Source organism: Pantherophis guttatus, chromosome 2 (assembly GCF_059756535.1).
Source record: "Pantherophis guttatus breed Tessera chromosome 2, ASM5975653v1, whole genome shotgun sequence".
NCBI lineage: Eukaryota > Metazoa > Chordata > Lepidosauria > Squamata > Colubridae > Pantherophis > Pantherophis guttatus.
The window spans coordinates 266,925,218-267,143,735 of NC_142064.1; the positions used below are offsets into that span (position 1 = coordinate 266,925,218).

The 218,518-nt window shown below is 43.4% G+C and overlaps 9 protein-coding genes, 1 long non-coding RNA gene and 2 pseudogenes across 21 annotated transcripts; 7 read left to right on the forward strand and 5 right to left on the reverse strand.

The window, feature by feature from the left end:
• The first annotated feature begins 9,044 nt into the window (after positions 1 to 9,044).
• Positions 9,045 to 24,250, forward strand: LOC132711719 (uncharacterized). Its single transcript, XM_060691332.2, has 2 exons — positions 9,045 to 9,218; positions 18,451 to 24,250. The coding sequence occupies exon 2, from the start codon at positions 18,915 to 18,917 to the stop codon at positions 20,583 to 20,585; it is 1,671 nt and encodes a 556-aa protein (XP_060547315.2). The 5' UTR covers positions 9,045 to 9,218; positions 18,451 to 18,914; the 3' UTR covers positions 20,586 to 24,250.
• Positions 24,251 to 34,584: 10,334 nt separating this feature from the next.
• On the forward strand, positions 34,585 to 36,258 carry LOC148115798 (uncharacterized). The gene is made up of 2 exons (XR_015731793.1): positions 34,585 to 34,679; positions 36,060 to 36,258. It is a non-coding gene; the product is annotated as an uncharacterized LOC148115798 (long non-coding RNA).
• A 603-nt stretch (positions 36,259 to 36,861) lies between these two features.
• On the reverse strand, positions 36,862 to 66,396 carry LOC117657522 (uncharacterized). 3 transcript variants are annotated; one of them, XM_087884328.1, is made up of 3 exons: positions 48,109 to 48,202; positions 47,333 to 47,392; positions 36,862 to 45,377 (listed from the first exon to the last, which is right to left on the reverse strand). In XM_087884328.1, the coding sequence occupies exon 3, from the start codon at positions 44,785 to 44,787 to the stop codon at positions 43,069 to 43,071; it is 1,719 nt and encodes a 572-aa protein (XP_087740454.1). In that variant the 5' UTR covers positions 44,788 to 45,377; positions 47,333 to 47,392; positions 48,109 to 48,202; the 3' UTR covers positions 36,862 to 43,068. The 3 variants fall into 3 exon arrangements, with proteins under 3 accessions (XP_087740454.1, XP_087740453.1, XP_087740452.1); XM_087884327.1 differs by lacking the exons at positions 47,333 to 47,392; positions 48,109 to 48,202 and adding an exon at positions 66,228 to 66,396; XM_087884326.1 differs by lacking the exon at positions 47,333 to 47,392 and having other exon boundaries at positions 48,109 to 48,228.
• An 8,993-nt stretch (positions 66,397 to 75,389) lies between these two features.
• LOC148115799 (uncharacterized) lies at positions 75,390 to 101,714 on the reverse strand (annotated as a pseudogene). The gene is made up of 2 exons (XR_015731749.1): positions 101,627 to 101,714; positions 75,390 to 80,708 (listed from the first exon to the last, which is right to left on the reverse strand). The product of XR_015731749.1 is annotated as an uncharacterized LOC148115799 (transcript).
• Positions 93,238 to 101,632, reverse strand: LOC148115800 (uncharacterized). The gene has a single exon (XM_087884403.1). The coding sequence runs from the start codon at positions 101,281 to 101,283 to the stop codon at positions 99,919 to 99,921; it is 1,365 nt and encodes a 454-aa protein (XP_087740529.1). The 5' UTR covers positions 101,284 to 101,632; the 3' UTR covers positions 93,238 to 99,918.
• Positions 101,715 to 114,351: 12,637 nt separating the features above from the next.
• On the reverse strand, positions 114,352 to 122,792 carry LOC132711723 (uncharacterized). The gene is made up of 2 exons (XM_087884242.1): positions 122,010 to 122,792; positions 114,352 to 118,345 (listed from the first exon to the last, which is right to left on the reverse strand). The coding sequence occupies exon 2, from the start codon at positions 117,860 to 117,862 to the stop codon at positions 115,700 to 115,702; it is 2,163 nt and encodes a 720-aa protein (XP_087740368.1). The 5' UTR covers positions 117,863 to 118,345; positions 122,010 to 122,792; the 3' UTR covers positions 114,352 to 115,699.
• A 2,699-nt stretch (positions 122,793 to 125,491) lies between these two features.
• LOC132711718 (uncharacterized) lies at positions 125,492 to 134,603 on the forward strand. The gene is made up of 2 exons (XM_060691331.2): positions 125,492 to 125,622; positions 132,189 to 134,603. The coding sequence occupies exon 2, from the start codon at positions 132,438 to 132,440 to the stop codon at positions 134,043 to 134,045; it is 1,608 nt and encodes a 535-aa protein (XP_060547314.2). The 5' UTR covers positions 125,492 to 125,622; positions 132,189 to 132,437; the 3' UTR covers positions 134,046 to 134,603.
• On the forward strand, positions 125,597 to 169,533 carry LOC132711728 (uncharacterized). Of its 5 annotated transcripts, none has more exons than XM_087884180.1 (2): positions 125,597 to 125,622; positions 160,822 to 169,533. In XM_087884180.1, exon 2 carries the CDS (start codon positions 161,072 to 161,074, stop codon positions 164,102 to 164,104), a length of 3,033 nt encoding a protein of 1,010 aa, XP_087740306.1. In that variant the 5' UTR covers positions 125,597 to 125,622; positions 160,822 to 161,071; the 3' UTR covers positions 164,105 to 169,533. The 5 variants fall into 5 exon arrangements, with proteins under 5 accessions (XP_087740306.1, XP_087740302.1, XP_087740303.1 ...); XM_087884176.1 differs by lacking the exon at positions 125,597 to 125,622 and adding an exon at positions 142,428 to 143,304 and having other exon boundaries at positions 160,930 to 169,533; XM_087884177.1 differs by lacking the exon at positions 125,597 to 125,622 and adding an exon at positions 145,683 to 145,773.
• Positions 127,042 to 127,833, reverse strand: LOC148115801 (uncharacterized; annotated as a pseudogene).
• Positions 145,656 to 178,374, forward strand: LOC148115802 (uncharacterized). Of its 2 annotated transcripts, none has more exons than XM_087884329.1 (2): positions 145,656 to 145,773; positions 175,423 to 178,374. In XM_087884329.1, exon 2 carries the CDS (start codon positions 176,275 to 176,277, stop codon positions 177,964 to 177,966), a length of 1,692 nt encoding a protein of 563 aa, XP_087740455.1. In that variant the 5' UTR covers positions 145,656 to 145,773; positions 175,423 to 176,274; the 3' UTR covers positions 177,967 to 178,374. The 2 variants fall into 2 exon arrangements, with proteins under 2 accessions (XP_087740455.1, XP_087740456.1); XM_087884330.1 differs by lacking the exon at positions 145,656 to 145,773 and adding an exon at positions 172,989 to 173,089.
• Positions 146,013 to 146,973, forward strand: LOC148115803 (uncharacterized). The gene is given in 3 exon segments (XM_087888240.1): positions 146,013 to 146,086; positions 146,317 to 146,411; positions 146,414 to 146,973. Coding segments are annotated over 3 exon segments (729 nt in total).
• On the forward strand, positions 173,015 to 207,460 carry LOC132711716 (uncharacterized). 4 transcript variants are annotated; one of them, XM_060691327.2, is made up of 2 exons: positions 173,015 to 173,089; positions 198,387 to 207,460. In XM_060691327.2, exon 2 carries the CDS (start codon positions 198,977 to 198,979, stop codon positions 201,365 to 201,367), a length of 2,391 nt encoding a protein of 796 aa, XP_060547310.2. In that variant the 5' UTR covers positions 173,015 to 173,089; positions 198,387 to 198,976; the 3' UTR covers positions 201,368 to 207,460. The 4 variants fall into 4 exon arrangements, with proteins under 4 accessions (XP_060547310.2, XP_060547307.2, XP_060547308.2 ...); XM_060691324.2 differs by lacking the exon at positions 173,015 to 173,089 and adding an exon at positions 192,206 to 192,367; XM_060691325.2 differs by lacking the exon at positions 173,015 to 173,089 and adding an exon at positions 195,289 to 195,653.
• The last annotated feature ends 11,058 nt before the right edge of the window (positions 207,461 to 218,518 follow it).

The window sequence follows — 218,518 nt, forward strand, 5'->3', positions numbered from 1 at the left end:
AGACTTACTTGTTGACTTTGCTTATTAGAAGCCAGCAGGGAGTTGCAGTGAAGTCCTTGCTTAATGACAGCAGCAAGGACTATTGAAATTGCCTAAGTCATGTGATACAGCTAGTCCTCAACTTACGACCACAGTTGAGTCCAACATTTTTGTTGCTATGTGACTTTGCCTTTGAGAAGGGTACAAAAGGGGATCACATGACTCCAGGACACTGCAACCATCATAAATATGAGTCAGTCGCCAAGATCTGAATTTCGATCACATGACCATGGGGATGCTGTAATGGTTGTAAGGGTGAAAAACGGTGGTAAGTCACATTTTCAGTGCAGTTGTAACTTCGAACATTCACTAAATGAACTGTTGTAAGTTGAGGACTACCTGAATTGCACTTTACTAATGATAAAGGTAAAGGTTTTCCCAGTTCAGTCATTTCTGACTCTAGGGGACGATGCCCATCTCCGTTTCTTAGCCGAGGGAGCCAATGTTGTCCGAAAATGCTTCTGTGGCCTGGTGGCCAATATGACTGTAGGCTGAGGTGTGGTTCTTAAGTGAATTCAGCTTTTCCATTCACTTTACCTGTCAGAAGGTTGCAAAATGGGGATCACATGACCCCTGGACACAGCAACAGTCATAAATACGAGTCAGTTGCCAAGGGTCTGAATTTTAATCACATGACCATGGAGATGCTGCAAAGGTCCTAATGGTGAAAAACGGTCATAAGTCACTTTTTCCAGTGCTGTTGTAACTTTCAATGGTCACTAAATGAGCTGTTGTAAGTCGAGGTCTACCTGTATTTATTGTCATGCATACTGCTGGAAAGTCCTTTGCACCTGGATCCAGTTTAACAGACGTTCTCAAAACCAGTTTAGGACCAGTTCTGAAGACTTTTTTGGGTTTATAGTTATAACAAAGGCTAACTAAAGAGAACTTGTTCCAAAATGGAATCGTGATTGCAAATACATTTTTTGTTCCGTGTTGCTTTAAATCTGGGCTGTAAAATGCTGTTCTGGCCGCTGAATTCTGCAGAAGGAAGCAGGGTTGGTTGGGAGATCATTTTACAATCAGGTTGGTGAAACTTTCCAAGAAGCTGAAGGGGTTAAAAGCAGAAAGTTCAGCAGCTAGAGTAGATCCAGAAATGTAGATTCTTCTTACTGAATTCCTTTTCCTGGAGCTCCTTCGGAGAAAACTTTGAGTTTGGTGTTGCCGTTCTTTAATTTTGCTGGGCGAATCTCAACAGTTCGGAAAGAGTAAGTGTCACAAGTAAATGCCTTATTCTCTAATGTGTAAATAGTATATGAACGGGATATCAGGGGTTAATTTATTCTTCACTTCTTAATGTATTCATACTTCACCACTCCCATACCTAGCTCCACCCATTGTATATATAAGGAGCTGCACACACTCTCTTCTTTGCTTCTATCTGTGAATATTCAGTGAATATAGAATGCCTTATGTAAATAAAAGAAAATATATTTGAACTCTTAACTCTCTTATAACTTATTGAGTCTGATCCTGAAAATATTGCAACAAGCTGGTAGCAGAGGATGGTTGAATTGACTCAATAAAAACTTAAATATGTCTAAGAGAGATAGGCCCAACACCAGGGCATACAGCAAAGAAATGGAAACGGATCAAGAAATAATAGATGAGTCCACAAATGCAATTTCGAGAGAATCCGAAGAATACACAACTGAAGACGAAGAAATAATAGATGAAGATGATGACCGAGAGGAAATTAAAATAGAAAACAACGAACTCAGGTCAGAAATATTAAAATTGTTAAAGAGCCAGAAAAACGATGAAAGCCTCATCGCGAACCTCCAAGACATGTTGAAAAACAGCGGAGCAGCGAGAGAGAAGCACATCGCTACCGAAAAGTCAAAAGACTCCAAAATAGTAAGTGATACGACTAAAGAAAAGAATGCTATAAAGAAGAAAAACGGTGATCCCGCGCAAAATTTTGAATGGCAGCCATCTTGGTTCCAACAGACCTCCAGAGTGAGCGAAGCAGAGCCAATCAGAAAACTTGATTCAAAATTTCTGGCGCGAAAGGCACTACTGGATAACGAAAACGAAAAAGAAAAATCAAACACCTCAGAAGAATCAGAATCAGAAAGTGAAGGTGACTCAACAGATACTCAAATAAAGTCAGCAATGAAGACGCTTTTTGCTGCATTTGGACCAAAACTAAAAATTACCAAAAAGTCAACCAGAAAACGAACGAGCAAGCCAACGTCTCAAAATCTACCCGCTCCCATCCTGACGACGAGAGCACCGATGCCTGAACCAAGAGAGCCCTGCAAATACCGTCCCACACCGCAGATCGATGAAAGCACCAACGCTCTCAAGAGAAGAAAAAGAACAAACGCCATCGTCAGAACCCCTAAGATCGAGCCGGAGACCGATTCATCTGAGGAGGAGCTGAACGAGCGAGCCGCAACGACGAGAACCTCTCACGACGACTCCAGGAACGAAATGAGCAACGCGCATGCGCGAGACTACGCAGACGGCCCAGGAAGACATGAGTTGCCGAAAGGACCCTGCAGACTCGTCGCGAGCATTCCCACGCCGTTTTGTAATTTTCACCATCTACAAGACCATGGACTACCTCCGGTTGTAAGTAATGGACCTAATAATGTCGAAAACTTGCCCAGTGACTTCCCAAAGCTGAGAATAGATGGCATTAATTTACAAGAATGGTATCAGCAGCTCCAGGTGGTCTTTATGAAAGAAAACTTACTGTTTTTCATCACTAATCCCCCAAAAAGACCTTGGACTTTAAAGTTAGACTGCTTACACCATAGAGCATTTTTCTTATTAATTTCTAGTGTGTCTCCTGCCATGTATCACAGTATTAAGCAAAATCTGACTGTCTCAGAAATTATTCAATGCATGTTCAATTTGTTTCACAGTGATAGTGTAGCTACTACCACAAGAATGTCTAAAGATTTCTTTTCTTCTAGGATAAAACCAGGGGTTTCCATAAGTGAACATTTAATATCTTTAAACAAAATAAGAGCTGAGCTGCATTTAAGGGGGGAGGTGATTTCAGACCAAACAATGAAAAGTGTTATCATCAACTCACTTGACCCATCATGGGACAATTATATGTCACATTTAGACACAATCAATCTTGGATATTTATCCATAGAAAGTCTATCCAATAAGTTAATAGCTGAAGACAATTCAAGGAAGAGCCGCTCTAACAATCACATAGAACACAAACCATATAGAAAAGTAGTTTTCCAAGAAAGATATAATGAAACATTCAGATGCCACAATTGTGGATCCAGGGAACACAATAGAAGAGATTGTCCCAAAATTACAAAAGAAAGACATAGGTCAGAACACAGAAACAAATACATCCATAGACAGTCTTCCATTGATAGACATAGATATAGAAGCCCACCAAATTACAAAGAATATAGAGGGGGTAGAGATAATTCAAAGGACAGAAAATCTGGTTCACTAAATGGACTAAACAAGCAAGACAATACTAACATACAGCAAACTGAGGATAATAATTGGCTTATTGATTCTGGAGCAACCAATCATACCACTAATAATAAAAACATACTATCTTCATTTATAGAAGATAAATTTGTAATAAAGGTAGCCAACCAAGAAAAGGTCCAAGTATTAGGAAGAGGAAATGTAACCTTGCCTGGTATAGGAAAAATAGAGGGGGTATTACTGATACCTGAGATACCTCATAACATATTAAGTGCCATAAAACTAAGCAGAGATTCTGATATTAATATTGTGTTTTCAAAAGGAAAAGCAACTTTGGAGAAAAATAAAACAGATATAGGTACAGTAATGATTAAAGGAGGCCTACCTTATTTAATAACTAAGGAGAAATGGTTACACAACATTGATTCAAATATGGAAGATTGTATTGAACCAGATAATGAAACCATTAGCAACAGTGACAATGATGAATGTAAAATAGCTCATGATAACAAGGATGCACATAATGAGAAAAAACCAAAAATAGGTAAGCCAATTCATGATGAGTGTGCTCATGTCTTACATAGGAAGTTAGGACATGCCAGTTTTCCTGTAGTACAGAAAATGACTGAACACGCAGAAGGTGTCAAAATAAAAAATTGTGAAAACTATTTGGAATGCTCAGTATGTAAATCTACAAAACTAAAAACTAGTCCCAGGCCTAGAAAATCTACAAGGTCAACTAACAAGATTTTTGATTTAGTACACATGGACCTGGTTGGTCCACTGACTCCATCAATCATTTATAAAAAACGTTACTTCTTAACTATTGTGGATGACTATAGTCGCTATGGATTTGTTTACACATTAAAACACAAAGATGAAACCTTTCAGAAATTTAAAGAGTTTTACAAACGCGTAGAAACACAACACAATATCAAAATAAAACAAATAATGACAGATAGGGGATGTGAATTCATGTCTAAGGAATTCTCCCAATGGTTGAAGGACAGAGGAATGTTACATTACACATCTAGCCCATTTTCCGCGTTCCAGAACGGAATTGCAGAGAGGAAGAACTCAACATTACAAACCATGATTAGATGCACATTGGAAGATGCTGGCTTAAGCAAACAATTCTGGTCAGAAGCCCTACAATATTCCAATTACACACAAAATAGAACTTGGTCCAGCATTGTGAATAAGACACCATATGAAGTGATGTATAATAGAAAACCAAAACTAGCACACATGCACATTTTTGGAGTCACCGCAGACGTACACATACCTAAACAATTAAGAAGAAAGGGAGAAAATGTGTCTAGAAGACTTAGATTTATGGGATATGAGACAGGTACAAAAGGATACAGATTCATTGATAATAATAACAAATTTATAGTTTCCAGAACAGCTGTGTTTCATGAACAGGCCAACTGGTCTAGAATACATCTTAATGAAATATTCCCAAACAACAACACAGATACAAAATCCCAAGAGAAAAGAACTGTAGAAAAGCAAAATGACAACAAATATAAAAACAAAACCAAAACATGGACAAACAGTCAACACAAAATAAAGACAGATACATTAACAAAAAAGGAAGCAAGATATTTGCATGACAATAATAGTAAACCCGAGAAGCCAATTAGAAACACTAGAAACCAAATGCCAAACAAATATAAAGATTATATAATGCATATGGATGGAGAAACTATGACACCTAGCACATATGAGGAAGTGTTAAAACTTCCTCCTAAAGAAAAAGAAAAGTGGGAATTAGCAATGACAAAAGAGATGGAAAGTTTACAAGGATTAAATGTATTTACACCTGCAATTGCACCAAAGGACAAAACAATTATTGGCACTAGGTGGATATATAAAATTAAAAATTTAGAGGGAGGCAATACTCTATACAAAGCTAGATTAGTTGCACAAGGTTATGCACAGAAATATCCAGAGGACTATACTGACACTTACTCCCCCACAGTAAGAACTGAAAGTGTAAAAACGGCTCTAGTTGTAGCATCAGCACTCAATCTCGATGTATTCCAGTATGACATACAGACTGCGTATTTACACGCAAAATTAGATAAGGAAATATATGTAAGGGCACCTCACAGTCAATATACAAATAAGAATGAGATTTGGTTATTAAACAAAAGTCTATATGGGCTAAAACAATCTGGTAAACGATGGTATGATTGTTTAGTAAAAGTACTTAGAACTATGGAATTCAATGCTACTACTGCTGATAATTGTTTCTTTGTTAGAAAGGGTAATGATTACATAGAATTTGTATTGATCTATGTGGACGACATTTTATATATAGGTAATCACAAAGAAAGAAGAGAAACATTTGTAACAAAGTTAAATGAACATTTCTCATTGAAATCCTTAGGTAAAGTAAATAAGTATCTTGGTGTTCAAATTAGTAAAACTAAAAGGGGATTCAAGCTTTCTCAGAAAGATAAGATCACAGAACTTTTGAACAAATGTAACCTAAATGATGCTAAACCCTGTGACACTCCAATGCAAACTGATTTCCTAAGAAATGCTGATGAATCATCCCCTGAATTCAAAGATAACACGTTCTATAGATCAATCATAGGTTCACTTCTTTACATTTCTAATTGGACAAGACCTGACATCGCTTTACCCCTCAATTTATTGTCCAGACATGTCAGCAAACCAACTATGTATCATTGGGAAGCTGTTAAAAGAATATTAAGATATTTAAAAAATACATTAGACTTTTGCTTAATGTTAGAACCTAATAATGTCAAGGAACCGAAACTCACATGTTACGCAGATGCAGATTGGGCTGGAGACACTTCATGCAGAAAAAGTACATCTGGTTACTTATTTCTCCTAAACGATTGTCCAGTTTACTGGTACACTGGCAAACAAGATTTAGTGGCCACTTCAACAACAGAAGCGGAATATGTTTGTTTATCTAAAGCAGCAAATAACCTTGTATGGTTTAATGACCTAATTTCTGATGTTTGGAAAAAACCTGCCCTACCTTTTGTCATGCACGAAGACAATAAAGCAGCCATTGAAATATCTAGATCTGACGCCATTGGGCAGAGATCTAGACATATAGACATAAAATTTAAACATGTGAGACAATTATCTCAAGATGGATTTATTAAGGCAGTGCATTGTGAGACATCAGAACAGTTAGCTGACATATTGACAAAGCCTTTGCCATCTAAACAACATAAATATTTGACTTCCAAATTATATGTATTATATTGTTCTGAATCTGAATGTAATAAATGTAGCATATCGAATCGGCATTTAGAGGGGGATTTGTCACAAGTAAATGCCTTATTCTCTAATGTGTAAATAGTATATGAACGGGATATCAGGGGTTAATTTATTCTTCACTTCTTAATGTATTCATACTTCACCACTCCCATACCTAGCTCCACCCATTGTATATATAAGGAGCTGCACACACTCTCTTCTTTGCTTCTATCTGTGAATATTCAGTGAATATAGAATGCCTTATGTAAATAAAAGAAAATATATTTGAACTCTTAACTCTCTTATAACTTATTGAGTCTGATCCTGAAAATATTGCAACAGTAAGTTAAATTTGAAACTTTCAGAAAAAGATCAGATCAGAGAATAAGAAATCCAGGAAAGGGGAGTGGGGGGGGAGGTTAAAGGGAAATTATCCTCGAGTAAATAATTTCTTTTTTTAAAAAAAACTGCACCTTTTAATGCTCTCCTGGTAAAGGAGAGGATACAACAGTTGGTCCTTGCAGAGCTCTCTCTTCCTATAGAAAATTGAACCTCCATGTTCAAGCAGAGCACACAGCTCCGCAATCCAGGTGCAGGGAAAGGCATAAAAGGAGGGCGCGGAGGCGTCACGGGTGGGGGTGGGGACAAAATGACAAAAAGAGCATCGGGGCTATTGAGTTGCAAGCGGCGTCTCTTTCTTCGATGAATCGTGACTCTCTTGTCATGTTCACCAAAGCCTCGGATTAACAGAATAACAGGAGTTGGAAGAGACCTTGGAGGTCATCTGGTCATTTAGCCGGAGCAGGGGGTTGGACTAGATAACCTCCAAGGTCCCTTCCAACTCTGTTACTCTTAGTCCAACCCCCTGCTCATACAGGAGAGCCTGTATCATTTCCAATGGATGGCAATCCAGTCTCTCCTTGAAAGCTTCCAGTGATGAAGCTCCCACAACTTCTGAAGGGAAACTGTCCAGATGACCTCCAGGGTCCCTTCCAACTCTGTTACTGTTACTGAGTGGTCAGTGGGGCACTTAAGTTTACTTCTGCATCCCCCTTTTTCTGGTGACTCATAGATTTCCTACCCAGTTGATTCAATTTCATTCAAACATGGCAGTTGTTAAGTGAATGCTACAATCATTAAGCAAACCCATTGTTCACTAGGGATATAAGCATGGGTTTCTGGCAAAAATGTAAATCGTGGTCATGTGACTGCAGGATGCTATGAAAGGCCACAACTGCAGGCTGGTTGCCAAGCACCCAAAATGTCATGTGACCCTGGGTGGAGCCCCCCAACCCCCAGTCCTCAGAAGTTCAAATCTGGTTCATAAGTTGTTTTTTGAATGGTTGCTAAATGGCTGGTCGTAAAACGAGGACTATCTGTAAGTCACAGACTTGGTGTTGTTGCAGTTCTGTGTCTACCATCTGCACAGCTATAGAATATCAATATTTTCAATAGCAATAATTGCAAGAGGGATCTTGGAATCCTAGTGGACAATCACTTCAATGTGAGCCAGCAGTTGTGTGGCAGCTGTTAATAGAGCCAAGGCAGTGGTGGGCTGCAGTAACAGAGGGATAGAATCAAGATCACGTGAAGTATTAGTATCACTTTATAAAACATTAGTAAGATCACATTTGCAATATTGCATCCAGTTTTAGTCACTGTGATATAAACAAGATTTTGAGACATCGTGCGCAGAAAAGAGCAAGAAAGATATAGGGGGCCAGAGGCTAAAATATCCGATGAGCGGGTGCAGGAACTGGGTATGTGTAATTTAATGCAGAGAACGGCTAAGGGTGACATGATAGCAGTCTTTCAATAGTTGAGGGGCTGACGCAGAAAAGGGGTTCGACCTATTCCCCAAAGTGCCTGAAAGTAGGACAAAAAGTAACAGAGGGAGAATTATTTTTTAAAAAATTCCAACCTAGAATTAAGAAGAAATTGTCAGTGAGAACAATTAATCAGTGGAACAAATTGCCTCTCAACCTGTGGTTGTTCCATCAGTGGAGGCTTTTAAGAGGAGACTGGAAAGCCATTTGACTGGGATGATATAGGTTCTCCTGCTTGGAGAGTTGGTCCCTTCCAACTCTTACTCTGTAATTCTGTAAGAACTTCATGAACATTTAGGGCTCAGCATGTAGCTAATCTTCATAAGCTTAAGTAGCTTCACATTTCACTATTTTACTTGGCAAAGATAGGTTGCTAGGAGTCTAAAACGACTTGATAGCATATAATCAGTGACAACATCTTGCAAATGTCTTAGGCAGAGACGGGACAAGCGTGTTTTTTCACCTCCTGTCGGGAGATGGCGGTCACTTCTGCGCCCACAAAGCCATCAATACAGTAGCTGCATCTGTGGTTGATCCTTAAAGGAGTTAAAACCATCAAGTACTGTATTGCTAGAAAGGATTGAGGAAGAAGAGAAGCACAGAGGAACTTCCTGTACCGGATCACTCATGGGTGGAAGGTGGCTTGCAGAGCGGCTTTTGTGCTCTTCTAAAAGTTGAAGCATCAGCTGGAAGGTGAGTTGAGGGCAAGTTGGAGGAGAGGCCAGAAGCAAGTTGGGCTATTTGGCTTGGACGCTGCCAACCGATGCACATTTATGATGGTCACAACATCCCACCATCATGATCCCCATTTTTGACCTTCCCAGCTTGTTTCTCATAGGCAAAGTTAGTGAGGATGATGACGGCAAGAAATTGCAAGTGACAGTCATGTGAAATTGCCTTTAACAACCCACAGTGGTTTGCTTAACAACTCCAGAGGAACAGATGTAAGTTGGCAGTTATGTGACATCATGCATTATGATCGGGCTGCTTAGTGACACAGTTCCCAGTCCCAAATGTGAGGACTCCTTGAAAGGGGATGTCACCAGAGGAATTGTGGACAGGAGGATAGTATTTTCTTATTTGGAGCTGAGGACTTCCATCAGTATAACTGGTGTTTCAAATTTTGCAGAGGCTTTAGGCATCATTTCATCAGTTAAAGCCCCCACATCTCTAAATTTAGCTCAGAAGGTTTAATTGTAACCATTTTGGGACATTTTTTCAGGCTGAAACTTGGATTTTTCACATATATACCTTATTTCCCGGCGTATAAGATGACATTTTAACACATGAAAATCTTCTCAAAAGTCGGGGGTCATCTTATATGCCGGGTGTCGTTTTACTGTAACCAGGCAGACCAGCCCGAAAGGCTCTGAGGAGCCTTTTTTTTTTTTTATTGAAAAAGTTTTCAAATACAAGTTTTCCCCCCTTTCCCCCCTTCTTCCCTAACCCCCCCTCACCACCCATCCCCCCCTGTGACTTCTTCTTCACAACAATAAGCTAATTCATCATTAATTACATAATATTTTACCATGCCCTTACTCACTCCTCAAAGTACTGACCCTTAGCATAATATTCTTATAACTCCGCTTTTCTCCGCTTTTCGCAATAATCTACCCTTTTTCTCCTCCCCCAAACTTATAAAATATTATTATTATTACAACAACATAACCTTTAATCTTTTATATATATTAATATAACATTTCAAAGCAGCCTTCTCCAAATTTAACATTTATTCAGTTCTATCCAATTCTTCCACTCCCCAAAATATATGACTTAAAAATCCTTTTTCTTAAACTAATCAATCACTAAACTAGCCTATTTCAACCCAGTTTCCTGCAAGATTACCATACACTACAATTCTAAATATAATCCACTGCCCACTCTGCTAAAATATACATATGTCTATATATACATTCCATTTTATAAAAAGAGAAAAGACAATAACTTTAAATTTATAATTCATTTAGTATCTTCTTTGATGTCTTTCCACTAGATTGTTAAATCCATCATCCATAATAGGGTAACATAGCATCCTGGTGCAACAGTTTATTCAAAATCTTCAGTCATCTTCTGCCCCCATCAATAATGAATATCCTCATGTATATATAAAAGTAAAAACAACCACCCGAGTGACATTATAATTATATTCCATATAGTTGTAATTGTGGTTTTCATCAGGATTATAAATTCCCATCATCTTAGTGGGTAACAGCCAGATCTTCTGCATGCCCCAGCATGACTCTCTTGCCTTGTAACTCAAAATAGTTATAATATATTTATCGGTAAAAGAAATCCAAAATAGATAGTTCAAATCCAACAATGTAAGGCTCTTTCCACATCCCAAAATCACGGCATTGCAGAGATCTGCCACTTTCCTCAAGATAGTATTAAACGATAATTCGCCTCCAATATCTTTTCACATATTCATTTATTTTTTAAAATCCCTGGCTTCACTGTTGCTTGGTTTAGAAACTACTATTTCTACGAGATCTGTTTCTTTTCTTTTTCTTTTGCGGGTTGCATTTCCATCCAGATTTCCTTCCTACAAGTTGTGTATCAGCTGATCGGTTGTCATTCTGCTTTGTAAATTGATCTTGTTGGTTTTGTTTTATTATCTCATATGTCTTTTCCATCACTTGTATATCAACTGGTTGATTTACGCACTTGTCTGTAACTTGATAATTCATCACATTAGAATCAGATGACACTGCTCTCAAATTTATAGACAGTCCAGCTGGGGTATCCAAGGAGTCCGAAGACAGTTTATCTACCACAGCCTCTGTAATTTGATGTTTTCCCTTTATTTCCAACTCCTTTTGCTTGTCCTGTGTTATGCCTAAAGATGTTAAATTTATTTTTAAAATTTTTTGATAAAATTCTTCCGCTTTTTCGACAGTATTCAGTTGGTATCTTACTCCTTGGTGTCTCAATATTAAACCAACTGGGACGTCCCACCTAAATAGAATATTCCTTTTTTTTAACTCATTCACTAGAAAACCAAATTTCTTCCTCTCCATTAACATCTTGGGCGGGAGTTCCTTAAAAATCCAAATCTTTCTTCCACGAAATTGCAAAGTAGAATCATAAGAATTCTGCACAATATTATTTCTAATTTCTTTGTCTGTAAAATAAATCACCACATCTCTAGGCAATTGCCTTTGTTTTACCAACCAGGAGTTTATTCTATAAATTCTGTCAATCCTGCAAAACACTTCATCAGGTTGAACCTTTAAAATCCCAGCCAGAATTTCAGAAGATATCTTCCTTAAATCATCTCTGTCATCTTCCTGCAGACCTCTCAGTCTAATTGCATATTCTGTAAAATTGTGTTGGATCATTAAAACTTCTCTTTCAATCCTCTGTTGTACATTTTCTTCATTACCAGTCTTTTGATCAGCCTCCATTTTAAGTTTGTCTTCTGAACTATTATCCTGAGTGTTTGCCAAATCCTTTTTAATTTTTTGGATCTTGTCATCCAAATTCTCCTCAGTTTCTTTCATTTTAGACTCTAATAATTTAGTATTTGCTTCCAACTGAATCACAAAGTCTGCTAAGCCATTAGCTGTTTTTAAAATCTTTCGATCCAAAAAGCCAAACTTAGATTTCACCAATTCACCAATTTCTTTGATTTCCAACTTAAATTTTTCAAGTTGCTGATTCACAATCTCATCCCTTCTTACAATCTCCTCAAGAAGAAATTCTATTATATTAAAGTCAGGTTTCTGAGACTGGAGAGTTAAAACTTGTTGATGTAATTTATTAATGGGGGAATCCCCCCCCCACTGCCTGTTTGTCTAGCGTTATAAATCTCAGTGCCATTTTTCCACGCAGACAAAATTTACTGGAAAAGAGAAAAAAAAACTTTTTTCCAACCAAGATCAATATCAGATCCCCAAGGGAAAAAAAAGGAAAAAAAAACAGAAGTGAGAGTGAGGTTTTGCCTTCAGTTACAGCCAAAAGTATTCATTCCGCTACTTTGTAATTGAAAACGGAAGGAGTTTCCCTTTCAGCCTCTCTTCAAGCCGCAGCAGCAATCGCCATTTTAAAAAATCTTTTTTCCCTTCACTTCACTTCTTAGGCAAAATAGAATAAAAAGAATACTTGCGCTTCAGGATCAGAGGTCCAGCTCATATCTTCTTTAATTAATTTATTTGACAGATTTACAGGTTTGTTTTTGCCCCCTAGCTCTGCGTGTAGCAGAGATTTCCCAGAGCCCGGAGCATCGGCTGGGGATACGGGGAGTCTCTTCCGCTCCCTCCCAAAAGTAAATAAAAAACTTTTGGGATTAGGCAGAGGACTCTACCCACCCCAGCCGGCTCTATCTCCGTTTCCTAATGGAAACGGAGTTTTTTCGAGCTGCCATTCCGCTGAAAAAGGCGGCTCTTACAGGCAGTGGGTTCGACGATCCCGAAGGAGCATCCAGCGGGGACAAGCAGCAAACCGGAAGTCCGCTCTGAGGAGCCTTAAATGGCTCTGGTGATCCAAGCTCTGACGATCCCAGCTGAGTTCCCTGCAACTCACCTTGGATCACCAAAGCCATGTAAAAGGAAAAAAGTTTTCCCCCTCCAGCTTGCTTACCTCAGCTTGCTAGTCGCAACGCTTGCCTTGCTTCGCTTGCCTGAATCTATTCTATCAGCAAGCAACTCCCTGCCTGCAATCAAGCAAGCAGGGAGTTGTGGACTTCAACTCCCAGAATTCTTCAGCCAGCAAAGCAAAGCTGGCTGAGGAGCTCTGGGAGTTGAAGTCTACAAGTCTTAAAGTTGCCAAGGTTGGAGACCCCTGTTCTATTGGGTAATTTTTTTTCCCCTTTGGGAGCTTTCAAAAAAATAGTCAATTGGGGTTTTTTTTTTTGGTTGTTCTTTTTTAGACCTAGCCATTTAAAGTTTAGGAAGTTTTAAATTTAGCTTTCATATAAAAATAAAAATAAAATAAAATAAAATAATATTTGTGCAGCTTTCTGAGATTTAGTGTGTTTCTGTAGTGTTTCACTCTAACTACACAAACACACAAAATCTCACAAAGCTGTATGTGGAATTTTGTGTGTGTAAAGTGTGAAAGTTGGTTTTTTGGACTTTTTGTGGCTGTGTGAGGTTCCTGCTTGTTGCAGGGGCCATTTTGGGTCTAGCACAGCTGCTTTTACATTGTGGGTGAGCCAGTTGTGTTGTGTTGTGTGTGTGTAAAGTGTGAAAGTTTTTGGGGGGGGCTTTTTGTGGCTGTGTGAGGTTTCTGCTTGTTGCAGAGGCCATTTTGGGTCTAGCACGGCTGCTTTTACATTGTGGGTGAGCCAGTTGATGTTTTTTAATTTTTATTTGGTGTGCATTGAAAGAGGGGTAGTCTGATACGGCGAGTATAGCCCAAACCCTATATTTTAACAGGAAAAGTTGGGGGTCGTGTTATACGCCCAGTCGTCTTATACACTGGAAAATACGGTATATTTGTAGGTGTAAATGTAATTAACTCGGTTTCCGCGCATTCTATCAGCCGAGGACACAGGGGAGGGGAGGGGCGGGGGGGGTGGCCGTTGTCATTAGAGAAGGTCTTGGTCCGAGGGAGGTCACTGTTCCTCAGACGGCTGGTTGTGAGTCCCTCCTTGTGAAGTGGGGTCATGGGGTGCAGATGGGTGTGCTGGTTACGTACCTGGCTCCCTGCCACATGACGGCAGCCCTGCCCGAGCTGCTCAATGTTATAGCCGCGGTGGCGGTTGACACCCCCAGGCTTATGGTCATGGGGGATTTTAACCTGCTATCCGTCGGTGAGGCGTCTGAGGTGGCTCGGGAGTTCATGGCTTCCATGACGGTCGTGGACCTGACCCAGTTAGTTCATGGCCCTACTCACACGGGGGAAAACACGCTAGACCTGGTTTTTGTCTCTGGTCAGTGGTTGAGTGATCTTGAGATAGGGGATATAGTGATCAAGCCCATGTCATGGTCAGATCACTCCCTCCTTCGCTTTGACCTTCGAACCGCCGCACCCCGCTGCAGGGAGGCGGAACCATTGAGGTGGTACCGCCCCAGGCGCCTGATGGATCCTGATAGGTTCCAGACGGAGCTTGGGCCATTTCCTGAGGCTCTGGCACACAGCTCGACTGAGGAGCTGGTGGCCGCCTGGGATAGGGCGGCCGCTGGAGCTTTGGATCGGGTTGTGCCTTTGCGGCCTCTGACCCGGCGTCGATCTCACCTGGCTTCTTGGTTCACCGAGGAGCTGAGGGAGATGAAGCGCCAGAAAAGACGCCTGGAGAGTGGTTGGAGGGCCAGCCATTCTGAATCTGACCGAACACTGGTAAGGTCTCATATTAAGACCTACCTGGTGGCGATAAAAGTGGCAAAGTATAACTATTTTGCCACTCTTATTGCGTCATCAGATAATCGCCCGGCCACCCTGTTTAGGGTGACCCGCTCCCTGCTGCACCAGGAAGCGCAGGAGGACCCCTTGGAGGGTAGAGCCGAGGATTTTGTACAGTATCTATATGACAAAATCGCTCAGATTCGGGAACATCTGGACTCTGACTGGGTAGATTCAGCGGGGAGGACAGAGGCAGGTCTTGTGAGTATTATCTGGGAAGAGTTTGATTCTGTGACGCCCGAAGACGTAGACAGGATACTGGGCAGACTGAGCGCAGCCACATGTTTACTGGATCCGTGTCCCTCCTGGTTGGTGCTGGCCTCTCGGGAGGTTACACGAGGCTGGCTCCAGGGGATTATAAATGCTTCCTTGAGTGAGGGTGTCTTCCCTGCCGCCTTGAAAGAGGCGGTGGTGAGGCCTCTCCTCAAGAAACCTTCCCTGGACCCGGCAGTGTTGGCAAATTATCGTCCAGTCTCAAACCTTCGCTTCGTTGCGAAGGTTGTTGAGAGTGTGGTAGCGCGACAGCTCCCCCAGTACCTGGATGAATCGTCGTATCTGGATCCGTTCCAGTCGGGCTTCAGGCCTGGGTACAGCACGGAAACAGCATTGGTCGCGTTGGTTGATGATCTCTGGAGGGCTCGGGACAGGGGCTGTTCCTCTGTCCTGGTCCTATTAGACCTCTCAACGGCTTTTGATACCATCGACCATGGTATCATGCTGCACCGGCTAGAGGAGTTAGGGGTGGGGGGCACCGTTCTACGGTGGTTCTCCTCCTTTCTCTCTGACCGGTCGCAGTCTGTGTTGACAGGGGGGCAGAGGTCGACCCCAAGGCCCCTTGTATGTGGGGTGCCACAAGGGTCGGTCCTCTCGCCCCTTCTGTTCAACATTTATGTGAAGCCGCTGGGTGAGATCATCCGTGGTTTCGGGGTGAAGTACCACCAGTACGCTGATGATACTCAGCTGTACATCTCCACCCCGGACCACCCAATGATGCCCTTGAAGTGATGTCCCGGTGCCTGGAGGCCGTGCGGATCTGGATGGGGAGAAACAGACTCAGGCTCAACCCATCCAAGACCGGGTGGCTGTGGTTTCCGACATCCCGATATAGTCAGTTGGTGCCAATGCTGACTATTGGGGGCGAGTCACTGGCCCCCACGGAGAGGGTTCGCAACTTGGGTGTCCTCCTGGACTCACGGCTGTCTTTAGAAGAGCACATGACGGCCGTGGCCAGGGGGACTTTTTATCAGGTCCGCCTGATTCGCCAGTTGCGTCCCTTTCTGGATCGGGACTCATTAAATACGGTCACTCATGCTCTCGTTACTTCCCGCTTGGACTACTGCAATGCTCTCTACATGGGGCTCCCCTTGAGGAGCACCCGGAGGCTCCAGCTGGTCCAGAATGCGGCCGCGCGGGTGGTTATGGGAGCGACGTGGCGCTCCCATGTGACCCCCCTCCTGCGCGAGCTGCACTGGCTCCCGGTGGTCTTCCGGGTGCGCTTCAAGGTTTTGGTTACCACCTTTAGAGCGCTCCATGGCATCGGACCGGGGTATCTATGAGACCGCCTTCTGCTACCAATAGCCTCTCACCGAACAGTACGCTCCCATAGAGAGGGGCTCCTCAGGGTGCCGTCGGCCAAACAGTGTCGACTGGCGGCCCCCAGGGGGAGAGCCTTCTCTGTGGGGGCACCTACCATCTGGAACGAGCTCCCCCCAGAGATACGGAAGATCCCGGACCTGCGCACGTTTCGCCGTGCTCTCAAAACTTTTCTATTTCAGCAAGCTGGCCTGGCCTAACTCCCATCTTTTAAATTTTTTAAATTTTTTAATTTGTGATTTTATAAATTGGGTGTTTTATAATTGGGTGTGTTTCGGCCGAAATATTTAATAATTTTAAGGGACTTTTTTAATATTTGGATTATCTGTATTTTATCTTGGCTGTTCACCGCCCTGAGTCCTTCGGGAGTAGGGCGGTATAGAAATTTGATTAATAAATAATAAATAAATAAATAAATAAACTCTGCAGTTGGATAATTGGAGTTGGATAATCTATCCCCAGTGCTTCTAGATATTCAGTCATGTGAAAAACAAAGTACACCCTCTTTGAGTTGTATAGTTTTATGTATCAGGACATACTAAAAATCATCTGTTCTGTACACTCTTAAAAGTACGTAAATACAACTTCAGATGAACATCACATGACATATTACATCACGTAACCATCAGTGGTGGGTTTCACTTACCTTTGCTAACGGTTCGTGCACATGCACCACTTCTGCGCATGCACAGAGCATATTTGATGATGTCCGGGCGGGTGGGTGGAGCCTCCTGCCACGCTACTACTGGTTAAACCGAACCAGGCCGAACCGGTAGCAACCCACCACTGGTCACCATGTATTTTACAAAAGGAAAGCCAAAATGGAGGAGCCACGTGTGAAAACTAACACCTTATGATTCAATATCTTATAGAGCCACCTTTAGCAGCAATAACTTCAAGGAATTTTCTGTATGACCAAAAGCAGTCTCTTGCATTGTTGAAGAGGAATTTTGGCCCACTCTTCTTTACAACATAGTTTCAGTTCATTGAGGTTTGTGGGCATTTGTTTATGCCCACCTCTCGAGCGGTCCCACCGCAGCATTTCAATTGGGGTGAAGTCTGGACTTTGCTTTTGCAAACCTTGATTCTTTTCTTTTTCAGCCATTCTGCTGTAGATTTGCTGTTGAGCTTGGAATCATTGGCATGGAAACAAAAGAGATGGGATTTCTTCTTCGCTCTACCAGCGTAAGACTAGTGTAAAGCTAGCGCTGATAGAGCAAAGAAGACATTTGATCTCTTGTTTCAATGACAATCCTTTCCTCCCCAGCCAGTGTAAACGACGACAAAATCTTCTTAGATCTCTTCGCCAGCATAAAACTAGTGCCGGTGTTGCTAAGAAGAAATCGTAGTAGTTTATCCTAACAGAAAAGAAAAGGATTACAACGGAAGCAAAATAGGCATGATTTCTTCTTAGCCCCACTAGCACTAGCTTTACATTAGTGTTGTGCTGGTAGAGCAAAGAAGAAATCTCATCTGTTTTGCTTCTATGGCAATCCTTTCCTCCTCAGCCAGGGCAAATCACTAATGCTGGCTGGAGTGAAAGGATTTCCATGGAAAGAAAAGAGTTTATATTTCTTCTTCTTGATTACACCATGTGGCCCAGCTGACTTCCTGAGCTCGTCAGAAATTTCCTAAGTGAATGGTGATGGGGGAGTGGGGTTGGGGAGGAATGCATAGTATATTGTAAAGCAGGTCAACATACTGGGGTCTGGGGATTGTGAGGACTGACTGGGCAAGATGGAAGGGAAATAGGTGGGTGGGTATGCTGCAGCATCTCTGCAGTGAAGGAGTCAAGGACCTCGGGGTGGGAGGCGCTGCAAAAATTCAACTTTGGAGCAGATTCGTATTTAGCATTTGGGGGAGTGTTGTAACTTCAGAAATTCGTTGAATGGCCTGTCGTACCTAAAGGATTACCTGTACTTCTTTTTTTCACATCTTCTGCAACCCTTTCATAAACAATAAAACTTACACTTTCTTTTGAATCTTACAGACAAAGATGATGCCAACATAAGCACACTGGACAACTGAGAATAACAAGCAACACTGAAAAGCAAAGCAAATTGAAGCAGAAATAAAAATATGTTCTGTTTCCTTCAGAAAGCTGCAGAATTCAACTACTTCATCAGCAGGAAAGAGACAGAAAAGAGAAAATCATGAAGAGATTTGCAGCTGGAAAAAGTAGATTATATAGAATTTAAGAATACGTTACTTGAAAAGGTCAAAGGAGATCATTTTTCCGTTCAGAAAAAGGGGGAAATATCTGGAAGCCAGTGGGGAAGAAAACATCAATTGGATAGTCACATATGGCAGCCAGTAATGCAGGCACCAACAAAATAAGGAATCACACATATTTTTGATCTCCTCAAGAATGTCAGTGATGGAAAAGCTCCATAGATGTGCCTATTGTGGGAAAAGTAAAGAGTTCAAATCACAAGAGCCATATAAATACTCTAAATGTGGCAAAACTTTAGTCAGAATAGCTTCCTTGCGATTCATAGAAGGATCCTCATAGTAGAGATGCCCTACAACTGCCCCCAATGTGGTAAATGCTTTTTCAAGCATGGCAACTTTGTGGTACATCAGAGGACTCACACCAGGGAGAAATCATATGAGTGTCCAGATTGTGGGAAACATTTCACAGCAAATTCCCACCTGGTGAAACACCAGAGGACTCACATAGGAGAGAAACCGTTTGAATGTCCTGAATGTGGGAAAAGCTTCAGTCAAAATTACAGCCTGCTGATACACCAGAGAACTCACACAGGAGAGAAGCCCTTTGAATGTCCTGAGTGTGGGAAAAGTTTCGTTCTCAATTCCAGCCTGGTGAAACACCAGAGAACTCACACAGCAGAGAAGCCCTTTGAATGTCCTGAGTGTGGGAAAAGTTTCATTCTCAATTCCAGCCTGGTGAAACACCAGAGAACTCACACAGGAGAGAAGCCCTTTGAATGTCCTGAATGTGGGAAAAATTTCAGTCGGAATTCCCACCTGGTGATACACAAGAGAACTCACACAGGAGAGAAGCCCTTTGAATGTCCTGATTGTGGGAAAGGTTTCAGTGTCAATTCCAGCCTGGTGAAACACCAGAGGACTCACACAGGAGAGAAACCCTTTGAATGTCCTGATTGTGGGAAATGTTTCAGTGAGAATTCCAGCCTGGTGAACCACCAGAGGACTCACACAAGAGAGAAACCCTTTGAATGTCCTGAGTGTGGGAAAGGTTTCATTGTCAATTCCCACCTGCTGATACACCAGAGGACTCACACAGGAGAGAAGCCCTTTGAATGTCCTGAATGTGGGAAAAGTTTCAGTCAGAATTCCAGCCTGCTGATACACCAGAGAACTCACACAGGAGAGAAGCCCTTTGAATGTCCTCATTGTGGGAAACGTTTCAGTCAGAATTCCCACCTGGTGATACACCAGAGGACTCACACAGGAGAGAAACCCTTTGAATGTCCTGAGTGTGGGAAAAGTTTCAGTCACAATTCCAACCTGGTGATACACCAGAGGACTCACACAGGAGAGAAACCCTTTGAATGTCCTGATTGTGGGAAAGGTTTCAGTGTCAATTCCCACCTGCTGATACACCAGAGAACTCACACAAGAGAGAAGCCCTTTGAATGTCCTGAATGTGGGAAAAGTTTCAGTCAGAATTCCAGCCTGGTGAAACACCAGAGGACTCACACAAGAGAGAAACCCTTTGAATGTCCTGAGTGTGGGAAAAGTTTCAGTCAGAATTCCAGCCTGGTGAAACACCAGAGGACTCACACAAGAGAGAAACCCTTTGAATGTCCTGAGTGTGGGAAAAGTTTCGGTCTCAATTCCAGCCTGGTGAAACACCAGAGAACTCACACAAGAGAGAAGCCCTTTGAATGTCCTGATTGTGGGAAATGTTTCAGTGAGAATTCCAGCCTGGTGAACCACCAGAGGACTCACACAAGAGAGAAACCCTTTGAATGTCCTGAGTGTGGGAAAAGTTTCGGTCTCAATTCCAGCCTGGTGAAACACCAGAGAACTGACATAGGAGAGAAGCCCTTTGAATGTCCTGAATGTGGGAAAAGCTTCAGTCAGAATTCCTACCTCATTGGCCACCAGAGGACTCACACAGGAGAGAAACCCTTTTAATGTCCTGATTGTGGGAAAGGTTTCAGTGTCAATTCCTATCTGGTGATACACCAGAGGACTCACACAGAAGAGAAGCCGTACAAGTGTCTGGATTGTGGGAAAGATTTCAGTGTTTCGTCTAACCTTTATGCACAGGAGAGAAACCTTTCCAATGTCCATATTGTGAACAATGCTTTAGGTGTAAATAATCTCCGATTACTCACAAGAAAATGCACATGAGGCACATGACCTGACCCAGTTAATTCAGGGCCCCACTCACATAGGAGGAAACACGCTGGACTTGGTTTTCGTCTCTGGTCAGTGGTTGAATGGCTTAGATACAGGGGATATAGTTATTGAACCCTTGTCATGGTCAGACCATTCTCTCCTTAGACTTGACTTCCTGACCGCTATGCCCCATCGCAGGGAGGCGGAACCGATCAGGTGGTTCCGCCCCAGGCGCCTGATGGATCCTGATAGGTTCCGAATGGAGCTTGGGCCATTTCCTGAGACTCTGGCGCGCGACTCGACGGAAGACCTGGTGGCTGCCTGGGATAGGGCGGCCGCTGGTGCTTTAGATCGGGTCGTGCCTTTGCGGCCTCTGACCCGGCGCCGAATCTGCCCAGCTCCTTGGTTCTCCGAGGAGCTGAGGGGGATGAAACGCCGGAAAAGACGCCTAGAGAGTGGTTGGAGGGCTAGTCCCTCCGAATCTGACCGTACACTAGTGAGGTCTTATATCAAGACCTACTTAGTGGCAATAAAGGCGGCAAAGTGTAATTACTTTTCCGCTCTTATCGCGTCGGCAGAAAATCGCCCAGCTGCCTTGTTTAGGGTGACTCGCTCCATTCTCCATCTGGGAGCGCGGGAAGACCCCTTGCAAGGTCGTGCTGAGGATTTTGCGCATTATCTGCACGATAAAGTTGCTCAAATTCGGGAAGGCTTGGACTCTGACAGGGTAGGTACAGGCGGGTTGTCCGAGGTCTGTCTTGAGACGGTTATCTGGGATGAGTTTGACCCTGTGACTCCCGAGGACGTGGACAGGATGCTGGGGAGGTTGAACGCAACCACATGTTTATTGGATCCGTGTCCCTCCTGGTTGGTGCTGGCTACCCGGGAGGTTACACGAGGCTGGCTCCAGAGGATTATAAATGCTTCCTTGAGTGAGGGGTTCTTGCCTCCCACCTTGAAAGAGGCGGTGGTGAGGCCCCTCCTCAAGAAGCCCTCTCTGGACCCAGCTGTTTTAGCAAATTATCGTCCAGTTTCCAACCTTCGCTTTTTGGCGAAGGTTGTTGAGAGTGTGGTTGCGCGACAGCTCCAGCAGTACCTGGATGAAACCGTCTATCTAGATCCATTCCAGTCCGGCTTCAGGCCCGGGTACAGCACGGAAACGGCATTGGTCGCGTTGGTTGATGATCTCTGGAGGGCTCGGGACAGAGGTTGCTCCTCTGTTCTGGTCCTATTAGATCTCTCAGCGGCTTTTGATACCATCGACCATGGTATCATGCTGCGCCGGTTGGAGGGGTTGGGAGTGGGAGGCACTGTTTTACGGTGGTTCTCCTCCTATCTCTCCGACCGGTCGCAGTCTGTGTTGGCTGGAGGGCAGAGGTCGACCTCAAGGCACTTGGTTTGTGGGGTGCCACAAGGGTCGGTCCTCTCGCCTCTCCTGTTCAACATTTATGTGAAGCCGCTGGGCGAGATCATCCGTGGTTTTGGGGTGCAGTGCCATCTGTACGCTGACGACACCCAGCTGTACATCTCCACCCCAGACCACCCCAACGATGCCCTTGAAGTGATGTCCCAGTGCCTGGAGGCCGTGCGGGTCTGGATGGGGAGGAACAGGCTCCGACTCAATCCCTCCAAGACTGAGTGGCTGTGGATGCCGGCGTCCCGATATAGTCAGCTGGTGCCATCGCTGACTATTGGGGGCGAGACATTGGCCCCCACGGAGAGGGCGCGTAAGTTGGGTGTCCTCCTGGACACACGGCTGTCTTTAGAAGAGCATATGACGGCCGTGGCCAGGGGGGCTTTCTATCAGGTTCGCCTGATACGCCAGTTGCGCCCCTTTCTGGATCGGGACTCCTTATGCACGGTCACTCATGCCCTCGTTACTTCCCGCCTCGACTACTGCAACGCTCTCTACATGGGGCTCCTCTTGAGGAGCACTCGGAGGCTCCAACTGGTGCAGAATGCGGCCGCGCGGGTACTTATGGGGGCGACATGGCGCTCCCACGTGACACCTCTCCTGCGCGAGCTGCATTGGCTTCCAGTGGTCTTCCGAGTGCGCTTCAAGGTGCTGGTTCTCATCTTCAAAGCGCTCCATGGCTTAGGACCCGGTTATTTACGAGACCACCTTCTGCCTCCGATAACCTCCCACCGGCCAACACGCTCCCACAGAAAGGGTCTCCTCAGGGTGCCGTCTGTCAGGCAATGTCGGCTGGCGACCCCCCGGGGAAGAGCCTTCTCTGTGGGGGCACCCGCCCTCTGGAATGAGCTACCCCCAGGGATACGACTAATCCCGGACCTCCGGACCTTCCGCCGGGTCCTGAAGACTTTTTTATTTCAGCAAGCCGGACTGGGTTAAAAATTTTAATTGGGTGAATTTTATGGGTAAGGGGTTTTAAATTGGAGAAGCCAAAGATAATTTAATTTTGTTTTTAATTGTATTTTAATATTTATATTGTGTGTTTTAATTTTGGCTGTTCACCGCCCCGAGTCCTTCGGGAGAGGGGGCGGTATAAAAATTTAATAAATAAATAAATAAAAATAAATAAATAAATATTGAACAGTTTAGAGAAAGCTTGAAATTCATTTCTGATCTCCTATTCGGAGTATAGATGAGAAATTGATTATTTAAATTCTGGCCTGATTCTTTTTGGTCAAGAGATCTCAGGATTAGACCTGTAGGTGGAGAGAGAAAAATGGAAAATATTAGCTTGATAAAGGCTAACTACCTGTTTCTGATTATCAGCAGTATTTTCTGGATGTTTGCATTTGCAGAAGTCGTGGAATTTCTGCAAACAGGCCTTTGGGTGGTGTTTTTTGTATTTTGATTATGGAATTCCGACTTGTGGAGTTTCAGCCTTCTATCTTGGTGAACTCCAGATTTTGAACCTCACAATTTCCCAGCCAGCATACAAGGAAACCTCGAGATACAACTGTGATGAGAACTATTTTTTTTTTTGGAAAAGTTTTATTTTAGATTAAAAATAAAATTTAAAAAAAAATAAGAAAAAAACACAACAACAATAACATAAAAATATCATCCTTACAAACGATTATAGACAGCATCTCAATCGGTTAAAATCATTTTGTGCTTACAATTTTCCAAATCTCCTCATATAACAATTATTCTTTACTTAAACTAAAAATACATATTTAAACATATGTATTTTCATATATGCTATCTCATCTCCATATTTTTTTATCAAACCATTGATAAAATATCTCCCGTATCAAATAGTATTGTTCATCTTCCTGCTCTCTTATTTCAAATGTCAATCTACTCATTTCAGCACAGTCCAACATTTTCATAATAATTTCTTCATCGGTAATTATCTTCTCTCCTTTCCAGTTTTTGGCAAATACAATTCTGGCCGCTGTTAAAATGTTCACAATTAAGTATTGTAATTCTTTATAAAATGTCTCTGGTAAAATTCCTAGTAAAAATATTTCTGGTTTAAAGTCAATATGTCTCTTTGTCATTTTTTCTAACCACGTATGTAGTTTAGTCCAAAATCTCCTTGCTTCCACGCATGTCCACCACATATGGTAATACGATCCTGGAGTTTGATGACACTTCCAACATTTCTCCGATTTATTCTTAAACATCCTGGCTATTCTCTTCGGGGGTAGATGCCACCTGTAAAACATCTTATACAAATTCTCTTTATATGCTGTTGACATTGTCATTTTATAATTATGTGACCACAATTTTTGCCATTTCTCTAAATCAATACTATAACAAAAAAATTTTCCCCATGCTATCATTGATTCTTTAACTTGTTCTTCTTCCAGTTTTGCTTCAAGTAAATATCCATATAGCTTTTTAATTATATGGTCATCTGAACCCATTAATATCTTGTCTAAACCAGTCGAAACACTATAAATACCTTCTTGTTTAAAGTCTTCTCGATATCTGGAAAGTTTGCATGTATGAAAACCAATCTATCTTAATTCCCTGATCTTCTAAGTTTTGTTTCAATTTAAGTTCACCCTTTTCATCCAATAATTCATTACATCTAACAATTTGTTCCCCTTCAAATACCACTGGATAAGAAAAAGCTTCAATTGTAGATACCCAGACTGGAATCTTCAGATAATGGTACTTTTTGATCTTCTCCCATGTCAAAAACAAAGCTTCACGTATCTGGTGCCTTCTAAAATACCCCTGAATTTTAGTTCCTTTATACCATAAGAAAGCATGCCATCCCATCAGCAAATCATGTCCCTCCAAATTTAATAATCTAGTATTTTTCAATATCACCCATTCTTTAATCCACATTAAACAAACCGCTTGATAGTATAATTCAAAATCCGGTAATCCAAAACCACCCCTCATTTTAGCATCTTGTAACAGTTTAAGTTTTATCCTTGCCTTCTTTCCCTGCCAAACATATTTCAAAACCATTTTATTTAAATCTGTAAAAAATTCCTTACCCAGCTTTACAGGGATTGTCTGAAAAAGATACAAAATTCTAGGTAAAATATTCATCTTAATAGTTGTAATTCTACCAATCAAAGATAACTGCAAGTTTCCCCATTTCCCCAAATCCTGTCCTATCTGTTGCTTAAGCTTATTATAATTATTTTCTTTAAGAGAACTACATCTTGCTGTTAATTGAATCCCCAAGTATTTTACCTTATTTGTGACCTGCATCTTAGAGATCTCCCTCAGTTCTTTTTTTTGTTTTTTTAACATATTTTTAGTCATTATCTTCATCTTCTCTTTATTAATTTTCAAACCAGCAACCTCCCCAAATTCGCCTATTTTTTCTATCAATTTATTTATTGATATTAGTGGTTCTTCAATAATAAAAACCAGGTCATCAGCAAAGGCTTGTAATTTATATTCTTCCTTTCTAATTTTCATTCCCTTTATCTCTTTTTCTTCTCTAACCTTTCTATTCAACACTTCCAACGTCAATATAAATAACAATGGGGATAAGGGCGGAAGGGAGGGGGTTGTGAAAGTGGACCTGGGGGGGTCCAGATAGCTACTGAGCGGGGTGATAGGCTGATTGGCTGCAGCAGAGGGGTCAGGAAAGAAAATTTATCCGGGGAGCAGGGGGATAACAAGTAGGGCAATGCAATTGAAATAATGAGTGGGAGGAGCAGGTATGACGGGCGCAGGGGACCATATCATGTGTCGGGGGTGCGCATACGCTGTTTACGAGCAATTGCGCACTCCGGCCCCCAATGCGCGACTCGTGGCCTGAGTTGTGCAGAGTCTCAGGCCCAGGGTCCACGGCTGATGTTGTGTAATGCCAGGTCGGTTGTTAATAAAGCCCCCCTCATCTGTGGGGGGTGGCTGTGGCTGCCGGCGTCCCGATATAGTCAGCAGGTGCCATCGCTGACTATTGGGGGTGAATCTTTGCCCCCCACAGAGAGGGCTCGCAATCTGGGTGTCCTCCTGGACGCACGGCTGTCTTTAGAAGAGCATATGACGGCCGTGGCCAGGGGTCCTTTTATCAGGTTCGCCTGATCCGCCAGTTGCAGCCCTTTCTGGACCGGGACGCCTTGCGCACGGTCACTCATGCCCTTGTCACCTCCCGGCTGGACTATTGTAATGCTCTCTACATGGGGCTCGCCTTGAAGAGCATTCGGAGGCTCCAACTGGTCCAGAATGCGGCCGCGCGGGTGGTTATGGGCGCAACTCGTTGTGCCCGCGTGACACCCCTCCTGTGCGAGCTGCACTGGCTCCCAGTGGTCTTCCGGGTGCAATTCAAGGTGTTGGTTACCACCTTTAAAGCGCTCCATGGCATAGGACCCGGGTACGTTCGAGACCGTCTTCTGCCACCAATAGCCTCCCACCGACCAGTCCGTTCCCACAGGGAGGTCTCCTCAGGGTGCCATCAGCCAAGTTATGTCGGCTGGCGACACCCAGGGGGAGGGCCTTCTCTGTGGGAGCCCCAGCCCTGTGCAATGAACTGCCCCCGGAAATACGTAAGATCTCCGACCTCCGGGTGTTTCGCTGCGCACTGAAGACCCTGTTGTTCCGCCAGGCAGGGCTATCAACATAATAATTTTAAATTGGGGTATTTTAATTTTTGGGGTTTTAAATCGGCCAAATCTATTTAATTATTTTAATTTTTAATCATTGTTGTGTCCTGTGTTTTTAAATTGGCTATACACCCTATCTTTGCTTCTAGGTATTGCTCCCCAACCTCACTCCCTTTCTTCATTCACTTACTTAATTTTTGACAAGCTCAAGTTGTCAACTGAGCTATGTGGCAGAATCAAGAAGAAGACTTACGATCTATTTTGTTTCCATGGCAATCCTTTCGCCCCACCCAGCATAAATTGGTAGTGATTTACCCTGTCTGGGGAGGAAAGGATTCCTATGGAAATCAAAAATTTGAGATGTCAACCAGTGTAAGACTAGCATATAGCTAGCACTGGTGGCGCTAATGAGAAATCATGTCTATTTTGCTTCCATTGCAATCCTTTCCTTTCCAGCCAGCATAAGCTCCTACGATTTCTTCTTAGTTCCACCAGCACTAATTTTATGGTGGCAGCGCTAAAAAGAGATCGTAGTGGTTTACCCTGGCTGGGGAGGAGAATATTGCCATGGAAACAAAAGAGATCGGATTTCTTCTTCTCTCTATCAGTGCTAGGTTTACTCTAGTCTTTTGCTGGTAGAGCAAAGAAGAAACCCCATCACTTTTGTTTCCATGCCAGTCCTTTCCCCTCCACAGCCAGGGTAGACCACTATGATATCTTCTTAGCGCCAGCAGCATAAAACTAGCACCGGCAGAGCTAAGAAGTAATCGTAGCTAAGAAGAAATCGTAGTTATTTATGCTGGTTGAGGCAAAAGGATTGCCATGGAAACAAAAGAGATTGGATTTCTTCTTCTTGATTGTGCCACGTGGCCCACCAAGGGAATGGCCTTCTCTACTTGACTTCCTGAGCTCATCAAAATGTAAGTAAGCAAATGGTGATGGGGTGGAGTAGGGAGAAGGCCCATAGGGCTTTGGGGAAACCAAGGGGCAGAGGCAAAGTGTGGGGTATCCTAGACTCAAAGAGAAGTGTTAAGTGGGATGTGACAGCTCCTCTTCCAATACACTTGAGGATCTGTCACAAAGAGCGGATTGACTTGTTCCCTAGGGCACCAGAGGGTAGGACAAGAAGTAATGGGTGGAAGCTTGTCAAAGAGAGATCCACCCTAGAAGTGAGGAGAAATTTTCTGATGGTGAGAAGAATTAATCAATGGAATATCTTGCCTCTTGGGAGTTGTGGATGTTCCATCATTGGAGATTTTCAAAAATAGATTGGACAACCATTTGACATATGGTATAAGGTCCCCTGCCTTGGCAAGGAGTTAGACTTGAAGACCTTCAAGGTCCCTTCCGAAGGCTCAGGGGAGGGGAGGGGGGTGGCGGCCATTATTAAGGAAAGTCTTTGTCTGAAGGACGCCATTGTTCCTCAGATAGCCGCATGTGAGTCCCTCCTTGTGAAGTGCAGTCGTGGGGTACAGATGGGTTGGTTGACTACGTACCTGGCTCCCTGCCACGTGGCAATAACCCTGCCTGAGCTGCTTCACGTAATACCGGGTGGTGGTGGATACCCCCTGACTTATGGTCATGGGGGACTTCAACCTGCCATCCGTCGGTGAAACATTGGGGATAGCTCGGGAGTTCATGGCTTCCATGGCAGCCATGGACCTGACCCAGTTAGTTCCAGGCCCGACTCACACGGGGAGACACACTCTGGACCTGATTCTTGTCTCTGGTCAGTGGTTGAATGATCTGGAATTAGGGGATCTAGTCATCAAACCCCTGTCATGGTCAGATCATTAACTTCTTCAACTAGACTTTCGAGCCGCTTCCCCTCGCCGCAGGGAGATGGAACCGCGTAGGTGGTTCCGTCTCAGGTGCCTGATGGATCCTGATAGGTTCCTGACGGAGCTTGGGCCATTCCCTGAAGCTCTGGCTCACGGCTCGACTGAAGAGCTGGTGGCCGCCTGGGAAAAGGTGGCCGCTAGAGCTTTGGACCGAGTTGTGCCTTTGCAGCCTCTCACCTGATGCAGATCCCATCTAGCCCCCTGGTTCTCAGAGGAGCTGAGGGAGATGAAGCGCCAGAAAAGACGCCTAGAGAATGATTGGAGGGTCAGCCGTTCCGAATCCGACCGAACACTGGTAAGATCTCATATTAAGACCTACCTAGTGGCGATAAAAGGGGCAAAATCAAGCTATTTTTCCGCTCTTATTGCATCTGCAGAGAACCGCCCAGCCGCCCTGTTTAGGGTGGCCTGCTCCCTCCTTCATGTGGAAGTGCAGGAAGACCCCTTGCAGGAGAAGGCTGAGGAATTTGTGCAATTCCTGCATGACAAAATCGCTCAGATTCAGGAAGGCTTGGGACTCCAATTGGGTAGATCCAATTCGGGACTCCGATTGGGTAGATCCAGAGTGGGTGATGGGGGTGAGTCTTGAGAGTGTTATCTGGGAGGAGTTTGACCCTGTGGCTCCCGAGGACATGGACAGGATTCTGGGTAGGTTGACCTCTGCCACATGTTTATTGGACCCGTGTCCTTCCTGGTTGGTGCTCGTCTCCCGGGAGGTTACACGAGGCTGGCTCCAGAGGATTATAAATGCTTCCTTGAGTGAGGGTCTCCTCCCCGCCGCCCTTAAAGAGGCGGTGGTGAGGCCCCTCTCAAGAAGCCTTCTCTGGACCCAGCAATATTGGTGATCTATTGTCCAGTCTCCAACCTCCGCTTTGTGGCGAAGGTGTTGTGGTGGCTCAGCAACTTCCTCAGTACCTGGATGAAGCTGTCTATCTGGATCCATTCCAGTTGGGCTTCAGACCGGGATACAGCACAGAAACGGCATTGGTCACATTGGTAGATGATCTCTGGAGGGATCGGGACAGGGGATGTTCCTCTGTCCTAGTCCTATTGGACCTCTCAGCGGCTTTTGATACCATCGACCATGGTATCATGCTGCGACGGCTGGAGGGGTTAGGAGTGGGGGGCACCGTGTTGCGGTGGTTCTCCACCTTCCTCTCCAGCCGGACACAGTCTGTGTTGGCAGGGGGACAGAGGTCGACCTCGAGGCACCTTATGTATGGAGTGCTGCAAGGGTCGGTCCTCTCGCCCCTTCTGTTCAACATTTATGTGAAGCCACTGGGTGAGATCATCCGTGGTTTTGGGGTGGAGTGTACACTGAGTGTCATCAGCATACGCCTGTACACTGATGACACTCAGCTGTACATTTCCACAACAGATCACCGCAATGATGCTCTTAACGTAATGTCTCGCTGCCTGGAGGCCGTGTGGATCTGGATGGGGAGAAACAGGCTCAGACTCAACCCCTCCAAGACTGAGTGGCTATGGCTTCCGGTGTCTTGATATAGCCAGCTGGTTCCATTGCTGGGTATTGGGGGTGAAACTCTGCCCCCCTCGTGAGGCTCGTAGGGGGAGGAGGAGGAGCTGCCAGTTTTTGGATTTGGAGAAGAAAGAGTTTTCAGGCAGCAGCACTGAGATCTCCTCTCCAAATCAAAAAAGTGCACTGCGTTTCAGGTAGTGGATCTGGCCTTCTGCGGAGGAGGAGGAAGAAGGCGCGCAGTTCTGCAATCTGCACCAGAGAACCACAGAGGAAAGCATTTTCCAGCAAATTCAAAAACAGAGCGCACGGCTGGCCGCGTGCCCTTCTCCTCCTTCTCCGTAGATCACTTTCTCTTTCCTCCTGGCCAGATCTGCCACCTGAAATGCAGTGCACTTTTTTGATTTAGCACTGCCGCCCAAAAACCCTTTCTTCTCCAAATCCAAAAACTGGGTGTACGCAAGCAAAACAAGAGCACCACAGTTTCAGGCACTGCGCAGGTGGTGTAAGGCAAGGCGGCTAACCGCCCTGCCTGCCCCTTTTTCAGACAACCCAGGCGGAGGGCGGTTGGCTTCTGCTCCTGGCCCAGGAGGAAAGAGAAGGTGAGTCTGTGGAGAAGGAGGAGGAGGGTACATGGCTCTGCAATGTGCACTGGAGAACCAAGCAGCACTGCGTTCCCTCCCCGAATCCACCCAAAAAGGCTTTCCTTCGTGGTTCTCCGGTGCACATTGCAGAACCGCGTGCCTTCCTCCTCCTTCTCCGCAGACTCACCTTCTCTTTCTCCCTGGCTAGATCCGCCGTCTGAAACGCAATGCATTTTTTTGATTTGGGGAGAGGATCGCAGCACTGCCTCCCAAAAACTCTTTCCTCTCGAAATCCAAAAATGGGGCATGCGGAGGCCAAAAAAGTGCATTGCATTTCAGGCCTCTGGGGGAGGGATTGAAGCCTGCCGCCGGCTACTCCTGCCACTGAGTGAGAAGCAGTAGCATGAGAAGTGCCGGCAGTGATAGGGTGGCAGCGGAAAGGATGGGTGTGCTGGGGCTTCAATCCCCACCCCCCCCTCCGGCCTGGGTCCACGCCAGAAGCCTGCTCATGCGGGGAGACAGGGAAGCTCCGGCTCGTCCATCCTTGCAGCCACCACCCCATTGCCCCTGGGGGCGGTGGTTCTCGCGTTGCTGCAGGGTGCTTGCCGGGAAGCCCAGCACCCAGTGGGGAGGAGCCCAGGTAAGGCTGTGTGTTCGGAGCTTCCCCAGCTGGCACATGGCGGGGCCGAGAGCGCTGCAGCTGACCGGGGAATGGCTGTCTCGCCAGGGAACAGTTTGGTATCTGGTTGTCCTCTGGTAAGAGGCGCACTGGCCCCCTTGAAAAAAGTGGGGGCACATGTGCAGGAGGGTGCATACGCAGTGCAGGGCGCATGTGTGGGGGGATGGTCATGTGCGCATGCGCGAATCGGGTGCGTATTGCATTATGGTTGCTGGCACGCGTGAGCGCGATAGCGCAAACACACTCTGACTTTTGACACGCAACACCAAAAAGGTTTGCCATCACTGGACTATGCTAAACCTTTGATTGTGTGGATCACAGCAAATTGTGGCAAGTCCTTAAAGAGATCGGAGTACCAGACAAATGTCTCTTGAGAAACCTATATGCAGGTCAAGAAGCAACAGTGAGAACTGGACACAGAACCACTGATTGGTTCAAAATTGGGAAAGGAGTCCGGCAAGGCTGTATACTGTTGTCCTGCCTATTTAACTTACATGCAGAGCACATCATGAGAAAGGCAGGGCTAGATGAATCAAAAGTTGGAATTAAGATTGCCAGGAGAAATATCAACAACCTCAGATATGCAGATGATACCACTCTAATGGCAGAAAGTGAAGAGGAACTAAAGAGCCTCTTAATGCAGGTGAAGAAGTAGAGTGTTGAGAGCTGGCTTGAAACTCAATATTAAGAAACCTAAGATCATGGCATCCGGCCCTCTCAATTCCTGGCAAATAGCTGGGGAAGAAATGGAGGTAGTGACAGATTTTATTTTCCTGGGCTAAGATCACTGCAGATGGGGACTGCAGCCAAGAAATTAAAAGATGCTTGCTTCTGGGGAGGAAAGCTATGGCAAATCTAGACAGCATTCTAAAAAGCAAAGACATCACCTTGCCAACAAAAGTGCGTATAGTCAAGGCTATGGTTTTTCCAGATGCAATGTATGGCTGTGAAAGTTGGACCATAAGAAAGGCTGAGTGCCCAAGAATTGAGGCTTTTGGACTATGGTGCTAGAGAAGACTCCTGTGAATCCCTTGGACTGCAAGGCAACCAAACCGATCAATCCTAGAGGAGATCAACCCTGACTGCTCCTTAGAAGGCCAGATCCTGAAGATGAAACTCGAATACTTTGGCCATCTAATGAGAAGGAAGGGCATGCTGGAGAAGAGCCTGATGCTGGGAAAGATTGAGGGCAAAAGAAGAATGGGACGACAGAGGAGGTGGTGGCTGGATGGAGTCACTAAAGCAGTAGGCATGAGCTTAAATGGACTTATTTAAGTCCATTAAGGGGATGGTAGAGGACAGGAAGGCCTGGAGGAACGTCGTCAATGGGGTTGTGATGGGTTGGACACAACTTCGCAAGTAACAACAACAACACGCTGTTCAGATAGACATGGAATTTTTAATGTTTTTTTTTAATGTACCAATAAAGCATATATTAAAAAAAAAAAAAACCACAACCCTGACCCTTTTCCCACAATCTGGACCAGGGATGTCAAAGTCAAGGCCTGTGGGCCGAATCTGGCATGCAAGGTGGTTAGATCTGGCCTGTGGGTCTGCCCTGGAAACATTAAAGGACCGGCCTGTGGCGCCTTGGCCAGGCCCAAGCTGACCGGGTGCTGATTTGCCACCTGGTGGAAGCCATTTGGGCCGGACCACGGCCAGCCTTAGATATGTGGCACCGCCTCGGCCCTGCCCCCTGGGTATGTGCACAGGGTCGGCGAGCGCGCAGGGCCTGGCGTTCCTAGGGACTGAGCACTGCCCTTCGCCCAGGACACCAGCCCTCTCATGCTCGGAGCCAGGGGCAGGACCAAGGCGCCACCACAGATCTAAGGCTGGTCACGGTCCGGCTTGGATGGCTGCTGCCAGGTGGCAAATCAGTGCTGCAACTGTGCCGGCACCTCCATGCTCCGCTCGCTGGCCTTTCCCTGGGACTGCCTTGCCCCACGTGGGAAAGCCACGCTGCCAATCTCTCCCCCTCCCCTTGCCCCTTGTGCGTGGAGGGAGGAAGAGGTGGGAAGGAGAGGGCATCAGACCCTGGACGCTTTTGCCTGCCAGCACGCCATGGACGGTAAGAGGTTGCACAGGGTCCGGGGCGGGGGATGTGGAAGGCGAACGACGGTTTGCCATCAGGCATGGAGGCTACGGAGGGGAGGGTGGACAAAAAGGGAAGCTCTGAATTTTGATCCCTTCCCTTGTTGTTGCCTCTGTGCCTGATGGATCTCTGTGTGACTCTCAGCTCACCTCTCCGACCCGTGCACGTGCGCACATGAGCACGTAAGGTCTCCCCCCTTGCAGCCTGGTGCTGTGACATTGGAGAGGAAAAGATCAGGAGAGTCTGGGCGCTGAGAAAAAGAAACAAGCGTTACCAAAAAACAGCTTTTGTTAGCTTGCACTTTGCATCCGGAAATACGTAAGATCTCCAACCTCCGGGTGTTCCGTTGCGCACTGAAGACCCTGTTGTTCCGCCAGGCAGGGCTGTTAATATAATAATTTTAAATTGGGGTATTTTAATTTTTGGGGTTTTAAATCGGCCAAATCTATTTAATTATTTTAATTTTTAATTATTGTTGTGTCTTGTGTTTTTTAAATTGGCTGTACACCGCCCTGAGTCCTTCGGGAGAAGGGCGGTATAGAAATAAAATTATTATTATTATTATTATTATTATTATTATTATTATTATTATTATTATTATTATTATTATTATTATTATTATTATTATTATTATTATTATTATTATTATTATCCTACCATCACAGAAGTTTGTTTGAGTGAGTGTCAGGGGTGGGTTCTAAAATTTTTGTACTACCAGTTCTGTGGGCGTGGCTTATTTTGTGGGCGTGGCTTGATGGTCATGGGACAATTATTTAGGATATTTAGGATTTAGCAAAGATACTGGTCTACCAGGCTTTTAACTGCTTGCAGAGCTGTACTGATCTACCCATTTATTTTTTGCAGGCATTGATCTACTCATGTATTTTTGCAGGCACCGGTCTACCCATTTATTTTTGCAGGCACCGGTCTACTCATTTGTTTTCTTTTACCACTGATCAGCTGTAGGGCGGCCCTTTGAAGCCCCGCGGCAACAGTTTAAACAGTTTTTTTCTCTCTAGCCATCAGCTGGGACTCAGGAGACAGCAATAGATTGGGGGTGGAGTGAAATAAAAGGGAAGAATAACGCGGGAGTGGGGGGGAGCGGGGGGTGGGAAGGCATGGGAGTGGGGGGGCGCGGGGGGGTAGAACCGGTTCGGTGACGTCATATCGTCACCGCTACCAGCTCGGGAGAACCGGACTGAACCGGGAGGAACCCACCACTGGTGAGTGTGTGTTTATGTGTGTGGAGGGGGGTGGGGCAGGTGGAGGTGTCTCACTCACTTGCACTCACTCACTTGCAGCCTACAAGCTCATGGTAGGCTGAAAGCTAACAAAAGCTGTTTTTTTGCAATGCTTGTTTCTTTCTCTCAACCCCCAGCCTTTCCCGATCTTTTCCTCTCCAATATCACAGCACTGGCTGGGCTGCAAGGGGCACACACACACACACACACACACACACACACACACACACACACACACACACACAAACATATACGTGCACGAGTCTGGGAGATGTGAGCTAAAAACCATGCTGAAGCAATGATGGGGGAGGGGTCAATATGGGAAGCCTTTGTTGGGAGCCTCTTGGCAGCTTAAAAAAAGAAAGGAAAGGAAAGCGGGAAGGGAGGGAGGGAGGAGTGAGTGGCAACTTTATTAGCAATCCAAGTTAACATTGGTATTCTTGAATTGTGAGCTCGCAGGAAAGTATCCCCTCCTTGTGTGTTGCAAACAGCCATTTCCAGTGGGGAAAACAGGACAAAGCCGAGTGGGGAGAATATTTTCCCTTGTTATGTTTCCAGTCTGAATTAGACCATGGGAGGCTCCCTACAGGACAGCCCTTTTAAGGATTATGTATTAATAGAAAAGCAACTAATTTATCTCTGTTCCTAAACGCTAAGGCTGTTGTACTGAAGGGAAACAGTTATAAGGATATAATAAATAATACTAGAATATGATATACTCAGTGGTGGGATTCAGCCAGTTCGCACCACTTCAGGAGAACCGGTTGTTAACTTTCTGAGCAGTTTGGCAAACTGGTTGTTGGAAGAAATCATTAGGGCAGAGAACCGGTTGTTAAATTACTTGAATCCCACCACTGGATATACTGGTATACGAGAATTAGTAGGAACTTGTTGTTCTGTAACCATTAGGTTCCTGTAATACACATATGGCCTTTTGTATTTGTACAACACACATATATTGTACCTTTATATCTGTAACACAAATATGCCTTTGTATTTGTATCACATATATTATATGCCTTTATATTTGTATCTCCTGTAACAAACATATGCTGTTATTAGGCCTCTGTAAGGTATCTGGTATTTGTCAAACATATGTTCCTGCCATTTGATCTGAACCCATATCAATCTTCTTCCTGTTTTTCTTATGCCATCTAAGAGCATGGTACGTATCTCAGTTGGAACTGCAGACATCATCCGAGGGATAATTTTACACTTCAGCTCTAACTTACACCTTTGATTATACAGATCAATTTATTCCTTGGATGATGCAGAACCAGGAGGCCAAATGGCCAATTGAGAGAACAAAGGAATGCTCAAGGAAGAGATAACGCTAATTGGGAAACTTCTATTCCTTTGCAGGGCAACAAGGAATACACAAACCTGAACTAGGAGGCCAGAATTGGGTACTAAGCTGATGTCTCTGAGGGTATAAAAAAGGACGCCTTACCTTCCCCAAGGTGTGGCTATCTCCTCACATGCATTGTATCTGTATGTTCTGGATATAGTCCCACCCAGTATTTTGTTTTTGGCCATAAATAAAATCTGCTTCTTTTTGCAAGCCTCGTCTTGAGTCTCTCTTTTTGGCATTCTGGTGATTCAAGTACATTTTGGGACCTTACAGTACATAAAAAACAGAGGAGTTCTGATCAACTATCACAACCAACATTTTGACAAGTTTTGCTGTTGTCTGTGGACTCTCCCACTAGATGCAAGCACCGGATAAACTGAGCCTGGTTTGTTTTCAGTCTTTGGCCACAAAAGGAAGGGAGGGAGGGAGGGAGGGAGGGAGGGAGGGAGGAAGGAAGGAAGGAAGGAAGGAAGGAAGGAAGGAAGGAAGGAAGGAAGGAAGGAAGGAAGGAAGGAAGGAAGGAAGGAAGGAAGGATTATAATAAGAGGGAATCAGATTCGGAGGAAAATCCTACCTTAGCACTTGGCCACCAGCTGCCCTTCTGCCCTTTCACTATCCCCTTGTCCCCTCCTCCTGACTCTCCTGGTAGTCTCCCATCCTATTGCTGAGGATGCTTTAGTTACAAAGTTGGGGCTCCTCGCATGGAGAAGAAGTGGCCCTCCCTCTGACACACACACACACTTTGCCCTCTGTAGCATTCATTCTGGCGGGCTTCTCATGAGAGGTTCAGTTTAGGAAAACACAGGACAAGCGTTTTCTCGGGATGAGAGAGCAGCAAACAAAAGGCTACAATCTCTTTTATTAGTTATCCAAATACAGCGTCATCAGAAGGCGTTATTATGGCTACACATCTCATATTACATACAAGAGATAGGAAAGCGATAGTAAAGATGCAAAAGCGAAACTTAACTCTGGCTGTTTGGTACCAGTTACTACCAGGCGAGAGGCCCATCTCCTTTATCTGATTCTCAGGAATGTTTTTACAAGGAGATAGGAGATGTCTCTGCCTTTGCAGGCACAGCCTATGTTAAGAACAAAGAGAGAATGAATAGGGCCCTTCAGAGAGTATCCATATGAACCCGCTTTTCATAGTTTGATTATTTCGATGCTAAGCTCCATACAAGTGTCCAACCAGTTAAACTGGTCTATACATGTACTATGGCCACTGCATTCCCACATTTCCTCTGTTTTTGTTTTTTTGCAACAGGGCTCAGCTGTGTTGTTATTATGATGTTCTCTTTATGCCTGGGAAACATGCCTATCATCATAGCAAACAAAGCAGGAATATATTGAATACTACAACATACAGAAATAAGCAAAGCAATAATCATGAGTACAGTAGACAATATGTTCTTCATCCATCTGGTTTCTGCAAATGTTTTTAGCTCACCCATCCTTTTATTACGGTGAACAAAGTTAGTGGAAAAGTGGCCAGGAGATGTCAAGCGAGGTAGGCCATCATGTTTCTGAGTTGTATTCCAGTTATACATTTCCACAAATCGCTCATACAAATAGTAAATCCATCCGGTTTCAGGCACCCAAGAAAACCACATGTCAGGAGTTTGTAACCTCTGAGTTATCCTGGAAGCCCTATCTTGCAAGTCCCGAGCACCTTCTCTGACCACACCTGATTTGTTCCTCCAGTTCCAGAAGGGCTTTGGTTTCACTTTTCAGGACGTCCTTCCTATTGGAGGGAATAAAACCTTTGCACATTTGCAGAAGGGAGGGGAGACATTGGATACAGCAACAAAGCAAAACAAGCAGTACAATTATAGATACAATAATTGGCATAATTAATTTCAACCAAGAACCATCCGGGAGCCATGACCAAAGAGCAGCCCAGATGTCAATGGCGCCAGATCCATTGGATGATAAGGGATTGTTTTTTGATCAAGTTTTCCATATGTTCTATGGTGTGAGTGATGTTATACTGATAATCAGATACATAGGTACAACAATGTGAATGTATAAGGGCACAATCGCCTCCTTTAGCTAAGGCATATCGGTTTTGTAGGACTACCTCTCTGATTTCAGCCAGTTCTTTATTCATCAGCTTCAGCACCTTGATAGTCTCGTTGAACATATGTACTGTCCAGTTATTTAATAAATGAAGATCCCGATAGTTCATTGCCACCCGAGATTGGGCAAGATGTCTCTGGATATCTGAGTTTTTAATGAGCCACCTGGTGTCAGTGGTGGGTGTGGTTTAGGAAATAGGAGTAGTGGAGTTTATCCAATTAGCAGCTATTTGAATGTCTTTTATTACTATCCCATCATGATTGAATGTAGAGGCTGCTGACATGAAGGATCATGAGATGTAGGGGCAATAGATGCAAGATCGTGACTTAATTCCAGAATCCATGATATATAATCTCCTCTATGCAATTGTTACAGAGGCCTATTGTTCTTATTCACTCCCCCCTTAGCTGGAAATGTCAATATGGGAAACTTAGGTGGTGGAGTAGACTTAGGTAGAAAGTAAGGACCTTGTGTATAGACAATGCATTTGTGGCGGGAGCGTTCTTACATGGTCACTTGAGAGTCCCAAAGCTAACAATGTCCAAGGCCATAAACAAATCATAGTCACTTATACGTGTGAAACAAAATTACTAGCAAAATCAGAAAAACAATTCTACTAACATTAGTATGTGTAAGAAAGTGTTAAAATGTATATGTACAATGTGAAGGTAGTTTCCTCCTGATGAATATTCGCTGTGCGCAGGGGACCAACTTCCGATGTAGTTCTGCAAAGCTGATGGTCACCACCTTGCGTTAAGAGTCTGTTGCCGGGAGGACTCAGCAAGATGTTTTTTCTCTTAAATCTCAGCACCAGGGGTTTCTCCTTCTTTTTGTTGTAAATGAAATGGTCTTACGTGTCTTTTGGGGATCCAAATGATGCGATCATTGTCCTGGACAGCAGCATATCCATGGCCCCAGGTAATAAGGTCAGCAGGTCCTCTCCATGCAGGATCAGGTAGTTGGTGGAAATAGACCTTCGGTTTTAGGGTAGCTGATGGATAAGCAGAAAAATGACGGGTCGCAGCCGATGTGGGAGGCAGTCCAGTCAGGTTAAAAAAGCTCAAAGTATATAAACAAAGATTGAGTTTGTTTTGCATGGCTGGGAGACCGAGGCATTTTTCCTCTTTCAATTTTATAAGCCAAATTTGTGTGTGATGGACCACTTCTTATAAAAATCTGCAAAGGCAGTACTGGTATACGCAGGTCCATTGTCAGTTTTAAGTTCAATTGGGCGTCCCATCGATGCAGAAATCCGAATACAATGATTTATTACATGTTTGGTTGCTTCCCCCCTTTTTGGGAATGCCATTAATTAGTCCTGAATAAGTATCCACGGAAACATGCAAATATTTCCATGGGGCAAAGGATGGGTATTGAGTTACATCCATTTGCCAGATTTCACAAGTTTTAAGACCTCTAGGGTTTTACCCATAGGGATAGAATGAGCTTGTTGACTACAGGTAGGACATTGTTGTATGATGGCAGTCGCTTCAGCTGCCGTGAGACCAAATTGTTTCGCTAATGCTTTTTATTTTGATGAAAATAGGCATGACTGTCCCATGGTGTGATGGAAGATATAACCATGAGCGCAGTTGCAGCTTTGTCATTTCCCTCTTCCAATCTCTGTCTCCGCTACCCATAACATCTATAACCTTCCAATCAACTTTCTGCTTTCCTTCACTAACTCCTTCTTACATTCCCTGTAACACTGGGTTCTTTGCATACCAGTCTTTATTCAAAATAGCACAATTATCTATTCACAGCCTACAATATCCAGTCAATCCTAAAAAATTTCCTCAACTCTTCAGGTGTTATTTTCTTTCATTAATTAAATGTCCCAAGTATTTTATCTCTCTGTCTACATATTGTAATTTCTAACTCATCTCTGTGATAATTCCTAAAAATGGCAGCAGTTTTTGCTGCTGACAAAGAAACAAACAAATAAACAAACAAACAACAGACAAACAAAGAACAAACATGCCATCTGTTAAGTATGCAAAATGCACGTAGACATAAAAACATTAAGGAGTATTTTGAGTCAATGCTCTGAAATAGAATTGGGTATGAAAGTATTTAAAACGTCAAAAATGTTCAGAAGGAAAAAAATCAAAATTGCATTCTGAGCCGTTCAGTGCTCTGCAAAGGCAGGTATCAGATATCACCCTTTCACTCCCGCCTTTCTCTGGCTGGTTCTCTGAGAGAAAAAAAAATGGTTAAAAGTACAAAGTAGCCCCCCCCCTTTCGTGCCTCTCATCTCCCAGGGAAAAAAGGGAGGGGGTGAGGGAAAGGAAAAATTTTTTAAAACAGACCAAGCCTCCCTTCTCCTCGGAGGGCAGGGAGAGAAAAGAAAAAAAAAGTGCTTATACACAAAATTACATTTCATGCAATCCAATACACACCCATTCACATCTGTACTGCAATCAGACCTTTTGTATAATACATCCTTCATGTGAATCAGTCATTCAAATTATTTCAATGAACTAGTTTATTCCCAAAAAATTCAGGCAACAGTCATAATCACAAAAAGTGATATGGGCCCATAACCATTGCCCGGTTTTCCACAGTTTCAAGTTCAAACCCAGTCAATTTTTGCTGGCCAGCCAAGCATATCAATTCCACACACTATCATTATAGATGCACATCAACAAAATATTTTAAACAGAAATCAAGTTGTTTCAGCCTGTCAAACATACTGAGAGTCATAGATCAGATTAAAAGCTTGTTGAGAAAAAGTGTGAAAGCTAAGATAGTCGCAGACAATTAGTGTAAGATTCTTTCCAGATGTCGTCATGAGTATCCTTGTAAGCAATGGCTCCTCTGGAGAAAATCATTAAGCAAGTAAACCTAGGATCTTTAGGCAAATGATATGAAATACAGCTTACACAGTCAGTTAGAGCACACTGAAGAGATGAATTATTCTGAAGATAAAAGTAAAAGTCAGATTTTGAGATAGAAAGAATAATATTTATTAGATCAGTTCCATTTCTTCGACAGTCTGGCGTAAGCCCCAAGGTTATGATTTCAGCAATAGCTTAAATAAAGGGTAAAACATTTTTAGATGGTAATGAGACAAATAAAGCAATGTACCTTTTGCTGTTCTAAAACAGAATTAAATCTCCTGGCTTTTTTCTTTTAGTCAATAACTCAAATAATGGGCTAAGTAAATGCATAGGTAAAGAAAAATATGAGCAGTCCCAATTAATAGTACCCAGTAATTGTTGCAAATTTAACTTTGGGTAACTTTAAAAGCCGGAGCTTTTGTTGACGCTTGCCAGAGACAAGCATTTCTCTGAAGGCTTGTTAAGCACATTCAGAAGAAGCTTGCAAAATTGCAGCCGGCAGACACACAGAAAGCATTTCAGCAATTTCTTTTTGTATTCCATCCCCCTTTTTTTGTCTAACTGTTTCTTTAAATTCTGCTTAGTGGGGGTGTAACTGACTCCTTCAGAATGAGCTGATGTTTAATTTCATGCCGTGCGTCTGCGTGGGTCTTTTTTTTCTAATGTATCATTAAACACTCTATAACTAATCTCCAGAGTGCAAAAAATTTTTTCCAGGGCTGGGGAGGTTTGTGGAGGCATGTTCCCATCTGCTTCCACATATTCACTTTTAAAGAGCCCTTTTATTGCCAAAAGTATTTTAGAAGGTAGATCAAATTCTTTTTTATCACGGGCAGAACTTTCCCGTTATCTTTTTAAAAACAATAATATTAGTCTTGGATATCTCACCAAGCTCCTCAGATACTGCGTCTGCTGCTTGGAAAGACCTCTCCCCTATACTCACGAAAGATTGTCGCCGTGTTTCAGGCTAAATCGTGGTGCACAGCCTCTTCCAGGCGGTGAGAACAGGGGTTCCAAGAGACGTATAGCCTCAAGGGCTATCATGTCGGGGTACTTGGCAATTCTGCCCCCATACTCACGATTTATGGGAGGGTGCTTCGTCCGCAGACGACCGGCCCTGGTTTGCAGAGGCTTCTTCCAGCCGAATGAGTATGAAATTACCAAGAGACATATAGCCACAAGCAGGGTTATCACGTTGGGGTCACCAGATGTAGCATTCATTCTGGCGGGCTTCTCATGAGAGGTTCAGTTTAGGAAAACACAGGACAAGCGTTTTCTCGGGATGAGAGAGCAGCAAACAAAAGGCTACAATCTCTTTTATTAGTTATCCAAATACAGCGTCATCAGAAGGCGTTATTATGGCTACACATCTCATATTACATACAAGAGATAGGAAAGCGATAGTAAAGATGCAAAAGCGAAACTTAACTCTGGCTGTTTGGTACCAGTTACTACCAGGCGAGAGGCCCATCTCCTTTATCTGATTCTCAGGAATGTTTTTACAAGGAGATAGGAGATGTCTCTGCCTTTGCAGGCACAGCCTATGTTAAGAACAAAGAGAGAATGAATAGGGCCCTTCAGAGAGTATCCATATGAACCCGCTTTTCATAGTTTGATTATTTCGATGCTAAGCTCCATACAAGTGTCCAACCAGTTAAACTGGTCTATACACGTACTATGGCCACTGCATTCCCACAGCCCTCCTGCATACACCATGAGCAACGTGCCCAAGGACAGCGAGCATAGCAGCAGCCTTGAGGAGGAGGTAAGCACAGCCGGGCACCCACTGGGGGAAGCAGGGCTGGGCTGTGGGGTCCCAGTGCAACGGGAGCTTGAGGGCCAGGCTGGGCGCTTATGCTCCTAGGACTCTGGGCAGCCTGCACTACTGCCAAGGGGTCCTTTGCGTGGCCTGAGAGGGATGAGGAGAACAAGATTTTTGGCGCTTAACATTGTCTCACCTTCCTCTGCTGGAGACAATGGATCCCCCCAGACCTGCCTGGGCCACCACAGGTGCCCCATGACACAAGAGATGTCGAGCTCGTCATGTGACATCACCCCACCACGCCCACCCACAAGATCAACCACAATCCTGATGTGGCCCTCAATCAAATTGTTTGACTCTGCTGGTCTGGACACTCATATGGTTTCCTCCTGTGTGAGTCCTCTGGTGGATCACCAGATCAGAATGGTAACTGAAACTTTTCCCACAATCTGCACACTTGTGTGGTTTGTCTCCTGTGTGAGTCTTTTGGTGTTTCACCAGAGAGGAATTGAGACTGAAGTTTTTCCCACAATCAGGACATTCAAAGGGTTTCTCCCCTGTGTGATTCCTCTGGTGGTTCACCAGGCTGGAATTCCGACTGAAACTTTTCCCACAATCAGAACATTCAAAGGGTTTCTCTCCTGTGTGAGTCTTTTGGTGTTTCACCAGAGAGGAATTGTCACTGAAACCTTTCCCACAATCAGGACATTCAAAGGGTTTCTCTCCTGTGTGAGTCCTCTGGTGTTTCACCAGGCTGGAATTGTCACTGAAACCTTTCCCACAATCAGGACATTCAAAGGGTTTCTCCCCTGTGTGAGTCCTCTGGTGTTTCACCAGGCTGGAATTCTCACTGAAACCTTTCCCACAATCAGGACATTCAAAGGGTTTCTCCCCTGTGTGAGTCCTCTGGTGGTTCACTAGGTTGGATTTATGACTGAAACTTTTCCCACACTCAGGACATTCAAAGGGTTTCTCTCCTGTGTGAGTCCTCTGGTGTATCACCAGGTGGGAATTTGCTCTGAAACGTTTCCCACAATCTGGACACTCATATGGTTTCTCCCTGGTGTGAGTCCTCTGGTGGATAATGAGGTGGGAATTCTGTCTGAAACTTCTCCCATAATCAGGACATTCAAAGGGTTTTTCTCCAGTGTGAGTCCTCTGGTGTTTCACCAGGTGGGAATTCTGTCTGAAACTTTTCCCACACTCAGGACATTCAAAGGGTTTTTCTCCTGTGTGAATCCTCTGGTGGCTCACCAGGTTAAAATGGTGACTGAAATTTTTCCCACAATCTGGACACTCATATGGTTTCTCTCCTGTGTGAGTCCTCTGGTGTATCAGCAGGTTGGAATTGAGAGTGAAGTTTTTCCCACAATCAGGACATTCAAAGGGTTTCTCTCCTGTGTGAATCCTCTGGTGGCTCACCAGGCTGGAATTTTGACTGAAACTTTTCCCACACTCAGGACATTCAAAGGGTTTCTCTCCTGTGTGAGTCCTCTGGTGGCTCACCAGGTCAGAACGGTAACTGAAATTTTTCCCACAATCTGGACACTCATATGGTTTCTCTCCTGTATGAGTCCTCTGGTGGTTCACCAGGTTAGAACGGTAACTGAAACGTTTCCCACAATCTGGACACTTGTGTGGTTTGTCTCCTGTGTGAATCTTTTGGTGTTTCAGCAGACTGGAATTGAGACTGAAGTTTTTCCCACAATCAGGACATTCAAAAGGTTTGTCCCCTGTGTGAATCCTCTGGTGGTTTACCAGGTGACAACGGTAATGGAAATGTTTCCCACAATCTTGACACTCGAAAGGTTTCTTTCCTGTGTGAGTCCTCTGGTGGTTCTCCAGGCTGGAATTGAGACTGAAACTTTTCCCACAATGTGGACATTGAAAAGGTTTTTCAGGACATTGAAAAAATTTTTTAAGACATTCAAAGGGTTTCTCTTCTGTGTGAGTCCTCTGGTGTATCACCAGGTGGGAATTTGCTGTGAAACTTTTCCTACAGTCTGGACACTCATATGGTTTCTCCCTGGTGTGAGTCCAACTGAACAAAGTTGCCATGCTTGCAAAAGCATTTACCACATTGGGAGCAGTTGCAGGGCATCTCTACTATGAGGATCTTTCTATGAATTGCAAGGGAGCTATTCTGACTAAAGTTTTGCCACATTCAGAGTATTTATATGGCTTTTGTTCAGTGTGGATCCTCTTGTGATTTGAACTCTTTACTTTTCCCACAATAGGCAAATCTATGAAGCTTTTCCATCACTGACATTCTTGAGGAGGTCAAAAATAAGTGTGATTCCTTATTTTGTTGGTGCCTGCATTACTGGCTGCCATATGTGACTATCCAATTGATATTTTCTTCCCCACTGGCTTCCAGATATTTCCCTCTTTTTCTGAACGGAAAAATGATCTCCTTCGACCTTTTCGAGTAATGTATTCTTAAATTCTATATAATCTACTTTTTCCAGCTGCAAATCTCTTCATGATTTTCTCTTTTCTGTCTCTTATCTGCTGATGAAGTAGACAAATTCTGTGGTTTTCTGAAGCAAATTGAAAATATTTTTTATTTCTGCTTCAATTTGCTTTGCTTTTCAGTGTTGCTTGTTATTCTCAGTTGTCCAGTGTGCATATGTTGGCATCCTCTTTGTCTGTAAGATTCAAAAGAAAGTGTAAGTTTTATAGTTTATGAAAGGGTTGCAGAAGATGTGAAAAAAAGAAGTACAGGTAATCCTTTAGGTACGACAGGCCATTCAACGACTGCTTGAAGTTACAACACTCCCCCAAATGCTAAATACGAATCCGCTCCAAAGTTGAATTTTTGCAGTGCCTCCCACACCGGGAGTCCTTGACTCCTTCATTGCAGAGATGCTGCAGCATACCCACCCACCTATTTCCCTTCCATCTTGCCCAGTCAGTCCTCACAATCCCCAGACCCCAGTATGTTGGCCTGCTTTGCAATATACTATGCATTCCTCCCCAACCCCACTCCCCCATCACCATTCACTTACTAAATTTCTGACGAGCTCAGGAAGTCAGCTGGGCCACGTGGCATAAGCAAGAAGAAGAAAGATAAACTCTTTTCTTTCCATGGGAATCCTTTCACTCCAGCCAGCATTAGTGATTTACCCTGGCTGAGGAGGAAAGGATTGCCATGGAAGCAAAAGAGATGAGAATTCTTCTTTGCTCTACCAGCACAACACTAATGTAAAGCTAGTGCTAGTGCGGCTAAGAAGAAATCAGGCCTATTTTGGTTCCGTTGCAATCCTTTTCTTTTCAATCAGCATAAACTACTATGATTTCTTCTTAGCTACACCAGCACTAGTTTTATGCTGGCAAAGAGATCTAAGAAGTTATTTTTGTGGTTTACCCTGGCTGGGGAGGAAAGGATTGTCATTGAAACAAGAGATCAGATGTCTTCTTTGCTCTATCAGCGCTAACTTTACGATAGTCTTATGCTGGTAGAGCAAAGAAGAAATCCCATCTCTTTTGTTTCCATGCCAATGATCCCAAGCTCAACAGCAAATCTACAGCAGGATGGCTGAAAAAGAAAAGAATCAAGGTTTGCAATAGCAAAGTTCAGACTTCACCCCAATTGAAATGCTGTGGTGGGACCTCTAGAGAGCTAGGCATAAACAAATGCCCACAAACCTCAATGAACTGAAACAATGTTGTAAAGAACAGTGGGCAAAAATTCCTCCACAAGAATGCAAGAGACTGTTTTTGGTCATACAGAAAACAATTAAATAGTATAGGATAGGTCAAACTTCTAGAGGTGATATCCAACAAGGTACTTTGGTATAATATATTTTACTAAACTTCTCCCAACTCCGAATTAAAATATTCCTTATATAGTGCCGAGTGAACCATTTACTTTGGGGGGCATTGTCCTGCCGGAGTGCCGCATGCCAACCTTGTTGCAAGTCGTGGCCTTCTATCCTAAGAAGACGCTTGTTCCTTAAAATAATCCATTCTTTAACCCAAACTAGTAAGGCGGCTAAATAATAATTCTCCCAGCATGGTAAACCAAGACCCCCTCTTTCTTTTGTCTCCTGCATCATTTTCTTTTTAATACGGGGTTTTTTCCCTTGCCATACAAATTTGGTTACTAACTGGTTTAGATCTGTAAAAAATTTATTTGATAGATTCGCTGGAGCTGTTTGAAAAAGAAAATTAAATGTTGGTAGAACATAAGATTTTATTGTTGCTACCCTTCCCAAGAGTGATAATTGAATTTTACCCCACTTATCAAGATCTTTCCTTACCTGAGTTAGTATTTTAGTATAATTATCCTCCTGGATGCTCGAGCATCTACATGTTAACCAAATTCCCAGGTACTTGACTTTACTAACTACTCTAAGTCCTTTGCTTCCTCTAGATCCTGCTTGCCTTTCTCTGAGATATTCTTAGTTAAAATATTCATCTTCTTTTTATTAATTAACAGACCTGCTACAGCCCCAAATTCCTCAATTTTTTCCAGTAAGGATATGCCTGATTTTAAAGGGTCTTCCAAGATAAAGGCCATATCATCTGCGAAGGCCTGGGTCTTCTATGTCTGATCTCTAATTTTAAGTGGTGTGTGTGCATGAACCATTAGCAAACCCACCTTTGATGATGACGTGATGTAATATGTCATGTGTTGTTGTTCGTCTGAAGTTGTATTCACCTATTTTTAAGAGCGTACAGACCAGATGATTTTTAGTATGTCCTGATACATAAAATCATACAACTCAAAGAGGGTGTACTTTGTTTTTAACATGATTGAATATCTAGAAGCACTGGGGATAGATTATCCAACTGCAGAGAGAATTACATTTACACCTACAAATGTATATATGTGAAAAATCCATGTTTTCAGCCTGAAAAATGTCCCAAAATGGTTACAATTAAACCTTCTGAGCTAAATTTAGAGATGTGGGGGCTTTAACTGATGAAATGATGCCTAAAGCCTCTGCAGAATTTAAAACACCAGTTACACCGATGGAAGTCCTCAGCTCCAAATAAGAAAATACTGTCCTCCTGTCCACAATTCCTCTGGTGACATCCCCTTTCAAGGAGTCCTCACATTTGGGACTGGGATCTATGTCACTAAGCAGCCCGATCATAAAGCATGATGTCACATTAACTGCCAACTTACTTCTGTTCCTCTGGAGTTGGTAAGCAAACCACTGTGGGTTGTTAAAGGCAATTTCACATGACTGTCACTTGCAATTTCTTGCCATCCTCACTAACTTTGCCTATGAGAAACAAGTTGGGAAGGTCATAAAAGGGGATCATGATGGTGGGATGTTGTGACCATCATAAATGTGCATCGGTTGGCAGCATCCAAACCAAATAGCCCAACTTGCTTCTGGCCTCTCCTCCAACTTGCCCTCAACTCACCTTCCAGCTGATGCTTCAACTTTTGGAAGAGCACAAAAGCCGCTCTGCAAGCCACCTTCCACCCATGAGGGATCCGGTACAGGAAGTTCCTCTGTGCTTCTCTTCTTCCTCATTCCTTTCTAGCAATACAGTACTTGATGGTTTTAACTCCTTTAAGGATCAACCACAGATGCAGCTACTGTATTGACGGCTTTGTAGACGCAGAAGTGACCCCCATCTCCTGACAGGAGGCGAAAAAACACGCTTGTCCCGTCTCTGCCTAAGGCGTTTGCAAGATGTTGTCACTGATTATATGCTATCAAGTTGTTTTAGACTCCCAGCAACCTATCTTTGCAACAGAAACAAATAAAAGAGTGAAATGTGAAGCTACTTAAGATTCTGAAGATTAGCTACATGCTGAGCCCTAAATGTTTTTTTTTATTAAAAAGTTTTAAAATGTTTTACAAACAAATTCCCCACCTTTCCCCCCTTCCCCTCTCCCTCCCCCCCCTCCGACTTCCCAGAGCAAAATACAGGGTATTGCATTTAACAAACATAATCTAACATAAGCAAACTAACTATAAGCTCTTAACTTCCCCTTACTCTTTAACTCCGCCATAGGTACTAAAATGTCAAAGTAAAAAGAAAAATCATCTAAATATTTCATTCATAAGCTATTTGCAACTTTTTAGTCCCGTATTTGTTTTGTATATAGTCAATCCATCTTCTCCATTCCAGTACATATCTTTCATTCGAACGGTCCTTCAAATATGCAGAGATTTTAGCCATCTCTGTCAAATTAGCTACTTTTAATGTCCATTCTTCAATAGTAGGTATTTCTTCCTTCTTCCAATATTGCGCCACCAAAAGTCTGCCTACAGACTTAAATTCAAAATCAGATTAGTCTCTATAACTGTACATCCTTCGATTATACCCAATAAAAACAACTGTGGAGTAAATTTTATCTTCCTTTTAAGAATATTTTGTATAATCCACCATATCTTAATCCAAAATGCCTTAATTTTCTTACATGTCCACCATACATGAAAATACATTGCATCATGACGTTTACATCTCCAACATGTAGATTGTAAACTCGGGTACATACAGGCTAACTTTTGGGGATCTAAATGCCATCTATAAAACATTTTGTAGAAATTTTCCCTTAGATTTTGGGCTTGAGTAAACTTCACATTTCTAACCCATATTTTCTCCCATACATCCATGGTTATTGATTCCCCAAAGTTTTGTGCCCATTTTATCATACAATCCTTCACTAACTCAGTTTCTGAATCTATTTCTATCAATGCATTATACAACCTTTTAATATGCATTGGACTTTGATCCCTGATTTGTTTTATTAGGTTTTCTTCATTTTGCAAAATGCCAATTTTCTGATCTTCTTTCCACCTAGTATACAACTGCCCATACTGAAACCAGGTTTGAATTTTCCTTTCTTCCTTTAATACTTCTAAAGATTTCAATTGCAATATACCTCTTTCCAAAATAAGAAGGTCTTTATAAGTAATCACATCTTGTTTCTGCTCCACACTTATATTTTCTATCATATGTCTAGGTATTGTCCAAACAGGTAATTTATTATTTAATTTATATTGATACTTTTTCCATACACGGAATAATGCATTTCTTAATACATGACTTTTAAAATTCTTATCCATCTTTTTATCATATAGTAAATATGCATGCCATCCATATAACAGCTCCCCCAGCACCTGGATGAAACGACGTATCTGGATCCGTTCCAGTCGGGCTTCAGGCCCGGGTACAGCACGGAAACGGCATTGGTCGCGTTGGTTGATGATCTCTGGAGGGCTCGGGACAGGGGGTGCTCCTCTGTCCTGGTCCTGTTAGATCTCTCAGCGGCTTTTGATACCATCGACCATGGTATCATGCTGCACCGGTTGGAAGAGTTGGGGGTGGGAGGCACTGTGTTGCGGTGGTTCTCCTCCTTTCTCTCTGACCGGTCGCAGTCTGTGTTGACAGGGGGACAGAGGTCGACCCCGAGGCCCCTCATATGTGGGGTGCCGCAAGGGTCGGTCCTCTCGCCTCTCCTGTTCAACATTTATGTGAAGCCGCTGGGCGAGATCATCCGTGGTTTCGGGGTGGAGTACCATCAGTACGCTGACGACACCCAGCTGTACATCTCCACCCCGGATCACCCCAACGATGCCCTTGAAGTGATGTCCCGGTGCCTGGAGGCCGTACGGATCTGGATGGGGAGGAACAGGCTCAGGCTCAACCCATCCAAGACTGAGTGGCTGTGGTTTCCGACGTCCCGATATAGTCAGTTGACGCCATCACTGACTATTGGGGGCGAATCATTGGCCCCCACGGAGAGGGCTCGCAACTTGGGCGTCCTCCTGGACTCACGGCTGTCTTTAGAAGAGCACTTGACGGCCGTGACCGGGAGGATTTTTCATCAGGTTCGCCTGATTCGCCAGTTGCGTCCCTTTCTGGATCGGGACTCTTTACGCACGGTCACTCATGCCCTTGTCACCTCCCGCCTGGACTATTGCAACGCTCTCTACATGGGGCTCCCCTTGAGGAGCACCCGGAGGCTCCAACTGGCGCAGAGTGTGGCCGCGCGGGTGGTAATGGGAGCGACATGGCGTTCCCATGTAACACCTCTCCTGCGCGAGCTGCACTGGCTCCCGGTGGTCTTCCGGGTGCGCTTCAAGGTTTTGGTTACCACCTTTAAAGCGCTCCATGGCTTAGGACCCGGGTACTTGCGGGACCGCCTACTACCACCAATAGCCTCCCACCGGCCGGTACGCTCCCATAGAGAGGGGCTCCTCCGGGTGCCGTCAGCCAAACAATGCCGACTGGCGGCCCCCAGGGGGAGAGCCTTCTCTGTGGGGGCACCTACTATCTGGAACGAGCTCCCCCCAGAGATACGGAGGATCCCGGATCTGCGCACCTTCCGCCGCGCCTTAAAGACCTTACTATTTCACCAGGCCGGCCTGGCCTAATTTTCCCCCTCTTTTATAAAAGATTTTTAAAATTTTAAATATTTTTTAGTATTTATATATTCAATTTTAAATTGGTTTTAAAAGTTTGGGGTTTTAAATTTGTCGGGGCCAAAATTATTTAATTTGATTTTATTCTATTTTTTAAATTTTGTATTGTATGTGTTTTTATTGTTTGGCTGTGCACCGCCCTGAGTCCTTCGGGAGTAGGGCGGTATAGAAATCTAATAAATAAATAAATAAACAAATCATACCCTTCAATATTCAATATTCTCTCTTCTGTTAAATTAATCCAATCACTAATTGCTGAGAGCACAGCTGCCTCGTAATACAATCTTAAATTAGGCATTTTGAGACCTCCTCTTTCACGTATATCTTGCATTATTTTCCGTTTTATCCTTGGTCTCTTTCCTGTCCACACAAAATTAGTAATACCCTTCTGCCATTCGTTCAAATTTCCATCTTTTTTCAGTATTGGTATCATTTGGAAAAGAAATAAGAACTTTGGCAAAATATTCATCTTTACTGCAGCTATCAATTGATTCTTTGTTCTTCTGAAATTATAGAGATATTCCCCCGCTGTAAATATTTATCTATATCTATACCTTGAATTTTGTCACTAGTATACAACTTCGTATTGAATTCTGAAAATGCTTTTTAAATCATATTTTGCTGGTACACCTCTTTATCCTTATATTCTATTTTCTCTATAGTAGCTTTTGTTTTTTCCTAAGCAAATATGCCAACCATTTGCCTGGTTTATTTGCATTACAAAAGGAGTTATGTTTGGCATATTGCAAATTAGTTGCTACCTGATCTGCCATCAACATATTAAATTGTCCTCGCAATAAATTAATTGCTTCTTTTGTTTTCTTGTCAGTTGGGTTTAAAATTAATACTTGCTCTTTATTTTTTATTTCTTCTTCTAACTCCTTCCGTTTCCTTTCCCGTTTACGTCTATGTTTATTATTCAAATAAATTAAAATACCTCTCATATATGCCTTACTTGCATCCCAAACCGTCTCCATAGGTGTACCTTTATGCAAATTCATAACAAGAAATTCTTTCATAAATTGTTTACATTCTTTCACATTTTCCTCATATCTAAACAAATTTTCATTCAGCCTCCAGGACTTCCTGGGTGCCTTTTCATATTCTAATTCCATCCAAACCGGACTATGATCTGTTAATGTTCTTGGACATATTTTCGTTTTCTTCACCCTAGAAAAAAATTCATTAGAAATTAATATAAAATCAATCCTGGAAAATGACTGAAGTCTATCAGAAAAAAAGATAAAATCTTTCTCTTCTCTGTTCCTCTCATGCCAAATATCTCTCAACTCCATATCCTCCATCATATCAAAAAAAGATTTAGGCAATCTAGCACGTGATTGAATATTTTGTAGAGATATTTTTTTATCCTTTTTAATATCCAAAACTCCATTCCAGTCTCCCATCATTATATGTGTTTTATAATTCCACTGTATTAATTTAGCATGTACAGTCTTATAAAAACTTTCTTGTTGCTGATTTGGTGCATATAATCCAATCAATAATGTTTTTTTCCCTTCTATTAAGCTTTCAATTGCAATATAACTTCCTTGTGGATCTGCTTCAATTAATTTAGCAAATAAGTCTTTTTTTAGGTATATAACTATACCATTTTTCTTCTCCGGTGCAGATGCTCTAAAATGTGTCCCCAATCTTGCATTTGTTAAATATTTTTGATCTTGCATTCTAATATGTGTCTCTTGTAGGCATATAATATCATTTTTGTACTGCTTCAGATAATGAAATATTTTCCTCCTCTTTTGCAGTGAATTTAATCCATTGACATTCCAAGTTAGAAATTTACTTGCCATTTTTGGCACTTTGAAGCTTTTCAAGCATCAGCTGAAGGTCATCTTTCACTTTGATCTTCGGCCTAGCTCCTCCCACTGCCTCTGATTTTGTGGTTTCTTGTGCTTTGATCTGAGCTTGCTGCACCTTTAATTCCTCTTGGTGTTTCTTTGCTGCTTGAGTCTGCCTTTGATCCCTCGGCTCCTCTACTTTGCCAAATAACTCCACATCTTTGGCAGAGCTCGTAAGTTGTAATAAATCTTCTTCAACAATCGAAACCCCTCCTTGAGCTTCTGCCAGAGCCTGGGTAATTTCTTTCACTCCCATTCTTGTTTCCTCTATTTCCTTTCTTCTTCTGGTTTCTGGGGAAGAGGAACCCCAGAAGCCTTCAATACATTAAAGTAGAAATCCCTTGCTTTCCATAATGTATTAAGACGAAATCTCTGTCCTGAATAATCCACCACCAATCCAGTTGGAATCTGCCATCTATACTGTATCTGACATTTTCTGAGTTCATCCATCACAAAAGCATAGTCCTTCCTTGCTCTCAACATTTTGGGAGGAATTTCTTTTAGTGTTAGAACTTCTTGCCCTGCCACTTGAAGTTTATTTTTGTAGGAAGCCTGCAATATCATATTTCTTAGCCTTCTTGTTGTAAAGTAAATTACAATATCTCTTGGTAAATTTCTCTGCCTGGCCACCCATGAATTAACGCATAAATTTTATCCATTTGCCAATCCAGATCCTCCTTTCTTTCTTGAATTATCTGTGCAAAGGCTTCTGCAAAGATCTCTCTCAAATTCTCTTGGGTTATTTTCTTTCAGGCCTCTTACTCTTATAGCAAATTCCATCGATCTGTATTGCATCATCATCACCTCTGAGTCTGCTTTTTCTATCTGAGTCTGAACTTCTCCCATTTTATACTCCAAATTCACATTTGATTGATTAACTTCCTCTAGTTTTTCATCTAACCCTTCAATATGACTTGCCAAACCTTTAAATGCAAAATAATGTCTTCTCTAATTGCCTTATTGCGAGCTTGAATCTCATCCTTAATTTCTGTCACTTCTAGAGTTACTTTATCCATTTTATCAGTCACCACTTTTATTTTTTCATCAAGAACAGAAGTAAATTTTTCTTCTAAAGAGAAGGCTTGCAGATTTAAGGCTTGCTGCAAGGCTTTCAGGGTTAAAACTTGTGGTTCTGCTGGAGCTGTCAAAGATTGCGGTTTGGGTGATGGAATAGGGGAGCTCACAGTAATTTTAGCCCCAGCAATCTTTATTTGCTTAGAAGCCATTTTCAAATTTTCAGTTCCAAATTAAAACTTTTACAGCAACCACTCCCAGACGTTAATTTCCAATTAATTTCAGTCCTCAGTAAATTTAAATTTCTTTACAGTCCAATTTAATTCTTCTTTCTTTTGAGACCAGTCTCGTTTATTAGCAGCAGAAACTGTCAGCGCAGATGAGTACTTTGAAGTTAACTTTCGCTACCACACCCAATTAAGACTCGGCGTCATTTCCTTTCACTTTCTTCCCACAGCAATCAAGAAGGAAGTATTCAATACACAGGAGTTAAAGTTTAATACTTGCAATTGGAGTTCCTCCTGTCTTTGCTCTGCCTGCTTTGTATCCAATATCATCATATTCCTGATGATATTCCTGAGGATTTAGATGATGTAGAATCCTCTATCAAGGATGAAGAACAGGAAGTAGGTTTAGAGGAGGTAGTTTTAGGGGAGGAGTCAGATGAACCATCAGCAGTAAGTCCTGTATTACCTAGGAGATCTACTAGGGAAAGGCATCCACCTGATCGATATAAAGCAACCGTAGTTTGCCAGGTTAACATAGAACCTTCAAGTTATGAGGATATCAAGCTTTATCCTGAAAAGGAGCAGAATGCTTGGAAGGAGGCAATGAGTAAGGAAATTAATTCTTTAACTACGTTAGGTGTTTACAAAACTGTGAAATTGCCACCTGGTGAAAAATTAATAGATTGTAGATGGGTTTACAAAATTAAGAAAAGCATAGATGGGACAGTAACCCATAAAGCTCGCCTTGTAGCTCAAGGTTTTTCTCAGACCGAAAAAGATTTTGATGAGGTTTTTGCTCCTAGTTTACGTGTTAGTACTTTAAGAACGATGCTAGTGTGGGCGGCTAAGTATAAATATAGTATTAACCATATAGATGTAGAGACAGCATACTTGCATGCTCCATTGAGACACACCATCTATATGAGGAAGCCTTTAGGGGTTGAAACACAAAACCACACTGATTGTTGGAAGTTAAATAAAAGCCTTTATGGTTTGAGACAATCAGGGTTTGAGTGGAACCAATGTATAGTTAAAGAGCTAAATAAGATCGGTTTTCATGAAGGTGTAGCGGATAAATGTCTCTTTAAAAGAGAAAATAATAATGGGTTAGTATCATTTTTGTTATTGTTTACAGATGATATAGCTATAATAACTAAAACTGACAAGGAAGCCATAGATATTGTTAAACAGTTACAAACCAAATTTAAGATCAGAAATTTAGGAAATATTAGGCATTATTTGGGTCTAGATATCAATCAAACAGCTAGAGGTTATAAAATATCTCAATCTAGCAAAATAAACCAAATGTTGAAACGTTATGGCATGGAACTATGTAAGCCAGCTAAAACGCCTATGGCACAGGATTTTCAACAAGGAGAAATCCAAAGTCCTAAATTTAGTAAGGAGATCTACCAGTCTCTTATAGGTAGTCTATCTTATATAAGCAATTGGTCGAGACCTGATATTTCATTTGGAGTAAACCAATTAGCAAGATATAATGCAGAGCCAACTGATAGGCATTGGCAGGCCGCAAAGCGTATATGAAGATATCTGAAAATGACGATGCATTATGCATTGTATCTAGAACCTAACAATGATTTAGTATTGAGTGCATATGCTGATGCCAGTTTTGCTACTGATGTGACCACCAGAAAGTCCACATCGGGTATAGCTATCATGTTAGACAATTGTTTGATTGGCTGGAAATCAATTCATCAAAAACATATTAGTCTATCTACTATGGAGGCAGAATTCTCATGTTTGTTACTGGTTTGTACTGATCTGATTTATTACAAACAACTAATGATGGATATTGGTTTAGAGATGGATTATCCAATTGTAATACATGAGGACAACCAAGCTGTTATAAAAATGGCAACAAATTTAGCAGTTAAAACTAAGTCTAAGTATACTGACATTCGGTATCTGAATGTTCGGCAGTGTATCCAAAGCAACATGGTTAAGTTGGAATATTGTATGTCGGAAGACAATATTGCTGATAATTTTACCAAAGCGCAAGGTGCTATCAAACATAAAACGTTGTGAGAAAAATAGGAATTATTCCTGTAAAAGCATAACCTGAGTTACGCCATTTTGAAATCATGTTAAGGTTTTGTTTTACTTTGTATAACCTGATTATATAATTTAGCTGACATTTAAGAACATGAGAAAGGAAATGTGTAATTCCTGTTTTTGAGAAGATGTTTGTTTTGCAGGAAATACGTTCCTGGGTTAACTTGCCCTTATTAATTAAAGGAAGTACGCAATTGATGTTTTTGAGGGGTATTTCTGTTGGGAATTGGGGAATTTCCAGGGTGGAATTATGTACTGCATATGTTATATAAGATGTTATGTTAAGATCTGGAACTGATTCCCAAGGTACTTTATTGACGTGTATTCTGAATGTCCTGAAGACTATAAAACCTTGTGTAAATTGTTTTATTTCCGTCTTTCTCTACTTTAGAGAGAAAGTCCCTTTGCAAAGAATAAACTCTGTTACAGGATTATTTCGGTCTTTGTCTCTTTAAAACGATAATGGGATTTACCTGTCTACCACAATTGGCGCCCGAACAGGGACTGAAAACATTCTGTCTGGAAGGGATTTCCCTGCGTGCGCACATAACACTGATTTCAGTGAGATGGGGTTATTTCCTTTCCAGCCGGAATTGCTTTTCTATGAACCTTGAGGCAGAGACCTGAATGCCTGGACAGAGAGGAACGTTCCTGAAGATTTCGGTGCACCAGGAGTGAGTATATGTTTTCTTTTTGGTGGTTTGGATTTGTGTATGTTTGTGTGTGTGGCCTGTATGATTTGTGTGTATAATTAGTGTAATACAGGTTGGGGAAAGTATGGGGACTTTACTAGGGAAAAGTGCTGCTGAGACTGAAATATCCTCCATCCCCCATATCTCCATTAGTGGTTAGAGGATTGGTTGGAAGCTTGTACAAAGGTATTAGATAAGGTGACTATGATTAATTATTGTAAGGAGGTTTGGCTGACGTTTGTGTTGATACAGCCTAATTATAGGTGGAGTAAGTTTGGGGAGTCAGACCCATATTGGATCAATGCTTTGAAGAAAGTTTTGGTGAAAGAAGAAGTTGAAAGTTCAATTGTTATATGTTGAACCTCAGTTCCATGTTCAGTAGTTTAACTCCTCTTCCCCGAGAAGTTCTAGAGTTTTGTATGGGAAGGAAGAAGAAGAGGAAGGTTGGGATCCTTTAGCTTATGCTACATGCCCACCTCCCACTCCTTCGTATAATCCAAGTTGTGGGTGAAATTGATGTTGTTGCTGGGAGCCGAAAGGAAGAGACTTTAGCAGGGCAGTAATATAGGCAGTTGGAAAAGGAGTTGGGTGAATTGTTAGTAACTGTGAAACAGAATCCATCCACTTCTCCTCATGTTACATGTTCACAAACTAAAGGAATGTTTCCTTTAAGAGGAATGCTGAATGGTATTGCGGCTTTTGTGAATGAGTCTTTGACATCTTCTGATCTGGAAGATTATAAAAGAAATATGCCGTCTTTCTAAGCGGATCTGATTAAGTTGTCTGAGTCATTGGATTTGTTCTTGAGACCCAATCTGTATACTTTTGCAGAGTTACAGTGTATATTGGGTTATTTGTTCTCCCCTGAGGAGAGGTCACAAATTCGAAAGGCAGCTATGGTTTTTTTTTTGATAAAAACCCAAGTGGGGGCTGTTCAGCCCGTTGCTGCAGATGTTAAGTCTCCATTAGTTGATCCTGGTTGGAATAATAATAATTTAGCTGATCGGGAACAAATGGAGGGAGTTAAGACAGCTGTACCTCAAGGAAGAAACAAAAGTTTTTGAGGTGGAACAGTTGTGGGAAGAAACACCGTTTGTGTTTCTGGAAAATATTAAGGACAATTTGAATAAGCACACTGGTCTTTCTCCTGAAACGCCGGCTTATGAGTCCTTAATGAAAATGAAATTTGTGACGAAATCATGGCCAGACATACAGAAGCTACTACTGATATTGCTGCTCTGTTGAAAGAAGCTTAAAAGGTCTATGTGAATAGGGATGAGGCCAAGACTAGAAGAGGAAAAGGTTTTGTGAAACTTCGATTGCAATGTGGCGACAGTGTCCTGGAATTGGGAGAGGATTACACCAGTGGGAAAAAAGTCTAGTGTTGGTGGATTGGAAAGCAAAAAGTGTATTATACGTTTGGATGTGATATTTGTTCTAGAAGTAGGTCTTAATCTGCTTGGGAGAGATGCATTGTCTCTTCTGGGATGTGAGCTTGGTATACAGATCTTTCTTGTTCTTGGATGAGGCAGAAAACTCTGTAGGAATGTAGTAAGGAAGGTTTATTGTTCTTCTTACCTGAGGTTGAATGCGAATATTTTGTCTTTGATTAATGTGATGAGATGGTGATATGTGTGTGCTGGCTAATTAAGTGACCTTCTTGGCTTAAGTCTGGAGCTGTGGAGGACAGGTGTGGTTAGGGCCCAAAATCAAGTTTTTGATTAAAAACCGCATCCTGAAGTTTTCCACTGCTTGAGGAATGGGCTACAAGATGTCAAGGGTAAAACTGAAATGGGTATCTGAAGGGATGGAACCTTTCCAGGTTTTATTCCAGGTTTGCAAATGTTGTTAAATGGTATGTGTGTGTAATGAGAGTTGTTTAGGCAATAGAGCTCATTGTCTTGAAAAAATAATAATGAGAATGATAATAAAACTCCCTGAAGTATTTATGCTGACTAATTGGTAGGGAAAAGGCATGTGTGCGTTGGAATACACTAAAAGGTCTGATTGCAGAATAAATATGAGTGTATGTGGTAAGCCCTTAAATGGGGGTGGTAAAGTGATCCTGATATTTGTGAATGCCTGTGCATTGAACCCCTGAGAAATTTCCTTTTGTATATTGAAATAGTGAGTGGCAAGAGTTTGTTGTTGTAGTTGTTGTTATGTTGTAATAGCAAGTGTGTGAATGAGCAAGTGAGAGATGAGAGAGATCCTATGGAGAAGTAGGATTAGGTAGAGGTATTTGCGATGTTAATTAGAGACAGGAGTAGTATTTTTCTTCTCTATATTTCCCCCGTCTTTTTGTTCTGAATAAGAGAAGTAAGAAAGGGGGGAGGGAAGGTGCGGTTTGTTTTCCCTTTTACACATTTTTTTTTCCTTTGTTGAGTTTGTCTGAGAGAAAGGAGGGGCGAATGGGTGATTTGATCCTGCATTGTTTCTGACTGCATTGGCAGCTATGCAGATGTATTTCCTGTTCTGCTTTAGAGAAGTGACATTGAAAGTTTGAAAAGTTTTTGGGAGTAGAGATCCGGAGTACCTCTATTAGATGATTTTCTTTTGCTTTTTGAAGTTTTTTATTACCCTCTTTTATGTTTTTGTGTCTGTGTATTTTGAATGATTTTGAATGCTGAGAAGGAGATTTCTAGATACTAGATACCGGATAGTCTGGGGAATAGTTGACTATGTTATTTTAGCTTAGTGTTGTCTAGGTAAAGGATGTTTCCTTGAGGGAAGAATTACTGGTAGAAGGTAAAGATGACTTTTGGTCTGGTTAGCTAGGAAGTTACTTGTACGTTTGTCTGTATAGACTAGTGAATTTAGATTAAGCTTTGCATTTCTTTGAAGCTTGTGGAAATAGTTTAGCTAATTTTTGATAGAAGTGTGGTGTGATTCCTCTGAAGTGGGGAGAGTTGAGTATTTATTGAGACTCTATTGATTTATTGATAGTTAATTTTAAACTAAGTTGTTTGGAAGAAAGGTTGAAGGTTGAAGAGTTGAAGAAAGTAAAATATAGTGTTGCTCCAGTGTTATGTTTGCCTGGTTTAAGGAAAAATTTCCACTTGTCTGTAGTAGTGGAAGGTGGTATAGCCAAAGGAATGTTGGTTTGCATGTGAACTGGGAACTAAAAAGGTGGTGCACAAATGCTAGGTTTTTAAAATTGTCTCAAGAGAGTTTGGTTCTCTTGACCAATAGGAGAGAGAGATGGGAAGATGTGGAATGTGATTGAATGAGTGCATGAGGGAACCTATTGGGGAACGTAAGCACTTATTGATTCTATTAAATGTATATGCATATATGTGTCTAGGGGTGTGTATACAATAGTTATACGAATGGTACGGAAATGAATACATTGTGTATGTAAAAAATATGTAGAGATTTGACCATTTGGCCTTTTCAATGAATCTAAGTAGATTACATTGAAATGCTGGTGGTGTGACCATTGATATATGTAATAATAATAGTGGATTATTTTATTGGATAGGTTGAAGCCTTTCTTTGTGTAAAGATAGGTGCTCAGAAGATTGTTAAATCATATTAGAGCGAATAATACCCAAATATAGTGATAGGGGTATACATTTCATTGTCCAAGGTGATGAAGGTTATGGAACAATTAGGAATTGATTGGCAATTACATTTATTGTTTAAGCAAAGTTTTATAGGGTGTTGTGAATGTGCTAATCAGATAAGTAAATCTATGTTATAAAAATTTAATGTTAGAGTTTCAACTACTTTGAATGAAGTGTTTGCCTTTAGCTCTATTAAGAATAGGAACTAGTCCTAGGAAAGATCTGGGGATATCTATGTATGAAATGATGTTTGGATGGCCATATGTGGGGAAAGTTGAGATGCCTAGGATAGAATTGAAGGATGTTTTTTCTGAAAGTATATATACAGGGACTGTCCCAGTGTTTTTCTCATTTAAGGTAAAAAGGACAGAATCTACCTCTTGATTTCCAAGCACATGAATACAAAAGTGGAGACTGGGTCCGATAAAAGCCATTACTGAGAAGAAGTTGCAGCTGGTGTGGAAAGGACCGTTCCAAGTTTTGCTGACTACTGAATCGGCTGTAAGGACTAAGGAACAAATTTGGGTATGCTATTCCAGAGTCAAGGGATTGGTGGCTTTGCCTTATGGAAGGACAGTTGCTACGGAACCTGCAAACCCTCTTAAATTGACTTTTTGATGACAAACCTTTAGACGATTGATGACCAATGGATGGAAGAAGAGTTTTATGAAGAGATTTGTATTTGGCTAGGAGTGGTAATAATTCTTGTTGTGTTTTTGATTGTATTGAGGAAAGATATTATTGATTGGTGTAAATCTATGTTTTGATATCCAGTGGATGTAAGTTCTCCTTGATTGATTGATGTTGGGGGAGCTAGTTCACTAGGAATAATGGGATTTTTTGTGGTAATGTTTGTTATTCTACAGGTGTGGATAGGAATGGGGATTTTGGCTGTGTTGCCCAGTTACCCTATAACATGGTAGCAGCTATGTTTCCATACTGAATTCGAGCACCGTTATTCTTTTATAGAAACACCACTAACTCTAATAGACACCACTGAGGAAGCTGAGATATGTATTAAGTCATCTTTTGAAGATGGTGTGTGCCAAGTGCAAATGTACATATGAGATAGTTCCTCAATACATTGGCCTTACAAATAGGATGGAATTTTTATATAAGCAATGCACTGAGCTATTTGGTAATTATATACCTTCATACAAGAAGTTTTGGATTTTGGAGGAAGGGTTACATTTTCTATGTCTAAGGATACAAGTTCCCTCCAAGTTAATGTTTTTATGTGGTAACATGGTATTGACCAAATTACCTATTGTATGGAGAGGAGTTTCTATACTGTTACAGGATATTCTTAGTTTACAGAAATAAAAGATAATGAAGAGGAGAATTGGGGATTGTGAGAAAAATAGGAATTATTCCTGTAAAAGCATAACCTGAGTTACGCCATTTTGAAATCATGTTAAGGTTTTGTTTTACTTTGTATAACCTGATTATATAATTTAGCTGACATTTAAGAACATGAGAAAGGAAATGTGTAATTCCTGTTTTTGAGAAGATGTTTGTTTTGCAGGAAATACGTTCCTGGGTTAACTTGCCCTTATTAATTAAAGGAAGTACGCAATTGATGTTTTTGAGGGGTATTTCTGTTGGGAATTGGGGAATTTCCAGGGTGGAATTATGTACTGCATATGTTATATAAGATGTTATGTTAAGATCTGGAACTGATTCCCAAGGTACTTTATTGACGTGTATTCTGAATGTCCTGAAGACTATAAAACCTTGTGTAAATTGTTTTATTTCCGTCTTTCTCTACTTTAGAGAGAAAGTCCCTTTGCAAAGAATAAACTCTGTTACAGGATTATTTCGGTCTTTGTCTCTTTAAAACGATAATGGGATTTACCTGTCTACCACAAACGTGTTGTGAAAGCTATGGATTAAGAATCTAAACTGTATATATTGACCTGTCCAAAGGGGAGAATGTTAGGATATGGTTTGAGCCTAACAAGTTGTCCAGGCAATATATGTATTCTGTAACTTTAATATGAATATGTATTGTGTGACTTTAAAGTTTTACTGTTGATTCATTGTAATGCTGAGTCATGCTGTAATTAGATAATCACTAGTTGTAAATGTATTTAAGAAAGGTACTATAACGTATTCAGTTCATGATAAGGTACCATAGTGTGTGGAGTTGCTATCATTGTGCTATCATCGTTGGATGGATCTGTTACCATTGTGGTTTGTGAACCAGAGTGAGTTTGTTATTCTAACCAACTACTGTTTGTATGGTAAGAAGATTGTTGTATCACTGGACTGATTTGACTGGCAAAGACTTGGATTGATTTAAAGACTATGAGATTGTTTTTCACTATAAAGTAAACTTTTGATAAACCAGTTTGCACATCTCTTATTCATTACTCTCAGCAACATTTCTCTGTGCTCTACACTCTGCTAGTTGGTAACACAACAACATCCTTAACACTCTGCATTAAATTACACATACCCAGTTCCTGCACCCGCTCATCGGTTATTTTAGCCTCCGGTCCCCTATATCTTTCTTGCTCTTTTCTGCTCACTTTTCCCGATGTCTCAAAATCTTTTTTATATCACGGTGACTAAAACTGGATGCAATATTGCAAATGTGGTCTTACTAAGGTTTTATAAAGCGCTACTAATACTTCACATGATCTTGATTCTATCCCTCTGTTACTGCAGCCCACCACTGCCTTGGCTCTATTAACAGCTGCCACACAACTGCTGGCTCACATTTAAGTGATTGTCCACTAGGATTCCAAGATCCCTCTTGCAATTACTGTTATTGACAATATTGCTGTTCTATAGCTGTGCAGATGGTAGACAGAGAACTGCAACAACACCAAGTCTGTGACTTACAGATAGTCCTCATCTTACGACCAGCCATTTAGCAACCATTCAAAAAACAACTTATGACCCAGATTTGAACTTCTGAGGACTGGGGAGTGGGGGCTCCACCCAGGGTCACAGGACATTTTGGGTGCTTGGCAACCAGCCTGCAGTTGTGGCCTTTCATAGCATCCTGCAGTCACATGACCATGATTTACATTTTTGCTAGAAACCCATGCTTATATCCCTAGTGAACAATGGGCTTGCTTAATGATTGTAGCATTCACTTAAGACCTATACTAGGGATTTGAACCACCGAACTGCCGACCTTTCTAATCGACAAGCTCAGTGTCTTAGCCACTGAGCCACCTAGTCAGGTTGAGCCACCTAGTCAGGCTGTTTGTTTTACAACTGTTGCATGCATTTAATAACTGCCACCAAATAGGTTGTAGAATTGGGCACATTGTGTGGAGACCTATTAATGACCATCATGACTTAGGCCTGTAATTGCAGGCTAAATTACAGTTGTAAATCAAGGATTACTTGCATTTCCAATGTTGGTTTAATCCTGGTCATTGAAAAGCTACCCAGATGTTAAGATCTTAAAAGTGTATCTGGAAAGGAACTAAGCTAATACAGGCAGTCTTCCACTTACAAGTTCATTTATTGACTGTTCAAAGTGAAAAAAGTGACTTATGACCATTTTTGACCCTTACAACCTTGGTAGCATCCCTATGAACAGTGATCAAAATCCAGATGCAGGGCAACTGGTTCATACTTATCACCGTTGCTGTTTCCCAAGGTCAGGTGATCTCCTTTTGCAGCCATTTGACAAGCAAAATCAATGGGGAAGCCACATTCACTTAACAACCATATTACTAATTATCAACTACAATGATTCACTGTGGCAAGGAAGGTCATAACATGGGGTATAACTCACTTAACAAATGTCTCAAGTTAACACTGTAACTTTTGGGCTTAGTTGTGGTTGTAAGTCAAGGAATACCTGTATGCAGAAGTAGGTTGTTTGCTAACAATAAAATATTGAGCCATAGAAATGGGAAAAGTGAAGCTCTTTTAACATGAAACTGGGGATGAGATTAAGTCCTGTCCCCAAACAGCTACTGGGTATGTGGGTACAGTGGTTAGAGGAATGCAGTTAAGAGCCTGAAGCAGGGGTGAAATGCTTTATAAGTAAAATGGTTTACATGTAAAAAATGGTTTTAATTTTTTTTTAAAAAATGGCCACGCCCACCCAGTCACATTACCCCCACCACCACCAAGCCACGCCCACAGAACCGGTAGTAACAAATTTTAGATTTTACTCCTGGCCTGAAGCCATGGCCTTGTGTTATCTAGTGGCAAGGAACAGGATACGGTCGGGGCATAGAAGGCCAATGCAAAAGGGATTTTCCCCTTCTTTCAAATTATCCAGAAAATCCTTCGTTTTTTAAGAGCTTCAGGAAAGATTTATTAAACATAGTGGCAGAAAATTGGAGCCGAACAATCGAAGGAAGTGCTTTCAGATGCAGCAAAGGTCATTTTCTTCTAGTTTAAGAGAAGATAATAACTGCAACAACCAAGAAAAAAATGGAGCTTCCAGACTCAGGAACTGCGTACAGGTAGTCCTTGACTTACAACAATTCATTTAGTGACCGAAGTTACAACTGCACTGAAAAAAGTGACTTACCACCGTTTTTCACACCTACAACCATTACAGCATCCCCAAGGTCATGTGATCAAAATTCAGATGCTTGGCAACTGACTCATATTTATGATGGTTGCAGTGTCATCCCCTTTTGTGACCTTCTGACACGCAAAGTCAACAGGAAAGCCAGATTCACTTAACCAGGTTACTAACTTAACCACTGCAATGATTCACTTAACCACTGTGGCAAGAAAGGTCATAAAATGGGGGGGGGGGAGACACACCCTTTACAAAAGTTTCACTTGGCAACATAATTTTTGGGCTCAAGTGTTTTCGCAAGTCCAAGACTATCTGTTATCTCCCAAGAACAATTTCACGAGTGGGAAAATAGATTTCTTTTTTAAAAGCTGCATTCTGACCATTTGTGCTTTTGGAAGACTGGGGCTGGCAGAGAAGAGAAATCAGAGGCTGGAAGTCCTCAGTTTTACTTTTAGCCTTCAGAAGTTGTGGGAGCTTCATCACTGGAAGCTTTCAAGGAGAGACTGGATTGCCATCCATCGGAAATGATACAGGCTCTCCTGTTTGAGCAGGGGGTTGGACTAAGAGTAACAGAGTTGGAAGGGACCTTGGAGGTCATCTAGTCCAACCCCCTGCTCACAGGAGACCTATACTAGGGATTCGAACCGCCGAACTGCCGACCTTTCTGATCGACAATCTGACTGTTTTAGCCACCGAGCCACCTAGTCAGGCTAAATGACAAGATGACCTCCATCGTCCTTTCCAACTTTTGTTATTCTGATAATCCGAGGCTTTGGTGAACATGACAATAGAGTCACGATTCATCGAAGGAAGAGACGCCGCTTGCAACTCAATAGCCCCGATGCTCTTTTTGTCATTTTGTCCCCCCCGCCCGTGACGCCTCCGCGCCGTCCTTTTATGCCTTTCCCCGCACCTGGATTGCGGAGCTGTGTGCTCTGCTTGAACATGGAGGCTCAATTTTCTATAGGAAGAGAGAGCTCCGAAAGGACCAACTGTTGTGTCCTCTCCTTTACCAGGAGAGCGTTAAATAGGTGCAGTTTTTTTTTAAAAAAAGAAATTATTTACTCAAGGATAATTTCCCTTTAACCTCCCCCCCCCCAAATCCCCCTTCCTGGATTTCTTATTTTCTGATCTGATCATTTTCTGAAAGTTTCAAATTTAACTTACTCTTTCCGAACTGTTGAGATTCGCCCAGCAAAATTCAAGAACGGCAACACCAAACTCAAAGTTTTCTCCAAAGGAGCTACAGGAAAAGGAATTCAGTAAGAGGACTCTACATTTCTGGATCTACTCTAGCTGCTGAACTTTCTGCTTTTAACCCGTTCAGCTTCTTGGAAAGTTTGACCAACCTGATTGTGAAATGATCTCCCAACCAACCCTGCTTCCTTCTGCAGAATTCATTTTACAGCCCAGATTTAAAGCAACAGGGAAGAAAAAATGTATTTGCAATCACGATTCCATTTTGGAACAAGTTCTCTTTAGTTAGCCTTTGTTATAACTGTAAACCCAAAAAAGTCTTCAGAACTAGTCCTAAACTGGTTTTGAGAACGTCTGTTAAACTGGATCCAGGTGCAAAGGACTTTCCAGCAGTATGCATGACAATAAATACAGGTAGACCTCGACTTACAACAGCTCATTTTTTAAAAAAAATTATTTTTATATGCCGCCCTTCTCCAGAGACTCAGGGCGGCTTACAATGCGTTAAGCAATAGCCTTCATACTTTTGTATATTTTATACAAAGTCAGCTTATTGCCCCCACAAACCGGGTCCTGATTTTACCCACGTTAGAAAGGATGGAAGGCTGAATCGACCTTGAGCCTGGTGAGAATTGAACTCGCAGTAATTGCAGGCAGCTGGATGTTAAATGCTGCATTAGTAGGAGACATTAGCCTCCTACGCAGTGACCATTGAAAGTTACAACAGCACAGAAAAAAGTGACTTATGATCGTTTTTCACAGTTATGACCTTTGCAGCATCTCCATGGTAATTTGGTTAAAATTCAGACGCTTGGCAATTGGTTCATATTTATTTCTTTATTTTTATTTAAACTTTTTATTTTTATTTTTCATAAACACATTTACATGTGCAGTCATTTCCATCATTTTTCATTCATCTTTTTTTTTAACTTTCATTTTTCATTTTTACTTTTTCGGGGCTGCTCTTTAACCCTTTACCTTTACTCCAACCTTTCTTCTTCTCCTCCCCTTCTCTTCCTTCCTGTTTCTCCTCCTACTTCCTTCCTTCGTTCTTCCTCTCCTTCTCTTTCCTACTTCCCCTTCTCTTCCCCCACTCCTTTTCTTCTTCCCCCTTCTAACCTTCTCCTCTACTCCTCTTTCCCTTCAGTTTTCTTCCTCTCCTTTTCCCTTTCTTCTTTCTCCTCTCCCCTCTTCTCCCTTCCTCTCTCTCTACTCCTTCCCCTCTCTCCTGTTGTTCCCCTTTTCAGTTCAATCTGGAATTAGACGTTGGGTTACGAGAATTCCGGCCCCAAGGGTTGGACACCAACCAGCTACCAATTCAATAGCACAGCGAAAATGGTGCACCAAGAGCTGTTCTGGCCAGGTCCTGAGCCTCCCGGTGAGAGCACGGAATTCCTTTACATAATCCTTTGCAGGCCTCCCTCTTTGCTTCAATGATACAAGCTCCCCTTCCACTAACTGGGTTCTGGTGTCATCTTCAAAATGGCTCCTCATAGCCTTCAAAAACAGTCCTACGTTCACCAATTCCTTTGCATGGTCGCTATGGAGATCAGCGATCCAGTCCGCTGCCTCTCCTGTCAACGCGATGGTAATAGCGACCACCATGGACCACTGCGATGGATAGAGACGGCCATATAAATCAATATGGCTAATTATCTGACTTAAAAATAGGGACACCCTATCAGCGCTGCCATCAAAAGTGGCTTGGATTGGTGGAGGGCCCCAAAACTGTTGTGGCCACATCCCTGGCGCCCACACAGGGGTCAGTCCAGATGGCGGTCGACCTCCTGAGCATCCCTCCCCTCCACTCTATGCAGCCTACTCTGTTTTCGCGGGGCGTCACGACCCATATCGTGTCAGCCTTGCCTCCTCTGCATATCTTGGTCCACCCCTCGTAGTGCTTCCCCTAATGACGTGGAGGTGGGGGTAATCACTTGATGGTCTTTTGCTCGAGAACTATTAGTCCCTTTATCAACACGCAACTTTGGGCTAGCCAAATGGAAGCGGGTGTCTGTAGTTCCGTGTGCCCCCCTCCACCTTGCCAGGTGGCCGAAGCATCCACTCCTGTTGCCCAGGGTTGCCACGAAGGAGCGTCCCTAAAGCTTGCTTCCCCGAATCTCTCTCTCAAAACATCTAGAGTAGAGGTTCCAGAGCCAGTGGAGTAGCTCCACTCCCCCTCCTCGTCTTCTATCCACCTTCTTTCTCTCTACCCTTGGAAAGCCATATCACCTCGATGGGGTGTTGGGGGTTTAGCTGTTCCTGGACCGGTAAGGGCTGAACTCTGCCACCACTCACCAGAGGAGGACTTCATCCCACTGGGGACAGAAGCTTCCAAATCCTCAGAGGCACACTCCCCCTGCTGTATCTTCCTCTCTTTTAGCCTTACCACAGGAGGCTCGCTAGCCCCCTGCGCCTCCGGTACCACCTCCAATACCGTGTCTTCGCCCCCTTCCTCCATCTCTGGCACGCCCTGAACCCTCTGCCATCCCCACCGGCTCACAGCTGTTCCGAACAAGACAGCGCCAACTTTCTCTCGGCTTGCTCACTGGTCCTGGGTACTTTGAATAACCAAACCATGATCACAAAGCTTGAATGCTGAATGGTGGTTTATTTCGGCTCCAGGTCAGCTACTGTCAATGCCGAGTGCAATGAAACATACATAAAGTTTAAATAACCCACAGCACCCCGTCGGCCAATCGGCATTACTTCCGGGGTTGTAAACCAGCTGCTCCGATGCTCGTGACGTCATCGCTCGTTCCTTACGATGGCGAAGAGCTGGAGTCCTTGCACAAACACATCTCGCCCGGCTGCAGCGTGCCCGACCGCCTATTCCAGGTTCGCCGCTCACCCCCACCACTGCTGTGTGCTCCCCTCACCCACCCGTCTTTGCGATCCCGCTGGGCTCATCGAGATGTCGGACACGGTTCGTAGCTCCTGTAGATGGTATCTGGTGTTTCAGATAGCGCTCATTCCTATTCCCCGAGGTGTCGAGCCGGAGTGAGTCTCGATAGTGGTATTCGAGCAGCCCGGATTTCCTAATTATCTTTATTCTCATTTCAATTTCTTATTCAATTATTATTTATTTTTATGTCATCATTTGTGTACATTTTTATAATATCTCATTTTTTTCCCTTTTACCCCCCCCCCTTCCCATTCTCCTTTTACTTGACATCATCTGGGTATCTATTTTTCTAATTGTTTTCTCCCATCTATTCTCTAGCTATTTTATCTCTATGTCCTTATTCATGTTTCTTGTCTAACCAATCATAAAATTTATCCCATGTCTTGAAATACATCGACTCCTCTTTATCTTTTATTCTCAATGTTAATTATCCATTTCTGCACATTCTAAAATTTTCTTTATAATTTCTTCTTCCAACGGGATTTTATCTCCTTTCCAATTTTGTGCAAATACAATTCTAGCCGCTGTTATTATATGAATAATCAAATATGTATCTTCTTTACTATAATTCTCGGGTAAAATTCCCAATAAAAATATCTCTGGTTTTAACTCTATATGTTGCTGCAATATTCCCTCTAACCATGTTTGTATTTTCACCCAATATTGTTTTGCTTCTTTACACAACCACCACATATTGTAGAAAGCCACATTGGAATATTCAAATAATGTTTTTCTTTCACTCTCTCCCACACTGATAGCAAACCATTTCTTACATAATGTCTTTGTAAATATCCATGTATCCTTTGTTTCCCGTACCGTAAAAAAGCACGCCAATCCAGTTGTAAATCATGACGCTCCAATGTCAATAGTCTTGTATTCCTAATAAAATCCATTCTTTAATCCATGTTAACGTTGCAGCTTGATAATACAATTCCCAATTTGGAAGGCCAAACCCACCTCTAATTCTTGCATTTTGTAGAATTTTTATGTATCATTTGTAAGTTGAGGACTAGCTGTATCACATGACTTAGGCAATTTCAATAGTCCTTGCTGTTGTCATTAAGCAAGGACTTCACTGCAACTCCCTGCTGGCTTCTAATAAGCAAAGTCAACAAGTAAGTCTCAGGAAGTCCGACCTAGGGCAATTGGCAAACAGGCTGGCAAGTAGATAAGTGGCTATTGTTCTGTTAGCATGGCAGAGCCGGAGTGATTGCTGCCGGCTGTAGGAGTGTCCACCAGCGTCTGCTGTGGTACCACCAGCACAGGGCTAGGCAGGTAGATATGCAATATGGAGTGAGGGCAGAGCAGAGGGCAGATATCCCACCCCCAGTCCTTCTTTTCTCTAGACTAGCCAAACCCAAATCCTGCAACCATTCTTCACTCATACGTTTTAGTCTCCACAGGCCTTTAATCATCTTAGTTGAATTGAATTGAATTGAATTTACTGAATTTGTATACCACCCTTCTCCCGAAGGACTCAGAGTGGTGAACAGCCAAGATTAAAATACATACAATATAAAATTTAAAATAATTTAAGACATAATTAAATAAATTTGGCTTCCCCCAATGTTGCACATCTTTGCACTTTTTCCAAACTCTCAACATCTTTTTTGTAATGTGGTGACCAAAACTGGATGTAGTATTCCAGGTGTGGCCTTAATTAGGCTTTATAAAGCGGTACTAATACTTTGTGTGATTTTGATTCTATGCCTCTGTATATACCACCAAGGATTGTATTAGCTTTTTTGGCTGCCGCCGCACACTGCTGGCTCATATTAGGGTACTAAATAAGTAATCAACATAAATCATAATAGGATACTAAATAAAAGCAATCAACATAAATCATAAGATACAAACAACAAAGTTCTAGTCATAAGATGTTAAGGGAATAGATAATAGGAAAGATGAGAAGGATAATAGTAATACAGACCTTCTATGTGATTTGACATCTGAGGGCATAAGAGAGTGTTGTGGGAATGAACTGTTTAGCAGAGTGATGGCATGGGGGAAATTCTGTCCTTGTGTCTAGTTGTTTTGTCGTATGAACGGACTGCCATATGTTGGATTGCAATCAGGTGTTCAGGGGATTCTGGGATGGTTGGAACTTTGAGGACTGATCATAAATCCCCCTCATTCAGTGCCACCAGGGGTCATTAACTAAGCACTACCTCCATGTACTGCCTATTCTAAGTTATCCTAAATTTAGGCACTACTTTCTCCCACTATTAACAAAATATCAATTATAGTTGTGGAAAATTTGAACGTAACTTTCTCAGTTGATTATACTGTTAAAACAGACAAAGAAATTTTAAAGACTAAAGCAGAAAAAAGAAAACTAACTCTGTATTCTTTATTTAAAAATCATATTATGGTCTCCCCCCCACCCCACCCCAAATAAGGCAATGGAAAGTAACCCTGGGAGGACGTAACAAGTTGGAAAGTTGGAAAAGGCTCTTTTGTATATGCTTAAATATAAGCTATTCAGACATTTTGGAAGTTGAAAAAATGTATCTGTGGTTAATTCCAAATGTTAAAGGTGAACATGGTTCCTGTAGTCTGCAATTTTTCTTCTGGAATATCCATGAACATGAAATTTTCGCTTTAGCCATTAATTCCTATACATTATCCCGTAGTCCTTTTTTGATGAAATGCTGATGACACACCCTTGGAAAATAAATAATGAGGATCAATGCTAATCTGGCTAATCTTTTGAGTCACCTATATATACCATTAAAAAAACCATTAAAATTAAAAAATCAAAAGTTGGGATATTTTGAACATGTGATTCGACACCCAGAAAAAGACGGCACACTTCATTTAATCCTCCAGGGAAAGATTGAAGGCAAATGATGTGCAGGCAGAAGAAGAACATCATGGCTTCAAAATCTAAGGGACTGGTTTGGACAAAATTCAGCAGCACTTTTTCGTGCGGCTATTGTTAAAAATAGGATCCCCAACATGATTGCCAACAGCTTATGACGGATATGGCACAACAAGAAGATTTATATCATATCAAATGTTTCAAAACCTTCCCGTCCTTGTAATGGTAGTGAAAGTAGTTTGAAGCCATTTTTAAAAATGTATCTCTCCTTTCTGCAGACAAGAAGAAAGAGCTGGAAAATGCCAGAATCAGTAAAATTCTGAAAGGGAAACAGTAATAAGGATATAATAAATAATACTAGAATATGATATACTGGTATACTAGATTCTGTAACCATTAGGTTCCTGTAATACATATATGCCTTTGTATTTGTATCATACATATTATTCCTTTCTATTTGTATCTCCTGTTACAAACAGATTGTTATTAGGCCGCTGTAATGTATCTGGTATTTGACAAATGTATGTCCCTGCCATTTGACCTGAACTCATATCAATCTATCTAAAAGCATGGTACGTATCTCAGTTGAAACTGGAGCCATCAACAAAGGGATAATTTACACCTCAGCCCTAATTTATGTTTGATCTGAATAAACTCCTGCTTTCCAGAGCCAGGGGGCCAAAGTGGCCAATTGAGTAAACAAAGAAATGCTCAAGGATGACTAATTGGGAAGTTTCTATTCCCCCTTGCAGGGCAACAAAGAATATACAAACCTAAATTAGGAGGCCAGAATTGGGTACTAAACTGACGTCCCTGAGGGTATAAAAGGACGCCATACCTTTCCCTGCGTTTCTGATTATCCAAGATGACATCAGCCAGAGACTATCGCCTTGAAGGGAGTGTGACTGTTGGAATAAGAATCTGTAGTGCAGGAGAGGGCTCTGACCAAACTTTGGACCCGCAGGGGAGGTCTGGGAAATCTCTTAGGGAAAAAGAGAGGGTTTGGTTAGGCTTCGCACCGACGGAAAGGTGTGGGAAATCTCCTCAGGAAGAAAGAGAGTCTAATCAGGCTTCGAGCTGACAGAAAGGAATCCCCTGGGAAAAATGGGCAACCATGCTGGTAGCCTGTTTGGAACAAATAACCTAGTAACAAGAATTGGGCCGTGTTCTCCATTTGGCTATATTAGCCCACTGGAACACGTTACAAACAAGTTGTGAAAAAACAAAACAAAAAAAGAGTATAAAAAAAATGAATGGAAAAATGTGGCAGTAAAAGTTGTCTGTAAAAAGAAAAGTGGAGTTCAAACTTGCTCATGAGAGCCCTGGCAAAATGCAAACAATGTGTGAACATAGGTCTCTATACCTCTTATACATCTTGATCTTTAAAATGGGCCAGCGATTGCTGGGCGATCCAAGTTAGAATGAGAACACACAGAACACCCCCAGGGCAGAGGCACGTAGTAACAATCTAGTGCCTAAAGAGAGATCTATGGGTGGCAAAGAAATATTACAGTGTTATAAAGATCTTGATAATTTACCATTCTCGAAAGAGCCAGAGAAGTCTGACAGAACTAAGAATAAAGAAGAAATTGTTTATTGTTCTCCCCACCTGGGCTTTAGCAGGTAATTTAAAAAAAAATGTAAAACCTGCCTAAATGGGAAGACTCATATAATTTGACTTGATCAATTTGGTGTGATTTCTGTTACAAAATTCCTGGATATACATCTATAATAATAGCATGAAGAATTGATTGTGATATGTCTGGCCAGCCTGCAAATTAAGTAAACATCTTGGCTTGGAGCTGTGGGAAACGGAAAGTAGTTAAGGCCCAATCATATTTATAATTTAAACTGCTCTCTGAGTTTTCCCACTGCTTTAAGAATAAGCTATAGGTTGCCCAAGGAAATAAAATTAAAACAAAAAACAACCTCCACAGGTCTGGAAATGTTTGATGGTATGTGTGTGTATGTATATGTATGTAATCATTTCCAAACCTGCAGGAGGGATGAGACCCTCTAACAACAGTACACAAAAAGTTATTTAGAAAATGGAGTTCATTGGCTTGTGAAAAAGCTCCCTGTAATAATTATGATTGGTTTGCATGGAGGAAGCATTAAATGAAATTTTTGTATGTGAAATTGGTTTATACAAAAAGTCTGATTGCAGTACAAATGTGAATGTGTGTGTGTGAGATGTCCCGAAGTTCATAAGGAGTGATAAGGCGAAGTGATCCTGAGACCTGTGAATGCCTGTGTGTTGAGGATGTGAGAGATAAATTTGTGGAAAATGTCTGTGAGTTGTTGAGGCTAGAGAGAAATGCAGAGGGTTGTTTTGTTGAAAGGATGCTGAGAGGCAAAAGGAGGTAAAAATTCTATGTAGTTTAAACATTTTTCCTCCCTGTATTTCCCCTCCTGAAAGAGCTGGAAAATGCCAGAATCAGTAAAGTTCATTATTACCATAGTAAAAATAAAAAAAGGAGAGACCTTATGGATAAGGAAGTGCACCCCTCATAATAATACTAATTTTAAAAAAAACCTTGAAATCTGTCTAGTGATACTTGAAAAATGCCACAAAGAATGGCTGGACTGGTGTAGAATTGAAATTGGAAACTTAAATTTACATTGAGGAGGGAAGGGAAGCTGAGGAAGACAGATCGGTCGTAGAGATACAGAATGCACAAGAAGAACAATGGTAGTTTGTTAGAAACTACTATATGTGTGGAGACCTTGCAACTGAGCAAAAGTTGATAAAAGATGTTTATCTTACCTTTTTATTATTAAATTTATTGATTAATAAATTTATTCGCTGCCCATCTCACAGTTTGAGGCAAGTCTGAGCATCTTGTGTTACCCAACTGTTCATAGCAATACTGACACTCCCCATTTTTTCTTTGTCAAAAGTCTTGTTCTTACACAATGCGTTTTTTAGAATGAAACATTTTCCATTGTACATTTTTCCCCCTCATATCACCAACTCAAAGGGGGATGCCACACGTACGTCAGCAATATGGTGCTGGTGTCACTCAGCAGCCATCAAAGGGTAACAAGCAGGCATTTCCAAGAAGAGGAGATCCCAGCAGTATGTGCTGATAAACCTGGAGATCTTGTGATCAAAGCCACGATCCCTTTTCTCCTCAGCTCAATATTCCTACAGCTCTTCTCCACCAGGTTCATCTGCAAGGCAGAAAAGCTTTTCATTTGAAATGTTACACTGCTTTTTTTCACTGGGCCTCGGGCCTACTCCCCACAAGCCCATCACCTATTTCACAGGTAAATTTTCAAGATCTCATGGAAGCAGCCATCATTTTCAGTGCACCCACAATTCCTTAAGGTGGTCTGCACAGTGTTAAGGTAGCGAAACAGAGCAGTTTCTCCCTCTCCTGTTGTGGAATGAAAGGACCAAGCAACATTCCTAGGTCAGCCAGACAGTTTTATTGCGCAAGGTTCAGAGCCAGTTTTTACCTGAAGCTTTGAACGAGAGAAGAACCCTGATACAACTGGTTTTATACATTTTTAAGACAAAGGATTCAGTGAGATCATACATTTTCCATATATGGTTAACATGAGATCATACATCCGATTTTCCCTATATGGTTACATACATTGGATAATGTGTTCATCTAATTACTTAAACCATTAATTTTAGTTTATAAAATTATCTTAGCCACACAACTTTTCTTAAGTGCTTGTAGTTGTTAATGGGAGAGTTACTACTGTCCTTGGGTAAATTTATTGGATTAAGTAACTCTTTGTAACATATAGGTCTTTGTGTCATTCAGTGAGGTCACTCAGATGTTTTCCATATGGCGGTCCTTTCGTGACATCTAGGTCTCAGAAGATATATTACCACTTAATGAGGTTTAACTGTTTGTTAATGTAATTTCCAACAAGCGCTTTCCTCTCTTATAATAATGAGAATAGAGAGGTTCTCTCAGAGTTCATGTATCTAAGCACTTCTTCCCCTTATAATAATGTGAATAGAGGGTCCTCCAGAGCCCATATATCTGACTCTGTATGATTCCTTTTTTTATTCACATTATTTCTTTTATCTACATTACTCCTGCATGACAATGACCCAGAAGCGGCCGCCATGTTGGCTCTGAGGCAGTTGTGGCAAAATGGCAGCCACTTTCACAAATCCACCTCAGGGCCCAGCGATGAATCCCAGGCACAGTGAAAATAACGGCTGCTTCCATGAAATAGTCATACAGCTGAGAGATTTCTGTCCTACCCTCCTTCCCCAATATAAGGTTCAGATGTCTTCAAAAGATAAAGAGGAGGACGGTATGAGGCCTGGTAGGGTTGGAATTCGACCTAAGGACTACCGGGACCCAGTTTTAGGAAGGAGAGGCCTGGAGAGGCTCTGTGAGGGAAGGAAAGTCCTGGGGAGACCTAAGAGATGGGTTACGGGCGGTCTTTGGAAGGAAAGACTAAGTCTGCAATTAAGTAAAGCACTCTCGTTAAACAGCTGCTGCAAGATGTAATCGTAATTGGAAGGCACCATGACAGAATGGCCTAAGCTGCACGGAGCCAGTGGAAGTGGGAAAAGGCCTAGGGGGTTACTCTGTGGGAAGACTTGTGGAGGGGGGGCTTCCCCCGAACTGGAGCAAATCGGTAGCATTTCACCCCTACATTGGGGGAACCAAGGGTTGGGAACCAGAGCAATAGGTGACTTGGGGTGAGGGTGGAGGAGGCCTAGGGATGCCTTGGGGGAACCAAGGGTGGGAACCAGAACAAAAGGTGTCTTGGGGGTGGGGTGGAGGAGGCCTACGGATGCCTTGGGGGAACCAAAGGTTGGGAACAAAAGCAATAGTGTCTTGGGGGGTGGAGGTGGAAGAGGCCTAGCAATGCCTTGGGGGAACCAAGGGTTGGGAACCAGACCAATAGGTGTCTTGGGGGTGGGGTGGAGGAGGCCTAGGGATGCCTTGGGGGAACCAAGGGTTGGGAACCAGACCAATAGATGGTCTTGGTGGTGGGGGTGGAGGAGGCCTAGGGATGCCTTGGGGGAACCAAAGGTTGGGAACCAAAGCAATAGGTGTCTTGGGGGGTGGAGGTGGAAGAGGTCTAGGGATGCCTTGGGGGAACCAAGGATTTGGAACCAGAGTAATAGGTGTCTTGGGCGGTGGGGGTTGACGAGGTCTAAGGGTTGGCTTGGGGGAACCAAGGTTGGGAACCAGAGCAATAGGTGTCTTGGGATGGGTGTGGGAGGGTGGAGGAGGCCTAGGGATGCCTAGGAGGAAGCGGACAAGCCTGGGCCTGGGCTAAGCCTCCGAGAGTTTTCCCGAACAATGAGGTAGCCAGTGTCCTATTTAGCAATTTGCACATTCATTTAATAGCTGCATAACAGACAGCATGGGATGGGGTTAGTTAACCAAAGCACTGTCGCCATTGCTAAATGAATCCATAATAGTTAGTTCTCATCACAGTTGTATCTCGAGGATTACTTGTATGCTGGCTGGGAAATTGTGAGGTTCAAAATCTGGAGTTCACCAACATAGAAGGCTGAAACTCCACATATCGGAATTCCATAATCAAAATACAAAAAACACCACCCAAAGGCCTGTTTGCAGAAATTCCACGACTTCTGCAAATGCAAACATCCAGAAAGTACTGCTGATAATCGGAAAAAGGTAGTTAGCCTTTATCAAACTAATACTTTCCATTTTTCTCTCCCCACCTACAGGTCTAATCCTGAGATCTCTTGACTAAAAAGGATCAGGCCAGAATTTAAATAATCAATTTCTGATCTATTCTCCGAATGGCAGATCAGAAATGAATTTCAAGCTTTCTCTAAACTGTTCAATATTTGCCTCATGTGCATTTTCTTGTGAGCAATCAGAGATGATTTACGCCTAAAGCACTGTTCACAAGATGGACATTGGAAAGTTTTCTCTCCTGTGTGTAAAGATTAGACGAAAAACTGAAATCTTTCCCACAATCCAGACACTCGTATGGTTTTCTTCTGTGTGAGTCCTCTGGTATATCACCAGATAGGAATTGACACTGAAACTTTTCCCACAATCAAGACATTAAAAGGGTTTCTCTCCTGTGTGAGTCCTCCGGTGTATCACCAGGTGGGAATTGACACTGAAACCTTTCCCACAATCAGGACATTCAAAGGGTTTCTCTCCTGAGTGAGTCCTCTGGTGTATCACCAGGCTGGAATTGACACTGAAACCTTTCCCACAATCAGGACATTCAAAGGGTTTCTCCCCTGTGTGAGTTCTCTGGTGTTTCACCAGGCTGGAATTGAGACTGAAACTTTTCCCACAATCAGGACACTCATATGGTTTCTCTCCTGTGTGAGTCCTCTGGTGGATCACCAGGTCAGAACGGTAACTGAAACTTTTCCCACAATCTGCACACTTGTGTGGTTTGTCTCCTGTGTGAGTCTTTCGGTGTTTCACCAGAGAGGAATTGAGACTGAAGTTTTTCCCACAATCAGGACATTCAAAGGGTTTCTCCCCTGTGTGATTCCTCTGGTGGTTCACCAGGCTGGAATTCCGACTGAAACTTTTCCCACAATCAGAACATTCAAAGGGTTTCTCTCCTGTGTGAGTCTTTTGGTGTTTCACCAGAGAGGAATTGAGATGAAGTTTTTCCCACAATCAGGACATTCAAAGGGTTTCTCCCCTGTGTGAGTCCTCTGGTGTTTCACCAGGCTGGAATTCTCACTGAAACTTTTCCCACAATCAGGACATTCAAAGGGCTTCTCCCCTGTGTGAGTCCTCTGGTGTTTCACCAGGCTGGAATTCTCACTGAAACTTTTCCCACAATCAGGACATTCAAAGGGCTTCTCCCCTGTGTGAGTCCTCTGGTGTTTCACCAGGCTGGAATTGTCACTGAAACCTTTCCCACAATCAGGACATTCAAAGGGTTTCTCCCCTGTGTGAGTCCTCTGGTGTATCACCAGACTGGAATTGAGACTGAAGTTTTTCCCACACTCAGGACATTCAAAGGGTTTCTCTCCTGTGTGAGTCCTCTGGTGTTTCACCAGGCTGGAATTCTGACTGAAACATTTCCCACACTCAGGACATTCAAAGGGTTTCTCTCCTGTGTGAGTCCTCTGGTGTTTCACCAGACTGGAATTCTCACTGAAACTTTTCCCACACTCAGGACATTCAAAGGGTTTCTCTCCTGTGTGAGTCCTCTGGTGTATCACCAGACTGGAATTGAGACTGAAGTTTTTCCCACACTCAGGACATTCAAAGGGTTTCTCTCCTGTGTGAGTCCTCTGGTGTTTCACCAGACTGGAATTGAGACTGAAGTTTTTCCCACAATCAGGACATTCAAAGGGTTTCTCTCCTGTGTGAGTCTTTTGGTGTTTCACCAGGCTTGAATTGTCACTGAAACCTTTCCCACAATCAGGACATTCAAAAGGTTTCTCTCCTGTGTGAGTCCTCTGGTGGCTCACCAGGTTGGAATTTTTACTGAAACCTTTCCCACAATCAGGACATTCAAAGGGTTTCTCTCCTGTATGAGTCCTCTGGTGGCTCACCAGGCTGGAATTTTGACTGAAACTTTTCCCACACTCAGGACATTCAAAGGGTTTCTCTCCTGTGTGAGTCCTGTGGTGGTTCACCAGGTTAGAACGGTAACTGAAATTTTTCCCACAATCTGGACACTCATATGGTTTCTTTCCTGTATGAGTCCTCTGGTGGTTCACCAGGTTAGAACGGTAACTGAAACTGTTCCCATAATCTGGACACTTGTGTGGTTTGTCTCCTGTGTGAATCTTTTGATGTTTCAGCAGACTGGAATTGAGACTGAAGTTTTTCCCACAGTGAGGACATTCAAAAGGTTTGTCCCCTGTGTGAATTCTCTGGTGGTTTACCAGGTGACAATGATAATGGAAATGTTTCCCACAATCTGGACACTCGAACGGTTTCTTTCCTGTGTGAGTCCTTTGGTGGTTCTCCAGGCTGGAATTGAGACTGAAACTTTTCCCACAATGTGGACATTGAAAAGGTTTTTCAGGACATTGAAAAGATTTTTTAGGATATTCAAAGGGTTTCCCTTCTGTGTGAGTCCTCTGGTGTATCACCAGGTGGGAATTTGCTGTGAAACTTTTCCCACAATCTGGACACTCATATGGTTTCTCCCTTGTGTGAGTCCTCTGATGTATCACAAAGTTGCCATGCTTGCAAAAGCATTTACTACATTGGGAGCAGTTGTCGGGCATCTCTACTATGAGGATCCTTCTATGAGTTGCAAGGGAGCTATTCTGACTAAAGTTTTGCCACATTCAGAGTATTTATATGGCTTTTGTTCAGTGTAGATCCTCTTGTGATTTGAACTCTTTACTTTTCCCACAATAGGCACATCTATGGAGCTTTTCCATCACTGACATTCTTGAGGAGGTGAAAAATATGTGTGGCTCCTTATTTTGTTGGTGGCTGCATTACTGGCTGCCATATGTGACTATGCAATTGACATTTTCTTCCCCACTGGCTTCCAGATATTTCCCTCTTTTTCTGAACGGAAAAATGATCTCCTTCGACCATTGCGAGTAACGTATTCTTAAATTCTATATAATCTACTTTTTCCAGCTTCAAATCTCTTCATGATTTTCTCTTTTCTGTCTCTTACCTGCTGATGAAGTAGATGAATTCTGCAGCTTTCTGAAGGAAATAGAACATATTTTTATTTCTGCTTCAATTTGCTTTGCTTTTCAGTGTTGCTTGTTATTCTCAATTGTCCAGTGTGCTTATGTTGGCATCATCTTTGTCTGTAAGATTCAAAAGAAAGTGTAAGTTTTATTGTTTATGAAAGGGTTGCAGAAGATGTGAAAAAAAGAAGTACAGGTAATCCTTTAGGTACGACAGGCCATTCAACGACTGCTTGAAGTTACAACACTCCCCCAAATGCTAAATACGAATCTGCTCCAAAGTTGAATTTTTGCAGCGCCTCCCACCCCAAGGTCCTTGACTCCTTCACTGCAGCATACTGCAGCATACCCACCCACCTATTTCCCTTCCATCTTGCCCAGTCAGTCCTCACAATCCCAGACCCCAGTATGTTGGCCTGCTTTGCAATATACTATGCATTCCTCCCCAACCCCACTCCCCCATCACCATTCACTTACAAAATTTCTGACGAGCTCAGGAAGTCAGCTGGGCCACGTGGCATAATCAAGAAGAAGAAATATAAACTCTTTTCTTTCCATGGCAATCCTTTCACTCCAGCCAGCATAAATCGTTAGAGATTTACCCTGGCTGAGGAGGAAAGGATTGCCATGGAAGCAAAAGAGATGAGATTTCTTCTTTGCTCTACCAGCACAACACTAATGTAAAGCTAATGCTAGCAGGGCTAAGAAGAAATCATGCCTATTTTGCTTCCGTTGCAATCCTTTTCTTTCCAGTCAGCATAAACTACTATGATTTCTTCTTAGCTACACCAGCACTAGTTTTATGCTGGTGAAGAGATCTAAGAAGATATTGTCGTGGTTTACTCTGGCTGGGGAGGAAAGAATTGTCATGGAAACAAGAGATCAGATATATTCTTTGCTCTATCAGTGCTAGCTTTACACTAGTCTTACGCTGGTAGAGCAAAGAAGAAATCCCATCTCTTTTGTTTCCATGCCAATGATCCCAAGCTCAACAGCAAATCTACAACACAATGGCTTAAAAAGAAAAGAATCAAGGTTTGCAATAGCAAAGTCCAGACTTCACCCCAATTGAAATCCTGTGGTGGGACCTCTCGAGAGGTGGGCATAAACAAATGCCCACAAACCTCAATGAACTGAAACAATGTTGTAAAGAAGAGTGGGCCAAAATTCCTCCGCAAAAATGCAAGAGACTGTTTTTGGTCATACAGAAAACAATTCCTTGAAGTTATTGCTGATAAAGGTGGCTCTATAAGATATTGAATCATAGGGTGTTAGTTTTCACACGTGGCTCCTCCATTTTGGCTTTCCTCTGGTAAAATACATGGTGACCAGTGGTGGGTTGCTATCGGTTCGGCCTGGTTCGCCTGAGCCAGTAGTAGCGGTGGCGGGAGGCTCCGCCCACCTGCCCGGACATCATCAAATATGCTCTGTGCATGCACAGAAGTGGTGAGTGTGCATGAACCGATAGCAAAGGTAAGTGAAACTGATGGTTACGTGAGGTAATATGTCATGTGTTGTTGTTCATCTGAAGTTGTATTTACCTACTTTTAAGTGTACAGACCAGATGATTTTTAGTATGTCCTGATACATAAAACTATACAATTCAAAGAGGGTGTACATTGTTTTTCACATGACTGAATATTTAGAAGCACTGGGGATAGATCATCCAACTGCAGAGAGAATTACATTTACACCTACAAATGTATATATGTGAAAAATCCATGTTTTCAGCCTGAAAAATGTCCCAAAATGGTTACAATTAAACCTTCTGAGCTAAATTTAGAGATGTGGGGGCTTTAACTGATGAAATGATGCCTAAAGCCTCTGCAAAATTTGAAACACCAGTTATACCGATGGAAGTCCTCAGCTCCAAATAAGGAAATACTGTCCTCCTGTCCACAATTCCTCTGGTGACATCCCCTTTCCAGGAGTCCTCACATTTGGGACTGGGATCTGTGTCACTAAGCAGCCCGATCATAAAGCATGATGTCACATAACTGCCAACTTACATCTGTTCCTCTGGAGTTGTTAAGCAAACCACTGTGGGTTGTTAAAGGCAGTTTCACATGACTGTCACTTGCAATTTCTTGCCATCCTCACTAACTTTGCCTATGAGAAACAAGCTGGAAAGGTCAAAAATGGGGATCATGATGGTGGGATGTTATGACCATCATAAATGTGCATCGGTTGGCAGCATCCAAACCAAATAGCCCAACTGGCTTCTGGCCTCTCCTCCAACTTGCCCTCAACTCACCTTCCAGCTGATGCTTCAACTTTTAGAAGAGCACAAAAGCCGCTCTGCAAGCCACCTTCCACCCATGAGGGATCCGGTACAAGAAGTTCCTCTGGGCTTCTCTTCTTCCTCATTCCTTTCTAGCAATACAGTACTTGATGGTTTTAACTCCTTTAAGGATCAACCACAGATGCAGCTACTGTATTGACGGCTTTGTAGGCGCAGAAGTGACCGCCATCTCCCGACAGGAGGCGAGAAAACACGCTTGTCCCGTCTCTGCCTAAGGCGTTTGCAAGATGTTGTCACTGATTATATGCTATCAAGTTGTTTTAGACTCCCAGCAACCTATCTTTGCAACCGAGCCAAGTAAAAGAGCGAATTGTGAAGCTACTTAAGCGTCTGAAGATGAGCTACATGCTGAGCCCTAAATGTTCATGAAGTTCTTACAGAATTACAGAGTAAGAGTTGGAAGGGACCAACTCTCCAAGCAGGAGAACCTATATCATTCCAGTCAAATGGCTCTCCAGTCTCCTCTTAAAAGCCTCCACTGATGGAACAACCACAGGTTGAGAGGCAATTTGTTCCACTGATTAATTGTTCTCACTGACAATTTCTTCTTAATTCTAGGTTGGATTTCTTTTTTAATAATTCTCCCTCTGTTACTTTTTGTCCTACTTTCAGGCACTTTGGGGAATAGGTCGACCCCCTTTTCTGCGTCAGCCCCTCAACTATTGAAAGACTGCTATCATGTCACCCTTAGCCGTTCTCTGCATTAAATTACACATACCCAGTTCCTGCACCCGCTCATCGGATATTTTAGCCTCCGGTCCCCTATATCTTTCTTGCTCTTTTCTGTGCACGATGTCTCAAAATCTTTTTTATATCACGGTGACTAAAACTGGATGCAATATTGCAAATGTGATCTTAGTAAGGTTTTATAAAGTGATACTAATACTTCACGTGATCTTGAATCTATCCCTCTGTTACTGCAGCCCACCACTGCCTTGGCTCTATTAACAGCTGCCACACAACTGCTGGCTCACATTGAAGTGATTGTCCACTAGGATTCCAAGATCCCTTTTGCAATTACTGCTATTGACAATATTGATATTCTATAGCTGTGCAGATGGTAGACACAGAACTGCGACAACACCAAGCCTGTGACTTACAGATAGTCCTCGTCTTACGACCAGCCATTTAGCAACCATTCAAAAAACAACTTATCACCCAGATTTGAACTTCTGAGGACTGGGGGGCGGGGGGGGACTCAACCCAGGGTCACAGGACATTTTGGATGCTTGGCAACCAGCCTGCAGTTGTGGCCTTTCATAGCATCCTGCAGTCATATGACCATGACTTACATTTTTGCCAGAAACCCATGCTTCTATCCCTAGTGAACAATGGGTTTGCTTAATGATTGTAGCATTCACTTAACAACTGCCGTGTTTGAATGAAATTGAATCAACTGGGTAGGGAATCTATGAGTCACCAGAAAAAGGGGGATGCAGAAGTAAACTCAAGTGCCCCACTGACCACTCAGTAACAGTAACAGAGTTGGAAGGGACCCTGGAGGTCATCTGGACAGTTTCCCTTCAGAAGTTGTGGGAGCTTCATCACTGGAAGCTTTCAAGGAGAGACTGGATTGCCATCCATCGGAAATTACACAGGCTCTCCTGTATGAGCAGGGGGTTGGACTAAGAGTAACAGAGTTGGAAGGGACCTTGGAGGCTATCTAGTCCAACCCCCTGCTCCGGCTAAATGACCAGATGACCTCCAAGGTCTCTTCCAACTCCTGTTATTCTGTTAATCCGAGGCTTTGGTGAACATGAGAATAGAGTCACGATTCATCGAAGGAAGAGACGCCGCTTGCAACTCAATAGCCCCGATGCTCTTTTTGTCATTTTGTCCCCCCCGCCCGTGACGCCTCCGCGCCCTCCTTTTATGCCTTTCCCCGCACCTGGATTGCGGAGCTGTGTGCTCTGCTTGAACATGGAGGCTCAATTTTCTATAGGAAGAGAGAGCTCCGCAAGGACCAACTGTTGTATCCTCTCCTTTACCAGGAGAGCGTTAAATAGGTGCAGTTTTTTTTAAAAAAAGAAATTATTTACTCGAGGATAATTTCCCTTTAACTCCCCCCCCCACTCCCCCTTCCTGGATTTCTTATTCTCTGATCTGATCTTTTTCTGAAAGTTTCAAATTTAACTTACTCTTTCCGAACTGTTGAGATTCGCCCAGCAAAATTCAAGAACGGCAACACCAAACTCAAAGTTTTCTCCAAAGGAGCTACAGGAAACGGAATTCAGTAAGAGGACTCTACATTTCTGGATCTACTCTAGCTGCTGAACTTTCTGCTTTTAACCCGTTCAGCTTCTTGGAAAGTTTCACCAAAATGATTGTAAAATGATCTCCCAACCAACCCTGCTTCCTTCTGCAGAATTCAGCGGCCAGAACAGCATTTTACAGCCCAGATTTAAAGCAACTTTGTACCCTTCTCAAAGGCAAAGTCACATAGCAACAGAAATGTTGGACTCAGTTGTGGTCGTAAATTGAGGACTAGCTGTATCACATGACTTAGGCAATTTCAATAGTCCTTGCTGCTGTCATTAAGCAAGGACTTCACTGCAACTCCCTGCTGGCTTCTAATAAGCAAAGTCAACAAGTAAGTCTCAGGAAGTCACAAGTCCGACCGAGGGCAATTGGCAAACAGGCTGGCAAGTAGATAAGTGGCTATTGTTCTGCAAGCATGGCAGAGCCGGAGTGATTGCTGTCGGCTGTAGGAGTGTCCACCAGCGTCTGCTGTGGTACCACCTGCACATGGCTAGGCAGGTAGATATGCAATATGGAGTGAGGGCAGAGCAGAGGGCAGATATCCCACCCCCAGTCCTTCTTTTCTCTAGACTAGCCAAACCCAAATCCTGCAACCATTCTTCACTCACATGTTTTAGTCTCCAGGCCTTTAATCATCTTAGTTGCTCCTCTTTGCTCCTCTTTGCACTTTTTCCAAAGTCCCAACATCTTTTTTGTAATGTGGTGACCAAAACTGGATGCAGTATTGCAGATGTGGCCTTAATTAGGCTTTATAAAGCGGTACTAATACTTCATGTGATTTTGATTCTATGCCTCTGTATATACCACCAAGGATTGTATTAGCTTTTTTGGCTGCCGCCGCACACTGCTGGCTCATATTAGGGTACTAAATAAGCAATCAACATAAATCATAACATAAAAACAATAAAGTTCTAGTCATAAGATGTTAAGGGAATAGATAATAGGAAAGATGAGAAGGATAATAGTAATACAGACCTTCTATGTGATTTGACATCCGAGGGCATAAGAGAGTGTTGTGGGAATGAATTGTTTAGCAGAGTGATGGCATGGGGGAAATACTGTCCTTGTGTCTAGTTGTTTTGTCGTATGAACGGATTGCCATATGTTGGATTGCAATCAGGTGTTCAGGGGATTCTGGGATGGTTGGTTGGAACTTTGAGGACTGGTTATAAATCCTCCTCATTCAGTGCCACCAGGGGTCATTAACTAAGCGCTACCTCCATGTACTGCCTATTCTAAGTTATCCTAAATTTAGGCACTACTTTCACATCATCACAGCCACAGAGTGGACGGACTGATGTACGATTGAAAATTCATATTTACACTGAAGAGGGAAGGGAAGCTGAGGAAGACAGATTGGTATTTAGAGATGCAGAATGCACAAGAGACAGAGTACAAGTAGGTTGACAATTGGAGTGCTTTAAAAACCTACTATATGTGTGGAGACCTTAGAACTGAGCAACAGTTACCTTTTTATTATTAAATTTATTTATTAATAAACTTATTTGCTGCCCATCTAGCAATTTGAGGCAAGTAAGCATCTCGCCTTACCCTAATAACAATACCGACACTACCCATTTTTTCCTTGTCAAAATTATTCTTCTTACACAATGCATTTTTTTAAAAATGAAACATTTTCCACTGTACATTTTTTTCTTACATTGCCACCACCAAGGCGGATGCAACAAATACGTCAGCAATATGGTGCTCCTATTGCCCAGCAGCCATCAAAGGCACCTCCAAGAAAAGGAGTTCACAGCAGGAGTTGCTAATAAGCCTGGAGATCTTATGATCAAAGCCACAATCCCTTTTCTCCTCAACTCAATATTCCTACAGCTCTTCTCCATCAGGCTGACCTGCAAGGTAGAACAGCCTTTACATGGGAAATTTTACATTGCTTTTTTCCTTGGGACTACTACCCATAAGCCCTTCACCCATCACAGAGGGAGGCAGCCGCCATTTTCAGTGCACCCACAATTCATTAATGCGGTCTGCAGGGTTAGGGTGCAGTTTCTCCCTCTCCCACATAACAATGTCTCAGAAGCATCCGCCACTTTGTCCCTGAGGCAGTCCTGGCAAAATGGCAGCCACTTCCACAATTCCACCACATGGCCCAGGGATGAATAACAGGCAACTGCAAATAATGGCTGCTTCCATGACACAGTCATGCAGTCCTACCCTCCTTCCCCAACATAAGGTTCAGAGATTTTTTAAACGACCCAGAGGAGAAGGCTATGATGCGTGGTGGGTCGGACTTAGACCTAAGGACTACAGGGACCCTGTTTTAGGAAGGAGAGGCCAAAGAGATGGGTAATGGGAGGCCTTTGGAAGGAAAGCCTGGGCCTGCGCTAGGCCTCTAAGACCTTCCCCCAACCCTGAGGTAGCCAGTGTCCCACTTAACAACTTGCACCTTCATTTAACGGCTGCATCAGAGAGAGTGGGGGGAAATTAAGCAAAGCAGTCTCGCTTAACGGCCTTTGCAAGGTGTAATTGGTAGGCCCCGTGACAGTTATATCTTGAGAACTAATTGTACATTGGCTGGGAAATTCAGCAGGTTCTGACAGTTTCTGGAGAACCCGTAGCGGAAATTTTGAGTATTTTGGAGAACCGGCAAATACCACTTCCGGCTGGCCCCAGAGTGGGGTGGGAATGGAGATTTTAATTTAATTTAATTTAATTAATCATATTTCTATGCCGCCCAACTCCCAAGGGACTCTGGGCAGCTTACAACAGAAATAATACAAACAGTGACATAAATTTAAAAAAAAAACATTATAAAAGCATTTTAAAAACATTAAAAACACATGCACACCATCCATGGCCGGATCTTGCAAGATTGAACAGCAAGAGTTCAAAACAGCAAGCATTTTGCAGTATCCTTCCCCTGGAGTAGGGTGGGAATGGAGATTTTGCAGTATTGTTTCCCTGCCACACCCACCAAGCCACACCCACCAAGCCACACCCACAGAACTGGTAGTAAAAAAAATTGGATTTCACCACTGATCTGGAGTTCACCAAGATAGAAGGCTGAAACTCCACATGTGGGAATTCCATAATCAATATACAAAAAATACCACCTTGTTAGAAATGCACTACTGTTAGTATGAGGGGAAATTAAGGAAAGATCTTATATGAAAATACCAGTCTGGCTCTCCACGATGGAGGCACTGATACATTCGAATGTGATTAACATGGAAAAAATTGTAAGGTATAAGGACATTTTAATTATAAAGGGGAACTTAAATCTAAACAACAACTGACTAATCAAGGGATTGATTTAGCATGATGGCCACATGTGCAAATACAATCAAGATATGAGAAAGATGCAAGAATGTATGGTTTCTATAAAGAGCCAGCAGAACTAAACCAGCTATTACTAGGAACAGGGGAAAAATCAATTTTAAAAATGTATAGCTACTTACTGAATATTAAAATGGAAGAAGAGCAAGTGAAAGAAACAATGATAAGATGAGCTAAAAACTTCGGTTATTCAATAGAATTAGATAAATGGCAGATATTGTGGGATAGAAATAAACTAACAATGTTGTTGGAAGAAATGTCCATCTGGGTTCAGTTCCAAGTGGGAGAAAAACACTGAAAACATGGATGCTGTTTGGAAAGGTGGTTTAATGGTGGACAGGACCACATGGTTTGAGGTCCTGGGCAATTGAGCACATGGGTGTGAGAGAGAGAGATTTATACCCTCTCTTGGGATTTGAACTTGCTTCCTGTTCCAGTGAAAGAAATGTATCAGACTCCCTGGGTGTGGGGGGTCTTAGCTAACTTTGTAGGCTGTCTGTGTCCCAGGCTTGGTTGAATCTTGCTGGGTGATGATGTAATGAATAGGGTTGTGTTTTGAAAGGGTGTTGGGAAATTCCTATTATGGCTTAATGGCCTGGTTTGGATCTTGTGTGATGGCTACTACTATCACCCTGGAGGTGAAGGTCTTTTGTTTTGTAGATAAGCTGGCCCAGTCTTTGGTCTTGTAGATAGGTTGGCTTGGCACCAAAATAACTGCTGGGAGGGCAGGGGGCTGAGGCCCCGAGTTTATGTCTTTAGAAACATGTTTCTCCTTTAGGGAAAATATAATATTCTGCCTTTTTAAAATTTCATTCTTCGAGGAGAAGGGTGGGTGCTAACTTTCTAGAATGTCAACGGCCTATAAGGAAAACTCATACAAAATATTTTATAGGTGGCATTTACCACCAGAGAGGTTAGCAAAGATGTTTGAAAATTTATCAGCTAAATGTTGGAAGTGTAATCAGATACCATGTTCATACAGTATTATCATATGTGGTGGACATGTCCAAAGGCAAAAAAAATATTGGATTCAAATACATACTTGGTTAGGAAAAAAATAATAAAGCAACATATAGTTTTGAAACCAGAAATATTCCTGCTGGGTATATTACCAGAACAGTATAATAAAGGGAATACATACTTAATTTTGCATGTAGTAAAAGCAGCAAGTATAGTGTTTGCAGAATAATGGAAAAATGATGAGGTCCCAACAAATGAAAGTGTAATAAAAAGAATATTAGAATGTGCTAAGATAGATAGCCTGACACTTAAGATAAAAGAAAAGGAAGAAACAGAATATTTTTAACATGGGATTTATTTTACCAATGGTTAACTGACAGAAACAGGTTAGAAACTGAACAGATTTTTAAAAGATAATAAAAATTTGTATTGAAAATTTTGCAAGATGGATAAACTAATTGTATTATTAGTCTGTGATTAATATTGATATGTTTAAGATTACTAGTATGATTCTGGTTATTGTTGTATCTTTACTTAAAATTGTGCCCAGACAACACGCTGTTAACCCAAGACGGACAGGTCATAGCCGAGAGCTCTGATAAAACGTGATCCACTGGAGAAGGAAATGGCAACCCACTCCAGTATCTCTGCCATGAAAACCCCATGGAGAGGACCAAAAGGCAAAAAGATATGACGCTGGAAGATGAGCCCCTCAGGTCGGAAGGTGTCCAATATGCTACTGGGGAACAGCAGAGGGCGAGTACTAGTAGCACCAGAAAGAGTAAAGCAACTGGGCCAAAGCCGAAAGGATGTTCAGCTGTGGATGTATCTGGTGGTGAAAGGAAAGTCTGATGCTGTAAAGATGTATTCTCCATAGGAACCTGGAATGTAAAATCCATGAATCAAGGCAAGCTGGACGTGGTCAAACAAGAGATGACAAGACTGAACATCGACATCTTAGGAATCAGCGAACTATAATGGACAGGAATGGGTGAATTTAATTCAGATGACCATCAGGTATACTACAGCAGGCAAGAATCCCTCAGAAGAAATGGAGTAGCCTTCATAGTAAACTAGCTGATAACCTGACGTTGGCAGGGTATTTATTTATCCCAATCCTGTATTAGATGTGAAAAGCCATCACTCACTGTGGTGAGAATTAGAGACCTAATTGCCCTGGCAACAGCCTGGGAAAAGTTCTACAGGGGATTATATGTATTAGTAGGCACCTCCCCGGACAACTTGCCCTGTTTGCTTGAAGCTGAGGGCCTAGGGGGTTATTTTTTGTTTGTTTGTTTATTTAAGAATCAATTTCCCTTACCAGAGGGAGCCCCCTTGTGGAGTACTGTGAAGCTGTTACCATGGCAACTCCATTGTGATGTACATTAGAAGCCATTTTAAGATACAACAGGCTGAATCTTAACAGAACTTGAATACAAAATGCACACTATCACTGTCAAAAGTACTGTGATTTGACATATAGATATAATTCATTCCTTTTCATTTCAGCAGCCCAGGCATTCCAGAGTTATGCTGGAACACACCCACACACCCACACCCTGAGGGGTGTTAGGAGTGACTTACCCCCACGGTATTTTTTTCCAGAGAGTAAGACATCTGTGTATTAAGTTGGGTTAAAATTGCTTGAGGCGTTCCAGAGTTATGCTGGAACACACAGACACAGACACGCGCACACACTCCAAGGGGTGTTAGGGGTGTCTTACTCCCACAGTATTTTTTTCCAGAGAATAAGTCATCTGTGTACCAAGTCTGGTTGAAATTGCTCCTAACAAAAAATTATGTAGGGCTTGTCCTTCTGCAGTCAAGCATGGGTAAAAATGGTATTTTTGTCATTCCTGGAGTGATAGATTCGGACTACACCGGGATTATTTATATTCAATAGTGGACCAATTTGCCCCAAATTTTGCCCATTTATTCTAGCCCTGCTCAACTCCTGCTTTTGCCTTATTTTGTCCCAGCAGGGGGAGAGCAAAAGGAGAGAGGGGAAGGTGGCTTCGGTTCCACTAACCTGGCCACTTCCATCATAGCTGCCATCACTACCCCGATAACATCCCAACGGCCCCGTCAGATCATTGTGTTGCAGGGTAAACCCTTTGAGGGAATTTTGGACAATGGAGCAGATGTTTCAGTGATCTCTGCCAAGCAGTGGCCTGCCACCTGGCCAACTGAGCCCTGCCCAAGTGTCTGGGGTGTGTGGGGTTGTCAAAGTGCACAATTTCTTTCAACTCACTTGCCTAATTCAGATTTGATCATTCAGGTCCGCCCCTTTATATTACATATTCATGTCAGCCTTTGGGAGCGCAACCTACTCAGTAAATTGGGGGCCACCCTCACTTTGGAGGACTGAGACTACTGCCCTCCCGTTGACTTGGCCGGTTAAAGAGCCGGTGTGGATTGATCAATGGCCCATGTCACACAACAAATTGACGGCTCTCCACCAGTTGGTAAAAGATCAGCTGCTTGCTGGTCATGTTGTCCCGTTCACTAGCCCCTGTGTTTGTGATAAAAAAGAAAAGTGGCAAGTGGCGTTTTTTTGTATGATCTCCGTGCCGTTAATGCCTGTATTCAACCTATGGGCCCCTTGCAGTGCGGAACGCCCAATCCTAATTTGATTCCCCAAGACCATGAAGTGATGGTAATTGATTTAAAGGATTGTTTCTTTTCCATTCCTCTATGCCCCCCTAATCAGGAAAAGTTTGCATTTACAGTGCCTGCGGTGAATCATTCAAAACCTAATAAACGTTATCACTGGATAGTTTTACCACAGGGAATGTTGAATAGTCCCACATTATGTCAACTTCATGTTGCTGCGGCATTAGCCCCTTTTCACAAACGTCATTCATTGGTTTTGGTATATCATTATATGGACAACATATTAATTGGAGCCCCAAAAATACATTCTAAATGGCTTTCCGAAATACAAAATGATTTATGTGTCTATGGATTGCAAATTGCCCTGGAAAAAATACAGCTTCACTCTCCTTATTTTTATTTAGGACAGTGGTTCTCAACCTGTGGGTCATGACCCCTTTGGGGGTCGAATGACCCTTTAACAGGGGTCGCCTAAAACCATCAGAAAACACATATTTTTAATGGTTTTAGGAATTTTATGGTTGGGGGTCACCGCAACATGAGGAACTGTATTAAAGGGTCGCGGCATTAGGAAGGTTGAGAACCACTGATTTAGGACATAAAATGTTGCAATCTTATTCTGCTCCGGCTTTTCCTCGCTTGAGCTTAAAATAACCAACATCTTGAAGCGCACCCGGAAGACCACTGGGAGCCAGTGCAGCTCACGCAGGAGAGGTGTTGTATGGGAGCGCCATGTGGCTACCATGACTACCCGCGCGGCCGCATTCTGGACCAGTTGGAGCCTCCGGGTGCTCTTCAAGGGGAGCCCCATGTAGAGAGCGTTGCAGTAGTCCAGGCGAGAGGTGACAAGGGCATGAGTGACTGTGCACAGGGAATCCCGATCAAGAAAGGGCCGCAACTGGCGAATCAGGCGAACCTGACAGAAGGTCCCCCTGGCTACAGCCGTCAGATGTTCCTCCAAGGACAGCTGCGTATCCAGGACTCCCAGATTGCGTGCCCTCTCCGCGGGGGCCATGTTGAATAGTCCCACATTATGTCAACTTCATGTTGCTGCGGCATTAGCCCCTTTTTGCAAACATCATCCATTGGTTTTGATATATCATTTTATGGATGACATATTAATTGGAGACCCAAAAATACAATCTAACTGGCTTTCCAAAATACAAAATGATTTATGTGTCTATGGATTGTAAATTGCCCTGGAAAAAATACAGCTGCACTCTCCTTATTTTTATTTAGGACATAAAATGTTGCAATCTTATTCTGCTCCGGCTTTTCCTCGCTTGAGCTTACCCAAAGTTATTTCCTTGGTTAATTTGCAACAATTGCTGGGCACCCTCAATTGGGTCTACCCATATTTTTCCCTGCCTACACATTTACTTAGTCCATAGACTTATTGACCAAAGGAAAACAGCCTGGAGACCTCATTATAATTCCACCTGCAGCACTTGCTACAGTCGAGCAACTTAATGACATCTTGAGTACTCAGTTTGTGGATCGTATTCCTCATAAAGATTGTCAGTTAGCTCTTTTGATATTCCCTACTAGTAAGCTGCCTACGGGAGTATTGGCACAAAAAATATATTGTATTGAATGGCTTTATTTATCCCATACACCATCCCAAAACGTTTTACCATTTATCCAAGCCGTTGCTGAAATTATAACCTTGGGGCGCACTCGAGCTTGTCGTAGAAATGGGACCGAGTTAATGAATATTGTTCTTCCTATCTCAAAAGCTGATTTTCACTTTTATTTTCAGAATAACTTATCTCTAAAGTGTGCTTTAACTATGGGGGTTGTATTGCATATCATTTGCCTAAAGATCCTCGGCTTACTTGTTTAATGACTTCCTCCTTTCCTGTTCGCCCACGGTTTTCTCCCTTTCCATTGTCGCAAGTTCTTACTGTTTTTTCTGATGGAGGGCTGCTCAGAAAGTTAACAACCGGTTCTCCTGAAGTGGTGCGAACTGGCTGAATCCCACCACTGAGTATATCATATTCTAGTATTATTTATTATATCCTTATTACTGTTTCCCTTCAGTACAGCAGCCTTAGCGTTTAGGAACAGAGATAAATTAGTTGCTTTTCTATTAATACATAATCCTTAAAAGGGCTGTCCTGTAGGGAGCCTCCCATGGTCTAATTCAGACTGGAAACATAACAAGGGAAAATATTCTCCCCACTTGGCTTTGTCCTGTTTTCCCCACTGGAAATGGCTGTTTGCAACACACAAGGAGGGGATACTTTCCTGCGAGCTCACAATTCAAGAATACCAATGTTAACTTGGATTACTAATAAAGTTGCCACTCACTCCTCCCTCCCTCCCTTCCCGCTTTCCTTTCCTTTCTTTTTTTAAGCTGCCAAGAGGCTCCCAACAAAGGCTTCCCATACTGACCCCTCCCCCATCATTGCTTCAGAAATCATTAGGGCAGAGAACCGGTTGTTAAATTACTTGAATCCCACCACTGGATATACTGGTATACTAGAATTAGTAGAAACTTGTTGTTCTGTAACCATTAGGTTCCTGTAATACACATATGGCCTTTTGTATTTGTACAACACACATATATTGTACCTTTATATCTGTAACACAAATATGCCTTTGTATTTGTATCACATATATTATATGCCTTTATATTTGTATCTCCTGTAACAAACATATGCTGTTATTAGGCCTCTGTAAGGTATCTGGTATTTGTCAAACATATGTTCCTGCCATTTGACATGAACCCATATCAATCTTCTTCCTGTTTTTCTTATGCCATCTAAGAGCATGGTACTTATCTCAGTTGGAACTGCAGACATCATCCGAGGGATAATTTTACACTTCAGCCCTAACTTACACCTTTGATTATACAGATCAATTTATTCCTTGGATGATGCAGAACCAGGAGCCAAATGGCCAATTGAGAGAACAAAGGAATGCTCAAAGAAGAGATAACGCTAATTGGGAAACTTCTATTCCTTTGCAGGGCAACAAGGAATACACAAACCTGAACTAGGAGGCCAGAATTGGGTACTAAGCTGATGTCTCTGAGGGTATAAAAAGGACGCCTTACCTTCCCCAAGGTGTGGCTATCTCCTCACATGCATTGTATCTGTATGTTCTGGATATAGTCCCACCCAGTATTTCGTTTTTGGCCATAAATAAAATCTGCCTCTTTTTGCAAGCCTCGTCTTGAGTCTCTCTTTTTGGCATTCTGGTGACTCAAGTACATTTTGGGACCTTACAGTACATAAAAAACAGAGGAGTTCTGATCAACTATCACAACCAACATTTTGACAAGTTTTGCTGTTGTCTGTGGACTCTCCCACTAGATGCAAACACAGGATAAACTGAGCCTGGTTTATTTTCAGTCTTTGGCCACAAAAGGAAGGAAGGAAGGAAGGAAGGAAGGAAGGAAGGAAGGAAGGAAGGAAGGAAGGAAGGAAGGAAGGAAGGAAGGAAGGAAGGAAGGAAGGAAGGATTATAATAAGAGGGAGTCAGATTCTGAGGAAAGTCCTACCTTAGCACTTGGTCACCAGCTGCCCTTCTGCCCTTTCGCTATCCCCTTGTCCCCTCCTCCTGACTCTCCTGGTTGGGGCTCCTCGCATGGAGAAGGAGTGGCCCTCCCTCTGACACACACACTTTGCCCTCCTGCATACACCATGAGCAACGTGCCCAAGGACAGCGAGCATAGCAGCAGCCTTGAGGAGGAGGTAAGCACAGCCGGGCACCCACTGGGGGAAGCAGGGCTGGGCTGTGCAACGGGAGCTTTAGGGCCAGACTGGGCGCTTATGCTCTTAGGACTCTGGGCAGCCTGTACTGCTGCCAGGGGTCCTTTGCGTGGCCTGAGAGGGATGAGGAGAACAAGGTTTTTGGTGCTTAGCATTGTCTCGCCTTCCTCTGCTGGAGACAATGGATCCCCCCAGACCTGCCTAGGCCACCACAGGCGCCCCACGACACAAGAGATGTCGAGCTGGCCATGTGACATCACCCCACCATGCTCACCCACAAGATCAACCACAATCCTGATGTGGCCCTCAATCAAATTGTTTGACTCTGCTGGTCTAGACACTCATATGGTTTCTTTTTTTTTTTTTTTTAAATACAATTTTATTGGGTTTTTTTTTACACAAATAAAATATAGTAACAATTCTGTTTAACATCGGATTCGCAGTGTGTATACATATATACATGAATAAGTGTCTGGTATCCTTTGTACTATACATTTCTAATTAATTTCTGCACCTTTTGTTCCTTCCTTAATTCTATCATTTATCCATTCGTACCATCTTCCCCACACAGTATCATAATCGGAATTTTCATCGTCATTTATCTCGTGAGTTAATTTACTTATCTCTGCACACTCTAATATTTTGTTAATTATAAGGTCATCTGGTGGTAGGTCTTTCTTTTTCCAGTATTGAGCGTATGCTAGTCTGGCAGCTGTAGTTATGTGTATTAGGAGGTGGACCTTTTCCTTTCCATACCCTTTCTTTACCATTCCCAGGAGAAATATTTCTGGATTCAAATCAATTTCTTCTTTAAGTATGTCTTTCAACCATCTCCGAATTTTGCTCCAGTACCTTTTTGCTTCGGGGCATGTCCACCACGTATGAAAGAAGGTGCCATGACCATGGCCACATTTCCAACAATTTGGCTGCGCATTGGGGAACATCTTTGCTAGTCTTGCAGGTGCTAAATGCCACCTATGAAGCATTTTGTAGTGATTTTCCTTATATGTGGCTGCTTTAGTTAATTTGTAATTTTTATTCCAGGCTTCTTCCCATTCATTAAAATTCACACTGTGTCCAATATTTCTCTCCCATGCTCTCAATTGGTTTCTAATTATATCCTCATCTCTGTCTTCATCTAATATATAATTATACAGCTTGGCCAACGTTTTTTTCCCTGGTCCCATCAAAATTTTGTCTAATCCATTATATCCTAATTCTAGGCCATACTCATCTTTATCTTTCTGGTATCTTGATTTTATTTGCAGATAAGTCCACCAATCTAAGGTTATACCTTGGTCTCTCAGGGCTTCATTTGATTTAATATTTCCCCCTCCATCGACAATGTCTTTGTATCTACACAATTTCTCCATTCCCCACCTGTTGGGGTAAATCATTGCCTCTACCGTGGAAAGCCAGTTTGGGACTTTTGAATAGTATCTCTGCCTAATTCCCACCCACGTTTGTATTAGGGAGTCTCTGATTTTATGCCTGTGGAAATAGGTTTTCTTTTTATTGTCTTTGTCCCATAGATATGCATGCCACCCTTTCTGTAGGTCATGTCCTTCTAACACTAAGATCCTCTTATTCTCCAAGGTGATCCAATCCTTTATCCATATCAACTTTGCTGCTCTGTAATACATTTCCCAATTTGGGAGTCCAAATCCTCCCACATTCCTTTTTTCCTGTAGAATTTTAAGTGAGATCCTTGATTTTTTTCCCTCCCAAACAAATTCCCTAACGGTCTTGTTTAATTCTGAAAAAAAAAAATTCTTTAAAATTACTGGTAAATTTTGATATAAAAATCAGATCTTGGGGAGGATGTTCATCTTAATTGCCGCAATTTTGCCTATAAGTGATAATTTGATCTTTTTCCATCTATCCAGATCTTGTTTTAATTTATTAATTAATGGAGTATAATTATCTTCTTTTAGAGATGAGCACCTTTTAGTTAACCAAATTCCTAAATATTTTATTTTTGGGACAACTTGTAGGCCCAAAGTTTCTTCTATCTCTTTCTTCTCCATCTCAGTTACATTCTTAGTAAGTATTTTGGTTTTAGATTTGTTCAATTTAAAGCCTGCCACCTCACCATATTTACCCAATTCCTCTAATACTTTTTGTCCAGATATTAATGGATCCTCTAATATTAGCGCCACGTCATCCGCAAAGGCTTGCGTTTTATAGGTCTCTTTTCTAATTCTTAGGCCTTTGATTTCCTCGTTGTTTCTAATGTTTCGTAGCAAAACTTCCAGGGCCAAAATGAATAATAGCGGTGACAGAGGGCAGCCTTGCCTTACACCTTTCTTAATTTGAAAAATTCTTGTCCTGTCTCCATTTACTAGAATGCTCGCCCTCTGATTATCATAGATAGTTTTTATCATTTTTTCGAAGTTTTGCCCGAATCCCATTACTTTAATTTGCTTGGTCATAAAATTCCAGTTTAGATTGTCGAATGCCTTTTGGGCATCCAAAAAAACTAAGGCCAACTGCTTTTCTGGGTGTTCTTCGTAGTATTCTAGAGTATCTAGTACAATTCTCAAATTGTCCCTAATTTGTCGTCCCGGGAGAAATCCATTTTGGTCTTTATGAATCCAATTATTTAATATTTTTTTGGTTCTTTCTGCCATTATACACATAAATAGTTTGTAGTCAGTGTTTAGAAGTGAGATCGGTCTATAATTTTGAATTTTTTTTGGGTCGGCACCTTCTTTCGGCAGCAGTGTAACATGAGCTTCCCTCCACCAGTCAGGAATTTTTGAGCCCATCAAAACCTCATTGAAAATTTCCATTAATTTGGGTTGTAGAATTTCTTCCAATTTTTTGTATATTTCTCCTGGGAATCCGTCTGGGCCAGGTGATTTGTTGTTTTTGAGTTTGGAAAGGGCTTTTTTAAACTCTTCAGTTGTTATCTTAGCGTTTAGCATCTCCTTCTCTTCCTCCGTTATTTGCGGGAGCTCCGCCTTTGCCAAGTATTGATCTATTTTTTCCTCCGAGGTCTCCTCTTCTTTGTATAGGGATTCATAGTACTCTCTCGCTCTTTCTAGTTTATCTTCTTCTTTATTTAAGAGATTTCCCTCAGCGTCTTCTAATATCTGGATTGTCCCTTTTTCATTTTCCTTTTTTAATTTATAGGCCAGCCACCTGCCCGATTTATTTGCGTTCTCAAAATAGTGCTGTTTTGTTCTTTTTATTTTTTGGGCTAGCTCTTCTTGATCTAGAATATTTAATTTATGTCTCCACACCATCCAATTTTCTTTTGCTACAGTATCTCCAGGCATTTTCTGGAGTTTGCTTTCTGCTTCATCTAGCTGTTTGATGAGATCTTCCCTAGATTTTCTTTTTAGTTTGTTTTTGTATGCGGTGACAAGTTTTGCTGTTGTCTGTGGACTCTCCCACTAGATGCAAGCACGGGATAAACTGAGCCTGGTTTGTTTTCCAGTCTTTGGCCACAAAAGGAAGGAAGGAAGGAAGGAAGGAAGGAAGGAAGGAAGGAAGGAAGGAAGGGAGGGAGGGAGGGAGGGAGGGAGGGAGGGAGGGAGGGAGGGAGGGAGGGAGGAAGGAAGGAAGGAAGGAAGGAAGGAAGGAAGGAAGGAAGGAAGGAAGGAAGGAAGGAAGGATTATAATAAGAGGGAGTCAGATTCTGAGGAAAGTCCTACCTTAGCACTTGGTCACCAGCTGCCCTTCTGCCCTTTCGCTATCCCCTTGTCCCCTCCTCCTGACTCTCCTGGTTGGGGCTCCTCGCATGGAGAAGGAGTGGCCCTCCCTCTGACACACACACTTTGCCCTCCTGCATACACCATGAGCAACGTGCCCAAGGACAGCGAGCATAGCAGCAGCCTTGAGGAGGAGGTAAGCACAGCCGGGCACCCACTGGGGGAAGCAGGGCTGGGCTGTGCAACGGGAGCTTGAGGGCCAGACTGGGCGCTTATGCTCTTAGGACTCTGGGCAGCCTGTACTGCTGCCAGGGGTCCTTTGCGTGGCCTGAGAGGGATGAGGAGAACAAGGTTTTTGGTGCTTAGCATTGTCTCGCCTTCCTCTGCTGGAGACAATGGATCCCCCCAGACCTGCCTAGGCCACCACAGGCGCCCCACGACACAAGAGATGTCGAGCTGGCCATGTGACATCACCCCACCATGCTCACCCACAAGATCAACCACAATCCTGATGTGGCCCTCAATCAAATTGTTTGACTCTGCTGGTCTGGACACTCATATGGTTTCTCTCCTGTGTGAGTCCTCTGGTGGTTCATCAAGGAAGAACGGTAACTGAAACATTTCCCACAATCTGGACACTTGCGTGGTTTCTCTCCTGTGTGTGTCTTTTGATGTTTCACCAGACTGGAATTGAGACTGAAGTTTTTCCCACATTCAGGACATTCAAAAGGTTTTTCTCCTGTGTGAGTTCTCTGGTGTATCAGCAGGCTGGAATTGACACTAAAACCTTTCCCACAATCAGGACATTCGAAGGGTTTCTCTCCTGTGTGAGTCCTCTGGTGTATCACCAGGCTGGAATTGTGACTGAAACCTTTCCCACACTCAGGACATTCAAAGGGTTTCTCTCCTGTGTGAGTCCTCTGGTGTATCACCAGGCTGGCATTCTGAATGAAACATTTCCCACACTCAGGACATTCAAAGGGTTTCACTCCTGTGTGAATTCTCTGGTGTTTCACCAGGCTGGAATTGTAACTAAAACTTTTCCCACAATCTGGACACTCATATGGTTTCTCTCCTGTGTGAGTCCTCTGGTGGATCACCAGATGGCAGTTGTGACTGAAATTTTTCCCACAATCTGGACATTCAAAGGGTTTCTCTCCTGTGTGAGTCCTCTGGTGGATCACCAGGTCAGAACGGTAACTGAAACCTTTCCCACAATCTGCACACTTGTGTGGTTTGTCTCCTGTGTGAGTCTTTTGGTGTTTCACCAGAGAGGAACTGAGACTGAAGTTTTTCCCACAATCAGGACATTCAAAGGGTTTCTCCCCTGTGTGAGTCCTCTGATGGTTCACCAGGCTGGAATTCCAACTGAAACTTTTCCCACAATCAGAACATTCAAAGGGTTTCTCTCCTGTGTGAGTCCTCTGGTGTTTCACTAGGCTGGAATTCTCACTGAAACTTTTCCCGCAATCAGGACATTCAAAGGGCTTCTCCCCTGTGTGAGTCCTCTGGTGTTTCACCAGGCTGGAATTGTCACTGAAACCTTTCCCACAATCAGGACATTCAAAGGGTTTCTCCCCTGTGTGAGTCCTCTGGTGGTTCACCAGGCTGGATTTATGATTGAAACTTTTCCCACACTCAGGACATTCAAAGGGCTTCTCCCCTGTGTGAGTCCTCTGGTGTCTTATCAAGTGGGAATTTGCTGTGAAACGTTTCCCACAATCTGGACACTCATATGGTTTCTCCCTGGTGTGAGTCCTCTGATGTACCACAAAGTTGCCATGCTTGCAAAAGCATTTACCACATTGGGAGCAGTTGTAGGGCATCTCTACTATGAGGATCCTTCTGTGAATTGCAAGGGAGCTATTCTGACTAAAGTTTTGCCACATTCAGAGTATTTATATGGCTTTTGTTCAGTGTAGATCCTCTTGTGATTTGAACTCTTTACTTTTCCCACAATAGACACATCTATGGAGCTTTTCCATCACTGACATTCTTGAGGAGGTCAAAAAAATGTGTGATTCCTTATTTTGTTGGTGCCTGCATTACTGGCTCCATATGTGACTATCCAATTGACATTTTCTTCCCCACTGGCTTCCAGATATTTCCCTCTTTTTCTGAACGGAAAAATGATCTCCTTTGACCTTTTCAAGTAAAGTATTCTTAAATTCTATATAATCTACTTTTTCCAGCTGCAAATCTCTTCATGATTTTCTCTTTTCTGTCTCTTACCTGCTGAAGTAGCAGCTTTCTGAAGGAAATAGAACATATTTTTATTTCTGCTTCAATTTGCTTTGCTTTTCAATGTTGCTTGTTATTCTCAGTTGTCCAGTGTGCTTATGTTAGCATCATCTTTGTCTGTAAGATTCAAAAGAAAGTGTAAGTTTTATTGTTTATGAAAGGGTTGCAGAAGATGTGGAAAAAGAAGTACAGGTAATCCTTTAGGTACGACAGGCCATTCAACGAATTTCTGAAGTTACAACACTCCCCCAAATGCTACATACGAATCTGCTCCAAAGTTGAATTATTGCAGCACCTCCCACCCCGGGAGTCCTTGACTCCTTCACTGCAGAGATGCTGCAGCATACCCACCCATCTATTTCCCTTCCATCTTGCCCAGTCAGTCCTCACAATCCCCCAGAGCACAGTATGTTGGCCTGCTTTGCAATATACTATGCATTCTCCCCAACCCCACTCCCCCATCACCATTCACTTACTAAATTTCTGACGAGCTCAGGAAGTCAGCTGGGCCACGTGGCATAATCAAGAAGAAATATAAACTCTTTTCTTTCCATGGCAATCCTTTCACTCCAGCCAGTATAAATCGTTAGTGATTTACGCTGGCTAAGGAGGAAAGGATTGCCATGGAAGCAAAAGAGATGAGATTTCTTCTTTGCTCTACCAGCACAAGACTAATGTAAAGCTAGTGCTAGCGGGGCTAAGAAGAAATCATGCCTTTTTTGCTTCCATTGTAATCCTTTTCTTTCCAGTTAGCATAAACTACTACGATTTCTTCTTATCTACACCGGCAATAGTTTTATGCTGGTGAAGAGATCTAAGAAGATTTTGTCGTCATTTACACTGGCTGGGGAGGAAAGGATTGTCATTGAAACAAGAGATCAGATGTCTTCTTTGCTCTATCAGCGCTAGCTTTACACTAGTCTTACGCTGGTAGAGCAAAGAAGAAATCCCATCTCAAGGTTTGCAATAGCAAGTCCAGACCTCACCCCAATTGAAATGCTGTGGTGGGACCTCTCGAGAGGTGGGCATAAACAAATGCCCACAAACCTCAATGAACTGAAACAATGTTGTAAAGAAGAGTGGGCCAAAATTCCTCTGCAACAATGCAAGAGACTGTTTTTGGTCATACAGAAAACAATTCCTTGAAGTTATTGCTGCTAAAGGTGGCTCTATGAGATATTGAATCATAAGGTGTTAGTTTTCACACGTGGCTCCTCCATTTTGGCTTTCCTTTGGTAAAATACATGGTGACCAGTGGTGGGTTGTGTGACGAAATGGGGTTGAGGGGTACCCCGGACCGTGAACCAGCTCATGAGTAAACACACTGAGACTGAAATGATTCTGACAGAGGCGTCTTGTGTAAAAATATAATTTACTTTAAAACATTTAAAAAGCACTATGTCTTTAAGAAAACACATTAAAAACAAAGTCTTATCTGGGTATGTGAAGCAAGGCTATCTCCCTAGATCCCTCTCCACAATACCGAAACAGTTCACAAAAGAATAAAGCTAGCATGAAGGTAAGCAGCTTCGGCGTCGATACATCATCAAGGCCATCATGGTGGGAGCAGCACGAGCTTCACAGCTGAAAGTCACCTGAAGTAAAAACAGTTCAAACAGCAAACATTGCTTGAAGCTTGTGGGAGGAAGAAGATCCAGCAACAGCAGTCCCGATGATAGCTTGCGTGCTATAAAACAGCAAAAGGCAAGCATCCGTGGGAGTCTCTCTGTAACGGCTGGAGTCCTTATCTGCATTCTTCTCCCATCTGCGGCGTTACACCAAGCTTCCTGCAGGAGCTGTGCATTTAGGCCTAGAAAACTAGGCCCGAGTAGCAAGCAAAAGGTCCTTGCTTATATAGGGAGTCAACCTGCAATTAACTAGGGCGGGGAAGGCTTGCAGGTAATTGGCAACAGCAGATGGCTTGATTAAAACCATACTGTTTGTGAGTAGGCAGATAGCCACAGCAATCCTGGAAACACTCGTGACAGGTTGCTACCGGTTCAGCTGAACCAGTAGTAGCGGTGGCAGGAGGCTTCACCCACCCACCCGGACCTCATCAAATATGCTCTGTGCATGCGCAGAAGTGGTGCGTGTGCATGAACCGGTAGCAAAGGTAAGTGAAACCCACCACTGATGGTTACATGATGTAATATGTCATGTGTTGTTGTTTATCTGAACTTGTATTCACCTATTTTTAAGAGTGTACAGACCAGATGATTTTTAGTATGTCCTGATATATAAAATCATACAACTCAAAGAGGGTGTACTTTGTTTTTCACATGACTGAATATCTAGAAGCACTGGGGATAGATTATCCAACTGCAGAGAGAATTACATTTACACCTACAAATGTATATATGTGAAAAATCCATATTTTCAGCCTGAAAAATGTCCCAAAATGGTTACAATTAAACCTTCTGAGCTAAATTTAGAGATGTGGGGGCTTTAACTGATGAAATGATGCCTAAAGCCTCTGCAAAATTTGAAACACCAGTTATACCGATGGAAGTCCTCAGCTCCAGATAAGAAAATACTCTCCTCCTGTCCACAATTCCTCTGGTGACATCCCCTTTCAAGGAGTCCTCACATTTGGGACTGGGATCTGTGTCACTAAGCAGCCCGATCATGAAGCATGATGTCACATAACTGCCAACTTACATCTGTTCCTCAGGAGTTGTTAAGCAAACCACTGTGGGTTGTTAAAGGCAGTTTCACATGACTGTCACTTGCTATTTCTTGCCATCCTCACTAACTTTGCCTATGAGAAACAAGCTGGGAAGGTCAAAAATTGGGATCATGATGGTGGGATGTTGTGACCATCATAAATGTGCATCGGTTGGCAGCATCCAAACCAAATAGCCCAACTTGCGTCTGGCCTCTCCTCCAACTTGCCCTCAACTCACCTTCCAGCTGATGCTTCAACTTTTAGAAGAGCCCAAAAGCCGCTCTGCAAGCCACCTTCCACCCATGAGGGATCCGGTACAGGAAGTTCCTCTGTGCTTCTCTTCTTCCTCAATCCTTTCTAGCAATACAGTACTTGATGGTTTTAACTCCTTTAAGGATCAACCACAGATGCAGCTACTGTATTGACGGCTTTGTAGGCGCAGAAGTGACCGCCATCTCCCGACAGGAGGCGAAAAAACACGCTTGTCCCGTCTCTGCCTAAGGCGTCTGCAAGATGTTGTCACCGATTATATGCTATCAAGTTGTTTTAGACTCCCAGCAACCTATCTTTGCAACAGAGCCAAGTAAAATAGTGAAATGTGAAGCTACTTAAGCTTCTGAAGATGAGCTACATGCTGAGCCCTAAATGTTCATGAAGTTCTTACAGAATTACAGAGAAAGAGTTGGAAGGGACCAACTCTCCAAGCAGGAGAACCTATATCATCCCAGTCAAATGGCTCTCCAGTCTCCTCTTAAAAGCCTCCACTGATGGAACCACCACAAGTTATGGAGGCAATTTGTTCCACTGATTAATTGTTGTCACTGACAATTTCTTCCTAATACTTGGATATATCTATATCTATATCTATATCTATCTATATCTATCTATATCTATATCTATCTATCTATCTATCTATCTATCTAATTCTCCCTCTGTTACTTTTTGTCCTACTTTCAGGCACTTTGGGGAATAGGTCGACCCCCTTTTCTGCGTCAGCCCCTCAACTATTGAAAGACTGCTATCATGTCACCCTTAGCCGTTCTCTGCATTAAATTACACATACCGAGTTCCTGCACCCGCTCATCGGATATTTTAGCCTCCGCTCACCTCTACCTTTGTTGCTCTTTTCTGCGCACTTTTTCCTGTGTCTCAAAATCTTTTTTATATCACGGTGACTAAAACTGGATGCAATATTGCAAATGTGGCCTTACTAAGGTTTTATAAAGTGATACTAATGCTTCACGTGATCTTGATTCTATCCCTCTGTTACTGCAGCCCACCACTGCCTTGGCTCTGTTAACAGCTGCCATACAACTGCTGGCTCACATTGAAGTGATTGTCCACTCGGATTCCAAGATCCCTCTTGCAATTACTGCTATTGAGAATATTGCTCTTGTATAGCTGTGCAGATGGTAGACACAGAATTGTGACAACACCAAGCCTGTGACTTACAGATAGTCCTCGTCTTACGACCAGCCATTTAGCAACCATTCAAAAAACAACTTATGACCCAGATTTGAACTTCTGAGGACTGGGGGGGGGGAGAGGGGCCTCTACCCAGGGTCACATGACATTTTGGGTGCTTGGCAACCAGCCTGCAGTTGTGGCCTTTCATAGCATCCTGCAGTCACATGACCATGATTTACATTTTTGCCAGAAACCCATGCTTCTATCCCTAGTGAACAATGGGTTTGCTTAATGATTGTAGCATTCACTTAACAAGTGACGTGTTTGAATGAAATTGAATCAACTGGGTAGGGAATCTATGAGTCACCAGAAAAAGGGGTAAACTCAAGTGCCCCACTGACCACTCAGTAACAGTAACAGAGTTGGAAGGGACCCTGGAGGTCATCTGGACAGTTTCCCTTCAGAAGTTGTGGGAGCTTCATCACTGGAAGCTTTCAAGGAGAGACTGGATTGCCATCCATCGGAAATGATACAGGCTCTCCTGTATGAGCAGGGGGTTGGACTAAGAGTAACAGAGTTGGAAGGGACCTTGGAGGTTATCTAGTCCAACCCCCTGCTCCGGCTAAATGACCAGATGACCTCCAAGGTCTCTTCCAACTCCTGTTATTCTGTTAATCCGAGGCTTTGGTGAACATGACAATAGAGTCACGATTCATCGAAGGAAGAGACGCCGCTTGCAACTCAATAGCCCCGATGCTCTTTTTGTCATTTTGTTCTCCCCACGCGTGACGCCTCCACGCCCTCCTTTTATGCCTTTCCCCGCACCTGGATTGCGGAGCTGTGTGCTCTGCTTGAACATGGAGGCTCAATCTTCTATAGGAAGAGAGAGCTCTGCAAGGACCAACTGTTGTATCCTCTCCTCTACCAGGAGAGCGTTAAATAGGTGCAGCTTTTTTTAAAAGAAATTATTTACTCGAGGATAATTTCCCTTTAACCTCCCCCCCCCACTCCCCCTTCCTGGATTTCTTATTTTCTGATCTGATCTTTTTCTGAAAGTTTCAAATTTAACTTACTCTTTCCGAACTGTTGAGATTCGCCCAGCAAAATTCAAGAACGGCAACACCAAACTCAAAGTTTTCTCCAAAGGAGCTACAGGAAAAGGAATTCAGTAAGAGGACTCTACATTTCTGGATCTACTCTAGCTGCTGAACTTTCTGCTTTTAACCCGTTCAGCTTCTTGGAAAGTTTGACCAACCTGAGTGTGAAATGATCTCCCAACCAACCCTGCTTCCTTCTGCAGAATTCATTTTACAGCCCAGATTTAAAGCAACACAGAACAAAAAATGTATTTGCAATCACGATTCCATTTTGGAACAAGTTCTCTTTAGTTAGCCTTTGTTATAACTGTAAACCCAAAAAAGTCTTCAGAACTGGTCCTAAACTGGTTTTGAGAACGTCTGTTAAACTGGGTCCAGGTGCAAAGGACTTTCCAGCAGTATGCATGACAATAAATACAGGTAGACCTCGACTTACAACAGCTCATTTAGTGACCATTGAAAGTTACAGCAGCACTGGAAAAAGTGACTTATGACCGTTTTTCACCGTTAGGACCTTTGCAGCATCTCCATGGTCATGTGATTAAAATTCAGACCCTTGGCAACTGGTTCATATTTGTGACGGTCACAGTACCCTGGGATCATGTTAACCAATGTGAGGATGGATATAAAAATAGATGACAATGGGAAGGGGTATAATATAGAATAGAAGGGAAAAATTGAATTTGATTAAGATTAGAGATGAGGATGAAAGGTAATATTGGTTTTTCTAAAAAAATAGATGAGGAATAAATATGGCAAAAAGGAAATATAGAAATTGTAAATTTAATTGAAATGACTAAACACTGTTTAAATTTGTGAACTGGCCAAATATTCTGTTCAAAGAAAATACATTGTATGTTTGTATGTGTGTTTCTAATTATTGCTATTTATTCATACTTGTTCTCTTTTATTCTTTAAAGTTTAACAATTCATACTTTATCTTAATATCCCTATATTTGTTTGGGGTTGGCTTTCTTCCCTTTCATCTTTTTTATTGTATAGCAATCTTTCTCCTCAAACCTACCACCTCTCTTTTCTTTTATTCTTACTTTCTCTTCCCCCCACCATCTTCTTCTCCTCCCTACTTCCTCTTCCTTTCTCCTTCTCCTCCTCTCTTCCTCTCTCTCTTACCCTCACTCCTACTCTAATTTCCCTTCCCTTCCTTCATCCCTCTCTATTGCTGTATCCTTTTATGCATATGGACTACTCAGAGGGCTGAAAAAGTTATTTCTGACTGGTCCTCGCACTTTTGACCAGTCCTCGAACTTACGACTGTCCTCACATTTTACGTTTTTGCCCTATCTTGTCACCATGGTGAAGTGACACGGTTGTTAAGAATGCTGCAATGGGAATAAATGATGACCAGTCATAAGTGCGAAGACCCGTCAAAAGTGTGAGGACCTGTCAGAAATCACTTTTTTCATCCCTCTGGGTAGTCCTTTTGTGCATATGGACTACTCAGAGGGCTGAAAAAGTTATTTTTGACTGGTCCTTGCACTTTTGACCACTCCTCGAATTTACGACTGTCCACACATTTTATGTTTTTGCCCTATCTTATCACCATGGTGAAGAGAAGCAGTTGTGAAATGAGTGACACGGTTGTTAAGAATGCTGCAATAGGCATAAAAGATGACCAGTCATAAGAGCGAAGCCCGGTCAAAAGTGCGAGGACCTGTCAGAAATCACATTTTTCAGCCCTCTGGGTAGTCCTTTTGTGCATATGGACTACTCAGAGGACTGAAAAAGTTATTTTTGACTGGTCCTCGCACTTTTGACCAGTCCTCAAACTTACAACTGTCCTCACATTTTACTTTTTTTGCCCTATCTTATCACCATGGTGAAGAGAAGCAATTGTGAAATGAGTGACATGGTTGTTAAGAATGCTGCATGGGCATAAATGTGAGGATGGTCATAAGTGTGAGGACCAGTCAAAAGTGCGAGGACCTGTCAGAAATGACTTTTTTCAGCCCTCTGGGTAGTCCCTATACACATAGCCATGGCCACCCGATCACATGACCAGCTAGCTACGCCCACCCAGTCACCTGACCCGCCCCCAGCCACGCCCACAAAATAAACCATGCCCACAGAACCGGTAGTAAAAAATTTTAGAACCCACCCCTGATCGAATCCCTCATAGAGATTGTCAGTTATCTCTGTTAATATTTCCTACTAGTAAACTACCTACGGGAGTATTGGCTCTTTTAGAACAGCAAAAAGTATATTGTATTGAATGGCTTTATTTGCCTCATACACCAATTCAAAATGTTTTGCCTTTTATCCAAGCCATAGCTGAAATTATAACCTTGGGGCGAACTCAAGCTTGTCGAAAAAATGGAACTGATTTAATAAATATTATTCTTCCTATCTCAAAATCTGACTTTCACTTTTATTTTCAGAATAATTTATCTCTTCAGTGTGCTCTAACTGACTACGTTGGTTGTATTTCATTTCATCTGCCTAAAGATCCTAGGTTTACTTGTTTAATGACTTCCTCCTTTCCTGTTCGTCCACTGCTTTCTCCTTCTCCACTATCGCAAGCTCTTACTGTTTTTTCTGATGGAGGACGAACGAGAGGAGCAATTGCTTTCAAGGATCCTCATGATGACATCTGGAAAGTATCTTACACTGCAGGGCAATCTTCACCTCAACGTTCAGAATTGTCTGCTGCTATCTTAGCTTTCCACACTTTTTCTCAACAGCCTTTTAATCTGATCTCTGACTCTCAGTATGTGTGTCAATTTATTTTTAATCTTCCAGGTGCTTATATCACACCCAGGATTGACTCCAATTTTATGGCCTTATTTCTCACTTTACAGCAACTGCTACAAGACCGGAAGCATTTGTATTTTGTCTCTCACATACGCAGTCATTCATCCCTTCCCTTATTCTTTTTTCCATCAAAATGCCAGGGGGCTGGCACAAGCTTGCCACATTCCACTAGAGCAGCGGTTCTCAACCTGGGGGTCGCGACCCCTTTGGGGGTCGAACGGCCATTTCCCAGGGGTCGCCAAAGCCCTCTCTCGCCCCCCCCACGCCTTCACTCACCCTCACCCTCTGCCGGATCGCCCGGTCGCCGTTCGCTTACCCTGCCCACTCCCAATCTATTGCTGCCTCCGGAGTCCCAGCTGATGGCTAGAGGGGAAAAAAACTTTAAATTCTTGCTGCGGGGCTTCAAAGAGCCGCCCTACTCTCAACTGTTTTGCGGAGGGCTCTGTTGCTAGCTAGATGCAAAGAGGTAAATTCCTGGAGCAGATTTTTTCCCCCCTAGCTATGCTGAGAAAGGGAAATTGAAAGTAAGCAGGGTCTTGGCTGCAAAGTGACAAAATGAGGCAGAGAGATTTCTTTCTCCTCACCGAAAAAGGTAGGTGCAAACTGCAAACAATGGGAAATTTAGGGCAAGAGGAGGTTCAAGATTTTAAAACAGAAGAAAAAAAGCTCTATTTAACTAGGGAATTGTAATAATTGAGATACTATTAATTGTATATTGTGTTGAAAGCAGAAATGGTTAAGTTGTGGTTTGGAGGAATATATGGGGGAAATTATTTGGTTTATTATTATTGGTAAATATAATTAATTGATTTGTAAGAAATTGGATTGCATGGAAATAATTGGAATATTCATGTTCATATTGATTAATATACAAAAAAGGTAGCTATATAACTAATTGGTTTATATTAAAATGTTGAATTTGTATTAAACAACTGTATTACATAATTAACCAATGTGAGGATGGATATAAAAATAGATGACAATGGGAAGGGGTATAATATAGAATAGAAGGGAAAAATTGAATTTGATTAAGATTAGAGATGAGGATGAAGAGTAATATTGGTTTTTTAAAAAATAGATGAGGAATAAATATGGTAAAAAGGAAATATAAAAATTGTAAATTTAATTGAAATGACTAAATACTGTGTTGGAAGAAATATCCTTCTGGGTTCTGCTCCAAGTGGGGAAAAAGACACTGGAAACATGGAGACTGCTTGGAAAGATGGTTTAATGGTGGACAGGATCACATGGCTTGATGGGGCCCATTGTGTTAGTTTCTGTTGCTATTGTGTTGCAAATGTCCTTTGACAAAGGATTGAGTTTCTGCCTCTGGCCCATTAACAAAGGGTGGGGGGCAGGAAGGTGGGAGTTGCTTTGTCTGTAAAATATGCTTCTCCATTTCTCATCCAGGTAGGGAAATATAATATTCTGCCTTTTTAATATTTCCCAAAATATTTCATTCTTCTAGGAAAGGGGTGGATGCTAACCTCCTACAACTGTTTAAATTTGTGAACCGGCCAAATACTCTGTTCAAAGAAAATACGTTGTATGTTTGTATGTGTGTTTCTAATTATTGCTATTTATTGCTATTTGTTCTCTTTTATTCTTTAAAGTTTAACAATTCATTCTTTATCTTAATATCTTAATATTTGTTTGGGGTTGGCTTTCTTCCCTTTCATCTTTTTTATTGTACAGCAATCTTTCTCCTCAAACCTACCACCTCTCTCTTTTCTTTTCTTCTTACTTTCTCTTCCTCCCCTTCTTCTTCTCCTCCCTACTTCCTCTTCCTTTCTCCTTCTCCTCCTCTCTTCCTCCCTCTCTTACCCTCACTCCTACTCTAATTTCCCTTCCCTTCCTTCATCCCTCTCTATTGCTGTATCCTTTTATGCATATGGACTACTCAAAGGGCTGAAAAAGTTATTTTTGACTGGTCCTCGCACTTTTGACCAGTCCTCGAATTTACGACTGTCCTCACATTTTACGTTTTTTGCCCTATCTTATACCATGTTGAAGAGAAGCAGTTGTGAAATGAGTGACATGGTTGTTAAGAATGCTGCACAGGCATAAATGTGAGGATGGTCATAAGTGTGAGGACCAGTCAAAAGTGTGAGGACCTGTCAGAAATGACTTTTTTCAGCCCTCTGAGTAGTCCCTATACATATAGCCATGGCCACCCGGTCACATGACCAGCTAGCCACGCCCACCCAGTCACATGACCCCCAAGCCACACCCACAAAATAAGCCACGCCCACAGAACCGGTAGTAAAAAAATTTAGAACCCACCCCTGGTTGGGGGTCACCACAACATGAGGAATTGTATTAAAGGGTCGCGGCATTAGGAAGGTTGAGAACCACTGCACTAGAGCAAGCTAAGCAAATTGTTTCATCCTGTCCCCAATGTTCTGGGGCATCCCCTTCAGGGGACATGGAAGTCAATTCCCGTGGTCTAACCTCTAATCAATTATGGCAAATGGATGTTACCCATGTTCCTTCTTTGGCTCCTTGGAAATATATTCATTTAGCTATTGATACCTATTCTGGAGCGATTTGGGCTACCCCTCAACAAGGGGAAACAGCTAATCATGTTATTTCTCATCTTTTTTCGGCCATTACAGCTCTGGGCAAGCCCTCTTCTTTAAAAACAGATAATGGGCCTGCCTATTCTTCACAGGCTTTTTTGCAATTTTGTTCAACCTGGAACATTGTTGTTACTCATTGTTGTTACCCTATAATTCCACAGGTCAAGCTATTGTGGAACGTGCTAATAGGTCCTTTAAGAACTGCCTTCACAAACAAATAAAAAAGGAGGGCTCTCTGATACCAAATTTGTCATGGGTAACACAACAAGTTACAAAAGTTTTATTTACTTTGAATCAACTGAATTTTTCAATTTCTAATTCGACCGCTTATCAGAGGCATTTTCAAGAAAAAACAAGTTTGCCTCCTCCTCTGGTATATTATAGAGCATTACCAGACAAAACATGGTTAGGACCGGTCCCTCTGATTACTTGGGAGCGTGGCTATGCTGCTGTGCTTACTTCTACAGGACCTTTGTGGGTTACAACACATTATGTTCGCCCATCTAAGGATGTTGTGGCACCAACTCCTGAACCCTATCCCAGAGATGGCAAAGCTGACTCTACAGACAGCACAGTGACCAACCAGATCCCGTCGTGCCAGTCATCCGGTGACATGGGGAGATGTGAAGAATTTGACCACTAAAGCGCAGGAAGTGCTGCAGCAGCAGCAACATGTAGAACAAACACCCGAGAATTTATGCACTGCCATTTTTGTGGATTTAACTGCCAATTCCTTACTCATAATTTGTTTGTGCTTGATTGTTAATAACTGTACTTTGGCAACAGCAGCTGTCATCCCACCTAAACATTCTCTCGAACAACGGATAAAACAAAATCTATGGGTGCAGCTTGCAAACATCAGAAAAACTGATGCCTTTTGTTTGTCTGAAACTTATGATATGCAAAATTTGCTTTCTACATGTTTAATCCCTGTTTGTATCCCTACTACTGTAATTCAGAACCTTACTGGCTTGGGTAGGTATTGTTAGAAGGGCACTATAACTATAAGACTATAGCTAGTTGGTGGGTAGCTGCATATTATCCACCTCCTAACGCAATTGATTTGCATACTCCAGTGGTGGCGGTCCCTGAAAATGTAACCTGTAAAAATGGTTAATTGTACTTCTTCAAGCAAAAATCCTCACTGTCTTCACATTAGTTCACCTGTTTTAAACTGTACAGCTTTTGAAGAGGCTTCCTTTAATTTTGCTCATGTTTGGCTACCGCAAGAGTGGTTTTTTACATGTGGTCAAAAAAACTTTAATTATATTCCTGCTAATATTAGTGAAGCACAGTGTTGTCTTAGCCGGTTGATTCCTGTTTTGCTTTCTAAACAACTTCACTCGAGCCGTATTCAGCATGGGGTCACCCTAGATGACACTTGTGACTCTGAAATAGCTTTACTTAATCAAGCAGAATACATAGCATTGGCTGTATCTATGGTGGGTGTGCTAGCACTTGCTGCGTGTGCTCATCTGAATCTTAATGCTATTGTGTGTAATCTAGCAAAAACCATTAATGCCACTTCTTTAGCAATTTCAGCAATCAATCATGAGCTGCAAGCTTTTAGAAAAGCTATTCTTCAAAATCGCGCTGCTGTTGATTATTTGCTTCTATGCCAGCATTTGGGTTGTGAAAGTTTTGAAGGACTTTGTTGCTTTAACATTTCAGATGAGTCACGGAACATTCAGCATCAACTTAACATTTTACATAATTTGGCCTCTGATTTAAAAATTGATACTTTAGGATCCTGGTGGGAAAGCCTTTGGTCTTGGTTACCTACAGGCTTATTGGGAAACATCCTATGTTATTCAGTCATCATTTGTGCTATTTTGATTGGCGGGTGCTGTTTTGTTCAGTGGCTTCCCTCTTTTTGTAACATATGTCTTACTACATTTTGCCCCAAACCCCCTCTTACGCTGCCTCAGGGTCAGGTTTATACCTTGTATAAGCAACTGCAGGGATATTCCTCTCCTGATTATGATTACAATGTCCTGACAAACAAAACAAAACAGAGTGGAATGTAGAGGTAGGTCAAAGGTCGTAGTGCCAGGCTAAGAGCAGCACACTGCCTTAACTCATGCCTATGATCTCATTTTGGCTTTGATCTGTTTTATATCACCTTGTTCTGTCCCCAACCCCACGCACACACACCAACAGACGTTCAGGAGTTAAAGACCAAACCAGCCGGCAAAATCCTTTTCCTTATGATAACGGAACTTGGCAACAACCTAGTGGCTGCCTGCCAAGAGTTTATTATTTACAAAGAGGAGAGATAACTTCTCCCCACTTCTGATACATCAAAGGAAAGCAGCTCAATAATTACAATCAAGTCCAGAGATAATCCTGTCAAGTCTTAAAGCAAAAGTCCGGCAATGCAGAATGCCGTGGAAGCTTTCAGCTTTGTTCGTCACAAGGTTTGACTGGCCATCACGCTCCCTTTTATATCCTGTGGGGTGTGGTCCAGTGAATCAGCCTAATCTCGGGCACGCCTTTTCTTCTCTTGTGCGTGCTTATCTCTGCGACGCTGGCGTGGGTCCAGCCAAGACTCATTACCCTCATCACTGTCCATCTGTGGCTGCATGTACGTACCTGGCCCTGGCCCTATCTCTTGCCCTTCGGCGGACACCGAAGGCATTGCCAGAGAGGAGGGTCCTGGAGAGGGAGGCCTTGCCAACTCCTCCCCCTCACTCTTGGAGTCCTCTCCTGACGATGACACAGGCTCCGGTAACGGAGCCACAACACACCTTGCCTTGAGAGGATGGCATCTTGAGAGGGGGGTGAATAGTTTCTACCAATTAGAACACTGTTGCTTCCTATCTTTTTGTCTGCCTGTAAAAACTGTATAAAAAATGAAGCTCTCTGCGAGAGCGGGAGATACATCTTTGATCAGAGCAAGTGACTGGACATTGATTTACTACAAGGAAGGAAGGAAGGAAGGAAAGAAGGATTATAATAAGAGGGAGTCAGATTCTGAGGGAAGTCCTACCTTAGCACTTGGCCACCAGCTGTCCGTCTACCCTTTCGCTATCCTCTTGTCCCCTCCTCCTGACCTCTCCTGGTAGTCTCCCATTCTATTGCTGAGGATGCTTTAGTTACAAAGCTGGGGCTCCTCGCATAGAGAAGGAGTGCCCCTCCCTCTGACACAATCACTTTGCCCTCCTGGATACAGCATGAGCAACGTGCCCAAGGACAGTGAGCATAGCAGCAGCCTTGAGGAGGTGGTAAGCGCAGCCGGGCACCCACTGGGGGAAACAGGGCTGAGCTGTGGGGTCCTCGTACAATGGGTGCTTGAGGGCCAGGCTGAGTACTTACACTACTAGGGCACTGGGCAGTCTGCACTCCCTGACCCTGAGAGGGATGGAGAGAACAAGGGTTTTGGCACTTACCATTGTCTCACCTTCTTCTGCTCGAGACAATGGATCCCCCCAGACCAGCCTGGGCCACCACAGGCGCCCCATGACACAAGAGATGTTGTGCTGGCCATATGACATTACCCCTCCACGCCCACCCACAAGATCAACCACAATCCTGATGCAGCCCTCAATCAAATAGTTTGACTCTGCTGGTCTGGACACTCATATGGTTTCTCTCCTGTGTGAGTCCTCTGGTGGTTCACCAGGGTAGAACGGTAACTGAAACATATCCCACAATCTGGACATTTGTATTGGTTCCCTCTTGTGTGTGTCCTCTGGTGTATCAGCAGGCTGGAATTCTGACTGAAACTTTTCCCACAATCAGGACATTCAAAAGGTTTTTCTCCTGTGTGACTCCTCTGGTGGCCCACCAAATGGGAATGCCGACTGAAACTTCTCCCACAATCATTACATTCAAAGGGTTTCTCTCCTGTGTGAGTCCTCTGGTGGTTCACCAGGTGGGAATTCCGACTGAAACTTCTCCCACAATCAGGACATTCAAAGGGTTTCTCTCCTGTGTGAGTCCTCTGGTGGTTCACCAGGCTGGAATTGTGACTGAAACTTTTCCCACACTCAGGACATTCAAAGGGTTTCTCTCCTGTGTGAGTGCTCTGATGGATCACCAGGCTGGAATTGTGACTGAAGCTTTTCCCACACTCAGGACATTCAAAGGGTTTCTCTCCTGTGTGAATCCTCTGGTGTATCAACAGGTAGTAATTCTGACTGAAACATTTCCCACACTCAGGACATTCAAAGGGTTTCACTCCTGTGTGAATTCTCTGGTGTATCACCAGGTAGGAATTCTGACTGAAACATTTCCCACAATCAGGACATTCAAAGGGTTTCATTCCTATGTGAGTCCTCTGGTGTTTCACCAGGTAGGAATTCTGATTGAAACTTTTCCCACAATCTGAACACTCATATGGTTTCTCTCCTGTGTGAGTCCTCTGGTGGCTCACCAGATTGCAGTTCTGACTGAAATTTTTCCCACAATCTGGACACTCATATGGTTTCTCTCCTGTGTGAGTCCTCTGGTGGCTCACCAGGTTAGAACGGTAACTGAAACTTTTCCCACAATCTGGACACTTGTGTGGTTTGTCTCCTGTGTGAGTCTTTTGGTGTTTCACCAGACAGGAATTGAGACTGAAGTTTTTCCCACAATCAGGACATTCAAAAGGTTTTTTTCCTGTGTGAGTTCTCTGGTGTGTCACCAAAGAGGATTTCTGACTGAAACATTTCACACACTCTGGACACTTGTACGGTTTGTCCCTTGTGTGAATCCTCTGGTGGTTCATCAGGTTAAAATGGTAACGGAAATGTTTCCCACAATCTGGACACTCAAACGGTTTCTTTCCTGGGTGAGTCCTCTGGTGGTTCTCCAGGCTGGAATTGAGACTGAAATTTTTCCCACAATGTGGACATTGAAAAGGTTTTTCAGGATATTGAAAAGGTTTTTTAGGACATTTGAAGGGTTTCTCTTCTGTGTGAGAGCTCTGGTTTATCACCAGATGGGAATTTGCAATGAAACTTTCCCCACAATCAGGACATTCAAAGGGTTTTTCGCCTGTGTGAGTCCTCTGGTGGATAATGAGGTGGGAATTCTGACTGAAATTTTTCCCACAAACAGGACATTCAAAGGGTTTCTCTCCTGTGTGAGTCCTCTGGTGTGTCACCAAGGAGGATTTCTGACTGAAACTTTTCCCACAATCAGGACATTCAAAGGGTTTCTCTCTTGTGTGAGTCCTCTGGTGTATCACTAGGTGGGAATTCTGACTGAAACTTTTCCCACAATCAGGACATTCAAAGGGTTTCTCTCCTGTGTGAGTCCTCTGGTGTATCACTAGGTGGGAATTCCGACTGAAACTTCTCCCACAATCAGGACATGTAAAGGGTTTCTCTCCTGTGTGAGTCCTCTGGTGTATCACTAGGTGGGAATTCTTACGAAAACTTTTCCCACAATCAGGACATTCAAAGGGTTTCTCTCCTGTGTGAATCCTCTGGTGTATCACTAGGTGGGAATTCTGACTGAAACTTTTCCCACACTCAGGACATTCAAAGGGTTTCTCTCCTGTGTGAGTCCTCTGGTGTATCACCAGGTGGGAATTTGTTGTGAAACTTTTCCCACAATCTGGACACTCATATGGTTTCTCCCTGGTATGAATCCTCTGATGTATCACAAAGTTGCCATGCTTGCAAAAGCATTTACCACATTGGGAGTAGTTGTAGGGCATCTCTACTATGAGGATCCTTCTATGAATCGCAAGGGAGCTATTCTGACTAAAGTTTTGCCACATTCAGAGTATTTATATGGCTTTTGTTCAGTGTGGATCCTCTTGTGATTTGAACTCTTTACTTTTCCCACAATAGGCACATCTATGGAGCTTTTCCATCACTGACATTCTTGAGGAGGTCAAAAATATGTGTGATTCCTTATTTTGTTGGTGCCTGCATTACTGGCTGCCATATGTTACTATCCAATTGACATTTTCTTCCCCACTGGCTTCCAGATATTTTCCTCTTTTTCTGAACGGAAAAATGATCCCCTTTGACCTTTTCAAGTAACGTATATTTAAATTCTATATAATCTACTTTTTCCAGCTGCAAATCTCTTCATGATTTTCTCTTTTCTGTCTCTTACATGCTGATGAAGTAAACAAATTCTGTGGTTTTCTGAAGCAAATCGAAAATATTTTTATTTCTGCTTCAATTTGCTTTGCTTTTCAGTGTTGCTTGTTATTCTCAGTTGTCCAGTGTGCTTATATTGGCATCATCTTTGTCTGTAAGATTCAAAAGAAAGTGTAAGTTTTATTGTTTCATGAAAGAGTAGCAGAAGATGTGAAAAAAAGAAGTACAGATAATCCTTTAGGTACGACAGGCCATTCAACGACTGCTTGAAGTTACAACACTCCCCCAAATGCTAAATACGAATCTGCTTCAAAGTTGTATTTTTGCAGCGCCTCCCGCCCCGAGGTCCTTGACTCCTTCACTGCAGAGATGCTGCAGCATACCCACCCACCTATTTCCCTTCCATCTTGCCCAGTCAGTCCTCCCAATCCCCCAGACCCCAGTATGTTGGCCTCCTTTGCAATATACTATGTATTCCTCCCCAACCCCACTCCCCCATCACCATTCACTTAGGAAATTTCTGACGAGCTCAGGAAGTCAGCTGGGCCATGTGACATAATCAAGAAGAAGAAATATAAACTCTTTTCTTTCCATGGCAATCCTTTCACTCCAGCCAGCATAAATCGTTAGTGATTTACCCTGGCTGAAGAGGAAAGGATTGCCATGGAAGCAAAAGAGATGAGATTTCTTCTTTCCTCTACCAGCGCAAGACTAATGTCAAGCTAGTGCTAGCAGGGCTAAGAAGAAATCAGGCCTATTTTGCTTCCGTTGCAATCCTTTTCTTTCCAATCAGCATAAACTACTATGATTTCTCCACCGGCACTAGTTTTATGCTGGTGAAGAGATCTAAAAAGATATTGTCATGGTTAACCCTGGCTGAGGAGGAAAGGAATGCCATGGAAACAAGAGATCAGATGTCTTCTTTGCTCAATCAGGGCTCGCTTTACACTAGTCTTAGGCTGATAGAGCAAAGAAGAAATTCCATCTCTTTTGTTTCATGCCAATGATCCCAAGCTCACCAGCAAATCTACCACAGAATGGCTGAAAAAGAAAAGAATCAAGGTGTTGCAATAGCAAAGTCCAGACTTCACCCCAATTGAAATGCTGTGGTGGGACCTCTACAGAGCTGGGCATAAACAAATGCCCACAAACCTCAATGAACTGAAACAATGTTGTAAAGAAGAGTGGGCCAAAATTCCTCCACAACACTGCAAGAGACCATAGACGAATTCAAATCACCAGGACCAGATGGATTACACCCCAAGATTCTGAAGGAACTGGCAGACAAGATTTTAGAACCATTGAACTATATCTTTCAAAGATCCTGGAGCACAGGGGATCCTGCCAGAGGACTGGAAAAAAGCTGATGTAGTTCCCATCTTCAAAAAAGGGGGAAAAAACAGATCCAGGAAACCACAGACCTATCAGCCTGATCTCAATACCAGGGAAGATTCTAGAAAAGATAATCAAGCAACGAATCACCAAACACCTAGAAGCAAACAAAGTAATAACCAAAAGCCAACATGGATTTGTCAAAAACAGATCATGCCAGACTAATCTTATTTCATTCTTTAATAAAGTGACAAAATTACTGGACCAGAGGAATGCTGTCGATATAATTTACTTGGACTTCAGTAAAGCATTTGATAAAGTAGACCATAACCTAATACTAGATAAAGTAGAAAAATGTGTGTTAGACAGCATCACCACCAGATGGATTCGTAAGTGGCTGACCAATCACACTCAATGTGTAATCCTCAATGGAACTGCATCTACATGGAGGGAAGTATGCAGTGGAGTACTCTGTTTTAGGCCCAGTACTCTTCAACATCTTCATCAATGACTTGGGCGAGGGGATAGATGGGGAAATCATCAAATTTGCAGATGACACCAGGCTGGCAGGAATAGCCAACACTCCAGAAGATAGGCTCAAGATACAGAAGGATCTTGACAGACTTGAACATTGAGCGCTTTCTAACAAAATGAAATTCAACAGTGAAAGAAGTAAGGTTCTACATTTAGACAAGAAAAACAAAATGTACAGGTACCATACATGTGGTACCTTGCTCAATAGTAGTAACTGTGAGAGGGATCTTGCAGTCCTAGTGGACAACCATTTAGATATGAGCCAGCAGTGTGCAGCAGCTGCCAAAAAAGCCAACACAGTTGTGGGCTGCATAAACAGAGGGATAGAATCAAGATCACATGAAGTGTTAACACCACTTTATAATGCCTTGGTAAGGCCACACCTGGAATACTGCATTCAGTTTTGGTTGCCACGATGTAAAAAAGATGTTGAGACTCTAGAAAGAGTGCAGAGAAGAGCAACCAAGATGATCAGGGGACTGGAGGCTAAAACATATGAAGAACGGTTGCAGGATCTGTTTATCTGTTTGGGACTGGGATCTGTGTCACTAAGCAGCCTGATCATAAAGCATGATGTCACATGACTGCCAACTTACATCTGTTCCACTGCAGTTGTTAAGCAAACCACTGTGGGTTGTTAAAGGCCATTTCACATGACTGTTACTTGCAATTTCCTGTCGGCATCCTCACTTACTTTCCCTATGAGAAACTAGCTGGGAAGGTCAAAAATGGGGATCATGATGGTGGGATGTTGCGACCATCATAAATGTGCCCCGGTTACAGATACGGTTAGAGGAAATGTTACATAAACCAACAGAATTAAAACCAGAGATTTTTCTATTGGGTATTTTGCCAGAAAGATATAGCAAAGAAGCAGCATACTTAATTATATATTTAATAACAGCAGCAAGAATTGTATATTCACAAAATTGGAAGACAGAGAAAATTCCGTCAGAAGGTGAAGTAATAAAAAAGAGTTTAGACTGTGCGGAAATGACCAGATTGATGCTAAGAATAAAAGATAAAAAAGAATTGGAGTATTTCAAGACATGGGAAAGATTCTACGTATGGATAGAAAGGAAATATGAATAAAAGTTGATAGATAAATGATATAGATAATAAAAAGTTAAATGAGGGATAAGATAAAAAAGAAATAGAAACTCAGATGACACCAGAGTAAATGGAAAAGGGGGATGGGGGGGAGAAAGAAGATTATAAATATAAATCTACAATTCTGAAATAATAGATTGGGTAAAATGGGAAAGAAATTGAAAAGCAAGTATAGATTATTAGAATATTGCAGTTGCTCAGATACCAAATAAGAGAAATATTGCACAACAAAGGAGAAAGGAAGGAAAGAGGAGGAGAGGGAGAGGAGGAGAGGGAGAGAGAGGAATGGAAGAAAGGGGAAGGAGAGGAAGAAAGGATAGGGAACAAGAGCAGGAGAGAAGGTGAGAAAGGGGGAAAAGAGGGGAGGAGTGGGGGAGAGGAAGGGGAAGTATAGGGGAGGAGAGGAGAGGAAGAGGAAGAAAGTAGAAGAGGAAAGGAGGGAGGGAGGGAGGGGAAAGAAAGAAAGAAGGTTTGTTGTGAAAAGAGGGAAAAGAGAGGGTAGAAGAGCAACCACAAATGTGATTAAAATCTTATTTTTATGCTTTCATTAGAAAAAAATACATATATACATATATACATATATACACATATACACATATACACATATACACACACACACACACACACACACACACACACACACACACACACATATATATATATATATATATATATATGATCAATTATGGATAAGAGAATGTACATTTACAATATCTGTGTAAGGAATAAAAATAAAAAACTTTTTTCAAAATAAATAAATAAATGTGCATCGGTTGGCAGCATCCAAACCAAATAGCCCAACTGGCTTCTGGCCTCTCCTCCAACTTGCCCTCAACTCACCTTCCAGCTGATGCTTCAACTTTTGGAAGAGCCCAAAAGCCGCTCTGCAAGCCACCTTCCACCCATGAGGGATCCGGTACAGGAAGTTCCTCTGGGCTTCTCTTCTTCCTCAATCCCTTCTAGCAATACAGTACTTGATGGTTTTAACTCCTTTAAGGATCAACCACAGATGCAGCTACTGTATTGACGGCTTTGTAGGCGCAGAAGTGACCGCCATCTCCTGACAGGAGGCCAAAAAACACGCTTGTCCCGTCTCTGCCTAAGGCGTTTGCAAGATGTTGTCACTGATTATATGCTATCAAGTTGTTTTAGACTCCCAGCAACCTATCTTTGCAACAGAGCCAAGTAAAAGAGTGAAATGTGAAGCTACTTAAGCTTCTGAAGATGAGCTACATGCTGAGCCCTAAATGTTCATGAAGTTCTTACAGAATTACAGAGAAAGAGTTGGAAGGGACCAACTCTCCAAGCAGGAGAACCTATATCATCCCAGTCAAATGGCTCTCCAGTCTCCTCTTAAAAGCCTCCACTGATGGAACCACCACAGGTTATGGAGGCAATTTGTTTCACCGATTAATTGTTGTCACTGACAATTTCTTCTTAATTGTAGGTTGGATTTTTAAAAAAAATAATTCTCCCTCTGTTACTTTTTGTCCTACTTTCAGGCACTTTGGGTAAGGTGACCAGATTTTAACATTGGTAAAGAGGGACACCATTGTGGGTGTGGCTTATTTTGTGGGCGTGGCTTGGAGGTCATGTGACTGGGTTGGCGTGGCTAGCTGGTCATGTGACCAGGTGGCCATGGCTATGTGTATAGGGACTACTCAGAGGGCTGAAAAATGTCATTTCTGACAGGTCTTCGCACTTTTGACTGGTCCTCACACTTATGACCATCCTCACATTTATGCCCGTGCAGCATTCTTAACAACCATGTCACTCATTTCACAACTGCTTCTCTTCACCATGGTGATAAGATAGGGCAAAAAACATAAAATGTGAGGACAGTCGTAAGTTCGAGGACTGCTCAAAAGTGCGAGGACCAGTCAAAAATAACTTTTTCAGCCCTCTGAGTAATCCATATGCACAAAAGGACTAACCAGAGGGGTGAAAAAAGTCATTTCTGACAGGTCCTCGCACTTTTGACTGGTCCTCACACTTATGACCACCCTCACATTTATGCCCGTGCAGCATTCTTAACAACCATGTCACTCATTTCACAACTGCTTCCCCTTCACCATGGTGATAAGATAGGGCAAAAAACATAAAATGTGAGGACAGTCGTAAGTTCGAGGTCTGGTCAAAAGTGCGAGGACCAGTCAGAAATAATTTTTTCAGCCCTCTGAGTAGTCCATATGCATAAAAGGATACAGCAATAGAGAGGGATGAAGGAAGGGAAGGGAAATTAGAGTAGGAGTGAGGGTAAGAGAGAGAGGAAGAGAGGAGGAGAAGGAGAAAGGAAGAGGAAGTAGGGAGGAGAAGAAGATGGTGGGGGGAAGAGAAAGTAAGAAGGAAAGAAAAGAGAGAGGTGGTAGGTTTGAGGAGAAAGATTGCTGTACAATAAAAAAGATGAAAGGGAAGAAAGCCAACCCCAAACAAATATAAAGATATTAAGATAAAGAATGAATTGTTAAACTTTAAAGAATAAAAGAGAACAAATATGAATAAATAGCAATAATTAGAAACACACATAAAAACATACAATGTATTTTCTTTGAACAGAATATTTGGCTGGTTCACAAATTTAAACAGTGTTTAGTCACTTCAATTAAATTTACAATTTCTATATTTCCTTTTTGCCGTATTTATTCCTCATCTATTTTTAAAAAAAAACAATATTAGCCTTCATCCTCATCTCTAATCTTAATCAAATTCAATTTTTCCCTTCTATTCTATATTATACCCCTTCCCATTGTCATCTATTTTATATCACATTGGTTAATTATGTAATTATGTAATACAGTTGTTTAATACAAATTCAACATTTTAATATAAATCAATTAGTTATATAACTATCTTTTTTGTATATTAATCAATATGAACATGAATATTCCAATTATTTCCATGTAATCCAATTTCTTACAAATCAATTAATTATATTTATCAATAATAATAAACCAAATAATTTCCCCCATATATTCCTCCAAACCACAACTTAACCATTTCTGCTTTCAACACAATATACAATTAAGGTCATTTTCTTCTAGTTTAATTGAAGGTAATAACTGCAACAACCAAGAAAAAAACAACCAAGAAAAAAATGGAGCTTCCAGACTCAGGAACTGCGTACAGGTAGTCCTCGACTGACAACAATTCATTAATGACCGAAGTTACAACTGCACTGAAAAAAGTGACTTACCACCGTTTTTCACACCTACAACCATTACAGCAGCCCCATGGTCATGTGATCAAAATTGAGATGCTTGGCAACTGACTCATATTTATGGTGGTTGCAGTGTCCCAGTGTCATCCCCGTTTGTGACCTTCTGACACGCAAAGTCAACAGGAAAGCCAGATTCACTTAACCAGGTTACTAACTTAACTACTGCAATGATTCACTTAACCACTGTGGCAAGAAAGGTCATAAAATGGGGGGGGGGGACACTCACTTTACAAAAGTTTCACTTGGCAACATAATTTTTGGGCTCAAGTGTTTTCGCAAGTCCAAGACTATCTGTTATCTCCCAAGAACAATTTCACGAGTGGGAAAATAGATTTCTCTTTTAAAAGCTGCATTCTGACCATTTGTGCTTTTGGAAGACTGGGGCTGGCAGAGAAGAGAAATCAGAGGCTGGAACTGCTCAGTTTTACTTTTAGCCTTCAGAAGTTGTGGGAGCTTCATCACTGGAAGCTTTCAAGGAGAGACTGGATTGCCATCCATCGGAAATGATACAGGCTCTCCTGTATGAGCAGGGGGTTGGAGTAACAGTAACAGAGTTGGAAGGGACCTTGGAGGTCATCTAGTCCAACCCCCTGCTCAAACAGGAGACCTATACTAGGGTTCGAACCGCCGACCTTTCTGATCGACAAGCTCAGTGTCTTAGGCATTGAGCCACCTAGTCAGGCTAAATGACCAGATGACCTCCATCGTCCGTTCCAACTCCTGTTATTCTGTTAATCCGAGGCTTTGGTGAACATGAGAATAGAGTCACGATTCATCGAAGGAAGAGACGCCGCTTGCAACTCAATAGCCCCGATGCTCTTTTTGTCATTTTGTTCCCCCCCGCCCGTGACGCCTCCGCGCCCTCCTTTTATGCCTTTCCCCGCACCTGGATTGCGGAGCTGTGTGCTCTGTTTGAACATGGAGGCTCAATTTTCTATAGGAAGAGAGAGCTCTGCAAGGACCAACTGTTGTATCCTCTCCTTTACCAGGAGAGCGTTAAATAGGGTTTTTGCAGAAGGAAGCAGGGTTGGTTGGGAGATCATTTTACACTCAGGTTGGTCAAACTTTCCAAGAAGCTGAACGGGTTAAAAGCAGAAAGTTCAGCAGCTAGAGTAGATCCAGAAATGTAGAGTCCTCTTACTGAATTCCTTTTCCTGTAGCTCCTTTGGAGAAAACTTTGAGTTTGGTGTTGCCGTTCTTGAATTTTGCTGGGCGAATCTCAACAGTTCGGAAAGAGTAAGTTAAATTTGAAACTTTCAGAAAAAGATCAGATCAGAGAATAAGAAATCCAGGAAGGGGGAGTGGGGGGGGAGGTTAAAGGGAAATTATCCTTGAGTAAATAATTTTTTTTTTTAAAAAAAAGCTGCACCTATTTAACGCTCTCCTGGTAAAGGAGAGGATACAACAGTTGGTCCTTGCGGAGCTCTCTCTTCCTATAGAAAATTGAGCCTCCATGTTCAAGCAGAGCACACAGCTCCGCAATCCAGGTGCGGGGAAAGGCATAAAAGGAGGGCGTGGAGGCGTCACGGGCGGGGGGGGGGACAAAATGACAAAAAGAGCATCGGGGCTATTGAGTTGCAAGCGGCGTCTCTTCCTTCGATGAATCGTGACTGTATTGTCATGTTCACCAAAGCCTCGGATTAACAGAATAACAGGAGTTGGAACGGACGATGGAGGTCATCTGGTCATTTAGCCGAAGCAGGGGGTTGGACTAGATAGCCTCCAAGGTCCCTTCCAACTCTGTTACTCTTAGTCCAACCCCCTGCTCATACAGGAGAGCCTGTATCATTTCCGATGGATGGCAATCCAGTCTCTCCTTGAAAGCTTCCAGTGATGAAGCTCCCACAACTTCTGAAGGCTAAAAGTAAAACTGAGGACTTCCAGCCTCTGATTTCTCTTCTCTGCCAGCCCCAGTCTTCCAAAAGCACAAATGGTCAGAATGCAGCTTTTAAAAAAGAAATCTATTTTCCCACTTGTGAAGTTGTTCTTGGGAGATAACAGATAGTCTTGGACTTGCGAAAACACTTGAGTCCAAAATTTATGTTGCCAAGTGAAACTTTTGTAAAGTGAGTATCCCCCTCCCCCCCCCGCCGCCATTTTATGACCTTTCTTGCCACAGTGGTTAAGTGAATCATTGCAGTGGTTAAGTTAGTAACCTGGTTAAGTGAATCTGGCTTTCCTGTTGACTTTGCGTGTCAGACGGTCACAAAAGGGGATGACACTGCAACCATCATAAATATGAGTCAGTTGCCAAGCATCTCAATTTTGATCACATGACCTTAGGGCTGCTGTAATGGTGTAATGTAATGATGCTATAAGTTAGGTATACCAGTCTTAAGATGGTTTAAACATAGCTTACTGTTGCATGAAGTGATCCCAGCCCTGTAAGCTTTGCAGAAGAGAAAATCAAAAAATGCTTGATCAGTGTAAATTATGCTGACTGTTGAAATCTGTTAAATTGCTAAGAAAATAGAATCATAGGGCTGAAAGGTTTAGGTTTATTAGATTTATATACTGCCCTTCTCCCGAAGGACTCAGGGCAGTGTACAGCCATGATAAAACACCAAGTTGTACAAAAATTAAAACCAATTAAAAGAATTAAACAATTGGCCTAATCCATTAAAAAAAACCCAATTTAAAACCCCATCTAAGTTCTTATTCAGCCAGGCCAGGCTGTTGAAATAGCAGGGTCTTTAGGGCCCTGCAGAAGGTACGGAGGTCGAGAATCATACGTATCCCAGGGGGTAGTGTATTCCAGAGGATGGGTGCCCCCACAGAGAAGGCTCTCCCCCTGGGAGTCGCAAGCCTACATTGTTTGGCCGACAGCACCCTGAGGAGCCCCTCTCTGTGGGAGCGTGTTGATCAGTGGGAGGCTATTGGTGGCAGAAGGCGGTCCCATAGATATCTGGGTCCTAAGCCATGGAATGCTTTAAAGGTGGTAACCAAGACCTTGAACTGCACCCGGAAGACCACTGGGAGCCAGTGCAGCTCGCCCAGGAGAGGTGTCACATGGGTGCGCCTAGTCGCACCCATAATCACCCGCGTGGCCGCATTCTGGACCAGTTGGAGCCTCCGAGTGCTCTTCAAGGGGAGCCCCATGTAGAGAGCGTTACAGTAATCCAGACGGGACAAGACGAGGGCGTGAGTGACCGTGCGTAGGGTGTCCCGATCCAGAAAGGGGCGCAACTGGCGCACCAGGTGAACCTGATCAAAAGCCCCCCTGGCCACAGCTGTCATATGTTCTTCTAAGGACAGCCATGCGTCCAGGAGGACAACAAGATTGTGCGCCCCCTCCGAGGGGGGCAGAGTTTCACCCCCAATAGCCAGCGATGGAACCAGCTGGCTATATCAAGACACCGGAAGCCATAGCCACTCAGTCTTGGAGGGGTTGAGTCTGAGCCTGTTTCTCCCCATCCAGATCCGCACGGCCTCCAGGCAGCGAGACATTACGTTAAGAGCATCATTGGGGTGGTCTGGGGTGGAAATGTACATCTGAGTGTCATCAGCATACTGGCGTACGCTGATGACACTCAGCGTACACTCCACCCCAAAACCACGGATGATCTCACCCAGTGGCTTCACATAAATGTTGAACAGAAGGGGCGAGAGGACCGACCCTTGCAGCACTCCATACATAAGGCGCCTCGAGGTCGACCTCTGTCCCCCTGCCAACACAGACTGTGTCCGGCTGGAGAGGAAGGAGGAGAACCACCGCAACATGGTGCCCCCCACTCCTAACCCCTCCAGCCGTCGCAGCATGATACCGTGGTCGATGGTATCAAAAGCCGCTGAGAGGTCCAATAGGACTAGGACAGAGGGACATCCCCTGTCCCGAGCCCTCCAGAGATCATCTACCAATGCGACCAATGCCGTTTCCGTGCTGTATCCCGGTCTGAAGCCCGACTGGAACGGATCCAGATAGACAGTTTCATCCAGGTACCGAGGAAGTTGCTGCGCCACCACACTCTCAACAACCTTCGCCACAAAGCGGAGGTTGGAGACTGGACGATAGATCGCCAATATTGCCGGGTCCAGAGAAGGCTTCTTGAGAGGGGCCTCACCACCGCCTCTTTAAGGGCGGCGGGGAGGAGACCCTCACTCAAAGAAGCATTTATAATCCTCTGGAGCCAGCTTCGTGTAACCTCCCGGGAGACGAGCACCAACCAGGAGGGACACGGGTCCAATAAACATGTGGCAGAGCTCAACCTACCCAGAATCCTGTCCACGTCCTCAGGAGCCACAGGGTCAAACTCCTCCCAGATAACACTCTCAAGACTCACCCCCGTCACCCACTCTGGAGCTACCCAATCGGAGTCCAAGCCTTCCCGATTCTGAGCGATTTTGTCATGCAGGAATTGCACAAATTCCTCAGCCTTCTCCTGCAAGGGGTCTTCCTGCACTTCCACATGAAGGAGGGAGCAGGTCACCCTAAACAGGGCGGCTGGGCGGTTCTCTGCAGATGCAATAAGAGTGGAAAAATAGCTTGATTTTGCCCCTTTTATCGCCACTAGGTAGGTCTTAATATGAGATCTTACCAGTGTTCAGTCGGATTCCAATCACTCTCTAGGCGTCTTTTCTGGCGCTTCATCTCCCTCAGCTCCTCGGAGAACCAGGGGGCTAGATGGGATCTGCATCAGGTCAGAGGCCGCAAAGGCACGACTCAGTCCAAAGCTCTAGCGGCCGCCTTTTCCCAGGCGGCCACCAGCTCTTCAGTCGAGCCGTGAGCCAGAGCTTCAGGGAATGGCCCAAGCTCCATCAGGAACCTATCAGGATCCATCAGGCACCTGAGACGGAACCACCTAGGCTAGTGATGGCTAACCTTTTTGCCATCGCGTGCCAGGAGAGGGGGAGCAGGGGGAGGGTCGCGCATGCACGTGCCCACGCGCATGCACACGCAACCCCACCCACCCCCGCTCCTGGCACATGATGGCCTGGTAGGCCCGTTTTTCTTTCTTACCTGATTTCAGATCCTTTCTATGGATCTGGGAAGGTCGAAAACAGCCTTTCCCACTCCTCTGGAGGCCCTACGGAGGCTGAAAGGGCCAATTTACCAACTCTCGGTGGGACAGGACGTGATGTTTTTTGCTGTCCCCAGCCTCCAGAACCTCTCTAAGAGTCTCTAGGAGCCTCTCTAGGAGTCTCTCTAGGAGTCTCTGGAGGCTGGGGACAGAAAAAAAGTCACTTCCTGTCCCACCGGGAGTCAGGAAATGGGCCCTTTCAGCCTCCGTAGGGCCTCCAAGGGAGAGGGAAAGGCTGTTTTCGCCCTTCCCAGATAAATAGAGAGGATCTGGAGCCGGTAAGAAAGAAAAACGGGCCTTCCTCCACCCCTGGCCCTCCAGAGGCAGGAAACAGCCTGTTTCCCTACTTCTGGTGGGCCCAGAAGGCCCGAAAATCAGCTGTCCGGCATGCGCATGCGCCCCAGAGCTGAGCTGGCGTGCCCACTAATATGGCTCTGCGTGCCACCTGTGGCACGTGTGCCATAGGTTCACCATCATGGACCTAGGCGGTTCCATCTCCCTGCGGCGAGGGGAAGCGGCTCGAAAGTCTAGTTGAAGAAGTTAATGATCTGACCATGACAGGAGTTTGATGACTAGATCCCCTAATTCCAGATCATTCAACCACTGACCAGAGACAAGAATCAGGTCCAGAGTGTATCCCCCCGTGTGAGTCGGGCCTGGAACTAACTGGGTCAGGTCCATGGCTGCCATGGAAGCCATGAACTCCCGAGCTATCTCCGACGTTTCACCGACGGATGGCAGGTTGAAGTCCCCATGACCATAAGTCTGGGGGTATCCACCGCCACCCCGGCTATTACGTCAAGCAGCTCAGGCAGGGTTATTGCCACGTGGCAGGGAGCCAGGTACGTAGTCAACTAACCCATCTGTACCCCACGACCGCACTTCACAAGGAGGGACTCACATCCAGCTATCTGCGGAACAGTGGCCTCCTTCAGACAAAGACTTTCCTTAATACTGGCCGCCACCCCCCCCCGCCCCTCCCCTGAGCCCTCGGAAGGGACCTTGAAGGTCTTCAAGTCTAACTCCTTGCCCAAGGCAGGGGACCTTATACCATCTGTCAAATGGTTGTCCAATCTATTTTTGAAAATCTCCAATGATGGAACACCCACAACTCCCAAGAGGCAAGATATTCCATTGATTAATTCTTCTCACCATCAGAAAATTTCTCCTCACTTCTGGGGTGGATCTCTCTTTGACAAGCTTCCACCCATTACTTCTTGTCCTACCATCTGGTGCCCTAGAGAATAAGTCAATCCTCTCTTTGTGACACATCCTCAAGTGTATTGGAAGAGGAGCTGTCACATCCCACTTAACCCTTCTCTTTGAGTCTAGGATACCCCATGCTCTGCCTCTGCCCCTTGGTTTCCCCAAAGCCCTATGGGCCTTCTCCATACTCCACCCCATCACCATTTGCTTACTTACATTTTGATGAGCTCAGGAAGTCAGAGTAGAGAAGGCCATTCCCTCGGTGGGCCACGTGGCACAATCAAGAAGAAGAAATCCAATCTCTTTTGTTTCCATGGCAATCCTTTTGCCTCAGCCAGCATAAATTACTACGATTTCTTCTTAGCTACGATTTCTTCTTAGCTCCGCCGGTGCTAGTTTTATGCTGCTGGTGCTAAGAAGATATCATAGTGGTCTACCCTGGCTGTGGAGGGGAAAGGACTTGCATGGAAACAAAAGTGATGGGGTTTCTTCTTTGCTCTACCAGCAAAAGACTAGAGTAAACCTAGCGCTGATAGAGAGAAGAAAAAATCCGATCTCTTTTGTTTCCATGGCAATATTCTCCTCCCTAGCCAGGGTAAACCACTACGATCTCTTTTTAGCGCTGCCACCATAAAATTAGTGCCGGTGGAACTAAGAAGAAATCGCAGGAGCTTATGCTGGCTGGAAAGGAAAGGATTGCAATGGAATCAAAATAGACATGGTTGGAAATTAAATGCAAAAGTTAATACTCATGAGGAATAACACACAATTATTAGTTAATCCTATATATTATTATATCTTAATTAAACAGTAATTAATTTCATATATAAGAATTTTTGTATAAACTGTATAATTAATTAGATAATTGATTAGACACCACATTTGTAAATATACAATATGACTACATGTTGCCGAACCGTATACTTTGAATTGTAATATATTCTTAATTCAATAAAATTTCATTAAAAAAAAAAACACAAAAAAACAAAAAAACAAAATAGACATGATTTCTCCTTAGCACCAGCAGTGCTAGCTTTATGCTAGTCTTACACTGGTTGAGCAAAGAAGAAATCTCATCTTTTTTACTTCCATGGGAATCCTTTCCTCCCCAGGCAAGGTAAATCACTACCAATTTATGCTGGGTGGGGCGAAAGGATTGCCATGGAAACAAAAGAGATCGTAAGTCTTCTTCTTGATTCTGCCACGTAGCTCAGTTGACATCTTGAGCTTGTCAAAAATTAAGTAAGTGAATGAAGAAAGGGAGTGAGGTTGGGGAGCAATACCTAGAAGCAAAGATATTGACAAAGCAGGCCAATGTACTGTGGTCTGGGGCCTCTGAGGATTGACCGGGCAAGATGTTTGGGAAATAGGTGGGTAGGTATGCTGCAGCCTCTCTGCAGCTGGTCGATGGACCATTGGGGGGAGGGGCTGCAAAATTTCAACTTTGAAACAGATTCGTATTTAGCATTGGGTGTAATGGCCTATTTTACCTCAAGGATTACCTGTACTACTTTTTTTCACATCTTCTGCAACCTTTTTATAAACAATAAAACTTACACTATCATTTGAATCTTACAGACAAAGATGCCAATATAACAATACTGGAAACTGAGAATAACAAGCAACATTGAAAAGCAAAGCAAATTGAAGCAGAAATTTAAAAAAATATTTTCCATTTCCTTCAGAAAGCCTATTGTGGGAAAAGTACAGAGTTCAAATGACAAGAGGATCCACACGGGAGAGCAGCCATATAAATACTCTGAATGTGGCAAAAGCTTTGGTCAGAATAGCTTCCTTGTGATTCATAGAAGGATCCACATAGGACAGATGCCCTACAACTGCTCCCAATGTGGTAAATGCTTTTGCAAGCATGGCAACTTTGTGATACACCAGAGAACTCACACAGGAAAGAAACACTTTGAATGTCCTGAGTGTGGGAAAAGTTTCAGTCAGAATTCCAGCCTGGTGAAACATCAGAGGACTCACACAGGAGAGAAACCCTTTGAATGTCCTGATTGTGGGAAAAGTTTCAGTCAGAATTCCCACCTGATGATACACCAGAGGACACACACAAGAGAGAAACCCTTTGAATGTCCTGATTGTGGGAAAGGTTTCAGTGTCAATTCCAACCTGCTGATACACCAGAGAACTCACACAGGAAAGAAACCCTTTGAATGTCCTGAGTGTGGGAAAGGTTTCAGTGTCAATTCCAGCCTAGTGAAACACCAGAGAACTCACACAGGAGAGAAACCCTTTGAATGTCCTGATTGTGGGAAATGTTTCAGTCAGAATTCCAGCCTGGTGATACACCAGAGGATTCACACAGGAGAGAAACCCTTTGAATGTCCTGATTGTGGGAAATGTTTCAGTCAGAATTCCAACCTGGTGATACACCAGAGGACTCACACCAGGGAGAAACCATATGAGTGTCCAGATTGTGGGAAACGTTTCACAACAAATTCCCACTTGGTGATACACCAGAGGACTCACACAGGAGAGAAGCCCTTTGAATGTCCTGATTGTGGGAAAGGTTTCAGTGTCAATTCCAACCTGGTGAAACACCAGAGGACTCACACAGGAGAGAAACCCTTTGAATGTCCTGAGTGTGGGAAATGTTTCAGTAAGAATTCCTACCTGGTGATACACCAGAGGATTCACACAGGAAAGAAACAGTTTGAATGTCCTGAGTGTGGGAAAAGTTTCAGTCAGAATTCCCACCTGGTGATACACCAGAGGACTCACACAGGAGAGAAGCCCTTTGAATGTCCTGAATGTGGGAAAAGCTTCAGTCAGAATTCCTACCTGGTGAGACACCAGAGGATTCACACAGGAGAGAAATCCTTTGAATGTCCTGATTGTGGGAAATGTTTCAGTGAGAATTTCAGCCTGGTGAAACATCAGAGGACTCACACAAGAGAGAAACCCTTTGAATGTCCTGAGTGTGGGAAAAGTTTCAGTCAGAATTCCAGCCTGGTGAGACACCAGAGGACTCACACAGGAGAGAAACCCTTTGAATGTCCTGAATGTGGGAAAGGTTTCAGTGTCAATTCCAGCCTAGTGAAACACCAGAGAACTCACACAGGAGAGAAACCCTTTGAATGTCCTGATTGTGGGAAAAGTTTCAGTCAGAATTCCAGCCTGGTGATACACCAGAGGATTCACACAGGAGAGAAACCCTTTGAATGTCCTGATTGTGGGAAATGTTTCAGTCAGAATTCCTACCTGGTGATACACCAGAGGATTCACACAGGAGAGAAACCCTTTGAATGTCCTGAGTGTGGGAAAAGTTTCAGTCAGAGTTCCCATCTCATTGGCCACCAGAGGAGTCACACAGGAGAGAAACCCTTTGAATGTCCTGAGTGTGGGAAAAGTTTCAGTCAGAGTTCCCATCTCATTAGCCACCAGAGGACTCACACAGGAGAGAAACCCTTTTAATGTCCTGATTGTGGGAAAAGTTTCAGTGTCAATTCCTACCTGGTGATACACCAGAGGACTCACACAGAAGAAAACCATATGAGTGTCCGGATTGTGAGAAAGATTTCAGTATTTCGTCTAACCTTTAACCTTTCTTATCTCCCATTCGGAGTATAGATGAGAAATTGATTATTTAAATTCTGGCCTTTTTTAGTCACCAGTTCTCAGGATTTGACCTGTAGGTGGAGAGAGAAAAATAGAAAATATTAGTTTGATAAAGGCTAACTACCTGTTTCTGATTATCAGCAGTACTTTTTGGATGTTTGCATTTGCAGAAGTCGTGGAATTTCCGCAAACCGGCCTTTGGGTGATGTTTTTTGTATTTTGATTATGGAATTCCAACATGTGGAATTTCATCCTTCTATCTTGGTGAACTCCAGATTTTGAACCTCACAATTTCCCAGCCAGCATACAAGTAATCCTCGAGATACAACTGTGATGAGAACTAACTATTATGGATGCATTTAGCAATGGCAACAGTGCTTTTGTCGTGGAAAAATAAAGAGATGAATTTCGAAATCAGAAAAAGCTTTATTTTGGCCAAAAGGTTCAGAAAGCATAATATAAATCCTAACATCTGATCCTAACAATCCTAACGTATCTATATACTAACAAAAACAGGAAGTATCTTAGATCTGCCTCCTTAGCTAGTCCTCCTCCCCTATCGCTTTAGGCAGGAAACTCCATGTGGGTTAGTTCTGCATTTTAACATAGTCCAGGAAATTAGCTAATACTTGTAGTTTGATTTTTTGAACCCAGCAACTGTCTCTTTGCCTGCGGTTTGACTTCTTGAACTCTGCAACTTTCTCAAGTCAAAAGGGCCCTTCAGAGATCATGCAGGCTGACCCCGTATTATTTCACTCTTATATCCAATTTCATTTTACGTCCTGCCTTATCCCCCCTTTTAGACTCTATTTTACTTGTTTACAATTGAGTCTAACCTATTACAGAGCTTAATTCAACAATGTAAGCATATAACATATAACATAATCAATTCAGGATAAGATACATAGTAATGCAAAGGAAAGACAATTAATACTTATGACTTTCAATCTTATTCTCTGAAGCACTTTCTCTAATTACCCAGTTGAGAAAGATCAGAAACTTCATTTTCATCAAAGAGATCAGGGTCAATTTTACAGTCTATAAGGCTTTCCATCAAAATCAACTCATTTTTTTTCAACTCTTATCTCTTTCATTGCTCTCATAGCTAGTTGTCTGAACAAGGAATAAAAGCCAGGCCTATCACAACAGGAATAACATCTGCCTAATCCAGCCAGGCCCAGACAACTAAGAGAACCACTTCTGACCCATTTTGGATGCCCGGTCCTTGGCATTCTCTCTGACCACACCTGACTTATTCATGTCTGCAACCCACTTTTCAGTTGTTAAAAGGTTATGATATGCCAGTTTTGTAAGACCACTGCTGCCAAGGAATCTATTTGGTCTTGGACATTGACTAAGGTTCCATCAATTTGGTTCAGGCTTCCTTGGAACTCCTCTGACAATTGCTTGAACTGTGGTATGGAGTGTGCCATTCCACCTACACCTGTTCCAACAACAGTCCCCAGGATTGCTAATAGTGGGACCGAGAGTGGCACCCCTTTTTGAACATGCCCCTTGAGGGGAACAGGGATAGTGTGCTCTTCACTGACGACACATATTTTTGGGGAAGATGTAAATGTTCCAGTCCAGTTTGTAGGTAAACACAAATACACATTTTTCTCACATAAGAAGAAAACTCCATTTTTCCTTACATACACACCTATACTCATGGAAAAGGCATGGGCTCATTGGTTTTTTTCTCATTAGTCCAGACCCCTAAAGTCCCTGCCACTAGCATGCCACCAGTGACTGCAATGGGACTTCTAGTGTAGGGTCCTTTTGCTTATCTCTGAGAATAGTGCCTTCAAAAAGGTAACGAGAGCTTGTATTTCCAGGGGGAAATAGGACACATAAGCCTGTGTTGGATCTAATGGAGACATGTGGTGGTATTGAGAAGGTGACCTTCTGTTGAAATAAGAGTGGGCATAAGGAGAATTGCCACTAGTTAGTTTTTACATCCATAAGTGTCATTCTAAGGTCAAGTGTATTTCTGATGGACATTGATCTCCCATCAGGGATCCTACAGGAATATCTGGTTCCTGATGTCACTTTACACACGAGGGTGACTCTAGGATTTCCGTACCAACAGCTATAGGGCTAACAATGGGGAACGGTTCATTCCCAGCCTTTTGAATGCATTATAAAAGTCTCCTTGCAATTTGGCTACTGTTACTTTGATTCACCATTAATATCTTTCTCAAGGACTATTGTGGCCCTGGTCCTGATCCAAAGATCTGGCTCAACTGGAACAGCATTGTAAGATGAAGGACCAGCAGACAAACAGAACCAGCATTTTTGGCTTAGGGTAGGGTCAGACTGATTAACTAGGCTTTAACTCAATTCCAGTATTCTTAACAGGTAGTTCCCTTTTCTCAATTGTTACAGGGGCCCATTCTCCCTTTGTTCTACCCCACTCTGTTCTGGGATTGTCAGATGCTTGTCTTTAGGTTTTGGGGTTAGCTTAGGTCCAGGGTACCGACCCCACCTATTGATGATACGTCGTTGGCGGGAGTGGACCTGTTCCAAAGAGTTCACACTTTGTGACCCGTTCTTGCCTTGTCTTTTGGGGTTCTCAACTTCCCCAGATCCTTTCTCAAGGGCAAGGGTGTCACTTGGGCATTCTCACAACATTGGGAACTACTATTCCGTGTGTTATTACTCATTAGGCCCTTTGCCAATAATAGCCGAAGCCACAGAAAACTCACAATTGTCCTCTACACAGAACCTATCCAATCACAATTCCCTTAATCTACAAAATCACCACATCAGGAAGAAGGTTAGGGTTATATGTGACTTGGAAAAGGCAATATTAGTCTTAGGTATCTCACAGAGCCACCTCTTATTTGTTAATACAATATCCACATTCTTAGAGCTAGAGCAGCCCCACAGAGAGCTCACTCCCTGGCTTCTTTAAACAGAAATATCTACAGGAGTTTCATACTGCTCTCTGTCACAGTCTATGATTTTAGATTCAGCACCTGTCTTTTTGAGGAAGAGGTGATTCCAGCATACTATATACAGCAAATCACAACTAATCACAGTAACAGCAAGCACGCTTATTAATTTAAGGGATAGTGTACCTATGGCTATATATGTTTGACTTCCCATTCCAAATCTTCAGCCGTACGTAGAGGGTCAGCTTCCGGTGTGACACCAGTAAGGCCTCTTCTGCCCCGTATGTTGCCTGCCCGTTGCCGGTAGGACAGTTATAGGGGGCACTTCTTCAAGCGTACTACTAGGGGTCGGGCCTAGTCTTGGTCTGCCTCCCAATATTCCTAAACTGCGGACTTAACTCGAGTCCAGTGAATCCAAGACTTGGATTCCAACATTTTTACTGCAAATGGGAACACATGACCACAGTATATGGGCCCTTCCACCTAGGCATTAAACTTTTTCCTTTCCAGTGTTTTACCCATACAATCCTCCAAATCACAATTTAATCATTTCTACCTTCATCACAATATAATTTAAAATATTTCAATCATTACAATTTCCCTAATTAAATTTAGAATTGTTCTAGCTGGTATCCAAGTTACAACTTAATCCTTTTTACTTTTACCACCATATACCATTAAGGTATTTCAATTGTTACAGTTTATACTTATTCGTATTTCTAGAAAAAGATTAAAAAAAGAAAACTTATCATTATCTAGATTTCAAAATACAAAGACAAATACTCCAATTATTATTCACTTCATTTTTACAATTATGTTTCCCCATAACTAGAGGTGGTTAAAAATGGTGGGCTAAGGGACAGACAATATTGTTGGATTTCTTGTATTTGCTTATTTAATTCTCCCGCTATCTGATTCACCCACTTAGTTCCTATCTTAGTTCCTATCTGGCTTAGGTCTCCTATATGATTTTCAAGTATTTCAAAAGGAGATAATCTAATTCCTTTACGTGGAGAAGATCACACAGATCAAAGTACTAGTGGTAATGCATTTACTCACTTAAGGTGATTTTCAAGGCACCCCTTAGTCTGCTTTTTCTCTTAAAGTAAATTGGGTGTTTTAATCTGTGTTTCGGCCAAAATATTTAATAATTTTAAGGGATTTTTAATATTTGTATTATCTGTATTTTATCTTGGCTGTTCACCGCCCTGAGTCCTTCGGGAGTAGGGCAGTATAGAAATTTGATTAAATAAATAAATAAATAAATAAATAAATAAATAAATAATAAACAAACAAACAAACAAACAAACAAACAAATAAATAAATAAATGTCCAGGTAAGGCTGGTCAGTCAGACTTGGGAAGGTCTGCTCCACTCTGGTTGTTGTTTTGATCTGCTTACGTTGTTTCAATTTCATGACCCGATGCTTGCAAAAGAATAGCTGGGTTAAAGCATTTGTTTGTTTCAGGGTCACTTGTGGTTTCTGAGTGAGGAGAGCTTGATGCTTGTGTCTCTAAAACTCCTTGAATCGCATGGCTGGTGTAAATAGTAGTTGGCTGCCTAAGTGTTAATTTCCCAATAGTTAGTTCTGCAATTTGACAAACAGCTTCCTTCCATCTCTCTCTGCCTTTGGCTTATGGCAATGCAGCGGGGGCAGCTTTTCTGCCTGAGAGGAAACCGGCACTGCTACGGCTTCAACATGGGGTGCAGCATATCCCGGTGGGTTCGGTACTTCAAACTCCTGCCAGGTATTGGGGGTTTGATCTTCTTGAGCCATATTTCTCGCCATTATGACCAGGAGGGAAACTGGACACGCAGGCATATCTATATTTCTTCCATCTAAGGAACATTTCAGGGTTTTCAGCATGGGGCGACGATTTATGAAGCCATTATTAACCCCTTGGATATTTTAGAAAAGGGAGCTAGCAGCTTTGTTTAGATGCCCCTGTGTCTACTAAGAAGGTTACATTATTCCCCCTGTTTTCATTTGGACCAAGGATTCAGGGGGGGGCTTGACTGAACCCTGATCCCCTTCAGCCTTCAGGCCTCTCATCTACTGCAGCCAGGCCTATGGCTTCTGTTATGTCCTTATAAAGTCATCCGCCGGGGATTGGCTAATCCACCGGCGGGAAGTTTAAACAACTGTCATTGGACGGCTGAGTCTGCCGAAGCGTATAAAAGAGCTCCGGCAGCACAGCCGTCTGCCTTTATTCCGAGCTGAAATAAAGTGCTGATGGACCAACGCTGGTCGCGTCTTCCTTTCCCTGCGCCGATCTAACAGCTTCCTTTCTTTACAGAATGCTTTTGTAGCTTTTCTTCAATTGCAGATTGAGCTCACTAGGCTTGAGAAGCAACTTGTCTAAAACAGCATACACACAACCCTTGCAATGATGATTCAACATGCTGCCCTGGGACCTTTTATTACAGGCAATCTTCTTAGCCAACACAAGAACTGTCTTTTCTCTTCTTGGCCCTCTACTGCTGAGCATAATTCTTTCACTCAATTAAGTCCAAATGGAATTTAGGATGCAAAGAGAAGGAAAGCAAGCTTTGTCACTTTTGTGGCTAAGCAAAAGTCTCAATTAGATACAAAGAAAGTCTTTTTATAAGTTGTGTGCAGAGAAAAGATGCATTTTTACTCAACAGAATGTCCAGCAATGCTCCAAGAGAAAGAAAGGAAGATTCCTTCTTGGAAACTGTTGGTCTATTATAGCCTGGAGGTTCCCCCCATCTGTGGGTTTTAAATTTTACCAATGGCACTACTTAATTTCTCTCTCTCTTCACCATTAAGGAGAGTGGTCCAGGTTCTGCCAGGTAGGATTGTGGGTTTTTATATTGAAATCTACAATTTCAATAGTACACCAGTCCAGCCACTCTTTGTGGCATTTTTCAAGTATCACTAGACAGAATTCAAGGTTTTTTTAAAATTAGAATTATTATGAAGGGTGCACTTCCTTATCCATAAGGTCTCTCCTTTTTTTATTTTTACTATGGTAATAATGAACTTTACTGATTCTGGCATTTTCCAGCTCGTTCTTCTTGTCTGACTTGCAGAAAGAGATACATTTTTAAAAATGGCTTCAAACTACTCTCACTACCATTACAAGGACGGGAAGTTTTTGAAACATTTAATATGATATAAATCTTCTTCTTCTTGTGCCATATCCGTCATAAGCTGTTGGCGATCGTATTTTTATCTATAGCCGCACAAAAAAGTGCTGCTGAATTTTGTCCAAACCATTCCCTTAGATTTTGAAACCATGATGTTCTTCTTCTGACTGGAGCTCATTTGCCTTCAATCCTTCCCTGGAGGATTAAATGAAGTGTGCCGTATTTTTCTGGATGTCGCATCACATGTCCGAAATATCCCAACTTTTGTTTTTTTAAATTTTAATGGGTTTTTTTAATGGTATAAATAGGTGACTCAAAAGATTAGTCAGATTAGCATTGATTCTCATTACTTATTTTCCAAGGGTGTGTCATCAGCATTTCATCAAAAAAGGCCTACGGGATAATGTATAGGAATTAATGGCTAAAGCTAAAATTGCCTGTTCATGGATATTCCAAAGGAAAAATTGCAGACTACAGGAACCATGTTCACCTTTAACATTTGGAATTAATCACAGATATATACAAACTTTTCAAATTGTTATTTCCTCCCAGGGTTACCTTCTCTTTTCCATTACCTGATTTGGGAGTCGGGGTGGGGAGAGCGTATCACGTTTTTTTAAAAAAAGAATACAGAGTTAGTTTTCTTTTTTTGTGCTTTAGTCTTTAGAATTGCTTTGTCTGTTTTAACAGTATAATCAATTGTGAAAGTTATTTTCAAATTTCCCACAACTATGATTGATATTTTGTTAACAGTGGGAGAAAGTAGTGCCTAAATTTAGGATAACTTAGAATAGGTAGCACAGAGAAGTAATGGTAATTATATAGTTGAGTACTACCTGTATTGCACTTTACTAAAGATAAAGGTTTCCCCTGTTCAGTCATTTCTGACTCTGGGGGACGATGCTCATCTCTGTTTTTTAGCCGAGGGAGCCAACGTTGTCTGAAGATGCTTCTGTGGCCTTGTGGCCAATATGACTATATGCTGTTGTGCATGGAATACTTCCTTCCCACCAAAGTGGTACCTATTTATCTACTCGCATTTGCAAGCTTTTGAACTCTTAGGTGGACAGGAGCTGGAGCAAGTAACAGGAACTCAACCTGTCCTGTGGTGCTCAGGTTTCAAACCCAGACTGTCAGCTTTCCAACTGACAAATTCAGTTGTTGTGATGCACAACAATCCTTGGTTTATGTGCAAATGCACAATCCCCAAACCTTGTCAGGTGTGTCAGAAGAGACTCTTGCTGCAGGAAAACACAGTCTTTTTCCACCAGTCAAAATTTCAGGTAGTCCTTGACTTACAACCACAATTGAGCCCAAAAGTTGCATTGTTAAGTGAGAGATTTGTTAAGTGAGTTATACCCCATCTTATGTCCTTACTTGCCACTGTGAATCATTGCAGTTGATAATTTAGTAATATGGTTGTTAAGTGAATCTGGCTTCCCCATTGAGTTTGCTTTTCAAATGGTTGCAATCACCTGACCTTGGGACATAGCAATGGTCATAAGTATGAACCAGTCGCCCTGCATCTGGATTTTGATCACTGTTCATAGGGATGCTACCAAGGTTGTAAGTGTGAAAAATGGTCATAAGTCACTTTTTTCAGTGTCATCCTAACTTTGAACAGTCAGCAAATGAACTTATAAGTGGAGGACTGCCTGTATTAGCTTAGTTCCTTTCCAGATACACTGTTAAGATCTTAACACCTGGGTAGCTTTTCAATGACCAGGATTAAACCAACATTGGAAATGCAGGTAATCCTTAATTTACAACTGTAATTTAGCCTGCAATTACAGTCCTAAATCATGATGGTCATTAATGGGTCACCACACAATGTGCCCAATTCTACAACCTATTTGGTGGCAGTTGTTAAGCGCATGCAACAATTGTAAAACAAACAGCCTGACTAGGTGGCTCAGCCTGACTAGATGGCTCAGTGGCTAAGACACTGAGCTTGTCGATTAGAAAGGTCGGCAGTTCGGTGGTTCGAACCGTAGTATAGGTCTCCTGTGTGAGCAGGGGGTTGGACTAGATGACCTCCAAGGTCCCTTCCAACTTTGTTACTGTTACTGAGTGGTCAGTGGGGCACTTGAGTTTACTTCTGCATATCCCTTTTTCTGGTGACTCATAGATTCCCTACCCAGTTGATTCAATTTCATTCAAACACGGCAGTGCTACAATCATTAAGCAAACCCATTGTTCACTAGGGATATAAGCATGGGTTTCTGGCAAAAATGTACATCATGGTCATGTGATTGCAGGATGCTATGAAAGGCCACAACTGCAGGCTGGTTGCCAAGCACCCAAAATGTCCTGTGACCCTGGGTGGAGCCCCTCCCCCCAGTCCTCAGAAGTTCAAATCTGGGTCATAAGTTGTTTTTTGAATGGTTGCTAAATGGCTGGTCGTAAGGCGAGGACTATCTGTAAGTCACAGGCTTGGTGTTGTCGCAGTTCTGTGTCTAGGACAAAAAGTAACAGAGGGAGAATTATTTTAAAAAAAATCCAACCTAGAATTAAGAAGAAATTGTCACTAAGAACAATTAATCAGTGGAACAAATTGCCTCCATAACCTGTGGTTGTTCCATCAGTGGAGGCTTTTAAGAGGAGACTGGAGAGCCATTTGACTGGAATGATATAGGTTCTCCTGCTTGAAGAGTTGGTCCCTTCCAACTCTTACTCTGTAATTCTGTAAGAACTTCATGAACATTTAGGGCTCAGCATGTAGCTGATCTTCAGAAGCTTAAGTAGCTTCACAATTCACTCTTTTAATTGGCTCTTTTGCAAAGATAGGATGCTAGGAGTCTAAAACAACTTGATAGCATATAATCAGTGACAACATTTTGCAAACGCCTTAGGCAGAGACGGGACAAGCGTGTTTTTTCGCCTCCTGTCGGGAGATGGCGGTCACTTCTGTGCCTACAAAGCCGTCAATAGAGTAGCTGCATCTGTGGTTGATCCTTAAAGGAGTTAAAACCATCAAGTACTGTATTGCTAGAAAGGATGGAGGAAGAAGAGAAGCACAGAGGAACTTCTGTACCGGATCACTCATGGATGGAAGGTGGCTTGCAGAGCGGCTTTTGGGCTCTTCCAGAAGTTGAAGCATCAGCTGGAAGGTGAGTTGAGGGCAAGTTGGAGGAGAGGCCAGAAGCCAGTTGGGCTATTTGGTTTGGATGCTGGCAACCGATGTGTAGCGTCCTCTGCCCCGTTGCTGCCAGCAACCAGGAGGCGTTTCTGATTGGCTATGGAAATGACAGCTCTCTTGGAGGGAAGCACAAGTGTTTATTATTGGTTAGCTTCTTCTGACAGCCAATGTATAAATAGCAGGGTTAAGTGTTTTCTGAAGCGTTCTGGTTACTTGTGATGTTAGCAATAAATCTAGTTGTATGGAGCTAGTCTCGCCTCAGTTGATTTCCACGCACAGTTATGAATATAACAGATGCACATTTAAGATGGTCGCAACATCCCACCATCATGATCCCCATTTTTGACCTTCCCAGCTTGTTTCTCATAGGCAAAGTTAGTGAGGATGATGATGGCAAGAAATTGCAAGTGACAGTCATGTGAAACTGCCTTTAACAACCCACAGTGGTTTGCTTAACAACTCCACAGGAACAGATGTAAGTTGGCAGTTATGTGACATCATGCTTCATGATCAGACTGCTTAGTGACACAGATCCCAGTCCCAAATGTGAGGACTCCTTGAAAGGGGATGTCACCAGAGGAATTGTGGACAGGAGGACAGTATTTTCTTATCTGGAGCTGAGGACTTCCATCGGTATAACTGGTGTTTCAAATTTTGCAGAGGCTTTAGGCATCATTTCATCAGTTAAAGCCCCCACATCTCTAAATTTAGCTCAGAAGGTTTAATTGTAACCATTTTGGGACATTTTTCAGGCTGAAAACATGGATTTTTCACATATATACATTTGTAGGTATAAATGTAATTCTCTCTGCAGTTGGATAATCTATCCCCAGTGCTTCTAGATATTCAGTCATGTGAAAAACAAAGTACACCCTCTTTGAGTGGTATGGTTTTATGTATCAGGACATACTAAAAATCATCTGGTCTGTACACTCTTAAAAATCGGTGAATACAACTTCAGATGAACAACAACACATGACATATTACATCACGTAACCATTAGTGGTGGGTTTCACTTACCTTTGCTACCGGTTCATGCACACTCACCACTTCTGCGCATGCACAGAGCATATTTGATGAGGTCCGGGCGGGTGGGTGGAGCCTCCTGCCACCGCTACTACTGGCTCAGGCGAACTGGGCCGAACCGGTAGCAACCCACCACTGGTCACCATGTATTTTACCAAAGGAGAGCCAAAATGGAGGAGCCACGTGTGAAAACTAACACCCTATGATTCAATATCTTATAGAGCCACCTTTAGCAGCAATAACTTCAAGGAATTGTTTTCTGTATGACCAAAAACGGTCTCTTGCATTGTTGCAGAGGAATTTTGGCCCACTCTTCTTTACAACATTGTTTCAGTTCATTGCGGTTTGTGGGCATTTGTTTATGCCCAGCTCTTTAGAGGTCCCACCACAGCATTTCAATTGGGGTGAAGTCTGGACTTTGCTATTGCAAACCTTGAGATGGGATTTCTTCTTTGCTCTACCAGCCTAAGACTAGTGTAAAGCTAGCGCTGATAGAGCAAAGAAGACATCTGATCTCTTGTTTCCATGGCAATCCTTTCCTCCCCAGACAGGGTAAACCACAACAATATCTTCTTAGATCTCTTCGCCAGCATAAAACTAGTGCCGGTGTTGCTAAGAAGAAATCGTAGTAGTTTATGCTAACAGAAAAGAAAAGGATTACAACGGAAGCAAAATAGGCATGATTTCTTCTTAGCCCCGCTAGCACTAGCTTTACCTTAGTGTTGTGCTGGTAGAGCAAAGAATAAATCTCATCACTTTTGCTTCCATGGCAATCCTTTCCTCCTTAGCCAGCGTAAATCACTAACGATTTATACTGGCTGGAGTGAAAGGATTGGCATGGAAAGAAAAGAGTTTATATTTCTTCTTCTTGATTATGCCACGTGGCCCAGCTGACTTCCTGAGCTTGTAAGAAATTTAGTAAGTGAATGGTGATGGGGGAGTGGGGTTGGGGAGGAATGCATAGTATATTGCAAAGCATTCCAAAATACTGGGGTCTGGGGGATTGTGATGACTGACTGGGCAAGATGGAAGGGAAATAGGTGAGTGGGTATGCTGCAGCATTTCTGCAGTGAAGGAGTCAAGGACCTCGGGGTGGGAGGCGCTGCAAAAATTCAACTTTGGAGCAGATTCATATTTAGCATTTGGGGGAGTGTTGTAACTTCAGAAATTTGTTGAATGGCCAGTCGTACCTAAAGGATTACCTGTACTTTTTTTCACATCTTCTGCAACCCTTTCATAAACAATAAAACTTACACTTTCTGTTGAATCTTACAGACAAAGAGGATGCCAACATGAACACACTGGACAACTGAGAATAACAAGCAACATTGAAAAGCAAAGCAAATTGAAGCAGAAATAAAAATATGTTCTATTTCCTTCAGAAAACCACAGAATTCGTCTACTTCATCAGCTGGTAAGAGACAGAAAAGAGAAAATCATGAAGAGATTTGCAGCTGGAAAAAGTAGATTATATAGAATTTAAGAATACGTTACTTGAAAAGGTCAAAGGAGATCATTTTTCCATTCAGAAAAAGAGGGAAATATCTGGAAACCAGTGGGGAAGAAAATGTCAATTGGATAGTCACATATAGCAGCCAGTAATGCAGACACCAACAAAATAAGGAATCACACATAATATTGACCTCCTCAAGAATGTCACTGATGGAAAAGCTCCATATATGTGCCTATTGTGGGAAAAGTAAAGAGTTCAAATCACAAGAAGATCTGTACTTGATAGAGCCTTGATAGTACAGTGGTCTATGCACCCTGTTATTAACACAGCTGCCTGCAATTTACTGCTGGTTCAAATCTATCCAAGGCTCAAGGTTGACTCAGCCTTCCATCCTTTCTAAGGTAGGTGAAATGAGGACCCAGTTTGCGGGGGCAATAAGATGACTTTGTATAAATATACAAAAGTATGAAGGCTATTGCTTAATGCATTGTAAACCGCCCTGAGTCTCCGGAGAAGGGCGGCATATAAATCAATTTTTTTTAAAAAATACACTGAACAAAAGCCATATAAATAGTCTGAATGTGGCAAAACTTTAGTTAGAATAGCTCCCTTGCAATTCACAGAAGGATCCTCATAGGAGAGATGCCCTACAACTGCTCCCAATGTGGTAAATGCTTTTGCAAGCATGGCAACTTTGTGATATATCAGAGGACTCACACGAGGGAGAAACCATATGAGTGTCCAGATTGTGGGAAACGTTACACAGCAAATTCCCACCTGGTGATACACCAGAGGACCCACACAGGAGAGAAACCCTTTGAGTGTCCTGAATGTGGGAAAAGCTTCAGTCAGAATTCCTACCTGGTGATACACCAGAGGATTCACACAGGAAAGAAACCCTTTGAATGTCCTGAGTGTGGGAAAAGTTTCAGTCAGAGTTCCCATCTCATTGGCCACCAGAGAACTCACACAGGAGAGAAGCCTTTTGAATGTCCTGATTGTGGGAAAGGTTTCAGTGAGAATTCCAGCCTGGTGAAACACCAGAGGACTCACACAGGAGAGAAACCCTTTGAATGTCCTGAATTTTTTAAAATCAATCCATGTACATCTGGGTATAACATTTTTGTGCCATCATCTTCAAAATTTACCATCATTTCTTAACACATTTATTTTCGGAGCGCTGAGCAGTCTTTCAATAGTTGAGGGGCTGACGCAGAAAATGGGGTCGACCTATTCCCCAAAGGGCCTGAATGTAGGACAAAAAGTAACAGAGGGAGAATTATTTTTTTAAAAATTCCAACCTACAATTAAGAAGAAATTGTCAGTGAGAACAATTGATCAGTGGAACAAATTGCCTCTCAACCTGTGGTTGTTCCATCAGTGGAGGCTTTTAAGAGGAGATTGGAGAGCCATTTGTCCGGAATGATATAGGTTCTCCTGCTTGGAGAGTTGGTCCCTTCCATCTCTTTCTCTGTAATTCTGTAAGAACTTCATGAAATTTAGGGCTCAGCATGTAGCTCATCTTCAGAAGCTTAAGTAGCTTCACATTTCACTATTTTACTTGGCTCGGTTGCAAAGATAGGTTGCTAGGAGTCTAAAACAACTTGATAGCATATAATCAGTGACAACATCTTGCAAATGCCTTAGGCAGAGACGGGACAAGTGTGTTTTTCGCCTCCTGTCGGGAGATGGCGGTCACTTCTGCGACTACAAAGCCGTCAATACAGTAGCTGCATCTGTGGTTGATCCTTAAAGGAGTTAAAACCATCAAATACTGTATTGCTAGAAAGGAATGAGGAAGAAGAGAAGCCCAGAGGAACTTCCTGTACCGGATCCCTCATGGGTGGAAGGTGGCTTGCAGAGCGGCTTTTGGGCTCCTCTAAAAGTTGAAGCATCAGCTGGAAGGTGAGTTGAGGGCAAGTTGGAGGAGAGGCCAGAAGCCAGTTGGGCTATTTGGTTTGGATGCTGCCAACCGATGCACATTTATTTATTTTTTTTGAAAAAAGTTTTTTATTTTTATTCCTTATACACATATTGTAAATGTACATTCTCTTATCCATAATTGATCTCATATATATATATATATATATATATATATATATATATATATATATATATATATATATATATATATATATTCTAATGAAAGCATAAAAATAAGATTTTAATCACATTTGTGGTTGCTCTTCTACCCTCTCTTTTCCCTCTTTTCAGAACAAACCTTTCTTTCTCCTCCCTCCCTCCCTCCTTTCCTCTTCTACTTTCTTCCTCTTCCTCTCCTCTCCTCCCCTATACTTCCCCTTCCTCTCCCCCACTCCTCCCCTCTTTTCCCTCTTTTTCACCTTCTCTCCTGCTCTTGTTCCCTTTCTTGCATTCCTCTCTCTCCCTCTCCTCCTCTTTCCTTTCTTTCTCCTTTGTTGTGCAATATTTCTCTTATTTGGTGTCTGAGCAACTCCAGTTTTCTAATAATCTATACTTTCTTTTCAATTTCTTTCCCATTTTACCCAATCTATCATTTCAGAATTGTACATTTATATTTATAATCTTCTTTCTTCCCCCTCCCCCAACCCCCTTTTCCATTTACTCTGGTGTCATCTGAGTTTCTATTTCTTTTTGATCTTATCCCTCATTTAACTTTATATTATCCTGTTCACCAAAGCCTCGGATTAACAGAATAACAAGAGTTGGAAAGGAAGATGGAGGTCATCTACTTATTTAGCCTGACTAGGTGGCTCAATGGCTAAGACACTGAGTTTGTCGATCACAAAGGTCGGCAGTTCGGCGGTTCGAATCCCTAGTATAGGTCTCCTGTGAGCAGGGGATTGGACTAGATGACCTCCAAGGTCCCTTCCAACTCTGTTACTCTTAGTCCAACCCCCTGCTCAAACAGGAGAGCCTGTATCATTTCCGATGGATGGCAATCCAGTCTCCCCTTGAAAGCTTCCAGTGATGAAGCTCCCACAACTTCTGAAGGCTAAAAGTAAAACTGAGGACTTCCAGCCTCTGATTTCTCTTCTCTGCCAGCCCCAGTCTTCCAAAAGCACAAATGGTCAGAATGCAGCTTTTAAAAGAGAAATCTATTTTCCCACTCGTGAAATTGTTCTTGGGAGATAACAGATAGTCTTGGACTTGCGAAAACACTTGAGCCCAGAATTTATGTTGCCAAGTGAAACTTTTGTAAAGTGAGTGTCATCCCCCCCCCATTTTATGACCTTTCTTGCCACAGTGGTTAAGTGAATCATTGCAGTGGTTAAGTTAGTAACCTGGTTAAGTGAATCTGGCTTTCCTGTTGACTTTGCTTGTCAGACGGTCACAAAAGGGGAAGACACTGCAACCATCATAAAGATGAGTCAGTTGCCAAGCATCTGAATTTTGATCACATGACCTTGGGGATGCTGTAATGGTTGTAGGTGTGAAAAACGGTGGTAAGTCACTTTTTTCAGTGCAGTTGTAACTTCGGTCACTAAATGAATTGTTGTAAGTCGAGGACTACCTGGATGCAGTTCCTGAGTCTGGAAGCTCCATTTTTTCTTGGTTGTTGCAGTTATTATCTTCTCTTAAGCTAGAAGAAAATGACCTTTGCTGCATCTGAAAGCACTTCCTTCGATTGTTCGGCTCCAATTTTCTGCCACTATTTTTAATAAATCTTTCCTGAAGCTCTTAAAAAACCAAGGATTTTCTGGACAGTTTGTAAGAGGGGCCAAATCCCTTTTGCATTGGCCTTCTATGCCCCGACCGTATCCTGTTCCTTGCTACTAGATAACGCAAGACCATGGCTTCAGACTCTTAACTGCATTCCTCTAACCACTGTACCCACATGCCCAGTAGCTGTTTGGGGACAGGACTTAATCTCATCCCCAGTTTCATGTTGAAAGAGCTTCACTTTTCCCATTTCTATGGCTCAATATTTCATTGTTAGCAAACAAGCTACTTCTGCACACAGGTATTCCTTGACTTACAACCATTTTTTTAGTGACCATTTGAAGTTTGAGCAGCACTGAAAAAACTGAGTAATGACCGTTTTTCACACTTGCAGCTGTTGCAGCATCTCAGTGGTCACGTGACCAAAATTCAGATCCTTGGCCACTGGCTCGTATTTATGACAGTTGCAGTGTCCCAGGGTCATGTGATCACCTTTTGCAAGCTTCTGACAAGCAAAGTTAGTGGGAAAGCCAGATTAACAACTGTGGCAAGAAAGGTTAGAAAATGGGGTATCATACGTATCCCAGGGGGTAGTGTATTCCAGAGGGTGGGTGCCCCCACAGAGAAGGCTCTCCCCCTGGGAGTCGCCAGCCTACATTGTTTGGCCAACGGCACCCTGAGGAGCCCCTCTGTGGGAGCGTGTTGGTCGATGGGAGGCTATTGGTGGCAGAAGGCGGTCCCGTAGATATCTGGGTCCTAAACCATGGAGCGCTTTAAAGGTGGTAACCAAGACCTTGAACTGCACCCAGAAGACCACTGGGAGCAGTGCAGCTCGCTCAGGAGAGGTGTCACATGGGTGCGCCTAGTCGTACCCATAATCACCCACGTGGCCGCATTCTGGACCAGTTGGAGCCTCCGAGTGCTCTTCAAGGGGAGCCCCATGTAGAGAGCGTTACAGTAATCCAGACGGGACATGACGAGGGCGTGAGTGACCGTGCGTAGGGTGTCCCGATCCAGAAAGGGGCGCAACTGGCGCACCAGGCGAACCTGATCAAAAGCCCCCCTGGCCACAGCTGTCATATGTTCTTCTAAGGACAGCTGTGCATCCAGGAGGACACCAAGACTGGGCGCCCTCTCCGAGGGGGCCAGAGTTTTACCCCCAATAGCCAGCGATGGAACCAGCTGGCTATATCAAGACACCGGAAGCCATAGCCACTCAGTCTTGGAGGGGTTGAGTCTGAGCCTGTTTCTCCCCATCCAGATCCCCACGGCCCTCGGCAGCGAGACATTACGTTAAGAGCATCATTGGGGTGGTCTGGGGTGGAAATGTACAGCTGAGTGTTATCAGCGTACAGGCATACGCTGATGACACTCAGCGTACACTCCACCCCAAAACCACGGATGATCTCACCCAGTGGCTTCACATAAATGTTTTTTTTTTTAATTGAAAAAGTTTTTCAAATACAAATTTTCCCCCCCTTTTCCCCCCCCTCCTCCATAACCCCCCCTCCCCCTCCCCTCCCCCTGTGGCTTCTCCAAAATAAAACCCAAATTCATAACAGATTATATAATACTTTACCATCCCTTTGCTCCACCCCCCATACGCTGACCCTTTCTTTCTACTATACATTTCAAAATAACATTCAACTGTAACATTATATAATAACTCCTAATTTAGCATAATAATATTATTATATCCCCCAGTTTAACAATTTCTATTCATAATCTACCCTTTTCCTCCTCCCCCATACATATATCTCTTAATTCAAATCTTTTACATATATTAATATAACATTTCAAAGCAACCTTCAGCTATAAGACTATATAATAAATCCTAATTTAACATTTATTCAACTCATAGTCTGCCCATTTCCTCCACCCCCATACATGTATCTCTTAACTCAAATCTTTTACATATATTCATATCTAAACATAATATCCCTTTTCTTAAACTAAACAATCAATAAGCTAACCTGTCTCCACCCACTTTCCTACAGGACTACCATGCATAATATTTTTAATATCTTTATTCTTCTGCCCACACCACTAAGAGATATTCCCTTATATAAATAAAATCCTCAAATGACTTTAAGCTTGTAATCCATATGATATCTTCTGTAATGTCTTTCAGCTGGATTGTTAATTCCATTACCCATATTAGGGTAACATCACATCCTAATTCCAACAGTATGTTCAGTATCTTCAATAACCATCTGCCCCCATCAATAGTAAATGTTTTCATATATAAAAAAAACCACCTGAGTGACTTTATATTTATATTCCATATAGTGTCTATTGTAATGTCTTTCATCTAAATTATTAATTCCAACCATCGTAATAGGGTAACAACCAGATCTTCTGCGTGCCCCAATCCCATACCTCTCTTGCCTTGTAGCTCAGCATAAATGTAATACATTTATCAAAGAATCCAAAGTAGATAGTTCCAATCCACTCAGTTTAAGGCCATTTTCACATCCCAAAAGTACAGCACTGCAGAGGTCTGTCACTCTCCTCAAGATAATATAAACCAATACTTTGCCTCAGCTATATTTTCATGTATTCAATCATCTCTTAGATAACTGGCATTACACTGTTGTTTAGTCTAAAAGTTTTTATTTTTATAGGACCTGCTTCTTCTTTTCTTGACTTTTTGTGGCTTAGATCTCGATCCTGGTTTCCTTTCTATAAGTTGTATATCAACTGTTTGGTTTCCATGCTGATCTATAACTTGATCTTGTTGATTTTGCTTTTGTGGCTTAAATCTCCATTCTGGTTTCCTTTCTATGAGTTGTATATCAACTGATTGATTTCCATGCTGGTCTGTAACTTGATAAGTCATCACATTAGAATCCAAAGCCGCCTCTCTTGTATTTATAAATAGTCCAGCTGAGACCTCTGAAGGAGAATCCAGAAGCGGCTCATCTACAAAGACCTCTGTAACTTGTTGTTTTTCCATTACCTCCACCTCCATCTGTTTATCATGAATTTCTATCTCTTGTTGATTTTGCTTTTCTTTATTCCACTCATGTATTACACATGGAGATGTTGAACCCATTTTGAGAACCTTATAGTAAAATTCTTCCGCTTTTTCAACAGTATTTAGTTGATATCTTTCTCCTTGATATCTCAATATTATACCAACTGGAGCATCCCACCTGAATGAGATGTTTTGTTTTTTTAGCTCAGTAACCAAAAATCCAAATTTCTTTCTATCTTTTAACATCTTGGGTGGCAACTCTTTATATATCCAAATCTTTCTTCCATTCAGTTCTAGAGTAGAATTAAAGGATTTTTGCACAATATCATTTGTTATTCCTTTATCTGTGAAGTAAATCACCACATCTCTAGGCAATTGCCTTTGCTTTGCAATCCAAGAATTTACTCTATAGGCCTTGTCAATCTTACAAGATACCTCTTCAGGATGAACCTTTAAAATCTCAGCCAGAACTGCAGCAGATATTTTTCTTAAATCAACTCTATTATCTTCCTGTAATCCTCTCATTCTAACCGCAAATTCCGTGAGCCTGTATTGCATCATTGTAACTTCTTTTTCAATCCCTTGTTTTATATTATCTGCATTGTGAGTCTCGTGATCAGCTTCCTTTTTAGACTTTACTTCTGAACTATTATCTTGAGTATTTATCAAATCATTTTCAATTCTTTGTATTTTATTATCCAAATTATGAATCTTATTATCAACTTTCTCCATTTTAGACTCTAATAACTTGATATCTGTATCCATCTTTATAACTATTTCTGAAAAAGCATTGACCACTGTTACAATCTTTCGTTGCAAATTATCATACTTTAGTTGTATCAATTCCTTAATTTCCTGCCTAAATTTTTCAAGATTCTGGTTCACAATCTCGTCATGTCTTGCCATTTCCTCCAAAACAAATTCTTTTAGGTTAAAACCATTCTTCTGAGTCTGCAAGTTCGAAACTTGTTCACATGGTTTGTAAATGGGGGACCCCACCCCCCGCTGCTTGTTTGTCTGGCTTTGTTAGTTTAGACGCCATCCTGCCACACAGACAAACTCTTTTTAAAGAAAAGGACTTCTCTCCAGACAATATCAATATCAAATCTCCAAGAAGAAAGAAACATAAAGTAGAAATTTTTCTTTTCAATTCTAGCCAGCGCTATTATTTCTGCTACTTTGTAGCTTGTTAAACTATTCAGGCGGAAGGACTTTCACTTTCAGCTTTCTTCTTCTCAAGCCTCAGCTAGTCGCCATTTTAAACTTTTTTTCCTTCGCTTTTAAAATCGCTTATAAAATTGTTAGAAATACTTGCGATTTAGGGTCCAGAGTCCAGATCTCATCCTCTTTGTTTAAACAATCTGTTAATTCTCAGTAAATGGCTTGGTCCTGTCGCCTAGCTCTGCAAAAAGCAGAGTTCTCCCGAAGCCCGGAGCAGCGGCGAGGAAAAGAGGGAGCCTCATCCTGCTTCGTCCCCAAGAGTAAAACAAAAACTCTGGGGACATCGCAGAGGGCCCTCGCCTGCTCTGTCTCACATTTCCTTAAGGAAATGGAGTTTTTCGAGCTGCCTTTCAGATGTAAAGGCGGCTCTTTACGAGCGACGGGGCTGGCGGTCTCAAAGGACCCCCAAACCACGGATGATCTCACCCAGTGGCTTCACATAAATGTTGAACAGAAAGGGCGAGAGGACCGACCCTTGCAACACTCCATACATAAGGCACCTCGAGGTCAACCTCTGTCCCCCTGCCAACACAGACTGTGTCCGGCTGGAGAGGAAGGAGGAGAACCACCGCAACACGGTGCCCCCCACTCCTAACCCCTCCAGCCGTCGCAGCATGATACCATGGTCGATGGTATCAAAAGAGGCTGAGAGGTCCAATAGGACTAGGACAGAGGAACATCCCGTCCCGAGCCCTCCAGAAATCATCTACCAATGCGACCAATGCCGTTTCCGTGCTGTATCCCGGTCTGAAGCCCGACTGGAACGGATCCAGATAGACAGTTTCATCCAGGTACCGAGGAAGTTGCTGCGCCACCACACTCTCAACAACCCAATCGGAGTCCAAGCCTTCCCGAATCTGAGCGATTTTTTTTTTTTTTTTATTGAAAAGGTTTTCAAATACAAATTTTTCCCCCTTTTTCCCCCCCCTCCCCCCCCTCCCTAACCCCCCCTCCCCACCCTTCCCCCCCTGTGACTTCTTCGTAACAAAAAAAAACCCTAATTCATAACAGATTACTTACTCCCTCCTCAAAATACTGACCTTTACTTACTAAAAATATTATAAATCCCCCTTTATCCATACATTTCAGAAAAGAAGAAGAGAAAAAAAAACAAAACAAAAAAAAACAAACACATTATACTATAACTATTATAAAATAACTCTAATTTAGCATAATAGTGTTTTATATCTATGCATTATTGCAACAATTCAAAACCACCTTCCACTTTAAAACTATACAATAAGTCCTACTTTAATAACATTTCAAAGCGGGCTCCCCATAAAATCTAATTTAACATTTATTCCACTCTATCCATTTCCTCCACTCCCCTAAATGTATCACTTAAAAATCCCTTTTCTTAAACTAATCAGTCTGTAGCTAGCTTATTCACCCACTGTCTTACAAATTTACCATACACAACAATTCTTGATATCTTTAATTCACTGCCCACACTACTTAAAAATATATATATATATATATTCCATTATATCTAAATAAAAAAAGAAAAGACAATAACTTTAAATTTATAGTCCATATAATATCTTCTTGAAGTCTTTCCACTGGATTATTAAAACCAACATCCATAATAGGGTGACATAGCTTGCGGATGCAACAGTTTATTCAAGATCTCCAATCATATCTGCCCCCATCAGTAGTAAACATCTTCTTATATATATAAAAGTAAAAACAACCACCCGAGTGACATTATAATTGTATTCCATATAATAATAATTGTGGGTTTCATCAGGATTATTAATTTCCATCATCGTATTGGGTAACAACCCGATCTTCTGCATGTCCCAATGTGATTCTCTTGCCTTATAATTCAAGATAATTATAATATATTTATCAACACAAAAAGAAGTTTCAAAATAGATAATTCAAAACCATCAATTTGAGGCTCTTTCCATGTCCCAAAATTACGGCAATGCAGAGATCTGCCACTATCCTCAGGATGATATTGACCAATATGTCGCCTCCTCTATGTTTTCACATAATCATTCATATTTTAAAATCACTGGCTTCACTGTTGCTTGGGTTAGAAATTTCTATTTTTGTACAACCTATTTCTTTTTTTGTTTTCTTTTTTTTTGTGGGTTTGACCTCCATCCTAATTTTTTGTGTCTCGCATTTCTTTTTTATCCGTTGTATATCCTCTAATTGGTTTCCATGCTTGTCCTTGCCTTGATAAATCATCACGTTAAAATCAGATGGCACTTCTCTCAAATTTGTAGATAATCCAGCTGGGGTATCCGATAAATCCAAAGGCAATTTATCTGGTACAGTCTCTGTCTTTAGTTCCAGCTCCTTCTGCTTATCCTGTATTATATCTGAAGACGTTAAATTCATTTTCAACCTATTTTGATAAAATTCTTCCGCCCTTTCAACAGTATTTAACTGGTATCTTTCTCCTTGATATCTCAATATAATACCAACTGGGACGTCCCACCGGAATTGAATATTTCTCCTTTTTAACTCAGACACCAAAAAGCCAAATTTCTTCCTTTCCATTAGTATCTTAGGTGGGAGTTCCTTGTAAATCCAAATCTTTCTTCCATACAATTGCAAATTAGAATTGAAGGAATTTTGCACAATTTTATTCCTAATTTCTTTATCTGAAAAATAGATTACCACATCTCTAGGCAATTGCCTTTGCTTGGCAGTCCAAGAGTTTATTCGATAAGCTCTGTCAATCCTACAAAACACTTCCTCAGGTTGAATCTTTAAAATCCCAGCTAGAAATTCAGAAGATATTTTCCTTAAGTCATCTCTGTTATTTTCCTGCAAACCTCGAAGTCTTATTGCATATTCTGTGAAATTATATTGTATCTTTAGAACCTCTTTTTGAATCCTCTGTTCCAGATATTCTACATTACCAGACTTTTGGTCAGCATCCATTTTAAATTTTTCTTCTGAACTATAATCCTGAATATTTAACAAATCATTTTCAATTTTTTGAATTCTATTGTCCAATTTATCTTGAATTTCATCCATTTTTGACTCTAGTAAATTAATATTTGTATCCAACCGAATCATGAATTCTGGCAATTTTAAAATTTTTTGCTGCAAAAAGTCAAACTTGGATTTCACCAATTCCTTAGTTTCCTGCTTAAATTTTTCAAGTTGCTGATTCACAATCTCATCCCTTCTTTCAATCTCCTCTAAGAGAAATTCTATTATATTAAAATCAGGTTTCTGGGACTGAAGAGTTAAAACATATTGCTTTAAATTCTTGGTGGGGGAATCCCCCCCACCTATTTGTTTGTCTGACTTCACAAGCCTCAGTGCCATGTTTCCGCCTAAGCAGGCTTTGTTAGAAGAAGAAAAAAAAAAAAAAACAAGACAAAAGACTTCCAGCCAGCAACACTCAAGCCTCCAGGGAAAAAAGAGAAAAACAAAAACAGGAGCGGAGTTTTGTCTACAAATGTAGCCAGTGGTATTTATTCCGCTACATTGTAATAATAAAAAACGGAAGAACTTTCCCTCTCAAACTCTTCTCCAGCCGCGGCAGACGCCATTTTAAAAAGAAACTTTTTTCCTCTTTCTCTTCCTCTATTCTCTTAAGTAATTTTTAAAAGATAAGTAAAATACTTGCGCTTCAGTATTACAGGTCCAGCTCACATTTTCTTTGAGTAATCTGTCAAATTCGCAAGCTTGCTTTTGACGCCTGGCTCTGCATTAGCAGAGGTCTCCCAAAGCCCGGAGCAACGGCTGGGGATATGGGGCATCTCATCCGCTCCATCCCAAAAGTAAAAGAAAAACTTTTGGGACTCTGCAGAGAGTTCTACCCACCCCTGCCGGCTCTATCTCCGTTTCCTCATGGGAACGGAGTTTTTTCGAGCCGCCGTTCCGTTGTGAAGGCGGCTCTGACAGGCAGTGGAAGCTGACGATCCCAAAGGAACGTCTGGCGGCGGCCAGCAGCAAACAGGAAGTCCCGAATCTGAGCGATTTTGTCATGCAGGAATTGCGCAAATTCCTCAGCCTTCTCCTGCAAGGGGTCTTCCTGCACTTCCACATGAAGGAGGGAGCAGGTCACCCTAAACAGGGTGGCTGGGTGGTTCTCTGCAGATGCAATAAGAGCAGAAAAATAGCTTGATTTTGCCCCTTTTATCGCCACTAGGTAGGTCTTAATATGAGATATTACCAGTGTTCGGTCGGATTCGGAACGGCTGACCCTCCAATCACTCTCTAGGCGTCTTTTTTGGCGCTTCATCTCCCTCAGCTCCTCTGAGAACCAGGGGGCTAGATGGGATCCGCATCAGGTCAGAGGCCGCAAAGGCACGACTCAGTCCAAAGCTCTAGCGGCCGCCTTTTCCCAGGCGGCCACCAGCTCTTCAGTCGAGCCATGAGCCAGAGCTTCAGGGAATGGCCCAAGCTCCGTCAGGAACCTATCAGGATCCATCAGGCACCTGAGACGGAACCACCTAGGCCAGTGATGGCTAACCTTTTTGCCAATCGTGCCAGGAGAAGGGGGCGGGAGGAGGGTCGCACATGCACGTGCCCACGCGCATGCACATGCAACCCCACCCACCCCCGCTCCTGGCACATGATGGCCTGGTAGGCCCGTTTTTCTTTCTTACCTGATTCCAGATCCTTTCTATGGATCTGGGAAGGTCGAAAACAGCCTTTCCCACTCCCTTAGAGGCCCTACGGAGGCTGAAAGGGCCCATTTCCCAACTCTCGGTGGGACAGGAAGTGATGTTTTTTGCTGTCCCCAGCCTCCAGAACCTCTCTAGGAGTCTCTAGGAGCCTCTCTAGGAGTCTCTAGGAGCCTCCCTAGGAGGCTCTGGAGGCTGGGGACAGAAAAAAACATCACTTCCTGTCCCACCGGGAGTCGGGAAATGGGCCCTTTCAGCCTCCGTAGGGCCTCCAAGGGAGAGGGAAAGACTGTTTTCACTCTTCCCAGATAAATAGAGAGGATCTGGAGCTGGTAAGAAAGAAAAACGGGCCTTCCCCACCCCCCCAGGCCCTCCAGAGGCAGGAAACAGCCTGTTTCCATACTTCTGGTGGGCCCAGAAGGCCCGAAAATCAGCTGTCTGACGTGCGCATGCGCCCCAGAGCTGAGCTGACGTGCCCACTAATATGGCTCCACGTGCCACCTGTGACACGCATGCCATAGGTTCGCCATCACGGACCTAGGCGGTTCCATCTCCCTGCGGCGAGGGGAAGCGGCTCGAAAGTCTAGTTGAAGAAGTTAATGATCTGACCATGACAGGGGTTTGATGACTAGATCATTCAACCACTGACCAGAGACAAAAATCAGGTCCAGAGTGTGTCCCCCCATGTGAGTTGGGCCTGGAACTAACTGGGTCAGGTCCATGGCTGCCATGGAAGCCATGAACTCCCGAGCTATCCCCGACGTTTCACCGATGGATGGCAGGTTGAAGTCCCCCATGACCATAAGTCTGGGGGTATCCACCGCCACCCCGGCTATTACGTCAAGCAGCTCAGGCAGGGTTATTGCCATGTGGCAGGGAGCCAGGTACGTAGTCAACCAACCCATCTGTACCCCACGACCGCACTTCACATCCGGCTATCTGCGGAACAGTGGCCTCCTTCAGACAAAGACTTTCCTTAATAATGGCCGCCACCACCCCCGCCCCTCCCCTGAGCCCTCGGAAGGGACCTTGAAGGTCTTCAAGTCTAACTCCCTGCCCAAGGCAGGGGACCTTATGCCATCTATCAAATGGTTGTCCAATCTATTTTTGAAAATCTCCAATGATGGAACACCCACAACTCCCAAGAGTCAAGATATTCCATTGATTAATTCTTCTCACCATCAGAAAATTTCTCCTCACTTCTAGGGTGGATCTCTCTTTGACAAGCTTCCACCCATTACTTCTTGTCCTACCCTCTGGTGCCCTAGAGAATAAGTCAATCCTCTCTTCTTTGTGACAGATCCTCAAGTGTATTGGAAGAGGAGCTGTCACATCCCACTTAACCCTTCTCTTTGAGTCTAGGATACCGCACACTTTGCCTATGCCCCTTGGTTTCCCCAAAGCCCTATGGGCCTTCTCCATACTCCACCCCATCACCATTTGCTTACTTACATTTTGATGAGCTCAGGAAGTCAGAGTAGAGAAGGCCATTCCCTCGGTGGGCCACGTGGCACAATCAAGAAGAAGAAATCCAATCTCTTTTGTTTCCATGGCAATCCTTTCGCCTCAGCCAGCCTAAACTACTATGATTTCTTCTTAGCTATGATTTCTTCTTAGCTACGATTACTTCTTAGCTCTGCCGGTGCTAGTTTTATGCTGCTGGCACTAAGAAGATATAGTGGTCTACCCTGGCTGTGGAGGGGAAAGGACTGGCACGGAAACAAAAGTGATGGGGTTTCTTCTTTGCTCTACCAGTAAAAGACTAGAGTAAACCTAGCGCTGATAGAGAGAAGAAGAAATCCGATCTCTTTTGTTTCCATGGCAATATTCTCCTCCCCAGCCAGGGTAAACCACTAGGATCTCTTTTTAGCGCTGCCACCATAAAATTAGTGCTGGTGGAACTAAGAAGAAATTGTAGGAGCTTATGCTGGCTGGAAAGGAAAGGATTGCAATGGAAGCAAAATAGACATGATTTCTCCTTAGCGCCAGCAGTGCTAGCTTTATGCTAGTCTTACACTGGTTGAGCTAAGAAGAAATCTCATCTTTTTTACTTCCATGGGAATCCTTTCCTCCCCAGGCAAGGTAAATCACTATCAATTTATGCTGGGTGGGGCGAAAGGATTGCCATGGAAACAAAAGAGATCGTAAGTCTTCTTCTTGATTCTGCCACGTAGCTCAGTTGAGTTCTTGAGCTTGGTAAAAATTAAGTAAGTGAATGAAGAAGGGGAGTGGGGTTGGGGAGCAATACCTAGAAGCAAAATATTGACAAAGCAGGCCAATGTACTGTGGTCTGGGGCCTCTGAGGATTGACCGGGCAAGATGTTTGGGAAATAGGTGGGTAGGTATGCTGCAACATCTCTGCAGCTGGTGGATGGACCATTGGGGGGAGGGCCTGCAAAATTTCAACTTTGAAACAGATTTGTATTTAGCATTGGGTGTGTGGGTGTAGTAACTTTGACCTTTCGTTGAATGGCCTGTTTTACCTCAAGGATTACCTGTACTACTTTTTTTCACATCTTCTGCAACCTTTTTATAAACAACAAAATTTACACTATCATTTGAATCTTACAGACAAAGATGCCAATATAACAACACTGGACAACTGAGAATAACAAGCAACATTGAAAAGCAAAGCAAATTGAAGCAGAAATAAAAAAAAATATTTTCCATTTCTTTCAGAAAGCCTATTGTGGGAAAAGTACAGAGTTCAAATGACAAGAGAATCCACACTGGAGATCAGCCATATAAATACTCTGAATGTGGCAAAAGGTTTGGTCAGAATAGCTCCCTTGTGATTCATAGAAGAATCGATATAGGACAGATGACCTACAACTGCTCCCAATGTGGTAAATGCTTTCACAAGCATGGCAACTTTGTGATACACCAGAGAACTCACACAGGAGAGAAACACTTTGAATGTCCTGAGTGTGGGAAAAGTTTCAGTCAGAATTCCAGCCTGGTGAAACACCAGAGGACTCACACAGGAGAGAAACCCTTTGAATGTCCTGATTGTGGGAAACGTTTCAGTCAGAATTCCAGCCTGGTGATACACCAGAGGACTCACACAGGAGAGAAGCCCTTTGAATGTCCTGAATGTGGGAGAAGCTTCAGTCAAAATTCAAACCTGGTGATACACCAGAGGACTCACACAAGAGAGAAACCCTTTGAATGTCCTGATTGTGGGAAAGGTTTCAGTGTCAATTCCAGCCTGCTGATACACCAGAGGTGTCACACAGGAAAGAAACCCTTTGAATGTCCTGAGTGTGGGAAAAGTTTCAGTCAGAATTCCAGCCTGGTAAAACACCAGAGGACTCACACAGGAGAGAAACCCTTTGAATGTCCTGATTGTGGGAAAGGTTTCAGTTTCAATTCCAGCCTGGTAAAACACCAGAGGACTCACACAGGAGAGAAACCCTTTGAATGTCCTGATTGTGGGAAAGGTTTCAGTCAGAATTCCCACCTGGTCATACACCAGAGGACTCACACAAGAGAGAAACCCTTTGAATGTCCTGATTGTGGGAAAGGTTTCAGTCAGAATTCCAGCCTGGTGATACACCAGAGGACTCACACAGGAGAGAAGCCCTTTGAATGTCCTGAATGTGGGAGAAGCTTCAGTCAAAATTCAAACCTGGTGATACACCAGAGGACTCACACAAGAGAGAAACCCTTTGAATGTCCTGATTGTGGGAAACGTTTCAGTGTCAATTCCAGCCTGCTGATACACCAGAGGTGTCACACAGGAAAGAAACCCTTTGAATGTCCTGAGTGTGGGAAAAGTTTCAGTCAGAATTCCAGCCTGGTGAAACACCAGAGGACTCACACAGGAGAGAAACCCTTTGAATGTCCTGATTGTGGGAAACGTTTCAGTCAGAATTCCTACTTGGTGATACACCAGAGGACTCATACAAGAGAGAAACCCTTTGAATGTCCTGATTGTGGGAAAGGTTTCAGTTTCAATTCCAGCCTGGTAAAACACCAGAGGACTCACACAGGAGAGAAACCCTTTGAATGTCCTGATTGTGGGAAAGGTTTCAGTCAGAATTCCAGCCTGGTGATACACCAGAGGACTCACACAGGAGAGAAGCCCTTTGAATGTCCTGAATGTGGGAGAAGCTTCAGTCAAAATTCAAACCTGGTGATACACCAGAGGACTCACACAAGAGAGAAACCCTTTGAATGTCCTGATTGTGGGAAAGGTTTCAGTGTCAATTCCAGCCTGCTGATACACCAGAGGTGTCACACAGGAAAGAAACCCTTTGAATGTCCTGAGTGTGGGAAAAGTTTCAGTCAGAATTCCAGCCTGGTAAAACACCAGAGGACTCACACAGGAGAGAAACCCTTTGAATGTCCTGATTGTGGGAAAGGTTTCAGTTTCAATTCCAGCCTGGTAAAACACCAGAGGACTCACACAGGAGAGAAACCCTTTGAATGTCCTGATTGTGGGAAAGGTTTCAGTCAGAATTCCCACCTGGTCATACACCAGAGGACTCACACAAGAGAGAAACCCTTTGAATGTCCTGATTGTGGGAAAGGTTTCAGTCAGAATTCCAGCCTGGTGATACACCAGAGGACTCACACAGGAGAGAAGCCCTTTGAATGTCCTGAATGTGGGAGAAGCTTCAGTCAAAATTCAAACCTGGTGATACACCAGAGGACTCACACAAGAGAGAAACCCTTTGAATGTCCTGATTGTGGGAAACGTTTCAGTGTCAATTCCAGCCTGCTGATACACCAGAGGTGTCACACAGGAAAGAAACCCTTTGAATGTCCTGAGTGTGGGAAAAGTTTCAGTCAGAATTCCAGCCTGGTGAAACACCAGAGGACTCACACAGGAGAGAAACCCTTTGAATGTCCTGATTGTGGGAAACGTTTCAGTCAGAATTCCTACTTGGTGATACACCAGAGGACTCATACAAGAGAGAAACCCTTTGAATGTCCTGATTGTGGGAAAGGTTTCAGTTTCAATTCCAGCCTCGTAAAACACCAGAGGACTCACACAGGAGAGAAACCCTTTGAATGTCCTGATTGTGGGAAAGGTTTCAGTCAGAATTCCCACCTGGTCATACACCAGAGGACTCACACAAGAGAGAAACCCTTTGAATGTCCTGATTGTGGGAAAGGTTTCAGTCAGAATTCCAGCCTGGTGATACACCAGAGGACTCACACAGGAGAGAAGCCCTTTGAATGTCCTGAATGTGGGAGAAGCTTCAGTCAAAATTCAAACCTGGTGATACACCAGAGGACTCACACAAGAGAGAAACCCTTTGAATGTCCTGATTGTGGGAAAGGTTTCAGTGTCAATTCCAGCCTGCTGATACACCAGAGGTGTCACACAGGAAAGAAACCCTTTGAATGTCCTGAGTGTGGGAAAAGTTTCAGTCAGAATTCCAGCCTGGTGAAACACCAGAGGACTCACACCGGAGAGAAACCCTTTGAATGTCCTGAGTGTGGGAAAAGTTTCAGTCAGAATTCCAGCCTGGTGATACACCAGAGGACTCACACAAGAGAGAAACCCTTTGAATGTCCTGATTGTGGGAAATGTTTCAGTCAGAATTCCAGCCTGGTGATACACCAGAGGAGTCACACAGGAGAGAAACCCTTTGAATGTCCTGATTGTGGGAAAGGTTTCAGTGTCAATTCCAGTCTGCTGATACACCATAGGACTCACACAAGAGAGAAACCCTTTAAATGTCCTGATTGTGGGAAGGATTTCAGTGTCAATTCCAGTCTGCTGATACACCAGAGAACTCACACAGGAGAGAAACCCTTCGAATGTCCTGAGTGTGGGAAAGGTTTCAGTCAGAATTCCAGCCTGGTGATACACCAGAGGACTGACACGAGAGAAACCCTTTGAATGTCCTGATTGTGGGAAGGATTTCAGTGTCAATTCCAGTCTGCTGATACACCAGAGAACTCACACAGGAGAGAAACCATTTGAATGTCCTGAATGTGTGAAAAGCTTCAGTCAAAATTCCCCCCAAGACACCTATTGCTCTGGTTCCCAACCCTTGGTTCCCCCAAAGCATCCCTAGGCCTCCTCCACCCCCACCCCCCAAGACACCTATTGCTCTGGTTCCCCACCCTTGTTTTCCCCAAGGTATCCCTAGGCCTCCTCTACCCCCACCCCCCAAGACACCTATTGCTCTGGTTCCCCACCCTTGTTTTCCCCAAGGCAGGGGTGAAATGCTACCGGTTTGCTCCAGTTCTGGGGAAGCCCCCCCCCCCAGGCCTCCGCACAGAGTAACCCCCAGGCCTTTTCCCACTCCCACTGGCTCCGTGCAGCTTAGGCCATTCTGTCACAGGGCCTTCCAATTACGATTACACCTTGCAGCAGCTGTTAAATGAGACTGCTTTGCTTAATTGCAGACTTGGGCTTTCCTTCCAAAGGCCTCCCGTAACCCATCTCTTAGGTCTCCCCAGGACTTTCCTTCCCTCCCAGAGTCTCTTCAGGCCTCTCCTTCCTAAAACAGGGTCCCTGTAGTCCCCAATTCGAAGTCCAACCCTACCAGACCTCATAGCGTCCTCCTCTTTATCTTTTGAAGACATCTGAACCTTATATTGGGGAAGGAGGGAAGGACGGAAATCTCTCAGCTGTATGACTATTTCATGGAAGCAGCCGTTATTTTCACTGTGCCTGGGATTCATCGCTGGGCCCTGAGGTGGATTTGTGGAAGTGGCTGCCATTTTGCCACGACTGCCTCAGGGCCAAAATGGCGGCTGCTTCTGGGTCATTGTCATGCAGGAGAGGGAGAAACTGCTCTGTTTCTCTACCTTAACACTGTGCAGACAGCCTTAAGGAATTGTGGGTGCACTGAAAATGATGGCTGCTTCCATGAGATCTTGAAAATTTACCTGTGAAATGTATTTATTTATTATTTATTATTTGAACTTGTATGCTGCCCTGTCTCCGAGGGGACTCAGGGCGGCTCACAACAATGAAAACAAGCCAAATCAATGTTAAAATACCCAATAAGGTTATAGAAAGACCATTAAAATCCCTTTTAAAACCCCTTTCAGTCTAAATCAGCCAGGCAGAATAATCATGTTTTAAGGTCACGGCGGAAAGAGCCACCCAGAGCTCCAAGATGAGCTGATTCCATAGGGTAGGTGCACCCACAGAGAAGGCCCGCTCCCTGTGGGTTGCCAGCTGACATTGGCTGATGGCACCACAAGGAGGCCCTCCTTGTGGGAACGCACCAGGCGATGGGGAGCTGTCACTGGCCGCAGATGGTCTGACAGATACCCCGGGTCTAAGCCATGTAGGGCTTTATAGGTAATTACCAGCACCTTGAATCTCACCCGGAGGGCAACCGGTAGCCAATGCAGGTCCCACAGGAGAGGTGTAACATGAGAGTGTTGGGACACTCCCATTACTACCCGCGCGGCCGCATTCTGCACCAGCTGAAGCCTCCGGGTGGTCTTCAAGGGCAGCCCCATGTAAAGAGCATTGCAGTAGTCGTTCCGGGAGGTGATGAGCGCATGGGTGACTGTGCGTAGGGCATCACGGTCCAGATAGGGGCGCAACTGGCGCACCAGACGAATCTGGGCAAATGCCACCCTGGTCATGGTTGTAACATGATCTTCAAAAGTCAACCATGAATTCAGGAGGAAGCCTAAGTTCCGTACCTTATCAACAGGGGGCAACACCTCACCCCCTATAGCCAACGATGGAATATTCCCCTGGAACCGGGATGCCGCTATCCACAGCCACTCTGTCTTGGCGGGGTTGAGCTGAAGCCTGTTCCTCCCCATCCAGAGCGCACCGCTTCCAGGCACAGGGACATCACGTCGAGGGCATCACTGGGCTGCTTCGGGGTGGATATAAAAAGTTGGGTATCAACAGCATACTGATGATACCCCACCCCAAAACCAGCGGCTTCATATAAATGTTGAACGGAAGGGGAGAGAGGACCGACCCCTGAGGGAACCCACACATAAGGGGCCTCAGGGCAGACCTCTGTCCCCCCGCCAACACCACTTGCGAGCGCCCGGAGAGGTAGGAGAACCACCGTAAAACAGTGCCTCCCACTCCCAACCCTTCAAGGCGCTGCAGCAGGATACCATGGTTGATGGTATCAAAAGCCGCTGAGAGATCTAATAGGAGCAGGACAGAGGAATGTCCCTTGTCCTGGGCCCTTCAGAGATCATCCACCAGTGCGACCAATGCCGTCTCCGTGCTGTACCCGGGCCTGAAACCCAACTGGTACATGTCCAGATATAATGTTTCATGCAGGGCCAACAGGAGCTGATGTGCCACCACACTCTCAACAACCTTCGCAATAAAGCGAAGATTGGAGATAGGACGGAAGTTATTCAAAATATCTGGATCCAAGGCCGGTTTCTTGAGGAGGGGTCTCACCACCGCCCCCTTCAAGGCGGCCGGGAAACTCCTCTCATCCAAGGAAGGTATAAGAACTGCCTGGATCCAGCCGCGTGTGACCTCCCGGGCCGAATAAACGAGACAGGAGGGACACGGGTCCAGCAAACATGTGGAGGTACTCAGCTTCCCCATGATCCTGTCCACTTCCTCGGGAGTAACAGGATCAAATTTGTCCCAAATCATCAGTCCCGTTGTCATCTCCCTGACCGACCCGGTCCAGCTGGAGTCCATCCCATCCCGAATCTGAGTGATCTTGTCCTGCAGATGATGACTATACTCCTCGGCCCGCCCCCGCATAGAGTAATCTCACGCTCCCTGATTCAAAAGGGAGCGGGACACCCTAAAAAGGGCGGCTGGACGATTATCTGCGGACGCGATGAGGGCGGAGAAGTAAACACGCTTCGCCGCCTCCATCACCACCAGATAAGATCGACTGAAAGATCTCAACTGTGCTCGGTCAGACTCGGAACAGCTGGATCTCCAACAACTCTCCAGGCCACTCCTCCGACGCTTCATCTCCCAGAGCTCCTCAGTAAACCAAGGGGCCAACTGGGATCTGCGTCGGGTCAGAGGTCGCAAAGGCACGACCCGGTCGAGAGCCCCGGCAGCTGCCTTTAACTAGGCATCCACCAGAGTCTTGACCGGGGCATGGGAAAGAGAGACAGGTATAATCCCAAACTCCGTTTGAAACCGCTCAGGGTCCATCAGGCGCCTGGGGCAGAACCAGGTGGTTGGTTCTGCCTCCCAGTGGCGGGGGGGCGGCATAATGGAAGCCCAGCCTAAGGAGATAGAGATTGGTCCATGACAGGAGTTGAATAGCTGGCTCACCCCCACCGAAGTCATTTCGCCACTGCTCTGAGATAAAAACTAGATCGGGCGTGTGTCCCCCCTGATGAGTCGGGGTCTGTATTATCTGTGTCATGTCCATGGCCGCCATGGAAGTCATGAACTCCCGGGCTGCTCCCGGCGCCCCCTCCCCCCGGGAAGGTAGCTTAAAGTCCCCCAGCACAATAAGACTGGGAAACTCAACCACCAGCCCCGATATGGCGTCTAGCAGCGAGGGCGGGGCCGTTGATATGCAGCTGGGATATAGGTACGTAATCAACAGGGCCAACTGACCTTGCGGTCCCCATCTCATGAGGAGGGACTCACATCTGTCTATCTGAGGAGCAGTGACCACCCACAGACCATGGGCCTCCCTAATAACAACCGCCACCCCTCCCCTGGGACGTCGGCTGATGTAGTACCCGAAAACCCGGCGGGCAGAGTTCATTCAGAGGGACACCACCCTCTGAGCCCAGCCAGGTTTCCGTAATGCAAGCCAGGTCCGCATTCTCCTCCTCGATCAGTTCACTGATGAGGGGAGTTTTGTTAACCACGGACCTGGCATTAAAATAAACCAGCCTAAACCCAGGTGATCTCTCTCTCAGACCCCTGGGGGGGAGGCGGCATCCCTGGGGTCGGGGCGAGCCACCGCATAAAGATAGCGGGGACGCACTCCCAACCTCCGATACCGCCTCCTATTCGACCCGTTGCGGCCATTCCCCATCGCAACAGGGATCAGAGCCTTCCCCCCCCCTCGTGGAGTCCCAGGGGACCCCACCCCTGCTCCCACCATACCATGACTCTCCCCTGACCTGGACTGCCAACAACCTGGAGGAGCCTCCCCTTGCCCCCACCGGGTATCATAACCCCACCCCCTCCCCAGACCCCCTAAAAACCTTGTTAAAAAGGAGTACAAAGAACTTTTAAAAACCTTAACACCCTCATGCCACCTCTCAGGATCCCAAGATCCGTCATTAAGGTACTCTTTGGCTAGGCCGATAGGCCACTTCCAGAAATGGGGGGCATTCCTCAAAGTGTATAAGTCCGCTCTTGTGTAAGTCTGTATAGCCATCATCAGCCCTGGGTACGGGCACGACAATGGTGAAGTGGGAAACAGATGGACCAGGCCGAAGCTACCCCAACTGTCGGGAGCCCCCACTCCTGGGTGTCCTCTCACGGCACCCAGGGGGACATAAGTGGGCAAACATCGCCGCTCTCTCACCGCGGCGAAGTCCCAATTTATTCATTGGGTGGTCACCTGGGCGAGACTCTCGGTCAATTGCTGCTCTCTCACCCCAGCATGGCCGGTTTCACCACCCTCTCACGGCGGTGGAAGTCATCGCCCCAGAAGCTAGGCCAAACCATGGTGGAAAGGGAAAGTCCGTGATCACTTGCTCGTCTTAAGTCCAAACATGCTGGTCTTCCAGCCAAAGTCCTTAGATGTTCAACATGGGATCGGGGCCCCATCTACATAGGGTGCAGGGAATCGAGCTCAGGTCTTAATCGCCCATCAGATCTCCATGCGCCCATCGATGGCATTAGGCGCAGAACAGTCCGTCTAATACAGCCGGCGCCGGTGATGGGCTTGTGAGGAGTAGGCCCAAGGCCCAGTGAAAAAAAGCAGTGTAACATTTCAAATGAAAAGCTTTTCTGCCGTGCAGATGAACCTGGTGGAGAAGAGCTGTAGGAATACTGAGTTGAGGAGAAAAGGGATCGTGGCTTTAATCACAAGATCTCCAGGTTTATTAGCAACTCCTGCTGTGATCTCCTCTTCTTGGAAATGCCTGCTTGTTACCCTTTGATGGCTGCTGGGTGACAGCAGCACCATATTGCTGACGTACATGTGGCATCCCCCTTTGAGTTTGTGATATGAGGGGAAAAAATGTACAATGGAAAATGTTTCATTTTAAAAAACGCATTGTGTAAGAACAAGACTTTTGACAAGGAAAAAATGGGTAGTGTCAGTATTGCTATGAACAGTTGGGTAAGGCAAGATGCTCAGACTTGCCTCAAACTGTGAGATGGACAGCAAATAAATTTATTAATCAATAAATTTAATAATAAAAAGGTAAGATAAACATCTTTTGTCAACTTTTGCTCAGTTGCAAGGTCTCCACACATATAATAGTTTCTAACAAACTACCATTGTTCTTCTTGTGCATTCTGTATCTCTACGACCGATCTGTCTTCCTCAGCTTCCCTTCCCTCCTCAATGTAAATTTAAAATTTCAATTTCAATAGTACACCAGTCCAGCACTCTTTGTGGCATTTTTCAAGTATCACTAGACAGAATTCAAGGTTTTTTTAAAAAATTAGAATTATTATGAGGGGTGCACTTCCTTATCCATAAGGTCTCTCCTTTTTTTATTTTTACTATGGTAATAATGAACTTTACTGATTCTGGCATTTTCCAGCTCTTTCTTCTTGTCTGACTTGCAGAAAGGAGGGATACATTTTTAAAAATGGCTTCAAACTACTCTCACTACCATTACAAGGATGGGAAGTTTTTGAAACATTTGATATGATATAAATCTTCTTCTTCTTGTGCCATATCCGTCATAAGCCGTTGGCGATCATGTTGGCAATCCAATTTTTATCAATAGCTGCACGAAAAACTGCTGCTGAATTTTGTCCAAACCAGTCCCTTAGATTTTGAAACCATGATGTTCTTCTGCCTGGAGCTCGTTTGCCTTCAATCCTTCCCTGGAGGATTAAATGAAGTGTGCTGTATTTTTCTGGATGTCGCATCACATGTCCGAAATATCCCAACTTTTGTTTTTTTAAATTTTAATGGTTTTTTTTAATGGTATAAATAGGTGACTCAAAAGATTAGTCAGATTAACATTGATCCTCATTATTTATTTTCCAAGAGTGTGTCATCAGCATTTCATCAAAAAAGGACTACGGGATAATGTATAGGAATTAATGGCTAAAGCTAAAATTTCATGTTCATGGATATTCCAGAGGAAAAATTGCAGACCACAGGAACCATGTTCACCTTTAACATTTGGAATTAATCACAGATACATACAAACTTTTCAAATTGTTATTTCCTCCCAGGGTTCCCTTCTCTTTTCCATTACCTGATTTGGGAGTCGGGGTGGGGAGAGCGTATCACGTTTTTTAAAAAAAAGAATACAGAGTTAGTTTTCTTTTTTTGTGCTTTAGTCTTTAGAATTGCTTTGTCTGTTTTAACAGTATAATCAATTGTGAAAGTTATTTTCAAATTTCCCACAACTATGATTGATATTTTGTTAACAGTGGGAGAAAGTAGTGCCTAAATTTAGGATAACTTAGAATAGGTAGCACAGAGAAGTAATGGTAATTATATAGTTGAGTACTACCTGTATTGCACTTTACTAAAGATAAAAGTTTCCCCTGTTCAGTCATTTCTGACTCTGGGGGATGATGCTCATCTCTGTTTTTTAGCTGAGGGAGCCAATGTTATCTGAAGATGCTTCCATGGCCTTGTGGCCAATATGACTATATGCTGTTGTGCATGGAATACTACCTTCCCACCAAAGTGGTACCTATTTATCTACTCGCATTTGCAAGCTTTTGAACTCTTAGGTGGACAGGAGCTGGAGCAAGTAACAGGAGCTCAACCTGTCCTGTGGTGCACAGGTTTCAAACCCAGACTGTCAGCTTTCCAACTGACAAATTCAGTTGTTGTGATGCACAACAATCCTTGGTTTATGTGCAAATGCACAATCCCCAAACCTTGTCAGGTGTGTCAGAAGAGACTCTTGCTGCAGGAAAACACAGTCTTTTTCCACCAGTCAAAATTTCAGGTAGTCCTTGACTTACGACCACAATTGAGCCCAAAAGTTGCATTGTTAAGTGAGAGATTTGTTAAGTGAGTTATACCCCATCTTATGTCCTTACTTGCCACTGTGAATCATTGCAGTTGATAATTTAGTAATATGGTTGTTAAGTGAATCTGGCTTCCCCATTGAGTTTGCTTTTCAAATGGTTGCAATCACCTGACCTTGGGACACAGCAATGGTCATAAGTATGAACCAGTTGCCAAGCATCTGGATTTTGATCACTGTTCATAGGGATGCTACCATGGTTGTAAGTGTGAAAAATGGTCATAGGTCACTTTTTTCAGTGTCATCCTAACTTTGAACAGTCAGTAAATGAACTTGTAAGTGGAGGACTGCCTGTATTAGCTTAGTTCCTTTCCAGATGCACTGTTAAGATCTTAACACCTGGGTAGCTTTTCAATGACCAGGATTAAAGCAACATTGGAAATGCAGGAAATCCTTAATTTACAACTGTAATTTAGCCTGCAATTACAGTCCTAAGTCATGACGGTCATTAATGGGTCACCACACAATGTGCCCAGTTCTACAACCTATTTGGTGGCAGTTGTTAAGCGCATGCAACAATTGTAAAACAAACAGCCTGACTAGGTGGCTCAGTCTGACTAGGTGGCTCAGTGGCTAAGACACTGAGCTTGTCGATTAGAAAGGTCGGCAGTTTGGTGGTTCAAATCCCTAATATAGGTCTCCTGCGTGAGCAGGGGGTTGGACTAGATGACCTCCAAGGTCCCTTCCAACTCTGTTACTGTTACTGAGTGGTCAGTGGGGCACTTGAGTTTACTTCTGCATACCCCTTTTTGTGGTGACTCATAGATTCCCTACCCAGTTGATTCAATTTCATTCAAACACGGCAGTTGTTAAGTGAATGCTACAATCATTAAGCAAACCCATTGTTCACTAGGGATATAAGCATGAGTTTCTGGCAAAAATGTACATCATGGTCATGTGACTGCAGGATGCGATGAAAGGCCACAACTGCTGGCTGGTTGCCAAGCACCCAAAATGTCATGTGACCCTGGGTGGAGCCCCTCCGCCCCCAGTCCTCAGAAGTTCAAATCTGGGTCATAAATTGTTTTTTGAATGGTTGCTAAATGGCTGGTCGTAAGACGAGGACTATCTGTAAGTCACAGACTTGGTGTTGTCGCAGTTCTGTGTCTAGGACAAAAAGTAACAGAGGGAGAATTATTTTTAAAAAAATCCAACCTAGAATTAAGAAGAAATTGTCACTGAGAACAATTAATCAGTGGAACAAATTACCTCTGCAATCTGTGGTTGTTCCATCAGTGGAGGCTTTTAAGAGGAGACTGGAGAGCCATTTGACTGGGATGATATAGGTTCTCCTGCTTGGAGAGTTGGTCCCTTCCAACTCTTACTCTGTAATTCTGTAAGAACTTCATGAACATTTAGGGCTCAGCATGTAGCTCATCTTCAGAAGCTTAAGTAGCTTCACATTTCACTCTTTTACTTGGCTCTTTTGCAAAGATAGGATGCTAGGAGTCTAAAACAACTTGATAGCATATAATCAGTGACAACATCTTGCAAACGCCTTAGGCAGAGACGGGACAAGCGTGTTTTTTCGCCTCCTGTCGGGAGATGGCAATCACTTCTGCGCCTACAAAGCCGTCAATACAGTAGCTGCATCTGTGGTTGATCCTTAAAGGAGTTAAAACCATCAAGTACTGTATTGCTAGAAAGGATTGAGGAAGAAGAGAAGCCCAGAGGAACTTCCTGTACCGGATCCCTCATGGGTGGAAGGTGGCTTGCAGAGCGGCTTTTGTGCTCTTCCAGAAGTTGAAGCATCAGCTGGAAGGTGAGTTGAGGGCAAGTTGGAGGAGAGGCCAGAAGCCAGTTGGGCTATTTGGTTTGGATGCTGCCAACCGATGTGTAGCGTCCTCTGCCCCGTTGCTGCCAGCAACCAGGAGGCGTTTCTGATTGGCTATGGAAATGACAGCTCTCTTGGAGGGAAGCACAAGTGTTTATTATTGGTTAGCTTCTTCTGACAGCCGATGTATAAATAGGAGGCTCTGTTGTAAGTGTTTTCTGAAGCGTTCTGGTTACTTGTGATGTTAGCAATAAATCTAGTTGTATTGAGCTAGTCTCGCCTCAGTTGATTTCCACGCACAGTTATGAATATAACAGATGCACATTTAAGATGGTCGCAACATCCCACAATCATGATCCCCATTTTTGACCTTCCCAGCTTGTTTCTCATAGGCAAAGTTAGTGAGGATGATGACGGCAAGAAATTGCAAGTGACAGTCATGTGAAACTGCCTTTAACAACCCACAGTGGTTTGCTTAACAACGCCAGAGGAACAGATGTAAGTTGGCAGTTATGTGACATCATGCTTCATGATCAGATTGCTTAGTGACACAGATCCCAGTCCCAAATGTGAGGACTCCTTGAAAGGGAATGTCACCAGAGGAATTGTGGACAGGAGGACAGTATTTTCTTATCTGGAGCTGAGGACTTCCATCGGTATAACTGGTGTTTCAAATTTTGCAGAGGCTTTAGGCATCATTTCATCAGTTAAAGCCCCCACATCTCTAAATTTAGCTCAGAAGGTTTAATTGTAACCATTTTGGGACATTTTTCAGGCTGAAAACATGGATTTTTCACATATATACATTTGTAGGTATAAATGTAATTCTCTCTGCAGTTGGATAATCTATCCCCAGTGCTTCTAGATATTCAGTCATGTGAAAAACAATGTACACCCTCTTTGAGTTGTATAGTTTTATGTATCAGGACATACTAAAAATCATCTGGTCTGTACGCTCTTAAAAATAGGTGAATACAACTTCAGATGAACAACAACAGATGACATATTACATCACGTAACAATCAGTGGTGGGTTTCACTTACCTTTGCTACCGGTTCATGCACACTCACCACTTCTGCGCATGCACAGAGTGTATTTGATGATGTCCGGGCGGGTGGGCGGAGCCTCCTGCCACCGCTACTACTGGCTCAGCCGAACCGGGCCGAACCGGTAGCAACCCACCACTGGTCACCATGTATTTTACAAAAGGAAAGCCAAAATGGAGGAGCCACATGTGAAAACTAACACCTTAATGATTCAATATCTTATAGAGCCACCTTTAGCAGTAATAACTTCAAGGAATTGTTTCCTGTATGACCAAAAACGGTCTCTTGCATTGTTGCAGAGGAATTTTGGCCCACTCTTCTTTACAACATTGTTTCAGTTCATTGAGGTTTGTGGGCATTTGTTTATGCCCACCTCTCGAGAGGTCCCATCACAGGATTTCAATTGGGGTGAAGTCTGGACTTTGCTATTGCAAACCTTGAGATGGGATTTCTTCTTTGCTCTACCAGCGTAAGACTACTGTAAAGCTAGCACAGATAGAGCAAAGAAGACATCTGATCTCTTGTTTCCATGGCAATCCTTTCCTCCCCAGCCAGGGTAAACCACAACAATATCTTCTTAGATCTCTTTGCCAGCATAAAACTAGTGCCGGTGTCGCTAAGAAGAAATCGTAGTAGTTTATGCTAACTGGAAAGAAAAGGATTACAACGGAAGCAAAAAAGGCATGATTTCTTCTTAGCCCCACTAGCAGTAGCTTTACCTTAGTGTTGTGCTGGTAGAGCAAAGAATAAATCTCATCACTTTTGCTTCCATGGCAATCCTTTCCTCCTTAGCCAGCGTAAATCACTAACGATTTATGCTGGCTGGAGTGAAAGGATTGCCATGGAAAGAAAAGAGTTTATATTTCTTCTTCTTGATTATGCCATGAGGCCCAGATGACTTCCTGAGCTTGTCAGAAATTTTGTAAGTGAATGGTGATGGGGGACTGGGGTTGGGGAGGAATGCATAGTATATTGCAAAGCAGGCCAACATACTGGGGTCTGGGGGATTGTGAGGACTGACTGGGCAAGATGGAAGGGAAATAGGTGGGTGGGTATGCTGCAGCATCTCTGCAGTGAAGGAGTCAAGGACCTCGGGGTGGGAGGCGCTGCAAAAATTCAACTTTGGAGCAGATTCATATTTAGCATTTGGAGGAGTGTTCAGAAATTTGTTGAATGGCAAGTCGTACCTAAAGGATTACCTGTACTTCTTTTTTTCACATCTTCTGCAACCCTTTCATAAAGAATAAAACTTACACTTTCTGTTGAATCTTACAGACAAAGAGGATGCCAATATAAGCACACTGGACAACTGAGAATAACAAGCAACATTGAAAAGCAAAGCAAATTGAAGCAGAAATAAAAATATGTTCTATTTCCTTCAGAAAACCACAGAATTCGTCTACTTCATCAGCAGATAGGAGACAGAAAAGAGAAAATCATGAAGAGATTTGCAGCTGGAAAAAGTAGATTATATAGAATTTAAGAATACGTTACTTGAAAAGGTCAAAGGAGATCATTTTTCCGTTCAGAAAAAGAGGAAAATATCTGGAAGCCAGTGGGGAAGAAAATGTCAATTGGATAGTCACATATAGCAGCCAGTAATGCAGACACCAACAAAATAAGGAATCATACATAATATTGACCTCCTCAAGAATGTCACTGATGGAAAAGCTCCATATATGTGCCTATTATGGGAAAAGTAAAGAGTTCAAATCACAAGAGGATCTACACTTGATAGAGCCTTGATAGTATAGTGGTCTATGCACCCTGTTATTAACACAGCTGCCTGCAATTTACTGCTGGTTCGAATCTCTCCAAGGCTCAAGGTTGACTCAGCCTTCCATCCTTTCTAAGGTAGGTGAAATGAGGACCCAGTTTGTGGGGGCAATAAGCTGACTTTGTATAAATATACAAAAGTATGAAGGCTATTGCTTAACGCATTGTAAGCCGCCCTGAGTTTCTGGAGAAGGGCGGCATATAAATCAAATTTTAAAAAAAAATACACAACAAAAGCCATATAAATACTCTGAATGTGGCAAAACTTTAGAACTTTCTTTAGAAACTTCTTTTCTAAAGAAACTTTAGAATAGCTCCCTTGCAATTCACAGAAGGATCCTCATAGGAGAGATGCCCTACAACTGCTCCCAATGTGGTAAATGCTTTTGCAAGCATGGCAACTTTGTGATATATCAGAGGACTCACACGAGGGAGAAACCATATGAGTGTCCAGATTGTGGGAAACGTTACACAGCAAATTCCCACCTGGTGATACACCAGAGGACTCACACAGGAGAGAAACCCTTTGAATGTCCTGAATGTGGGAATAGCTTCAGTCAAAATTCCAGCCTGCTGATACACCAGAGGACTCACACAGGAGAAAAACCCTTTGAATGTCCTGAATGTGGGAAAAGCTTCAGTCAAAATTCCAGCCTGCTGATACACCAGAGGACTCACACAGGAGAGAAACAGTTTGCATGTCCTGATTGTGGCAAACGTTTCAGTGAGAATTCCAGCCTGGTAAAACACCAGAGGACTCACACAGGAGAGAAACCCTTTGAATGTCCTGAATGTGGGAAATGTTTCAGTGAGAATTCCAACCTGGTGAAACACCAGAGGACTCACACAGGAGAGAAACCCTTTGAATGTCCTGAATGTGGGAAAAGCTTCAGTCAGAATTCCTACCTGGTGATACACCAGAGGATTCACACAGGAAAGAAACCCTTTGAATGTCCTGAGTGTGGGAAAAGTTTCAGTCAGAGTTCCCATCTCATTGGCCACCAGAGAACTCACACAGGAGAGAAGCCCTTTGAATGTCCTGATTGTGGGAAAGGTTTCAGTGAGAATTCCAGCCTGGTGAAACACCAGAGGACTCACACAGGAGAGAAACCCTTTGAATGTCCTGAATGTGGGAAAAGCTTCAGTCAGAATTCCTACCTGGTGATACACCAGAGGACTCACACAGGAAAGAAACCCTTTGAATGTCCTGAGTGTGGGAAAAGTTTCAGTCAGAGTTCCCATCTCATTGGCCACCAGAGAACTCACACAGGAGAGAAGCCCTTTGAATGTCCTGATTGTGGGAAATGTTTCAGTGAGAATTCCAGCCTGGTGATACACCAGAGAACTCACACAGGCGAGAAACCCTTTGAATGTCCTGAGTGTGGGAAACGTTACAGACAGAATTCCCACCTCATTATCCACCAGAGGACTCATACAGGAGAGAAACCCTTTGAATGTCCTGAATGTGGGAAAAGCTTCAGTCAGAATTCCTACCTGGTGATACATCAGAGGATTCACACAGGAAAGAAACCCTTTGAATGTCCTGAGTGTGGGAAAAGTTTCAGTCAGAGTTCCCATCTCATTGGCCACCAGAGAACTCATACAGGAGAAAAACCCTTTGAATGTCCTGATTGTGGGAAATGTTTCAGTGAGAATTCCAGCCTGGTGAAACACCAGAGGACTCACACAGGAGAGAAACCCTTTGAATGTCCTGATTGTGGGAAAGGTTTCAGTCACAATTCCAGCCTAGTGAAACACCAGAGGACTCACACAGGAGAGAAACCCTTTGAATGTCCTGATTGTGGGAAATGTTTCACTGAGAATTCCAGCCTGGTGATACACCAGAGGACTCACACAGGAGAAAAGCCCTTTGAATGTCCTGATTGTGGGAAATGTTTCAGTCAGAATTCCAACCTGGTGAAACACCAGAGGACTCATACAGGAGAGAAAGCCTTTGAATGTCCTGATTGTGGGAAACGTTTCAGACAGAATTTCCACCTCATTGGCCACCAGAGGACTCACACAGGAGAGAAACCCTTTTAATGTCCTGATTGTGGGAAAAGTTTCAGTGTCAATTCCTAACTGGTGATACACCAGAGGACTCACACAGAAGAAAACCATACGAGTGTCTGGAATGTGGGAAAGATTTCAGTATTTCGTCTAACCTTTACACACAGGAGACAAACCTTTCCAATGTCCATCTTGTGAACAATGCTTTAGGCGTAAATCATCTCTGATTGCTCACAAGAAAATGCACGAGGCAAATATTGAACAGTTTATAGAAAGGTTGAAATTAATTTCTGATCTTCCATTCGGAATACAGATGAGAAATTGATTATTTAAATTCTGGCCTGATCCTTTTTAGTCAAGAGATCTCAGAATTAGACCTGTAGGTGGAGAGAGAAAAATGGAAAATATTAGTTTAATAAAGGCTAACTACCTGTTTCTGATTATCAGCAGTACTTTCTGGATGTTTGCATTTGCAGAAGTCGTGGAATTTCTGCAAACAGGCCTTTGGGTGGTGTTTTTTGTATTTTGATTATGGAATTCCGACATGTGGAGTTTCAGCCTTCTATCTTGGTGAACTCCAGATTTTGAACCTCCCAATTTCCCAGCCAGCATACAAGTAATTCTTGAGATACAACTGTGATGAGAACTTACTATTATGGATGCATTTAGCAATGACGACAGTGCTTTGGTTAACTAAGCCCATCCCATGCTGTCTGTTATGCAGCTATTAAATGAATGTGCAAGTTGCTAAATAGGACACTGGCTACCTCAGTGTTCGGGAAAAGTCTCCGAGGCTTAGCCCAGGCCCAGGCTTGCCTGCTTCCCCCCAGGCATCCCTAGGCCTCCTCCACCCCCACCCCCAAGACACCTATTGCTCTGGTTCCCAACACTTGGTTCCCCTAAGGCATCCCTAGGCCTCCTCCACCCCCACCCCCAAGACACCTATTGCTCTGGTTCCCAACACTTGGTTCCCCAAGGCATCCCTAGGCCTCCTCCACCCCCACCCCCAAGACACCTATTGCTCTGGTTCCCAACACTTGGTTCCCCCAAGGCATCCTTAGGCCTCCTCCACCCCCACCCCCCAGACACCTATTGCTCTGGTTCCCACCCTTGGTTCCCCCAAGGCATCCCTAGGCCTCCTCCACCCCCACCCCCCAGACACCTATTGCTCTGGTTCCCAACACTTGGTTCCCCCCAGGCATCCCTAGGCCTCCTCCACCCCCACCCCCCAGACACCTATTGCTCTGGTTCCCACCCTTGGTTCCCCCAAGGCATCCCTAGGCCTCCTCCACCCCCACCCCCCAGACACCTATTGCTCTGGTTCCCAACACTTGGTTCCCCCCAGGCATCCCTAGGCCTCCTCCACCCCCACCCCCCAGACACCTATTGCTCTGGTTCCCACCCTTGGTTCCCCCAAGGCATCCCTAGGCATCCTCCACCCCCACCCCCCAGACACCTATTGCTCTGGTTCCCAACACTTGGTTCCCCAAGGCATCCCTAGGCCTCCTCCACCCCCACCCCCAAGACACCTATTGCTCTGGTTCCCAACACTTGGTTCCCCCAAGGCATCCCTAGGCCTCCTCCACCCCCACCCCCAAGACACCTATTGCTCTGGTTCCCAACACTTGGTTCCCCCCAGGCATCCCTAGGCCTCCTCCACCCCCACCCCCCAGACACCTATTGCTCTGGTTCCCAACACTTGGTTCCCCAAGGCATCCCTAGGCCTCCTCCACCCCCACCCCCAAGACACCTATTGCTCTGGTTCCCAACACTTGGTTCCCCCAAGGCATCCTTAGGCCTCCTCCACCCCCACCCCCAAGACACCTATTGCTCTGGTTCCCAACACTTGGTTCCCCCAAGGCATCCCTAGGCCTCCTCCACCCACCCCCAAGACACCTATTGCTCTGGTTCCCAACACTTGGTTCCCCCAAGGCATCCCTAGGCCTCCTCCACCCCCACCCCCAAGACACCTATTGCTCTGGTTCCCAACACTTGGTTCCCCTAAGGCATCCCTAGGCCTCCTCCACCCACCCCCAAGACACCTATTGCTCTGGTTCCCAACACTTGGTTCCCCCAAGGCATCCCTAGGCCTCCTCCACCCCCACCCCCAAGACACCTATTGCTCTGGTTCCCAACACTTGGTTCCCCCAAGGCATCCTTAGGCCTCCTCCACCCCCACCCCCAAGACACCTATTACTCTGGTTCCCAACACTTGGTTCCCCAAGGCATCCCTAGGCCTCCTCCACCCACCCCCAAGACACCTATTGCTCTGGTTCCCAACACTTGGTTCCCCTAAGGCATCCCTAGGCCTCCTCCACCCCCACCCCCAAGACACCTATTGCTCTGGTTCCCAACACTTGGTTCCCCAAGGCATCCCTAGGCCTCCTCCACCCACCCCCAAGACACCTATTGCTCTGGTTCCCAACACTTGGTTCCCCAAGGCATCCCTAGGCCTCCTCCACCCCCACCCCCAAGACACCTATTGCTCTGGTTCCCAACCCTTGGTTCCCCTAAGGCATCCCTAGGCCTCCTCCACCCCCACCCCCAAGACACCTATTGCTCTGGTTCCCAACACTTGGTTCCCCAAGGCATCCCTAGGCCTCCTCCACCCACCCCCAAGACACCTATTGCTCTGGTTCCCAACACTTGGTTCCCCAAGGCATCCCTAGGCCTCCTCTACCCCAACCCCAAGACACCTATTGCTCTGGTTCCCAACCCTTGGTTCCCCTAAGGCATCCCTAGGCCTCCTCCACCCCCACCCCCAAGACACCTATTGCTCTGGTTCCCAACACTTGGTTCCCCAAGGCATCCCTAGGCCTCCTCCACCCACCCCCAAGACACCTATTGCTCTGGTTCCCAACACTTGGTTCCCCAAGGCATCCCTAGGCCTCCTCCACCCCCACCCCCAAGACACCTATTGCTCTGGTTCCCAACACTTGGTTCCCCAAGGCATCCCTAGGCCTCCTCCACCCCCACCCCCAAGACACCTATTGCTCTGGTTCCCAACACTTGGTTCCCCCAAGGCATCCTTAGGCCTCCTCCACCCCCACCCCCAAGACACCTATTGCTCTGGTTCCCAACACTTGGTTCCCCAAGGCATCCCTAGGCCTCCTCCACCCCCACCCCCAAGACACCTATTGCTCTGGTTCCCACCCTTGGTTCCCCCAAGGCATCCCTACGCCTCCTCTACCCCAACCCCCCAAGACACCTATTGCTCTGGTTCCCAACACTTGGTTCCCCCAAGGCATCCTTAGGCCTCCTCCACCCCCACCCCCAAGACACCTATTGCTCTGGTTCCCAACACTTGGTTCCCCAAGGCATCCCTACGCCTCCTCTACCCCCACCCCCAAGACACCTATTGCTCTGGTTCCCAACACTTGGTTCCCCCAAGGCATCCCTACGCCTCCTCTACCCCCACCCCCAAGACACCTATTGCTGTGGTTCCCAACACTTGGTTCCCCAAGGCATCCTTAGGCCTCCTCTACCCCCACCCCCAAGACACCTATTGCTCTGGTTCCCAACACTTGGTTCCCCCAAGGCATCCTTAGGCCTCCTCCACCCCCACCCCCAAGACACCTATTGCTCTGGTTCCCAACACTTGGTTCCCCAAGGCATCCCTAGGCCTCCTCCACCCCCACCCCCAAGACACCTATTGCTCTGGTTCCCAACCTTGGTTCCCCCAAGGCATCCCTAGGACTCCTCCACCCACCCCCAAGACACCTATTGCTCTGGTTCCCAACCTTGGTTCCCCCAAGGCATCCCTAGGACTCCTCCACCCACCCCCAAGACACCTATTGCTCTGGTTCCCACCCTTGGTTCCCCCAAGGCATCCCTACGCCTCCTCTACCCCAACCCCCCAAGACACCTATTGCTCTCATTCCCAACCTTGGCTCCCCCAAGGCAGGGGTGAAATGCTACCAGTTTGCTCCGGTTCGGGGGAAGCCCCCCCCCAGGACTTCCCACAGAGTAACCCCCGAGGCCTTTTCCCACTCCCACTGGCTCCCTGCAGGCCTTAGGCCATTCTGTCACGGGGCCTTCCAATTGCGATTACACCTTGCAGCAGCTCTTATACGAGACTGCTTTGCTTAATTGCAGACTTAGGCTTTCCTTCCAAAGGCCTCCCGTAACCCATCTCTTAGGTCTCCCCAGGACTTTCCTTCCCTCCCAGAGTTTCCCCAGGCCTCTCCTTCCTAAAACAGGGTCCCTGTAGTCCTACCCTGTAACATTACTAGGCCTCATAGCGTCCTTCTCTGTATCTTTTGAAGACATCTGAACATAATATTGGGGAAGGAGGGAAGGACGGAAATCTCTCAGCTGTATGACTATTTCATGGAAGCAACCGTTATTTTCACTGTGCCTGGGATTCATTGCTGGGCCCTGAGGTGGATTTGTGGAAGTGGCTGCCATTTTGCCACGACTGCCTCAGGGCCAAAATAGCGGCTGCTTCTGGGTCGTTGTCATGCAGGAGAGGGAGAAACTGCTCTGTTTCGCTACCTTAACACTGTGCAGAAAGCCTTAAGGAATTGTGGGTGCACTGAAAATGATGGCTGCCTCCATGAGATCTTGAAAATTTACCTGTGAAATAGGTGATGGGCTTGTGGGGAGTAGGCCCGAGGCCCAGTGGAAAAAAGCAGTGTAACATTTCAAATGAAAAGCTTTTCTGCTTTGCAGATGAACCTGGTGGAGAAGAGCTGTAGGAATACTGAGTTGAGGAGAAAAGGGATCGTGGCTTTGATCACAAGATCTCCAGGTTTATTAGCAACTCCTGCTGTGATCTCCTCTTCTTGGAAATGCCTGCTTGTTACCCTTTGATGGCTGCTGAGTGACACCAGCACCATATTGCTGACGTACGTGTTGCATCCCCCTTTGAGTTGGTGATATGAGGGGAAAAAATGTACAATGGAAAATGTTTCATTTTAAAAAACGCATTGTGTAAGAACAAGACTTTTGACAAGGAAAAAATGGGTAGTGTCAGTATTGCTATGAACAGTTGGGTAACGCAAGATGCTCAGACTTGCCTCAAACTGTGAGATGGGCAGCAAATAAATTTATTAATCAATAAATTTAATAATAAAAAGGTAACATAAACATCTTTTGTCAACTCTCGCTTAGTTGCAAGGTCTCCACACATATAGTAGTTTCTAACAAACTACCATTGTTCTTCTTGTGCATTCTGTATCTCTGCGACCGATCTGTCTTCCTCAGCTTCCCTTCCCTCCTCAATGTAAATTTAAAATTTCAATTTCAATAGTACACCAGTCCAGCCACTCTTTGTGGCATTTTTCAAGTATCACTAGACAGAATTCAGGTTTCTTTTTAATTAGAATTATTATGAGGGGTGGACTTCCTTATCCATAAGGTCTCTCCTTTTTTTATTTTTACTATGCTAATAATGACCTTTACTGATTCTAGCATTTTCCAGCTCTTTCTTCTTGTCTGCAGAAAGGAGAGATACATTTTTAAAAATGACTTCAAACTACTCTCACTACCATTACAAGGACGGGAAGTTTTTGAAACATTTGATATGATATAAATCTTCTTCTTGTGCCATATCCGTCATAAGCCGTTAGCGATCCTATTTTTATCAATAGCCGCACAAAAAAGTGCTGCTGAATTTTGTCCAAACCAGTCCCTTAGATTCGGAAACCATGATGTTCTTCTTCTGCCTGGAGCTCGTTTGCCTTCAATCTTTCCCTGGAGGATTAAATGAAGTGTGCCATATTTTTCTGGGTGTCGCATCACATGTCCGAAATATCCCAACTTTTGTTTTTTTAATTTTAATGTTTTTTTTTAATGGTATAAATAGGTGACTCAAAAGATTAGTCAGATTAACATTGATCCTCATTACTTATTTTCCAAGGGTGTGTCATCAGCATTTCATCAAAAAAGGATTACGGGATAATGTATAGGAATTAATGGCTAAAGCTAAAATTTCCTGTTCATGGATATTCCAGAGGAAAAATTGCAGACTACAGGAACCATGTTCACCTTCAACATTTGGAATTAACCACAGATACATTTTTTGAATTTCCAAAATGTCTGAATAGTTTATATTTAAGCAAATACAAAAGAGCCTTTTCCAACTTTCCAACTTGTTACTTCCTCCCAGGGTTGCTTTCCATTACCTGATTTGGGGTGGGTGGGTGGGAGACCATAATATGATTTTTTTTAAAAAAAGAATACAGGGTTAATTTTCTTTTTTCTGCTTTAGTCTTTAAAATTTCTTTGTCTGTTTTAACAGTATAATCAACCGAGAAAGTTGCATTCAAATTTTCCATAACTATAATTGATATTTTGTTAATAGTGGGAGAAAGTAGTGCCTAAATTTAGGATAACTTAGAATAGGCAGCACAGACAGGTAGTGCTTAGTTAATGACCTCTGGTGGCACTGAATGAGGGAGATTTATGATCAGTCCTCAAAAGTTCCAACCATCCCAGAATCCCCTGAACACCTAATTGCAATCCAACATATGGCGGTCCATTCATACGACAAAACAACTAGACACCAGTCCAGTATTTCTCTCATGCCATCACTCTGGTAAACAATTCCTTTCCACAACACTCTCTTATGCCCTCGGATGTCAAATCATATAGAACAGCGGTTCTCAACCTGGGGGTCGTGACCCCTTTGGGGGTCGAACAGCCATTTCACAGGGGTCACCAAAGCCCTCTCTCACCACCACCCCACGCCTTCACTCACCCTCACCCTCTGCCTCTGTTGGATCGCCTGTTGCCGTTCGCTTACCCTGCCCACTCCCAATCTATTGCTGCCTCCGGAGTCCCAGCTGATGGCTAGAGGGGAAAAAAAACTTTAAATTCTTGCTGCGGGGCTTCAAACAGCCGCCCTACTCTCAGCTGTTTTGCGGAGGGCTCTGTTGCTAGCTAGCTGCAAAGAGGTAAATTCCTGGAGCAGATTTTTTTTCCCCTAGCTATGCTGAATAAGCGAAATTGAACGTAAGCAGGCTCTTTGCTGCAACGTGACAAAATGAGGCAGAGCGATTTCTTTTTCTTTTTCCTCACCAAAAAAGGTAGGTGCAAAACTGCAAACAATGGAAAATTTAGGGCAAAAGAGGAGGTTCAAGATTTTAAAACACAAAAGAAAAAAAGCTCTATTTAACTAGGGAATTGTAATAATTGACATACTATTAATTGTATATTGGGTTGAAAGCAGAAATAGTTAAGTTGTGGTTTGGAGGAATATATGGGGGAAATTATTTGGTTTATTATTATTGGTAAATATAATTAATTGATTTGTAAGAAATTGGATTGCATGGAAATAATTGGAACATTCATGTTCATATTGATTAATATGCAAAAAAGATAGTTATATAACTAATTGATTTATATTAAAATGTTGAATTTGTATTAAACAACTGTATTACATAATTACATAATTAACCAATGTGAAGATGGATATAAAAGTAGATGACAATGCGCAGGGGTATAATATAGAATAGAAGGGAAAAATTGAATTTGATTAAGATTAGAGATGAGGATGAAGGGTAACATTGGTTTTTTTAAAAAATAGATGAGGAATAAATATGGTAAAAAGGAAATATAGAAATTGTAAATTTAATTGAAATGACTAAACACTGTCTTGGAAGAAATATCCTTCTGGGTTCTGCTCCAAGTGGGGAAAAAGACACTGGAAACATGGAGACTGCTTGGAAAGATGGTTTAATGGTGGACAGGATCACATGGCTTGAGTTCCTGAACAGAAAAGGGGCAGATACAGGAAATCCTTGGGTTTTTATGCTCTCTCTGGCTTTTTATTTCTTGGGGCCCCAAAAGAGTATCCTGATTGGTTGTCAGACTCCCAGGGGGTGGGGGTCTTAGCTAGCCTTGCTGGCTAATGGTCACATGTGCTTCCCAGGTCACATGCTTCCCAGGTCACGTGTGGTGAGTTTCGGTTGCTAGATGGGGCCCATTGTGTTAGTTTCTGTTGCTATTGTGTTGCAAATGTCCTTTGACAAAGGATTGACTTTCTGCCTCTGGCCCATTAACAAAGGGTGTGGGGCAGGAAGGTGGGAGCTGCTTTGTCTGTAAAATATGCTTCTCCATTTCTCATCCAGGGAAATATAATATTCTGCCTTTTTAATATTTCCCAAAATATTTCATTCTTCTAGGAAAGGGGTGGGTGCTAACCTCCTACAACTATTTAAATTTGTGAACCGGCCAAACTTTTCCACTGAAAGGGGTAATGGGTCTGATGATCACGGTGGGGAGGATGGAGACAGAAATCTGACAAGGATACAGGGGGATGAAGCGATGGGCATTAGTATAGTAAGTGGGAGGGGCAGATATGACGGCTGCAGGGGGCCATATTATGTTTCGGGAGTGCGCACTCGATGTTTACGAGCGATTGCCCACTCCGACCCCCAAAGCACTGCTCGTTTCCCGGGTTGTTCAGAGTCTCAGACCCTGGGTCTACGGCTGATGTTATGTAATGCCAGGTCAGTGGTAAATAAAGCCCCCCTCATTCATGATCTTATTTCAGAGGGGGGTGCTGACCTGGCAGGGATTACGGAGACCTGGTTAGGCCAGGAGGGAGGAGTTCCCCTTGTGGAAATGTGCCTGCCAGGTTTCCGTGCATTCCATCAGCCAAGGACTCAGGGAAGGGGTGGGGGAGTGGCAGCAATCATTAGAGAAAGTCTTTGCCCGAGGGAGGCCACTGTTCCTCAGATAGCCGGATGTAAGTCCCTCCTTGTGAAGTGGGGTCAGGGGATTCAGATGGGCCTACTGATTGCGTACCTGGCTCCCTGCCACGTAACAGCGGTCCTGCCTGAGCTGCTCGACATTATAGCCGGGGTGGCGGTGGAAACCCCCAGACTTATTGTTATGGGGGATTTTAACCTGCTATCCACTGGTGAGATGTCAGAGACGGCTCGGGAGTTCATGGCTTCCATGACAGCCATGGACCTGACCCAGGTAGTTAAAGGCCCCACCCACTTGGGGAATCACACTCTGGACTTGATTTTTGTCTCTGATCAGTGGCTGAATGATCTAAGAATAGGGGATATAGACAACAAGCCCTTGTCATGGTCTGATCATTCTCTCCTTCACATGCACTTTCAAGTCACTTCCACCCACCTCAGGGAGACAGAACCAACCAAATAGTTCCGTCCCAGGCGCCTGATGGACCCCAAAAGGTTCCTGACGGAGCTTGGGCCATTTCCTGAGACTCTGGCTCACGACTCGACTGAGGACCTGGTGGTCGCCTGGGACAGGGCGGCTGCTGGGGCCTTGGACCGCGTCATGCCTTTGCGGCCTCTGACCCGATGCCGATCTCGTCTAGCTCCTTGGTTTTCCGAGGAGCTGAGAGAGATGAAGCATCGGAAAAGATGCCTGGAGAGCGATTGGAGGACAAGCCGATCTGAATCTGACCGAACACAGGTGAGATCTTATATTAAGACCTACCTAGTGGCAATAAGAGTGGCGAAGTCTAGCTACTTCTCCGCTCTTATTGCATCTGCAGAGAACCGCCCAGCCGCACTGTTTAGGGTGACCCGCTCCCTACTTCAGGTGGGGGTACGGGAAGATCCCTTAAAGGGTCGAGCTGAGGATTTTATACAATTCCTGCATGATAAAGTTGCTCAGATTCGGGAAGGCCTGGACTCTGATTGGGTAGATCCAGGGGAGGAGACAGGGGCAGGTCTTGAGTGCGTTATCTGGGAAGAGTTTGACTCTGTGACTCCTGAGGACGTGGACAGGATTCTGGGCAAGCTTAACGCTGCCACATGTTTATTGGACCGGTGTCCCTCCTGGTTGGTACTGGCCTCCCGGGAGGTTACACGAGGCTGGCTCCAGGGGATTATAAATGCTTCTCTGAGTGAGGGTGTCTTTCCCGCCGCCTTGAAAGAGGCAGTTGTGAAGCCCCTCCTCAAGAAGCCTTCCCTGGACCTGGCTATATTATCAAATTATCGTCCAGTCTCCAATCTTCGCTTTGTTGTGAAGGTTGTTGAGAGTGTGGTGGTGCGACAACTACCCCGATACCTGGATGGAGTTGTCTATCTGAATCCGTTCCAGTCGGGCTTCAGGTCACTATGCAGCACGGAAATGGCATTGGTCGCGTTGGTGGATGATCTCTGGAGGGCTCTGGACAGAGGTTGCTCCTCTATCCTGGTCCTATTAGATCTCTCAGCGGCTTTTGATACTATCGACCATGGTATCTTACTGCACCGGCTGGAGGGGTTAGGAATAGGGGGCACGGTGCTTCGGTGGTTCTCCTCCTTCCTCTCTGACTGTTCGCAGTTTGTGTTGGCAGGGGGGCAGAGGTCGACCTCGAGGCACCTTATTTGTGGGGTGCCGCAAGGGTCAGTCCCCTCACCCCTTCTGTTCAACATTTATGTAAAACCGCTAGGCGAGATCATCCGTGGTTTCGGGGTGAGGGTTCATCAGTATGCTGATGACACACAGCTATACATCTCCACCCCAGACCACCCCAATGATGCCCTTGCTGTGATGTCCCGTTGCCTGGAGGCCATGCGGATCTGGATGGGGAGAAACAAGCTCAGACTCAACCCCTCCAAGACCGAGTGGCTGTGGCTTCCGGCGTCCCGGTATAGTCAGCTGGTACCATCACTGACAATAGGGGATGAGATCTTGCTCCCCACAGAGAGGGCCTGCAACTTGGGTGTCCTCCTGGATTCACGGCTATCTTTAGAAGATCATTTGACGGCCGTGGCCAGGGGTGCCTTTTATCAGGTTCGCCTGATCCGCCAGTTGCGTCCCTTTCTGGATCAGGACACCTTGCGCACGGTCACTCATGCCCTAGTTACCTCCCGTATGGACTACTGTAATGCTCTCTACATGGGGCTCCCCTTGAAAAGCACCCGGAGGCTCCAACTGGTCCAGAATGTAGCCGCGCGGGTGATTATGGGCGCAGCTCGTTACGCCCATGTAACACCTCTCCTACGCGAGCTGCACTGGCTCCCAGTGGTCTTCCGGGTGCAATTCAAGGTGTTAGTTATCACCTTTAAAGCGCTCCATGGCTTAGGACCTGGGTACCTATGAGACCGTCTTTTGCCACCAATAGCCTCCCACCAACCAGTTCGTTCTCACAGGAAGGGACTACTCAGGGTACCGTCAGTCAAATTATGCCGACTGGCGACTCCCACTTCTCTGTGAGGGCTCCAACCCTTTGGAATGAACTGCCCCTGAGATACGAAATATCCCTGATCTCCGTGCTTTCCGCCGTGCCCTCAAGACCCTGATGTTCCAACAGACGGGGCTAAACATATGAACATGTGAATGATTTTTTAAAATGTTATCTAATTCTGGGTTTTATTTAATTGACCCAACTAAGTAATAATTTTAATTAGCAACTTTATGATGTTTGTGTATCTATATTTTTCTTGACTGTACACCACCTTGAGTCCTACGGGAGAAAGGTGGTATAGAAATATAATCAATCAATCAATCAATCAATAAAATACTCTGTTCAAAGAAAATACGTTGTATGTTTGTGTGTTTCTAATTATTGCTATTTATTGCTATTTGTTCTCTTTTATTCTTTAAAGTTTAACAATTCATTCTTTATCTTAATATCTTTATATTTGTTTGGGGTTGGCTTTCTTCCCTTTCATCTTTTTTATTGTACAGCAATCTTTCTCTTCAAACCTACCACCTCTGTCTTTTCTTTCCTTCTTACTTTCTCTTCTCCCCCCTCTTCTTCTTCTACCTACTTCCTCTTCCTTTCTCCTTCTCCTCCTCTCTTCCTCCCTCTCTTCCCCTCACTCCTACTCTAATTTCCCTTCCCTTCCTTCATCCCTCTCTATTGTTGTATCCTTTTATGCATATGGACTACTCAGAGGGCTGAAAAAGTTATTTTTGACTGGTCCTCGCACTTTTGACCAGTCCTCGAACTTACGACTGTCCTCACAATTTACGTTTTTGCCCTATCTTGTCACCATGGTGAAGAGAAGCAGTTGTGAAATGAGTGACACGTTTGTTAAGAATGCTACAATGGGCATAAATGATGACCAGTCATAACTGCGAAGACCGGTCAAAAGTGTGAGGATCTGTCAGAAATCATTTTTTTCAGCCCTCTGCGTAGTCCTTTTGTGCACAGGGACTACTCAGAGGGCTGAAAAAGTTATTTTTGACTGGTCCTCACACTTTTGACCAGTCCTCGAATTTACAACTGTCCTCACATTTTACGTTTTTTGCCCTATCTTATCATCATGTTGAAGAGAAGCAGTTGTGAAATAAGTGACATGGTTGTTAAGAATGCTGCACAGGCATAAATGTGAGGATGGTCATAAGTGTGAGGACCAGTCAAAAGTCCGAGGACCTGTCAGAAATGACTTTTTTCAGCCCTCTGAGTAGTCCCTATACACATAGCCATGGCCACCCGGTCACATGACCAGCTAGCCACGCCCACCCAGTCACATGACCTCCAAGCCACACCCACAAAATAAGCCACCCCCACAGAACCGGTAGTAAAAAAATTTAGAACCCACCTCTGGTTGGGGGTCACCACAACATGAGGAACTGTATTAAAGGGTCGCGGCATTAGGAAGGTTGAGAACCACTGATATAGAAGGTCTGTATTACTATTATCCTTCTCATCTTTCCTATCATCTATTCCCTTAACATCTTATGACTAGAACTTTATTGTGTGCATGTTATCATTTATGTTGATTGCTTATTTAGTACCCTAATAGGAGCCAGCAGTGTGCGGCGGCAGCCAAAAAAACTAATGCAATCCTTGGTGGTATATACAGAGGCATAGAATCAAAATCAAATGAAGTATTAGCACCGCTTTATAAAGCCTAATTAAGGCCACACCTGCAATACTGCATCCAGTTTTGGTCACCACATTACAAAAAAGATGTTGAGACTTTGGAAAAAGTGCAAAGAAGAGCAACATTGGGGGAAGCCAAATTTATTTAATTATGTCTTAAATTATTTTAAATTTTATATTGTATGTATTTTAATCTTGGCTGTTCACCATCCTGAGTCCTTCGGGAGAAGGGTGGTATACAAATTCAATAAATTCAATTCAATTCAATTCAACTAAGATGATTAAAGGCCTGTGGAGACTAAAACGTATGAGTGAAGAATGGTTGCAGGATTTGGGTTTGGCTAGTCTAGAGAAAAGAAGGACTGGGGGTGGGATATCTGCCCTCTGCTCTGCCCTCACTCCATATTGCATATCTACCTGCCTAGCCCTGTGCTGGTGGTACCACAGCAGACGCTGGTGGACACTCCTACAGCCGACAGCAATCACTCCGGCTCTGCCATGCTTGCAGAACAATAGCCACTTATCTACTTGCCAGCCTGTTTGCCAATTGCCCTCGGTCGGACTTGTGACTTCCTGAGACTTACTTGTTGACTTTGCTTATTAGAAGCCAGCAGGGAGTTGCAGTGAAGTCCTTGCTTAATGACATCAGCAATGAAAAATAAAAATAAAAACTTTAAATAAAAATAAATAAAGGTTAAAGAGCAGCCCCGAAAAAGTAAAAATGAAAAATGAATGTTAAAAAAAAAAGATGAATGAAAAATGATGGAAATGACTGTACATGTAAATGTGTTTATGAAAAATAAAAACTTTAAATAAAAATAAAGAAATAAATATGAACCAATTGCCAAGCGTCTGAATTTTAACCAAATTACCATGGAGATGCTGCAAAGGTCATAACTGTGAAAAACAGTCATAAGTCACTTTTTTCTGTGCTGTTGTAACTTTCAATGGTCACTGCGTAGGAGGCTAATGCCTCCTACTAATGCAGCATTTAACATCCAGCTGCCTGCAATTACTGCGAGTTCAATTCTCACCAGGCTCAAGGTCGATTCAGCCTTCCATCCTTTCTAACGTGGGTAAAATCAGGACCCGGTTTGTGGGGGCAATAAGCTGACTTTGTATAAAATATACAAAAGTATGAAGGCTATTGCTTAACACATTGTAAGCCGCTCTGAGTCTCCGGAGAAGGGCGGCATATAAAAATAATTTTTTTAAAAAAATGAGCTGTTGTAAATCGAGGTCTACCTGTATTTATTGTCATGCATACTGCTGGAAAGTCCTTTGCACCTGGATCCAGTTTAACAGACGTTCTCAAAACAAGTTTAGGACCAGTTCTGAAGACTTTTTTGGGTTTACAGTTATAACAAAGGCTAACTAAAGAGAACTTGTTCCAAAATGGAATCGTGATTGCAAATACATTTTTTGTTCCGTGTTTCTTTAAATCTGGGCTGTAAAATGAATTCTGCAGAAGGAAGCAGGGTTGGTTGGGAGATCATTTCACAATCAGGTTGGTGAAACTTTCCAAGAAGCTGAACGGGTTAAAAGCAGAAAGTTCAGCAGCTAGAGTAGATCCAGAAATGTAGAGTCCTCTTACTGAATTCCTTTTCCTGTAGCTCCTTTGGAGAAAACTTTGAGTTTGGTGTTGCCGTTCTTGAATTTTCCTGGGCGAATCTCAACAGTTCGGAAAGAGTAAGTTAAATTTGAAACTTTCAGAAAATGATCAGATCAGAGAATAAGAAATCCAGGAAGGGGGAGTGGGGGGGGGAGGTTAAAGGGAAATTATCCTTGAGTAAATAATTTCTTTTTTTAAAAAGAAACTGCACCTATTTAACGCTCTCCTGGTAAAGGAGAGGATACAACAGTTGGTCCTTGCGGAGCTCTCTCTTCCTACAGAAGATTGAGCCTCCGTGTTCAAGCAGAGCACACAGCTCCGCAATCCAGGTGCGGGGAAAGGCATAAAAGGACGGCGCAGAGGCGTCACGGGTGGGGGGGACAAAATGACAAAAAGAGCATTGGGGCTATTGAGTTGCAAGCGGCGAGTTGGCAAAGTTGGCAAGTTGGCGAGTTGGCAAATATGCCAACCAGGCAAATGGTTGGCATATTTGCTTAGGAAAAAACAAAAGCTACGTACTATAGAGAAAATAGAATTTAAGGGTAAAGAGGTGTACCAGCAAAATATGATTTAAAAAGCATTTTCAGAATTCAATACGAAGTTGTATACTAGTGACAAAATTCAAGGTATAGATATAGATAAATATTTACAGAAGGGGAATATCTCTATAATTTCAGAAGAACAAAGGGAAGGTTTGAATCAATTGATAACTGTTGAGGAAATTATTTTAGCAATTAAACAATTGAAGGTGGGAAAAGCCCCTGGGACGGATGGGTTGACAGCGGTTTATTATAAAAATTTGCAGGCAGAAATGGTGGAACCACTTAAAGAATTATTTAATAAAATACAAACTAGAGGACAAGTGCCTCCTTCTTGGAGAACAGCATTTATTTCCCTGATCCCAAAGGAAGACCAAGATCATACTCAGCCAAAAAACTATAGGCCTATATCATTGTTAAATATAGATTACAAGGTCTTTACTAAAATATTGGCAAATAGGTTGATGCCAGTTATGCAACAAATGATTCACAATGACCAAACTGGTTTCATTAATAGGCGATATATGAAGAGTAATGTAAGACAAATAGTTAATATATTGGAGTATTTGGGAAAAAACAACTAAGTCCCTGCGGTGCTTATATTTTTAGATGCGGAAAAAGCGTTTGATCGATTGAACTGGAATTTTTTGTTGAAAATAATTGAAAAGATGCAATTTGGAGAGTATTTTATACAATCTATTAAGGCAATATATCAGCAACAAACAGCACAAGTAATAATTAATGGTAGTTTAACGGAAACTTTTAATATAGAAAAGGGAACAAGACAAGGATGTCCTTTATCTCCATTATTGTTTATTTTGACTCTGGAATTTTTGTTGAATAAAATACGTGGTTCAGATAAAATAAGGGGAATTAAAATTAGGAATGAGGATTACAGGGTACGAGCATTCGCAGATGACCTGGTTGTGACTTTGCCCCAACCAATAAATTTGGTTATAGGTTTAATGGATATAATTAATCAATTCTCTGGACTTAAAATTAACGCAGGGAAAACAAAGATAATAATTAAAAATATGGTTACAAGTCAAAAGGAAGAAATTGAAAGAATAACAGGATTTGAATCAGTTAAGAAGGTTAAGTATTTAGGGGTTTATATTACAACATCAAATGCGAAACTATATAAGTGTAATTATGAATTATTGTGGCAAAAAATCCAGAAAGAGATGGAAAGTTGGAAAAAATTGCAATTATCATTGCTGGGAAGGATAGCTGCAGTAAAGATGAATATTTTGCCAAAGTTCTTATTTCTTTTCCAAATGACACCAATACTGAAAAAAGATGGAAATTTGAACGAATGGCAGAAAGGTATTACTAATTTTGTGTGGGCAGGAAAGAGACCAAGGATAAAACGGAAAATAATGCAAGATATACGTGAAAGAGGAGGTCTCAAAATGCCTAATTTAAGATTGTATTACGAGGCAGCTGTGCTCTCAGCAATTAGTGATTGGATTAATTTAACAGAAGAGAGAATATTGAATATTGAAGGGTATGATTTGTTATATGGATGGCATGCATATTTACTATATGATAAAAGGTGGATAAGAATTTTAAAAGTCATATATTAAGAAATGCATTATTCCGTGTATGGAAAAAGTATCAATATAAATTAAATAATAAATTACCGGTTTGGACAATACCTAGACATATGATAGAAAATATAAGTGTGGAGCAGAAACAAGATGTGATTACTTATAAAGAGCTTCTTATTTTGGAAAGAGGTATATTGCAATTGAAGTCTTTAGAGGTATTAAAGGAAGAAAGGAAAATTCAAACCTGGTTTCAGTATGGGCAGTTGTATACTAGGTGGAAAGAAGATCAGAAAATTGGATTAAGATATAGTGGATTATACAAAATATTCATAAAAGGAAGATAAAATTTACTCCACAGTTGTTTTTATTGGGTATAATCGAAGGATGTACAGTTATAGAGACTAATCTGATTTTGAATTTAAGTCTGTAGCCAGACTTTTGGTGGCGCAATATTGGAAGAAGGAAGAAATACCTACTATTGAAGAATGGACATTAAAAGTAGCTAATTTGGCGGAGATGGCTAAAATCTCTGCATATTTGAAGGACAGTTTGAATGAAAGATATGTACTGGAATAGAGAAGATGGATTGACTATATACAAAACAAATACGGGACTAAAAAGTTGCAAATAGCTTATGAATGAAATATTTAGATGATTTTTCTTTTTACTTTGACATTTTAGTACCTATGGCGGAGTTAAAGAGTAAGGGGAAGTTAAGAGCTTATAGTTAGTTTGCTTATGTTAGATTATGTGAAATACCCTGTATTTTGCTCTGGGAAGTCGGGGGGGGGGGGGGAGGGAGAGGGGAAGGGGGGAAAGGGGGGGAATTTGTTTATAAAACATTTTACAACTTTTCAATAAAAAAAAACATTTAGGGCTCAGCATGTAATCTTCAGAAGCTTAAGTAGCTTCACATTTCACTCTTTTACTTGGCTCTGTTGCAAAGATAGGATGCTGGGAGTCTAAAACAACTTGATAGCATATAATCAGTGACAACATCTTGCAAACGCCTTAAGCAGAGACGGGACAAGCGTGTTTTTTCGCCTCCGGTCAAGAGATGGCGGTCACTTCTGCGCCTACAAAGCCGTCAATACAGTAGCTGCATCTGTGGTTGATCCTTAAAGGAGTTAAAACCATCAAGTACTGTATTGCTAGAAAGGAATGAGGAAGAAGAGAAGCCCAGAGGAACTTCCTGTACCGGATCCCTCATGGGTGGAAGGTGGCTTGCAGAGCGGCTTTTGTGCTCTTCTAAAAGTTGAAGCATCAGCTGGAAGGTGAGTTGCGGGCAAGTTGGAGGAGAGGCCAGAAGCAAGTTGGGCTATTTGGTTTGGATGCTGCCAACCGATGGACATTTATGATGGTCGCAACATCCCACCATCATGATCCCCATTTTTGACCTTCCCAGCTTGTTTCTCATAGGCAAAGTTAGTGAGGATGGCAAGAAATTGCAAGTGACAGTCATGTGAAATTGCCTTTAACAACCCACAGTGGTTTGCTTAACAACTCCACAGGAACAGATGTAAGTTGGCAGTTAATGTGACATCATGCTTTATGATCGGGCTGCTTAGTGACACAGATCCCAGTCCCAAATGTGAGGACTCCTTGAAAGGGGATGTCACCAGAGGAATTGTGGACAGGAGGACAGTATTTTCTTATTTGGAGCTGAGGACTTCCATCGGTATAACTGGTGTTTCAAATTTTGCAGAGGCTTTAGGCATCATTTCATCAGTTAAAGCCCCCACATCTCTAAATTTAGTTCAGAAGGTTTAATTGTAACCATTTTGGGACATTTTTCAGGCTGAAAACATGGATTTTTCACATATATACATTTGTAGGTGTAAATGTAATTCTCTCTGCAGTTGGATAATCTATCCCCAGTGCTTCTAGATATTCAGTCATGTTAAAAACAAAGTACACCCTCTTTGAGTTGTATGATTTTATATATCAGGACATACTAAAAATCATCTGGTCTGTACGCTCTTAAAAATAGGTGAATACAACTTCAGACGAACAACAACACATGACATATTACATCACGTCATCATCAAAGGTGGGTTTGCTAATGGTTCATGCACACACACCACTTAAAATTAGAGATCAGACATAGAAGACCCAGGCCTTCGCAGATGATATGGCCTTTATCTTGGAAGACCCTTTAAAATCAGGCATATCCTTACTGGAAAAAATTGAGGAATTTGGGGCTGTAGCAGGTCTGTTAATTAATAAAAAGAAGATGAATATTTTAACTAAGAATATCTCAGAGAAAGGCAAGCAGGATCTAGTGGAAGCAAAGGACTTAGAGTAGTTAGTAAAGTCAAGTACCTGGGAATTTGGTTAACATGTAGATGCTCGAGCATCCAGGAGGATAATTATACTAAAATACTAACTCAGGTAAGGAAAGATCTTGATAAGTGGGGTAAAATTCAATTATCACTCTTGGGAAGGGTAGCAACAATAAAATCTTATGTTCTACCAACATTTAATTTTCTTTTTCAAACAGCTCCAGCGAATCTATCAAATAAATTTTTTACAGATCTAAACCAGTTAGTAACCAAATTTGTATGGCAAGGGAAAAAACCCCGTATTAAAAAGAAAATGATGCAGGAGACAAAAGAAAGAGGGGGTCTTGGTTTACCATGCTGGGAGAATTATTATTTAGCCGCCTTACTAGTTTGGGTTAAAGAATGGATTATTTTAAGGAACAAGCGTCTTCTTAGGATAGAAGGCCACGACTTGCAACAAGGTTGGCATGCGGCACTCCAGCAGGACAATGCCCCCCAAAGTAAATGGTTCACTCGGCACTATATAAGGAATATTTTAATTCGGAGTTGGGAGAAGTTTACTAAAAAATATTATACCAAAGTACCTTGTTGGATATCACCTCTAGAAGCTTTGACCTATCCTATACTATTTAATTGTTTTCTGTATGACCAAAAACAGTCTCCTGCATTCTTGTGGAGGAATTTTTGCCCACTCTTCTTTACAACATTGTTTCAGTTCACTGAGGTTTGTGGGCATTTGTTTATGCCCACCTCTCGAGAGGTCCCACCACAGCATTTCAATTGGGGTGAAGTCTGGACTTTGCTATTGCAAACCTTGATTCTTTTCTTTTTCAGCCATTCTGCTGTAGATTTGCTGTTGAGCTTGGGATCATTGGCATGGAAACAAAAGAGATGGGATTACTTCTTTGCTCTACCAGCGTAAGACTAGCGTAAAGCTAGCGCTGATAGAGCAAAGAAGACATATGATCTCTTGTTTCAATGACAATCCTTTCCTCCCCAGCCAGGGTAAACCACAAAAATAACTTCTTAGATCTCTTCGCCAGCATAAAACTAGTGCCGGTGTAGCTAAGAAGAAATCATAGTAGTTTATGCTGATTGGAAAGAAAAGGATTGCAACGGAAGCAAAATAGGCATGATTTCTTCTTAGCCCCACTAGCACTAGCTTTACATTAGTTTTGTGCTGGTAGAGCAAATAAGAAATCTCATCTCTTTTGCTTCGATGGCAATCCTTTCCTCCTCAGACAGGGTAAATCACTAATGTTGGCTGGAGTGAAAGGATTGCCATGGAAACAAAAGAGTTTATATTTCTTCTTCTTGATTATGCCACGTGGCCCAGATGACTTCCTGAGCTCGTCAGAAATTTAGTAAGTGAATGGTGATGGGGGAGTGGGGTTGGGGAGGAATGCATAGTATATTGCAAAGCAGGCCAACATACTGGGGTCTGGGGGATTGTGAGGACTGACTGGGCAAGATGGAAGGGAAATAGATGGGTGGGTATGCTGCAGCATCTCTGCAGTGAAGGAGTCAAGGACTCCCGGGGTGGGAGGCACTGCAAAAATTGAACTTTGGCGCAGATTCGTATTTAGCATTTGGGGGAGTGTTGTAACTTCAAACAGTCGTTGAATGGCCAGTCGTACCTAAAGGATTACCTGTACTTCTTTTTTTCACATCTTCTGCAACCCTTTCATAAACTATAAAACTTACACTTTCTTTTGAATCTTACAGGCAAAGATGATGCCAACATAAGCACACTGGACAACTGAGAATAACAAGCAACACTGAAAAGCAAAGCAAATTGAAGCAGAAATAAAAAATATTTTCTATTTCCTTCAGAAAACCACAGAATTCATCTACTTCATCAGCAGATAAGAGACAGAAAAGAGAAAATCATGAAGAGATTTGCAGCTGGAAAAAGTAGATTATATAGAATTTAAGAACACGTTACTTGAAAAGGTCAAAGGAGACCATTTTTCCGTTCAGAAAAAGAGGGAAATACCTGGAAGCCAGTGGGGAAGAAAATGTCAATTGGATAGTCACATATGGCAGCCAGTAATGCAGGCACCAACAAAATAAGGAATCACACGTATTTTTGACCTCCTCAAGAATGTCAATGATGGAAAAGTTCCATAGATGTGCCTATTGTGGGAAAAGTAAAGAGTTCAAATCACAAGAGGATCCACACTGAACAAAAGCCATATAAATACTCTGAATGTGGCAAAACTTTAGTCAGAATAACTCCCTTGCGATTCATAGAAGGATCCTCATAGTAGAGATGCCCTACAACTGCTCCCAATGTGGTAAATGCTTTTGCAAGCATGGCAACTTTGATACATCAGAGGACTCACACCAGGGAGAAACCATATGAGTATCCAGATTGTGGGAAACGTTTCACAGCAAATTCCCACCTGGTGATACACCAGAGGACTCACACAGAAGAGAAACCCTTTGAATGTCCTCAAATTTTTTTTCAATGTCCTGAAAAACCTTTTCAATGTCCACATTGTGGGAAAAGTTTCAGTCTCAATTCCAGCTTGGAGAACCACCAGAGGACTCACACAGGAAAGAAACCGTTCGACTGTCCAGATTGTGGGAAACATTTCCATTACCGTTGTCACCTGGTAAACCACCAGAGGATTCACACAGGGGACAAACCTTTTGAATGTCCTGATTGTGGGAAAAACTTCAGTCTCAATTCCAGTCTGCTGAAACACCAAAAGATTCACACAGGAGACAAACCACACAAGTGTACAGATTGTGGGAAAAGTTTCAGTTACCGTTCTAACCTGGTGAACCACCAGAGGACTCATACAGGAGAGAAACCATATGAGTGTCCAGATTGTGGGAAAAATTTCAGTTACCGTTCTGACCTGGTGAGCCACCAGAGGACTCACACAGGAGAGAAACCCTTTGAATGTCCTGAGTGTGGGAAAAGTTTCAGTCAAAATTCCAGTCTGGTGAGCCACCAGAGGACTCACACAGGAGAGAAACCCTTTGAATGTCCTGATTGTGGGAAAAACTTCACTCTCAATTCCAACCTGCTGATACACCAGAGGACTCACACAGGAGAGAAACCATATGAGTGTCCAGATTGTGGGAAAAGTTTCAGTCACCATTTTAACCTGGTGAACCACCAAAGGATTCACACAGGAGAAAAACCCTTTGAATGTCCTGAGTGTGGGAAAAGTTTCAGACAGAATTCCCACCTGGTGAAACACCAGAGGACTCACACAAGAGAGAAACCCTTTGAATGTCCTGAATGTGGAAAAAGCTTCAGTCAGAATTCCTACCTGGTGATACACCAAAGGATTCACACAGGAGAAAAACCCTTTGAATGTCCTGATTATGGGAGAAGTTTCAGACAGAATTCCCACCTCATTATCCACCAGAGGACTCACACCAGGGAGAAACCATATGAGTGTCCAGATTGTGGGAAACGTTTCAGAGCAAATTCCCACCTGGTGATACACCAGAGGACTCACACAGGAGAGAAACCCTTTGAATGTCCTGAGTGTGGGAAAAGTTTCAGTCATAAATCCAACCTGGTGAACCACCAGAGGACTCACACAGGGGAGAAACCCTTTGAATGTCCTGATTGTGGGAAAGGTTTCAGTGAGAATTCCAGCCTGGTGAAACACCAGAGGACTCACACAGGGGAGAAACCCTTTGAATGTCCTGATTGTGGGAAAGGTTTCAGTGACAATTCCAGCCTGGTGAAACACCAGAGGACTCACACAGGGGAGAAACCCTTTGAATGTCCTGATTGTGGGAAAGGTTTCAGTGACAATTCCAGCCTGGTGAAACACCAGAGGACTCACACAGCGGAGAAACCCTTTGAATGTCCTCATTGTGGGAAAGGTTTCAGTGACAATTCCAGCCTGGTGAAGCACCAGAGGACTCACACAGGGGAGAAACCCTTTGAATGTCCTCATTGTGGGAAAAACTTCAGTCTCAATTCCTCTCTGGTGAAACACCAAAAGACTCACACAGGAGAGAAACCCTTTGAATGTTCTGATTGTGGGAAAAGTTTCAGTCGGAATTCCAGCCTGGTGAACCACCAGAGGAATCACACAGGGGAAAAACCCTTTGAATGTCCTTATTGTGGGAAAAACTTCAGTCTCAATTCCTCTCTGGTGAAACACCAAAAGACTCACACAGGAGACAAACCACACAAGTGTGCAGATTGTGGGAAAAGTTTCAGTTACCGTTCTGACTTGGTGATCCACCAGAGCACTCACACAGGAGAGAAACCATATGAGTGTCCAGATTGTGGGAAAAATTTTAGTCATAACTGCCATCTGGTGATCCACCAGAGGACTCACACAGGAGAGAAACCATATGAGTGTCCAGATTGTGGGAAACGTTTTAGTCACAATTCCAGCCTGGTGAAACACCAGAGAATTCACACAGGAGTGAAACCCTTTGAATGTCCTGAGTGTGGGAAATGTTTCAGTCAGAATGCCAGCCTGGTGATACACCAGAGGACTCACACAGGAGAGAAACCCTTTGAATGTCCTGAGTGTGGGAAAGGTTTCAGTGTCAATTCCAGTCTGGTGAAACATCAAAAGACTCACACAGGAGAGAAACCATGCAAGTGTCCAGATTGTGGGAAATGTTTCAGTTACCGTTCTTCCCTGGTGAACCACCAGAGGACTCACACAGGAGAGAAACCATATGAGTGTCCAGACCAGCAGAGTCAAACAATTTGATTGAGGGCCGCATCAGGATTGTGGTTGATCTTGTGGGTGGGGGTGGTGGGGTGATGTCACATGGCGAGCTCGACATCTCTTGTGTCATGGGGCACCTGTGGTGGCCCAGGCAGGTCTGGGGGGATCCATTGTCTCCAGCAGAGGAAGGTGAGATAATGTTAAGCGCCAAAAATCTTGTTCTCCTCATCCCTCTCAGGCCACGCAAAGGACCCCTTGGCAGTAGTGCAGGCTGCCCAGAATCCTAGGAGCATAAGCGCCCAGCCTGGCCCTCAAGCTCCCGTTGCACTGGGACCCCACAGCCCAGCCCTGCTTCCCCCAGTGGGTGCCCGGCTGTGCTTACCTCCTCCTCAAGGCTGCTGCTATGCTCGCTGTCCATGGGCACATTGCTCATGGTGTATGCAGGAGGGCAAAGTGTGTGTGTCAGAGGGAGGGCCACTCCTTCTCCATGCGAGGAGCCCAAACTTTGTAACTAAAGCATCCTCAGCAATAGGATGGGAGACTACCAGGAGAGTCAGGAGGAGGGGACAAGGGGTTAGCGAAAGGGCAGAAGGGCAGCTGGTGGCCAAATACTAAGGTAGGACTTTCCTCAGAATCTGACTCCCTCTTATTATAATCCTTCCTTCCTTCCTTCCTTCCTTCCTTCCTTCCTTCCTTCCTTCCTTCCTTCCTTCCTTCCTTCCTTCCTTCCTTCCTTCCTTCCTTCCTTCCTTCCTTCCTTTTGTGGCCAAAGACTGAAAACAAACCAGGCTCAGTTTATCCGGTGCTTGCATCTAGTGGGAGAGTCCACAGACAACAGCAAAACTTGTCAAAATGTTGGTTGTGATAGTTGATCAGAACTCCTCTGTTTTTTATGTACTGTAAGGTCCCAAAATGTACTTGAGTCACCAGAATGCCAAAAAGAGAGACTCAAGACGAGGCTTGCAAAAAGAAGCAGATTTTATTTATGGCCAGAAACAAAATACTGGGTGGGACTATATCCAGAACATACAGATACAATGCATGTGAGGAGATAGCCACACCTTGGGGAAGGTAAGGCGTCCTTTTTATACCCTCAGAGACATCAGTTTAGTACCCAATTCTGGCCTCCTAGTTCAGGTTTGTGTATTCCTTGTTGCCCTGCAAAGGAATAGAAGTTTCCCAATTAGCGTTATCTCTTCCTTGAGCATTCCTTTGTTCTCTCAATTGGCCATTTGGCTCCTGGTTCTGCATCATCCGAGAAATAAATTGATCTGTATAATCAAAGGTGTAAGTTAGGGCTGAAGTGTAAAATTATCCCTCGTATGATGTCTGCAGTTCCAACTGAGATAAGTACCATGCTCTTAGATGGCATAAGAAAAACAGGAAGAAGATTGATATGGGTTCAGATCAAATGGCAGGAACATATGTTTGACAAATACCAGACACCTTACAGAGGCCTAATAACAGCATATGTTTGTTACAGGAGATACAAATATAAAGGCATATAATATATGTGATACAAATACAAAGGCATATTTGTGTTACAGATATAAAGGTACAATATATGTGTGTTGTACAAATACAAAAGGCCATATGTGTATTACAGGAACCTAATGGTTACCGAACAACAAGTTCCCCACTGGAAATGGCTGCTTGCAACACACAAGGAGGGGATACTTTCCTGCGAGCTCACAATTCAAGAATACCAATGTTAACTTGGATTGCTAATAAAGTTGCCACTCACTCCTCCCTCCCTCCCTTCCCGCTTTCCTTTCCTTTCTTTTTTTAAGCTGCCAAGAGGCTCCCGACAAAGGCTTCCCATACTGACCCCTCCCCCATCATTGCTTCAGCATGGTTTTTAGCTCCCAGCTCCCAGACTCGTGCACGTGTATGTTTGTGTGTGTGTGTGTGTGTGTGTGTGTGTGTGTGTGTGTGTGTGTGTGTGCCCCTTGCAGCCCAGCCAGTGCTGTGATATTGGAGAGGAAAAGATCGGGAAAGGCTGGGGGTTGAGAGAAAGAAACAAGCATTGCAAAAAAACAGCTTTTGTTAGCTTTCAGCCTACCATGAGCTTGTAGGCTGCAAGTGAGTGAGTGCAAGTGAGTGAGACACCTCCACCTGCCCCACCCCCCTCCACACAAACACACACTCACCAGTGGTGGGTTCCTCCCAGTTCAGCCCGGTTCTCCCGAGCTGGTAGCGGTGATGATATGATGTCACTGAACCGGTTCTGCCCCCCCGCGCCCCCCCACCCCCCCGCGTTATTCTTACGTTTTATTTCGCCACACCCCCAATCTATTGCTGCCTCCTGAGTCCCAGCTGATGGCTAGAGAGAGAAAAAACTGTTTAAACTGTTGCCCAGGGGCTTCAAAGGGCCGCCCTACAGCTGATCAGTGGTAAAAGAAAACAAATGAGTAGACCGGTGCCTGCAAAAAATAAATGGGTAGATCAGTAAAGCTCTGCAAGCAGTTAAAAGCTTCGTAGACCAGTATCTCTGCTAAATCCTAAATAATTGTCACATGACAATTATTAAGCCACGCCCACAAAATAAGCCACGTCCACAGAACTGGTAGTACAAAAATTTTAGAACCCACCCCTGACACTCACTCAAACAAACTTCTGTGATGGTAGGATGCAAAGTGCAAGCTAACGAAAGCTGTTTTTTGTAATGCTTGTTTCTTTTTCTCAGCACCCAGACTCTCCTGATCTTTTCCTCTCCATTGTCACAGCACCGGGCTGCAAGGGGGGAGACCTTACGTGCTCATGCGCGCACGTGCACGGGTCGGAGAGGTGAGCTGAGAGTCACACAGAGATCCATCAGGCACAGAGGCAACAACAAGGGAAGGGATCAAAATTCAGAGCTTCCCTTTTTGTCCACCCTCCCCTCCGTAGCCTCCATGTCTGATGGCAAACCGTCGTTCGCCTTCCACATCCCCCCGCCCCAGACCCTGTGCAACCTCTTACCGTCCATGGCATGCTGGCAGGCAAAAGCGGCCAGAGTCCGATGCCCTCTCCTTCCCACCTCTTCCTCCCTACATGCACAAGGGGCAAGGGGAGGGGGAGAGATTGGCAGCGTGGCTTTCCCACGTGGGGCAAGACAGTCCCAGGGAAAGGCCAGCGAGAGGAGCATGGAGGTGTCGGCGCAGGTGCAGCACTGATTTGCCACCTGGCAGCAGCCATCCAAGCTGGACCGTGACCAGCCTTAGATCTGTGATGGCGCCTTGGTCCTGCCCCTGGCTCTGAGCATGAGAGGGCTGGTGTCCTGGGCGAAGGGCAGTGCTCAGTCCCTAGGAACGCCAGCTGAGCTCTCATTTCTGGACTATCAGACTTTCCGTAGCTTGCCAGGAATCCTTATCAGTAAGCTAAACTGCGCAGGTGTCTCCACCCACATTCCTTCACATCTTTTCTTTCTTCTCTTGCCAAGAAGTCTGACTGCTGAGAAGCAGCCGGCACGAACTTTATATCAAAATGTAACTAATTAGAACAGTTAGATGTTTTATTTTCTTTATAACAAATAAATGAGTTTATTAGAAGATATATCTTCGGATTTTGTTTTCTTAAAAGTATGCTTGCAAGGAAAAGTCTTGATCCACTCCTCATAATCAAGGTGCGATTATCCCAAAGGCAGAATGGGATTAATCAGCGCCCTGACACCTCGTAGCAGGACGATGATTGATTTATGGCTTTTTCCTTGCTCACTACTTTGATAAGACCTCTAGGCTAATTAGACAGATATTTTTTTTGCGACCAAGGAATGCTAATTAATTGTCTGCTAAGATGCCGAAACAGAAGAAAAAGGGCAAAATGAAACTCAGAGCATTCCCTATTAATGATTTCAACCTCTCCTACGAAGAAGAGGCAGAAAGGAGGATTTCAAACTTCGAGCCCCTTGCTACAGCCACACGCCTGGAACTAGAAGCTGTGGGAACCGTGGGAGGAGAAGAAACAGATGAAATGCTCTTAAAAAGGCATCAGGAGAGAGATAAGAGAGAAACTGCTTTTGAAGATAATGGGCTACAACTGAGGTCAGTAGCGTCTCCTTCTGAATATGCATGCTCTCAAACAGTCCTCCCAGAGCCTTCTGTTTTTGTAACGCTTGGTGCAAGGCCAAAACATTCACAAACTGCCCAGCATTTTCCCTCCTATGCAGAAAGAGAAATAATTCATTATTCTCCTCAAAGCTCTGAGCTCGCCCTGGATGAGCTGGCTATAAAAGCCTATTGTGACCATATAAAATTTTATGAACAGGAGCTATCCCAGCCAAAAATGGATTTATTTATGCTTGAGCAAGATAAGGGAGAATCTCGTGACTTCAAAATCTCTAAAAGCGCCATTTTGGCTCCTTCTTCTTCGGAGCCAAAGACACTCCCCCTGGTGGATTTTGTGTCAGGCCAATCAGAACAGAGAGCTGTGCACACGTCACATGTCTTACATAATCACTCCTATTCTAAGATTAAAAGTGCCACATCAGCAGAGAGATTATCTGAGCTGCCCGAAACTAAAGGTGCAGCACCATCTGCTGGCAAAAGTAATTTACTAGAGAAAGCTGAAAGGCATTGCAGCCTACATGAACATTTTGAACTATTACAGCAGACTTTAGCAAACATGTCTCTAACTCACTCAGATATTCAGGCTGCAATGCAACAAGTGTCTCCACAGGCTCAATCTCCAGCACCCCCTGGTGGTGCTGGTGTCCTCTTAGATGGAACACAACAAAGCTTAATGCAGCAAAGGCCAATGACTGCATCTCCAGCAGGTCACGCTAATATTGCAGCTCGAGCACAAATGGCAGCTGGAACACAGCAGATTCCAGTGCAACAGCCTCAACCACAAATGCATGCACACGTGCCTCCAGCTGTACAACCAGGGCCAGCTCCTGGTCCACCTCCAGCGCAACAAGTGCCTTTACTTCCACAGCCAGCACCTCAAATGCACATTCCTCAACAGGCACCTTCTGTTGCTCCACTAGCTGGTGAGTCAAAATTAAAGATGTCAGGACAGAATTATAAGGCCTGGGTCAGTGAGATTGGATTGTTACTTCGCAGAGAAGGTACTCACTGTATGATCTTTAATCCCTCTGCTCAGCCATGGTCTCCTGCAATAAGAGATTTAGAAACTAAAGCTTGCACAACATTATTGATGTCCATGGATACTGAACTGCAGGTTACATTTTCGTCTGATGCAACAGCCCAACAAATTTGGGCCCAATTGGAAAATTGCTACAGGCCTGTTTCAATTGAATCTTCATGTTTGCTCATGTCTGAATTCCATGGTTCGAGATTGAAACCTGGTGAATAAATTGGAGGACATTTGACCAAACTGAAAGGACTGAGAAGAGAATTGAGAAAAGAGGATATAACATTGAAGATATTCAAATGATCAGCATTATCATTAACTCATTGAATTATGAATGGAAAGATGCCATTACAAAGATTAACTAAGTCCCTATTGCTCAACGCACAGTGGACAATGAATGCAGACTTTTAATTGAAGAAGAAGCACTCATGTTAGCTACTCCACTCTTGAGAGGACCACCCGCATCAAGAGCTCCAGCTAGGCGCCCCTTCCGAGGAAGGACCTATGCTCCAAGGATGCCAAGATGCTACATCTGTGACCGTGTGGGACATGCCACCCGGAATTGTCCCCAACGAATTCCAGGTCCCGTCACGTACCAGCCCAGAGGAACAGACTCCAGAGGCAGAGGCAGAGGCAGAGGCAGAGGCAGAAGACAAAGTCGTCGTGGTCCCCGGCGTGATCCACAAGCTCCACTCACCACATTGGCTTTAACCAATGATCCACAATCTCAACCAGAGTACGACAGACGACTCTTGTGGACTTTGGACACTGGTGCAGCTTTGCATGTTACCTACAGAAAGGACCTGTTCACAGAGATGCACGAGCCTGAACCTGAACTACGTGAACTTTATTCTTTTTCCAATCATCCTTGTCAGGTCAAAGGAAAAGGAACTGTTTATGTTGAAGAGCTCGATGCATTCATTCCTGATGTTTATTATATACCAACAGCAACCAGTAATTTGCTTAGTCAGTGTTACTTGTCTAGAGCATTAAAGTTCCAGGTTCACCACCTTGAGAAAGCAAGTTACATAATTAAAGATGGAGATATTGTTGCTGAAACCATATTAATTGGTGGTGTTTATTACTTAAAGCCAAAGCCTAAACCGCAAACACAGGCAAGTATACAAACTCCAAAAAGGGGGAGCACAGGCCCAGAGAGAGATGCTCCAGAGAGAGATCCTGTTGCTATTCCAAAGGCTCCTAAAGCCAACAAAAAGAAAATTGGGAAACAGGTTGCTCAGAGCAAGCCTGAGGTTCCTCATAAAACTGTTAATGTTGAGAATTCACTAACTGGTAAACCTTTGCATTCTAGGTGTATCCATAAATGGCATAGAAGATTGGGGCATGCCAGTTTCCGTGTTCTTAGGAAGATGCCGGAGTTCACAAAAGATTTGGATCTAAAGGGGTATAAGATGTTTTTGATTGTGCTGTCTGCAAAAAGGCCAAATCCAAAGCAGCAGCCATTCCCAAACGTGCTATTCCCAAATGCGTCAACACGCATTTTTGATTTGGTTCACACTGACATAGTTGGTCCTTTTCTGCCATCATTTGGTGGTAGTAAATATTTCCTAACAATTGTTGATAATTACTCTAGATATGGATATGGATATCCTATGAAATAATAATAACAATAATAATAATAATAATAATAATAATAATAATAATAATAATAATAATAATAATAATAATAATAATAATTTTATTTCTATACCGCCCTTCTCCCAAAGGACTCAGGGCGGTGTACAGCCTATTTAAAAACAGAATAGACATCAATTTAAAATAATTTAAAAATATTAAATAAATTTGGCTTAATTTAAAAGCCCCAAAATTTAAAACATCCAATTTAAAATTATGTTGCTAACCCAGCCTGGCGGAACAATAGGGTCTTGAGTGTGCAGCGAAATACCCGGAGGTCAGAAATCTTACGAATTTCCGGGGGCAGTTCATTCCACAGGGCTGGGGCTCCCACAGAGAAGGCCCTCCCCCTGGGTGTCGCCAGCCGACATGACTTGGCCGATGGCACCCTGAGGAGACCCTCTCTGTGGGAGTGGACTGGTCAGTGGGAGGCTATTGGTGGCAGAAGATGGTCTCGAAGGTACCCGGGTCCTGTGCCATGGAGCGCTTTAAAGATGGTAACCAACACCTTGAATTGCACCCGGAAGACCACTGGGAGCCAGTGCAGCTCGTGCAGGAGGGGTGTCATGTGGGCGCAACGGGTTGCACCCATAACCACCCGCGCGGCCGCATTCTGGACCAGTTGGAGCCTCCGAGTGCTCTTCAAGGGGAGCCCCATGTAGAGAGCATTACAATAGTCCAACCGGGAGGTAACAAGGGCGTGAGTGACTGTGCGCAAGGCGTCCCGGTCCAGAAAGGGCTGCAACTGGCGAATCAGGCGGACCTGATGAAAGGCCCCCCCTGGCCACGGCCGTCATATGCTCTTCTAAAGACAGCCGTGCGTCCAGGAGGACAACCAGATTGCGAGCCCTCTCTGTGAGGGGCAAAGATTCACCCCCAATAGTCAGCGATGGCACCTGCTGGCTATATCGGGACGCCGGAAGCCACAACCACTCGGTCTTGGAAGGGGTGAGTCTGAGCCTGTTCCTCCCCATCCAGACCCGCACGGCCTCCAGGCAGTGAGACATCACATCAAGGGCATCGTTGGGGTGGTCTGGGGTGGAGATGTACAGCTGAGTGTCGTCAGCGTACAGATGACACTTCACCCCAAAACCACGGATGATCTCACCCAGCGGCTTCACAGAAATGTTGAACAGGAGGGGTGAGAGGACCGACCCTTGCAGCACTTCCCATGCGAGATGCCTCGAGGTCGACCTCTGTCCCCCTGCCAACACAAACTGCGAGTGGTCGGAGAGGAAGGAGGAGAACCACCGCAGAACGGTGCCCCCTATTCCTAACCCCTTCAACCGTTGCAGCATGATACCATGGTCGATGGTATCAAAAGCCACTGAGAGATCTAATAGGACTAGGACAGAGGAGCAACCCCTGTCCCGAGCCCTCCAGAGATCATCCACCAACGCGACCAATGCCGTTTCTGTGCTGTACCCCTGCCTGAAGCCCGACTGGCACGGGTCCAGATAGATAGCTTCATCCAGGTGTTGGGGAAGCTGTCGTGCCACCACGCTCTCAACAACCTTCACCACAAAACGAAGGTTGGAGACCGGACGGTAGTTGGCTAATTCAGCCGGGTCCAGGAAAGGCTTCTTGAGGAGGGGCCTCACTACCGCCTCTTTCCAGGCGGCAGGAAAGGCACCCTCGCTCAGAGAAGCAGTTATAATCCCCTGGAGCCAGCCTCATGTAACCTCCCGGGAGGCCAGTACCAACCAGGAGGGACACGGGTCCAATAAACATGTGGCAGCACTAATCTTACCCAGAACCCTGTCCACATCCTCGGGAGCCATAGGATCAAACTCCTCCCAGATAACATTCTCAAGACCTGCCCTCGTCTCCTCCCGTGGACTCGTCCAATCGGAGTCCAAGCTATCCCGAATCCGAGCGACTTTATCGTGCAGGAATTGCACAAAATCCTCAGCACGACCCTGCAAGGGATCTTCCCGCACTCCCCCCCCCCCCGAAGAAGGGAGTGGGTCATCCTAAACAGGGCGGCTGGGCAGTTCTCTGCAGATGCGATAAGAGCGGAATAATGGTTAGATTTTGCCGCTTTTATCACCACTAGGTAGGTCTTGATATAAGACCTCACCTGTGTCCGGTCGGAATCGGATTGACTAGTCCTCCAAATGCTCTCTAGGCGTCTTTTCCGACGCTTCATCTCTCTCAGCTCCTCAGAGAACCAAGGAGCCAATTGAGATCAGCATCGGGTCAGAGGCCGCAAAGGCACGACGCGGTCCAAAGCTCCAACGGCTGCCCTTTCCCAGGCGGCCACCAGCTCTTCAGTCGAATCGTGTGTCAGAGTCTCAGGAAACAGCCCAAGCTCCGTCAGGAACCTTTCGGCGTCCATCAGGCACCTGGGACAGAACCATCTGGTCGGTTCCGTCTCCCTATGGTGGGGGAAAGCAGTAGCAAAGTCCAAGTGGAGGAGCGAATGATCTGTCCATGACAAGGGTTTGATGTCTAGATCCCCTCTACCAAGATCATTCAACCACTGACTAGAGATAAAAATCAAGTCCAGAGGGTGTCTCCCTATGTGAGTGGGGCCTTGAACTACCTGGGTCAGGTCCATGGCCGTCATGGAAGCCATGAACTCCCGAGCCACCTCTGACGCCTCACCCGCAGATGGAAGGTTGAAATCCCCCATGACAATAAGTCTGGGGGTATCAACTGCCACCCCGGCAATGACGTCGAGTAGCTCGGGCAGGGTCGCTGCCACGTGGCAGGGAGCCAGGTACATGGTCAGCAAATCCATCTGCACCCCACGGCCCCACTTCACACAAAGGGACTCACATCCGGCTATCTGAGGAACAGTGGTCTCCCTCGGACAAAGACTTTCCCTAATAATCACCGCCACTCCCCCACCCCTCCCCTGGGCCCTTGGCTGATGAAATGCACGGAAACCTGGCGGGCACATTTCAACGAGGGGGACCCCCCCCTCTTGGCCCAACCAGGTCTCCGTAATACCTGCCAGGTCTGCACCTCCCTCCGAAATAAGATCACAAATGAGGGGGGCTCAGAAAAATCTGAGACCTTTCAGCTCTTTAAAGACTTTGCAGCCCTTGTTACTACCCAACACCAAGTTCGCATCGCTAGAATCCAGAGTGATCGTGGTGCTGAATTCATGTCTCAGCGTTTCCAGGACTGGATGCGTAAGAATGGAATTCTTCATCAGACTTCGGCCCCTTACACACCGGCTCATAATGGGGTCATAGAGAGAAGACAAGGAGTCCTGCAAACCATGATGCGTTGTCTCCTAGAAGACGCCAACCTTGATATGATATACTGGGGTGAAGCTATAAAATATGCAAATTACATTGTCAACCGTACTTGCAGCAGTGTAATGAATCAGACTCCTTTCTTCATGTTGTATGGCTACAAGCCCGATCTTAAAAACATCCATATTTTTGGTTCATACACTATTGTGAACATTCCCTTAGCTCAAAGAAGAAAAGGAGGTCCAGCAGCAAAGAGACTGAGATTTACGGGTATTGATGATAATTCAAAATGGAGCAAATTTATTGACTCTAAACATGTAATTGTGATTTCCCAATCTGCTAATTTTGAGGAAGATGTTGACTGGTCCAGGATTCATTCCAATGATCCTGGAGTTTATTTTCCTAGAGATGAAACTGCTGATGCTACACAGATTGATGATCAAGATTCCACTAGTTCTTCTCAACTCAATGTTCCGTCTTCGCAAGCCACGGATGCTGACGCTAGCGACGAATGTGAGGATGAGGATGAAGCAGAAGAAGACTGGACAGTTGTCCCGAGACGTTCCAAGAAGGCCACAAAAGGGATCCCTCCACAACGATATTCTTGGCAACTGACAAAAGCACCCTTGCCTTTGATTTGCAATGTTACACTTCCACCTGATACGTTCACACAAATCAAGCAGCTTCCTGATTCAGAGCAAGACGAATGGTATGAAGCAATGCAGGTTGAAATGGACAGTCTAAAGAAACTTAAAGTGTTTACACCTGCAAAACCTCCAGCAAACAAAAAGGTCATTGGCACTCGATGGGTGTACAGAATCAAAAAGAAGCCAAATAGTGAGTCACTGTACAAGGCCAGACTTGTAGCTCAGGGTTTCGCTCAATGTTATCCTGAGGACTACACAAATACCTATTCACCGACAGTCAGAACTGAGAGTGTAAAAATTGCTTTAGCAACAGCAACTATCCTTGGTTTAGAAGTTTTCCAGTTCGATGTTGACACAGCTTATCTACATGTAGACCTAGATGAAGAGATCTATGTGAGAAGTCCTCCAGGATTCCGACAGCAAGAAGGGGATACCTGGTTTCTAAACAAAAGTCTTTATCGTCTGAAGCAGTCTGGTTTAATGTGGTATTTACGTCTTACTGACAAACTAAATTCAATGGGCTTTATTAAGTCCGAAACTGATGAGTGCGTGTTCACAAAAAGATCTAACAATGCATATGAGATAGTTCTTGTTTATGTTGATGATATTGTTTATATTGGTCCAAATAAGCAAATGAGTGAAATTTTTGCCAAAGCTTTGCAGAGATACTTCACATTGAAATCATTGGGTCATATTAGCACTTCTTTAGGTGTTCAGATTGAAAAAACACAGAAGGGGTTTAGTCTTTCACAAGAAGATAAAATTGAACAAATTTTGCATCACTGCAACATGAAGGATGCTAACACAACAAAGACACCCATGCAAACAGATTTTCATAACTTGACACAAGAAGAAAGTCCTGAGTTTGAGGATCAAACACTTTATCGTTCAGTCATTGGGTCACTGTTGTATATTAGTAGTTGGACCAGACCCGACATTGCACTTAGTGTTAATCTCTTGCCTCGACATGTAGGTAAGGCAAAACAGTTTCATTGGACATGCGTTAAGAAATTATTGAGATACCTAAAATACACTAAACACATGAAGTTATTGTTAGAACCAACACATACTGATTATGCAGAATTATGTTGTTATGCAGATTCTGATTGGGCAAGTGATAAGAAATCACGTAAAAGTACTTCAGGTTATATGATGTTCTTAAATGGATGTCCTGTTTATTGGCAAGTACGTAAACAGAATTTTGTTTCTTGTTCATCTACTGAAGCTGAATATGCTTGTGTTTCAGATGCATGTAATTCTCTAACTTGATTTGATGCTTTAATCACAGATATCTGGACACACCCGATCCGACCGATCACAGTGATGGAAGACAATGAATCGGTGGTTTATATTTCTGAATCACATTTCACAGGTTCTAGGTCCGGACACATTGACATCTGTTATCAAAACATAAAACATTTAGTGAAAAAAGGTTTTGTTAAAATGCAGTATGTATCTACACATGATCAAATTGCTGATATGCTCAACAAACCACTTCCAGCAGCTCAACACGAGTATCTGCGTAAGAAGATGTGCCTTATTTGTTGATGTACCTGATATTCGTTCAATATTTTGAATTATTTACCAGCTGAGCTCTCATTTCTGGACTATCAGACTTTCCGTAGCTTGCCAAGAATCCTTATCAGTAAGCTAAACTGCGCAGGTGTCTCCACCCACATTCCTTCACATCTTTTCTTTCTTCTCTTGCCAAGAAGTCCGACTGCTGAGAAGCAGCCGGCACGAACTTTATATCAAAATGTAACTAATTAGAACAGTTAGATGTTTTATTTTCTTTATAACAAATAAATGAGTTTATTAGAAGATATATATTCGAGTTTTGTTTTCTTAAAGTATGCTTGCAAGGAAAAGTCTCGATCCACTCCTCATAATCAAGGTGCAATTATCCCAAAGGCAGAATGGGATTAATCAGCGCCCTGACACACTTGATTTAAGGTAAATAATACTTTTGTGTTACCCATGACAAATTTGTTACCCGAGAGCCCTCCTTTTTTATTTGTTTGTGAAGGCAGTCCTTAAAGGACCGATTAGCACGCTCCACAATGACTTGACCCGTTGAATTATAGGAGAGACCATGAGTAAGAACAATATTCCAGGTTGTACAAAATTGCAAAAAAAAAAAAAACCCTGTGAAGAATAGGCAGGCCCATTATCTGTTTTTAAAGAAAAGGGCTTGCCCAAAGCCGTAATGGCCCAAAAAAGATGAGAAATAACATGATTAGCTGTTTTCCCTCGTTGAGGCATATCCCAAAGCGCTCCGGAATAGGTATCAATCGATAAATGAATATATTTCCAGGGAGCCAAAGAAGGAACATGGGTAACATCCATTTGCCATAGTTGATTAGAGGTGAAACCAGGAGATTAACTCCCATGTCCCCCGAGGGGGATGCCCCAGAACATTGGGGACAGGATGAAACAATTTGCTTGGCTTGATCGAGTGGAATATGGCAAGCTTGTGCCAGCCCCCTGGCATTTTGATGGAAAAAAGAATGACTAAAAAAAGGATCTGTGAACAAAGTAGGTAAAACATGAACAACAGCATCAGCGTGACTGTTGCCTTCAGAAAGAGGGCCAGGAAGGGGAGAGTGACTGCGTATGTGGGAGACAAAGTACAAATGTTTCCGGTCTTGTAGCAGTTGCTGCAAAGTGAGAAAAAGGGCCATGAGATTGGGGTCAATCCTGGGCGTGATATAAGCACCTGGAAGATTAAAAATAAGTTGACACACTTACTGCGAGTCAGAGATCAAATTAAAAGGCTGTTGGGAAAAAGTGTGGAAAGCCAAGATAGCAGCAGACAATTCTGAGTGTTGTGGCGAGGATTGCACTGCAGTGTAGGACACTTTCCAGGTATCATTGTGAGGATCCTTATAAGCAATCGCTCCTCTCATTCACCCTCCATCGGAAAAAACAGTAAGAACTTGCGACAATGGAAAGGGAGAAAGCCGTGGGCGAACAGGAAAGGAGGAAGTCATTAAACAAGTAAGCCGAGGATCTTTAGGCAAATGATATGCAATACAACCCCCATAGTTAAAGCACACTGAAGAGATAAGTTATTCTGAAAACAAAAGTGAAAATCAGCTTTCGAGATAGGAAGAACAATATTCATTAAATCGGTCCCATTTCTACGACAAGCTTGAGTGCGCCCCAAGGTTATAATTTCAGCAACGGCTTGGATAAATGGTAAAACATTTTGGGATGGCGTATGGGGTAAATAAAGCCATTCAATACAATATATTTTTTGTGCCAATACTCCCGTAGGTAGCTTACTAGTAGGGAATATCAAAAGAGCTAACTGGCAATCTTTATGAGGAATATGATCCACAAACTGAGTACTCAAGATGTCATTAAGTTGCTTGACTGTAGCAAGTGCTGCAGGCGGAATTATAATGAGGTCTCCAGGCTGTTTTCCTTTGGTCAATAAGTCTATGGACTAAGTAAATGTGTAGGCAGGGAAAAATATGGGTAGACCCAATTGAGGGTGCCCAGCAATTGTTGCAAATTAACTGAGGAAATAACTTTGGGTAAGCTCAAGCAAGGAAAAGCTGGAGCAGAATAAGATTGCAACATTTTATGTCCTAAATAAAGATAAGGAGAGTGCAGCTGTATTTTTTCCAGGGCAATTTGCAATCCATAGACACATAAATCATTTTGTATTTCAGAAAGCCAGTTAAATTGTATTTTTGGGTCTCCAATTAATATGTCATCTGTTAAGGATATTGTTGTTGTTTTACCAACCAGCAGAGTAAATGCACAAGGAAACGTTGCTGAGAGCAATGAATAAGAGATATGCAAACTGGTTTATCTAAAGCTTACTTTATAGTAGAAAAACAGTCTCATAGTCTTTAAACAAATTCCAAGTCTTTGCCAGTAAATCAGTCCACTAGTTACAGAATCTTCTTACCAAACAAACATTAGTTGGTTAGAATAACAAACTCACTCTGGTTCACAAACCACGATGATAGCATCCATCCAACCATGATTAGCAGATAACAACTCCTCTCAATGGTAGCTTATCATATCAGCTTCATCATCTCATCATCTTCATACACAATGGCAGCATAGCATAGCAGCAACTGAACATGTTACAATACCTTGCTTAAATACTCTCATAACCAGTCATTATCTAATTACAGCATGACTCAGCATTAAAGTCACATAATACATTTACAGATTAAAGTTACAGTACACATATATTGGTTGATGATCTCTGGAGGGCTCGGGACAGGGGTTGCTCCTCTGTTCTGGTCCTGTTAGACCTCTCAGCGGCTTTTGATACCATCGACCATGGTATCATGCTGCACCGGTTGGAAGAGTTGGGGATGGGGGCACCATGTTACGGTGGTTCTCCTCCTTTCCGACCGGTCGCAGTTCGCGTTGGCAGGGGGGCAGAGGTCGACCTCGAGGCCTCTTATATGTGGAGTGCCTCAGGGGTCGGTCCTCTCGCCCCTCCTGTTCAACATTTATGTGAAGCCGCTGGGCGAGATCATCCGTGGCTTTGGGGTGAGATACCATCAGTATGCTGATGACATTCAGCTGTACATCTCCACCCCAGGCCACCCCAACGATGCCCTTGAAGTGATGTCCCAGTGCCTGGAGGCTGTACGGATCTGGATGGGGAGGAACAGGCTCAAGCTCAACCCTTCCAAGACTGAGTGGCTGTGGTTCCCGGCATCCCGATATAGTAACTTGATTCCATCACTGACTATTGGGGGCGAGTCTTTGGCCCCCACAGAGAGGGCTCGCAATCTGGGAGTCCTCCTGGATACGCAGCTGTCCTTGGAGGAACATCTGACGGCTGTAACCAGGGAGACCTTTTGTCAGGTTCACCTGATCCGCCAGTTGCGGCCCTTTCTTGATCGGGATTCCCTGTGCACAGTCACTCATGCCCTCGTAACCTCTCGCCTTGATTACTGCAACGCTCTCTACATGGGGCTCCCCTTGAAGAGCACCCGGAGGCTCCAACTGGTCCAGAACGCAGCAGCGCGGGTAGTGACGGGAGCAGCGTGGCGCTCCCATGTAACACCGCTCCTGCGTGAACTGCACTGGCTCCCAGTGGTCTTCCGGGTGCGCTTCAAGGTGTTGGTTATCACCTTTAAAGCGCTCCATTGCATAGGGCCTAGCTATATTCGAGACCGCCTGCTGCCACCGATGACCTCCCATCGACCCATGCGCTCCCACAGAGAGGGCCTCCTCGGGGTGCCATCAGCCAAACAATGCAGGCAGGTGACCCCCAGGGGGAGGGCCTTCTCTGTGGGGGGCACCCACCCTCTGGAATCAGTTGCCCCCAGAGATAAGGAGAATCCATGACCTCAGTGCCTTCCGCCGGGCCCTTAAAACCTTCTTTTTCCAACAAGCCGGGCTGGCCTAATTCTTTTTAAGTGTTTTTAATTGTTTTGTTTATCGTTTTAATTAATGGGGCCAAATTTATATATATATTTTTAACTGTATTTTAATATTTGTATTTGATGTTTTTATTTGGCTGTTCACCGCCCTGAGTCCTCAGGGAGAAGGGCGGTATACAAATTCAAAATAAAATAAAATAAAATAAAAAATATTGCCTAGACAACATAGTTAGGCTCAAACCATATCCTAACATTCTCCCCTTTGGACAGGTCAATATATACAGTTTAGATTCTTAATCCATAGCTTTCACAACACGTTTTATGTTTTATAGCACCTTGCGCTTTGGTAAAATTATCAGCAATATTGTCTTCCGACATACAATATTCCAACTTAACCATGTTGCTTTGGATACACTGACGAACATTCAGATACCTAATGTCAGTATACTTAGTTCTAGTTTTAACTGCTAAATTTGTTGCCATTTTTATAGCAGCTTGGTTGTCCTCATGTATTACAATTGGATAATCCATCTTTAAACCAATATCCATCATTAATTGTTTGTAATATGTTAGATCAGTACAAACCAGTGACAAACATGAGAATTCTGCCTCCATAGTAGAAAGACTAATATTTTTTTGACGAATTGATTTCCAGCCAATCAAACAATTGTCTAACATGATAGCTATACCCGATGTGGACTTTCTGGTGGTCACATCAGTAGCAAAACTGGCATCAGCATATGCACTCAATACTAAATCATTGTTAGGTTCTAGATACAATGCATAACGCATCGTCATTTTCAGATATCTTAATATACGCTTTGCGGCCTGCCAATGCCTATCAGTTGGCTCTGCATTATATCTTGCTAATTGGTTTACTCCAAATGAAATATCAGGTCTCGACCAATTGCTTATATAAGATAGACTACCTATAAGAGACTGGTAGATTTCCTTACTAAATTTAGGACTTTGTATTTCACTTTGTTGAAAATCCTGTGCCATAGGCGTTTTAGCTGGCTTACATAGCTCCATGCCATAACGTTTTAACATTTGACTTATTTTGCTAGATTGAGATATTTTATAACCTCTAGCTGTTTGATTGATATCTAAACCCAAATAATGCCTAATATTTCCTAAATTTCTAATCTTAAATTTGATATCTAACTGTTTAACAATATCTATGGCTTCCTTGTCAGTTTTAGTTATTATAGCTATATCATCTGTAAACAATAACAAAAATGATACTAACCCATTATTATTTTCTCTTTTAAA

Excerpts from the sequence above, each read along its gene's own strand:
- LOC132711718 (XM_060691331.2), top strand. The coding sequence starts at position 132,438 with ATGCCCTACAACTGCTCCCAATGTGGTAAATGCTTTTGCAAGCATGGC.
- LOC148115802 (XM_087884329.1), top strand. The coding sequence starts at position 176,275 with ATGCCCTACAACTGCTCCCAATGTGGTAAATGCTTTTGCAAGCATGGC.
- LOC132711723 (XM_087884242.1), bottom strand. The coding sequence starts at position 117,862 with ATGTGGCAAAACTTTAGTCAGAATAGCTCCCTTGCGATTCATAGAAGG.
- LOC132711728 (XM_087884176.1), top strand. The coding sequence starts at position 143,192 with ATGGAGGAAGAAGAGAAGCACAGAGGAACTTCTGTACCGGATCACTCA. Across the intron at positions 143,305-160,929 it reads GTTGAAGCATCAGCTGGAAG|AAAGCCTATTGTGGGAAAAG; the intron begins GTGAGTTGAGGG and ends CATTTCTTTCAG.
- LOC117657522 (XM_087884327.1), bottom strand. The coding sequence starts at position 44,787 with ATGGCAACTTTGTTCAGTTGGACTCACACCAGGGAGAAACCATATGAG.
- LOC148115800 (XM_087884403.1), bottom strand. The coding sequence starts at position 101,283 with ATGTGGCAAAACTTTAGTCAGAATAGCTCCCTTGCAATTCACAGAAGG.
- LOC132711716 (XM_060691327.2), top strand. The coding sequence starts at position 198,977 with ATGGCAACTTTGATACATCAGAGGACTCACACCAGGGAGAAACCATAT.
- LOC132711719 (XM_060691332.2), top strand. The coding sequence starts at position 18,915 with ATGTGGCAAAACTTTAGTCAGAATAGCTTCCTTGCGATTCATAGAAGG.